The 288358-nt window shown below is 44.5% G+C and overlaps 1 protein-coding gene, 1 long non-coding RNA gene, 1 other non-coding gene and 1 pseudogene across 8 annotated transcripts; 2 read left to right on the top strand and 2 right to left on the bottom strand.

Annotated features, from left to right (window-relative positions):
* The first annotated feature begins 94605 nt into the window (after positions 1 to 94605).
* LOC133378453 (uncharacterized) lies at positions 94606 to 103811 on the top strand. Its single transcript, XR_009761032.1, has 4 exons — positions 94606 to 94669; positions 95103 to 95194; positions 102454 to 102556; positions 103643 to 103811. It is a non-coding gene; the product is annotated as an uncharacterized LOC133378453 (long non-coding RNA).
* Positions 103812 to 114247: 10436 nt separating this feature from the next.
* Positions 114248 to 114366, top strand: LOC133378582 (5S ribosomal RNA; annotated as a pseudogene).
* A 15351-nt stretch (positions 114367 to 129717) lies between these two features.
* Positions 129718 to 276056, bottom strand: KTN1 (kinectin 1). Of its 6 annotated transcripts, XM_061612465.1 has the most exons (45): positions 275748 to 276055; positions 275125 to 275210; positions 231819 to 232376; positions 227976 to 228113; positions 218729 to 218905; positions 216164 to 216294; positions 214405 to 214521; positions 213371 to 213511; positions 209111 to 209217; positions 206668 to 206800; positions 199933 to 200020; positions 197445 to 197611; positions 196528 to 196596; positions 191155 to 191192; positions 188034 to 188124; positions 186013 to 186081; positions 183963 to 184000; positions 183738 to 183828; positions 181580 to 181648; positions 178045 to 178079; positions 177588 to 177678; positions 175535 to 175603; positions 173593 to 173630; positions 171655 to 171745; positions 171411 to 171479; positions 167224 to 167261; positions 166068 to 166158; positions 165895 to 165963; positions 165335 to 165372; positions 164434 to 164524; positions 164282 to 164350; positions 159564 to 159601; positions 155957 to 156047; positions 149005 to 149091; positions 144752 to 144841; positions 142659 to 142739; positions 141455 to 141544; positions 141267 to 141359; positions 139765 to 139836; positions 138265 to 138348; positions 137986 to 138069; positions 135985 to 136068; positions 134420 to 134512; positions 131437 to 131560; positions 129718 to 130256 (listed from the first exon to the last, which is right to left on the bottom strand). In XM_061612465.1, the coding sequence occupies exons 3-45, from the start codon at positions 232339 to 232341 to the stop codon at positions 130252 to 130254; spliced, it is 4092 nt and encodes a 1363-aa protein (XP_061468449.1). In that variant the 5' UTR covers positions 232342 to 232376; positions 275125 to 275210; positions 275748 to 276055; the 3' UTR covers positions 129718 to 130251. The 6 variants fall into 6 exon arrangements, with proteins under 6 accessions (XP_061468449.1, XP_061468448.1, XP_061468451.1 ...); XM_061612464.1 differs by lacking the exon at positions 275125 to 275210; XM_061612467.1 differs by lacking the exons at positions 137986 to 138069; positions 275125 to 275210 and having other exon boundaries at positions 275748 to 276056.
* On the bottom strand, positions 177380 to 177498 carry LOC133378473 (5S ribosomal RNA). The gene has a single exon (XR_009761039.1). It is a non-coding gene; the product is annotated as a 5S ribosomal RNA (ribosomal RNA).
* Positions 276057 to 288358: the final 12302 nt, after the last annotated feature.

Raw genomic sequence — 288358 nt, 5'->3', positions numbered from 1 at the left:
CTAGATCTTGTCATCACCCTCCGGGCCTCCCTGTGAGTTGGAACCCGGAGGAGGGCCTTCGTAGCAGAACGTAGTACACAGGCCGGTTCATATCGGAAGAGGCGTTCCGCAAGGTATCGTGGTCCCGCACCGTATAAGGTAAGCATTCCTAACCACCGAGGCTACTTGAGCCTCAAGTGAGAGGGAAGAGTCTAAAAAGACTCCCAGACTACGAACCCGGTCCTTTAGGGGGAGTGTAACCCCATCCAGGACAGGGTATATATCCACCATCCGATCAGAGAACCCGTCCACCAACAGCATCTCAGTCTTGTCTGGATTGAGCTTCAGTTTGTTAACTCTCATCCAGTCCATTGTCGCGGCCAGGCAACGGTTCAGCAAATCGACAGCCTCACCTGAAGAAGATGAAAAGGAGAAGTAGAGCTGCGTGTCATCAGCATACTGATCACAACGCACTCCAAAACTCCTGATGACCTCTCCCAATGGCTTCATGTAGATATTAAAAAGCAGGGGGGACAAAACTGACCCCTGCAGGACCCCATATTGGAGAGCCCGCGGTGTCGAGCAATGTTCCCCAAGCACTACCTTCTGGAGACGACCCGCCAAGTAGGAGCGGAACCACTGCCAAGCAGTACCTCCAACTCCCAACTCCACGAGCCTCTCCAGAAGGAAACCATGGTCGATGGTATCAAAAGCCACTGAGAGATCAAGGAGAATCAACAGAGTTACACTCCCTCTGTCTCTTTCCCGACATAGGTCATCGTACAGGGCGACCAAGGCTGTCTCAGTGCCAAAACCGGGCCTAAAACCCGATTGAAATGGATCTAGATAATCAGTTTCATCCAATAGCGCCTGGAGCTGGCCAGCAACCACCCGTTCCAAGACCTTGCCCAGGAATGGAACATTCGCCACTGGCCTGTAGCTGTTAAAATTGTCTGGGTCCAAGGAAGGCTTTTTCAGGAGTGGTCTCACCACTGCCTCTTTCAGACAGCCCGGGACCACTCCCTCTCGTAAAGAGGCATTTATCACTTCCTTGGCCCAGCTACCTGTTCCATTCCTGCTAGTTTTTATCAGCCAGGAGGGGCAAGGATCCAGTACCGAAGTGGTTGCACGTACCTGTCCAAGCACCTTGTCCACGTCCTCGAGTTGAACCAACTGAAGCTCATCCAACAAAACAGGACAAGACTGTGCTCCGGACATCTCACTAGGATCTACTGCTATAACTTGAGAGTCTAGGTCCTGGCGGATACATGAGATCTTATTCTGGAAGTGATCGGCAAACTGATTACAGCGGGCCTCCGACGATTCCACCGTGTCTGGAGGGTTTGAATGGAGAAGCCCCCGGACAACTCGAAAGAGCTCCGCTGGGCGGCAAAGAGATGATTTAATAGTGGCAGCAAAATGATGTTTTTTAGCTGCCTTCACTGCTCCTACATAGAGCTTAGTCGAAGCACTAACCAGCGCATAATTGTATCCGTCGGGAGTTCATCTCCATTTCCGCTCAAGCCGCCTCCTATCTTGCTTCATCGCTCAGAGAGTATACCATGGAGCTGTATGAGCTCTACACAGGAGAGGGCGTGCAGGAGTGATCGTGTTTACAGCCCGGGTCATCTCCGTATTCCACAGAGCGACCAGGGCTTCAGCAGGAGCGCCAGTCCTATCAGCCGGAAAATCCCCCAGAGCCCTTTGAAAACCTTCAGGATCCATTAGTCTCCGGGGGCGGACCATTTTAATAGGTCCCCCACCCTTGCAGAGGGAAGAGGTTACTGAAAGTCTAAACTTCAGCAAGCAGTGGTCTGTCCATGACAAAGGGAGTGTTGTAAAACTCCCCACATCCAGATCACTTTCCCCATGCTCAGTAGCAAAAACAAGGTCTAGAGTGTGCCCCAATACATGTGTTGGACCACTAACATATTGAGATAGCCCCATGGCTGTCATGGAAGCCATGAAGTCCTGAGCCGCGCCAGACAAAGTGGTCTCTGCATGAATGTTGAAATCCCCCAGTACTATTAGTCTGGGGGACCTCAACAATATATCCGAGACCACTTCCACCAGCTCAGTTAGGGAAGCCATTGGGCAGCAAGGTGGGCGGTACACCAAAAGGATTCCCAGCCTGTCCCTCTGGCCCAACACAAGGTGCAAACACTCCAGGCCAGTAACTGAATGAACATGGTGCTTGGTGAGTGAGATGGAACTCTTATAGACGACAGCAACCCCACCTCCCCGACCCTCAGATCTACCATGATGCTGAACCAAGTACCCCGGTGGGCAGAGCTGAGAGAGACCAACTCCTCCCTGCTCACCCACCCAGGTCTCGGTTATACATGCCAGATTGGCTGCCTCATCCACAATCAAATCGTGGACAAGGGAGGTTTTATTATATACCGATCTGGCATTTAATAACAGCAACTGGAGATCTGAGAGTTGGCTGATAGGACTACCAACAACCTTGCGGGTGTGGGAAGGACCGGAACAAGGCACAGCCACAACATGTCTGGACCGCGTTCCCCTTACCTGGCATGTCCTTCTCACAGCGCCATACCTCCCTCTGCCCATCACTACGGTAATTGGGGCCCCCTCAAGTCTCCCCACCTGATGGATAAAACTCTCTCCGAAGCACATAATACAACTAAAATATACAACAATTAAACGTATAAAAACAGCCATATATACAGCCATATATACAGCATATAAACACACTCACATACACACTCACTCAGACATACATTCATATAATCAGGCACCCATTCATCTCAAATTGCATCAACACACCAACAAACAAGAAAAAGAAAAAAAAGAAAAGAAAGCAGCAGCAAAAGCAGCAGCAAGAGCAGCAGCAAGAGCAGCCACCTCTCCTTCCCTTGGGCGATGGTATCTTCTTCCTGCAGGCACTGGGTCTCCCAGGCCACCTCAGCCAGCCGGCTTATGTATCCCTCCAAAGAGGGACAGGTGGTAAGAATCAAGTCCTGGCTGGCTGGGTACCTGGGGCCTGGTCCTGCCAGGCAGAAGTCCCTCTGGGAAGGGTGGTGGAGGTGGTGGTCCCACGGCAGTGGCAGCAGCAGCAGCAGCGGCAGCAGCGGCAGCGGTAGCACAGCAGCAGCACAGCAGCAGCACAGCAGCACAGCAGCAGCAGCACAGCAGCAGCAGCAGCAGCAGCGCAGCAGCAGCAGCAGCAGCGCAGCAGCAGCGGCAGCAGCAGCGGCAGCAGCAGCAGCGCAGCAGCAGCGGCAGCAGCAGCAGCAGCGGCAGCAGCAGCAGCGGCAGCGGGAGCACAGCAGCGGCAGCACAGCAGCAGCAGCAGCACAGCAGCAGCACAGCAGCAGCAGCAGCACAGCAGCAGCAAGAGCAGCAAGAGCAGCAAGAGCAGCAGCAGCAGCAAGACCAGCAGCAGCAGCAGCAAGAGCAGCAGCAGCAAGAGCAGCAGCAGCACAGCAGCAGCAGCACAGCAGCAGCAGCAGCAGCAAGAGCAGCAAGAGCAGCAAGAGCAGCAGCAGCAGCAAGACCAGCAGCAGCAGCAGCAAGAGCAGCAGCAGCAGCAGCAGCAGCACAGCAGCAGCAGCAGCAAGAGCAGCAAGAGCAGCAGCAAAAGCAGCAGCAGCAGCAGCAAGAGCATGCAAGAGTATTGATAATCCTTGACAAGTTCAATGTTACAGTTACAATTACATGGCCCCAAAAAGTAGTAATTACTGATACAATTACAATTGCTCTGAAAGTAACTGATTACTTTACTTTTTCTCAAGAGTAATCACTACAATTACATTTGTTACTTTTAAAAAAAACCCTACAAGGTGCTAGCCTAAAACAACACTAAAAATAAAAAAACACACACAGAGGGTAGTAGAATTAGTTTTTTTATCCAAGAATAACAGATTGGTATAACAGAATCTCACATCCCCCTCACCCCAACCCCAATAATGATGATACCCCAACACTTGAAATCAAATTTTACACTTGAAATGCTTTTATAATATGTTTCTGTTATGTCTCAAAAGAACAAGATGCTCAAAGAGCATGTCAGACAAGGAATGTCTTTTTACAGTCATTACGTTGCCACCAGTACTGAACAGGCGTTCTACTGCGGCGCTTGAAGGCATGCCTGTGTTGTGCTGCAAAAAACACCGCAGCACACGTGGAAAGCCATGGAGTGATGACACTTCCCTGCTGGGAGACCTCAGGTACCTCACCAGTTCCTCCTCAGCAGTGTCCACTGCTGACTTCTTGCCCTGGGGCAGAAAGTTAAAGAAGTCATCTTCTAAGTCATCTCCTTCCTGGTCTTTATCTGAAGACTGATCACTGTCCTCATTAAGTACACCCATCTTTATTTCAGCTTTCAACAAGGCTTCCATTGTGTATCTAAGAAAGAGAGAGGATATGTTAACACATATATGTTAGGAAACCATCATCTGCTCTTCATTTCCTGATGCTTGTCATGTCCCCTGGTTCAGGGTCCAGCCTGAGCCTGTGGATGATGACATGGAAGGTAGGAAGGTGACCAAGTCATCACACTCATGGGGCAGCACAGCAGACCCTTAAGGATTACCTGCAGCAGCCCAAGGTTGTGATGAGGAGCCCCAGGAAGAAAAGGCCCAGCCCCTGCCTACCACCTTAAGCCCTCTGATGCCTCCCTTGAGACAACATTTCCCTTGGAGTAATCCACCCAAAGGGCTTCCTAATGTTCTTACTTGTTAGTATGGGTGGTTGCCTGGCACGATTCGAGCTATTCTAATTTGAAGCAAGGGTGTAGGCAGGCTGCCAGAAGAAGCCTCTTGTCCTCCCAGATAATTGCAAACCGCTTTCATCAGATAGCTGCAAACCGCTTTCGTGCACACCTCTCAGCAGCTGAAAACAGTATGTGTACCTCACAGGTTTGTTTTCCAGCCCTCCTAACTTGAGGTCCAGATTGTAGAGCGTTGGTAGCAAATTCCCCATGAACATGCCATTCTCCCATTGCAGGATGTCTAGGGACTGGGCTAGTGGCCCCATGATCGCTCTATATTCCTGCACCACTACAGTCTCAGCAGCTGTGATCCTGTACAAGGAGCACTGGTCCATTATGGCATTCATTTTTAGTGACACAGTTGACAGGACCTCATGTAGTTGCTTCAACACATCAGAGGTGGAATTCCACCTGGTCTTATTCGGTACCTTCAGATACACACCACATTGCACATCAATGTACTCAGCAATCTGTGCTGACTGGTTCTGCTTGGACCACAACTTGCTGCACTTTCCCATCAAGGAATGAAAGAACCAAGAAGACTACCTTTGGAGGAGTCAGAAAGCATGGCCTCTATGTCTTGTGCTGTCTCCAGGTTGAGGGAGTGGCTAGTACATCTCTGGTGTGGTGGTAAAACAAAATCTTCTCCTGAGTCTGCAGCTTCTTCCTCTGCCTCAGGTCCTGTGTCCAGGATCTCACAGGTGGGCACAAACTCCACCTCAGCCTCCTCCTGCTCCTGGTTATCACCATCGTTGTCATTTGCACTGGTGTCTGCAGCTTCTGTTGGTTCTCTGGCCATGAAAACTTTGAATGCTTTCATAAAGTTGGAGCCATTGTCTGTAGTAGTGCACATAATGTTATTGTGAATCCTGTACCGCACATGCACATCATGCAGTGCTTTTGCAAGGACATCATATGTATGGCGCCCCTTCAGATGCTTGCAAGCCAAGGCCCCGACCTCACACTTCAGGGTAGTTGGGTTGATCCAGTGGGCTGTTACCCCAAAGTAACTCTTCTTGCCATTGGTCCAACAATCTGCAGTGGTTGCTATATATGCCATAGCACCCACTCGGTTTGCAAGAGTTTCTCTCATGTGGCATGCCCTCTTCTCAATTCTATCTCTCAGAGTCTGGGCACATATGATGGTGAGATCTTTTGGGAGTCCAATGTGAACCTGCCACCTAACACCCACAGAGCAGGTGGGAAGAGCGACTCTGCACAGAAGCCCATTATGAGGCACATGACTTTCGTCCACCAATCAGAGGAGCAGGAGACTTCCCCTGCTCCCTTCCCCAACTAAACTCTAAAAGTAACATTGGAAATGTTAAAGTTACAGCTCAAAATTAATGAAATTACTACTCGTTCTGTTGTCAGCAAAATGTAACGAAGTTACCCACTTGTTACTGAAAAAAGTAATACATTACAAGTAATTCGTTATGGGTTGCATCCAGTGACCATTGCAAATTGTGTATCCGGGCATGCACTGGCTGGACATGTCTGTGGAAGCCTGCCTGTTCGCGCAGGTCTCTCTTCCTCAATGCAGGTGCCTGACTGAAAAACTGGCAACGGCCTTTCAACCAGGTGTTCACTTCCTTTAAACTGTTGAGACGTCTTGGAAGAAAAGTAGAAAAAAAGAAACACAGCAGGCGAAAGAGCGGAAGAAATGCACCTTTGGGCTACCAACTTTGTATTTGACAGCGGCCCCAGAGAGAATAGTCAATTCCTTCAACAATGCTAAATTTGAAAAACAGCCTTATCCCCCACTAGCCTACAGCCATGCTACCACGCTCGATCTCATCTGATCTCAGAAGCTAAGCAGGGCAGGCCTGGTTGGGACTTGTTATATTGATCTGGATGAGACTGAGGATAAAACAGAGCTTCTTTATTTAATAATTCTTAAACAGTAAAACATGTGAGCTTGTTCTGTGCTAGGCCTCACCCAGCACACACAACACTGACTAACTAACTCTAGTAACTAAACCAGTCTAGCTCCCCCCTAGGGTGTGTAATACCCTCTGGAGAAAGTTACCTCTTCCTTTGCTGTGCATCTAACCTAAATACACATTTCACTACAGTACTTGGATGGCAGACCGCCTGGGAATACCGAGTGCCGTCGGGATCGAGGAAGGCAATGGTAAACCACCTCTGAATACCTCTTACCATGAAAACCCTATGAATATATCCGAAAGACTCATAGGGTTGCCATAAGTTGTAATCAACTTGAAGGTGTATAACAACAGTAACAACCCCCATTAGCACCTTGCAATAAAGGGAGGGAAATTAAGCGTCAACCTGACCCTTCCAATTAATGCAGCTGGCATTGTAACCATCAATGCCACTACTAAATGATCAGAGATTTTGCAGTGAAGTAATTGAGGCCGCCCTGGTAGCTTGCTATTTCTTTTGATAACAAGCACTTTTCTCTTAATCCAATTAGCATGATATCATGAAGAGGCAGAGAATAGGGACATTATGGCCAGGAAAAAAAGAGATATGAGCCCTGGCAGGACTGCGTAAAGGGATCCAGAGGGGATCCCGGAAATTACAGGCCAGTTAGCTTAACTTCTGTCCCTGGAAAACTGGTAGAAAGTATTATTAAAGCTAGATTAACTAAGCACATAGAAGAACAAGCCTTGCTGAAGCAGAGCCAGCATGGCTTCTGCAAGGGAAAGTCCTGTCTCAGTAACCTATTAGAATTCTTTGAGAGTGTCAACAAGCATATAGATAGAGGTGATCCAGTGGACATAGTGTACTTAGACTTTCAAAAAGCGTTTGACAAGGTACCTCACCAAAGGCTTCTGAGGAAGCTTAGCAGGCATGGAATAAGAGGAGAGGTCCTCTTGTGGATAAGAAATTGGTTAAGAAGCAGAAAGCAGAGAGTAGGAATAAACGGACAGTTCTCCCAATGGAGGGCTGTAGAAAGTGGAGTCCCTCAAGGATCGGTATTGGGACCTGTACTTTTCAACTTGTTCATTAATGACCTAGAATTAGGAGCGAGCAGTGAAGTGGCCAAGTTTGTTGATGACACTAAATTGTTCAGGGTTGTTAAAACAAAAAGGGATTGCGAAGAGCTCCAAAAAGACCTCTCCAAACTGAGTGAATGGGCAGAAAAATGGCAAATGCAATTCAATATAAACAAGTGTAAAATTATGCATATTGGAGCAAAAAATCTTAATTTCACATATACGCTCATGGGGTCTGAACTGGCGGTGACCGACCAGGAGAGAGACCTCGGGGTTGTAGTGGACAGCACGATGAAAATGTCGACCCAGTGTGCGGCAGCTGTGAAAAAGGCAAATTCCATGCTAGCGATAATTAGGAAAGGTATTGAAAATAAAACAGCCGATATCATAATGCCATTGTATAAATCTATGGTGCGGCCGCATTTGGAATACTGTGTACAGTTCTGGTCGCCTCATCTCAAAAAGGATATTATAGAGTTGGAAAAGGTTCAGAAGAGGGCAACCAGAATGATCAAGGGGATGGAGCGACTCCCTTACGGGGAAAGGTTGCAGCATTTGGGGCTTTTTAGTTTAGAGAAAAGGCGGGTCAGAGGAGACATGATAGAAGTGTATAAAATTATGCATGGCATTGAGAAAGTGGATAGAGAAAAGTTCTTCTCCCTCTCTCCTAATACTAGAACTCGTGGACATTCAAAGAAGCTGAATGTTGGAAGATTCAGGACAGACAAAAGGAAGTACTTCTTTACTCAGCGCATAGTTAAACTATGGAATTTGCTCCCACAAGATGCAGTAATGGCCACCAGCTTGGATGGCTTTAAAAGAAGATTAGACAAATTGACGGAGGTCAGGGCTATCAATGGCTACTAGCCATGATGGCTGTGCTGTGCCACCCTAGTCAGAGGCAGCATGCTTCTGAAAACCAGTTGCCGGAAGCCTCAGGAGCGGAGAGTGTTCTTGCACTCGGGTCCTGCTTGCGGGCTTCCCCCAGGCACCTGGTTGGCCACTGTGAGAACAGGATGCTGGACTAGATGGGCCACTGGCCTGATCCAGCAGGCTCTTCTTATGTTCTTATGTTCTTACAACACACTTCCCTCAGCAAGGTTTTTTTTTTGCACCCATACTTTAACTCCTTGCAGAAACAAATTTGGAAGAGAAGGTTCTTGCTTCACTTCTTCAAGTTTTTGAATTTGGGAGTGGAAATGATCTCTCAGCTTTTCAGTTTTATTGAATCATTTAGCACTAAGTGGTTACACTTCACAGTGTGGTGATCTCCCCTCTAACCCACCCACCCCCTCGAGATTCCTCAGAATCTCAGGCCACTCTTTCTTCAGAGGAGACCTGATGAGACCTTTCTTCTCGTTCCTCGCAGGACCCTCCTGTGGGCTTCTCCTGCCTTCTTGTGCTCAGGATCCTCCCCCTTTCTCCTCCTAGGCTAGCCCCCATACACAATCAACAAAGGCAGTGCTACTGCTTCTTACTGACCCCACTTGACTTCCCCTTTGGCTTTCTAGGCATTGAGATTATCACCCTCTTCCTTGCCTGTCCACGCCAAACTATGTTTCTGTTGGAAGCACCAACCACTGTGGGGCTTGTCCTGCAGCCAAATCTTCACCTGTCCTCATCAAGCCCACATCTCCCTCTCAGTGTTTGTATTTATCTCTATACACGGAGAGAGGAGGCAGGCCCTCCAGCCTGACATGTTGTTGTAGCAACTTCCTGCAAATAAACAGAAAGCATAAACAGCAGCATAAACAGATGATAGATTCGTAGAATAGTAGAGTTGGAAGGGGACTATAAAGCCATCAAGCCCAACCCCCTGCTCAACGCAGGAATCCGAACCAAAGCATTCCCGACAGATGGCTGTCCAGCTGCCTCTTGAAGGCCTCCAGTGTCGGAGAGCCCACTACCTCTCTAGGTAATGGGTTCCATTGTTCTTTGGCTCTAACCGTTAGGACGTTTTTCCTGATATCCAGTCGAAATCTGGCTTCCTGCAACTTGAGCCCATTATTCCGAGTCCTGCACTCTGGGATGATCGAGAAGAGATCCTGGCCCTCCTCTGTGTGGCAATCTTTCCTGTACTTGAAGAGTGCTATCATATCTCCCCTCAGTCTTCTCTTCTCCAGGCTAAACATGGCCAGTTCTTTCAGTCTGTCCTCACAGGGCTTTGTTTCCAGTCCCCTGATCATCCTTGTTGCCCTCCTCTGAACCCGTTCCAGTTTGTCTGCATCCTTCTTGAAGTGCGGAGACCAGAACTGGATGCAGTATTCAAGATGAGGCCCCTAACCAGTGCTGAGTAGAAGGGAACTAATACCTCACACGATTTGGAAACTATACTTCTGTTAATGCAGCCTAATATAGCATTTGCCTTTTTTGCAGCCACATCACACTCCTCACCCACATAGATACCAACTCACTCAAGTTGTCCATGAACGTTTAGTGTGCTGTGGGTGAGGAATGGCCACATGCTGTCTCTAGGATGGTTCTCTGTGTCAGCCAATGTGGTCTGGATATTGAGAACCAACTAACAGAGGCAGCACTAGGCATGACTGGGCCCTTGGGCACCAGCCTGTCTCAGGTCTGCGGCACCCACGTGCATGCCCCACCTACCTCTGATGTCATTTCATGTCAATTCCCTGCATGCTGCATGCGCATGACTGCCATCAACCAAGATGGCGCTGGAGGCTTCCCTAAGGGGCTAATGCCCCTGCTGCCATATTGGTTGATGGCACGCATGCACACTATGCTTTGTGCACATATGCCTGCCATCAACTAAGATGGCGGCATGGGTGTTAACCCCTTAGGGAAGCCTCCGCTGCCATCTTGGTTGATGGCAGCTATGCGCACACAGTGTGCACAACATTCACAGCAATGGGAAAGGTAGGTGGGGCATGTGAATGGACATCATGGGCCCATGCGGTCTGTATGGGTTGGGCCTGGGAGCTCCCTCTCTGTGATCTATGGCAGGGTCGGGAGTTGATGCTGCCGCGGATTGCAGAATGGAAGCACTACCCTCCCACCCTAAAGAGGGGTCCTTTAGGGGCCCCTCTGGGCCACAGAGATCCTCAGCCAGGACCCAACCTGGCCACCCTCTGGCACCAGCCGTGAAACTGAAGCTCTATAGTAGTGGGGAAAAATAAAGTGATTTATTTCAAAAATTCAACAATGTACTTACTATGACATGCAAAAACACCTGTTTTGCCCATAGATATTCAAAAACCCAATTTTTAATCTTTTATTTCAGGTTGGATATTTGAATTTCACATGCTTTGCAAATCAAGGAACAGCATGATTGTTGTCGCTTGCAGCCCAGCTTCTAGTCTAGTCATGTTGCACCAGGAGATCCACAGTGCTGATCTAAATAGAGGAATTAGTTTGATCTGCTTTTTGCGGTAGGCCAACACAGCCAGAAGGTCCAGATCTTACTTGCAGATTGGAACACAACTCCCAAGCAGATTACACACTACTCCAATTTTGCAATGCATTTTCAGTCTGCAAAAATTATGCTCAAAAATATGTTGCATACAAAATGCATAACGTACCATAAAAAGTGCATTTTTTATGAAAAATGCATACAAAATGTGTACAACTGGACAGAGTAGAATGGAATGTTTCAGTGCCGGTGAGACCCAAATGGGGAGAATGAGCTGTTAGCACTACCCAGCAGCTCTTGAATGACAGGGAGACCAGACGGCAAACTGGCCCCCTTGCCTATTTGCAACGACGGATGGAAAGATCTGTCAAGTTTGGTTCCCTCCGTTTCTCATTTTTCCAATCTTATATTCAGTTCTCCACATTTCTGCAGCAATTTGTGGGTGGGTTTTTGTTTTTGTTTTTTTTAAAGATCCTCATGAAATTTCTCCAGCAATTTATTGCGAATTTCTCCTAATGAATGCATTTTAGGCAGTTTTGACTAATGTATGGTGTAGTGCTTAGAGTGTTGGGCTACGACCTGGGAGACCAGGGTTCAAATCCCCACACAGCCATGAAGCTCACTGGGTGACCTTGGGCTAGTCACTGCCTCTTAGCCTCAGAGGAAGGCAATGGCAGACCCCCTCTGAATACCGCTTACCATGAAAACCCTCTTCAGAGGGTCACTATAAGTCGGAATTGACTTGAAGGCAGTCCATTTCCTTTACACATTTTTGCAAGCAATTTCTCATCATATAATGAATTTTTATATGTTATTTTCACTCATATATTAATTTTTATGCATACTTTCCCCAAACATGTGCATTTTTGTAAATATTGGTTGGTTGTCGAATTGCATTGCAAAATTAGAATACATGCGGATTTCAAAGGATGGCTGTGATTCAGTTCTCGTACTGTTCCTGAAAGTGCGGATTTGATAGGGTCAGCTTTAAATGAATTTCTCCTCCATCTCTATTTGCAACAGGTAGATAGGAGGACCATGATTTGAACCCAACCCTGGTCTCTCAGGGACCCATTGCCTTTTCTCTCACTGCATTGAGGAACTTAAGGCTGAGATAGGAGTGAGTGCGGATTTTAATTCAGCAAAAGCAGCTCAGACTGGCAGCCTAAATAGGAGGTGGAGATCCTAACTCTTCCTTAGTCAGGCAGGCATTTCCATTCTTCTGAGGCCCTCCTCTGTGGGAGGCTTGGAGGGTGGTGACAAGGAGAGGGCCTTTTTGGTTGTGGCTCCCTGTCTATGGTATGCTGTCCCCAGTGAGTTGTACCTGGCGCCTTACAGAGCAATCCAAGTGCCAGGGAGCCGGCGGAGGGGGAGCAGTGGAGGAGGATCCAGGGGAAAGTTCCACGGGATCCTCCTCCCACCCAGGAGCAACCGCCCCAGCTGAATGTGGGCTCCACACACATGAGCCGGCTTGGACACACTGGCTCCAACAAACAGGCTTCCCAGGGAGTAAGCACTCCCCCTAGGCCACAATGGGGCATTTAATTATTTTTTTTACTGTGCTAGCCTTTTGGCCGGCGGAGTTTGACGAGGGATCAGGACCCAGGGGAGGGCTCTGAATGTGAGGAGGATCTCACCTAAGTCCCCTCCATGGCTCTATCCCACTACACCTCCAGAACGCCCAGTTTTCAGGGCTTCAGCTGGCTTCCACCTTCCCTCCATCCGCTGTGCTGGCTGTCCCCGGCAGCACCGGCAGACTCCTGACAGAGCCACATCTCCCCCGCAGTGGAGGGTTGCTGCCGACAGAGCCTGGCAGGCAGGAGCCTCCTGGTGCAGCTAATGCTCTGCAGCATCCAACTCACTCCACCCTGGCAGAACGGTAAGTTGATTGCCCCCTTAGTTGATATCCATTTGGCACCAGGTAAAGACTTACCTTTTCTCTCAGGGTTTTGATAGACTGAGACGATGATGTTCTGTTACTAGTGTGCTGCCAAAGCTTCCTGTGGCTGTTATGGGGGCTTGTTTGGTTCTGTTTTTATGGTATAATGTACTTACGTTTTTTAATGTGTTGTAAGTAGGGATGGGTGAGAATTTTGATCCCGTTCACATTTCAAGCAGAATTTATCAAATTCACAATTTCTGAAACAATATAAGAACTGAAACTCAGCCATCCTCCGAAATTTGCATTTATTAAAATTTTGGGATGCAGTAAGCCAGCTAAACAATATTTATAGGCCTGATATGATGAGAAAATGCTTGTAAAAACCTTTGTCAAAACTGCCTACAAAAATGTGTTTATTTGGCGAAATTCACACTAAAATGGTGGAGAATTTTCATGAGGACTTTCTTTTTTTAAAAAGTTGCAGATCGCTGTAGAAATGTAGAGGACTGAACATGAGAAAAGTGAGGAACTGAGAGAGCCGAAACGGACAGATGTTTCCATCCCTGGTTGTAAGTTTGGAGACCTTTGGGTAACAAGCAACTAACAAGTTTAAATAATAAAAATAAATAATACACTTTTCTCTCCTCCTCAGCAGCCCCACATGCAGCTAGCTAGACACTTTTGCTGTGGGTCTGAAGTTCCTGCTTGCATTACTGTCTCTTCTGCTCGTGGGGGAAATGAGGGGGGTCTGGGCGCTGACAAGAAATCCAGAAGCTGGTGTGTCCCAGGACATGGATGTCTGGATCCAACAGCTCTTCTGGGTCACTGGCAGAGTGGAGATCTGCTGGGGGATATCCTCCTCTGAGGAGACCTCAGATTCTAGGTCTGGGCAGGCTGAACTGTGACAGCATTGCAGGCAGAAATCCTCTTGGTATGTTTTTCTCCTTTCCACTGCCATGGAAAGCTTCACCTGTTGAATTTCTGTTTCCCACACAACAGCTAAAGCCGGTGCAGCCCTGCCAGAAACAAAAACATGGGTCTGCTGTGGATGGTTCATTCTCCACGAAGCGGAAGGGAGGAGCCTCACCAGCAAACAGCAGTCAGTCCAGAAAAGGGAGCCTCTAGCCAGCCTCCCACCCTGAGCCTGGGAAAGCCATTAGCTTAATGGTGGCACTTCTAATTGGACACGCTGTGTTTGACGTGAAATGTGTGTGTGAGTTTTGGAAGGTTGTTTGCTCAAAGGCAGGGAGAACCAGCTGCAATATCAGTGGCTGTTTGGTTGATTTTCTGGCGCGGGGCGAGAGGTTGGTGCTGTTTCTCTGTGGGTGTCTCTGGGAGTAGGTAGGGGAATGCTGAGAATTCAGCAGAAATTAAGCCCGACAAAGCAGCTCTTTGATTAGGTTACAACAAACCCCATTTATCCTTATGTGCACAAGGCTCTTGTTAAATAAGGTCAGGGGAAGGGGAAAACAGGAGATGGGGTGGGGGCCCTGGATCTTTCCCGAGTAATGTGTTCAGTTACCTGCCTTATTTATTTAGTTATTTGATTCATATTCCTCGCAGTAGCAGCTCAGGGCGGCTCAGTGGTAGAGCATCTGGGTTACATGCAAAAGGTCCCAGGTTCAAATCCCGACATCTCCAAGGAGTCACTGCCAGTCAGTGTAGACAATACTATTATTTATTTATTTATTGCTTGAATTTGTATGCCGCTTTTCCATACAAATATGCTCAAAGTGGCTTACAAAATACTATGCTAGATAGAGCAGTAGTCTGACTCTCTCTAAGGCAGTCTCTTACGTTCCTGTGTGTACACCTATGGTGTAATCTTTCTGGTCTGCTTGGCAAGATGGGATCATAAGAACATAAGAAGAGCCTGCTGGATCAGGCCAGTGGCCCATCTAGTCCAGCATCCTGTTCTCACAGTGGCCAACCAGGTGCCTGGGGGAAGCCCACAAGCAGGACCCGAGTGCAAGAACACTCTCCCCTCCTGAGGCTTCCGGCAACTGGTTTTCAGAAGCATGCTGCCTCTGACTAGGGTGGCAGAGCACAGCCATCATGGCTAGTAGATAAAGTGGCCGTGTGCCCTGCCTTACAGAGGGCAGTTCTCTCTTTGAAGGGCTACCAGGGGACAGCCCTGTGTTTGAAGGGGTTCTTTATCCGAAGCACTGTCTTGACCAAGCCTGGCTTGAAGGTAAAGAACCTTAAGAAGGGAGACCTGCAGGGGCTTGAAGCTGCCCATCCACAGTGACCACCTGGATAGTAAACTGAGCAAGCACACAGGTCAGCTGGTCACATTCGTTCCCCTATATAGTGAGATGTACTGCGTTTCTATTTAAATTATAGTAACTATTTCTAAATTTGAATATATATTCACTAATAGGCAAAAAACCTTGAAGTTTAAGAATGTACCTATAGCCAACAGATATTTCTATCAAACTTTAAAATGCAGGGAAATTGGACAGCTCTAGTGAATGCACCAGGGGAGCAGGAGACTTGACCTCCTCTCTGAGATATTGGACTGCCCTACAAATTGGTCAAAACGCAAACACAATTTGGGTTGGTCTTTCACATACAGCAATGGAACCAATTACCTAGAGAGGTAGTGGGCTCTCTGACACTGGAGGCATTCAAGAGGCAGCTGGACAGCCATCTGTCGGGAATGCTCTGGTTTGGATTCCTGCATTGAGCAGGGGGTTGGACTTGATGGCCTTACAGGCCCATTCCAGCTCTTTGATTCTATGACAGGACCAAATCAAAATTACTTCTGGTCTAGTCAATTTCACTTGCATATCTCCCCCTTTTTCTTTTTAAAACAAAGACAGTTTCATTATGAGACAGTTGTTCATCATAGTGGGATGCATATGAATGTGTGTAGGGGAGGCGATGGCAAACTCTACAGTGCCACCCCCATATCTGTGAAAAAGAAGAGCTGAGTTAGGCCGTGTAGGTGGGGTGCCTTCCAAAAAGCATTGTTCGCATTCCAAGCGAGGGAACTTTGCAAGCGGCCGGCATTGCTCTGCCCACCCACGGCCAGCTTTCGCAACAAGGAGCTTTGTAGAGGGAATAGAAACTATTTTTTTCTCCTGCTGCTAATGCAGCAAGAAATAAAAGGAGCTGCTCCCTCTCACATTTTCATGCTTCTCAGTTACTGATGGAGGGATCTGACGGTTTTGGTTTTCACAACTTCTCATGTTTCCAGTCTTAAATTCAATTTTCTTCACATTTCTGCAGCAATCTGCATTTTTTTTCCAAAAAAGAAAAATGTTCAGCATTTTAGTGTGAATTTCTCCTAATAAACACAATTTTTTATGCAGGCTTGACTAAAAATGCATTTTTGCAAGCAGGTTCCCCAAATATAATGCATTTGTTTACATTATTTTCACTAATATGTGCATTTTAAGCATACTTTCCTGTAATATATATGCATGTTTGTAAACATAGTCTGGTTGGTGAACTGCATTGCAAAATTCAGGTAAGTGTGATTTTGGAAGGATGGCTGTGTTTCAGTTTTCATATTGTCTGGGTAAGTGTGAATTCGATGAATTTGGCTGTCGATGCAGACTGAATCAAATTTCTTCTCCAGCCCTATTTTCAGTGCTTCATTTCTAAAAGAAGAGGTGCTGGGGCTTAGGTTACAGCCTTCCTGACTCAGAATCAGGTATGGCTGGATGCAGCTATTTAGTGGTCAAACCAATAACATCTGCACATGCTCAGAGACACAGTTCTCTAGGCCTGAGCATTTATAACAGGCTCCAGAGCAGAACCCTGAGAATGAGCCCAAGCAATAAACAAGACATGTCCAGCTCCCTTTGCCATCAAAGGGACAATAAACACAGGAAGCTGTCTTACACTAGATCAAACTATTTGCCCTTCTAGCTCAGTATTGTCTACACTGACTGGCAGCAGCTTTCCAGGATTTCAGACAGGAGCCTTTCCCAGCCCTATCTGGAGATGCCAAGGATTGAACCTGGCATCTTCTGCATGCAAAGCAGGTGCTCTACCACTGAGTCACAGCCCTTCGGTGTCCCCAGGGGTGTAGCTGTCTAGGGTCTCAGGGGGGTGTCTTAGACCCCTTACTTTTTGTGGAACAGGGTACCAGCAGGGTCCCTATGTCTCCAGCACCCCATGAGCCAATCAGCATGAAAGGGGAGTGTGTCAACTGCTAAGAAGTGTCTTCTAACATGCTTCCTTGTCCTTTCATGCTGATTGGCACCAATCAGAGTGAAAGGAAGTGAGTCAGCCACTGAGAAGACTCCTCTCAGGAGCTAATATTCTCTTTCATGCTTATTGGTTCCTGTTGTTGTGGGAGAAGGCATTAACAAGGATCTCATTCTCAACCTATCAGCAAAAAAGAGGGGAGTGGGCTATCATGAAGGGGTCCTGCATTTCTGAATTTGCCACAATACTACTGGTTGTCCCTAATTTCTACCCTGTTCCCCATTCCTAGTTTCCACTGATAGGAAAAGGTGCTGGCAGCTTGTGGCGCTACAGAAGCAGGTCACAGGTGCAGTTCTTTCCTAACACCTGTCTGCTAACTTTTGTAAAAATGGAGATTCCAAGGATTGGACCTGAGACCTCTTGTATGCAAAGCAGATGCTGAGCCCCTGAGCTATGGTCCCTTTGCAGCTCCTCTTCCTCAGTCCCTTTTATTCCCACATCACCGAAAAGAGAGAGAGAGAGAGAGAGAGAGAGAGATGGATGTGCAGCCGTAGCTGTAGCTATCCCTCCCTTCTAGTTACGGCTCTGGGCTCTGCTCTGTACCTTACTCAGCATGATTATGAATCCAGCCCTGCATGGGATTAGGCTACTGGGCTACCAATGAAGGAAGTAAGTTTTTGTAGTTCAGACCACTAATTGCCTTCTTTGCCCCTATGTGTCTGAATGCTTTCTCATTATTATAAAACAGAGAGTTGGACTTCATCTTATCTGGGGTGGGGGAGTGACCTTTGCAAAAGGCAAAACAATAGATAGATAGATTTCCACTTCTCTAATTTTCTCCCTTGTAGAATTCTCTTTTTCCATTCTGAATACTTAGGAGACCCAAATGCTATCGTGGAGATTTTTTTTTTGTTCCTAAGCAGTATTCTTCAAACACGCTCATGAGCTGATTCCCAAATGGAGTTCTGCAAATACTGACTCTCTCTCTCTCTCTCTCTCTCTGTGTGTGTGTGTCTGTCTGTCTGTCTACTGATTTACACCCCTGTAGAAGACTCTACTGCTTCACACACTTGCTCAAAACAAAGGTGCTGATTCCCTCTTCTGGCTGCCCAACTTTTCAGTCTGCCACAGCGGAGGTTTGCTTCTTAATGGGTTTTAGATATAAAAAAGGGCTTTGCTGTATGTATTTCTTGCTTTGATGCACACAAATGCCCCTCTTTCAGCAGCTCAGTTCTTCTGCTATTCAATTCGGCAGGTCCTTTTGTATTTTCAAAGCGTCACAATAATTATTCTGTCCTGTTTCCCACAACGCTGGGTAAACAGGAGTGCTGACCAACTGGGCTGCTTTAGCAATGACCCGCCAATTCCTTTGGCAACTTAAGCCCAAGGGAGGCTTCTAAACAGAGTTTTCATCTGTGCCAGACTCCTGTTCAGTTATGACTTGGCCACAGGCAAACACGCCTTGGTATTTGGTAACTTCTAGACTGGACTATGGTAACATACTGTACAACCCTTGAAGAGCGCTCGGAAACTGCTGCTATTCCAACATGCAGAAGTCAGGCTGTGGACTGACAAGCTGTAGGTACTACAAGGCTTTAGGCTAGGTTGCAGACGAGCATCAGCCACAGGGAGCATGTCAACCACAGGAATGCACCTCTTCACCTGGCCTTTGACACTTGAGGTGTGTGTTTTCAGGACCCAGCCTATTCCTGTGATTCTAATCTGTTTTCATTGTTTTTGATACTTAATTTTAAACTGTTGTAACATGCTCTGAGACCTTCTGGTGAAGGGCAGGTAATAAATTTACCAACAACAACCCTCCCCTTCCCCCTTAAATATTAGCCAGGCACCATCTCTGTTATCTTTTCAGCCCATCATCAAGCCTTTTAAGTAGAAACCTTATCCCATCAAGCCTTTTAAGTAGAGACATTATCCCAGTCTGCGTCTGTGTTGGAATTGCTTTTTAATATGTTTTTAAAGCTGTTTTGTTTTAAGATGTTGTTAAAGCTGTTTTAAGATGAAGAAGATGGAGAAGTTCCATACTTTCTGCGAAAACAAGATCAGGAGCAGACTGCGGTACAGATCATGAACTGGTAATATCGAAAATGAGAGCAAAGAGAAAGAACAACAACAAAGTAATCATAATGCCAAAATACAATTTAAATAACATCCCAGAAGAATTTAAAGATTAGGAACAGATTTGAGGCTTTAAACTTAGTTGACACCAGAAGAACTATGGATTGAAGTCAGAGATATTATCAGGGAAGAATGCAAAAAGACAATACCTCTAATTAAAAAGAGAGAAAGACTTCAATGGATGACTGAAGAAACTCTTAAAATGGTTAAAGAGAGAAGGAAAGCAAAAGCAAAAGGAGACAGAAACACGGTTAGAACCCTAAATGCAACTATACAATGACTAGTACGCAGGGACAAAGAGAACTATTACAATAGTTATAGTATAGAAACAGAAAAGGACAACAAAAAGGGTAGAACAAGAGCCCTATTCCAAAAGATTAGAGCAGTGATTTTCAACCTTTTTCATCTCACGGCACACTGACAAGGCGCTAAAATTGTCAAGGCACACCATCAAGATTGTGTTTAAAGTTCAATAACTAAAAATTTAATCGTGTTATTTTTTAAAAAAAATAAATCAGTGGGAAATCTGTGCTTGGTGATTTTTCATGATGTCCCTTGTCCAAGGGCGGATGGTTGACAAGCATACCCTCAAGTCCTCCTCCAGTGTTTGAAGCCGCGACCTGTTCTTGCTCTTCATTGTGTTCATAGCAGAGAAACCAGCCTCATACAGATAAGATGTTGAGAAAGGAAGCAGTGCTTTAATCGCCATCTTTGTGATGACGGGGTATTCCTCTCGAAGAGACAACCAGAATGAGGCCATATCATCTGTTGATGAGTGTTTCAGTTTCAGTCCTCTATTATTTCTGATTTCCGTCAGCTCATCTTCTTCTGCAACAGTTAATTCTGCTGACTCGCACGCACTTAGCACAAATGGATCTCTCACCCAGTCCAAGGAAGGTACATCAAGTGACGGGAAATACTTTTCAATGTTGGGTGACAAACTTTGTAGAATTAAATCGACAAGATTTTTGTCCAGTCTGCAACTTTTTGTCAGTTCAAACATTTCAACTTTGTTCTCTTTTTTGATTCTGGCTCCCCACAGTGTTAGTTTTTCCTTAAAGGAGATAACTTTGTCAGTATAAGTAAGAATATTCTCATTCTTTCCCTGCATACTCTTGTTAAGAGTGTTCAAAGCTTGGAAAATGTCCACCAGGAATGCAACTTTATTGCACCAGGTCTCATCACTAAGCAGGTCAGCCAGCTCAGACTCTTCTGATGTAAAAAATATTAGAAGCTGTTCCCTCAGTTCATACAACCTTGAAAGCACCCGCCCTCGAGATAGCCACCTCACTTCCGTGTGCAGTAGAAGTTGTGTGTGAGCAGCTTCCATGGCAGAACACAGTGCTGAAAACAACCTCAATTTTAATGGCCTACTCTTGATGTAGTTAACCATTTTGATCGTCTCAGCCAGTACTTTTTGGAGTTCAGGTAGTACTGATTTTGAAATGAGGGCCTCTCTGTGCAGGAAACAGTGTGTAAAAACAATGCCAGGGTTCTTTTGTTTGGCCAGTGCGACGAATCCTCTTAAGCTCCCCGACACAGAGGGAGCACCGTCTGTGCAGATGCTGATGCATGATTTCCATGACAAATTGTGAGAATTGAAATAGATGTTGACAACATCAAAAATGCCTTGGCCTCTTGTTTCTCGTAGTTTGAGACTTTTCTCATGCAGCAACACCCCAAGAAAGCTGAGCTTTTATGCAAAAAGGACTGACAAACATATAAGCCATGCCAAGACCACCTAGGAAACACCACCTACTAAATTGTTATTTATTTTAACTGATTTTAATACTGTGTTTTTATACTGTTGTAACAATATATTATTGTAACCCTGGATATGAAATCCTAATTGCAATAACAACAACAACAACAACAACAATAATAATAATAATAATAATAATGGCAACAAGAGTAGATGCCCAAAGGTTACTTCTAGTACAGCCCTGTAATTTGCCCTAGAATAGACACTGGCAGAGTAGCTAACAGCACAGAGTCTGAGCTGTGTGTATGGAAGGAGGAAGGGTGGGGAAACCACGTGAACTCTTCGTGACAACCCCCCCAACGCATCTACTGGACTGGACAATGAGAACGCACATCGAAGTAGTCATCCATATCAACTACGGGAGGTGGGGAGAGAACGTCACATTCCACGATTCATAAGACTACCTACGAAAATCACCCGCGACCAGAGCCGCCCCTAGGCACCGGGAAGCGGGGCAGTTGCCCTGGGCCCCGTGCTTTGGAGCCCCGGCGCTTGGCAATATAGAGAAGCTGGGCTGCGGCAGGGTTTTTTTCTGCTCTTGGGGAATCTCCCGCTCTTCGGCTGCGTGCCTGAGTGGCTTCCTTGTGCTGCTGCCCACTCATCAGCTGTGTGCGATCTAATTTTAGGCGGGAGGTTTGAATCCCCTGCTCTTTGGGGATTCAAACCTGCCGCCTAAAATTAGATCGTGCACAGCTGATGGGCGGACGGCAGCACAAGGAAGCCACTCAGGCATGCAGCCGAAGAGTCTCTTCCCCCATCCCCTAGAACGACTGACTGACTGGCTGATGAAGTTCTCGAGGATGGAGCTCTTGCCTACACTCTGACTGCCCACCACGGTGATTTGCGGCAGGGCGAGGTGGCAACTCTGTCCAATAGAGCTGAATGCATCCCATAGCAATGACCTAAGGGGGGCAGATCCGCTTCATCTCACAGCCTGGGGCAGCAACCACCAAACTTCCCCCTCGGATTCTCCTCATCAGGCGTCAACAACGCCCCACCCCACTTTCCACCCTGCCCTTACGTGTCAATCACTATCATTATTGCTCGACACAACTGCCATTTGCTAAAGTGAAATTTTTTTGAGGGACGTTCTCGTGTGAGCAAACTCCCACGGCACACCTGCGGACCATTCGTGGCACACCAATCTGCCATGGCACAGCGGTTGAAAATCACTGGATTAGAGAAATGAAAGGGAAATTTAAACTACAAGTAGAGAAATGAAAGGGAAATTTAAACCACGAGTAGGGATGTTGAAGGACCCTCCGTGGCGCAAGGACCCTCTGTGGCGCAGAGAGGTAAGCAGCGGTAATGCAGCTGAAGCTCTGCTCTCAGCCAGAGTTCGATTCCAATGGAAGGAGGAAGTCGAATCTCCGGTAAAAGGGGTCGAGGTCCACTCAGCCTTCCATCCATCCGTGGTCGGTAAAATGAGTACCCGGCATATGCTGGGGGGTAAAGAAAGGCTGGGGAAGGAACTGGCAATCCCACCCCATATAAATGGTCTGCCTAGTAAACGTCGCAAGACGTCACCCTAAGATTCGGACTCGCACTACAAGTGCGGGGACACCTTTACCTTTAGGGATGTTGTGTAATCAACAGGGGAACATACTGACTGGCCGAGATGAAGGAAGATGGAAGCAATACACTGAAGAACTCTATAAAAGAGATGGCAGGATGACAGATTCATTCATGGAGGAACCGTATGAGAAAGAACCAGAAATTTTAGTATGTGAGGAGAAAGCTGCTCTTAAAATACTTGGAAGAAACAAATCACCAGGAATAGACGGCATACCAATAGAGTTGCTACAAGCTACTGAGACTGAATCTGTCCACATTTTGACAAAAATCTGGCAAGAAATATGGAAAACTAAACAATGGCCCACAGAGTAGAAGCATTCCATATACATCCCAATTCCAAAGAAAGGGGATCCCAGGGAATGCAGTAATTATTGAACTATTGCCTTAATATCCCATGCAAGTAAAGTAACGCTACAACAAAGGCTGTTACCATGTATGGAGTGAGAAATGCCAGACATCCAAGCTGACTTTAGAAAGGGAAGAGGCACCAGAGATTATATCGCAAACATATGTTGGATAATGGAACAGAGCAAGGAATTTCAGAAGGAAATCACCTGTGCTTTGTAGATAACAGCAAAACCTTTGATTGTGTAGATCATGAAAAACTATGGAATGCTTTAAAAGAAATGGGGGTGCCACAGCATCTGATTGTCCTGATGCGCAACCTATACTCTGGACAAGAGGCTACTGTAAGGACAGAATATGGAGAAACTTATTGGTTCCCAATCGGAAAGGGTGTGAGACAGGGGTGTATTTTATCACCCTATTTGTTTAATCTAAATGCAGAAGATATCATATGGAAAGCAGGATTGGACCAAGATGAATGAAGGAGGTGTGAAAATTGGAGTGCAAAATATCACTAATTTAAGATATGCAGATGAAACCATACTACTAGCAGAAACCAGTAGTGATTTGAAACAAATGCTGATGAAAGTTAAAGAGGAAAGCACAAAAGCAGGACTACAGCTGAACGTCAAGAAGACTAAAGTAATGACAACAGAAGATTTATGTAACTTCAAAGTTGATAATGGGGACATTGAACTTGCCAAGGATTATCAATACCTCGGCACAGTCATTAACCAAAATGTAGACAATAGTCAAGGAATCAGAAGAAGGCTAAGACAGGGGAGGGCCCCTATGAGAGAACTAGAAAAGGTCCTCAAATGCCAAGATGCATCACTGAACATTAAAGTCAAGATCATTCAGATCATGATATTCCTGATCTCTATGTATGGATGTGAAAGTTGGACAGTGTAAAAAGTGGATTAGAGAAAAATCAACTCATTTGAAATGTGGTGTCGGAGGAGAGCTTTTCGCATGCCATGGACTGTGAAAGAGACCAGTAATTGGGTGTTAGAACAAATTAAACCAGAACTGTCACTAGAACAGCCTTTCCCAACCGGTGTGCCTCCAGATGTTGTTGGACCACAACTCCCAGCAGCCTCAGCCAGCATTGCCAATGGCTGAGGCTGATGGGAGCTGTGGTCCAACAACATCTGGAGGTACACCAGTTGGGAAAGGCTGCTAGAAGCTAAAATGATGAAACTGAGGTTATCATACTTTGGACACATCATGAGAAGACATGATTCACTAGAAAAGACAATAATGCTGGGAAAAACAGAAGGGAGTAGAAAAAGAGGAAGGCCAAACAAGAGATGGATTGATTCCATAAAGGAAGTCACAGACCTGAACTTACAAGATCTGAACAGGGTGGTTCATGACAGATGCTATTGGAGGTTGCTGATTCATAAGGTTGCCATAAGTCGTAATTGACTTGAAGGCACATCACACACGCACACAAATGTTTTAAAGTCTTTTGTTTTTAAGATGTTTTAGAATGCTTTTAGAGTTTTTGTTGGCCAGCCTTGGCTCCTTCTGGGAGGAAGGGTGGGATATAAATTTAATAAACTGGAATAGAGGAAGCTGCCTTATTCTGAGTCCTATCATTGGTCCATCTTGCTCAGTGTTGTCTACTCTGACTGGCAGCAGCTCTCCAGGACTGCAGACAGAGGACTCTCCAAACTTGAACTGGAGATACTGGGGAATGAAGCTACAACTCCCATCATCCCTGACCCCATTGGCTAAGCTGTCCAGGAATGACTAGAGTTGTAGTCCAACAACATCTGGAGATACAAAGTTGAAGAACACTTCAGCAGAAACTCTTGGCACTTACCTTTTAAGCCTTACACTGCCAGAGATTTTGGGTGGTAGTCAATGCTCAGAGTTGAAGTTAATAGACATAACTAACTTTAGTTCATTAATTTCAGGGGCTCTACTCTGAGTAGGATTTAGTTGAATACAACCCTTTGTTCCTTGGAGAACCACCTTCTTCTTTAGAAGTCTCCTCACTCCTCAAGGCCCTCTGCATATGTTCCAACTACTATTTTTTTTCCAGGAACATCAATCTCCATTGCCCATAGGTGACCTTATTTTGTCCTTTGGGGTGATTTTGGAGAGAGCTTTAGCTTATTCTATTCAGTTCCATGGCACTGCAAGAGGTTTTGCTGGGGCCAACTCTGTCAAGTCTCAGTTCTGTGAAGGGACTGTCAAAGAATTCCATCAGAAACAGAAATGGGAGTGGAAATTGCCACAATTTGCATATTTGCCTGAGGTCAGGACTGGAAGTGACTCCAGCAGATACGATCAATAGTCACCACCTTTGGGGGTTTTGGCCTGTGAACACTGCATAATTAATTATTTTTTTTTTGCATTGTTTTTGATGTTTCCCTTCCATTGAAATGCACTGATGTTAATTGTGCAATTAATTACACAATCAATCACATTAGTTTTGGCCATAGTGAATAGCAAAGCTAATAACATAGGTTTTAGTGGAAGCCAAACTGTAGCAGAGGAAACAGTGCTGATTGCAACAAACACAGGACAGGATGGAAATCACGGCCTCCTTACAACCCATGCAAGTACCATTGAGATTAAGGTGCATCATTTGGAGAAATTGGGCATGCTAAACACACACACACACACACACACACACAGAGTTTCTTCCTTCTCTGAAAATGGCCTGCTCTGACTGTTCCATAAATACCAGAAGGATGAACTTGTCACCCCTCTCCAATTATTCTTATTGGTAATGTGACTTTCCTTTCACATCTAGGTTTCTCATAATTAAAGATGTCTATGTGTCGAGGTCCACTGAGCCTTCCATCCATCCGTGGTCGGAAAAATGAGTACCCGGCATATAGAATCATAGAATCATAGAGTTGGAAGGGGCCTTGTAGGCCATCGAGTCCAACCCCCTGCTCACAGCAGGAAATCCACAGCTAGAGCATCTCCCGCAGATAGCTCTCCAGCCTCTGCTTGAAGACATCCAGCAAAGGGGATCCCACCACCTCCCTAGGCAGTTGGTTCCATTGCCGAACTGCCCTTACTGTCAAGAAGTTCCTTCTAATGTCCAATCTGAATCTACGCTCCTGCAACTTAAAACAATTAGACCTAGTCCTACCCTCTGGGGCAGCAGAGAACAAATCTGTACCCTCCTCTATGTGACAGCCCTTCAGGTACTTAAAGAGTGCAATTATGTCACCCCTCAGCCTTCTCTTCACCGGACTGAACATGCCAAGTTCCTTCAACCTTTCCTCATAAGACTTGTTCTCCATACCGGCTATCATCCTCGTCGCCCTCTTCTGAACCCGCTCCAACTTGTCTATATCTTTCTTACAATGCGGCGCCCAGAACTGAACGCAGTATTCCAGATGAGGCCTGACTAATGCAGAATATAGTGGGACTATTACTTCCCTTGACCTGGAAACTATAGCTCTGTTTATGCAGCCCAAAACCATGTTTGCCTTTTTTGCTGCAGCATCACACTGCTGGGTCATGTTCAACTTGCGATCCACTACAATTCCAAGGTCCTTCTCACACGCACTACTGCTAAGCCGGGTATTTCCCATCCTGTACCCGTGCATTTTGTTTTTGTGGCCTAAATGCAGAATCCTGCATTTGTCTTTATTGAATGTCATTTTATTAATTTCAGCCCAATTTTCTAGTCTATCCAGGTCCCTTTGGATTTTATTCCTGTCTTCCATTGTGTTAGCTATCGCTCCTAGTTTCGTATCATCCGCAAACTTCATAAGGCTTCCCTCCACCCCATCATCTAAGTCATTGATAAAAATGTTGAAGAGTATCGGCCCCAGGACAGAACCCTGTGGCACTCCACTCGAAACCTCCTTCCAGTCTGAAGCAGAGCCACCGACGACCACTCTTTGAGTACGGTTTTCCAACCAGTTGTGAATCCACCTGACAGTATTTCCATCTAGTCCGCATTTGGCTAGTTTGCTAATCAAAAGGTCGTGGGGGACTTTGTCAAACGCTTTGCTGAAATCTAAATAGATGACATCTACAGCATTTCCACCATCTACTAAGCTAGTGACCCGATCAAAAAAAGAGATGAGATTAGTTTGACAGGATTTTTTCTTGACAAACCCATGCTGGCTCCTACTAATCACAGCATTGTCATCTAGATAGTTGCCAATGGACTCTTTTATTATCTGTTCTAATATCTTTTCCGGTATTGAAGTCAGACTGACCGGCCTGTAATTCCCCGGATCTTCTTTTTTACCCTTTTTAAAGAGCAGGACGACATTTGCCCATCTCCAATCCTCCGGCACCTCTCCCGTTCTCCAGGATTTCTCAAAGATGATGGCAAGAGGTTCCGAGAGTACATCAGCAAGTTCCTTCAATACTCTGGGATGCAGTTCATCAGGCCCTGGAGATTTGAACTCATTTAGGTTAACTAGGTATTTCTTGACTATCTCCTTATCAATCCCGAACTGCAATCCCGACCCCTTACTGAGATTGCTACCGATGCAAGGTTGCACACTGTTCCCTTTTTGGGAGAAAACGGAGGCAAAATAGGCGTTGAGCAGTTCTGCCTTTTCCTTGTTATCTGTCAACATTTTGCCCTCCTCATTGAGCAGCAGTCCCACCGTTTCCTTGGTCTTTCTCTTGCTTCGAACATATCTGAAAAACCCCTTTTTGTTGTTCCTCGCTTCCCTCGCCAGCCTCAGCTCATTCTGGGTTTTAGCTTTCCTTACGCTATTCCTGCAAGCCCGAGCCGCTCGTCGGTACTCTTCCTTGGTGATGCGTCCTTCCTTCCATTCTTTATACATGCACTTCTTTATTTTTACCTCCTCCACCAGTCTTCCATGTAGCCACATTGGCTTTTTCCGATGTCTTCCATTTTTCTTCCTCTTTGGAATTGTTTGCGATTGCGCTTTTTGTAATACGTTCTTCATGAACTCCCACGCTTCTTGGGCTCCTTTTTTCTTTAGTCTATCTAGCCACGGGATCCTACCGAGCATTTCCCTGAGCTTGCTAAAATCGGCTTTCCTGAAATCCAAGGTCCATATTTGACTATATTCTTCTTTGGCTTTCCCCAGAATCACGAATTCCAGCATTACGTGGTCACTTTCCCCCAAGGTACCGACTGCTTTAATTCCCGTGACCAATTCGTCCCTGTTAGTTAAGATCAGGTCCAGGATTGCCGATCCCCTTGTTCCTTCTTCTACTTTTTGAAAGAGGAAATGATCAGCAAGGCCCATCAGGAATTTGTTGGAGGCTTTGTGCTTCTCAGAGTTTGTCTCCCAGCAGATATCCGGGTAGTTGAAGTCCCCCATCACTACTACTTCTTGCCTCCTTGAGATTTCAAAAATGTGTTTGAGAAAGGCCTCATTTACTACCTCTTCTTGGCCAGGGGGTCTGTAGTAGACACCTACTACCATGTCGGTTTTATTTGTTTCTCCATTTATTTTTACCCAAATGGTCTCTACCGGACCACTTTGTTCGCTCTCTTGGATTTCCATAGAGGTGTATTTGTCTTTGACGTATAACGCTACTCCCCCTCCTTTTCTGTTGCTTCTATTCTTTCTGTAGAGTTTATATCCTTGAATGGCTATATTCCAATCATGGGAGTCATCCCACCAAGTCTCTGTTATCCCTATGAAGTCATATTTGCCTTGATGCACTAAGACTTCAAGCTCCTCTTGCTTGTTTCCCAAGCTCCGCGCTTTGGTATATAGACACCAGAAGTCTCTTTTGTCCTGATTGGATTCCTCCGTTAATATACCGTGAGCTTTGCTGTGCATCCCCTTCTCTCTCCCAGTGTCTCCTGTACCCTTCAAATCCTTGTGTTTACAACCCGCTGTCTTTGGATCGGTCTTTAAGCTATCATCTCCATCCCCCAGAGACTTTAGTTTAAAGCCCTCTTGATGAGTTTTGCCATACTTCTGCCAAAGAGATTCTTCCCAGTCCTCGTGAGGTGCAGCCCATCTCTTGCCAACAGTCCCCCCTCCAAGAAGCTTAGACCATGGTCCCAGAATCCAAACCTCTTCTGTCGACACCATCTGCGTAAGCAGCCGTTGACCTGCAGTATCTTCCTTTCTATCCTTCACGGGAAGAATTGAGGAGAAGACCACCTGCGCCCCAAAATCCTTGACCTTCCTACCCAGAGCCTCATAGTCTGAGGTGATCTGTTCCAGGGTGTTTCTGGCCGTGTCGTTTGTGCCCACATGGATGAGGAGAAAGAGGTACCTATCTAGGTTCCCAATGAGCCTCGGCAGGTTGTCAGCGACGTCCCAGATGCGTGCCCCTGGGGGGTAAAGAAAGGCCGGGGAAGGAACTGGCAATCCCACCCCATATATATGGTCTGCCTAGCAAACGTTGCAAGACGTCACCCTAAGAGTCGGAAACAACTCGCACTACAAGTGCGGGGACACCTTTACCTTTTTATGCCCATCTATTTAACGTCAAAATCTCTAATAGTTCTGTTTCATAGGGAAATTGGAAGCAGCATGCTATCATCCTCTGTAACAGACGGCTGAAGGGTCTTGAGTTTGTTTGTTTTTAACTAAAGGAAATAACGTGCCACAGCAATCCTTAAATATTATTCATGCACAGACAAATGAGGTTTTTAATTAAATGGCATGCTCTAATACACAACCTGATAGATATGGTAGTAGCGGTCTTTAATGCTCTCCCTGCCTCTGAGCTTTAATGACATGATAATGACAGTAATTCTAATCCATGGGATATAAGGCCAGTCAGGCTGTTTGTGACACTGTTCTGTGTAAGTCCTTTTGGGGTTGCTGTTAGGATTTACTAAATGTATTATGGAGAAGATCAAGATTTGAGGCATGCACCCCTGATCATTTCAGACAGAGTTCAAATACCTGACAAATGGAAGATTGTCGATAGTTCTTCTGTTTTCAATTGGATCAAAAGAGTTTGGGTTACACGTTGCGCTGACAGGCTCCAAAGCCCAAGGCATTTAAAAATTTTTTACAGCATTCATACCCCACACTTTAGCCAAAAAGGCTCTCAGGGAGGCTTAGAAAAATTGGTCCTAAGATGATCCCTGCCCTAAAGCTGACAGTCTGAAAAGACATGACACACAAGGAAAAAGCAATGGGAGGGAGGAGGAAAAAAGAAGCTCACTCTTAAAGTCACCGTTCTTAAAGTTACAGCTGATGCCAGTGGTGGTTCTGGCTGCCTTGCCCTTGATAAAGAGGAGCCCCTCACTGGAACCATTCTTCCTGCTTCCTGATCAGGTCCAGGAGCAGAGCTGGTGACAGCATCCAGGCCAGGAGGACAGGGCAGCTCCCCAGACAGTTGACTGGATGGAATCCATGACCTTAACTAAGCTGCTGGACAGGGCCGGCCCTCCCATTAGGCAGAGTGTGGCAACTGCCTCAGGCAGCAGATACTGGGGGTGGGGACAGTGCTGGTAACTTGGTTTGGATTCCTGCATTGAGCAGGGGGTTGGACTTGATGGCCTTATAGGCCCCTTCCAACTCTACTATTCTATGATTCTAACTCACAGCTGTTCCTCCTGAGCCATGAGACCATTCCCCTCTGTTGGAGGACAGAGCTGTGTGTTCTATGCAGCCTCCCCTACAGGCCCCATAACTACCCTGCCGCCCTCAGGTGGGGTGGAGGATACTACCCCATTGCTAGTATTAAAGAAAATTCATCTGCCAGTCCAGTCAGCTTCTGTATGTGGAATGGTGGGGTGCCAGCTTGTCTTTTACTCCAGGCAGCAAAAAGTCTTGGGCTGGCTCTGCCCCTAGAGCCAAAAAAATGGTAGCTAGGCATGGGGGGGGGGGAGGAGATTCAATTCATTTCGCATTTAAAGCCAAATCAATCAAATTTGCACTTTCTGACCGAAACACAGCAATCCTTTGAAATTCGTAGTTAACCAAATTTTGCAATGGAGTTCTCCAACCAATGTTTACAAAAATGCTCATATTAAAATCAAATTTATTATTAATATATTAGTGAAAATAACACACACAATTGCATTGCATTAGGAGAAATTTCTTGCAAAAATGCCTACATTAGTCAAAACTGCACACAAAAATGTGTTTATTAGGAGAAATACTGAAGAATTTTCATGGGGATTTTTTTAAAAAAAACTTGCTGCAGAAACTTGGAGAGCTGAATTGAAGATTGGAAGACTGAGAAACCAACAGGAATGAAACTGACTGATCCTTCCATCCCTGTTGGTAGCCCAGACCAACCCTCCTTCCCTCTGTAGAGTTGGGCCACCCTTCCCCTCAGAAGCCACACGAGGAGAGACTCTGCCCTGGGCCAATGCCAGAGGGTGGCCAGGTTGGGCCCTGGCCGAGGGCCCCGCAACACAGAGGGGGCCCTAAACAGCCCCTCCTTGGGATGGGAGGGTGGCACTCTCGTTCTGTGATCCACAGCAGTGTCAGGTCCTACAACCCAACCCTGTTGCAGATCATGGAGGGGGAACTCGTGGGCTTCGATAGCCTGCCTGCACTCCCGACCTACCTCTCCTGTCAGTGTGAATGCTGTGTGTGCTGTGTGCGCATCCCTGCCGTCACCCAAAATGGCAGCGGGGGCTTCCCTAAAGGGCTGATGCCCCCCCATCTTGGTTGATGTCAGGCATGCACGCTATGCACATGCGCCATTCGCACGACAGAAGAGGTAGGTGGGGTATGTGGCTGGGCTTATTAGCCCCACACTGACTGTATGGTTGGGGTGCTAGGCTACGGCGCTACAGGCCCAAGTAGCCTGGTGCCAGCCCTCATTCTGCCCCCTGGCAATAAATCTGGCAGAGTAATGTGTAGGGAGATATAAGACCTGCACTCCAGCACAGCCAAAAGCTCCTTCTTCATCCTAGGCAAAAAGGAGAAATGGGCAGCCAATTGGGGCTGGAGGAAGAGAAACAGTGCAAGCTCCAGGATTTTTTGGGGTGGCGGAGAGGCTTGGGCAAGAGGAACCTAGAATGGCTGCCTGTCTTACTTTGCAGAAGACAGGCTTCTGTTCTGAGGAGTCCTCTCTGTGAAGGACTGCCTGGGCGAAGACCAGATTAATGATAAAGTACCCTAAGAAGGAAGGCCGGCAGGGGCCTTGAAGTTGCCCATCCACGGTGGGCACCTGGACAGCAGACTGAGCAGGCGCACAGGCCAACTGGTCACAGCCTTCCCACTAGGGTGCGATGTACTCTATTTAAATTATAGTTATCATTTCTAAATTTGCAGACATATGAGTGAGCCTGTGCATGTTTTGTGCAAACACCTGTCCTCCTTTTCTGGTGATGCATAAGTTCCCCCCCCCCTAAAAAACACCCCAGTCTTCACCCTGCAATTGCACGCTCGCTCGCTTGCTTCTGCCTCAGGCACAATCCCCACTGCTGTGCAGAGAGAGAAGGCAGAAGAGGGGCAGGCAGTGACAGATGCTGCCTTGCTGCACCCTCCTATTGCTTCCTGATTCTTGGCCTGCTCTGAGGCACAGCAGGTGGCAATGGCAAGAGGAGGAGCAGCACCAGCAGGGCTCCGATGGTCTGTAGCAGGTTCCCTGCTTAGGTGAAGGCCTTAACAGATGCCTGACGATGCTGGCCCTTGACGCCAGATGCTGGACAGCAACATTCTGGGCACTTCAGCCAGATGAAAAAGCAGGCGTGCAGACCCCAAAGGAGCAAGGAAAACAAAGGGGCCTTCTCTGAATGCTTAGTGTTTTGAAAACTAAGTGGCTAGTCCCCTTTAACTGTGAGGCTATGAGAAAAATAATGGAGGCAGAATTGTGCCCAATTGCCCACTAGGAAGTAGTATAATGAAATAACTTTAACCATACTATGTTCTTTGCCTAGCCTAGTGATCTGTTCTTGGTTTTGCTCTGTCTGTCCATCCGTCGGCTTTCCTATCTATTCTTCACTGTAAGGTCCTAGGGCGCATTACAACAATTTAAAGATATAGGGTGAATCCACCTGATTTTTACTCAGAGTAGACTCACTGAAATTAAAAACCTCAGTTACTCATGTCCACTAATTTCAGTCGACCTACTCTGAGTAAAAATCAGGAGGATTCACCCTGTGTCTTTATATTGTGAAGGATACAATATAAAGCTATACAGCTTGGGACCAGGATACCGGAAAGACCGTCTTAGTCCTTATCTACCCAGTCGATCACTGCGCTCTGCAGGTGAGGGCCTCCTGCAGACACCATCTTATCAGGAGGTCCGTTCTGCACATCATAGGAAACGAACCTTTAGCGTGGTGGCACCTGCCCTGTGGAATTCCCTCCACTTGAATATTAGGCAGGCGCCACCTCTGCTATCTTCTCAGTGCCCATTGAAGACCTTCCTCTTTCATTGAGCCTTTTAAGTTTATTTTATTTATTTATTTATTATTTGATTTACATCCCGCCCTTCCTCCCAGCAGGAGCCCAGGGCAGCAAACAAAAGCACTAACAACACTTTAAAACATCATAAAAACAGACTTTAAAATACATTAAAACAAAACAACTTTAAAAGCATTTTTTAAAAAGCTTTGAAGACTTTTTTTTTAAAAAAGGTTGAAAAACATTGTTTTTTAAAAAAAAAAGTTTAAAAGCATATTAAAAAGCAATTGCAACAGATACGCAGACTGGGATAAGGTCTCAACTTAAAAGGCTTGTTGAAAGAGGAAGGTCTTCAGTAGGTGCCAAAAAGATAACAGAGGTGGCGCCTGCCTAATATTTAAGCGGAGAGAGTTTCATAGGGGAGGTGACGCCACACTAAAGGTCCATTTCCTATGTTGTGCAGAACGGACCTCCTGATAAGATGGTATCTGCAGGAGGCCCTCACCTGCAGAACGCAGTGGTCGATAAGTTGAGACCTTATTCCAGTCTGCGTCTGTGTTGGAATTGCTTTTTAAAATGTTTTTAAACCTTTAAAAAAAAGAACAATTATGTTTTTAACCTTATTTTTTTTAAAAAAGATGTCTTGAAAGTTTTTTTTTTTTTTTAAGTTTTTAAAGATGTTTTTCATAATGTTAAAATCAGTTTTCAAAACAATTTTGGACTGTGTGTAAACAGGCCTCAGCATCCTCTTCAGGCACAGACACAGACAGCTTTCAACTGGCAGGCCGGACAGAGCTCCTGGACTGTCTTGCGGTCCCCCAGTGGCTTGGTCCCCCAGTGTTTCCTCTAGGGGAGGGAGCACTGGCCACCACAGGTAAGGAGCTTTTGTAGCGTTTGCTTCAACTGACAAATATTTGAGCGGAGCAGGAATAAAGGCAAAGAGCGTCAGCGCTGCTACAAGGCAACAAGTTCCCTAACCCACTTCACATTCCCAGATGGAAAGAGATCTGCACCCTGATGGTGTCTTCAGCTACTCTCAGCTGGGGCTAAACTAGATCGCAATTGCACATCGGCCTTTTAAAAAGTAAATTGCAGGCACAGGGCTCTGATCTGGACCACATGTACACAGCCATGGCTTCCCCCAAAGAATCCTGGGGACTGTAGTTTGTGAAGGGTGCTGAGAGACCCCCTATTCCCCTCACAGACCTACAGTTCTCAAAGTTCTCTGGGAAGAGGGACTAACTGTTAAACCACTCTGACAGTTATAGTTCTGTGAGGAGAAATGGGGTCTCCTGACAATTCTCAGCACGCTTCACAAGCTACCCTTCCCAGGGTTCTTTGGGGAACGCCGTGACTGTTTAAAGGGGAATCACAATGGAATACATGTATAGTGTGAATGTGGCTCTAGATTGGGATCCTGGTGTGTGGGTGGCTTTAACCCTTTGCATCCCCCACTATGGTCCTGATCTGTGCTGGAGCACGTTGGAGGTCTTCCCCCTCCCCCAACATAAACTGCAGATCTGGAGTGGATCTAGCTACCCACATGCCAGAATCCCTCTCCCCTGCAATTTATTTTTTAAGAGCCAATCATGCAATGCTTAATAGCACAAATGGCATCTTCTCCAGTTTAGTCCTCAAACTGCCGCCAAGCTGCTGTTTGCTCACACACACCACCTTGTTCTAGTCCCTTCCTCTGAGCTGGGGGTCGAAGGCAGTCACTTTCCCAAGCTCTGGTAGCTTTCCCACTCAAACCACTCCATGGCATTGGCCACTGTCACCCAGCCACTGAGCTGAGCTCCCCCACTGAGGCAGTGTTAACCAACCATGCTGAGTACTGACCTGCAATCTTCTTAGAAAGGGATAGTCACACGCAGCAGCCAGGAAGTGTAAATAGTGGAGACTGACTTTATGGCATTTCCAGAATAAAGATGGGGGAGAAATTTGATTCAGTTCACATCTAAAGGTGAACCTACCTAACTCACATTTTCCGAAATGACACGCAAATCGAAACACAGCCATCCTTCAAAATTTGCACTTTTCTGAATGTTGCAATGCATTGTTCCAGCCAAGTAATGTGCACAGAATTGCATATACTGGACTAAAGTGTGCATAACAGGCATTTGTTAGTGGCAACAATATACAAAAATGCATTATATTAGGGGAAGTTGCATATGCAAATGATGGCTGTGCTCTGCCACCCTAGTCAGAGGCAGCATGCTTCTGAAAACCAGTTGCCGGAAGCCTCAGGAGGGGAGAGTGTTTTTGCACTCGGGTCCTGCTTGCGGGCTTCCCCCAGGCACCTGGTAGGCCACTGTGAGAACAGGATGCTGGACTAGATGGGCCACTGGCCTGATCCAGCAGGCTCTTCTTATGTTCTTATGTTCTTATGCAAATGTGTATGTTAGGAGAATGCTGATTAATTTCCATGAGGACTTTTTTTTAAATGCAAACTGATGTGGAAATGTGGAGAACTGAACTTAAGACTAGCAATATGAGAAACTGAAAGCAACCAAAAGATACAGATTCACCCATCCCTATCAGAGTAGTGCTTTGCCTACTCCGGCCACTGACTTCAAAGACCCCGGAGTGGAGAGCTGATTCTACAGGTCTAGATTTGGACATGCCTCTTCCCACAGCCTTGACTTGGCCCTGTTGGACAGTACTGAATTGTGCATAATGCATCCTGTCATGGGAATGAACAGGGTTTTACAGTTAGGTTTGCACACAGAATCAGCATGAAATGTGCCTTTTTCAGTGTTGATAAAATATCCACCTCTGCTGCAATTCCATGCATGTAGCGTTCAAAGAGGCCAGTATCCACTTTGCAGGGCACTGAGCATGAATGATATAATGCTTCTGAAGCACTTTACACACTCTGAACTGTGCTATAAATGATTAATTTACATTGCTTAGAAAAGACCAATAATTGGGTGTTAGAGCAAATTAAACCAGAACTGTCACTGGAAGCTAAAATGATGAAACTGAGGTTATCATACTTTGGACACATAATGAGAAGACATGATTCACTAGAAAAGACAATAATGCTGGGGAAAACAGAAGGAAGTAGAAAAAGAGGAAGGCCAAACAAGAGATGGATTGATTCCATAAAGGAAGCCACAGACCTGAACTTACAAGACCTGAACAGGGTGGTTCATGACAGATGCTCTTGGAGGTCACTGATTCATAGGGTCACCATAAGTCGTAATCGACTTGAAGGCACATAACAACAAAGTGACATTAAATAGGATCTCTTTCTTTTTATAGAATGAACTTTATTGTATCTGTTTAAAGTAATAGATTTAATGTAACCATGTTTATAGAATTAAATAATTTTAGCTTGAATAAGATGAATATATTATATGTTGCACGTTTTTCATGTATGTTTGCTATTACATAAAATAATGAGTTTTATATATTGATTTAAAACTTCTTTTGTTTGTTTTTACCTGCCCTCAATCACAAGTTCCCAGGATGGGGGAGAAATTCAATTCAGTCCGCATTTCAAGCCAACTCTATTAAATTCACACTTTCCAAAACAATATGAGAATGAAAAACAGCCATCCTTTGAAATTCAAATTTTACGATGCAGTAAGGCCTGGAGCGAGTGGGTGGCCAGATCAGGCACTGGCTGAGGCTCCTGCGGCTGGTCGAGGGCCCTTGCCGCTAGCTGAGGCCCCTACAGCAAGGAGGCTAAAGCTCCCACTCTACGATCACAAACCACCATCAGGTCATGGACCACAACTGGACAATGGCACAGATTGCGGAACAAGAGCTCCATTCTCCCAGTTGATATCACTCCTGCACACATGCGCAGCTAGCTGGCACTTAAATATGCCTCGTTGCTTCACCTCGCACCTTCAACACACCCCTGCCACCATCTTGAGTGATGGGAGGCAGGCACACTGATGCATGAAGTTGCGCAACCAGAGCATATTTAAGTGTGTGTGTACGTGGGAGGAGAGGAGGGCTGGTGCTGACCCTGGATGCAATACTCCAACTCAACAACGTTTACAGAAATGCATATACTAGGGGAATGTGTGCATTATCATGAATATTTTGGTTTAAATGCACTATATTAGAAGAAATTGCTTGCAAAAAATGTGTACATTCATCAAAACTGCATACAAAAATGTGTTTATTAGAAGACATTCACACTAAAATCCAGAAGAATATTCAAGACAATTTTAAAAAAAGAAAATCACAGATTGTTTATCATTTATTTATTTATTATTTGATTTATATCCCGCCCTTCTTCCTAGCAGGAGCCCAGGGCGGCAAACAAAAGCACTAAAAACACTTTAAAACATCATAAAAACAGACCTTAAAATACATTAAAACAAAACAACTTTAAAAACATTTTTTTAAAAAGCTTTAAAAACATCTTAAATAAAAAGGGTTAAAAAAACATATTAAAAAGCGATTCCAACACAGACGCAGACTAGGATGCGTCTCAGCTTAAAAGGCTTGTTGAAAGAGGAAAGTAGGCGCCGAAAAGATAACAGAGATGATGCCTGTCAAATATTTAAGGGGAGGGAATTCCACAGGGTAGGTGGTCCCACACTAAAGGTCCGCTTCCTATGTTGTGCAGAACGGACCTCCTGATAAGATTGTGTCTGCAGGAGGCCCTCACCTGCACAGCGCAGTGATCGGCTGGGTATATAATGGGTAAGATGGACTTTCAGGTATCCTGGTCCCAAGCTGTATAGGGCTTTGTACATCAAAACTAGAACCTTGAACTTGGCCCGGTAGCAAATGGGCAGCTAGTGCAATTCTTTCAGCAGTGGGGTGACATGTTGGCGATACCCTGCCCCAGTGGGCAGTCTCGCCACCGCATTTTGCACCAGCTGCAACTTCCGGATCAAACTCAAGGGATGCCCCACATAGAGCGCATTACAGTAATCCAGACTGGAGGTTACCAGTGCGTGGACAACAGTGGTCAGGCTATCCCAATTCAGAAACAGCCTCAGCTGTCTTATCAGCCAAAACTGGTAAAAGGCAGTCCTAGCCACTGAGTTCACTTGGGTCTCTGGCGACAAAGAGGGATCCAGGAGCACCCCCAGACTACCCACCTGCTCTTTCAGAGGAAATACGACCCCATCCAAAGCAGGCAACTGACCAATTATCCGAACTCGGGAACCACCAATCAACAGTGCCTCAGTCTTGCTAGGATTCAGACTCAGCTTTTTGGCCCTCATCCAGCCCACCACAGAGTCCAGGCAGCAGTCCAGGGCTTGCACGGCATCTCCTGATTCAGATGTTATGGAGAAATAGAGTTGGGTATCGTCAACATGCTGCTGACACCTCGCCCCAAATCTCCTGACTGCTCCCAAGGGTTTCATATAGACGTTAAAAAGCATGGGGGACAAGATGGTACCCTGCGGCACTCCACAACACAACTGCCAGTGGGCCAAAAGTCAGTCACCCAATGCTATTCTCTAAGAGTGAACTTGGAGATAGGATCGGAACCACTGTAAAACAGTGCCAGATTGTTGCAGAAATGTGGAGAACTGAAGTTAAGATTGGAAAAATCAGAAACAGAGAGAACCGAAACTGACAGACATTTCAATCCCTAGTAATAACTGTTGTAACATTAAAAATTAATAAAACAAACTGAAGAATGTACATCAAAGAACAGAGGTGGCCATATAAAAACCGCCCAGATCTAAACTCTCAAAGGTCAGAGCAAAATCTTGAGCAAATGACAGAAATTGTATGAGGATGCTGATGCACATTTACAGAAACTGCAACAGAGAACGCTCTGATTTTTTTAAAAAAACTTAAAAGATAGTTGTCAGATTTGTATTGTATTGTATTGGTTTATTGCGGTCAAAGACCCAAGAAATATAAAAGTTCACCAGTAATACAGCAACTATAAAAACATTATAAATCATTAGTACACATATACACTTTAAAACGAGGGAGATTTTCTTAGCCTCTGCACTAGATTAAAAAATTTGGCAACAGATTGTGTCGATATCTTATCAACGTCTGACATGAGGTAATGCAAATACCAGTTGGAGGACCTACCGGGGAAGCGGTTAATAATAGGAAAGATAAGTCTAGATCGTTCTGCGTCATACAAGATACAACGGAGCAAAGTGTGGGCAAGGGATTCAATCTCAGTAAAAGTACAAGGACAAAGGCGCTTCGCCAATGGAATACCTTGAAAGCGACCTTCAAGGATAGCAGAGGGGAAACAATTAAATCTTGCTCTAGAGAATCCCAGACAATAAGTGGAGGTAGTTAAGTTTGCCAAATAGGCAGCATGGTTGGGAAAAGCGAAATTCAAGCCTAACGACAAAGGAGAACAAGTGGTGTTCGCCCTCAATCTAGAGTATTGGAGATCAATATCTTTGATACGTTGTTCTATGGTGTGCTTGGCTAAGGACGGATCCATAACAGATAGAAAGTCTATTGAAAGGCCAAGCATCTTTAATTTATTCTGAAAGTTCTTTGACCAAGAACTGGTAGAAGGGTCTTTCCATAGAAGATGTAAATAACCCTTTGAGGGATCAGCATAAATTACTTTAATCCAATACCTAATGGCCATAAGCCACGCCGTGCATTCAGTGGAGTGGAGCCCAACCTCTAGACGGAGAGCAGCAACAGATGCACAGCGGGGCATACCAAAAATAGATCTCAGAAAGCGAGATAAAACTGATTCCACCTTGGGATTAAAGCCCGGGGCTCAGATCGGAACTCCATATAAAAGTTGAGAAAAGATTTTGTATTTAAAAACTTGAATCGCAGCAGGGATATATTGCCCACCCGTGGTAAAAACCACCCCGGAGTATAGCCTTGGAGGTGTTCAAGGCAATTTGAACCGCAGAGGAAATATGGGCAGTCCAAGAAAGTGTTGCCTGAAATATAACTCCCAGATATTTAAACTGCCTGACTTGATCGATAGAATGACCCTTAATAATCCAAGGGTGTATAGAGGTCCGGCGAGAAAATACCATGATCTTAGATTTAAGAAAATTGATAGTTAAAGAATTTTCAGAGCAATAGCTCATGAAAGCACGTAGAAGCCGTTTTAAGCCAATATTCGATAAAGACATTAAAACGGCATCGTCGGCATATAATAGCAAGGGACATAAAATTCCAGCTAATTTGGGAGGGTGAAAATGATCAGACAAACAACAATTACTCAAATCATTAAGAAAGAGGTTAAAAAGTGTTGGAGCCAGGATACAACCCTGACGCACCCCCCTAGAGGCCAGAATGGGATTAGTCAGACTTCTGTCAGCGCCACAACGAATGCGGACAGAGGTACGATGATATAGGCAACTAATAAGAAAGAGCAATCTCTTATCTATGGTGGAATGATATAATTTGGACCAAAGCTTTGTTCTCGGAACAGAATCAAAGGCCGCTTTAAGGTCCATAAAGGCGACTGATAGACCGTTGCCGAAAGAGGAAGAATACTTCTCAGCTAAATGTGATAATATTAAACAGTGATCAGTCGGAGACTTAGCCTTTCTAAACCCGGCCTGCTCATTGCCCAATATGTTTTCTTCCTCAATCCATGCTAGGAGCCTGAGATTAAGAAAACTAGCATATAATTTACCCACAATAGATAAAAGACTAATAGGCCTATAATTAGCGGGTTCGCTCCTGTCACCTTTCTTATAGACAGGGATAATTACAGCCTCAAGCCACTTGGAGGGAATTCGGCTGGAGTGGTTAATGTGAGAAAATAAGTTGCCTAATAGGGGAGCCCACCAATCAATGTGCGTTTTTAACATTTCAGAAGGGAAGGCATCAATGCCTGGGGCTTTACCTGTCTTAAGGTTGTTAATCAAGGAGATAATCTCCCACGACGACACAGGAGGCCAAGAAGGAAAAGAGGCGAAGTCCGCAGATGACAAGGGACACATTAGGGGACCATCATCGTCAGAGAACAAGGCAGAAAAGTGCCGTTCCCAAATAGCAGGGGGGATATTGCAGTGAGAAAATGAATGGGAACCAAGAGCATCGGTCACTAAAGACCAAAATAGTTGGGTATTGTTATTGAGGGAAGCACTAATTAGGGACTTCCAGCTGTTATAGAGAGCTAATCTCTTCTTAGAGGCAAGTAATTGCTTATATTTCCTTTTAGTAGTAAAATATTGAGGTGGAAGTGTGGGAAGATTCTCTAATCTGTAATATTTATAGATCAATCTGAGTTGGTTTTTTGCCTCAAAACAATCCTTGTCAAACCAACGGGAAGTAGCAGGCCTAATGTCAGCATTAGAAAGGTTAGAGTTAGACATTAGAACCTCATATAAGGCAGAGGATAATGACGAATAATCGGCTAAAACAGCGGAGGCATCAAAGGAAGCACCAAAGGTAACATCCAAAATTTGAAATCTAAAAGCAGTGGCAGAGGGGGAAGTAAGGAAGCAGGCTACCTTATGTGAGGAAGCAATAGACCAGCGTGTCCTCTTGTACCTGGGGCAAAGGGCATTCGTTGCAAAATGCGGGTAGGCAGCAAAATGGCCGGGTTCGGCCAATGACAATGTAAAGTTTAAGGGGAAATGATCACTATCGAATTTATCCGCTATTGTAAAATCAGAGGTCCAAGAAATCAGGGGGTAAGAAGTTAGAATATAATCAATCACACTGCAGCCAAGGGGGGAGGTGAATGTGAATTCTGCACTGTTACCTAATTCTACATGACCGTTTAAAATCAGGAGATTAAGTCTAGCAACAAACTGAGTCAAACAAATTCCGGCATAATTTACTCTAAGATCTTTAGAGGACCTTTGATAGCTGGGTGTATAATTATAAGAGTCAAGAACGCCCCATAGGGGCGAGCTTAAAAGGGCATTGTTATTTGGACCAATTCTCGTGTTAAAATCCCCAAGAATAATGATGTTTGCCCTGGGATGTGAGGAGATAAGATGTAAAATAAATGTCTCCAAAGTATCCCAGGACAGTTCTATGTCCTTCTTAGAGACTGCAGGAGGAATATAAACGTTAATCAATAAGAAGGAAACAGATTGGAATTTCAATAGGCCCGCAAGAGCAAAGCTAGCACAAACACCCAGCACCGTGAAATTTGCATGGAGGGAAGTGGATATAAGAAGCGCTAAACCAGCCCTGGGTCTGCCCCTATGAGTAGCAGGCACAGCGAATAGCTCACTTGTGACATATCCGTTCAGGTGGATGCTATTAGTGGACCAAGTTTCCTGAAGGCAAATCACCTCGTGCTTCTTGAGGAACTCCAAGAGGTCCAAAGAAAATTTCTTTGAGGCCCATCCAGCGATATTCCATGAAAGGATCTTAAACGAATCAGATTTGTATGTAATTCCAGAGCTGCAAACAGATTTTTTTCCCCCAGTGAATAGTCTGTCCTGTTACATAGATTGCCAGGCCCATTTCAAAACAAAAATCTGATTGATTTTTTTAAAAATACTCTCAATAACCAATCAAATCCCACACCTCATCTTCACATCTTAGGATGGCACCTGCAAGGTTCTCACAGGCCATCTCCACTCTCATCGTCTACTACTCCACTTTTTTGCTATCCTAGGAAATACTGAGAGATACGTATCCTCACTCCTGGGTCTGCATAATCCATCTTTGCCACAGAAACTAATTACTTTGTTAGCTCAAAAGACAGCAAGAGGAGAGCTAATGAGGTCCTGGACGCCTATGCCTTTTTTTTCATCCTGCCTGCAAGGAAAGATGCAGTGATATAACCAACAGGAACAACAACAAAATCTCTCTCTCTGTCTCTCTCTCTCTCTCTTCCCCAGCTGTCTTCTTCAGAAAGCAGTTAAAATACTGTCAATTTAGAACAGAATAGCTTGAAGTGATTCTTCCGGTGCTGAGCACATCTGTTCACAACATGAAAAATGGCAGAAGCTGGAAAGGGGCTGGATCACTCATCCATACCAGGGCCACATCTGCACCCAGGGCTGGCACCAGAGGGTGGCCAGGTTGTGCCTTGGCTGAGGGCCTCTGTGGCCCAAAGGGGTCCCTGAATGATCTGTGATCCACGGCAGCATTGGGGCCTGCAACCCGACCCTAGAATCATAGAATAGTAGAGTTGGACGGGGCCTACAAGGCCATCAAGTCCAACCCCCTGCTCAATGCAGGAATCCAAATCAAAGCATTCCCGACAGATGGCTGTTCAGCTGCCTCTTGAATGCCTCCAGTGTTGGAAAGCCTACCACCTCCTTAGGTCATTGGTTCCACTGTCACTAACCATTAGAATGTTTTTACTGATGTCCAGTCGAAATCTGGCTTCTTGCAACTTGAGCCCATTATTCCGTGTCCTGCACTCTGGGACGATCAAGAAGACCCTGCTACAGATTGCAGAGACAGAGCTCCCAGGCACCTCCCAATACAGAAAACATGGACTTCAATAAGCCCGCCCACAGGCCCCACCTACCTCTTCCATGTGTGAATGCATTGCGCGCTGTGTGTGTGTCTTCCCTAAAAGACTCACACCCCCGCCGCCATCTTGGTTGATGGCAAGAATGCACGTGTAGCATTCACATGACATGAGAGGTAGGTGGGGCGCATGGGTGGGCTTATTAGCCCCATGCTGCCTGTGGGCCCTAGGCAGGCTGCTGTCCAAGGACCCGGTTATGTCTGGTGCTGGCCCTGTCCGCACCATACATTTAAAGCTGTATCACACCACTTTAAACAGTCATGGCTTCCCCAAAGAATCCTGGGAACTGTAGCTTCCTCTGGGTGCTGTGAGTTGTTAGGAGAGAGTCCACTTCCCCTCAACAAAGCTATAATTCTCAGAGTTCCGTGATAAGAGGGGTTGATTGTTAGACCACAATAAGTGCAAGAAGTCCTGCACCAGCGGTTGGAACTTCCAGCAGGCCACAGAAGACCATCATTGCCTTCCCCAGCGGTTCCTTTCTTTTGTAAAGCTGGATTTATTCTATGTTTGCTGCATTGTTTTTGCCCTCTTTGAATTTATTTGTTCTGTTCTGTAGACTAACTTCACACCCCTAACCCAACGCGTTGCATTTTGAATATTTATTGTAAACCATTTTGTTTTTGATTTTTTAATAATTTTTATTCAAATTTTTCAAAAGACAAACAAAACAAAGTCAAAAAACATAACAATACAACAAAAAAAATAAAAATAAAATAGTTGACTTCCGATTTGTCACAGATCAGCTATAAGTATATAATATACATCAAACCTGTCCCTTAATATATACATACAGGATCACTTTTCTCCATAGGCTGTCTTAGTTAATCGTCAAATCCCAATATCATCATTTTGTTTTGATCTTTCAACAAAAAGTCTAAGAGAGGCTTCCATTCCTTAAGAAATGTGTCTGTCGATTTTTCTCTAAGTAGACATGTCAATTTATCCATCTCTACTAAGTCCATTAATTTCAATAGCCATTCTTCCGTTGTTGGTGTTGATTCCATTTTCCACTTTTGTGCATATAATAATCTTGCTGCCGTAATCATATATAATATTATTCTTCCATATTTCTTTTCTATTTGTTTATCCATAAAACCCAATTAAAAAAATTCTGGTTTTGACTGAATATTTATCTTTAGAATTTTTTGCATCATCCTACCTATCTGTGCCCGAAATGATTTTGCCTTTTTACACAGCCACCACATATGATAAAATGATCCTTCTTGTTGTTTACATTTCCAACAAACATTAGAAACATTACTATACATTTTTGACAACTTTTCTGGAGTCATGTACCAACGGTACATCATTTTATAGAAATTTTCTTTAAGATTATAGCATAATGTAAATCTCAAGCCTTTTTTCCACATATTTTCCCATTGATCCATTTGTATGTTATAACCAAAAAATTTTGCCACTTTACCATACACTCTTTTACTTGTTCTTCCTCCATATCCATTTTCAGTAAGAGTTTACACATTTTCGCAATTATATTTTCATCATTTGTACACAAACCTATTTCAAAATCAGATTTACTTATTTCAAACCCATACATTTTCTTGTCCATTTTATATCTTTCTAACAATTGTAAATAGGCAAACCATTAAGACTATATCCTTCCTTTATCAGTTGTTCTCTCTCTTTCATTATATATTCTCCATGTACATTTTCTAATAGTTCTTGATAAGTTAACCATTTCTCTTTTCCAGCCATTTCTCTTCTGTAAAACGCTTCTTGACTTGAGACACATAATGGTATTTTCGAATAGAACCTTGGTTTATATCTATTCCATATTTTCAACAGAGGACGTCTTATAAAATGATTATTAAAGTCTACATTTACTTTTACTTTGTCATATCATAGATATCCATGCCATCCCCACTTCAGGTTATGGCCCTCCAAATCCAATAGTCTTTTATTCCTCAATAAAATCCATTCCTTTATCCAGACTAAACAGCAGGCAGCAAAATAAAGTCTCAGATTTGGTAATCCCAGTCCTCCTCTTTCTTTGGCGTCTTGTAGTAATTTAAATTTAACTCTTGGTTTTTTTCCTTGCCATACAAATTTAGAGATATCTTTTTGCCATTGTTTAAAAGGTAAATCAGAGGATATTACAGGTATTGTTTGAAACAAAAACATCATTCTCGGTAATACATTCATTTTTATCACAGATATTCTACCCATTAATGACAATTGTAGTTTATCCCATCTTAGCAGATCTTTCTTAATCTCTGTCCATAATTTTTCATAATTATTATGAAACAACTTTGAATTTTTATTTGTCATAATGATACCTAAATATTTCAACTTTTTCTCTATTGTAAAATCTGTCTTGTCCATTAACTCTTTCTGTTCCCTTAAAGTTAAATTTTTCACCAACATCTTTGTTTTTTGATTGTTGATCTTAAATCCTGCTAACGGTCCAAATTCTTTTAATTTGTCCATCAATACATTAATTCCTTCCAAAGGGTTTTCTAATACAATTATCAAATCATCAGCAAATGCTCTGTTTATATTCTTCTTTTTTTATCTTTAATCCCGAAATCCTTTTATCTTGCTTTATATCTCTAAGCAGCACTTCTAAGACCAGAATAAATAGAAGGGGGGATAATGGACATCCCTGTCTTGTACCCTTTTGTATTTCACATGAATCCGTTAAATCTCCATTAACAATTATCTGAGCCTTCTGAGATGTATAAATCGATCTAATCCATTTTATAAAATTGTCTCCAAAATCCATTTGCTCCAAAACCTGAAACATAAATTTCCAATTCAAATTATCAAATGCTTTCTCAGCATCTAAGAAAATCAAAGCTGCTTGTTTATCATTTCGTTGTTCTAAATATTCCAACACATTCAAGACATTCCTGACGTTGTCACGTAATTGTCTTTTAGGTAAAAACCCCGATTGATCTTCCTGGATAAATTGTTGCAGTATTATTTTCATTCTTTCTGCCAAGATCATTGTAAAAATTTTATAGTCATTATTCAATAGAGATATCAGCCGATAATTTTTTGTTTTAGTTAAATCTTGCTCCTCTTTAGGTATTAATGTTATGTTAGCATTTTTCCAACTATCCGGTATCTTTCCCTCTTGCAAAATAGAATTCATTGTATACTGTAAAGGTAGCAAGAGTTCTTCCTCCAAACATTTATAGTACATTGCAGATAACCCATCTGGTCCTGGCGCCTTTCCTGATTTAATTTTGTTTATAGCTTCAGATATCTTTCTTGACGTGATAGGGCCATTAATAGCTTGTCTCTGAAAGTCTGTAATTTTAGGCAAATTCTGTTTAGATATATACTCTTCTATTTTTTCAGATGGGATTTCCTGACACTTGTACAATGTTGAATAATATTGATGAAAAATCTTTTTGATTTTTACATTATCTGTCAGCATCTCATCTCCTTCTTGTATCTTTAAAATAATATTTTTTTGACGTTCTTTTCTTAATTTATATGCTAACCATTTCGCCGGTTTATTTGCAAATTCAAAAGTCCTTTGTTTAGCAAAATTTAGTTTCCTTTCAATTTCTCTAACTGTCAGCATTGATACTTGATTCTGTAACATTTTAATTTGATTTACAATAGAAACTTTAGTTGGATTTTTTTTCAATTCTTCCTCTTTTTGTTTTATTTCTTCCAAAATTAATTGCATTTTCTGTTGTTTCTTTTTTTTTAATTCAGAGTTACATTTAATAAAATATCCCCTCATAAATGCCTTACTTGTATCCCAAACAATATTTTCATTTGTTCCTTTATGTAAATTATATTCAAAAAACTCTTTTAATTTCTTCTTACATTCTTGTACTACTTTGTCATTCTGTAATAAAGATTCATTTAGTCTCCATCTAAATCCAAGATTTTTTTTTTTAAAGTTAATATCACAGGATTGTGGTCCAAAAAAGTTTTTGGTAATATATCCATTTTAAAAATATCTTTCACTAGATTTTTAGACATCCAAATCATATCAATCCTCGAGAATGTTTTATGTCTTTCTGAAAAATAAGTAAATTCCTTTGCGTTATCATTTATATATCTCCAGGTATCCACCAATTCTAAATTTTCCATCAGTTCAAAGCAAATCTTCGGTAATTTACCCTGTGTCTCTTTAATATTTTTTTCAGAAAGTCTATCAATTTTTGGTGAGATTACCCCATTCCAATCACCCATGACGCACCAATGATCATATGAAAACTCTGACAATTTTTCCATAAGTCCTGTGTAAAACCTTGTTTTATCTTCATTGGGGGCATAAATACCCACTATCAAAATTTTTATGCCCTGTAAAGTAATTTCAACCCCCACAAATCTACCATATCATCCAGTAATATCAATTTAGGAAGCAATTGTGGGTTAATGTAAAGAACAACTCCATTTTTTTTTTTGATCCAGCCGAAATAAATTCTTCACCCAAATTTTTACAAATCAAATATTTGGAATCTTTCTTCTTAATATGAGTTTCTTGTAAACAAATTATATCCAATTTTTTCAAATAATGAAACACTTTCTTTGTCTTCTGCGCTGTGTTGGCTCCATTTATATTCCAAGTTAGATATTTGTAATCCATCTTTAAGCGTGTATTTTAAAATGTGCCTGATGCTCCCTTTAATCCATCATCTTCCTTCCCCTCCTCTGCATGTTCTTGTTGACTTTGTTTCCCAGGAATTATATCCATATCTTTGAGTTTATCTTCTTCCATGTCTTTTGAAGCTTTTCTCAAGAAATCCCTTGCTTTTTGAACAGTATTCAATCGATATTTCTGTTGTCTGAATGTAAAAATCACTCCTTCTGGAACATCCCATCTAAATTGAATTTTGCATTGCTTAAGTTTTTCTGTAAAGAAAGCATATTCTTTTCTCTTACGTAAAAGTCTAATAGGATTTCTTTCATCACCAGTATTTCTTTACCGTCAATTTTAAAGGTATTGTTGAAGTGTTGTTGTAATACCATATCTCTGGTCGTCTTTTTTATAAAGTGAACAAGCACATCTCTTGGAATTTTTTTCATTGTTGCATATCTGGAATTAATTCTATAAACTTTATCTGTTTCAAATTTCATCCGATCTTCATTCAAATCCAGAAATTTTACTAAAGCATTAACAATTTTATCTCTGATGTCTTCACCTGTTTCCTCAGGGATTGCACGGAATCTCAAACAATGTTCTTTATTTTTCAATTCAATCACAGCCATGTAGTCCAAATTTTTTTCTAATTCCAGATTTAATATATCTGTTCTATTCTCCAAGATTTGTACCTTTTCTTTAGTATTTTTTGCATCTTCCTTTATTTGCCCAATTGTCCCTTTAATCTCATCCACTTGTGTTTTAATATAGTCTTTTATATCTATCAATTCAGTTTTCATTTCCTGTTTTATATCACTAATCCCTTCCATTATTTTTTTGAAACATATCTGGGGGTATAGCCCCTTCCTGTGGATCAATTGAACCTCTTCGCTCCTGAGCCTTAGCTGCTTTTCTAGTTGTCATTCTCAAAAGAAGCCTTTAATTTCTGATATTAACCACTGTTCCAAAACCTAGAGGCAGTCTATTTCTTTTTTTTTCCTCCACCAACAAAAGAGTTAATATTCCAGGCCTGTTATTATAGTCCGGCCAGCACAGTTCTTATCTACGTCCAGGAATGCAAAACAATTCTGGTTCACAACACCAAGCGATTAGTAACATATACGAACAGCAGATTCGTCCAAAAACTAACGGAATTGTTTTACTGCTGTTTGTCCTTTCAAAACAACAAGCCTGTTAAGTTGAGACCTATCCCAGTCTGCGTCTGTGTTAGAAATGCTTTTTCATGTTTTTTTCTTAACAATATGTATTTAACCCTTTTTTAAATATGTTTTTAAAGCTTTTTAAAATTTTGTTTTTAACGTTGTTTTGTTTTAATGTATTTTAAGGTCTGTTTTTATGATGTTTTAAAGTGTTTTTAGCCTTTTTGTTTGCCGCCCTGGGCTCCTGCTGGGAGGAAGGGTGGGATACAAATCAAATAATAAATAAAATAAATAAATAGAAACCACTTTCCCATGACCCAGAACTATGAAGGGGCCTTTCCAGACAAACTACACCCAAAGGACGGAAGGATCCGTCAATATCCGGTCTCTCTGATTCTCAATTTTCCAGTCTTCAATGCAGTTCTCCACATTTCTGCAGCAATTTCTGAAATAAAAAAAATCCTAATGAAAAACCTTCAGCACTTTAGTGTATGCAGTTTTGACTAATGTACCCATTTTTGCACTCAATTTCTCTTCATGCATTTTTGTATGTTATTTTCACTAATATAATCTTTAAAAACAAGGCATTCAAGAATCCAGTGGATTCCATTAGTCTCCGGGGGCAGACCATCTTAATCTGTCCATCACTGCTGCAGGGGAGGATCAGAGCCACAAGTCTAAACTTCACTAGGAAGTGATCTGACCATGACAATGGGGTGACATCCACCCCCCCCCAATCTCCAACCACCCCTTCCTCCATCTGGAACAAAAACAGTCAAGGGTGTGCCCCGCCCTGTGTGTCTGGCCGGTGACAACTTGAGACAGCCATGCAGTCCCAAGCCAGAACACTAGAGGCAGCCTCAGCATGGACACTGAAATCACCCAGGACTATCGTTCCAAACTCCTCCAATACCACAGCCGAGACGACTTCCGCCAGCTCAGTCAAAGAAGCTGCCGGGCAGCAGGGTGGATGGTACACCAGCAGCAATCCTAGTTTCCTGTCCCCTTGGCCCAACACCAGGTGCAGGTCCGCACAGCCAGCTCCAAGACAGAGTGGTTTCCTGGTGACAGAGATGGAAGTTCTGTAGACCACAGCTCCTCTCACCCTGTCCCTGCAGCCTGTGCTGGTGTTGAGTATCCAGGTCAACAAAGCTGGGTCAGGTCAACTCCTCTTAGCTCACCCACCCAGGTCTCGGTAATGCACACCAAATCAGCACCTTCATCCATGATCAAACCATGCATGAGTGTGGTCTTATTGTGTACCAATCAGGTGTTAAACAGCATACACAGGCCAGTGGGCACAGCAGATGAGCAACGAGGAACCTGTCCATGAGAGGAGTGGGAGCGAGGAACAAGGTATAGATAGCCTTGCCCTCATCTTCTATGATAGTTCATCCCCTCCCCATGGCTACACCACCCTCTACCCACGATCAGTGAAATTGGGGTGGCATCACCCATGTTCATCCTTACTAAGACTCCTCCTAAATACCTGATATGAACCCAACAGGAGCCCACCAACAGAAGCGACTTGAAATAATTATCCCAGTAGGCCTCTTAGAGAATTGGGAACAGTCAGACCCACTCAATATTTTTCACACAGGACACATCTACTGCCCCTCATCTCACACCCAGGGAGGGCCAGCCTTCTGCTAGTTGCAGACTCTCACTCTGAAGGAATCTGGTGACTTTCTCCTATCATTCAGTTCACTGCACAAGCTCTCACCCTGTGCAGGAACTAAACATGTGCCATACACCCTCCCCACTACCAATCTCCTCCAGATTGTTTTTTTTTTTTAATTGGAAGGGGGTAGCACCCTCCCCCTCGGGAATCCCTAAGGGGGAGAACAATCAAGAACAAATTTATCAAGAACAAATCCAGCCAGACTAATCTTATCTCATTTTTTGATTGGGCAACCTCCCTGGTAGATGGTGGGCATGCTGTGAACATAATATATCTTGACTTCAGCAAAGCTTTTGACAAAGTGCCCCATGATATTCTGATTAGCAAGCTAGCTAAATGTGGGCTGGATGGAACAACTCTCAGGTGGATCCACAGTTGGCTACAGAATCGTACCCAAAGTGTGCTTATCAGTGGTTCTTTCTCGAACTGGGGAGAGATAATGAGCGGGGTACCTCAGGGCTTGGTCCTGAGCCCAGTGCAACATTTTCATTAATGACTTGGATGAGGAGCTGCAGGAAATGCTCATCAAATTTGCAGATGATACAAAATTGGGAGTGATAGCTAATACCTTGGAAGGCAGAAAAAAAATTCAAAGGGATCTTGATAGGCTGAAAATAACAGAATGAAATTCAGCAGTGATAAATGCAAGGTTTTACACCTAGGAAAAAGAAACCAAATGCACAGTTATAAGATGGGGAATACGTGGCTCAGCAATACTACATGCAATAAGGATCTTGGGATTGTTGTTGATCACAAGCTGAATATGAGCCAACAGTGTGATGTGGCTGCAAAAAAGGCAAATGCTATTTTAGGCTGCATTAACAGAAGTATAGTTTCCAAATCATGTGGAGTATTGGTTCCTCTCTATTCAGCATTGGTTAGGCCTCATCTTGAGTACTGTGTCCAGTTTTGAACATCACACTTTAAGAAGGATGCAGAAAAACTGGAACCGGTTCAGAGGAGGGCAACGAGGATGATTAGGGAACTGGAAACAAAGCCTTATGAGGAGAGACTGAAAGAACTGGTCATGTTTAGCTGTGAGAAGAGGAGACTGAGGGGAGATATGATAGCGCTCTTCAAGTACATGAAAGGTTGTCCCACAGAGGAGGGCCAGGATCTCTTCTCGATTGTCTCAGAGTGCAGGACACAGAATAATGGGCTCAAGTTGCAGGAAGCCAGATTTCAACTGAACATCAGGAAAAACTTCCTAACTTTTAGAGTGGTATGACAATGGAACACATTACCTTGGGAGATGGTGAGCTCTCCAGCGCTGGAGGCATTCAAGAGGCAGCTGGACAGCCACCCATCAGGTATGCTTTAATTTGGATTCCTGCATTGAGCAGGGGGTGGCACTAGTTCCATATAGACTCTATGATTCTATAACTCTATGACCAATGGCCTGACTCAGTGCAAGGCAACTCCCTGTGTTCCTATGTGCATCCTATTTTACAGAGGGAAATTCTCTCATTCATGGGTTGTCCAGGACCCAAATCCTGTTTAAAGCGTTAAAAACGCCCTTAGAAGGAGCAGGAGGGGCCTTGAAGTTGCCAATCAGCTTTCGCACCTGGGCTGAGCAGGCTGCAGGGTCGCTAGGGTGAAACATGTTGGATTCCTATTTACATTGCAGGAATTGTTTCTAAATGTACATCTATGCATACAAATCAGCATATGCAACACATATGCAAGTCCATCTCTTTTGTCCTTTTTTATTGTGGGAGAGATGCATTTCCTCTTTTGGGGCAATGTGGCCACCTTAGAGGTTGGGGGAGTCCATCTCTTCCCCCGCCCCCTCGCCTTCCTTTAGCATCTCTATTATGTTCTTAAAACAAATGAAAAATCAATTGAAAAGGGAGAGCTCTTTAAAAATCAAACAGTTGTGAGGGATTTCACTCAGTGCTGCTGCAAAATACGTGCCCAGACAACACCGGTGCACAAGAAGTCCCCACTTCACGTATTAGCAGTGAAATGAGTCCTTGAACCAATGTGTGGTGCCTTGTATACTTATCCTACATTGTGAGAGTGACACAAAGCCATTTCAAGGCACAGGCTGGGGTGGAGAGAGGGGTTGGGTTGTAGACACTGAGATTATCTCCATTCACAACACTTTGCCTGGAGAGCTGTCCTCAGTTTGATCTGTGACTTTGAAAACCTCCTCATTCTGTAGCTCAGCTGACCACTGCGGTTCTACAGCTGGCGACGAATGCATAAATAAATCTCCAAATGGGCTCATAATGCCTTGGCACATCCCCCCACCTCCCCCCCACTCTGAGGAACCATTAGGAACATCTGCTACTTTGTAGGACATCTGCTGCCAGTAAAAGAGGTGTCAGAAGTGAGCATACTAAGGTTAGCGGCAAAGCAACAATAGTCCCACATTTGTAGTAAAACCTTACAGCTGGTTTACTGCAGGATTGAAAAATGCCTCTGTGAAAGCCTTCTCTTGGTTTAGTGGCTGTGATGCGAGCCACTTCCTTAAATTATGACATTTATAAGGAACACCAACATTGCCTTGCAGGATCAGACTGAGGTCTACGTAGTTCTGCAGTTAGTTTCCAACAACAGATGGCCTGATGCGTGGGGACTGGTCCTACCATTAGGCAGAGGGAAGCAGTTGCAACAGGTGGCAGATGCTGGGGTTGTAAAGGGAGGGAGCAGCAGCAGCAGCAGCAGCGGCCTCTCCAGCTGTTCCTCCTGAGTTCTCCAAGCCATTTCTACCTGTGTGTACCAAGTACCTGCACTCTACCCCCAATGTTACAGTGCAATCCAAACTCAATATATTCTGGAATGAGAGAGTTTGTATTTGATGGATCTTGGACTTTCCCAGCTCTGCTGGGGCACAGACAGCAAAACCTAAGCTGGCAGAATTTATGGTGGTGTAAGTGCCCCTCCAAAAGGGGTTCCCCCATTTTAAATGGCAGCAGTTGGTGCTCAGAGTCATGCTGACTTGGCTCCCAATTTCTTGCCCTTCAAATGTAATAAATACATTTTGTCAGCAGTTTTGATTAATGCACATATTTTTGCAAGCAATTTCCCATTGTCAAAACCAGCTGGTCATTGCAGAACATTTTTTTAAATCAGTATTAGTTTCCTACATAATAAAAACTGTGATACCTAAATAAGACCTGCCTAATTGCTTTAAAAAATAGGATTGGAGGGGGAGAGAGATTTACAACACAATACAATTCTTTGCTATGTTCACTCAAAAGTCAGAAGTTGTTGTAAACCACCCAGAGAGCTTCGGCTATGGGGTGGTATTAGGGTTGCCAGGTTCAGGGCCTGATCCTGATCCTGTATCTTTAGGAGAAGAGAAAGTCAGCCAAGTGCAGGTTTTCTTGCAACACTGTAATGGGAAAAACCACAAGGTGGAATTCTCCCTCCCCTCTCCACAACTTTTAAAGATACAGAAGACCTCATGGAGGCCGGGCCTGGCAACCAAGGTCTTCTGTATCTTTAAAAGTTGTGCAGGGAGAAGGGAGAATTCCACCTTGTGGTTTTTCCCAGTACAGGGTTGCAAGAACACCTGCAGTTGGCTGACTTTCTCTTCTCCTAAAGACACAGGATCAGTCTCCGGCCCTGAGCCTGGCAACCCTAGGCAGTATATAAATGCAATAAACAAACAAACAAACAACTAAATAAAAGTCCCATACATTTACAGCATAATCCTAACCATGTCTACTCAAAAGTAAGTCCTATTGAATTCAATGGGGTTTACTCCAGGTATGCACTGCAGCTTTACTCTCAGAAAAGCGAGTATTGGATTAAAGCTTCATATTGGGAAGGTTTTCAAAACCCTGCCCTCTTTGACAGCCCAGGAAAATTTAAACTTGTTTGACTCCTGCACCCAAGAGAGAGAAAAAACTGAAATATATATACTTACTCAATTTTTGAGATGTTCAGATTAAACAGGAAAAAACAACCATTTTCTGGCGTTGCAGTGGGGTCTAGGCACTGCTAGGAGGTCCACAAATCACAACACTGACTTCACTTATTGGCTACAAACCTGAAAGGGCAGGGATAGAGCAGCCTGCTATGAGCTGATTTCACAGAAGTTGGGGGGGTGGGTGGCTGACATTTTGGTGTATAATGCATCCCTTCAACCAGACCACCTAGAAACTTTTTTTAAATTAAAGATGAGAGTCCGGAGATTAAGGAGACTCACTCAGAGACCTGAAGAGGACCCCCAAAATCTGGAGTCTCCAAGCGAAAACCGGACACCTGGCAACCCTATACCAGGACCACATGCACACTATATATTTAAAGCAGTATCATACTACTTTAAACAGTTCATGGCTCCCCCCAAAGAATCCTGGGAGCTGTAGTCTGTTGAGGTTGATTGATTTTATTTATGCTTTAAAATTGCCACCTTTCCATAGTAAGCTGCTTCCAAAATGGTTTACAATAAACCATTGTTAATATTGGGACTTCCCGGAAGTGAGCGCTCAGCTGGTGATTGTCTCTGAGAGATCTCTGCCTCAGAGGAAGCTTTTTTCAGTTTAAAAGCCAGCCAAGAGGAAACTTTGACTGGCTTAAATGTTCTCCAAGGTATAGGTGAACCGATCAGATTTTCCACAGGACTTCGTTGAGCTGTCGGCTGCTGGAATTGATCAGGAATTCCCTGAGATAAGAAGGCGTACCGATCGGCTGAAGATGGAGTCAGGACTTCCAACAAGCTGTACTGAAAAAAAGTGAAGCGTTTTTTTTTCTTCCTCACACAGAAAACATTATTTCAGTAACATTTCAGGCCTGGAAATATATATAACTTTCATCTGGAAGGAAAAGAAAAAAAATCTATTATCAGCCTGAGTACTAGTAACATCAGCTTGTGATGTTATCTTTTTTAGATTTTGCAAGCTTGGCAAGGCTGTGCTGGGGTACATGATGGATGGGAAAGTGTCCACGGAGACTACAGGAAAAAGCTGGTTGTTCTGGAGGCTCGTCACAGGAAGAGGGAAGTGGAAGGTAGCAGTTAGATATGCAGAGCTGCCTCTGCCAGGGAATAGAATATGCAATGGAAGACCACAAACTGTACCCCATAAAATAGCCTCCTGGTGAGTCATACCATGGTATGGAAAGCTGGCCGTACATGCACATTGCCAAAAAGAAAAAAGAAAAATTCAGGCCATTTTCCCCAAACCCTGCCCACCTGCCCCACACACCTGATAGCAGATGTGACATCCGCTGTGGGGCAGGATGCGGCTGCCGAAAGCAAGACTGACATCCCCATGCATCAGCCAATGTACTTTTCAGGTGGACCAGTGAGTTCCTGCAAGGAATGGGCTTGTGTGCCCAAACCCTGCAGAAAGCAGAACTGAACCTTTGGCCATGTTGGCTGGGTTCGATGGGACTTGGGAGTTCAACAACATCAGAAGAGCCATAGGTTCCTCTCTCTCTCTCTCTCTCATTCTCTGACAGAGGCCCTCCAGGATTTCACACGGAGGTGTGAACTGTGTTTTATTGTAATATTATTGCACTCAGATCCTGCTTGCGGGCTTCCCCCAGGCACCTGGTTGGCCACTGTGAGAACAGGATGCTGCACTAGATGGGCCACCGGCCTGATCCAGCAGGCTCTTCTTATATTGTTATGTTCTTAATATGATCTGTTTCAACATGTATTTCGTATTTTTTTATGCCTGTTTAATTGTGGTGGCCTATGGCTTTGAACAATAAAGATTCATTCATTCATTCATTCATTCATCTTTACAAATATTCTCAAAAAAAGCTCTTAAATTTTTTTTTAAAAGGTTTAAAATATATTAAAAAGCAATTCCGACACAGATGCAGACTGGGATAAGGTCTCTACTTAAAAGGCTTGTTGAAAGAGAAAGGTCTTCAGTAGGCGCCAAAAAGATAACAGAGATGGTGCTTGTCTAATATTTAAGGGGAGGGGATTCCAAAGGGTAGGCACCACTACACTAAAGGTCCGTTTCTTATGTTGTGTGGAATGGACCTCCTGATAAGATGGTATCTGCAGGAGACCCTCACCTGCTGAGTGCAGTGATCAACTGGGTATATAAGGGATAAGACGGTCTTTCAGGTGTCCTGGTCCCAAGCTGTACAGGGCTTCATACACCAAAACTAGAACCTTGAACTTAGCCTGGTAGCTAACAGGTAGCCAGTAAAATTCTTTCAGTAGCAAAGTGACATGTTGGCAATACACTGCCCCAGTGAGCAGTCTCGCAACCACATTTTACACCACTGCAGCTTCCAGACCAACGACAAGGATAGCCCCACATAGAGTGCATTTCAGTAATCCAATCTCGAGGTTACCAGTGCATGGACAACAGTAGTCAGGTTATCCCAGTCCAGAAACGGCCGCAGCTGTCTTACCATCTGAAGCTGATGAAAGGCACTCCTTGTCACAGAGGTCACCTGGGCCTCTAGCGACACAGATGAATCCAGGAGCACCCCCAGACCATGGACCTGCTCTTTCAGAGGGAGTACAACCCCATCCAAAGCAGGCAACTCACCAATTATCCGAACTCAGGAACCACCAACCCACAGCGTCTCCGTCTTGCTATGATTGAGAGTCAGTTTATTGGCCCTCATCCAGCCCACCAGCAGGTCCAGGCAGCGGTCCAGGGCTTGCATGGCCTCTCCTGATTCAGATGTTACAGAGAAATAGAGCTGCGTATAATCAGCACACTGCTGACACCTTGCCCCAAATCTCCTGATGACTGCTCCCGAGGCCTTCATATAGATCTTAAACAGCATGGGAGACAAAATGGTACCCTGCAGCACCCCACAGGACAACTGCCAGGGGGTCGAAAGACAATCGCCCAATGCTATTCTCTGAAAGGACCTTGGAAATAGGATCAGAACCACTGTAAAACAGTGCCTCCAATACCCATCTCACCAAGTCAGCCCAGAAGGATACCATGGTCAATGGAATCAAAAGCCACTGAGAGATCAAGTAAGAATAACAGGATCGCACTCCCCCTGACCTTCTTCCGATAAAGGTCATCCATCAGGGCAAACAAGGGTGATTCAGTCCCATGACCAGGCCTGAACCCAGACTGGAATGGGTCAAGATAATCTGTTTCATCCAAGAGTACTTGCAATTGTTGCGCCATAACTCTCTCAATCACCTTCCCTAAGAAGGGGGCATTTGCGACCGGTTGGTAATTGTCACAGACCAATGGGTCCAGGGTGGGCTTTTTCAGGAGCGGTCAAATCACTGCCTCTTTCAGGTGTGGCTGGAACTACTCCCTCCCACAACAATGCTTTGACCACACTCTGGATCTACTCGGTCAAACCCCCTTGGCAAGCTTTAATAAGCTTTAATAACCGCCCAGAGAGCTTCGGCTATGGGGTGGTATATAAATACAATAAATAAATCAATAAATAAAATAAAGGGTCGAAAGGACCTTGTCCACATTATCAGGCCACATCAACTGACCATTCCCAAGAAGTTGCAGCAGATGTTGCACTGGACACCTCATTGGGGACTACAGTAGATGTGGATGGGGCATCAAGACTGCTACGGAGGTGAGCAACTTTACCCTCAAAGTGCCTTGCAAACAATTCACAGTGGGCCTCCGAAGAGTCTAAAACTCCATTTCCTGGAGTTGATGTCAACAGACCCCTGACAGTACAGAAACGCTCCACTGGATGGCTACTTGAGGATGCGATGGAGGCAGAGAAGTTGCACCATAGAACACCTTTCCCCCAACTCTGAGTCCCCAGAAGGTGTAAGATCACGTCCCATAATCTTTGATCATTGGCCAGTTGTAGTGCAGTAGCTATGAAGTGTCGTAGCTCAGTGGCAGAGCATCTGGAGGTTACGTCTTTGGCTACCCTTGGTCTAACAGAAATTCTGAGTTCATCAAACAGAGTTGGGGAACCTGTGGCCCTCCAGGTCTTGTTAGACTATATCATCCTTGACCATTCCCCATGCTGTCTGGGGATGTTGAGAGATGGAGTCTAACAACATCTGGGGTCCCAAGGCTGGGAATGGCTGCTTCAGACTAAACTCCAGTCCCAAGGGCTACACTGCTTCCATCCTCTCCTGTTGTGGGGGGTTTCACTCACACCTTTCCCCAGGAGTTCTGGTAAACCTCCTTCCATGGACCCACAATGGATTACCCAAAGCTGGGCCTACAGAGCCAGCCCCAAGCAGGGATGTAGTCAATCAGGGACTAACACGCTCCCCTTACTTGTTTCGAGCATCCTATGAGCCAATCATCATGAAAGGAGAGCGTGTTAGCCACTGAGAAGAGTTTTCTAACAAGCTTAGATATCCTTTCCTGCTGGTTGGAGCCAATCAGACTGAAAGGAAGTGGGTCATCCACTGACAAGCCTCTTCGTAGTAGCTAACACTCTTCCCTTTTATGCTGATTGGCTCTTAGGGACGTCTGTTGTGGGAAAAGAATTAACAAGGATCTAATTCCCAACCCAGAGGCAGAAAAAAAAGGGATGGATGGAAGGGGGCGCAGCTGTAGCTATCATGAAGGGACCCTGCACTTCTGAATTTGCCACTGAACTGCTGGCCTCAATACATTTTGCTGCCTGTAATGTGGCTTCATTCATATACAGATACAATATACATTTAAATCAATTAAGAGACCCAGATTTCTTCAGTGAAATCCAACTCTTGTCTGATTCTTTTGTGGAGAAACCTCCCCCATATCATGCTATGCAAAGGATACACCACTCTCTATTGGCAGTGACTTTTCCTGGCCTGCAATGGTAGATGCTGTCGTTCCTTAATTTAAAGGTTAGCACCATGACTTGGGTTGCCCACGCATTTCCAAAAAAGGCACACTCATTTCACCCCTGGTCTCTCTTCCTTCCCAACCAGAGAAGAAAAGGCTCGTGCGCATAAATTGAAAACTAATTGCCATCACGTCCTCCATCACTGCGGGTACCAAGGGCATCCAGAATTAGATTGTTCTCTGAAAAAAAGGAGGGTGGCTGGAGTGGGGAACTCCAAATGGATCTGCTTTACTTCTCACTCCACTTCTTCATTCTGTACATCATCATCATAATTATTGATTATATTCACTAATAGGCAAAAAACATTGCAGTTTAAGAATGTACTTATAGCCAACACATATTTCTATTTATAGCCAACACATATTGATATTTCTATCAAACTTTTAAAAGCAGGGAAATTGGGCAACTATAGTGAATGCCCCCCTCTAGGATGCACACCTTAACATGCTGAGGGGGTTTGAGAGTGTCAAAGAAGCTGAGAGAAATGCCATCAGGAGCCTACACCAAGAGGCTAGACTCCTAGCAGGGACACCCAAGGCGGAATGGTCAAAGCTGAGACACCAGACTAAGATGCATCCAAACCATCTCTGAATACCTCTTACCACAAAAACCCTATGAACAGAGTATCCAAAATGCAACAAAAGATAGTACTGGAAGATGTGACCCCCAGGTCAGAAGGCACTCACTGAGCTACTGGGGAAGAACAAAGGACAAGTATGAGTAGCGCTGTGACTAATGACGCAGCTGGGTCAAAGCTGAAAGGAAGCCCAGAGGCTGATGTGCACAGATGCGAAAGGAGAGTCCGGAGTTGTACGATGCACACAATAGGAACATGGAATGTGAGAAGCATGAACCAGGGAAAGTTAGAAATTGTCAAGCAAGAAATAGAACGCATCAGCATAACAATACTTGGCGTGAGTGAATTAAAATGGATGGGAATGGGACATTTTCAATCAGGCAACTACAAAATATTTTATGCAGGAAATGAGAAATTAAGAAAAAAAAGGGGTTGCTTTAATAGTGAGAAGTGATGTAGCAAAAGCAATTAGGAGCTATAACAAGGTCTGAACGAGTTATATCAATGAGATTTAACGGGAAACCTATTAACATAACCATCATCCATCTATGCTCCAACGGCAAACACAGCAGAAGAGGAAATGGAGGGATTTTATGCAGAAGTACAGGAAGAAATTGATCACACACCAAAACAAATCAGAGCAGCTGACTGTTAACCACTCTGGCCACTGGAGCTCTGTCAGGGGAATAGGAGTCTCCTCTCAGCCCCCTTCACAAACTACACTTCCCAGGATTCTCTGAGGGAAGCCGTGATTGTCTCATGTGAAATAAAGGTTTGGTGTGGGAATGGTCCGATTAGCCAAGAAGCAGCTGTGAGTCTGGCTTTTAGAACACTGACAGTTGGTTCTTACTGAGTATGCCCGGCCTTATCATTGAGTTCAATGCTAAATTTCTTAAATTAACTAAAAATCAACCAGGATTTTTTTAAAAATTTTCAAACTGCAGAAGATGAAGGTCAGAGTATGGGGCAAGGTCAGTAATAGGATTACAGGTACTCTGTGAACATGGCTGATTTTTAATTAATTTCAACAAATTATGAGAACTCTGACAAAAAAAAGTCCAAAATGGGTCTGTTTTTTCTCTCTCTCTTTTTACACTTTGAACTCTCGATTCTCTCTGACTGTTTTTGTATCACCATGAAAGTTGAGAGGGTGTTAAGCAAGCATTTCTGAGTTCAGGACTATAAGTTTTGTAAGGTTTTGTTTTGAAATGAGCTTATGGGAAGCATCAGAATGGCATGGGGGTATTTTCAATTTAACATTGCGAAATGCGAAAAATCCATGCTGTCTATAGTATTCAGCCACTCTCTTGGCTGTATAATATTTAGAAGGAACAAGCCTTGTCCAACCCACTTAAAGGATGAACACAACAAAGGCCGCTGACATATCTAACAACCCTCCCAAGTAAAAACCCTAAACCTGGGTAAATAAGAATGCTTTTGCCTGGCACCAAAAAACAAACAGTGATGACGGGTTGGCATGTCTTCCTGGAGCAGAGCATTCCACAAACAGGGAGTCACCACTGAAAAGGCCCGTTTTCATATCATCACACTGTGGATCTCTCTTGGAGAGGGCACACGAAGAAGGCCTCAGATGATCAACTCAGGGTCCGAGTTGGTTCATGTGGGGAGAGTTAGTCCTTGAAGTATTGGGGTCCTGTTTTCCCTTTTTCTGTTATCGTATTTTATTAATTAGAGAAAATTCCTAGACCACATAGCATTAGAACATTTTTAAGCGATGTACACAGTGGTGTACAGTAAAAATACAGCATAAAATCACTAAAAACATCATAAAAATATAGATGATAAAATACAACATCAGGAAAAAGAGATGCTCAGAATCTAGCCTGAAGGGTCCAAAGAAGCCTGGACAAACAAATATGTTTTCAAGAGGTGCCTAAAGCCGTTAACTAATGGCCTTGCGGATTGCACAGAGGCTTTTCCAAGCTACAGGGGCAATGGTAAAAAATGCCTGCTTCTGAGTCACTGCCCTGCAATCATCTGTAGAGCACAATGATGGTCTAAGTCAGGTGTGGGGAACCTTTGGCCCTTCAGGTGTTGCTGAGCTACAACTCCCATCATCTCTGGCCGTTGACCATGCTGTTGGGGCTGATGGGAGTTGTAGTCCAGCAACATCTGGAGGGCCAAAGGTTCCCTGCACCTGATCTAAGTGGTTGGACAGGGTAAATTGGCGTTTCAGGTAACTGGGGAACAGCTGAAGCTGAGTGGTAGATCAACTACTTTGCAAGCATAAGGTCCCAAGTTCAATCCCTGGCATGTCCAGACAGGGCTCAGAGCTGGAAGCCCTGGACAGATGCTGCCAGTTAGTGTAGATAATAGTGAACTAGATGGACCAATGGGCTGACTCAGTATTTATTTATTTTATTTATTTACTAGATTTATATCCTGCCCTTCCTGCCAGTAGCCCAGTATAATGGCAGCTTCCCACATTCCCAGTCAGTAGTGTAGTGGCAAATTCGGAAGTGCAGGATCCCTTCAGGGTAGTCACAGCCCCACCCCCACCGAGCCTCTTTTTTTTTTGCTGTTGGGTTGAGAATGAGGTCCTTGTTAATGCTTTCTCCCACAACAACAGATGTCCCTAGGAGCCAACAAGCATGAAAGGGGAGTGTGCTGGCTACTGAGAAGAGTCTTCTCAGTGGCTGACTCACCTCCTTTCACTCTGATTGGCTCCAATCAGCAGGAAAGGGCAAGGAAGCATGTTAGAAGACTCTTCGCGGTGGCTAAGACACTCCACTTTCAGGTTGACTGGCTTGTAGGATGCAGACATAGGGGCCCTGCTCCCAAAATAGTAAGGGGTCTAAGACCCCCCGAGACCCTGGACTACTACACCACTGTTCCTAGTTTTCTTCCTTTTTCAGCAATAAGGGAGGTGAATTATCTGGTACTTACAGTAAACATGGTTTGTCCTCAAGGGCCCACTTTGAGAGAAGCACTTTCTTTTCTGTTCCTCACCCCCTTGCTTTTGCGCTGCCTTCCCATTCCCCCCCCCAATCGTTTTAGTCCATTTTGCCACTCCATCACAATTATAAGCTCCATTTCCTGAATACCTTAACATGTTCCGGCAAAGGAACCTGGAGCCCCAACGAAGATTAATGGGCAAAGAGCACAAGGGAAGCTTTTAAAGATTACCGCCGGGATTACAAGCGCCGGTTATGTTAACTGGCTAAAAGGTTTGAAAAAGATGGACTGAGCTTTTTAAGGCCCTCAGCAGGGGCTGGGCCTCTAGAAGGGGCAAAGAAACCCTAGCCATCCTGGCTGGGGCTGATGGGAATTGCAGTCCGACAGCATCTGGAGGGCCACATGTTCTCTATCCCTGGCCTATAGCATGTAGAAAATACTTTATTATCATTATTATCATTATTATTCGCTTTTTTCCAAAAAGGAACTCAAAGATACTTACAAAAAAAAGAAACTGTACTCACAGTGGCTTACAACAAACGCAAACAACAATTACAATAACAATTTCATAATAAACTAATACAACAGCAGTAATAAAACAACAAATGTCACAGCAACACAAAAACCATTTCAATACTATAAATATGGCAAAACGAAAAGAAAATTAAGACAATTTCAGCTTGGCCCCTAGAAATGATGCACGAGGGAGAAAGAGGATGGAGGAACAAGGGAAGGGATCTGATTTTGTGTGCATTTAAAGGCAAACTTACCAAATCAACACTTTTTGAAACAATATACAAACCGTAACACACCCGTCTTTCACAACGTCCACTTCTCTGAATTTTGCATTACTCCAGCCGAGCAGTGTGTACAAAAATGCACATACTAGGGTAAAGTGTGCTTATAAATCATATAACAGTGAAAATAACATACATAAATGCAGTATATCAGAGGAAATTGTTTTGCAAAAATGCGTATATCAGGTAGGCCTGTGGACTGAGCCAAGGCTGGAGGTCCAAGCCAAATTGAGCCCATTCAGATGTTTCTGAGCCTCAGCCGAGTTCAGGTTCTGAAAGCCACACATCGCAACAGGTTGGGTTGATGCCCCAGAACAACCCACGGCTCTAAGGGGGCAGGGCATCAGGCAGGAAGCAGCAGCAGCACCCTATCTGCCTGTCCATCTTCTCCCACGGGCAGTACATGCCCTGGTCTCCTCTCGCTTAGACTACTGTAATGCGCTCTACGTTGGGTTACCCTTGAAAACGGTCCGGAAACTGCAGCTGGTACAGAATGCGGCGGCACGTTTGATTACGAACAGCCGTCGCCGCGATCACATCACTCTGGTGTTACAAGATCTACACTGGTTACCAGTTGTTTACCGGGCCCAATTCAAGGTGTTGGTACTAACCTTTAAAGCCCTATACGGTCTCGGCCCAGCTTATCTGAAGGAACGCCTCCAGCATCAACAAATATGCCGCCTGACTAGATCAGCCACTCAAGACCTTCTCTCGGTCCCACCAGTCAAAACAGCCAGGCTGGTGCGGACCAGAGAGAGGGCATTTTCAATCGTGGCCCCCACCCTCTGGAACTCTCTCCCTTATGATCTTCGCCATGCCCCCTCCCTGCCAAGTTTTCGCCAAGCCTTGAAAACCTGGCTATTCAGGCAGGCCTACAAGATCCCTGGGGCAGCCTAATTTTATTGGTTTTAGCTATGGGTGGGTTCGGTTTCGTTTTATATTGTAGTTCTTGGGTTTTTATGTAGTTTGTATGTTGTATTTAACTTGATCTTGTACGCTGCCTAGAGTGGCTGCTTGTGCGGCCAGATAGGCGGCCTAGAAATAAAATTTATTATATTATTATTATTCCTGTCTGATAAGCAGAGACGGGCAGGGCCATCGCCAGGCATGCTGTGGTCCTTGGGCACCAGCCTGCCCTAGGCACACACACGCAAGCACACACGCTCCGCCCACCTACCTTTCCCTTGGTGAACGCTGCCAGCGCTGTGCATGCATGCCTGCCATCAACCAAGATGGCAGCCGAGGCTTCCCTAAGGGGCTGATGCATCCACTGCCATCTTGGTTGATGCCCCTTAGGGAAGCCTCGGCTGCCATCTTGGTTGATGGCAGGCTTGTGCCCGCAGCACAACTAGCATTTACATCAAGGGAGAGATAGGTAGGGCATGCAGGCGGGTGTTGCAGTCCTGCACAGCAGTAGAGAGGGTGCCAGGGAGCTCCCTCTCAAGATCCGTGGCAGGGTCGGGAGCCGATGCTGCCATGGATCGCGGAAGGGAGTGCTACCCACCCACTCAGGGGCCCTCGGCCAGGGCCCGACTTGGCCGCCCTCTGGCACTGGCCCTGAGCAGAGGCAGCAATCCTCTAAGGGTGCGGGTGTGCTTTTGTAAGGGGCTTTCCTGCAAAAAAAACCCTTTGCAAAACAGTATCCCTCAGGATTGCCCCCTCCTGCGTGAGGACGTTTTGCCAAGTGCTTTTGTATAGGAAAACCCTTTGCAAAACAGCTTCACGAAGGATAAATTGACTCCACTCTCGGTCAGTGGGGGGGGAGGGAGAGACACAATGTATCCTTCCTCCTCCCCCTTCCTGCCGTATATCTAATTAGGTTTTTTTTATCCTTATTATACATGATCCCTACCCCAAACTTATTTGGGAGTGGCTCCAACTCAAAGTGGGTGGTCCCCGGGTTGGCTTGATGGGCCCCCCTCCAGATTGGAGCCCTGGTGCAGATGGGGGGGGCTGTGCATGGCCCTAATATTAGGCAAAATTGCATACAAATGTGTATATTAGGAGAAATTCACACTAAAATGCAGATGAATTTCTGTGAAGAATCTTTTTTAAATGGCAAGATGTGGAAATGTGGAGCACCAAACGTAAGATTGGAAAAATGAAAAACAGAGAAACTAAAAGTGAGATTTGCCCATCCCCAACAGGATGAGAGAGAGCTGTAAGAAAGGAGGAGCCAGGTGGGATCTCTCTGACAGCTTATGCACCATGTGTGACTTCGAAGGCAGAAACACAAACATTTCCAGAGAAGGTGAGTGGCTAGACTCCCTTCAGATTTGTCTGCCTCTGGGGAAATCTTAGAAAATAATTGCATATAAATAAATAAATACTTGTCATGGTCACCTGTGGTAGATGGAAATCACCTAAAGGTAACTAGGCAGGGAAACTGGTACATCAGGAGAGCCGCTTGTTTCCCTCTTTTTTCCCCTGTTGCCTCCCTTGCAGGCTGAAAAAGGCCACGAAGAACCAAGGAATGAAAAGATCTGTCTATTTCCTGTCTGTGACAATTTCACGTGTTTGTTTGTAAGTCCGTCGCCATCTGAACATTCCATTGGCTGACCCTAGGCCCAATCCCCGACCATTAGGCCCTATAAAGCTGTAGCCTCAAAGCCAGTAGCGGATGGCATGATGGGGTGGCAGCAGTCACCTGACCAGCTTGGCTTGGAAAAATCAGTCACTCACCTTGTGGCTGCTCACTGGGAGGTAGAGGCAGTGAGGTCGGTGCTAGGGCTGTGCACAGCCCCCTCAGTCCACCATGTGGCCCCAATCCAGGGCCTCCCAAAGAGGCTGACATGCCCAGGGACCATCCACTCCACCCTGGATCCATCCCCAAAGCAATTGGGGGAGCGTAGCTCAGGGTTTTTAAAATTCTATTTTTAATATATAGTCGGGAGTGCAAAGAGGAGACACTGTTTCTCCTTGTCCTCCCTTCTGACTGAGAGCAGACAGGTTTGATCCTGGAGGTAGGGATGAAAAGTTCTGTCCGTTTCAGTTCCCTCAATTTCTCATTTTTCCAGTCTTAAATTGTGTTCACATTTTTGCAGCAATCTGCGATTTTTAAAAAAATCCTCATGAAAATTCTCCAGGATTTCAGTGCAAATATCTCCGTATCAACACATTTTTGTAGCTGGTTTTGACTAACGTACACACTTTTGGAATCCGTTTCTCATCATATAATGCATTTTTGCATGTTATTTTCACTCATATAGTCATTTTTATGCATGCTTTCTGCTAATATATGCATTTTTGTAAACACTGCTTGGTTGGCAAACTGCACTGCAAAATTCAAATAAGTGTGAATTTCAAAGGCTGGCTGTGTTTTGGTTCTCATATTGTTTTGGATTGGTTTGAAATCCAAACTGAATCAAAATTCTCGCCCATCTCCAGTCAGAGGTAAGCAGTAAGTGTTAAGATTCTTTCTTGCGAGTGGTGGTCACTGATTTTTCATGGGTGGCTTCCCTGAGTGCACAGCACAGGGTTAAACCTGCCTGCTTTCCTGATAGCTAAGACCAGATATGTAGCTGGGGTCACTCAGTCATGAGGGGAAAGCATTTTGGACATGCTCAGACATGCAGTATCATTGCAGTGGCCGAGCCTGTACATAAATCAAACATTGCAAGTTCTCATGCCTATGAGGCACGTAGCCTAAAGCAAAACTGCCAAGGTCAATTAAGATGTACAAATTTATATCTGTTAGGGGAGGCGAGATTGCAACTCATTATTTTCTGGCTTGGCCACATATTTTCATGCCAAAGTGCTGAATTTACACATGAAATTTGTGCAATATTTAATTGCTTGCAAATGTCTTAGCCTTTCACCTGAAACTTGCCCCTGATTCCATTTATATTCCATCACTTGACAGAGATAAATAAATGTGGGGTTGAGTTTGAAATATTAACATCAAAGGATACATTTTATATCCCAGAAATCAGGTATTTTTAAGAATCTGGAAGTTGTAAATTGCACAAAGTTGTCACCAACCTCAGTCCCTAAATGACAAAAAAATGTTCAGAACTTCAGCCCTCATCAGCAACTTGTGACATATGGCAGCTCCCATTTAAGAAAGATGATGCCTTGCCACAGAAACTGCAATAGTAGGATGTCTCCAGATGTGCATTTTAAACAGCCCAGAATATGCATTGTCTCAAAGCAGTACTCACCTTTCCCCAACCATGCCAAACCATGTTGTTGGACCAATAGCCTTGAGGCTCAATCCAGACAAGACTGAGTGGGTGGTTCTTCTGACCGGATTGTCCTGGATGGGGGTTGCACTCCCCCTGAAGGAGCAGGTTTGTAGCTTGGGGGTTCTCCTAGAACCATCTCTGTCACTTGAGGCTCAGGTAGCCTCGGTGGCACGGAGTACCTTCTACCAACTCCGGTTGGTGGCCCAGCTGCGCCCCTATCTGGATAGGAATAACCTCGCTTCAGTTGTCCATGCTCTGGTAACCCCCAAGTTAGATTACTGCAATGCGCTCTATGTGGGGCTGCCTTTGAAGACGGTTCGGACGCTGCAGCTTGTGTAAAATGTAGTGGCCAGATTGGTAACAGGGACCAGACGGTCTGAACATATAAAACCGATTCTGGCCCGCTTGCATTGGCTGCCTCTATGTTTCTGAGCTTGCCGGTGACTCAACATGGGAAGCATCAGTCCATTCAGAGTCCTCCTCCTCTTCCATCTCGCCGCTCCACCCCCGTTCTGCCGGGCCCATGACAGAAGGTAGTTCGTATGATTTCATTATGCGCACCCCAGTCTGAAAGAAGTAAGAGATTTCAAGGGCTTCTGCACATGCATTGGGATGGTTTCCTTGGAATGAAAATCACTGGAGATTCATGACATCACTCCAGATAGGAGATGAAATAAGGGGTGGGAAGAAAGATATCCTTCTTCCAGAGGGATCTCCAACTGAACATGCTAGGGATGGGTGAGAATTTCAATTCAGTTCACATTTCAAGCTGAATCTATTAAGTCCACACTTTCCAAAAGAATATGAAAACTGAGACACAACCATCCTTCTGAATTTGTACTTATTCGAATTTCGCAATGCAAAACCTGACGGTGTTTACAAAAATGGATATATTATGGGCAAGGGTGCATAAAAATGACTGTATGCGTGAAAATAACATGCCAAAATGCATTATATGATGAGAAACAGCTGGCAAAAATGAGTACCTTAGTCAAAATGGCCTACAAAAATTTGCTTATTAGGAGAAATTTGCAGTAAAATGCTGAAGAATTTTCATGAGGATCTTTTTTTAAAAAAAATTGCAAATTGCTGCAGAAATGTGGAGAACTGAATTTAAGATTGGAAAAATAAGGAACAGAGAGAGCCAACATGGACAGATCTTTCCATCCCTAGTACATGCCCAACAAAACGAATCCGTCAGACTCAGTTTGTCCGACCAATTTGACCTCTTCAGCTGTCTCTTTTTATGACCATCATCGCATGTGTCGATGGGGGTGTTCTTGAGAGAGCATTCAAACTTACCTCCCACCCGTCTCATTTCACTACAATATTACTTGCTTCACATATGTGCCTTTAAAGGAACGGTTTGCCCAAAGATGGAACTGAATTGTCATGAATCCTCACCTATCTGGACGATGGGAGTTGGAGTCCAGCAACATCTGGAGGGCTACAGGTCCCCCACCTCTGGTTTCGAGCAACCCTGCAAGCTGGAACATGGTGGTTACCAAAGCGATAAATGGTCCCAATTCCCCCTTTCCTACCCCTTCCCCCTTCCATGTTCCTCAGTCATTGTTTCTGTTCTTCGCTGTATACATTGGAAAAAAAAAATTAAAATCATTTAGAAGACTGTGTTAAGGGGACATAACTATCGGAGTGGGTTGAGGCTACATGGCCAAAACTGTGCTGTATATATAAGTCTTCTTTCTACCCACTGGAGGCTGGCCCCTTAGGGCGAATGCGGCACTGTCCAACCAACCTCAGTCTGCCCAGAACTAGCCTCCACCTACCTGCCTGCCTTACAACCAGGCCAAGGGGTGGTACTTGCTGTCAGCATCCTCTGCCTTAGGCTCAGTAGAACTAACAGGGAGAAGGAAGATGCGAACAAAACTAGACTGAGTTGGCTCTGCCTGTCATTGGCTCTGTCTTCACCTACTGCTGGCCTCTCCACCTTCCGCCCCACCAGTCCCAATAGGCACCACTGTTCCTAACCCTCCCATCAGTATTCTTCCCCTTTTTGCCATTCTACACAAAAATTGCAAAATTCAGGAGCTGCCATGTTGTTTGTTGTCGTTATTATTTATTAGATTTATACCCTGCGCTTCCTCCCAGTAGGAGCCCAGGGTGGCCCACATCCATCCCACAATCCTTCCACTCTCTGACAGTGGAGGCTGGTCCCTTGGGGCTAATGGGGCCTGCACCACTAACCTCAGTTTGTCCCCAACCAGCTCCCACCTGCCTGACTTCATACTTATCACTAGTCCCAGGGGTGGCAGTGCCTGCCAACTTCTTCCTCCTTGGCCTCACTGTTGCCCTTGTAGACCTCAGTATGGAGGAGGATGGGAACGAAACTACAATTAGTTGGCTCTCCCTGTCATTAGCTCTGGCTCCACCTACTGTTGCCTTTCCTGCTTTCCACCTCAGTGGGTACCAGCTACCAGTGAGAGGATGAAAACAGAATTGGAATTTGTTGGCTCTGGCTCCACCTACTGTTGGTCTTCCTGCCTACTGCCCTCCCAGTCCTGATGGGCACCAGTCACCATGGCCGTCGTCAGAGGATGGCCAGGTTGGGCCCTTGCAACCCAGAGGGGCCCATGAAGGGCTCCTCTTTAGAGTGAGAGGGTAGCATTGTCGTTCCACGATCTGCAGCAGTGGCAGCTCCCGACCCTGCCACAGATCGAGAAGAGGGAACTTCCAGGCATCCCTCCATACAGACAGTGCAGGCTTCAATAAGTCCCCACACACGCCCTACCTATCGCTTCCATCACTCTGAATGTATGCTGTACACACATGCCTGCCATCAACCAAGATAGTGGCAGACACTTTCCTAAGGGGCTGATATTCCCGCCACCATCATGGTTGATGGTAGGCTAGTGCTTGCAGCATGCATGACATTCACAGTGATGGGAGAGGTAGGTGAGACATGCAGGTGGGCCCAGAGCAGGCTGGTGCCCAAGGGCCCAGTCATGCCTGGCGCCGGCCCTGCCAGTCATCATCTTCAGATAAGACTAAGCAAGAATAAAGGGATTGCGCATCCTGATCAAAATCAAAATCTTCTAAGGGAGGGGACAGTTGTTTTTATTATTTGGTCTGTGTGTGTGTTTTTAAATCAGTCCAATGCCAGCAAATGTGTGTGTGAAGATTGGCAAGCATTTCAGATCAACTGTGTAGGTAAGCCGGTGCCAGTGAGGATAGAGTTAAACTAGAGAGCTGGGATGAGTCTCACGAGAGGGCTTCTGTCAAAGATGCTAAAAGGAGTATTTAAAGGTGGACTCCAGAGGCTGGGCAAAATTGGCGTTCTGCTGCTTCTAATCTAAATTAATAATCCAGTCTGAGACATCAAATGAGAGCCCGCAAAACATGCTGAAGAGGAGAACCAAGATTTATTTCTTTTAAAATATTTGGTGGGGCCAGATTTAATTTTGAGTTATGAAGAGCCACAAGTCAGGCCGAGAGGAGAGGAAGGCAGATGCGGATGGACCAGGATAGGGCACATCTCCTATGGTTTCCATTTAAGACCCGAAACAATTTCTGATGCTAAGGGGCTGTCAGCCTGACTGGTGATGACAATGGGAGACTGCTGGAAAGTGGGGGATGAGATGGAAATGCTCAGTTGAGAATGTTCAGCTCAATAACTGGGGGGAAGGGAGGAAGGGGGGCAAAAGGGGGAATAGAATCCTTCCCCCTCCTTTGATATTAATACCCCCACCGCCAGTTTGTCAGTCATAGTGGCAAGCAAAACTCTTCCCCACTGCATATTATTGCTATTCTTCTCAGAGGTTCCATGGGAACACCTGTACATCATCACATAGCATCGTTCCAAGATGGATTCTAGCAAAAGAAAATGGCAGCCAACAGTGTCGGTTGGTCCATTAGGGCAAATGGGGCACATGCCCCACCAACCTGAGGCCACACCACACCAGACATTTATTCCACTTTAAATAGCCATGGCTTCCCCCAAAGAATCCTGGGAAGTGTAGTCTGTGAAGGGTGCTGAGTGTTATTAGGAGACTCCTATTCCCCTGACAGAGCTCCATTGGCCAGAGTGGTTCAACAGTCAACCCCTCTTCCCAGAGAATTGTGGGAATTAGAACTACGTGAGGGGAATATCTGTCTCCTAACAACTCTCAACACCCTTCGCAAACCACACAAACTACACTTCCCAGGATTCTTTGGGGGAAACCACGACTGTTGTGGATGTGGCCTCAGTCTGCTCTTGACCAGCTCCCCCTTCTTTCTTTAAAAACATCTTTTTTTAAAAAAGCACCAGAGTGCTCGCCAACACTTACACAAAAGGGGGGCGGAGGTTGGTCGTTAATAGCATTGAGAAACTGAAAAGAGAAACTGAGAAACTGAAATACCCAACCAGAGCAAATATATATTAATCTCCCCCTTCTCCACATGCCAGCTTCACATGCTGTTGATCTAACACAGAAGGGCCCTCAACATTTCACTCCGTTCCTAAAGACAGAGACAAAGTAATGGACTAAAGGCAATTAAAAATCTGTCAATTCAAACAGATTTTCTTCATCAGACAAAACTTTATTTGCTATACATACATCCATATATTCACACACACACACAGAGGTAGATAAAAGCCGCTGCTGGTCTCACTTTGGTGGCTTTGTTGATTATGCATTGTAATGAGCTCCATTACATAATTAAAAGAGGCTTCTCCTTATTGCATTTTATGCTAATTAACATTTTATGCAGTCTGCAATGGACACTTTGAGCCCCGAAGAGGAGCTCTAATTATGCAGCGTTCTCCTCCAAGCTGGTAATGCATTATTAATTAATATTAAATCTGTTGATTAAAAGCTAATTTGTAAATCATCCCGCCATATTTCTCGTGTAAGGATTCTCTCCATGCCAGCCCCTTCCAAAATAATAAGGATGAAATCAAAAGCCAGACTTGGACGGAACTGCATCCTAAAGCTTTGGGGATACTTCTTTTATGAGCACGGCAGATGTTAGTCCAGAAATTCCAGTTGACAACGTTTTAATGAGACGGATCCATCTCGGAAGCTCCGACAAGCCACAGCAGGAATTAACAAACCTCTCAGAGCACTCGGTCTTCTTTTCTCTCTCTCTCTCTCTCTCTCTCTCTCTCTCTCTCTGCATGACTTGAAAAAACTTAACAAAATCCACTAGTTTGTCACAGCGCAGGATATCTAGGCTAGACGTCAGCAAACCATCAACACCCCGGCTGCTAAGTCAAGACAGCCCAGTCCTTGAATGCTATCACTTTATGGTCTGTTGCAGGGGTGAGGAATCTTCTGAGCCTCCATGTCTGGCCCTCGGGACTCTTCCAGACCCCATCTCTTCCCAGGCCACCCCCCCAGTCTCAACATATTCCCCTAATCTCCCATCATTGGCCCTCCTCTATGCCCTCCTTGAGTGCTTTCGCTTGGCTGGCATGTCTCCTTGGACCGTGATCACCCCTCTTGCTTACCTAGATGGACGAGAGATGTGTGTGTGGGGGGCGAGGATGCATGTAGGAGCCTCTGACTTTTACTGTGCAGAGTTAAAGAGCCACACCTGATGCTCCACTCACTTTTGCCACTGTCATTCTCCAGCACTGGCATCTTCCCCCCCCCCAAGAATGCACAGGAGGGAACGAAGCCCTCTATCTAAAGAAAGCCCCCCCCCAAATCCCCTGCTCTGTTGCAATGAAACAGTGACAAATGAAATGGAGGAAGATTTGCAAAAAAAAGCAGATAGGAAGGACTCTCCTGCCTCATGCATTCTAGGCTGGAGCCCTTTCTGTCCTAGCCCTGCAAGGGAATTTAACATAAATGAATACAGGACTACTAGGTCTGCTCCGTTGCCTGAGTCTAGTGGGCACCTTGTTGCTGGAGCCATCCCTCTGGGCCACCGTACCGTTGCCAGTGGGCAACCTCCCCACCCACCTGTATGCATCTGGGTACTTGGTGCCTCTCCAGCCTCTGGGCCATGCCAGCACTCAGAACTGCATGGCTGATGCAGCTGTGTGGAGAGGTGTGATCCCCAAGCTGGTTTGGGGGGTTGTAATACTCTTAAGTGGGGTCCTCTTGTGCATCTGCTCCCACAGTTGCACACCTTCCTGTTAACCATGCACCACAGCAGATTCCAAGAGAACAGCAGAACAGGTGCTTTCTTAAACAGGTGCTAAACAGGAGTAGCTCTGAGGCCAGCTTACACAGAACGGATGGGTAGAGGAGCTGAAGCACACGCAAACAACATTAAATCCCACCCACTGAATCATAGGAGTCCCAATGGCTGCAGTCCATTCCCTTCTAACCTTTTATACACCATGTACCATAGGTGATGCTCTCTCCTTTTGCAAATCCTATGAGAAGTGTCTGCCCGCTGCTTCTGCCTGGGATGCTCCCACACTGAGTTCTCCTTACTCTTTGATGGTGCAATAACCCTCCCTTGTACGACTGGTGAAGTAGCTTCCATCCTCATTTGCATGCGTTCATTATTTAGTCATCTTTGAATCCAGTGGGACTGGTGGGTATTTGATGATTTGCTACTTTATATTGCTTTGATTAGGAACCCAGGACGTGGCCTTGCACTGAGTCAGACCATTGGTCCATCTAGTTCAGTACTGTCTACACTGACTAGAGTCTGAGGGCTCATCTACACAGTGGTGCTACTCACATCTCCTTTAAATTTGCATGGTTCACATGACGTTATCAGCAAATAGAAGCTATCACACAGTTTCTCCCCTGTAAATCTGTACTAACCCAATCCACTGATAATACCAAAAGGGAAGAAAAAAATGTATTCACTCCCTTCTCTAGTGCTTAAAGATGCTTTGCTCTGATGCTTTTAGGTGGGTGTGTCAATCGTTCCCCTCTCCATGCCCACTCCCTCCTCCTCTCTTCATTCATTTTATTTCCTGCAGGCTGACAAGCAACTTCTGGTTGCTCTCCTCCATTCTGCTGGCCTTTCTAATGTTACTGCAAACAGTGCCTTTATTTTCTTTTTTCCCCTAACTTGTGCGCAAAAGCATAACACTGCCCAAACAAAGATTTGTATTTCAATTGTATCCTACCAGGGAAAACACAGATATTCACACTTCCAGGTGTTTTTTTTTAAAGGAACCTACTGCAGCTGGTAGAACAGACTGAGCATGTTCGGTCACCTAGAAGCCAGAGGGAGTGGAAATATATAATTAGAAGGTGGGGCCACAAGGAAAAAGCAAGACTAATCCTCCCTAGAGGAATGCCTACTTGCATGAATGGGAAAAAGTTATTGACAGCTAACATTGAGCAGGAACTGCAGATGATACAAATGAAAAACAAAAGTAAAAGAAATGCATTTGCTACAAAGAAATGCTCCCACGTAGATGAGCCCTAAGACAGGGGTCCATCCCACCCCTACTTGGAGATGCCGGGGATTGAACCTGGGACCTTCTACATGTACAGCAGATGCTCTACCACTGAGCTACGACCCTTCTCGCCATTTATTGTACTTTTATTGTTGTGCTTGTTTTGTACATATTAATATTATTTTTACTGCTTTGGAGGCCTTTGGGCAAAAGTGGTATATAATTAAAACAAAGAAAACAAAACCAGAAGGTAGGTTGCTGCTGGGCCTGATTTCACACCTGTAATCTGAAGTTGCACCATCCATACTATACACACACACATGCGCACGCGCACGCACACACACATGGACTCTTCCACCTCACTCTGTAACATGTCCTGAGCAATGCTACATACACACCACACATATAAAGCACATTTCAAGCACATGGCTTCCCCCAAAGAATCCAGAGAACTGTAGAGCTACAATTCTCAGCACAGTTCCCCAGTTACTTTGGGGGAAGCCATGTGTACAGGGTAAATGTAGGGAGTGTATGTTGTGGTGCTAAATTAGTTAAGCAGAGAGTAACAGCGGTCTGAAATGCGAGTGTGCCAGCGTGTGTGTGCATTTACCTATGAAAGCAGGCTTTTACCCTGCATTAGGATCACTGAGACTTAAGACTTAGTAAAATAAGAAAAGTTACTTTATTTATAGAAATGCATAGTAGATAGAAAGGCATACCTAGTTCTAACTAACTAGCTAAGTTGGAGGCACAACGCCCAGGCGTGGGAATTGACCTCATGTCTAGGAGAGAGAGAGCAGAGACAAAGGTGTCTCTCCTCTCTCGGACTGTTGGAGAAGAGAAGAGCTGAAAGGGCGGAAGGAGGAGAGGCAGATAAGCTTCCCTTAAGACGTATCAGTCTAGCGACGGAAGTCAGTCAGGGCATCACAGTTAAAGGTAATCAAGCCTAGCCATATGGAGGACCCTCATTCTATCTCCCTTCTGGAATATGAACAAAAGAACAAAACAGGAGTTGCTCTTGCCCCACTTCCAACAGTGTACGCAGCCCACATCTCTAAGATAGGATTTGAGAGGGGTGGGGAAGGAGTTTTCTTTGGTCTTCACCATCCTAAGGATCCTTTGGTAGTCACTTGAGCTAGCTGAAGTTTTAATAACATGGCACAACTTTTTTCTCTCCCTCTTAGTTGGCTCTGTGCAGTGCCTGTGCGCAAACATCAGGGGTCAGGCAGCTGCTTCAATGCACTGTGAAGGATGTTTCAATATAACCTTCCCCAGGGATGTAAAACAATCATCCCTTCTGATCCCCTGCCAAACAGGCCCAGCCTGCACACTGCGACAAAGTGACTTTATTCCCAGCTTAACCAGGCAGTAATTTTATTTGGCAGGGATCACTCTGCCCCTTAACAGCTCTTTTTAATGCTCATATTGGGAGTTCGCATGCTGATCTTTTCACACATGTTATAATTTCATGGCATGTATGTATCTGTCTCTCTGAGATCCAGAAGGATTCCCTGCAGAGAATGTGTGTGTGTGTGTGTGTGTTGACGCATGGGTCTGGCAAAAGATGTGTCCTTGGAAAGATACAGGGTACTTAAGGGCCAAGCAAATGGGAAGAAGGCAAAAACAGCAAAGTCACTGTGAGCAGATTCATATGCTGCCAGAACAGCCTTCCCCAACCTGATGTTGGAATATATGTGGTTCAACTCCAACTTGTGGGTTGAGGCTGCATGGGGTTAAAAAGGGTAGCTAGAGAGGAGACCTCTTGGTTGCTAGGCTATACCTGTCCTTTGATCTCCTGCTGTTTCTTCCTTCCTGCTAGACCAGCGTTTCCCAACTAGTGGGCCACCAGATGTTGTTGAACCACAATTCCCATCTGCTGGCTGAGGCTGATGGGAGTTGTGGTCCAACAACACCTGGAGGCCCACTAGTTGGGAAAGGCTGTGCTAGACTGATATGCAGAGGATGTTGATCCCAGTTCCTTCCCTCCTTCCCAGTCTTCTTCTTTCTCTTGAGAGGGGAGCAGATATATTCCTTTGTCTCTCCCTCTCCTCCAAAGCATGAGGGCAAGCACTGGGTTCAGTGTTTCCTCTTCCAACTTAGCTAGTTAGCTAGATATAGGACTCTTTCCTATCAAGCATGTACTTCCAGAATAAAGTAGTTATTTCTTATTTTAAAGCTTAAAGTGTCTGTCTGACTAATTTGCAGGGAAGGTATAATCTTTAGCAAGGATTCAAACACACACATAAGCTCGCTCAGTACTCTCCGTTCCCAGCATCGCGACTCTCCGACACCTGATGCCCTCCAGAGGTTTGGGAGCTGTAGTCCCAAACGTCGGGAGGGCACCAGTTTTGACAAAGGCTGCACTAGAATTACACTGGAGGAACTTGTGCACAACCGGATCTATGCTGTACCGGTAGCATCTCGAGAAAGGAGCCCCATATGTTTTGCAAATGTCAAGCTACCTATCACATAAGGCAGGAGCCCATGGGCAGAAGGGAGCAGCCTAAAAAGTGGAAGGGGTGTAGATTAGGACAAGGTGGGTTGATACGGCAAGGGATGGTGCAACAAAGTAATGACTGATTGATTGGCTTTATTTATATGCCACCTTTCCACAGTGACCTGTGCCCGAAGTGGTTTACAGTAAGCACCCAAAATAAAAGCACTGGGGTAGAGGAGTCAGTTTACAAAACATAGCAATAAATTCAAATAAGACAAAAATGAACCATTTAGCAAACATAAGATACATTCAATATTACAAAAGAAATCATCTAGACTTATGTACCCAAGAGTCAGAGTGGAAGGCACTGTGGCCTCTAGCAAAGCCTTCACATGCAGGGCCAGAGACAGAACAGCAGCGCTGTTGCTTCAACAAAGGCCGGCACTTACACTACTACCACTACAATTACATTTATATCCCACCTTTCCTCCAAGGAGCTCAAGGTGGCGTACAAACCTGGAGTTCAAACATGAGCCCTTACATCTCTGGAGCAGGGCTGATGATTCCCAGAGCCCCACCCTCAAAGCTGAAGTTAGGCCATACTTCCTGGTGTAGAATCATAGAATAGTAGAGCTGGAAGGGGCCTATAGGCCATCAAGTCCAACCCCCTGCTTAATGCAGGAATCCTCAGTGCAGCCATGCATTGTGGCAATTTTGGATGGGCTCGAGCGGTGCCTCTCGGCTCTCCAAACAGGACCATAAAGGCTTGGTTGTGTGCTGCGCACGCCGTGCACAAAGTGCTGTTGCACCCAGGTCCTGCTTTCAGGCTTCCCACTGGGACATCTGGTTGGCCACTGGAAGAACAGGTCGCAGGACTAGATGGGCCTCCTTTGCAGGCTCTTCCTGGTGTACTGGTTTGCACAACCCAGTCAACCAAACTATGGCTTCCTGGGACCACACAAACATGTGGGCTCCTGGAAAGGACTCCATAGCCATTTTGCTCCTCCCTGGCTGTTTTTACTGCCACCCTGTGCTGAGCTAAGCCAAGGTTTGGAACAGCACACTGTCTGAAGCTCTCTCCTCACTAACCATGAACTGTAGCCAAGGTTTGTTCTCCCAGGATGCTCTGTAAGCGACTTTAGCGTGGGAATCCTGGAGCAAAGGAACTTCAAAGGGAGATGGCAACATGACCTTCATATTCCGTACCTGGCTGGTGAAGTTTGCCACTTCTGTGGATTTCCTTATCTGCCAAAAGCACTTTGGCTGTGTAGGGGGGGGATGGATCCCCTTTGTGACTCTTGTTTGGCCCTCTCTGCTCTTCACAATGATTAGATTTTTATGTATGCGTACATTTGCATAAGCTCTATAAAGCAAGGAACAAGGCATCTCCGCACTCCAAATTTAATCAGGTTTGAACGAGTCATTCTTTCCTCCCAGGGTCTGTCATTCTGGGAGGGTTGAACACAGGGATTGCCAGCGGTTCTCTAGGGTTTCATGCAGGGGTATCCCCCCCGCCCCCTCAAGCTGCTTGGGGCTGTGACCTTCTACATCCAGAGCAGATGCTCTACCTCTGAACGACAGCCCTTCCACACAGTGGTCCTTCTGCCACTGAGCTACAGTGGGGAGGTAGGGGTCTCCGAGAAAGGTACTGATGCTGGATCTGGACTCATTCCACATCTGGGGTGTAGTCATCTGGGGTCATGGGGGGTCATAGACCCCTTTTTTGGGGAGGGTGCAGGGTCCCTGCCAGGTCCCTATGTACAAGCCAATCAGTATGAAAGGGGAGTGCGTCAGGCACTGAGAAAAGTCCGTGTCCTTTTTGTGCTGCCTAGAGCCAATCAGTGAAAAGAGGTGAGACAGCCACTGAGAAGACTCTTCTCAGTAACTAATACACAGCCTCCCCTTTCATACTGATTGGCTGTTAGCAACATCTGTTGTAGTGGAGTGTGGACTCAGAGATGACACGGAGAGCAAGGGTGATTAGGATAATGGGGCATGGTTCTGAGGGGGCATGAAGTGACAATCATGAAGGAACCCTGCACTTCTGAATTTGGCTCTACACTACTGGCCACATCAATAGAAGAGCAGGGGAATTGTCTGTCCAATGCTTCTGCATCCAAGGTGGCTACTTTCCTATTGCCCCCAAAGAGAAAATACATCATACACACCAAAACAGAGGAGAAAAGCAGACCCACGTTGGTATAAAAATTTCATGTTAGAAATAACTGCTATAATTTAAATATAAATACAATGAGTCTCACTGTAGTGTGGAAGACTATGACCAGGCCACCTCTGTGACTGCCCAGGCTGCTCTTGATGGATATCTCCAAAGACCCCTGTTCTTGCTTGTCATGGCTCTTTATCTCTAAACAGGACTTGAACTAGAGGACCGTTTTCTGTAAAGTAAGAGAAATGGCTGCTGTGCGTTTGCATAAGCCTCCATCGTTCATTCAGTTATGGATTTCTTTATTATCCCTCCCTTCCTCCCAACGGAGCCCAGGGCAGCAAACATACCAACAAAACCAACTCCGCAACAAGCAAAAGAAAAGCATTCTAAAAACACTTAAAAACATTCTAAAACACAGCCAGAGTCAAAACCATTTTAAAACACAGTTTTAAAACAGATTCTTTCATCAGTGATTTTCAACTTAACAGGAAGAGTCCCCTTCAGTAATCCTATCTGAGTCTTTGTAACAAGTGTCAATGAACACTCTACAATGGAAACCATTACCTGAAGAGGTGATGGAATCGACCTCCCTGGAGGTCTTCAAGCACAGGACAGGCAGCCATCTGTTAGGGATAACGAAGCTCTAGATCTCCTACACTGAGTAGGAAAAGGTTGGGGAACCTCTGGCCTATGGATGACATACGGCCCTCAGGCCACTATCTGGCCCTTAGGCCTCTCCACAGGCCACACCACCTCACCCCAGGGTATTCTCCTCACTGGTTCTACTCAAGTATATGTCTTGGAAGCTTTTTTAAAAAATGTTTTCAAAGATGTTTTGCTTTAATGTATTTTAAAGTCTGTTTTTATGTTGTTTTAAAGTGTTTTAGTGCTTTTTTTGCCACCCTGGGCTCCTGCTGGGTGGAAGGGCGGGATATAAATCAAATAATAAATAAAATAAATAATAAATAAGTACTTTTGCCTTGCTGGAATGTGTCGCTGAGATGTGATAATGCCTTTTCCTTGCCTGGAAGGAGAAATGGGGGTGTAGAAACCTCTGGCTTTTGTGGGGCTGAAATGTCAGCTATACTACAAAGTTAAGAGTCACATCCATTGTTCTGCCATATTTTTGTCTGGGGGCCTGTGCACCACTGGCATGTGGCCCTCCCAGAAGGTTACCCACAAGGGAATGCTGGTCACCAGCAGGTTTGTGCTAGATGGTCTCAACTAGGGATGGAAGGATCTATCCATTTTAGTTGTTTCTTTTTCTCATTTTTCCAAACTTAAATTCAGTTCTCCACATTTTGACAGGAATTTGTTATTTTTTCCCTTAAATCCTCATGAAAACTCTCCAGCATTTTAGCGCAAATATCTCCTAATAAACACATTTTTGTATGACATTTTGTCTAATGTACACATTTTGTCAAGCAATTTCTCCTTACGGGTCATTTTTGCATGTTATTTTCACAAATATTGTCATTTTTATGCACACCTTTACCCAATATATGCAGTTTTGTAAACACTGTTTGGCTGGCAAACTGCACCACAAAATTCAGTTAAGTGCAAATTTTGAAGTTTCAGTTCTCACGTTGTTTCGGAAAGTGCGGATGTGATAGATTCAACTTTAAATGCAAATGGAATCAAATTTCTTCAACATCCCTAGCCTCAACCTATGTGATTCTATGATTCCTTGAATAATAATGTGACCTACTATTTCCTGACATGCTCATTTTATTATGTGCACAGAGTTTTAATGTCCTCCACAAAATAAATAAGCAACCAGTCTCCTCCAGCTGCAGCCAGAAAGTGATACAATCCAGAAACAGCTTCTTTTCCACTTAATTCTTCCTAATGGCACAGTATGTATATATCCTATGCATGAGCATATTTCAGCTTAATTTATTTTACAAGGTTGCAGTGAATTTCCCTGGTTCTTCTCCTCACATAATGTTTGGAGATTATATGGGGAGACTAACAAGAGAACATGCATATTAGTTATTTGAGACATACTACCTTAAAAAAAAAGAACTCTACAATTTGGCTTAAACCCAAATATTCCTCAGCACGGGACTAGAAGCAATTTTTTTTACTATAATCCAATAAATCCAGTGATTAAAACAAAAACCACAAGAACACCTGGAACAGTGTGAGACTAACCCTTTGGCTCTGCTACTAGCAAAGCACATTCTTGGCATTCCGAAGAAATACTGTATTATAGTCATTTTTCCATGCAGAGGGTGGGGGAGGGGGACCCACGGAGGGAGAATATTGCCTCTTGCTCAGCCCCACGGAGAGATGGGGGAGAAACGCGATTCACTTTGCATTTAAAGGTGAACCTACCCCGTGCTTTTTGTCTGGCGGAATGCTCTGGAACGGACTACTGGCACCTTTCCTCAGGCTGCCACTGCCTCCCAACCTGTGGAAGGCACCTCCTTTCCACTGTGCTGGGACTTTCTTTTAAAAAAAGAAATTGGTAGAGAAGGAAAGAGCAGCGGGTTATCCCTGCATGCTCAGGCTGCTACTGACAGACAGCCAGCAGCGGGCACCTCTTTGATCCCATTGGCGGTGGGGAAAAGTAGAGGATATCCCCGTATGCTCCTTCACCTTGTGCTGGGGCTTGCTTTGTTTGTCTAAGGTTGGGGAGGCAAACAAGGAGTGATGGGGATATCCACACATGCTCAGGCTTCTGTTGTCTGTCGGCACGGGGAGCTGGTTGCAGGTGCTTCCTTTACCCCAGAAAGGTGTGCTCAAGTAATGTGTGTGACTGACAGAGGAAGGGAGAGATCTTTATGTTGTCTGTGTGCATGTGAGAGAAAAAGAGGTATGCATGTGTGGTGGAGGTGGGAGTGATGCATCTGGGCAGAAAGAGAGGGAAACATCTATGATTGTATAGATGTGAAATGTGTATTGTGTGTGTTTAAGAGCCATAGAGACAGAGACAAGGAGATGCATGCATGTCTGTGATCTGTATGTGTGAGCTCTGTCTGCCTGCAAGAACAACTGCATATTTTCCCTCGTATATTCCTGTGTATATTTTCCCTAGTACTGGAGAATGTTACCTGTTGTTATTAGACAGCAACACCATCTGTATGTGTGTGTGTGTGTGTGTGTGTGTGTGTGTGTGTGTGAGAGAGAGAGAGAGAGAGAGAGAGAGAGAGAGAGAGCATGCATGCATGCACACACACGTGTGCACATTTGTGTAGAAAATGTGTTGCCACAAACAGGGCCAGCAGGACATAGCACTGAAGGCACAGGGAGAGGGAATGGTTGGGAGAGGCATTTTAAAATTGATCAAGATGTGCGTACGGACACCTCATTTTTTATACACACACACACACACACAAAAGCACTGACCCTACCTAATTCATGCTTTATGAAACAGTAGGTGAAGCAAAACATAGCCATCTTTTTGCAATGCAGTGCTCTAGCCAAGTAATGTGTGCAAAAATGCACACACTGGAGTAACGTGCACATAAACGAATGAATGCATATATTTGTCATGGGCCCCATGGAATGTTCCTGGAGTAATCACAAGGAGGAGGAGGAGGAGGTATTTTGGGATCCTGGTGAGGGGCGCAGTGGGTTGCAAAAGGAAGGGACAGAAACAGGAGAAAAGTTCAGCACTTTTGACAGTGATGGTTCTGCCCCTGTAGTTCCAGTTACAGCTGAAGAAATGCTGTCTGACAATGAGCCAGCCCCTTTTCCCTTCCCGCAGCCCTCACTTGTTTCTTGAGCCTCCGCCGCTTGCACCCCCTGAGGAGGAGGGATTGGAGTCTCAATCAGAGGCAGTGTCCGAAGAGGATCTTGATGATGTGCTGCCACCATCACCAAGGGTGCGCAGGCAGACATGCAGGCACTTACAGATGGCACCAGCTTTTTGACCTGCCAGCCCAGTCCTATTAAGCAAAACGCTCTCCATGCAAATAGAACGCCCACCCAAGCCTATATAAAGGTTTTCAATGGGTGTGTCCAATTGCTGCAACAATGTCGTAGCTTGAGCAGTCATGCCTAGTTATGCTGTGCAGACAGGCAGCGTTCTGTGTAATCTGTAAGATGATCTATGAAGCACTCTAAGGTGAGATTTCACATTAAACATAATGGAGATAAAGACACCAGTGAGTCCAAGTCTGAATCCAACAGAGCTGGCCAGGACAACATTAGTGAAAGCAACATAGAAATATGCATTATATTACAGAAGATTGCTTTGCAAAAATGTGCACGCTAGGCAAAATTGCATACAAAAATGTGTATATTAGGAGAAATCCACACTAAAATGCTGAAGAATTTCCATGAGGACTTTTCAAAACATAAATTGCAAACTGATGTGGAAATGCAGAGAGCTGAAATTAAGACTGGAAAAATGAGGAAAGGAAAGGAGCCAAAAATGACAGATTTCTCCTTTCTGGCACCCAGACAGATCTGTAAATGGGGGGATGGGAAGGGAGTGGGAGTGGGGGGTGATTTGAGAGAGAGCACATTATTAATGTCCATCCCTGTAGTACACTCCTCCCCAACCTGGTGCGGTCCAGCTGTTCTGGAAGTTCGCCGTGCTGGCTAGGGCTCGGTGGGAGCTATAGTTGAAAACATTTGGAGGGCACTATGTTGGTAAAACCTTGGAGTTATTTTCCTTAAGCCTCAAGCTGGACATCTCAAATTTCCATGCACAGCACACACAAACACCACACTGCCATTCTTGATCTGCCCAGCCGCCAGTGGACCACATAAATCCAATTTTTATTAAGACATAGGTGGTCGATGCGTCCTTGAAGCATCATTTAACTCACATGGACAGTCATTTAGGAAAGCTTTAGATTTACAGAGAAGCAAGTGAAGACCCTTGGCCTCTCAATTGTGGAGTGCCACAGGGATCCATCCTCTCCCCCATGCTATTCAACATCTACGTAAAGCCGCTGGGGGCCATCATCAGGAGATTTGGGCTGCAGTGTCACCAATATGTGGATGACACTCAGCTCTATCTCTCATTTAAGTCCTCACCAGAGTTGGCTGTGGAGACCGTGTCCATGTGCCTGGAATCCGTAAGGGGATAGATGGGAAGGAATAGACTGAAACTGAACCCCAATAAGACCGAGGTGTTGCTCATGGGAGACAAGAGAAGGCTGGGAGATATTGACCTGGTGTTCGATGGGGTAAGATTACCCCTGAAAGACCAGGTCCGCAGCCTCGGGGTCATTCTTGACTCCCAGCTGTCCATGGAGGCTCAGGTTTCAGCAGTGAGGCGGGCAGCTTGGTATCAATTACATCTGATACGAAGGCTGCGACCCTACCTTCCTGTCCATTTGCTCCCACGGGTGATACATGCCTTGGTCTCCTCCCGCTTAGACTACTGTAATGTGCTCTACGTGGGGTTACCCTTGAAAACAGTCCGGAAACTACAGCTGGTACAGAATGCGGCGGCACGTTTGAGTAAGAACAGCCGTCGCCGTGATCATATAACTCCAGTGTTAATAGATCTACACTGGCTACCAGTTGTTTACTGGGCCCAATTCAAGGTGTTGGTATTGACCTTTAAAGCCCTATACGGTTTCGGCCCAGTTTATCTGAAGGAGCACCTCCAGGATCACCAATCATGCCGCCTGACAAGATCAGCCACACAAGACCTTCTCTCGGTCCCACCAGCTAAATTGGCCAGGCTGGTGCGGACCAGAGAGAGGGCATTTTCGGTCGTGGCTCCCACCCTCTGGAATTCCCTCCCATTTGATCTTCGCCATGCCCCCTCCCTGACTAGTTTCCGCCGGACTTCGAAGACCTGGTTGTTCAGGCAGGCCTATGGGTTTTCTGGGGTGGGTTAGTCTTTTTAGTGTTGTCATTAATTGGTGTTATTTTAATTATTGATTATGGTTTTTTGGTTTTTATATTGTATCCTACTTATTATGTACGTCGCCTAGAGTGGCCATTCATTCGGCCAGATAGGCGACTCAACAATAAAATTTTATTATTTTTTTTATTAAGAAAGGATGACTGATCAAGTAGACAATAAAACATTTTAAGGTCCATGTTTCCAGGGCATGGGACAGATCTGGGTTTCTGGACTGAATCCTGAACACACAGAGAGCGTTGACTAAAAAGGGTCCCATTTCCTTGGTTAAATAAAGACTTTGGGATAGTGTTTCTTTTTAATCCTGCTTCTGTTGATCTTTGGCAATTGAGTTTTCAGGGAAAGCAATAGCTCTGACAGCTACAGGTTGGAGAGCTTTGGCAAAGGCCAATGGTTGTTTAAAGATGGAACTAAAACATCCTGAGAGATATGAAGCTGCTGCCATTCAAGGGCTCTTTCCCCGCTCTTCTGTATAACATCCAACCTAACCTAAAGTGCAATATGCCATCATGACATGGCATCATAAAAAACTGACATGACATCATTCCCATTGCTCTCAAGGACTGGACAACACACAGCACAATTTATTTATTTATTATTTGATTTATATCCTGCCCTTCCTCCCAGTAAGAGCCCAGGGCGGCAAACAAAAACACTAAAAACACTCTAAAACATCATAAAAACAGACTTTAAAATATAGTAAACAAAACAAGTTTAAAAACATCTTAAAAGCAATTCCAACACAGATGGAGACTGGGATAAAGTCTCTACTTAAAAGGCTTGTTGAAAGGGGAAGGTCTTCAGCAGGCACCAAAAAGATAACAGAGACAGTCCCTGGCTAATATTTAAGGGAGCTCCTACTGGGAGGAAGAGTGGGATATTATTATTAGTAGTAGTAGTAGTAGTATTGATAATGATAACGATAATGATAGGTGCCACAAACTAAAGGTCTGCCTCCTACGTTGTGTGGAACGGCCTCCTGATAAGATGGTATCTGTGGGAGGCCCTCACCAGCAGAATGCAGTGATCGGCTGGGTATGTAAGGGGTGAGATTATCTTTCTGGTAATGCCATCGTTGTCACATGTTGTGTTAAATTAAACATTAAAACAAGGGTGAGGAATCTTTTTCAGTATGGGGGCCACATTCCTTTGTGAGCAACTTTCCAGGGGTCACATGCCGTGATGGGCGGGGCCAGAGCCAAATGTGGGTGGGGCCCGAAGCAAAATTGGGCAGAGAGACAGATATGACTCTTACTTTTGGGGACTTTAAGCTACATTCCAGCCATGCAGGGATTCCTACACTCACCTACGGGGGCCCCACACACATCCATCATCCAGCAAAGCGAGAGGCATCATCACAGTTCACGGGCACATTCCAGCCAGGCAGAAGCTCTTGAGGAGGGTGCAGTGCTGGGCCAGTGAGGGCAGGCCCTGGGGAGAGAGGCAAGCGCTCCCTATCCCTGTGTTGTTCTATGGATGTAACAGTTTTATTTGTTCTATAATTGCATATTTTATGGTTGTAAATACTTTGGACACATAATGAGAAGACATGATTCACTAGAAAAGACAATAATGCTGGGGAAACCGGAAGGGAGTAGAAAAAGAGGAAGGCCAAACAAGAGATGGATTGATTCCATAAAGGAAGCCACAGACCTGAACTCACTGGGCCTGGCAACCAAGAGGTCTTCTGTATCTTTAAAAGTTGTGCATTGAGAAGGGAGAATTCTACCTTGTGGTTTTTCCCACCTGCACTTGGCTGACTTTCTCTTCTCCTAAAGATACAGGATCAGTCTCAGGGATTGAACCTGGCAACCCTATTTGACCCCCAAACTCCAAATGGAGTTGATGATGAAACATACCATCTTTAATTAGTTTTTCTTCAATATAAGGTTGACAGGTTACTGCCAAAAAGGCAAATCTCTCTCTCCTCCCCAGCCCCATGAAGGATTTATCTTGAGCTCTAATCTCCTTCCTGCATCTCCAGAGGGAAATTTGGATCCCCCCCCCCCCCCGGGCAGAGCCAGCACCTGCTAATGGTCTATGGGCACAATTAGCTGCTAATTTGCCCTAATTGTGTTCCTTGAAGCTTAATTACATTATTCCTGAAAGAGCCCATTTGCTGCCTATCTGGTTACAGTTTAAGATGAAAGGGTCCCTCCTGAGGAAGGCTAATAATGGGACCCAGAGAACATTCTGCCCAGTTGGGGGGTCACAAGCACACACATCCCACCTCCCGGCCACGACTACTAACATGGGGGGGGAGGCAGGACAACGACATGCATGGGGGGGGAGGCAGGACAACGACATGCATTCACGCTGTGTAGTAATTGTCAGCCTACTTCCAATAATTACGGTGGCAATTGCACACACAAACATTCCCAGTAGTGTTCTTAAATCAATGGCTGAGCATTCAAGGCCCACCTCTGAATACAGTAACTTCAGTTCCTGCCTGCAGAAGTGTGTTTGTGTTTCCTGGATACAATGCAGGGGTATCAAAACAATCGTGATAATTTATCATTTCTATAGAATAGAACAGTGCTTCCCAAACCTTTTTTTCCCCGGTGGACTACTTGAAAATGGCTGATGGTTTTGGCAGACCATTTAACTATTTTTCTGCCTGTTGTCATGTGCTGTGCTAGATGTTGTATGACTTCTAAATGTGTTTTTTATTGTTTGATTTCTTATACGTTGTATTTTATATATTCCATAGAATTCAAATTGTAATGCAATAAAATACAATGTAAGAAATAAAAGAAGCAATACAAATTCAATTAAAATCAGTATGAACATTTAATGTTTAACATTTAACATTTTATGCATATTGGAGCAAAAAATCTTAATTTCACATATACGCTCATGGGGTCTGAACTGGCGGTGACCGACCAGGAGAGAGACCTCGGGGTTGTAGTGGACAGCACGATGAAAATGTCGACCCAGTGTGCGGCAGCTGTGAAAAAGGCAAATGCTAGCAATAATTAGGAAAGGTATTGAAAATAAAACAGCCGATATCATAATGCCGTTGTATAAATCTATGGTGCGGCCGCATTTGGAATACTGTGTACAGTTCTGGTTGCCTCATCTCAAAAAGGATATTATAGAGTTGGAAAAGGTTCAGAGGAGGGCAACCAGAATGATCAAGGGGATGGAGCGACTCCCTTACGAGGAAAGGTTGCAGCATTTGGGGCTTTTTAGTTTAGAGAAAAGGCGGGTCAGAGGAGACATGATAGAAGTGTATAAAATTATGCATGGCATTGAGAAAGTGGATAGAGAAAAGTTCTTCTCCCTCTCTCATAATACTAGAACTCGTGGACATTCAAAGAAGCTGAATGTTGGAAGATTCAGGACAGACAAAAGGAAGTACTTCTTTACTCAGTGCATAGTTAAACTATGGAATTTGCTCCCACAAGATGCAGTAATGGCCACCAGCTTGAACGGCTTTAAAAGAAGATTAGACAAATTCATGGAGGACAGGGCTATCAATGGCTACTAGCCGTGATGGCTGTGCTCTGCCACCCTAGTCAGAGGCAGCATGCTTCTGAAAACCAGTTGCCGGAAGCCTCAGGAGAGGAGAGTGTTCTTGCACTCGGGTCCTGCTTGCGGGCTTCCCCCAGGCACCTGGTTGGCCACTGTGAGAACAGGATGCTGGACTAGATGGGCCACTGGCCTGATCCAGCAGGCTCTTCTTATGTTCTTATGTTCTTATGATGGATTAAATCCACAGGCACAGTGCAGACCACCTGAATTAAGCTCATGGATGACTGACTGGTGGTCCACAGTTTGGGAAACCCTAGAAGAGGACCATCCGTGTAATCAACAGCAGTGATTGGTACCCATTGGGACTGGTAGGACAGAAGGTAGGGAGGCCAACAGTAGGGGGAGCCACAGTCAACAAGAGGCATTGCTAAGCCACCTGATTCTACGTTTGTGCTCCTCCTTGTCCCTGCTGAGTTCTACAAGGACAACACTGACATCACACCCACATCCACACGGGTGCTGAGAGTTGTTAGGAGACCCTTAACAAACTACAGTTCCCAGGATTCCTGGGGGAAGTCATGACTCTCAAAGTGGTATAAGAGTACTTTAAACGAATGGTGTTGCTGTGACCTGGGGCTGAGGAGGAAGAAGCTGACAGGCAGCACCGTCCCCTGGACTGGTTCCAAGCAAGAAGGCAGGCACGTGGGGGCTGGCTAAGGGCAGACTGAGGTGGGTGGGGCAGTGCTCCATTCACCCTAAGGGTTTGAGCCAGCCTCCACAAGAAATAAGCTACCCTTTATCAGTTACTCACACCTCTCCAAAACGGACACATTAAGTCCCAGGCTCTAAATCTTGGCATGGAAACAAAATTGGGTTGCCAATTCCTTCCCCGGAGGCTGTGCCTATTCACAGGGCTGGCACCAGAGGGTGCCCAGGTTTCTATTATTTGGGCTGATTGCAGGTGTTTGCACCACTCACCATATCCTCAGAGGCACATGTTACCATATTCTTCCAAGCTCCACAGGAAGTGGATTGGACTGTGAAAGACCAACCCAAATTGTGTCTGCATTTTTACAAATTTGTAGAGCAGTACAATATCTCAGAGAGGAGGACAGGTCTCCTGCTCCCTTGGTGCATTCACTATAGCTGCCCAATTTCCCTGCTTTTTAAAGTTTGATGGAAATATCTGTGGGCTATAGGTACGTTTTTAAACCGCAGGGTTTTTTGCGTATTAGTGAATATATATATATATATATATATATATATATATATATATATATATATATATATATATATATATATATATATATATATATATATATTGGTGTGTTGTGCCATTTTTGTAATTCATCTAGATTAGTCTTAGCTGTGCTGTGCAAAGCTGCTGTTCTGCAATGATACCCAAATGTCTTCCATTTACCATTACAGGTTTGACACTCACGCTGATGTCTTCAACAATCTATCGCACAGCAGGGTTGCCAACTCTTTTTCCAGGCCCTGATCTTACATGTTTCAAGGCAGCTTGATTTACAGACATTGGCCATTGATAAATGGAATGCCCCTGTTCAGGGATCCAGCCAGCCAGCCAGCCGTTCTGTCTTCTAAGAGACTCCATTCCCCCAACCATTTAGTTATCCATTCCTGGCCCCACACACACACAACAGACAAAAAGCATTTTGTGTCCACTGAGCATGCCCATTCCTCAATAAGCTGTTTTGATGCAATACCATATGAAATGCAATACATCTCAACACAGCAGGAGAAAGTGTGGTCCCCCCATCCCTGAAGGTTTTTTTCCTTAAACGTTTTTCTATTTCCGCAAAGTTTGGGGTTTGTCTCAGTTCTCCTAGTACCTTCCTTTTTGTGCATGGATGATGCTATTCTGGCTCAGAGTCTGAACTTGCTTTTAGCTATCGCTAAAACATCACCACGTTGTTGTTTTTTCATTTGATCAGATGGCAACCCTACATCTTTGCCCCAGGGATGATCAACACTTCTTTTTAAAGCCCATTGTCAGTTCAACGGCTTTTCCCTTATCAGCGGTCATCCATTAGCATTCCCAATAAAACACTGAATAAAATTGTAAATTAGTTTTAATTAGCTCACCGCACCTGCTTCCTCACCATGATGGATGGATGAAGACATCCATACTTAGTTGTTGCCACAGCCGTGGAAAACTGCAGAATTCCGTTCTGCGCCCCTTTGAAGACAAAGTTGCTCAGAGCTAAGCTACTTGGTGTGCCAAAGCAATAAAGCTTTAATGCTGATAAAAGGTTTTAGGTCTTGAGATGGGTTTTTAATGTTTTATTGGTTAATTTTATTGTATGCTTTTGTAGTGTTTTTATTTGAATGAGATCTGCCCTGAGGTCGCTTGCGATGAAGGGGAAGGGATGTAAATCTCATAAATAAATATCAACCCAGACCTAGTTACATACATTTTATTCATTAAATGTCATCCTCTGCAAGGCACATTTTATTGGTATGTAAATTAGGTTTGACCTCTCTGAAACTATTATTTCCCAAATGAATTTGATTATTTGCACTCCAGGGGGCTGTGCAAGGCTCGAAAAGGCAACCACATCTGGGATCAGACATGATTTAGGGCATACTCTTGGTTTTGGCGGCCTTCACAAAATGTCTCCTTTGAAACAAAAAGGCTGTTAGATCAAGCAGAGTTAGAGTGGACACTTAGGGTCATCCAAAACAAAAGATTTGCATAAAATTGGCACCTGCTAACATATATGTCTACATACACATTTATTAATAATTACCATAATTTAAATAGAAATGTAATATATCCCATCACACTAAGAGAAACTGATATACGTCTCCTTTCTCAGTCCAGGTGTTCACTCTTTAAGAGCAACTTTAAGACATCTGCAGGTCTCCCTTCTGGGGGTCTTTATCTTTAAACCAGACCTAGACTGTGTATACACCATACTTGACTCCACACACACCCCGGAGAACTGTAGTTTGTTAAGGGTGCTAGGAATCGTAGCTCTGCCAGGGATAAGCTACAGTTTCCAGGATTCTTTGGGGGAAGCCATGTGCTTTAAATGTATGGTGTGGATGGCTTCAGCACTTTGGACAGCTCCTTTAAAGTTTGGACTAAAACCTGTGGCGGATTCAACTGCCCTACTGACATGGAGTCACCGGCTGCCACTGCATCCTAGCTGGTGCAAATGGTAGAGCTATAAAAGTGGCAGTGGCTACACTGCTCCAGACCCGACACCAGCAGGTGGCCATGCACTGGCTGAGAGCCCCTCCTTAGGCTGGGAGAGTGGAGCTCCCACTCCACAATCCATGGCAGAGTCAGGTCGCAGAGCTCCACCCTCCCAAGAAACACCCCACCATAGAGGAGGTGTGGGCTTAAATAAGCCGGACTGCCCCACTGACTTCCTGCACTGCTGCATCAGCATGCATGCCTGCCATCAACCCTATGAGGTTGACACCCCTGCCACCATCTTGGGCGATGGCAGGAGTGCCGCCTGCATTGGGAGGGGGTGTTGGGGAGCATGATGATGCAGGCCTAGGCCCAGTCATGCCTGGTGCAGGCCTTGCATTAAGCCCTGCCACTGCCAGCCAGGAGTTTGGATTTCCCACATAGGTAACTCTCTAAACCCAATTTGGACTGGACAGATTCTTAAATCAGTCACAGTCACACACACGCCCAGTAGAAATGGAGTTGAACTGTGGCCCAAGAGATCTGGATCTCACTTCAGTCTTAGGGCCAGTGCTTTTTTGGGGCCAGTACTTACCAGTACACAGTACTGCCACCTCTTTTTGTGCTACCCATGGCAGCCATTTCATGCTGGCATCCACAGCACTTTTATGAGTACCAGCACCTCATTTTATTTTTAACCAAGAAAGGCACTGCTTAGGGCCAAATCAGATGTGGTGTACAAAAAAGCTGCATTTAGGATTCCTCCCACTTGTTAGTCCTACTCATAATTTTACGCTCCACACATTCATAGAACATGGAAGGAGCTCCATACATTGGCCCCACCCACAATGTAATCAGTCCTCCTGACCCCACCCCCAGACCCCTGCACATAAGCATGGCTCTTGCATTCTTAGCCTCAGTTTTAAAACTGTAAAATGGGTGTAATAATGACAACAGCAATTTATTAAATTTATATCCCGCCCTTCTTCCCAAAGGAGCCCAAAGCTGCAAATACAAAAAACTTTAAACAATACAATTAAAAATAAAACCAACGCATATTTTAACCATTTAAAAACAATTAAAAACATCTAAAAAATTAACAACAACAATGCAGTCTCACAGCTAATAATGTCAAGGTTGCCGGGAACAGTGTCTTTCAGCCATCAAATGCCTGGATGAACAGGGATGTTTACAAATTTCTTCTGAAGGTTAATAATGAGACAGGCAGGCACACCTCATGAAGGTGCACCTGAGAAGTCCCTGTCAAGGGTCAATGCCAACCAGGCAGCCCCCCGTGGTGGCACCACCAATAGGGTCTCCCTTGCCAATTGTAGGGCCCAAGATGGTGGACATGATTGTTGCTGACATCACAAAAGACATGGGGTATATTCAACGTAGCGTTGAGGCTAAGGTTCCATCAGCGCAAGGATTTCTCCTTGCATGATGGAACAATCTCTCCTTCTCCTTGCCCCATGTACCACTAAAGCTGTTCTGAGGATCCCCCCAACCCTCTGGAGCAGATTTGGGGAACGGTGCAGGGTTTGCACAGGGGAGGAGGAACCCAATCCCATTGTGCTAGCACTAATCCTTGCGCTAGTGCAAATAAGCCCCATGTACCTCAACTCTGATTGTTATCCGTTATTCCAGTTGGATATTGTTGTTGTAGTTTTAAGGTAGTATTAGAATTCTTATTCTGCCACAGAGTTATGCGTGAGAAGCCTTGCCAGAGCAAAAGTAAGCAACCTTAACATGACTTTCAGATCAAAACACTTATATCATTCTGCAGCATTCTCCAGTATCTTTCTTAGGTTAAAACATAGCTTAAAGGCAGACCTAGGCTTGGCTTGATCATAATTAAAAACACCTCCAGCCCAAAAGCAGACCTGGGATTGGATGGAATCAATATTGAAAAAGCAGGACTCTCAACCTCAGATCAGGTTGTTTCCCTTTAATTTCCTCTTTACCAGCCCATCCCAGGTGCCATTGCAGAGGGCTGATGTATGTTTTGCACAGGCCACATTAAGAAATCCTGACACCTGAGGCCCAGGGGGATATAAAAGTAAAATTAAACAATTATGTGCTCTCACATCAGAACAGGTGGCTAAGACTGCTCCCTGCGCGATGGAGGTGTATGGAACTGTGGCAGATCCTGAAAAGTAAGAGTTTTTAAGACAGCGAGGTTGCCCAAATGTAATGATGTCACAATTGTCTTTCAAACTTATTTAGACTGTCCAGGTTTCAAGCTGGAGATTTTGCTTGTGCCTTTAAATCTGCTCTTGAATCAGGACAAAAATTAGCCATGACTTAGAATCAACCAAGAGGTCTTCTGTATTTTTAAAAGTTGTGCAGGGGGAAGGGAGAATTCCACCTTGTGGTTTTTCCCATTACAGGGTTGCAAGAAGACCTTCACTTGGCTGACTTTCTCTTCTCCTAAAGATACAGAATCAGTCTCAGGCCATGAACCTGGCAACCCTAGCTCTTACCCAGGCCCTAAACAGCTCACTCCCCAAAAATCTGACAACAAAGAGGGCTCCTGGAAACTGCTGACCCCATCCTAGCCTCTCACTCCAGGCTTCGTTTTATGGGCAGGTACCAAAGTGAGATGGCCAGGCTGCCCACTGCTATGTCCCATTCAGCTGCACTGCGCACACCCAGTTCCAGGCAACAGCGGATTTAGTTTGGTGAGTTTCCCACGGGGTCTCAAGGATGGCAAGTAGGACATCCCTCCTCTCAGAGACCTTTCTCTGGCCTCAGGGGGCCTTGTGATGTTCCTATATTAATGTATATATGGTAAGTGTTGTTGTTTTAGAAGATACATGGTAAGTGGAGTGAAAGAGGGGGAGTGAATGGGCAGTAGAATGCGAGATGATTGGCTGAGTGTTTAAAATGGCTGAATGTATAAAAGGAAGAGTGAGAGTGGAATCTGGGGGGAGAAGAGAAAGAGTGGATTGCTTGGTGGGGTTTAGAGAGTTGTTTACCAGGAGGGAGGTGGAGTTCGGATTAGTATTGAGTAAAACCATATGCTTATGTGCCTTAAGGAGAAATCTTGTTAATCTTGTTAGCTTTGTTATCTGTAATAAATACTTAATTTGGTTTACCAAAGGCCTGATCCTTGGCTGGGGTTTCACAGACCAGAAGGGAGGGTAAGGTAATGACCAAGGCTGAAGGGGAACTGTAACCAATGGTGGCAGCGGTGAAGAGAATAACAATACCAGTATTCAGAGTCTCTGGGAATACTAGTATTGGAACGTTACTGGTGGTTGCCTAGCAGGGGGATCTGTTGAGATCTGTGCTAGAGCGGATGGGTAAACCATAAGAGAGTGCGGTCCGGACTGGTGGAGTCCCTGGTGGTGCCTAGAGACAGGCAGTAACCACGAGCAGGTAGGAACCTGACAGGGAGAGCCAGGGAAGGACGCATCACAAGCATCTCCTCCTCCAACTGCATGACTGCCCAATGGCAGGGCTTGCTTTGATACGCAGGCCCCAAGGTGGATGAAGCTTATGGGCTGATGCGAGTTAGAGTTCAAGGAAGATGGAGGTTCCCCATCCCTGCTCTAAATGCCGTGGAGACTGGTGGCTCCAATGTCAGTGGGCAGTGAATCTGCTCCGGCGTTTAATCTGAACTTTCAAGGAGCTGTCCACTGTCTAACCCAGTCTTTCCTGTCCTTTCGGTCTGTTGCGCTGTGTGTAATTTGTGTGCTTAATTTCATATAAAGCAACACAACAGCAGCAGAGTAACAGCAGATGTTGAAATGCGAGTGTGCCAGCATGTGCGTGTGTTTGCCTAAGAAAGCAGGCATCAGCATCAGTGAGACTTGAGACTTAGTAAAATAAGAAAAGCTCCTTTATTTATAGAAATACATAGTAGATAGAAAAGCAAACCTAGTTCTAACTAACTAACGAAGTTAGAGGTGTAACGCCCAGGTGCGGGAGTTAGCGCCATGCTTGGAGAGAGCAGAGACAAAGGAATGTCTCCTCTCTCACGGACAGTCGCAGGACAAAGGAATGGAAAGGGCAGAAGGAGGAGGGGCAGGTAAGCTTCCCTTAAGACGTATCAGTCTAGCGATGGAAGTCAGTCAGAGCATCACAGGTAAAGGTAAACAAGCCTATCCATCTGGAGGACCCTAGCTCTATCTCCCTTCTGGAGCACAAACAAAAGAACAAAACAGGAGTTGTTCTTGCCCCACTTCCAACAGGGTCCCCAGATGTTGCTGGACTACAACTCCCATCAGCCCCAGCCAGCATGGCCAATGCTCAGGAATGATGGGAACTGTAGTCCAGCAACATCTGGGACCCAAAGGTTGGGAAAGGCTGGTCTAACCCTTCCATAACATCCTGGCCCAGTAGCAGGCCTGGTCCAAACTTTTTTTTCTCTCTTTTGGTTGACACCTGTTCTAGTCAAACTGTGCTTTTCTTTCCTGAAGAGCCTTTTAACATTTTTACTGATTCTTTCTCTGGATGTTTTGTTAGCAGCAAATTGAAGTGATAAATAAGGTAACAGATGAGGGCAGAGCCTTAATAGCCACTGCATATGGTTTCCCAAACGCTTCATACGGCTCTTGGGAGAATGTTCATTCTGACAAGTTACTACTCTGACCGAAGCACCAGGCCTTTGGGAAAAATTAAACTTTTATTTAATGTGGCTGTGCTGGCTTAATGTTTGTTTTTTTTAACCGTTGATGCTCTTGGTCAGCTATTTGCCTTCCCCATTATTGGCCCAGGAGTGATAATCAGGGGGGTTGATGGGTCTTGATAAATCTCCGAGGCTAAAATTTATTTAGACACTCTCCTTAAAAAAGAGAGAAACAATTGGAAAGGCTGTTCTGCAATTCTACTTCAACCAACGACGACAGTCATCTGAGTGGCAGAACCGGCCACGACGTTAGGCAGAGGGAGGCAGCCGCCTCCAGCAAATGATCTGACGTGTCACGACAGGGCAGCAAATGGTTACTTATTTAATTTATTTTTCTTGTATTTTTACTGCCTTGGAGACAGAAAGGCACTTGAGGGTTTCTCCGCCTGAGGTGTCAAAATCACTTGATCAGGTTTGGGGGCTTTTGCTGCTCCATCTTTAGACAGCAAAATGTCTTGGGCTCGCTCTGGCCAGTGGTGTCAGAGGGATCCATCTAAGTCACTTCATAAACCTTTTCAGCACCGATCTTTCTGCTAGGGACCCCGCTATGAACATGTGACAAAGTAAATCACAATTCAAACACCACTGTCAGATCTTTCTTATCAACTTTCTTCAGGGCCGGTCCTACCATGTTTCTTTAGGACAGGCCCTACCATTACACAGAGTAAGATGGCCGCCTGAGGTGGCAAATGCCGGGAGCAGCAGTGAGTTGTCGGAGGACAGAGGGGTGTAGGCCAAGTAGCCCGCCCTGAGTCCCTAAGAGTGCTTTCTGTCCTTAGACAAATGCTGTCGCTTTGCAAGCGCTGAGATAGAATTCAACTTGCCTATCTGGTCAGTTTCTGTATATGGAATGGTGGCGTTGGGGCGCCATCTTGCTTTTTGCCTGAGGCATCAGAATGTCTTGGTCCAGCCATGTCTTTCTTACCATAACTCCTTTCTTTGAGAATCTCTTTACTCTTATAAATAAACACAATTACATTATTTATATACCATCTATTCATGCCTGGGACAGTCACTGCCTCTCAGCCTCAGAGGGAGGCAATGGTAAACCCCCTCTGAATATCATTTACCATGAAAACCCTATTCATAGGGTCTCCATAAGTCGGGATAGACTTGAAGGCTGTCCATTTCCATTTTCCATTCATGCAATATAACATGGCAGTGTACAACAACATATACAATAAAAATTTTACAAAACCAAAAAAGGCAGTAAAAAAAAAAAGATCATTAAAATGACTGGCTGATCAAAAAAGTTACATAGGCCAGTCTACATAAAAAGGTCTTTAAAAGAGGCCTGAAAGTCAAAAGTGAGAATGCCTGTTGAATCTCAGCTAGGAGGAGAGCGTTCCACAACGTGGGACAGGCGACACTAAATGCCCAATTTCTGGTTGAGGCCTATCAGGCCTCTGTAACATGGGGGACAACTAACAGTGCTCCTCTGGATGATCTCCATGATCAAGCTGGGATAAGTGGAATGGGATCAGCCCATCGACTTCACACACTGCTTTTGAGCTTCTCAGAGGCTTCCGGGATGCAGGTATTGGTTTAAAAAAATGCTGCATCCTGTGGCTCGTGGCCTGATCCTGTGGGGCTTCACTTCAACAGTGGAGGTTTCCAAGTGGCTCCAGGACTGGACACCTATCACCATTCTCTCCGTCCTACAGCAGGTTCTCTGTGCCATGGATGAATGAATTATGGGAAGACCCCCTGGTCTCTAACACAGGGGGTTCATTTGGAGCAGGGCATGGGGGAGAGCCGACCAATTTTGCTGGTGGATTTTCCTGTGCTGTTAACAGTCACTTGGGTAACAGGCAGAAAATTAACTGGTAAAGCTTTCCCCATCTCTTTATCTCTCTGCCAGGAAAAACACCACTTAATTTCTAGTGGGTCCAGAAAAAAAAAAAGATGGTAACCTTAGAAAGAAGAGGTTTGGGGCTGAAGAAAGGCATAGCCCCCCTCTCCCCAATATTCCAGCTAGCTCTCCATTTCTTTACCCAAGAACTTCTGTTCTTACAGCTGCTTTTTTACTTGGAATCATTCAGGCTAAACTCAAGTTTTGATCTCTACATGCCTCCGATCAGACTCTTTCTGCTTTCAAATACACTTTCTCTCTCTCTCTCTCTCTTCCCGTCTCTGCGCAGAGTGAAACGTTTCTGCTCGGCCGTCTTTGCCGAATGTGTCCAATTAAACCAGCCGAACTTTTGCTTGACGGGGTTAAGTTCTCCCAGATGGCAGAGCCATCATTAGTTTACAGCATGCTGAGATAAGACCGTTCAGCTGCTAACTATCTCACCTGCAAGCCATGTTACCCTTTCTGTGCAAATACAGTGTGTTTTTTCCCAAAAACAAATACATAATTACTCATCATCACCACTATAGATTGTTCTCTGGATGGAGCGGTGGTGCAGAGGCTAGATGTAAAATGAAAAAGATATCTGTGCAAAGGCAGCCTTTTCCCCCAGGCATTTGATAGACTGAGATTATGGTATCTGTTATTAGTATACTGGCAAAGCTCCCTATGGCTGTATGGGGGTGTGCTTGGTTTATTGTTTTGTTTATATAGGATGATATATTTGTTTTTAACAGTGTTGTAAGTCACTTGGAGACCTTTGGGTAATAATAAGTGACTAATAGTGTTGTGCAGTGGTTAGAGTGTTGGACTACGACCTGGGAGACCCGGGTTCAAATCCCCACACAGCCATGAAGCTCACTGGGTGACCTTGGGCCAGTCACTGCCTCTCAGCCTCATGAAAACCCTATTCATAGGGTCACCATAAGTCGGAATCGACTTGAAGGTAGTACCTTTACATTTTTAATAATAATAATAATAATAATAATAAAATAATGATAATAGTCAACCTAGTGCCCACCGGATATTTTGGGCTATCATCCCTGATGGTGCGCATGGGTGAGGGATGAAAACAAGCTGTGTGAAAGACAGGTGCGCAAAATTTATTTATTTATATTTATTTATTGCACTTGTATACCGCCCCATAGCCGAAGCTCTCTGGGCAGTTTACAGCAATCAAAAACATTAAAACAAATATACAGTTTAAAACACATATTTTAAAAACAATTTAAAACACAATTTTAAAATTTAAAACAATATAAAAACAATTTAAAACACATGCTAAAATGCCTGGGAGAAGAGGAAAGTCTTGACCTGGCACAGAAAAGATAACAGTGTTGACGCCAGGCGCACCTCGTCAGGGAAATCATTCCATAATTTGGGGGCCACCACTGAGAAGGCCCTCTCCCTTGTGGCCACCCTCCGAGCTTCCCTTGGAGTAGGCACCCGGAGCAGGGCGGCTATATCGGCTGAAAAAGTACTGTTCCTTATTGCAAGAGGTACTGCAGTGTGAAACGGATCTTAAAAATTGGGACAGAAGCGCTACCTTTTTAATCCATTAAATTAGCGCTATTAGCCCCATGTGTGAAAGCAGCCACAGATCCCCTGCTGGGACCTGGCTTCCCAAAAAGGTAAGGGGTTTAAGAGCCCCTGGGGACCCCAGACAACTACACCCCTTGGTAACATTGGTTACCCCTCTATTAGTGAAAGGGAGGGAACTACTCTTAGAGCTAGAGGAGCGGTTAAAGAGTTTGAACTCACATCCTGCATCATAGTCCAATTCTTCACGGCACAGCACTTTCAACGTGGGTTACAATTCAACACTGTCTCAAATTCACCAAACAGTTACTAAAAAATGAGGCAGGTAGGTCACAACCTGCCAAGTAAAAACATCAATGCTAGCATCAGATTCCACTAAAAGCAAATAACAATGACTTCAGCTGGTGCCTAAAACTTAAAAGCAAACAACAAAGATTTCAGCTGGTGTCTAAAACTTGAACGAGCAGGTGCCAGCAATATCACAGAGGGGAGGGAGTTCTGAAGCTTGGGGTGCCACCACCTAGTTTATGCATCTTTGCACACATCACTTGACTGGAGAATTGCATTGCAACATTTAGAGAAGTGTGAATTTCAAAGGATGGCTGTGTTTTGTGTTACTTTGGGGAACTGCATATTAGATAGGTTCACCTTTAAATGTGAGCTGATCCAAATTTCTCTGAGCATCCCAGGCAGATCATAACAAATTGAGAAATCTATATAGGAGAAGATATTATTTCAGGTTTTCCAGCTCCAAGTTGCATAGCGCTTTGTGAATCAGTGTAAGTACATTGAAGCGGACTCAGTAGCATATAGGCACATCATTGGACCCAAACTGACATGTACAAACTGTTGAAAACCACCAGCAGCCAAAATCACCCAGCAATTTCACCGTTCAGCTGCTTTTATTCTGGGTACCAACAACAAATTCATTCTCAGAGCGTGGGTCCTTATGCAAACCAAAATGGGACCATCCATTTCATGCACAACAGGGAAGTCTCAGGAGGCTTTGATGGGGGGAGCCCCAAGGTTTGCAAGAGTACATAAACTATTTAGGCAAGAAACACCCCTAAGGGGGCACCACTGCAAAAATAATCTTTCCAGTGAGGACTGAACATGTTCAGCAGACACGAAATGCTAACTACACATTGGGGGAGGTATTCAACTAACTTTATGTGCTAATGCTAGAGTGAGCGCTAGTGCAACGGGGTTTCACTCCTCTCCTCCCTCCCCCATATGCACCCCGTGCAATCTCCAGATCTGCATTGGAGGATGGGGGGGGGGGGAGGAACCCAGAACAGATTTCAGGGGCATGCAGGGACAGGAGAGGGAGAGAACATTCTTGCCCTGATGGAACAATCTACATAGAGCTGCACGGAATAGTCATTAAGCAACAAGCAGGGGATGGATTGGTACTACAGGAAGGAGGGAGGGGAGATGTCAGCTTCACCTCCCCAGCCATGACAATAGTGCCAATAGGTGCCCCCCATTGCCATTGCTGCACAGGATGGGGGCAGGTCAAGGATTTATTTTGTGAGATTAATTGGTACTACAGGATGGAGGGTACAACAGGATGGAAAAAATAGAAATGGACTGCCTTCGATGGTGAAGAATGGATCCCAATTTAGGGTGACACTATGAATAGGGTTTTCATGGTAAGCAGTATTCAGAGGTGGTTTACCATTGCCTTCCTCTGAGGCTGAGTGGCAGTGACTGGCCCAAAGTCACCCAGTGAGCTTCATGGCTGTGTGGGGACTCAGACCCTAGTCTCCCAGGTCATAGTCCAACACTCTAACCACTACACCACACTGGCTGTTTTACAGGATGTAAGGAGGGGAGATTTAAGCTTTTCTTCCCAGCTGTGATGACTGTGCCAATGGAGGGACTGTCTGGTTGTTTCAAAAGGTTTGTTTGTTTTTCAGTTAATCGCTGCACGGGATTTTTTTGGGAGGAGGAGGATTTTTCGTGAGATCGCGGCTGGGGAGAGAAACCTTAAACCTCCCATCCCTGAGAGTGGCAATGCTGGTAATTCCCCCCTCGGAATTTAATTTTAAAAACCCACGATGTGATTACTCATCATGTGCAGTTAGGCCCTGAGTGGTGGGGTGGAGAGATACGAGGGGAGGAGGGGGTGGTAGAGAGCAGCCCTCTGCACAGTTAAGCCACAAGCGGAAAGATGCTCTTAGCCATGTCTGTTGTGCCCCCAATTTTTCATAACTGTGGAGCACCTGCAGTTGCTCAGCTGTTTAAACAGGCCCTTGGCTCCAGCACATCACAAACCACAGCTGGATCTAGCCGTGGCCTAAAACTAGATGGGATTTCCAGAAGAGATAATTGTGTAGCGTTATCACCGCAGGGAGGAGTGGAAACTATGTTTGCTCTAAAAACAATTGTCTTGCCGGGACTTCAGGAAAGATGAAATATATTGCGTTCCCCTTCCCCATTTGTTATTTTCCCACCAAATGAAACGACAAAAACACTCACTTCCTCCCCTCTCCCCCTTCCCCATTTATCAGTAAAAAAAGAATGAAAAACAATCCACCTTCCTGACTCTTTGGGCTACTCTCCTTAACCCCTTGCTTTAGTAGTAAACGAGGGAAGGGGGAGGAAGGGACATGAGGGAGGTATATAAGATTATGCACACGTGGGTGGAGAGGAGTTTCTTCTTCTTAGACCAATAATTGGGTGTTAGAACAAATTAAACCAGAACTGTCACTAGAAGCTAAAATGATGAAACTGAGGTTATCATACTTTGGACACATCATGATAAGACATGATTCACTAGAAAAGGCAATAATGCTGGGGAAAACAGAAGGGAGTCGAAAAAGAGGAAGGCCAAACAAGAGATGGATTGATTCCATAACAGAAGCCACAGACCTGAACTAACAAGATCTGCACAGCGTGGTTTATAAAAGATGCTGTTGGAGGTCGCTGACTCATAGGGTCACCATAAGTCGTAATTGACTTGAAGGCACATAACAACAAATGCTGTAGTTTGGTTCTTCCTTGTGTTCCCTTACTCCTGAATTCTATCTTAAGGAGAATTTCAAAAATCAGTTCTAGAATTGAAGCATGAGCTGTATGCAACAATATTATTTGTGTCCATTTCAGGGCATTGCATTTTAAGAAGAATGCAGACCAACTGGAATGAGTTCAGAGGAAAGCCACAAGGATGGTCAGTAACATGGAAAATAAGTCCTAGGAAGAAAGGTTGACAGAACTGGGTATGATTAGCCTGGAGAGGTAAAGACTGGGGACTAAAGTACATACTATTTCAATTGTGCAGCAAGCATTTTGCATTTTCTTTAATTAATCACAGGTATTGTTTTCCCAATTGTTATTAACTGATTCAAGAAAAAATGAAGACACATATGGATTCTGCGCATTTAGCATAATATGTGGTTTGTCCCTTACTGCAGGGGCATGATAGCACTCTTCACTGCGCCTAATGGTAGGGCTGGCCTTACATAGCATATGCCTGAATCTAGCCAGGAAGAAACATAAGTGCAAGTAGCTGTGGCATCTATCAAGACTCGTAAGAATCCAGTAAAACTCTGTGGTTCCCCAAATGCTTGGTCATTAAGAAGAGGGTTTCCAGATTCTCACACATACAGTGCCTATAATCGTACTAATAGTAAACTTATTCCTGGCATGCTGATCCTGATGAAGCCAAAATGGCACCCTCCACACACAAAGCAGCAGTTGCAGGTGTGGGGGGAAGCCCAGAGGTTTGCAGGAGTGTCAAACAAAGCCCACACTCACACCTTGTGGAGGCTCAAAATAGCCCAAGGAGATGCTCAGTGGTCAGGAAACACTAATTGTCTGGGGGCAGGAAGACAGAAAGGAAGGAAGAGAGTACCTTGGGAAAGGGCATGCGTATCTGGCATCCTGAACAGGAGCCCTGTGCATTGCAACATTTTTGTTGTGTGTCACATATTTATATAGCCCAAGGCATGGGGTGAGACCACAGCTGCTATGCCTTACACATGCCTGTGTTCCTCCACTGGTCTTCTTACCTTCTTCGTCTGCCTCCTGCGGGCCTCAGCACATGGGAGGGGGGAATTGATGGGGGCATGGAGACATGGGGGGATGAGGCAGGAAGCCCATCAGCCCCAGACTTGTTCTGAGTATTTAGAAAGGGACAGAGCAGCAGCTCCAGGCCAGAACCTGACAACCCTCTTAAAAACAGCTATTAGTGATACAGTGCCCTGATCTAGCCTTCTCTACGCTGGAGCCCTCCACACGTTGGACACAACAGCGGTAACTGGCCCCGGCCAGGGTAGCTGATGGTCTTGGTTAATGAGAGCTATAGCCCAAAGCGTCTGGAGGGCGCCAAGTTGGGGAAGGCCATCCTGATCCAATCTCCAGGCTGAATGCACGTGAGCTGAAAGACTGTCTGTCCCCGTATAGACCTGTAAGTTTAATTAGGTCATCTGGGGAAAGTGTACACGTGGCACCGCACCACATCAGAGGGCAATGACCCAAAAATGGACATTCTCTGTTGTTTCCCCTGCACTGAGGAAGGCCCTCCCCTCTGCCACACATGAAGCAGCAACCGTCTGTTGCTTCCAACATGTTGTGGAAACGTAACCGTTTTGCCCAGACTTCCTCTGACCTATAAGACTGGACTCTGATTTATGTGTATGAATCCTCTGAAACTCTGCTTTACTTATTTGTATACGCTTATAAACCACAGAAGAGACTTGGGTTTAGTGAAAAGATGTACCTCAGTGGCAGATTACAGGCATCTCCAGTTAAAGGATTTCAGGTAGTAGGACTGGGAAAGCTGTCCTTCTGAGGAGCAGGTGGTGTTGAAACTGATTGTGTTTGCTGTGAGGGGAATGGTTTGGGAGGGAGTCTGGAAAAGTTACTTTTTTGAACTACAACTCCCATCAGCCCCAGCCAGCATGGCCACTGGATTGGGCTGATGGGAGTTGTAGTTCAAAAAAGTAACTTTTCCAAGCTCTGGGAGGGACACAAGGAGAGGTCCAAGGGGAACCATTTTTAACCGAATTTCCTTGCTCCTTTTTTTTCCTTTTGTAGAAGCGGATTTATGTTTGTAATTCCCTCCCCTTAAATATTAGACAGGCCCCATCTCTGTTGTCTTTTTGGCGCCTACTGAAGACCTTCTTCTTTCAACAAGCCCTTTGAGTAGAGACCTTATCCCCATGCTGGATTACTATATTGTGCTCTATATGGAGCTGCCCTTGAGATTGGTCCAGAAGCTGCAGCTGGTGCAAAATGTGGCGGCACAACTGCTCACTGCAACATATTACCCCTCTGCTGAAAGAATTACACTAGCTGCCCATTAGCTACTGGGCCAAGTTCAAGGTTTTGGTGTGCAAAGCCTCATACAGCTTGGGAACAGGATACCTGAAAGATCATTTTACCCCTTAGATACCCAGACAATCACTGTGCTCTGCAGGTGAGGGCCTCCTGCAATACTATCTTAGGGAGCAGACCTTTAGGGTAGTGGCACCAAGACTTTGGAATTCCCTCCCCTTAAATATTAGACAGGCACCGTCTGTAATCTTTTCTGTGCCTACTGAAGACCTTCCTCTTTCAACAAGCCTTTTAAGAGGAGACCTTAGCTCAGTCTGCGTCTGTGTTGGAATTGCTTTTTAAGACTTAAAAAAAATTTTTTTTAATGTTTTAAATATGTTTTTTGTGTTTTTAAACCTGTCTTGTTTCAATATGTTTTAAAGTGTTTTGTTTTTCAGATGTTTTAAAGTGCTTTTACTGTTGAAATAAATAAATAAATAATCAGAGTCTGTGCTGGGATTTTTTCCCCAGATGTTTTAAAAGATTTTTAAAAAGTCTTTGTTGTTGTTATGTGCCTTCAAGGCGATTACGCCTTATGGTGACCCTAAGAATCAGCAACCTCCAATAGCATCTGTCATGAACCACCCTATTCAGATCTTGTAAGTTCAGGTCTGTGGCTTCCTTGATGGAATCAATCCATCTGTTGTTTGGCCTTCCTCTTTTTCTACTCCCTTCTGTTTTTCCCAGCATTATTGTCTTTTCTAGTGAATCATGTCTTCTCATTAAGTGTCCAAAGTATGATAACCTCAGTTTCATCATTTTAGCTTCTAGTGACAGTTCTGGTTTAATTTGTTCTAACACCCAATTATTTGTCTTTTTTGCAGTCCATGGTATGCACAAAGCTCTCCTCCAGCACCACATTTCAAATGAGTTGATTTTTCTCTTATCTGCTTTTTTCACTGTCCAACTTTCACATCCATATATAGAGATTGGGAATACCACGGTCTGAATGATCCTGACTTTAGCGTTCAGTGATACATCTTTGCATTTGAGGACCTTTTCTAGTTCTCTCACAGCTGCCCTACCCAGTCCTAGCCTTCTTCTGATTTCTTGACTATTGTCTCCATTTTGGTTAATGACTGTGCTGAGGTATTGATAATCCCTGACAAGTTCCATGTCCTTATTGTCAACTTTAAAGTTACATAAATCTTGTTGTCATTACTTTAGTCTTTTTGACATTCAGCTGTAGTCCTGCTTTTGTGCTTTCCTCTTTAACTTTCATCAGCATTCGTTTCAAATCATTACAGTAGGGCCCTGCTTACCGGCGTTCCGTTTTGCGGCGGCTCTCAATTAGGGGAAATTCCCCGTTTTAAAGCCGATTTTGCGATTTTACGGCATTTTGCGACATTTTCGCGTCATTTTTGGCGACGCTGCCCATTATAGTCAATGTGTTCCGTCCGCTTTACGGCGATTTCCGCTTTACGGTGGGGGCCTGGTCCCAAACCCACCGTATAAGCGGGGCCCTGCTGTACTGGTTTCTGCGAAGGGTATGGTATCGTCTTCATATCTTAAATTATTGATATTTTTCTCCTCCAATTTTCACACTTCTTTCATCTTGGTCCAATCCCGCTTTCCATATAATATGTTCTGCATATAGATGAAACAAATAGGGTGATAAAATACACCCCTGTCTCACACCCTTTGCAATTGGGAACCAATCGATGTCTCCATATTCTGTTCTTACAGTAGCCTCTTGTCCACAGTATAGGTTGCGCATCAGGACAATCAGATGCTGTGGCACCCCATTTCTTTTAAAGCATTCCATAGTTTTTCATTATCTACACAGTCAAAGGCTTTGCTGTAATCTATAAAGCACAGGGCAATTTTCTTGTGAAATTCCTTGCTCCGTTCCATTATCCAACGTATGTTTGCGATATGATCTCTGTGCCTCTTCCCTCTCTAAATCCAGCTTGGAATCTGGCATTTCTCGCTCCATATATGGTAACAGCCTTTGTGGTAGAATCTTGAGCGTTACTTTACTTGCATGGGATATTAAGGCAATAATTCGGTAATTACTGCATTCTCTGGGATCCCCTTTCTTTGGAAGTGGGATATATATTGAACGCTTCCAGTCTGTGGGCCATTGTTTAGTTTTCCATATTTGTTGACAAATTTTTGTCAAAATTTGGACAGATTCAGTCTCAGTAGCTTGTAGCAACTTTATTGGTATGCCAACTGTTCTTGGTGATTTATTTCTTCCAAGTATTTTAAGCATCTTTCACCTCACATTCTAAAATTTCTGGTTCTTTATCATACAGTTCCTCCACAAATGAATCTGTCATCCTGGAATCTCTTTTATAGAGTTCTTCAGTGTTCTTCTTCATAAGTTCCTTCCATTAATGAATCTGTCATCTTTGACATTAAATAATAATAATAATAACAACAACAATAATAAATTTAATAAATAAATAAATCTTTGTTGTAAGTAGGGATGGGCACAAATTTTGATTCAGTTTGCATTTCAAGCCAAATCTATCAAATTTGCACTTCCTGAAAAAACATGAGAACCAAACCACAACCATCCTTTGAAATTTTCACTTTTTCTAATTTTGCAGTGCAGTTTGCCAACAAAACTATGTTTACAAAAATGCATATGTTAGGGTAAAGTGTGCATAAAAATGCATATATTAATGAAAATAACACCGAAAAATGCATTATATGTCAAGAAATTGCTTGCAAAAATGTGTACATTAATCAAAACTGCCTACAAAACGGTATTTATCAGAAGAAATTTGCACTACAATGCTGGAGACTCCTCGTGAGGATTTTTAAAAAATATCCACAAATTGCTGCAGAAATGTGGACAACTAAATTTACTATTGGAAAAATGAGAAACTGAGAGAACCAAAATTGACAGATCTTTCATCCCTAGTTATAATCAACGTTTGCCAGTTAATTAAAAAGAAATGATGTTAAAGAAGTTAAGCTTCCAAGAACCATCATTCCTGTTAAGAAAACCTTGGCTGTTGGCAGTTGAAGGACCACTGCTGATTAGAGGAGGAGACACTGAGGTAGATGGACTGATGGTTTAATGAGTATTAAAGTAGCCTCATATTTATTGTATTGAAGACATTTGTATAACGCTTAATCCTTTACATTTCTAAGTGGTATGCATATAAACAAGTCATATATAAAGTGAAACTATAAAACAATAAAATGACCATAGAATCAAACACTACCGTAAATGCCTGCTGGAATAAGAAAGTCTTAATGATATGCTTGAAGTTCAACAAGGAGGCTACTTGTGCAATCTCAATTGGGAGAGAGTTCCACAGGCTTGGGCCCACAACATGGAAACGTGGCTTCTAGTTGTTATGAGCCATGCATCTGAGCCATGGGGGACCACCAACAGAGACTCCTCCAAAGATCTCAGAGATCAGGCCAGAATATAAGGGATCAGGTGGTCCTTAAGATATCCTTGACCTGAGTTTTTAAGGGCCTTGTATCAGTTGACCCTGGAACTGCTGCTGCTGTTGATAAATCGCTCCAAGTCTGTGGCTCCTCATTAAATAGAGGACAAATATGTCAATGTTGGTTTCTCTCAGTTTCTTATTTTTCCAGTTTTAAGCTCAGTTCTCCACTTTTCCGCATCAATTTGCAAATTATTGGGGTTTTGCTCATGAAAATTTGCCAGCATTTTAGCACAAATTTCTCCTAATATACATAGATTTTTGTCTGATATACACACTTTTGCAAGCAAATTTCCTTAATATAGTGCATTTTTATATGTTATTTTTACTAATGTGTGAAACTCCCCTAAATATACACATTCTCCTGTTATTTCTCCCATTATTTGGTGGGAGAACTGTGTCACAAAATTGGGAGTAATGTAAATTGCAAATTGCAAACGATAGCGGTGTTTTGGTTCACAAATTGTTTTGGACAGCGTGAGGTTGGTAGGTTTGCATTAAAATCCAAACTGGACCAAACTTAGCTCTTGTCCCTGTCATCAAACTGAGGTATGTTTGGATTTCGGATGTAAGAAATACAGATACCTATGTAAGCGGTATTGTTGTTATGTGCAAGTCAGTTAGAGGTAGCAGAATAATTCTTTTTATTCATAAGATAGCAATGGTGGTCTCTCCGCTGGTAAGGGAGGTGGGGAGGGAGGCAGAGGCCACTACTCAGGTCTTTGCACATCAGATCAAGTGCAACACATACCCTCACTCAGCCAGCAAGCATAATCTCTCTCACTTAACCACCTCCTGGACCCTGCCCTGCCACCAGCTAAGGGACACTCACTCAAGCAAATACTTTCCCCTGAGATGCAAAAAGTTAAAATACTGCAAATGCAGCACAGTAGCCAGAGAGGGTGGTGGTGGCCACTTTGCGTGCCAAGTGCAAACACACTATTCACACACACAACATACACGCACACACACACATTGTCATCTTTCACCTCCACAGTTCTTTATCTTCATTCTGCTGCTGCCTCCTCCTCCTTTATCCATGTTCTTGCCCTCCGGATCCTTTCTCCCTCCACTCCATTATTCTCCACCACCATCCATTGTTTTCTCCACTCCACCCCTGTCTCGCTCTCCACCTCCTCTCTCGTCGCCTCCTACCCACCCACAGAGCATGAGGGAAGAGCGACACTGCACAAAAGCCCAGTCTGAGGCACATGATTTTCATCCACAAATCAGAGGAGCAGAAGACTTCCTCTGCTCCCCCCACAAGTAATGCCCAAAAGTAATGCTGGGAACATTACAATTACTCCACAAAAGTAATACAATTACACCTAGTTCTATTACAATGAAAATGTAGAGGAATTACCCACTCGTTCCTCAAAAAAGTAATGAATTACAAGTAATTCGTTACTTGTAATGAATTGCTTCCTAGCTCTGAGCATCTGTTACAAACCATCCCAAAGGGCCTGAACGTTTGTCTCCCTCCATAAACCCAGCTCAGATACAAAGCCAAGCACTATTTTCAAGAAAATGTGAGCTGATAAAGGACTAGGGTAACAATGTGTCCTACTTTATAGAGGACAATTCTTTATTTGGAGGTGTCCTCTATTTGAAGGACTGTCAAGTCCAAATCTGGTTTCAAGATAAAGAACTTGCGTTACTCAAGTGGTTCCTGTTTAGCCCAGAATCCTACTCTAGAGCTTACGTAGAATAACGATTATTCCGGCCTTGCTAGCCAGAATTGTTCAAACAGGTCATGGCAAGCATAAAATAAATTCCACATCTGCCAGAAAACTGTCCTCTGTTTGAAGGCACCCCCTCTATTTGAAGGGTTATCCGCTGGAAGTCTAGTTTGAAGATAAAGAAGCCTAAGAGGGGAAAGCAAGAGGGGTCTTGAAGTTGCCCACCTGGACAGCAGAGTAAGCAGGCACACAGGTCACCTGTTGATAGGCTTCCCCATTACAGTGAGACACGTTTTTCCATTAAAATTACAGGTTTTATTTTTAAATTTGCATCTATGCAGAAATATTAACATATGCAAATATGTGCCCTCTTTTTTGGATGCACATTTCCTCTTTTTTGGCAATGCCTAAGCAGCCACTCCAAATTTGAAAGCTGCCTCTTGGAACCTCCAGCCTACCTGGGGCTCCTGAATGCTAAGCACTTCCTCTTGGAAATGGCGCTTTATTACCCACATCTCTCTTCATCCGAAAACACAAACAGCAACATTACATCCTGGGTACAATATAGGGGGAAAGCTCTGTTTTTTACCTAGATGCTTTACTATTAACATTAGGGTGCTTTCCACCTCTCCTCCCCACCACCAATACACAGAAGAATAAAAATCTATAGCTGTTCAACCACCCAAAAGGACTTGATTTTAATTCATGCTTGTATAAATGGAAAAAGCAAGAGATAAGTTACAGCTCTCACAGAGCTGAAGAGGTGGCAATGACACCGCCACCTTCAGTGAGGAATAAATTGCTGATTTACAGCATTGCATTAGATGGCTGTGTGCAGTTCACATTTCCATAAAGAAGGTAAAATTTTTGACATTTCCATCTTTCTCCAGAAACCTCACAGTACTGTGCACAGTTTCCTCCCCCTTTTATCTTCACAACAGCCATGTGAGGAGGGCAAGGCACGAATTGCCATTCCAAGGGCTGGATGTGGCCCCTAGGGACTCCTCATTGTCCCCCAGTCTTCATATCCCCTGCCTGCTAAGAGATGGTGACTGGCCCAAAGTCACCCAATACGTTTTATAGCCAACTGGGGTTTGAACTCTCCTTTCTCTGGTCTTTGCCTCACACTCTAACCCAGGTGTGGGGAACCTTTAGCCCTCCAGATATCGCTGAACTACAGCTCCCATTAGTCCTAGCCATTGGCAATGCTTGCTGGGGCTGATGGGAGCTGTGATTCAGCAACATCTGGCAGGAGAAAGGTTCCCCACACCTACTCTAACAACTAGCAGAATATAGATTGGGGTAATTTGCAATTAGTTGGCAAGCATTTTTGAAAGCCAATGGCTTAACAATAGTAACAACAAAAAAGCACTTTGCACTAAAATAGATTGCTGAAACTAAGACAGCTTGGAGCAAAATTAGGAATGTGTAAAAGGACTGAGAGATCAGTTCTGGTCCAGAAAAAAACCCTGCTGGACTGAGTATGTGCACCTCAGAGGCAAGTTGGTCCCTAGTCCTAAGTGTACAGAAGCTCACCTGTGTCATTATTCGCATCTAGCTCTGGTTGGTGAGTTTCAAGCAGAGCTTGGAAAAGTTACTTTTTTGAACTACAACTCCCATCAGCCCAATCCAGTGGCCATGCTGGCTGGGGCTGATGGGAGTTGTAGTTCAAAAAAAGTAACTTTTCCAAGCTCTGGTTTCAAGCACCTTGGACAGCTCTTTGAAAGTTCAGACTAAAACCCGCACATTCACTGCCCACTGACATAGGAGCCACCAGCCTCCACTGCATCCAGCCTGCGGAGCATTATATATATATATGAATGTGTATATATACGCACACACACCTCCCCCCCAACAAAAGTCTTCCATAAAATAACAACATTTGATAGTGAGCTTGGGAAACTGATGTTTGACCTTAAAATCAGAAATTTGATTTTACAAATATTTACAGCTGGCAATTCAAAATTTGTTTTGCAAAAAAAAAAAAAGCAGCTAAAACCTTCAGGCCTACACAAAACTACTTAGAAATAAGACACAATGAATTAAATGAGACTTCTGGGTAAATGTAAACAGACCACACTGTAGGTACATGGCCAAAGACAAATCACATGTCAAATGCTCCTGCATCTGCTCACAGCTTCAAAATGCAAAAAGGTAACTCTGTTGATATACATGTCCAATAAGCCCACAGTTCTCTGCAGGAACCATGGCCAATAACAAGTGGCAAACCCACCTAAATCTGCCTATAGCCAAGCACTGATTTGTACATTACCGCTCCAAACTTCACAAGTGGATTTTGCTCAATGTACAAGGGTGAAGAATCTCACCTCCTAGTGCAAAATTTTAATTTATGTTCAGTTAAGGAACAAAAGTGAGGGAGGAGGCCTTTGTTTGCAGTATAAATGGCTTCCCTGCTGGTACATAAAAGCTGGAGCAGATCCCACCATACTTCTGTCTTTCGGGGAAAGAGAAATGAATCATGGACCTGCATTCTGTCAACAACATCGAGGGCAATCCATTGAAGTGAACGGAGCTGCTCCACTGCAAGAGTGACAGGACTGCCCCCTTTGTCCCGATTCCATCTGGGGACTGATGTAACCATTCCACATGATGAATGTAGCTATTCTGGAGTGCCAGTTGTATTACTGACTTAATGGCTCTGCGCATAACAGAGAGGTGTGTATGTGTTATCATTCGCCACAGCCTATCAAAGACTTCAAGGCTGCCTCTTCTATGAACAACCATGTTTTTGAAGAGCTCTGAGCTTTTATAAACAACCTGCTTTCCAATTGGACAAAAGGGTTATTTATTTTGCCAATGAATAAAAATGCAGGGGCCCCAACCAACCTGATTGACTGGCCCGCTTCTTGCTTTGGGATAATAATGAGTGCGTGATTGCAGTTCAGCCCTTCTGAAAGGACATGTGGCGGCTGACAGGAATCGTAACTGAGTTTATCGATACTGGCGCTCACACAACGAAAATCAAATTAATGCAGAACAATGGGGCAGTGCAAATGGAGCCAGCTGTCGCCATCGCATTGAATTGCGTTGCAATTTGTCCAAGGGGAAATTGGACACACAGCCATTATGATGCAGACAGCCTATTTTAGGAGAAGGCTGGAAATGACTCCAAGGGGACAGGGAAACGGTGGCTGCGTGTGATGTTTATGGTGTGTTTCAGAGACAGCCAAATCTGCCGGAAGATTGTGCACCAAAATCTGCTGCTGCATTTCTGAAATAAAAGGTGCCAGGGATTTACGAAAGATCTACCCACCCAGCCACACACTCCCGTGAAATATAGGGATAACACTGACCACACTACCCTGTACACACCCAATCTCGTCTGATCTCAGAAGCTAAGCAGGGTCAGGCTTGGTTAGTACTTGGATGGGAGACCGCCTGGGAATACTGGGTGCCGTAGGCGTAGAGGACGGCAATGGCAAACCACCTCTGAATACCTTTTATCATTAAAACCCTATGAATATATCTAAAAAAGTTTCATAGGGTCGCCATAAGTTGTAACTGACTTGAAGGCATATAACAACTGACCTATCTTACAAGGTTGTTGTGACATTTCCGACAAGTCAATATACATCAATTTGCCTTGAAAGCAAAGTGCTGAGAGCTAGAATGGTGCCCAGGGGCCAAATGTGACCCTCCAGGTGTCTCCGACTGGCCCTCAGAGAGCTCCTGAGGCTACACCTCTCATTGGCATTGCTTTGTACCCCAAGTGTTTTTTGCTTGGCTTGGAATTGTGTCCCTGGACTCTAGTAATGCTTCTTGCTTGACTGGATGGAGGACAGAGAGAGTGTGCAGAAACTAGCCTATCACACAAAGGCAAATTGTACATGTTTTGCCCTGCCTTCTTTTACCTCTGGCCCCACCCACCACTGGCATGCGGCCCTCAGAAGGTTGCCCAGAAGGGAACGTGGCCCATAGGATGACAACGTTTCCCCACCCCTGCTGCAGTGGTTAATATATCAGACTAGCCCCAGGGAGACCTGGGTTCAAATTTCTGCTGTGCCATGAAGTTCTCTGGATGACCCTGAGGCCAGTCACTATCTCTCAGCCTGACCTACCTTACAAGGCTGTTGTATGCATAAAACGTCTATTATGACAGGTGGGGCACGCATGGGAAATGGGCTGGCATTTTGCAGGCCTCCAGGAGCTCTCCATTTGCTGCGCCTCTCTGGGAGTGTCCTGAGGGAGGGCAGATTTTGCATGATCTGCAACGTTTCCCCCAACAACAGCACTTTGGTTTTCCCTGTAGGAGGGAATGGAAGCCACCAAGGAAAACAGGAGGAAAGCAAAGAAGTCGAGACCATTGGAGTGGGACCAACCAATTTATGGCCAGAGCCCACCATCACAGTCTTAAGAGCATAAGAAGAGCCCAGCTGCTGGATTATCATAGAATCATAGAATAGTAGAGTTGGAAGCCATCAAGTCCAACCCCCTGCTCAATGCAGTTGCAATTAGGCCAGTGGTCCATCGGAGTCCAGCATCCTGTTCTCACAGTGACCAACCAGATGCTCCAACGGGAAGCCCGCAAGCAGGACCTGAGCGCAAGAGCACGCTCCCCTCCTGCAATCCCAGCAACAGTGGAGGCAGAACATAGTCATCGAGGTTAGTAGCCATTGACAAGCTTCACCCAGTGGAGGCTGGTCCATAAGGGCAAATGGTGCTCTGCCCCACCAACTTCAGTCTGCCTTCTTACTTACAACCAATCAGGGGGGCAGTGCCACCTGTCACTGGCTCTGGCTCCACCTACTGTTGGTCTCCCTGCCTTCCGCCCCACCAGTCCCAATGGGCACCAGCCATCACTGCCTTCATCCACCTGGCGCCTTCCGGATGTTTTCACCAATATGGAGAGCAACAGGTTGGCAAGGGCTAGCCTACCAGATGCTGGGTTCTTGCACGTGCTTTGCATTCATGAAGGTTCTAGGATCAGGCCCTGGCATCTCCGGTCTGATGTAGAAAGCAAGAGGAAAGGACTCTGCTAGAGAGCTGCTATTAGGCTGAGCTAAATGGACAAATAATCTGACCTGATATAAGATGATTTCCTTGTAATAAAAAAACATTGGTTAGTTGATCATATATTCAGGATCCCACAACACAGATTAGCCATGCCTCAACAGTTCTTAAAAATGCATCATTCCTCTGGAAATTTTAAAACACATTTGTGTGTTACATCCATGCACACTGAATAAACTATGCACTATACCCTTAAGTGAGAGTCAGTGTGGTGTAGTGGTTGTTGGACTATGACCTGGGAGGCCAGGGTTCGAATCCCCACAAAGTCATGAAGCTCACTGGGTGACCTTGGGCCAGTCACTGCCTCTCAGACTCAGAGGGAGGCAATGGTAAACCCCCTCTGAATACCGCTTACCATGAAAACCCTCTTCATAGGGTCGCCATAAGTCGGAATTGACTTGAAGGCCGTCCATTTCCATTTATACCCTTAAGCAGAGCTCTTCCTCCAAGACTCCTCCCTTCCCTTCGACCAGGACTGGGGAATTTGTGGCACTTCAGATGTTTTTGGACTCTAGCCTTAAACTAAGTGAATCCCTTTCTTCAAGCTCACAATTAATGCACTGCCAGGGAGCTGTATGTAAGGCTCATAAACAACTCTGTTACTTACACCAGCAACAAATGAGCAGTCATGATTCAGACAGACACACAGTGTGGATTGTCGAGGGGTGGAAGAAATAGACCACACAAAGTCATTACATCCCACTGGTTCTCAAGTTAGCACATTAGATGAGGCATCTGGATTCTTAAGGTACACATTTTTTTCTTCTCAAAACCCAGGACTCACTTGTTGCCTCTGAGTCCGAGACTGCAAATTCCCCCAATGATGAATGCCTGAGATAGCTGCACCACTCAAGCACTTGGCTTCTGATTTGCCCAGAATCCTGCTCAAGGGCTTATTTAGCATAATGACTATTCCAGCCCTGCCAACCAACCACTATTATTAAGACAGGTCATGAAAAGCACAAAATAAATTCCACATTTACAGGCACTCGCAGAGAAAGGGTAGTCTCCTCCTGAGTGAAACCATCTGTGCATTTCTAATAAAATGACGAGGAATGAAACACCCAGCCACCCTCCATGGTATACAGATGGTTTTGTGTTAACTATCAGTCATGTCATGGCAAATTCAGAAGTGCAGAGTCCCTTCATGATAGTCACAGCCACACTCCCTCCCTCTCTTTTTCTTTTGCTGATGGGCTGAGAATGAGATCCTTGTTAATGCCTTCCCCCACAACAACAGATGTCCCTAGGAGTCAATCAGCATGACAGGGGAGAGTGTTAACTGCTGAGAAGAGTCTTCTCAGTGGCTGACTCACCTCCTTTCACTCTGATTGGCTCCAATCAGCAGGAAAGAACAAAGAAGCAAGCTAGAAAACTCTTCTCAGTGGCTAGCATATTCCCCTTTCATGCTGAGTGCCTTGTAGGACACTGGAGATATAAGGACCCTCCTGGGACCCTGCTCCCAAAAAAGGAAAGACACCCCCCCCAAGACCCTGGACGACTACACCCCTGGTAACAACCTGTGTGTCTGAAATGCAAACTTTGTTTCCTCTGAAAAATGGCACAGAGAGGAAGGCCAGGTTGGCGATATGCTTTATGTCTCCTGGAGGAGGTGAAATCCAGCACTTTCCACGTTGCACCCATGAATTTCACAGTTCACAAGGAGGACAGAGCAATACACACTGCCACAATGACTTCTTGCAGGGCACAGTTAATGATTACCTTGGTGTTGACAAGTTAACAATCAGGCCTGTTGAGGAAGCTGACAAGGGCTTTTGCATGTGGGTTCCCTCACAGTCCTTGCGCCTGGAGATGGTGCCAAGTTGCCTGCTCTGAATTCAAATGCAGGTTGCTATGGCAATGGGATAACACCCCTCTTATGCTCCAGGGCCCACACAAAAGCAGGCTCTTTGGCTCAGTTGAGCATATTCATCCAAAACATATACACACACCCATACTTTATAAAATACTAAAAACTCTTGGGGGCGGGTAGGAGGAGAAGAGTCCCAGCTGACCACTTTTCACAGAGAAGAACAACAATCAAAGGGTGTGTAAATGATGTCAATGGCAGTGAGAGAAAAGTAGAAAAACATTTATAACACTGATAATGGAGTCTGAGAGCCAAATTAGAGGTTTATTCCCTATTAAGTAGAAAGGTGGGATGGGGGAGGGAATTTAAAGTGCAGGAGAGCTGAACTCTTCCCTCCTCACACTTTCCTGGGTCAGTAGTGTAGTGGCAAATTCAGAAGAGCAGGAGCCCTTTATGATAGTCACAATCACACTCCCTTCTAATACAACCTTCTAAGATTATAGAATAACCTGGCCAGGCTTGAATCCTGCTTTCTGTTCCTCTGTCACTGTCACCATTGTCTGTCCTTTCACACTGTCAGAGATATTGCTTGAATTACTGAATTTAGTGTCTCCTGCTGCTGGCAAACTGCTTGATGATGTAGATGGGATGCTATCATCAGGATTAACTGTCTCTCCTTCTGCAATTACAGAATTCTCACTCTCCACAACTTGGCTTTTTGGTGTGGGAACTAACAAAGACTTGCTTGCAGTTGACACTCACTGGGGCCTGCATAACTGACTCAGACCTTAATAAAGGCTCCACACATACACACACACTCTCTCTGGGGGCTTTTTTTGCTGCTGGGTTAAGACAAAGCCCGTTTTTCCTAAATGAAGGAATTCACACTCTCTAAGCAGGCCACTCATTTTGCACAGGAATTTGTAATCTTTTGAACTTTGCCACCTTCTAGAAGTTAGGGATTTTTTTCACCCTCTTCTCCTGTCTCCATGTCTTGCCCCTTCCTCCTTCCATACATACTTAGAGTATTAGAAAAAGACAGAAATTTTAGCCCATTCAGACAGTTTTTCATAATCATCATGCTGTAAGTTAAGGAACTTCCTTTGCTGAGTTTCCCTTCTTGGGTGCCATACTGAGACTCAGAGTAACTGCATTTGGGCAGAGCGTATGAGTTTTAGGAGGAAACCTTAGCATGGAAGTTCCTGAAGCTAACCTTTGTGTTGGGTGCACCACAGACACACACACACATGCAGATACACACACTCTTAGCCATATTAATTTGCATTTCACCTTATCATGCACGGCACAGATGTGTACATCATTAAAAACTGAAACACCATCTCACACACAAACATACTTTCCCCCACCCTTTAACATATTTTTCTCTCTTTTCTCCCCCCCAACTCCTGGCTTTGGACTGGAACAAAACCACACATCTACCCAGAGCTTGGAAGTAACTCGTTATTTTTAACGAGTTACTTTTAATTCGTTACAATTTTAAATAACGAGTGGGTAATTCCATTACATTTGGCAAGTAATGGAACGAATAGTAATTTCCCTACTTTTCAGCTTCAACTTTAACGTTTCCACGTTAGGTTGGACGTTACTTGGGGGCGGGAACAAGGGGAAGTCAGCTCCTGGCTGTGGTTGGTTAACACAAGACATGTGCCTCACACTGATTGGACCTCTGCGCAGACTGTCTCTTCCCTCGTGATCTGTGTTAGGAGGCACGAGGGAAGAGATGAATAGGCAGGGGGAGCCTGCTAGCGTCTGACTCTGAGAGGAAAAAATGGACACCGGAGGAAAAAGCCAGGGCAAGGACAACAACGGAGGAGAAGGCTGCAGCAGAATGGCGAAGAGCTGTGAGGTGAGTGACGATGATTTGTGTGTGTGTGTGCCCCGGTGTGTGTGTTTTCGGCTGGAGTCTCTGGTTTTTGGGGGGGGGCCTCCGGCTCTCTGGCTACCACCCCTTACTCTCTGGACTCTCCGCTTCAATTAAAAAAAAAAGTTTCTAGGTGGTCTAATTCCCGAGATATACACCAAAACGTAAAACCCCCCCTGCACAACTTTTTTTTAAACAGATCATGCTATAGCTACAACTCCCATCAGCCCAATCCAGTGGCCATGCTGGCTGGGGCTGATGGGAGTTGTAGTTTAAAGTAACTTTTCAAAGCTCTGGCTGCAACCCCGCCCTTTCATGATTGTGAGTAAAGTGCAGACTTGTGTTTGTGTTGTAAATCTCTCTCCCTCCAACCCTATTTTAAAAGAAATTAGGCAGGGTTTATCACAGTTTTTATTATGTAGGAAACTAATACTCATTTTTAAAAAAAATGAATGAAGTTTATTTATTTATTTTTATTTATTTATTATTTGATTTATATCCCTCCCTTCCTCCCAGTAGGAGCCCAGGGCAGCAAACAAAAGCACTAAAAACACTTTAAAAATCATAAAAACAGACTTTAAAATATATTAAAACAAAACATCTTTAAAAACATTTTTAAAAGCTTTAAAAACATTTTTTTAAGAAAAAGTGTAAAAACATATTAAAAAGCAATTTCAACACAGACGCAGACTGGGATAAGCTCTCAACTTAAAGGACTTGTTAAAAGAACAAGTTCCTTATCACTTGAGGCTGCAGTTTTCCCTGGTTGAGTAAGCCCCATTGAATACATTGGGACTTGCTTCTGAGTAAACAAACATAGGATTGCACTATAAATATCTTTACAGGTTATATAAATAAACATATTTGATAGTCATGCTTATATAAATATTTTCATAGAATCATAGAATAGTAGAGTTGGAAGGGGCCTATAAGGCCATCAAGTCCAACCCCCTGCTCAATGCAGGAATCCAAATCAAAGCATTCCCGACAGATGGCTGTCCAGCTGCCTCTTGAATGCCTCCAGTGTCGGAGATCCCACTACCTCTCTAGTAATTAGTTCCATTGTTGTATGGCTCTAACAGTTAGGAAGCTTTTCCTGATGTCCAGTTGAAATCTGGCTTCTTGCAACTTGAGCACATTATTCTGTGTCCTGCACTCTGGGATCATTGAGAAGAGATCCCGGCCCTCCTCTGTGTGGCAACCTTTCAAGTACTTGAAGAGTGCTATCATATCTCCCCTCATTCTTCTCTTCTCCAGGTTAAATATGCCCAGTTCCTTCAGTCTCTCCTCATAGGGCGTTGTTTCCAGTCCCCTGATCATCCTTGTTGCCCTCTTTTGAACCTGTTCCAGTTTGTCTGCATCCTTCTTGAAGTGCAGAAACCAGAACTGGACACAGCACTCAAGATGAGGCCTAACCAGTGCTGAATAGAGGGGAACGAATACTTCACATGATTTGGAAACTATACTTCTGTTAATGCAGCCTGATATAGCATTTGCCTTTTTTGCAGCCACATCACACTGTTGGCTCATATTCAGCTTGTGATCAACAACAATTCCAAGATCCTTCTTGCATGTCGTACTGCTGAGCCAAGTATCCCCCATCTTATAACTGTGCATTTGGTTTCTTTTTCCTATGTGTAGAACTTTTACTTCCACCCAGTTTTGTCATGCTGTGTCCCTATAAGTATCCAATTGCATACTATGGTTGTACAATACTTCCTTTACATTTTAAGTATGCCTTGGGGTAGTCATGGTTCTCCATTGTTTTCATCCTGAGGGGCAGATAGGCTGAGAAATGGTGAGTAGCCCATGGTCACCCACTACACTTTATAGCTTATTTTCATTTTGAAAAATTAATTAAAACAATTTACATGCAGGCAAAATTTATTAAGCGGATTCACACAATATGTGTAAAGCACATCCAACTCGCATTTAAAGCACATGACTTCCCCTAAAGAATTCTGGGAAGTGTCATTTCCCCCTCACAGTTATAGTTCTCACCACTCTTAACAAACTGCAGTTCCCATGATTCTGTGGTGGGATTCATGTGCTTCAAATGGGTGTTGAATGTGCTTTAAAGGAATGGTGTGGATCTGCCCTAGGTATGATGTTCATTCAAGAGTGAATTGAAAAGAACAATTTTAAAAGATACTTCTTACTCTTACTCATTTTTCAGACCTCTTTCTGAAGTAAAGGGTCAAATCTGTAAAAACATTTGGAGCAGCCACATTAAAAGATAAGGGCAGGGTATTCCAGGCAGGGGATTGCCAACCCTGCTTGGATATGGATGTCTTTGCAGAAGAACCCTAGTCAAGGTTTACCAACAGCACAGTCCAAACTATATCTACTTAGAAGTCAGTCCTGTTGAGTTCTATGGGGCTTAATCCCTTAGTAAGTGTGTTTAGAATTGCAGCCTTCAGGAGCCTCTATCTTTACTCCCCAAAGCTCCCATCTAACATCTCCACAACATTAGGCTCCTTTGTCTCTGCTGTGGCCTTCTGGTGACTGCCCTAGCCTGAAGGCACTTAACCCTTCTTGCTGAAAGCAAGTAGGCTAGATTAAATGTTCCCTTCCCAGGCTCATATATATAAAATATAAACAGCATTTTGTCAAAAGTATTTTTGTCTACATTTTATACCTCATCCTTGGTTTTCCAAGCTTGGCATGGAATGCTTCTCATACAGAATTAATTTGAAATGCTGCATATTTATTATCATAATCATCATATTCAAAATAAAATATATATGTACCGCCTTCAAGTTGATTCCAACTTATGGTGACCCTATGAATAGGGTTTTCATGAGGCTGAGAGGCAGTGACTGGCCCAAGGTCACTCAGTGAGCTTCATGGCTATGTGGGGATTTGAACCCTAGTCTCATTTTGTTCTCACAACAACCCTGTGAGATAGTAGGTTAGACTGGTCCAGGCAGGGTTATTTAGTGAGCAAAAATGATGCAAATAGGATCTGTGTTAATTGTGCTATCGACCTGCTTACTTCCACTCTGACTGGGGGATCTTGCAGCATGGGGAAGAGATGGGGGCACATCACAGCTGAAGTTCACCCACATAGGAGCATTATCTCTTGTTTATTACAGAGACGCCTGTTGCAGGTTTTGCTGCTGAGAGCAGCAGTCAGTTAGTGCGGCCACTTGAGTCACAGCTTGTTGATCCTGAGGAGGCAAAACTAGAAAGTGAGGTTCAGAAAGGAGGCCCTGTGCACGAGGAGGAGGAGGGCATGAAGCAGTGCCAGTTGCCCATAGCCACATCTGCAGAACAGCAAGTACCATGGTTTGGCTTTGAGAAAGCTTGTACGTTTGTGAGTCAGAGTGGGAAAAATGTTGTTGTACGATGCAATTACTGCCTTCCAAGGATCAAAAATCTGAGATCAGCTGTTTCCTCCTCATCCAATGTGAAGAAACATTTTGAGGTAAGCCTTTGTCATGCTGGTCCTCAAAGAGTGTCCATTGTCTATTTATGTTTAAATTGTGAAGTTCCTCTTCCATTTTTTCTTGGATTCATGCTTTGTTCTTCTTCCTCAGAGGGCACACCCTGAGAAGCTGAGAGCAATTGAAGAAGCAATAAAGGCAAGGAGACGTGGCCTTCCTGAACCAATGCATGACACCCCTCCTCCCAAAATGCTGAAGCAGCAGCAGACAACCCTTGAGAGGTGGGGATCTGGCAGGGATCTGCTTCTTCTGGCAGCCTGCGTACACCCTCGCTTCAAACTAGATCGGCTGGAATCATGTCAGGCCACCACCCATACCAACAAGTAAGAACATTAGGGAAGCCCTTTGGGTGGATTACTCCAAGGGAAATGTTGTCTCAAGGGAGGCATCAGAGGGCTTAAGGTGGTAGGCAGGGGCTGGGCCTTTTCTTCCTGGGGCTCCTCATCACAACCTTGGGTTGCTGCAGGTAATCCTTAAGGGTCTGCTGTGCTGCCCCATGAGTGTGATGACTTGGTCACCTTCCTACCTTCCATGTCACCATCCACAGGCTCAGGCTGGACCCTGAACCAGGGGACATGACAAGCATCAGGAAATGAAGAGCAGATGATGGTTTCCTAACATATATGTGTTAACATATCCTCTCTCTTTCTTAGATACACAATGGAAGCCTTGTTGAAAGCTGAAATAAAGATGGGTGTACTTAATGAGGACAGTGATCAGTCTTCAGATAAAGACCAGGAAGGAGATGACTTAGAAGATGACTTCTTTAACTTTCTGCCCCAGGGCAAGAAGTCAGCAGTGGACACTGCTGAGGAGGAACTGGTGAGGTACCTGAGGTCTCCCAGCAGGGAAGTGTCATCACTCCATGGCTTTCCACGTGTGCTGCGGTGTTTTTTGAAGCACAACACAGGCATGCCTTCAAGCGCCGCAGTAGAACGCCTGTTCAGTACTGGTGGCAACGTAATGACTGTAAAAAGACAGTCCTTGTCTGACATGCTCTTTGAGCATCTTGTTCTTTTGAGACATAACAGAAACATATTGTAAAAGCATTTCAAGTGTAAAACTTGATTTCAAGAGTTGGGGTATCTTCATTGCTTGGGGGGATGTGAGATTCTGTTATGCCATTATGTTAATCTTATGGATAATTTTTTTTATTCTACTACCCCCTGTGTGTGTGTGTTTATTTTTAATATTGTTTTAGGCTTCTTAGATGTGCAGCAGCCAAGGCCAGCACCTTGTAGGAGTTTTTTTAAAAATGTAACTGAAATGTAATTGTAGTGATTACTTTTGAGAAAAAGTAAAGTAATCAGTTACTTTCAGAGCAATTGCAATTGTAACGGTAATTACTACTTTTTTGGGCCAAGTAATTGTAACTGTAATTTATTACTTTTTAAAAGTAATCTTCCAAGCTCTGCATCTATCCCCTCCTCACTTTTTCTGCTGGATTGAGAATCAGATTCTTGTAAACAAACAAACAAACAGGAGGTCATGTAGCAGAGAGAGAGAGAGAGACCCCTCTTCAGCCCAACATCTCCCCCACCTCCTTTTCAACTTCCCCTCCTCTACCATTGTCCTTTTGTGTCCACCCTCCTCCTCTGCAAACTGTCACTCACTTGTTCTCCATCATTGCTCCATACTCTTCAGTCCTTTCCACACGCACCTTCTCCCACAACATCAGACTTTCCTAACCAATCAGCATGAATGGGGAGTGTGTGTGGCTGACTCACATCCTTTCACTCTGATTGGCTCCAGTCAGCAGGAAATGACAAGCAAGCAATTTGGAAGACTCTTCTCAGTGGCTAAGACACTCTTTCCAAGCCGACTGGTTCACAGGGAGACATAAGGACCCTTCCCTACCGGAGCCAGGCTGCCCCCCCAAATAATGGGGTTTAAGACTCCTCCAAGACACTGAATGACTACACACTTGTTCAGGGCTGGCGCCAGGCATGCTGGGGCCCTGGCACACGCCCATCCGCACGCCTGTCCGTCCCACCTACCTCTCCCTGAAGGGCCCCTCCTTAGGGTGGGTGGGTAACTACCCACCCACCCTAAGAAGGGGCCCTCAGCCAGGGAGGGCTGGCACCAGCCTTGCCCCTGCTTTCCTTGAGCCCCAGAACCACCTTTAAAGCCCATTTTCTCCCTACCTGGCTCCATTACCAGCAGCAACTCATCTCATAAAGAAACGACTTAGAAAGATCTTTCAGGCAAGAAAGTGTAATGAGCCAAAACCTCTGCCCTATCACACTGGGCATTAGCTCCCCCTTGCTCTGTGGAGAACCGACCTTTCTCTAGTCCTGTTAAGAACATTTGTAGGCTAGTTCACACGTTCTAGTGAGCACAGGTGCAAGTGTTTGCATGAAACAGAGTGCACACTCGTTCATAGGTACAGCTCAATCATGATGTACACAGGTACAGACTGTACACGCATTGAACATTACATGTGAATAATTATACAACTATTTATGCCCAACTATTTATGTGCACACATTGTACACTCATTTAATGTAATGTGTGAACATCCTTTTTGTGTTAAATCCATGCATGAGTGGGGACATGTCTGGAGGCAAGCAGGCATCTGGGGTGGGGCTTGTCACTGCTCCCCCTTCATCCACCGACTGAACAAGCAGGCTGCTCTTCTGGATAGGGTTTCTGTCACATTTAACTGTGCTCTTTCACACTCTGCTCTGATCTAGCCAGATACTGTAGCTCTGGGGAGATGGTGAACTTATGAACATAATTGTGATTAACAAAACAGAGGTTTTTATTGTATTAACAAAACAAATATATATATATTAAAAATCTTGGTTAATAAACATAATATGAAATAACTATATTTTTTAAAACATTATTGGTGATGGCAGTTGTAGTCCACCAACATCTGGAGGGCCGAAGGTTCCCAACCCCGGCTCTATGGCTTTCCTTCTAGCAATAAACTTTCATCTTTTCCAGGCATTTTAGCATGTGTTTTTAAATTGTTTTAAATTTTTAAAGTGTGTTTTAAATTGTATTTGTTTTAATGTTTTTAGTTACTGTAAACCACCCAGAGAGCTTCGGCTATGGGGCAGTATATAAGTACAATAAATAAATAACTAAATAAAACAAGCAAATTAAACCAGTAGACCTGTGCCGCTCTGGGGATCGACAGCAGCGCTGGGGAATCTCCAGCCAGTGGGCCTAATCAGGTCTGCCTCGTCCCTCCAAATGGCCTGTGAGGTTCTTACAAACCACGCCCACCTGCCACTCTGGTGAAATCATCTGGCATTACCTGCCTGATGCAAGCCATTTTGCTATGCATGGGGATTTATTTATTTGCCACCTCAACGCACCTGACTGTGGCACATTCCAGTCAATTACTGTTTGGATTGCTGCTTTCTGCACGGCTACGTCTTTCTTAGGCTCTGTAGCCTAGGCCCTAGTGCAAGGGTGGCTAACCTGAGGCCCTCCAGACGTTGCTGGAGTACAACTCCCATCATCCCTGATCATAGGCCATACTAGCTGAGGCTGATTGGACAGGGGCCCCTCCAGACAGCTGTTTTCTTGCAGGTGTCTTCTGCAACATGCTCTTGACACAATAGCAATGCATTAGCGGTGGATGTATTCTGCTTTAGTATGGTCTGCAGTGCTTCCCCAATGCTACCCACACTATCGCTGCGCAGAAGGGCCAGACCATGGTATTTATTTCTTTATTATTTGATTTACATCCCACCCTTCCTCCCAGCAGGAGCCTAGGGCGGCATAAAAAATGGTATAAAAAGTTGCAGGATTTCAGCAGGAAGTTACAAGATATGCTCTGGTTGGAACTGAAACAGTGTGACCACCCAAAAACGTCAGGCACAAACAGTACTGGTCTGCTCCGAGACCATCATGAGCAGAAATAATCACAAATGCGTAATAAAAAAGGCATTTGAGGGGCCCTAGGAGTCCAACAACATCTGGAGGGTCACAGGTTCCCCACCCCTGCACTAGGCTATTAATTCCTTGAACTTGAGATCTTGGGTTTGAGCACTTGATGTCCAAACTCTGCTATAAGAGGTTGGGAGAAGCCTCCCCACCCCCACCCCCACCCCCACCCTGCAGGCACACCAGAGTAGGTGCATTGCCAGCTTTACTCATGGAAGTACTACAATCCTGAGATACAGGGAAAACCTGGGGGGGTTCTCTAAGCCAAGCCTAACGCAGAAGTGCTGAGCCAGAAACACAATCTCCAGATTCCTTCTGAAAGCTTCCCTTCTTGAATACACAAATCACAAAATTGAGTGAAGGGGTTGAGGAAGAACACCCAAGAAAATGAGTCATGGATCCATCCTCTTACACGGAGTTTGGCAAAGCTCATTGACTGTCTTTTTAGAAGCAGACCTGACGCTCTAATTCCTAGATGCACCATTTAACAGAGGTTGAGAGGTTGCATTTTGCTGGAACTGTGTGAGGGCAAACTCTTATCGGTATGCACCATCTATCAATGAAACAAGAGTGCATGGCCAGGAGTGATTTTAATTTCACCCCTTGTGCGTCTTATCAAGCTAACTCCTGGCAACATTTGCTCAATGAATCATTTCAGCCGAGGACAGAATGGAAGTGCTGAGGTGAGCCAGCTCACATTGCCTTGCTTCGGTTAAACAGGGCTCAAGTTGTGCCAAGGCTCAGTCCCTTGGCAAAAGAAAAATGATTTAGAAGAGTGCACCTGAGAGTCTCCAAAGTGCCCTCCCAGGACCGCTGAGAAATTAGGGTCAAACTCTAAACCGCTGGGATCGAGGAGGGTCAGGGAAGGTACACTTGATAGAGAATATGGCTTATCAATGGCTACTAGTCATGGCTCTGGGCACTACCTCCAGTATCACAGGCGATACTGTACCTCTGAATATGTTGCCAGGGAGCATGAGCACAAGAGTACTACTGTGCTTATACCCCGCTTGTGGGCTTCAGAGGCATCCAGAGTGCTAGATTAGACGGGCCTTTGGTCTGAACCAACCCAGCTCTTACGTTGATCCTCAAGGCTCTGCCTTTTTTTTAGTAAGAACTTTAAGAGCAGAATTTATTGTATTTATTGATAGGGGAGGAAAATGGTCAGGCTAATTTTGGGGGGGGTGGATTCTGTCCATGCATCTTGCATGAGTGCTAGAAAAAAAATATCCCAACAGAATGGCTGTAACAGTGTTGGCATCCATTCATAAATTTTACAGAAGAGCCCTTTCTGTAATTAGTAGAAAATGATTGCAGTATGAAAGAAAGGAAGCAGGCATTATCTCCTCGGGCCTTTAAGTTCTACAAATATGCTTTATTTTTAAGTCACAACTGTTACCCAATTCCCACTGCCACCACTTTTCTGCGGCAACGTTGGCAAAGGGTGTGTGGGCTGTCCTTTGCTACAACTACAGGCCTGGACTTTCTGAAACTGGACTGTCCTTCATTTCCCTTAGCAGAGAGAGATGCAAAACCCGTAACTGGGATGAGGGAGTGTCACAGAGTCCTAATGTCATATTCCATGCTGGAAGCGGTTAGGAAAGGGATAAAAATAAAACCTCAAAATAATAACAATGCCTCTATACAAATCTATGGTGCAACTGCATTTGGAATCCTGTGTGCAGTTCTGGTCACCTCACCTCAGAAAGGGTATTGTAAAGCTGGAAAAGGGAACCAAAGTGATCAGGGAGCGTGAAGCAACTCCCCTAGGTTACAACATTTGAGGCTTTTCTGTTTGGAAAAAAATGTGACTAAGGTGTGTATGTGGGAGAACATGAGAGAGGCTTATAAATTATGCATTGTGCAGAGAAAAGAGGAAGTGGACCGAGAGAGGATTTTCTTCCTCATATAAAACTAGACTGGCTTCAGCCAATGAAGCTTATTGGAAGGAGATTTTGGAGAGACAAAAAGAAGTCCTTCACCCAGATCATATTTGCTACCACAAGATGTGGCAAAAGCTGCTAGGTTAGATGGCTTTAAAAGGGGATGAAACGAAGGCCCAACCTGTACTACACCTTTAAAGCAGCATCATACCGTATTAAACCGTCATGGCTTCCCTCAGAGAATCCTGGCAACTGTATTGTTAAGGGTGCCGAGAGTGGTTAGGAGATCCCTACTTCCCTCACAGAGGGGCAATTTGAAGAGTTCTCTGGGAAGAGGGATTGATTGTTAAGCCACTCTGGGAATTTTTAACTCTGTGAGGGGAACAAGGTTCCCCTAGCAACTCTCAGCACCCTTAAGCAACCATAGTTCCCAGAATTCTTTGGGGGAGGCCATGAAAGTGGGATGATACTGCTTTAAATATACTGTGGATGGGGCCAGATTTATGGAGGATAAGGCTACAAATGGCTACTGGTTGCGATGGCTGCATACTACCAGAATGCCTCTGAATACCAGTTGCTGGGGAATACAAGTTCTGATTTTTCACTCAAGTGCCAGTTCTCCCCCATACCGGAGGCATCAGGCTGGCCTCTGTGGGGACAAGGATGCAGGACTAAATAGGCCTCTCAGCTGATCCAGCAGGGCTCCTGCTGACATTCTCATGCCATCAACTTGACCAAGTTTTATTACAAGTTCATTCACAGCGTGACTTGGCAGACACTACCTTCGTCTAGGAAACCGCAAATCAAACACACAACAGTACAGTCTGAGTAATAAGCATCCCTTTATTCGCCAACACCATTACAAAAACTGATTACATTAGCAACCAAAAAAAGAGGGGGAGGGAGCGGGAAGGAGTGTTTAATTGAAGGGGGAAAGTCAGAGGCTGCTACTCCCCAAAAATGTAGCTAAGTAAAACAGTGTAGACTGTCAGTATTAAAACGTCGTTTCCTGCTGTCATTACTACATCAGGTGGGTGTGTCTGAACAAGTTTTACTGAGTGTAGTAAAGATAAAAGGTTACACATTTACTGTAGCTCCAGGAATGTAAAGCTCTAATTATCCAAACTGTTTATTTGTTTATTTATTTATTATAAAACTAAACTCTGAAGGTGTCTGCAGAGTCTTCTTCTTTATCATCTTGTTTAAATCAGTAGTCTAACAAGGAGTAGAAAAGACAAAACTCTGTTCAGTGTTTGACGAAGTAGAAAGGGTGAACACATAAATAAGGCTTTAATTTGGCAAAATATAAAATACAGTGCCTTCTGCTATCCCCAAAATTAACGATCTCCCCATGATTTCATTCTGCAAAAGAAAACAAAGCAAAGCAAAGTTAAGCCTGGGGTATCTGAGAAAAATAAATATTACAAAATATTTATGAATACAGAAAAAGCAGTCATAAACTTTAAGGTAACGTAGTAGTTGCACATAATTAATCCAGAGAGAAGAAAAAGTGAAGAGAAATAAAGAGGAATAATGGTGGCCTGGGAGAGGGCTTTCTCTGTGGCAGCCCCTAAATTCTGGAATCCCTTTCCAACAGAGGTGTGTTTAGCATCTTCACTGTATTGCTGTAGCCATATGCTGAAGGCGCACCTCTTTACCCTGGCCTTTGACAGTTGAGGAATTAAGTGCATCATTGCGCTGGCACAAGCCAGGATTCCCTCCAGTGCAATGGGATTTTCTGCCCTTCTCCCATCTATCTGCTCCAGAGAGCAACCCAGCCTGGGATTTTATGGCAAAGGGCAGGTAAGAAATCTTTGATGCTTTTTTATAGGAATCAAGTTGTTTTTTTTTTAAAGGAAAAACTGGAACAGATGTTAATATTTCCAAGTGGGATAGCTTTTGTAAGTCCAAGAACTACTATTGGAAGGAAAAAAACACATTCAAACCCCGCTGAATATTCACACACATTCAAGATCAAAAGCTGACTTTCAAAATTAGCTTCTCCAGAGTGGCCTGAACTGCATATCATGATGATTTGGCATCGACACACACAAAGCTGAAAAACTCCAGACTGTGGTGAACTGAAATGCCAAAGTTTGCATTTGCAAGATCACAGCGGGTGTCCCTTCCTCAGAACTGATTCTGGGTCTATGAGAACAACTCAGAATATGGAGATGCTTCGGCCTAGTCTGCACATGTAAAAAGAACAACATAGTACAATTTTGAGGTGGTAAGGAGGACTATATCACTTCAGACCTAAGGGGAGGGAGACATTCTCATATGTTAAAAAAAAATCTTTCCTAGCAAGTTAAAAAAAAACCCAGATAGGAATGGGCTGTAAACCTCCTTTCCTGATGTGTTATTTCACACAGGGAAACATTTAACAATGGTATCCCCCTACTGCAGCCCTGAAATGGTAGACCACCCTCCTGCTTCATTCTGCTGCCACTGGAAAATCTTAACCGTCTTGATCTCCTTAAGTTTCTCTCTGTACCCTCTGGAGTAAGTCCACCCCAGGGAATATAGAGGGTGACTCTCCTACCTAGTAGCTGGTAGTGTTCTTTTCCTTTTGCAAGCATTTGGCTGACTGACGCAAGCAGCTTCTTCAGATGGGCAACATCTTGGCTCAGACTCACGGCTATGTTGAGGCTGTTATCGGGCCCTGCCTGAAACAGAGAGGAGGGGAAAGGAAGGCGTTAATTAACAGCTTGCGGGTGGGGTGGGGGAGATTAACATTGAACTTTAGGCAATGGACCAGAGGCAGGAGGGGCTTCTGTATCTAAGGGTGCCCACATATGCATCTCAGCCCTAGCCTGCACATGCAAGCCAACGTGCTACAAAATGGCTCAACTCCTCCTATTAACCAGAATGAAAAGTGGCGGGTAGCATTGGAAAAGGTTCGGGAAAAGGCGACCAGAGTGATGATGGGGAAGGAGCAACTCCCCTGTGAGGAAACATTACAGCATTTGGGCTCTTTAGCTTAGAGAAAAGGAAAGAGGTGACATAACAGAAGTGTACAGTAGGGCCCCACTCATATGGCGGGTCACATTCCGGACCCCTGCTGAAAAGCACTGAAAAGCAGAACTCATTGAATAGAATGGCACACGATGCCCGAAAACCGCCGTAAAAGTGGAACAAGCGCCGTATGAGTGGGGCTTAAGTCTAATTGCATCTAATTGAGACTGCCGCATTAGCGAATCGCTGTAAAGAGGGGCCCTAGTGTATAACATTATGCATGGTATGGAGAAAGTGGATTGAGAAAAGTTTTTCTCCCTCTTTCATAACACTAGAAGCTGAATACTGGAAGATTCAGGACAGACAAAATAAAGTACTTCTTCACACAGCGCATTGTTAAGCTATGGAACTCATTCCCAGGGGAGATGGTGATGGTCACCAACTTGGATGGCTTTAGAAATGGTTTAGGCAAATTCATGGAGGATAAGGCTACCAATGGCTACTAGCCATGACGGCTGTGCTCTGCCTCCATGGTCGGAGGCAGCGTGCCTCAGAATAGCAGTTGCTGTTGCACTGAGGTCCTTCTTCCCAGCTTCCCATTGGGGCCTGGTTGGCCACAGTGAGAACAGGATGCTGGTCTAGAGAGGCTGCTTTGGCCTGATCCAGCTGCAGGGCTCTCCTGATGTTCTCTCTTCTGTTCCCTGAGCGTACGCCAAGACACAAGGGGGCAAGGAAGCTCTAATCTACAACCCCAACCCCTTATATCACAGGAAATTTCAATCCTTCCACCTGAAGACTAGCATGTCAGGGGAGAAGAACAGGCTAGAACGCTTTTCTCCAACATGCTGTTTTTTAATGACATGCTACTTTTCTACGTGTTGTTGTTGTTGTTATGTGCCTTCAAGTCGATTGTGACTCACGGCGACCCTATGAATCAGCGACCTCCAAGAGCATCTGTCGTGAACCACCCCGTTCAGATCTTGTAAGTTCAGGTCTGTGGCTTCCTTGATGGAATCAATCCGTCTCTTCCATCTCAATCCATCCATCAATCAACGTATTCTACGTATGGGGATTCATTTTTAATGGAGGATCATTCACTTATATAACAACCCCCTCCTCCTGCAGGTCATAATGTGTGTACAGACTCTAGAAGCAGAGCAAAAGGCCTCCAGGTTCTCTGTACTGGGATCCATCTTGATATAATTGCAACGGGGAGGGAAGCTGGGCTGCCAGTGCAGTACCACACAGCCACCTGCTGGTAGGACAGGGCAGCACATGGCCAAGAGACAGTTCCATTCACCCTGTGGCATAAACCCCAGACACAAACAAACAGTGCTGCATGCCACCTGCAGATCTCCAAAAGGGACCTCCCTAAGGATGTGTACAGCCTGGGCCTAAACAGGCATCATTCTTTTTTTCACTGACGATCACTCGTGGCCGAGTAATATTGTCTTCCCAGATAAGGTCTTTAACGGTGGGTCCGTAAGTGATTTGTGCAGGCCAATTCAGGATCCACACAGCCTCCCCAGTGAAGACATAGGTTTCCAGATGGAAGATGAGGATTTGCTTGATGTGCCTTCCATTTTCGCCCTGTACTCATGCTTCTTCAAAGTCCACAGCACCTTTGATAATAGCCAACCTCCAACTGGGACGCTCATGGACCAAAGCTTTCCAGTTCTCGATGCTTATGTTACATTTTTTTAGATTACCTTTGAGAACATCTTTACACCTCTTTTGCTGTCCACCAATGTTCCATTTTCCATCCTTAAGTTGGGAGTAAAGTAGCTGCTTTGGAAGATGGTGATCAGGCATTCGAACAACATGGCAGGTCCAGCGAAGTTGATGATGAAGGATCATTGTTTCAACACTGGTAGTCTTTGCTTCTTCTAAAACGCTAACATTAGTCCGTCTGTCTTCCCAAGTAATTTGCAGAATTTTGCTTGCGGTCTTCATCAGCATCTAATGGTGGTGCTTAAGCACTTAAAATAGTTGCCTGCTGGTTTTTGGCGAGTTTTAACCGGAGAGTTGAGAGTCGTTCATTAATGCCTGTAGGAACTTCTGATAAGAGCTTCACAAGATTATTTTTAATAGCAAAGCCTACTATAAAGTGATGCCAAATGGGAGGAAAAGGCATGAGCTACTGCAAGGCCTAGATGCAGCCCCTGTGCTACTCTTCTGCCAGTGGAGCATCTGCAATAGGAGCCCGTTATGTACTGCAGTTCAAAATGAGGAAGCACTCTGGGACTTGATCAGGGAAACTGGGGTTCAAGTCTAGGCAGCGATGAGTGTGAAGTAGCACTTTGAGCCTGTGCTAATCTCCTGAGCCCTTGGTTTATCTGCTTAATGAATATTACATCTTCCAGACTCTCTGTAAAAGCACAATGCATGCACAACTGTTGTAGAGTGAGACTCAAATCCAGTGCATTCTAGTAGGTAGCCAAACGTAGCCATTTGGCCACAAACACTCCCCCCCCGAATGAACTCTGCTGCAGCTTCAATGCTGCTAAACGATTCTGCTAACACCCTCACATCATACCACATTTTGTTTACATGCCCAAGGAAACACTCACCGTCTGTGAGCAGACATCACTGTTTTCGATCACATTGGTGTCCCCCACAGCTTTTCCTATTTCCTTTTCTAAAGTCCCCAGTGATTCCTGGGCCTTAAGAGAGAAGCAGCAGATTCAGAAATGATTTATAATATAACAACATATATAAAAGTTACAGATATAAAAACAGTTAAAACAATCTGTGTCTGTGTTGGAACTGCTTTTCAATGTTTTTAAAGCTTTTAAAAATGTTTTTAAAGCTTTTAAAAATGTTTTTAAAGTTGTTTTGTTTTAATATGTTTTAACGTCTGTTTCTATGATGCTTTAGAGTGTTTCTAGTGCTTTTGTTTGCCACCCTGGGCTCCTACTGGAAAGAAGGGTGGGATATAAATCTAATGATTTTTAAAAAAAACTAATAAACAATTTTGTATCTCCAGTTACACATAATAGTTTAAAACAACAGCACATACATAAAATCAGTTAAATCCAATACAGATACCAATTGGGATGAAAATCTCCATTTAGAAAGCTTGTTGAAATATTAAAGCCTCGGGCATCGTTAGTGGGCTATTAGGAGTGGCAACGAGAGAATTTCCAGGTCAGGAGACAAAAGCAGAATGCTGATGACTTTTTAGAACGTACGACTGGCTACAGCTCCCTCTTCAGCATTCCTGGGTGAGCCCTGTAAGTGAGACCAATCTTACGAGCTGCTGTTCCAGACAAATACAGGGATTTATTAGGGTGAGCCAAGGTTTCATTTAGGCATTTGGAGGACATTAGTTTTATGTAATGCTTTCACCCTTCAGCCCGAATACTCCCAGGGCATCTAAAACAGCCAGCAAAAAATTATAAGAGTCAGATAAACCCATGAAAATAAGCACAGATTAAAAAGGCCTTTGTCTGGTGCTGGAAAGACAGGGTGGTACCAGGTAAGCCTCCCTGGGTGGGTATTTTTTTTGGGGGGGGGGAAGACTCCACAACTGAAAGGCTTTTTCTACAGTCACCTCTTGACTAATTTCTAAAATGGGGGTTGGGAGAAAAATTGGAGACCATCTGAAATGCACAGACAGGTTTGACATGGGAGAAAGTGAACTTTCAGATCCCAGGTCCCAAGCTAAATGTGTCTTTAAAAATAAACACCAGCACTTTGAATTGTCCTTGGAGAAACAGACCAGCAGCCAGAGATGCTGTTGGAGAACTGGTGAGGTATGTTCCCAACAGCCAGCCCCCTGCTCATAACCTAGAAGCAGCATTTTAAAATGACATTTGCAAATACCCTTAGAAAGAAAGCCCCACATACAGTGTATTGCAGTAGCCTAGCCTGGAGATTACCCAAAGGATAGATAACTGTAACCAGGATTTCTCTGTCCAGAGGGAGTCATAGCTGGTGCAACACTCCAAGCTAGTGAAAACCGAACTGTGCCACGGACAGCGCAACAAAGCTGTATCTTTGAGCACCCCCAAGCCACAGGCTTTAGATGGCCTGCTACACCATCCAGAACATGCTGAACACTACCTCCCCAGGCAGACAAATTGCCAACCAGCAGTGCCTCCACCTTGTCAGGACTGAGTTTCTGATTCTTTACCTTAGGCAAGTCAGCAGCTAGTTTCTGCCTCTCAGTCTGATCAATGTTGAGCTTGGATAATGTGTCATTCAACTGGGTTTTCAGCTGTAAGAGACAAGACAAAGCCAGTTGAGCACATCATTCCTGCGCTGTAGCGGCACTTGGGAGGAATAGGAGGGGACTACGAGTTCACACATGCGCAGTGGAGATTAGTCAACAAAAGTGTACTACAAGGGCAGTCAGGTGATAAAGTGATGCCACCTGTAGAACAGATGGGGGAAAAAAGACAACTACAGAAACTACAGATAACTATAGTGGTTAGAACCAGTGAGGAAGCCCTAAGCAGATCCCTTAATTAAAGCCTCACTAGCATTACCAGAGCACTTCCACAAAACATTTCACAAGTATCTATCCACTGAACATAGGGTTTGGTTTAAGGCAGCTGTGCCCAACCTGGTGCCCTCTGGATAGTCTGGACTGCTGTGCTGGCTGGTACTGACTGTGGTCCAAAACATCTGGAGGGCACCATGTTAGGGATGAATACTTTAAGGCCTCTGGAAAAAAACAAGCTGACTATAGCCATTGATGTTCAGCCTCTCCAGCAGCTTCTGCCAGGGAATGGGCAGGACATCCCTTTAAATGACTAAAATAAGCTAGCCAGAACTTCTGGTATCTTCATCATTTTACTCGCATGGATCCAAAACTCTTGTTCTCCCCAAATCTGTGGCTCTATAATAAGTACCACCACCACCCACAAATTAAGTACTTGGTCATTATCAGAGTTTTTAAAAAATGTGACTAAATACAGATTTCTGCATGTGGAGATACATAAAGCTGAAACCATTCCCACCTGAGAATGACAAGACCAGGGATGGGGTGGGGTAGGGGAGTCAACTTTTGTAATGAAACTTCCCTATTCAAAATGATCTTAAAACTTAATCTCAGGCTGCTCAAACCTCATTTCTTGGTTCTGGAAGACTCACGACAATCTAGTCAGACAGCTCAGCTTGCAGGTTATATTAATTCCCAATACACACAGATGATGATCCTCCTCCTCTTATCATTATCATCATTTATTACCCACCCTTTACTCTAAAGTCCTAGCGCAGGTTACAGCAATTTAAAATAGAAAAAAAATCTTAAAACAAATTACAACCACATAAGTAGGGTGGGTCCTAAAAATATACCTCTCAAGTGCCAAAGGCCAGGGTAAAAGAGGTGCGTCTTCAGCACTTGCCAAAAACTGCATAGTGAAGGTGCCAGGCACACCTCGGTGGGGAGGGAGTTCCAAAACTTGGGGAACTAGGATGGCACAGCTATGTGGAAACCATTCCCAGCTGCTCCCAGCCATGATGCCAGGCTATTCAGCTAGACAAGAGCTGGTCTGGTCACTCTTCAATGTCCAAGCAGCAGTGGCTCACATGACCAGCAGGTCTGTGATTTTGGAATCCATAACTGATATGGAGCATCCAGTTGTTCTCTGTCCTTCCTCTGAGAATGCACCTTGAGCCTCAATCAGTTCGGGGGGGGGATGGAAGGGCTACCCCTCTGCAAGTCAATAAGCTGTATTATGCTGTGTTCTGTGCCCCTTGCCTATTCTAATATCTTTGTATGTAAACAAAAAAAAGTAAGCTTTTACCTTCCAGCAACTGGAAATGTACAGCCTAAAACAGAACCTCCCATTTGCTCCGAGTCTCACAACTCCACTTAACACCCACTTTAGACAAATCAGCATTTCTACTTGTAGCCAAGCCCATTTTCTCCTGTATTCTGTGAAAGGAGTTTGCTAAACTTGCAAACCATGAAAACATTAGGGCTTTAGGCAAGGCGGGTGGGATGGGTGGGGAGGGGGAGGAAATATAGACGCTTAAGCTCTAATGTTGTTATGAAGAGGCAGAGAAACGCTAAAAAAGTAGTTGCAGCAGACAAAAGCTGAGCTGAAGTGGTTAGCAGACAGACAGGATTTGGAAAGGTTTCCCCACTTTGGAATAAGATGTATTCAGTGGAGGAGAGGCCTCTTACCAAATTTAACTCTTCATTCTGTCTTACTGCTTCAGAATATGAGTCATCAAGTTTTTTCTGCAATTCTGTCAACAGATCTTTGAGCTGAAATGAAGTTTTCAGAGGCTTTAGGATGCATCTCCTTTTGTCACCCCCTTTCCCCGTTTCTGCTCATTTGTTAGAAATCACAAGCACATGCCTCTTTGGGTTGCAAGCAGTGCATCCCTGGGCCATCCAGATTCACATGTGCATTTGAGAGAAAGAGCAAAAAAAGATGCATTATTCAGACAGACAGTTTACCTCTCGGACTTCTGAGACATACGTTGATCGCTCTATTTCTGCCTTCTCCAATTCATGTTCCAGTTGTTCTAGTTCCTTTTTAAGCTGTGTAAAAGTAAAGAAGCCACAAAGTTATACATGTGTATCAACTTTGCTTTCACATATTTCAATTTGTTTCCTTCAAGCTGAAAGTCAGTCTTCTACTACTAAACATAAACCAATCATTCGCCAACTTTGTTGATTCTTGAAATGCTCGGAGAACTTGATCTATCAGCCTCTGATCTATCTTTAAATAATGTTCTTGGCAGCTTGGTGGGTATAAACTGAAAAAAAAAACCCAGCAATGACAACAGTAGAGTGTTCATATCATACTGGCCATGTTTACAGGTTCTGATCAAAATGGTTGCTATTTAAGCTACAGTGGGGGAGGGGGTAGTTCATGGCCTATATCCAGCTCCTTAGTTTTTTGTGCCCCTCCCACTGTCAAATTATTGAGCGCTCCTGTGGATCCCTGGCTGTGATGCTAAAATATTTGTGTGCCCCCCCCCAATTTCTTTTTAAAATTATATTAAAAAAACACTTATTCACAGTTCCTATAGGTCCACCTGCTGTGATACCAAAATGTTTTTGTGCCCCCTCTCAAGATTTATCAATCATTTAATTAATTATTGCACAATTATTGCATATCCCACTTTTCCTCCATGGTGTTCAAGGCTGTGCATACGCTTCTTTCTTTCTCTGCTTGCCTGCTTTTACGCTCACGATTCTGTGAGGCAGGGTAGAGGGAGAGACAGCGGCTGGCCCAAGGTCACTTACTGAGCTTCATGGCTGAGTGGGGATTTGAACTCTGGTCTCCCAGGTCCCAGTCTGACACTCTAACCACTGCACCACACTGGCTTCTGCATTATACCATGCTAACAACACATGAATGATTAAAAAAATGAATTTAAATAGCGTAGAAGAGCTGATGGTCGTATTTTGGAAGGCAGCCATGATAACTGCAGGTCTCACCACACCTACTTTTACACTTTGACCACACACCCACTTTGACATGTTGGCATGCACCCCCCTCCCCTGAGGAGTGACCATGGGTCAATGCAGCCCTTGACCTAAAAAAGGTCAGCTACCCGTTCTATAACAGACTGGTTCAGACACATCCTTATCTGATATCCTGATATTTGATATCCTGACACTTGATATTGTGGCCTGGTTCAGACACATCCTCATTTGATATCCTTGCTTGTCAGGAATTGTACAACAATAGTTTCCCAGTTCAGATGTCATGGGAAGCTGTGGTTTAAGCAACTAGGAAATATTTGCCGAAGACAGGTGCTGAGGTGAGGGAGGAGATGGGGCAAGCAAGGTACATGTGGGCTCATTCCTGGTCTGATTAAATCACTGTGTATTGAACTGGAATCATTATGCCTGAACTGGGCCATTCTACCCCCTCCCCATCACCCCTGTAGTAGACGTGGGTTAAAAATAACACTTGACATAGAGATTTGACAAAATGAAACATACAGAATCAACTCCTTTGACTTCGTCCTTTAACCTTTCTACTTCCTGCTCCAAAGGAGCGACCGATGAGCGCATCTGCAATTAGACAAAGTATACACACAATTATCATTCAGATGACATGAGCATCTTACGCTTCAAGGCTGATAAGGGACAACTGGTGGCTCTTGCTTTTACTAGCCTCCTAGTGGTTTTAGGTTGCTGCTGCTTAACATTTTAATAGGAAAAGTATTGTATGAAGTAGAGCTTCCTCTTGTCTGGCCTGAATCTACTTCCAATCAATTTTTGTTAAGCAAAATGGAGTTCTAGTACTATGAGAGAGGGAGATGTTTCTATATTCACACCCAGCAAATTGCTAACAATTATATAACCTCCCAGTCTTTCATTTATATTAATATAACCCCCAACAATTTTAGCTTTTTCCTCATAGGAAAGCCGCTCTAGCATTTTAGTTGCCCATAAAACAGAAACCTCCACTGTCAAAGGCAGTATACCTCTCAATGCCTGCAGCTGCTGGAAACTGTAGCAGGGGAGCGTGTTCAGGATGCTTAGGTCCTGCTAGAGGTGGTTCCCATAGGCACCTGGTTGGCCACTGCGAGACCACTCATGTCTCGCTTGTGGGCTTTTTGCTGGTATCTAAGAACATCAGAATAGCCCTGCAGCTGGATCAGGCCAGTGGCCCATTGAGTCCAGCATCCTATTCTCACAGTGACCAACCGGATACGCTAATGGGAAACCAGAAAGCAGAACCTGAGCACAAGAGCACCCTCTCCTCCTGCAGTTTCCAGTAACTGATATGCAGAGGCACAAAATAGCCATCATGGCTAGTAGACACTGTGAGCCTTTTCCTCCATGAATTTTAATCTGTGGGAGAATAGGATGCTGGAGCAGATGGGCCTTTAGTCTGATCCAGCAGGGCTCTTTTATCAGGTCCTTAATTGGAAATGCCGAGAACTGAACCTGGGACCTTCTGCATGCAAAGAATGTGCTCTGTTACAGAACTCTGAACTAGTTCCTTTCAAAAGAGATCTTAAAGCTATTTCAAAAAATCTGACTTAAATCTTCATTAGGTCGATGGCCACTGCAGAAAGGTGTGTCTTGATGGCGGCTCCCAAATTATGTAACCAACTGCCTAATTTAATTAATTAATTAAATAAATTGTCTGACTCATCTATTCAGGTGTTTGTTTAACCCACCTTTTTGGTCTATTGGCCTCTTTTCTGACTATCTACCTTTTTGGTCTATTGGCCTCTTTTCTGACAAAAATTGTATTTTTATATTTCTTCTCCACTTCAGAGATTTTCACATTAAGGAACAGGCTATGCATTTTCTATATGGGTTTTTTCTATAAAACAGAGCAGCCAGTGGAGCAACCTTCAAACTCTGAGCATAGTTGCATATAGTGCTCTCCAAGAAACTGCACCTTGATGCTGGAAATGCAGTGCCCACAAACCTTAGAGGGTGGAGAGAAAAAACTCAAGGCTGAGAGTTGGATATTCCCCAAATACCTGTTGAAGTTCCTTCTGCGATTCTTCAATTTTTATTTTCCATTTGCTCTCCTCCTCTTCCACACTCCTCTGTAGTCTCTGCAAGATTCCCTCCTAGCAACACAGAATTTCAGTTACCTCAAAAGAAAACTGAGGAGGATGGAAATTCACTGGACACAACCAGAATTTACAAGGCTCCCCCCTCCTACCGTCTCTGCGAGGACCACTTTATACTTCTCGCACTCCTGCTGCAACATTATGTGCAACTCTTCCGCCTCCTTCAACTTCTGCTCCATGAGCTGTCGAGGCAAAAACGTTCCATGTACATTATGTGCAGGTAGGCAAGACAAAGCGCCCGGTTTGCTCTGATTGGCAGGGGTGGGAGATATATGGCCTGGATCTTAAGACATGTTAACTCCAGGAAATTCATAGAAGGAACGTTTCCCACCTCCACTTCCCCCTTACAGCCACCTGCACCCCCTAAAGACTCTGGCGGATGGGGAGGCCCTCCTGATAAAAGCAGAGTGAGGTCTGGGGAACCTCCCTAAATCAGGCTTGAATCCAAAATACTTTAACTGAAGGACATTCATGAGAGAAAAGCTTTCTGTCCCCCCTTACTGCCATAGCCCCTTGTTGTGCTTCAGTCAACATTGTTTAGGAGGGCCTTTCAGCCCTCTAGAGAGTTTTTGGGGGGCAGGGCAACACAGCAGGGATGAAGGGGTAGGGATAGGAAAGACTCATGAATAAGTAATAATCCACCTATCCGATGCCAATCAGGATAAATGAAGCCGTATTTCAGAGTTTCATTTTCCAACACCAAGACATAAACGTTTTGAGAAGCAATGAGTTTCAAGTACAGGATGAATCTGCACATGGAGACTTTCCTTCTCTCCTTGGCTGCCTGTTAAGCAGCTGCTTATTCTAGCAAAAGCAAGGATGGCCCTGTGGTTCTTCTCACTCTTGTTTTAGCCACATTCTTACTGATAAGCACAGGAGGCCCTCTTTGCTTCTTGTGATCTCTTCGATGAAGTCAGCAGCCAGGATTGAAAAATGCAAGATTCTGAAGATGCCCCCAGATTCTGCAGCCAGGGGCTATGCAAAACCCTTACCATGGAACGCTTTTATATAGCAATCGTCTCGTACAGTAAAGTAGGTTTTAATTTTGAGGAGACCTTCAGGAGGGATCCAGTTTCTTTATCCTAGCAAAATGGTCACTTCTCTGCAGAGACACACGCCCAGAATTCCTGAAGGTTGGTCAGAGCTAAAGTTATTGTTAAACAAGTCAGGGAGTTACCCATTATAAGTGAAATTGAAGCTTAATCTGTTTTCACCCCACCTGAGCAGAGCTTTCAGAGATGAAGGAAGTTTGGCTTAAAACACACACACAAATATGTATATGCTGTTTGCACCAACCTTAATTTCCTCTGGTTGAGATGTCTCTTTTGTATGCTCTCTTACTGCCTTTTCAAACCCATGCATCCATTCGCTGTGGCTCTATGCAAGAAAGGAACATCTTTTTTGTAAGGTTAGAAAGGCAAAAACTAGCCAGCTAGCCACATTCCCATCTGGGAATTTTACAGTTGATGCAAAATTCATTACTGTTGGTATTGTTATTTATTACATTTACCAGTCACATTATACAAAGAAGGCGCCTCAAAGCAACAAGATATAGTATACCACATAAAACAATATAAATACAGAAAAAAATTAAAACAATTGAAGACACATAAAATGCTCGCCCAGCAACATATCAATAAGGAAAAGTCCTCCCCCATCACACTGAAGGATGTGCAGCACCACAGGAGCCAACTTAATTGCCAAAGGCCTAGGTAAACGAAGAGGCCTTAGCCTGGTGCTTAAAGACTGATACAAACAGCCCGGACACGTTTCCCTGGGGACAGCATTCCAGAGACGGGGGATGCCAATGAAAAGGCCCGTTCTTGTGCGGCCATCCGCTGCACCTCCCTCAGGAGGGGCACAATGAGAAGGGTTTCTGATGAAGATAACAGAGTCCAGGCTGATGGATACAAATTTACGTCTGCATAGCAGATTGCTTTCTGCACACGCTCCTTTCTCTGTCCCCCATCCAGGCAAGCAAGAGGCATTATCAGAGTTGAAGGGAGTCCCTAGGATCAGACAGGAACATTGGAAGCTGCCTGGACCATTGGTCCATCTAGTTCAGTACTCTGTACACTGTCTGGCAGCAGCTCTCGGGGTTTCACACAGAGGTCTCTCCCAGCCCTACCTGGAAACATCAGGGATTCAGCCTTGAACCTTTTGCAAGCAAAGGAGATGCTCTACCACTGACCTGTGGTGCTTGGAGGGCTGCATGTGCCCCCCATCCAGGCTTGAGGTTCCCCACCCTTGTACGTTGCTATGGGTGTCTGGAGGAAAGGGCATTCAAAATTTTAAAACTGAAATAAGCGAAGGTTAATGCCTGTTCTCCTGGATTCAAGGATGCTTGTTAGGAAGACCTAGCATGGGGGGGCGGACACACATGGAGCATTGGGGGAGCCTGGGGACAGCCGCCTAGCCAGTCAGGTTCTGCTGAATCAACCCTGACGATCAATGCAGTGACAGGTGTCGCAGCCAGATCACCCTTCACATCCCAAGGATGCTCTTTTGCAGCTTACGATCAGAGATTATCAAGTAAGATATCCAAGGCGCCAAGCCAGGCATTTCTAAAAATAATCTAGAATGATCAAAAGTGTGGGGAACAGGAGGTGGGATGTCTTGTTCACCCACGGGCAAAATTGGTGAACTTGGCTCATTAACCTTCAGACTCAAGTTCTCTAATCACTTGTGAAATGGGAACAACAGTGACTGGCCAAAATTACAGGTTTTCTGCAAGAATAAAATCGGGAGGTTGGGAGAGGAGAAAGCCCTTTGTTCAGAGACATGCAAAAGGTCGCAGGTTCAGTCTGTGGCATCTCCACTTGGAAGGATCTCAAGTAGAAAATCTCTGTCCAACTGCTGGGAAAGCGACTGACAGCCAGATTACATGGGAAAGCTGCCTTATACAGAGTCAGACCACTGGTCCGTCTAGCTCAGCATTATCCACACTGGCTGGCAGCAGCTCTCCAAGATTTCAGACAGGAATCTTTTCCCGGCATTGCCTGGATATGTTGGGGATTGAACCTGGGACCTCTTCTGCGTGCAAAGCAGATGCTTTGCCACTGAGCTACAGCCCTAGATGAACTACACTGACCAACGGTCCAATTTGGTTCAAGGCAGCTCTTAGGTTTGTATGGAAGACATGGGAAGCATTAGCAATTTGCCCTGAGTCTTATGCATAAAACACTAATATAAAATTAAACAGTCTTTAAGTGCTCAATAGTGCTAGGTCATAAAAGTGAATAGTGCAAAATAGATCAATTAGCAGGAGCCCCTGGAGACCCAACCCAGCAGCTACGAGCCAGCAAACCCAATTATTTCACTCTTCGCAGCTTTGCTCTGAATGCAGCCAGCTGGCAGCTAGATAAGCACAGCACTGTGGCACATCTTACCAAGGTGGAAGGAAGAGACACTAAAGGGAACAGCTTCTGCAATACGCTTCTCATCTCTGCTTCAACAGCCTCCACATACTGCTCCCTCTCCTGGGTTGACAAAGTGAAAGAAACAAGGCCAAGTAAACGCAAGATTTTCACCAGATGGCAAGATCAGTCTCTTGTTCATGGCCTAAACATTCCTTCCCTAATTGAAACACTACTGGTTCTGAGGGGCCACAAACAGTTTCTCCTGTTGCCCTTGCTTCACTCCTTGGTCTCTGTGTCATTTTGTACTTTTAATGAGTTTTCAGGAGGAGTCTCCACTAACTTTGTTCACTTCTTTATCTTACTCAAGATGTTTAGGAAGATACGATGTTTAGGCAGATACGAAGTGACAACTAAGCCAACCCCACACTTTGAGAGCCCAGGTAACATATTTGTTGCTCATCACTTTTTAAAAGCAAGAGGAGATTATGGCAAATATAGAAGGCAAGAAGAAATGCTTTACATTGCTCAACATGTTTTGATAAAATCCTCATCAAGGGGTGATAACTATCAGTTCTTCTGTGGCAAAATAAAGGAGCTTCCATTAAATCATTTCTTCTGCTGGCAATTTTATGGGGGTCAACACGTTTTTCTTTCCTTTTGTCTGCTTTTTGATATTGCTGCTGCTTTGCTGCTTTGACTTTTAAATACACTAGACTTCCCTGCGGTGAATATACCCTCAAAGTAATATAGTCTGAGGATCTGGCTCTGTTCCTAATTTACATTTGAAGTAGGCCATGAAAACATGGACTCGAAATTTTGAAAGACCCAAACAATGACAGGATCAAATGCATTTATTTAGCCATTACTCTTCTGTACTGAAGCTGGCATCAAAGTGAGATTTCTTGTGGGTGTGCTTTCCCTGCACCCACATCATTTTATCTCCTTCTGTTCATAGATGATGGAAACTTAATTCAGCATTGTACAGTAACTAAAACTGCCACCAGGAAAACTCACATTGTGAGAACCTATCCAGGTATCACTCATTGGACATGACTGCTGGGGCTGATGGGAGTTGTAGTTCAGCATCATCTAGATGGCCAAAAAGTTCCCCACACCTGCATTAGACCCTCCAACATTTGCTGTATTGGGAGTCTGCCTCAGGACATGTTTATTTAGGGGATTGTCCAGGTTTCTTGAAGCTTATACCTGATCCTAGCATATTCATCCACCTGGCTGAAGGGCACCACTGCAAACGTACCCCGGGGCACTTTCTGCATGCCTAGGTGTATAATGTAGTGAAGTACCCAATCATAAATGCAGCATGACATCACCTGGAAGTGCTCTCAGTTCCCCTTTACTGATCTGGTGAAGCCTACCTGCTCACGTTAAAACTTTTTCCAAGACACAGAGCAGGAAGAACTTTGGGCAAACCAGAGATGTCTCTCGCAACGAGGGAAGCTTGGGAGAAGCCAGGGGAGCAGAACCTGTGGCCCTGCAGATGTTGCTCAGCTCCCATTATCCATGCCAACTGGGGCTGACGGGAGTTGCAGTAGGACAACATATGGGCAGAGCTTGGAAAAGTTAACTTTTTTGAACTACAACTCCCTTCAGCCCAATCCAGTGGCCATGCTGGCTGGGGCTGATGGAAGTTGTAGTTCAAAAAAGTAACTTTTCCAAGCTCTGCATATGGAATGACCATAAGACTTCCCTGACACACTTGCCATCTTTTCAAAAAAGCTATCACACATTCCTGAAGAAGCAACCCCCCCCCCCACACACACACTATTTCTTTTCCTAGTTTATGGAGCAAAAGAGAAACCAACTGATAGAGCTGGGCAGTGTTTTTGTCCTCACCATTATCAATCTAGCAAAAATGAATGCTCAAGGCCACCGATAATCAGGTGGTAAGTAACAAGCCAATGTCAGATCCATCCCTGTCCCAGGACTGCAGACTCTGATGTGACACAACAGAATGGACAGCAAGGTGGCAGAGTTTCACTCCCTTCCGCCTTGCTCTAAGGCCTCCTAGTTTCAGCAGTAAGAATTTAACCCTCTGTGGATGTATAGTCCATGGGCAATTAAAAAAAAAATTTTTTTTGGTAGGTTTCAATCTTTGAGGCTGGGCTAGAGCTTATATATGCAAGTTCTATAAAGCAATAAACTTCATTTCCCTCACAGATTTACCAAACTTTGTAACTTTCTCATAGATCCATTGCAATTTTATTTTATCTCATTTTGGTTTTGGGAAGCTGGGGCCCTGTACAAAAGTTGCTGAGTCAAAAGCCTGAAGGAATCCAACTGAGTAGGCAGCTAGTTCAAACCCGTGGCCCCTAAAAACATTTCAAGCACTGCAACGAAACACCCATCAAATATTTTCTTGAAACTCTTTCAGGAAGGCCATTCTACAGTCCCATGCCTCACAGCAGCTTATTCTTCATCTTAACGGCTTTTATATATCTGTCTTTCTCAATTCTACAAATGGATTCAGTAAACGGATTGTGATTTTGTTAAATCTGCTCAGTTAGGTTTTTTTAAGGATATTCTTTTTCAAAAAAGCTTTAATAGTAGTGTTTCTGTGTGGGAAGTGAATTGTCAGTTTGGTTGGAAAATATCACATGGGCGTAGGGGTCTATCAACATAAAGGAGCAGTGTACGAGAGGCAGGAAGCACAAAGACAGGGGCAGGAGACAGAAGATGTTCTTTCTGTGCTTTAAAACCATGCCTGCTTCACTTGCAGCATGCAGGGGGTTTTTTTTGCATTTCTCTGATTTATTTATATATTCTAAAAACAGGTGTTGGGGATTTGGCAGGATTTCAGAATGTGTGAAGTTTCATATTGAAAATTAGGATGTGGCAACCTGAATCTGGTAAGATTTAAATTGGAGTTCTAAATCACAAAACGAGACCCAGTGTGGTGTAGTGGTTAGAGTGCTGGACTACGACCTGGGAGACCAGGGTTCGAATCCCTACACAGCCATGAAGCTTACTGGGTGACCTTGGGCCAGTCACTACCTCTCAGCCTCAGAGGAAGGCAATGGTAAAACCACCTCTGAATTCTGCTTACCATGAAAACCCTATTCACAGGGTCGCCATAAGTTGGGATCGACTTGAAGGCACTCCATAAGCATAAAAATCACAAAATAACATTTAGTATGAATGAACAAGATCTACGAAATCAAACAGAATAATGCCATCGAGTCAATATTATCTGTATGTATATCATGGCAAACACCGTTCATTGGCTATTCATTGTTACTGCTAATCATTTTCCCCAGGTTGTATATTTTTGTTAATTTATATTAAATCTTTTAAGAAAATCTTTTTTTAAAAAAATTTATAATTATCTTATCAGATTCAAGTTGCCACATCTCATTAAAACTGCACACAGTCCACATAAAAGACTATTATGCAATTCAGAATTTTATTTAACTCTTATGCATTCTTTATGCTACATCCTTTTGTATCCAAAAATTAAAGTGGGCAAATGACGGTTAACTAGAAGACACTGTGAGTGAAAAGCAAAGGGCAGTCATATTGGTCCACAAGGGAAAAAAACTCCAAAATACCCATTGTTGAGAGCAAGAAAGTGAGAGGGTGTAAATAAGCATGTTCTTTATTCTCCTATTGAAATAAATGGCTATTAAATTTGTTTTAATGTGGTTGGATCATAGTCTGTGTGTTTAATTTCAAACTTATTTTAATGGCATTGGGGCGGGGGGGACACACTCTCTTTAATAAAACTAATGATAGTCCTTATATCAGCCTTTCCCAACCGGCGTGCCTCCAGATGTTGTTGGACCACAACCACCATCAGCCTCAGCCGGCATTGCCAATGGTCAGGAAAGATGGGGATTGTGGTCCAACAACATCTGGAGGCACGCCGGTTGGGAAAGGCTGTCTTATATGACAGACGAGTTTCCTTGGGCACAAAGTGGAGGAAGGTTTGGGTGGTCGACAAGAGGCCAGCAGTTACAATCCCAACTCTGCAGAGAGGGAGGGAGAACACAGCCCTCAGCTCTAGCAACTGTTCCAAGCAAAACAAAGTAATCAGCATGCTCACAAATCAAAGGGGGGCGGGGAGAAACGAAGAGAAGGTTTAAGATGACAGGCACAAGCAGAAGTGGAAAGTACAATATACGTGAGAGAGAAAGAAAGAGAGAGGGCATTCAAGAAAAGTGTATTTAAAACTGCAGTAAAAGCTAAATGCTTCCATTTGATTCTAGAAGGCGGCTGCAGAATCACTTCTAGTTTAATGCATTGTTTCTAGCAGTTAATGTTACAACCTTGGCAGTCTTGTTCACTTTCTCCTGCAGCAATTTTTCAGTTGAGGCCAATGCTTCCATTGCTTTCCAGTTTTTCTTCCGAAGGTCCTAATCGGTTTTTAGAAAGAATGGTTTCAGTTCAGCCAAAAATCAAACGGTTTCTGCTTTCACTTCAGAGAAAGAGACCGAATGCTCGCATTTAAGTGCAGGCTACTGCAAAATGGTTTGGTACTCGATTAAGATGAGGCACACTAGCAAAAAAAACAAGTGTGATGTTAACAGAGAGAAAAACTTTGTATGGAAAAATCTCATAAGCAAAAAATGGCTAATTTTTGACCTCCACACACCCTACTAATCTTTTCCTGGTTCTGTGGCTACTGCACCATCACTATCAGGAACCCCACACTTGGTGACTGCATTTGCAAGGAAGGAAAAGGAGGAGTATTCAAAAGTGAGCAAGGTGCGCACTCACACACACGCACCCCAAGCTTTAGGTAATATGAACCCAGAAATCACCCAAAACAGAAGAGAAGTGTCAACACACCAGAGTGTAATTCAGTGCCATCTGCAGCAGTTAGGGCCACCAGCCTAGGAAGGGTCCATAGCTCAGAGACAGAGCAGATCCTTTACATACAGAAGGTCCCAGGTTGAATCCCTAGTAGCTCCCATTACAAAAGGACCTTAAAAAGTAAGACCCTCTTTGCCTGAGACCCCGGAAAACTCAGCTAGTCAAGATAAAGAGTGCTGGTCCAGTAAGACCAATGACCTCGCTCAGCATGAAGGCAGCATCACGCTTTTGCCTTCCTACTAAATTACAGGTGGTTTCCAAGAGAAGGTGCAAGCTCTGCTCCAATTAGTGCTGCACTGGCTGGACCAGGAAGCAGACTAGGGCCCACGCTTTCTGTTCTCCTCAACAATGTAATATATTACAGAGAACAAAACACAGCAGTATATTAACAGAAAGAACAAGTCAAATCTGAATCATTTCTATATTTTACTCAGTGTCCTCTGAACACTGGAGGCAGCTGGACAGCCATCTGTCAGGAATGCTTTGATTTGGATTCCTACATCGAGCAGCGGGTTGGACTTGATGGCCTTATAGGCCCCTTCCAACTCTACTATTCTATCATTGTACTAAAAGGGCTTTACTTCCCCCATGTTGATTTCCAAAACAGACATTTGTGTATGTGTGTGGGGAGGGCATCTCTTTTCTCCACAGGTTCCCTGTAACTTGTTGCATGTCACCCATCTGTCGCTGAATCCAGAACAATGACATTTTCTGCTACTTTTTGGCTTCCCGTAAGAAGAGCTCAATGTCCCATCTGGTCCAGCATCCTGTTCTCACAGTGGCCAAGCAGGTGCTTATCAGAAGCCTGCAAGTAGGACCCGAGCACAACATTGCTCCCAGCGCTTGTGATTTCCAGCAACTGGTACTGAGAGGCATACCGCCTCCCACAGTGGAGGCAGATTTCCACTAGTAACTGTGGAGGTAGGAAGGGCCCATTATGTCAGGCCTACCAAACTTGTGCTCCACCAGACTGAATACAGCATATCATGGCTCACCAAGGACTCGATAAGCCTCCTTTGTTGCTGTTTGCTTGGGTCTGTATGAAGCTGATAGGCATCTGGCAGGCTATAATGAGGTATGGTTGACAGGCTGTGTTAGCCTGCACTGGGCACCCCTTGTGGTTTATGTGCATGGAGAAGTGGAGGGATAGCTTTTTTTTAGAGTCCATATTGTAATGGCTATTTTTATGCTTATATTATTTATACAGTAGAACCTTAAGAACATAAGAACATAGGAAGAGCCTGCTGGATCAGGCCAGTGGCCCATCTAGTCCAGCATCCTGTTCTCACAGTGGCCAACCAGGTGCCTGGGGGAAGCCCGCAAGCAGGACCCGAGTGCAAGAACACTCACCCCTCCTGAGGCTTCCGGCAACTGGTTTTCAGAAGCATGCTGCCTCTGACTAGGGTGGCACAGCACAGCCATCACGGCTAGTAGCCATTGATAGCCCTGTCCTCCATGAATTTGTCTAATCTTCTTTTAAAGCCATCCAAGCTGGTGGCCATTACTGCATCTTGTGGGAGCAAATTCCATAGTTTAACTATGCGCTGAGTAAAGAAGTACTTCCTTTTGTCTGTCCTGAATCTTCCAACATTCAGCTTCTTTGAACAGATATATCGCAGGTTTCATGATGTCCCCTGAGTAGAATACTGTTCACAGCTTTTGTTATAACAAGGAAGCCCTATAATGCGGACACATCCTCTGTTCCCCACCCCTGCGTTATAGTGAAATTCTACTGTATTGTTGGATAGTTAGACTAAAAGGAAGGTTAGGTAACTGCAAAGCATTTTAGGAGATTTCCCTTTATTTATTCTCCTTTTCTGAAACTATGCTAATTCACTAGTTAATAGCAAGCATTTATGTAGCACTGTAACTTGATCAAAGGGCATTATTTCAACCATTAACACTTAGATCATTATTGTTATCCTGCAGGCGGTGGGGGTGGGGGGACACTGAGAAGGCGAAAGTGAATGGCTTGCCTAAGGCTTCCTAACGAGATTTGAACTGAGCACATCCAAGCTCACCCCTCACAATTAGGGGAACTCACAGTCTCCTTGGTATGAAATAACACAGAAAATTAACAATATGCCTTGGGGGGGAGGCATAAATTGCCATCTGCAAACACTATTGTTCAATTCTTTTCATTGTTTGCAAATGCTTCTAACAGAGGAAGCAATAGATGGAGCAGACACATGCAGAATAAGCAGCACGAACCAACACTGCTGTAAACAAAGGCCAGGTGGACTGCAGGGCTGTAAAACATTCAAGAGAATAGCCATCAGTTTGTTATGAGGGCTGTGTTCATTTTTAAGCTAAACTGGCATTCACTAGAAAGTTCCCTAAGAAGTTCTACCAACTGAATAGCCCAGTGCTAAAGTCCAGCCTGAATTGGGGGAGGCAGGGGGTGATTCTGTGCATCCATTCTGCCTCCACCCATCCCCAGCAAGGCCACAGTCTGTAAATGCACATCAAGAACACCCGTCTGTTACAGTGAGCTGCTGAACAGTGACACCATCCACTTTAAGGAAGAGGCAGGCCCCATAAAGTTTATTTTAAATTTTTTATTTAGGTATTTATACTCCACTTCTCAAGGCAGAAATCCTTCATAAATTTATTTTATTTTTATTTATTATTAAATTTATATCCCGCCCTTCCTCTCAAAAGGAGACCAAAATGGCTGAAAGGGGACATTCTACAAAGGAGACAGACAGACACAGAAGAGCACCACACACAGTCCCCACTTAGAAAAGGGTATTGGATTGCCCTGGATATTTCAGCCTTAGTTTAAGTGACAGAACAAGGATTTAAGATAACGATGGGGAGCCTCAGGCTCTCCAGATGATGATGGAGTCCCAAACCCCATCATCCCCCAGCCAGCACAGCCAAAGGTCAGGTGCCCCTGACTTAATTTAAAAGGCAAGGCAAGCCAAAAGATCTCCGGAACAGATGAAATGAAGAGGCACAACAGGTGGATAGGAGATCTTTGGTCTTACCATAAAACAATCTTCTATGTGCATGTAAAGATGATCTCAGGTGGGACTTGAGCTCCACCTTGTGGTCAAAGGCAAAATAGCACTGTTTGATTTCTCTTGAGTCTTCTAGCTTCCCCTTAAACCAGTTCCCACAACAAGCCAAAACACATAAAAATAAAAAACATCAAACAGAATAGTGCATGCAACCTGATAACATATGACATAGCAGAAAGAAGGAAGAAACCTATACAAATAGCCTCCTCAGGAAAGGACATATGGCACCTGAAGTATGCAGCCTCCGCAACCAGAAGTCTAGATGTAGTTCCACCCAACCTATCAACAGGTACCTTCCTTCTGAAGAAGCTGTGATCTTGTGCCTCCCTGCCTGTTCATGCAGGCTTTGGCTGTGACATTGTCAGTGCACACAAGTACCACCCCTAGGCGCCCCCTCGTGGCAAAGTGTTGAAGAGCCAGTCTGATGGCATGCAGTTCTAGAAGGCTGATAGGTAGGAGAGCCTCTACCAAAGTCCACTTCCCCTGGACCATGTCACCACTGCACAGGGCTCCCCAGCCTGTTAGGCTCACATCTGTTGTGATAACAATCCGTGGGGAATCCCTGAATAACAGCCCCTGCTGCAGATTCATAGTCAGCAGCCTCCAATGAAAAGAGTGGCATACCAGGGCAGCCATCAACACATGATGATGATGCTGGGTTGTTATATCACTCTGAAATGGCAACAGTGCCCACCGGAGAGGACATGTACGATGTAATGCCCAAGGAGTAACCTGGATTGCTGAGGTCATGAGTCCTAGGATTTGGCCAGCTTAATGAGATCCACTGTGTGGGAAGACTTGATGGTATGCACCGCCAACTGGATCTTGGACACATGTTCTGGTGACAGTGCTATAGTTCCCACCTCCATATCTATTACGGCTCTGAGATGTAGAATACAGTGGGATGGACAGAGATGGCTCTTTTGCTGGTTGACAAGGAAGCCATGGTCTTTGATGCATGCCAGGGTACAGTAAAGATCCTCCCAAACCCTTGACATTGAGGGCCAACGAATCAGTAGATCATCCAGGTAAGGGTAGACACGTACTCCTGTCAGTCTGAGATGTGCCACCAGGATGACCATAATCTTTGTGAAAACCCTGGGGGCAAACACCAGACTGAAGGGCACTGCCTTGTACTGAAAGTGCTGGCCATCTCCACCAAAAATCTGAGATAACGTCAATACCTCTGATACACCAGAACATGCAGGTAGGCCTCCTTGAGGTCTACTGATGTCAACCAATCTCCCATCTGTAGAACCTCTTTGATTGACATCAGGGTCTCCATCCTGAACTTGCAATACTTGATGAACTTATTGAGATGCTTGAGACTGAGTACCACCTGCGAACCATCTTTTTTGACTACTGTAAATAAAATGGAATAAATACCCAAGTAATACTCCCTTGAAGGCACTGGTTTGATCACAGAATATGCAGGAGATGGTGAATAGCCTCCTTTATCCTGGCTCTTTTGTCCAGATTTGAAGGAAATGAAAATGGGAGGAATCTTTGCGGCGGTGTGGACTTGAGCTCTAAATGGAGACCTTGTCTAGTAGTCTGCAGCACTCACAGGTCTGATGTTGCTCCACTTGTCTGAAAAGAGCTGCAGACAGCCTCCCACAGGAGGGAGGAGGAGTCAGAACTGGTGTTTATGTCTATGTGTCAGTGTTCCTTAGCTTTGCTTTCCAGAGTACTCTGCCATTGACCCCTGTAAAATGCTGTGTGGACCAGGGATGAAAGGGATGAGTATCACTACCTCTCCCAGACTGACTTGAGGTACAAAAGGACTGGAAGGATTGAGAAGAAGCATAGAGACTGTATGTTTTCTGAAAACTGTGTTTGTCTTCCCTTTTCTTCGTAGAGGGCATAGTTTTCTTCTTGTCCCTACACTTGACTAACACCTTCTCCAAAGCCACATCGCCAAGGGCTTGCCCACTACATAGGGCTCCTTGGCCAAGTTACAGCGGACTGTGGCATCTGCTTCCCAATGCTGCAGCCAAAAGGTTCTTCTGGTGAACACACCTGCCAGCCACGCCCTAGCAGAAAATTGGACCGCATCCACTGAAGAGTCCGCCATAAAGATCACTGCTCAGGAGACTTTCAGAAGAGTCTTTCGAATCCAGGCAGGATCTTGCTGAGAACTGTCAAACAGCTTTTCTAACCGCAGCAGAGTAGCTCTTGTGAACACCGAAGCTGAAGTTGCCACCCGTACTGTGAGAGCACTTGAGTCATGAACACACCATAGATCCAAGTCCAACTTCCTTTCCACCAAGTTCTTCAGTTGCACATCAGAATCCTGAGGATTCAGGGAGGGATTCGCTAGATGGGAGTGGGAGTTTCAAGTGATCCATAGTGGATTGTTCCAGAAGGTAGCATTTGTTTGCAATTGGGATCACCTTCTTATACTGCAAGGGAGTCTCGAATTCCACCTTAATGAATGGAAGTTTGGCCTTAGGCTTAGGATCCAGGCATACTGCTACCACTTTTGAGGAAGTGGAGTCTGGAGCAGGGGTATCTTTTGAAATGTTCAATTTTAGCGCCTCCATAGCCTTACATAACAGTGGTAAATAATGAGGTTTCCATCAGAAGAAAAGGCAGGAGATATTAGGGAGAGTTGGGGTGATGATGAAGAAGGAGCAGTGACTTTGTGGAGGGGCACAAAGCTGTGTGGCTAAAAAACCCTCCATTGCTATTTGCATTAAGTTAGTAAAAAAAATAAGATGGATTACAGACTACAGAGGTAGAAAAACACACACAGAACACTAAATACAAGCCTGAAAGTAAGCCAGAATCAGAGCTGTGAGCGTGAAGAATGCGACCACAGATGGTGAAGGCAAAACAGAACTGGTTTCCCGAGGCTAAGAGGATGCTAGAAGACACAAGAAAAATCAAACAGTGCTATTTTGCCTTCAACCACAAGGTGGAGCTCAAGTCCCAACTGAGATCATCTTACAAGCAGGGGAGAAAAGCTTGCTTTCTTGGACTGACCCAGCACTTCCCTATCTTCTATAACCCAAGCCTGGCCATGCCTAGATTGCCTAGCAAAGTCCTTCCCCCTACTCACATTCATTACACTCACACAATTAGACATGACCAGCTCAGTTTCCTCCTTCTGAAGTTTTGCCTACCAACCAGAGCTCAGTTCACCCCCACCCGTGGGATCTAGCAAGCTGCTAACAGAAATCTCTAACCATGCAAGACAGAGGGGCAGAATCGGACTACCAGGAAAGCCAGGCTACTCTTACTGCTAGAGGAAGGGGAGAGGGAGGACCAAGGCAGCCTTCCTGCTCAGCAGCAGCTACGGGACGAGTCACAGGACTGGCAAGAAGCACCTTATTATGCAAAGTCAAAATCCCCAACTGAGTTCTGGAAGCAGGCTACTTACATTGTTCTTTTGCCTCTGCTGCTCCACCGCGTGTTTCAAGGAGCCCAGCTCCTTCTGGAGGCTGACGATCTCCCCCTCTTTCCCAGTAACGCTGAGTAAGAACAAGAGAGAGAGAAAGAAGTGCACATTTCATTAAGCCCTGAAAATCCTTCCTCCACACAGAAGACGACTCCGTGACTCTGGAGAACTCCCCACTTATTTCCCTTCATGCAAAATATCCTCAGAAAAATGGCAGCCTGATAGCCTCTTTAGGAGAAGAAAAGCCACTTCTGATAAGGGGAACATGGAGAGGAGAGACAGGTGAGGGGGTTTAACTCTTGCCTACCATTTCACCTTCTCCAAAAGTCATTCCCTATAGCGGCTCCCCCTTCATCAAGGGGTTTTAAAATTTAAAACCTCACCAGGGGAATGGAAGTCACACACACAAACAATTTGAAGTAGATAAACTGCAGGCAGGGTTAGGGTTAAGCACTTCACCTTGCTCCTCTTGCCTGCTCACTCCCAATCGCCCCCCATCAAAAGAGGCTTTTCTATCTGTAAATGGGCTGCTAAGGTTACTGTTACATGCACATCCCCCAGGTGTACCAGGCAGCATACAATATGCAAAATAAGCACATCTTGCATATGTGATATGCCTAGGGCGGTATTCAACTAAGTTGTTGCATGCACACAAAGACTACTGCTAGTGCAATGGGACTTTCCCCCTTCTCCAACCCATGCGCGTGCCCTGTGCCATCCCCAACGATGCTGTGGAGGTTTGAAGTAACCCCCAAAACAGAGGGGGGAAGGGGAGAAGAGGAGTGCTTTTCTGTTTCACCATCTTTCCCTTCCTCCTTTCGCACCTTACTTGCCTTTCTGTAATTCCCACTTTTACACACTTTCTCCAGCACAAATACCATTTCCACATACCGTTCTATGCCTAGAAGTCTAAACCTAAGATGGGAGTGTCGCATTTAAATTCACGACATTTTTGCACAGTGAATGGGAAAAATACCTTGTACTCTGAGCAGATTTTAGCTTTTAGGTTTATTTTGTCTCTATTGCTAGGGACTTCAGCACTACAAAATGTTAAATTCTGTTACCTGTATTGAGTCACAGTACACCTACCCCACCTTTTAACTTATCAGGCAGGGGTTCCCCCAACTGTGGTCTGTGAGCTTCATTCAGGTGGTCTGTGGCACGTCCACGTTAAATATTCATATTGGGTTTTAACTGTATTTTTACTGCTTCTTATATTGTATTACGATTCCTATGGAATGCAAATTGTAATACAATAAAAGACCATATAAAGAATAAAAATACAATTAAAAACCATACAGCATCTAACAGAGCACATTACAGGCAGAAAAAAATAGTTAACAACGCTTATTTATAATGCCCCTTTCACCAAAGGGCGGCACATTAAACATATACAATTAAAACAACATAAATAAATGAATTAACATAAAATTATTTTATAATTAAAATAATTAACAGAAATTAATGTAACAACTCCTAATATCAATTGTTGTCATAAAAGGCACTTAATGCCATCATCAAAACCAAATACACTTTTTGGTGTCTTGGGGGTTCCCCCCCCTTTTTTTTCTTCTTCCTCTGACGAACCAGATGCCATCCACCTTTGCTGCGCCTTGCTTTAAGGGCCCTGCTTTCCAATCTTCCCCATTATCTAGCATCCCGGCTGGCGTGGTATGTTCCAGCCAGGGATACAAGATCTGCGGGCCAGGGATTGCTGGTCATTCTGCCGACGCGAACGGCCCTGTTAGAGTTGCAAACCTTTCAGAATTTGGTTCTGTGTCTGTGGAGCGGCCTTCCTGTGGTGGTTCGGCTGAAGGAGGCTTTCACCCCTTTTCTGAAGGGTTTGAAAACCTTACTTTTTGATTTGCCGGAGTAAACGAATGAGCTAATTGATTGTGGTTGAGAGGGCTTGGGATGGGGACTTGGTTTATAGAACATATTATTTATGAAAATAATTCCAAAGCAGTTTATTAAAAAGACAAGCCCGTGTCATCTAAAAAAGAAGGCATGTGGAGGTTAGAAGTGTCTCCGTCACTGCTTTCTGCAGTGGTCATGTCCCAGTCTGTGTGAGAGCCTCTGGAACTATCGTGTGTGGAAAATGTGACCCTTTTTTGTTTTTTGTACAGCCAGGGGTATACTCCGTGGTTTTTGTAATCACTGTCATCTCTTATGAATTTCTTATATTTGAATGCTTTTATATCTTCGTGAAATCTTTTCAGTTCTTTGTCTAGCGAGGATAGTTTTTCTTCTAAGCCAGATATGTTCTGTTTTTTGTATTTATCCATTGTCTCGTTAAGATATGTTTTTAGTGCAGAATTCACACGGGAGGAGGTATCCACCAAAAGAATCATAAAGGTCCTGGGAACATTTGTTCAGAATGGCACACCATCTATTCATAAACTCTTCATCATCGAGAGACATCCTGGGCGCTTTGAGGATCCTTAGACCCCTTGGTATCCGTTGAACACGACAATATTCTAGTAAAGTTGAAGCATGTAACTCGCTTCTGATCATATTTTTGTGCTGTTTGATGATGTCGTCCCAGTCTATAGTTGGCTTGTCTTTTTAATAAACTGCTTTGGAATTATTTTCATAAATACACTTTTTGGCATCTTGGGGTTTTCCCCCCCTTTTTTCTTCCCCTAAAAGCAAGGATCCAAAGTTTATACCTGGCACTAGCCCTAACAGGCAGCCAATGAAGGGCCCTGCAAGAAAAGGTGGTATGGGAGTAGCGCGGAAGCTCCAGGATGACCCAAACAGAGCTGTTCTGGATCAAAACGAAAGGACAAAGAGAGGAAGAGAGCAACCCCCCCAAAAAAGAGTAGTCCACCAAGACCATCAGCAATTTTCAAGAGGTCCATGAGAAAAAAAGTTTGGGAACCACTGTACTAAGGTACAAGGAGACCTGGGTTGAAATCCCTCCTAGCCTCACCTAGGTACAAAAGGGGAAGGAGGAGACAGGATAAAAATTTAACAACAAACATGACACAGCTTCAAACCATAATAAAAAGGTCATTAAAATATACCAGTACAAGCTATTCGGCAATACATTGCCAATAGCGTGCAGAAACCAGAAATTAGTAATCCATCAAACTGTGCACAATCAACTAACCCTGAAAGTCCTTTGAAACAAACACTGACATATACTGTATGAACTACAGTCGATAATATAATAATGTAATGCCTCTAAACAGCCAGCAAAGGGCCCTATATTCTTTCTTAGAGCACAAGTGCTTTGAAGAATTTTGAATTACACCAGGTCATGACTGTGGGAATACAAGCACAGCTGTCACCCCTTGCCAACCCAACCTACAAACTTCCCAGACCTACCTGCCAAGAAGGCAGAGACACACAAATGCATTCTGAGATATGGTCCCAGGATGCAGCTGTGCTGCTGAGGCCAGAGCAACTAGACAGGGAACAGAAACTATGGAAGGGAAGGAGGAATGTGTATCCAGTACATCCAAAAAATATCTTTGTCTTTGCCCATGCAAAGGGCACACTACAGTTTAGGTGGGCCAATATTTATGTATTAATTTGTAACACGCTTACTTGCCAGAGTGGCTTCTAAGTGGGTACCAATACTTACAGCTGTAGAAGTTGTTCATTCCTGATGGCCAGAGATTCCTGAAAGAGATTTGGACACCTTATTTAAACAGTTGCAGGCAAGGAGCCTGACTGGCACCTACATGGTCTTATTAATTTTAACTCTGCAGCAAGAAGATGCTTTGGCTTGCAGGATCCAAAAGATGGCTTGCCACTTTGCAGCCTGCTTCACCCTCAATTTGTGGTCAGTAAGCCAGGATACACACAAGCAGCAGGTGGGTGAATAGAGTCCCTTTCCTGCCACTTCCTTCCCCCTTTGAATGAGAGGCAAGACAGGCCAGCATTCAGCTCTTAACCATAGCTTCCTCTTAATGTGTGACCCTGGAAATTATGGTTAATGGCTCACAAACAAGTCAGGATATTATTTTTTAGTTACTATATCTGTAACAATAAAAGAAAATTTAAACTTACACAGTATATATGCCTGTTCCAGATTTTAAACTGCATTCTTAATAATAGTTTTCCAGTTTGTTTATGATTCTATGTGTAACATCCGTGTCTCCTTTTAGAGTGACAGATGGGAAGCATATGGTTGAATATTATCCTGAATCTTATCATGCCAAAAATTTGTAAGTATTATCAATCAATCTATTCTCATTAGTGTTCCTTCCAGCTCCAGCTTCATATGCTAACTTAAACAACGCTACTCTCCAATTTTTCCTCACTCTCAAATGGGGGGTGGATTTATGGTTTTCCAGTAGCCCCCATGATATACCTATGGACTTGTCAAGAGGCAACAAACAAGATAATGTATCAACTTTTTCTCAACTTCTGTCTTAAACATACATAACAATTCGTTTAGGATTTCTGGATAAACAATATTCTGCAATTTCCTGAATAATTTCCAATACATTATCCCAACACACCATCAAAAGATATGAACAAAGTCTGTGCTGATTGCTTCACCTCCAGCACCAGGTATTAATTCTGAATATTTTGCTTAATCTGTAAGGTATCAGATGCCATTGGTACACACATTAAAAGAAGTTCTCTTTAAAAGTGACAGTAACTAGTGGTAATAGGATTATACAGCCATGAGAGTGGCTGAATACTATAGTCAGCATGGATTTTTCACATTTTGCAATGTTAAATTGAAAATACCCCCCCATGCCATTCTGATGCTTCCTTAAGCTTATTATTATTATAAGCTCATTTCAAAACTAAACCTTACAAACCTTACAGTTCTGAACTCAGAATCCTTGCTTAACACCCTTTAAGTTTTCATGGTGATACACAAAACAGTCCGTGAGAATCAAGAGTTTAAAGTGTAAAAACAGAGGAAAAAAACAGACCCCTTTTGGACTCTTCTGTCAGAGTTCTCATACTCTGTTGAAATTCATTAAAAATCAGCCATGTTCGCAGAGGACCTGTAATCCTATTACTGACCTTGCCCCATACTCTGACCTTCATCTTCTGCAGTTTGAAAGTTTAAAAAATGCCTGGCTGATTTTTAATTAATTTTTAAAAATTAGCATTGAACTCAATGATAATGTCGGGCATGCTCAGTAAGAACCGTCAGTATTCTAAAAGCCAGACCCACAGCTGCTGGGCTTGCCTAATCAGAGGGCCACACCCACACCAGACCTTTATTTCACTTTAGACAATCATGGCTTTCCCCAAAGAATCCTGGGAAGTGTAGTTTGTGAAGGGGGCTGAGTGGAGACTCCTATTGCTCCAGTGGCCAGAGTGGTTTAGCAGTCAGCCGCTCTGATTGAAGCTCTGCGAGGGGAACAGGACATCTCCTCTCAGCACCCTTCACTAAGGATGAACACAATTTGCTCAGAGGCACATGTTACCAAATTCTTCCAAGCTACACCGGAAGTGGATTGGACTGTGAAAGACCAACCCAAATGGTGTCTGTATTTTTACAAATTTGTAGGGCAGTCCAATATCTCAGAGGTCAGGTCACCTGCTCCCCTGGTGCATTCACTATAGCTGCCCAATTTCCCTGCTTTTTAAAGTTTGATAGAAATCTCTGTGGGCTATAGGTACGTTCTTAAACTGCAAGGTTTTTTTTTGCCTATTAGTGAATATTATTAAACAGCCAATACCATTCTTCTGGCTCCGCAGAGAGATTACAGAGAGACAAAACTTTCTCCCATTTCTTTTTATGCTTTGAAGATAGCGATCAAATTTATTGTCAAGCAATAAATAATATATTTTACGAACTAGAGTTCTTTGCTCTGGATTAGTCAAGTACCTTCTGAAAGGGCTATAATCACAAGGCAATCTATACTTAGTTTTCAACTGCCTTGCAATGTGACTTAGCTGGAAATATTGAAATGCTGGTGGACAAATAGAATTCAGTTTTATCAGTGCTTGTTCACAAGAGACTATGTCCATACCTTACCCAATCTGAAAAATGTATCTTTTTGTGGTACCATATTGGAAATTTTCCATTATTTTGTACCCCTCTAATCTCACCGGTTAACTAAGAAATAATTGGGGATGTCCCTGAAGCTAATTTCTGTTGATGTTTGTACCAGTAGTACTCTTCGTTTATATATATGATTACAATTCCCAGAGTTGTCTGTTACTGAGTTCTTGTTTTGAATTAGTTGCTTTATTTTTTTGAACACCTCTGAAATAACAAGCCAGGATATTAATCCCTGGTTTAAAGTTGACTCATGGAGCAGCTTTAGGTGAACTACTGTATTTTAGTCTAATGCCACTAACCCCTACCAACACTGCAATACTAATGTTCTACCTTTTAGGTTTGTTGCATGTCTTTCCAAAACGATGCAATATGTGCAATGCTATTATTGGCATGACGGCACTGAAAATTTTGTATTGTCCACTTCTCTTATATCTTTTGCAGCCAAAGTGTTCCGAATCTCCTGACTCCTCCTAAACCAAAAGGAAGGGCCATCCTTCCTCCAAACAGCCATGTAACCAAGACCTTGGGGCTATCCAGCTCACATGCATTTGCTGCTTGTGAGCCAGGGATGGAGGGAAGAGACCCAGTGGACACGGGCTCCTTCCCTTGACTCTTGAAAGGAGACGGCTTTTTAGAGTTCTGGAGCAAAGGCCATTTTACAGACTTTCAATACTCATTTCAAAAGAGTCTGTGTTGAGGACTGTTTATTATCTGCCATGCCTGCACTTTTTTTGTATTTTTCAAATTGTATTTTATGGATATATTTTACTGTGGTTGTGATTCTAAATTTTATGTAAGCCATCTTGAGTGGTGTATACATTTCAGAAAAGAATGGTAAAAACCTTACAAATGAATCATGCCCCTTTACGCCCTGGAGAGGGCTGGGGAAGATCTCAACCGAATTCGACAGTCTACTATCTTTTTGGACTAGCACTGATTTCTTGCAGTGGGCTGCAGCTGTAATTGGCACAGGATTTTTTGCAGCCACAGCTGCAATCAGCACGGTTTTTTTGAAATTCCCCCATCTTATGTAATTATCTTCATAATTTCCTCTAGATTGCTGCATTCGTAACACTGCTTTAAAGCTTAAAATTTAGCAGGATAAGAATAGCGAATGGCAAAAAGGAGAGGAATCATTAAGCAGCACATCAGTTAGCCTGAGGCAAGAGACAGACTCAAAGGCCTCATTGTTGTGTAAATAGGAAAAAAACTCCACGTGGAACACAGTGATCATTTACATAACTATTTATGTTAACAATTACATCATTTTTTTCACCACCAACCTCCCCCCCCACTGTGGCTCGAATCACCCCAAAGCCCCCCCCCCAGCACATCAAATCAGCAGGTGTCAAAGCAAGTAGGAACAAATAAGAGGGCAGATCGGGATTGGATGACGGACTATCGGGATGTAAACGGACAGCGAACCCCATCCCTAGTCCCTGACAAGATCAAATTTTATTTGGATTGGCCAGATCACACAGCATTTATATATGGGAAGAACCTCACACCTACTGAAGTTGCAGTGGAGCTACCTACGGTAAGAACAGGTGGAGCAGGCCCTACGTCCTCTACAGCAAAGGTCCCCAAACTGTGGTCTGCAGGCCCCTCATTCAAGGGGTTCGTGGCATATCCACACTAAATATTCATAGTTATTTTTAATTGCATTTTATTGCTTCTTTTATTTTTTTATATTGTATTTTATTGTATTACAGTAGGGCCCCACTCATACGGCAGGTTACATTCCAGGCCCCCGCCGAAAAGCAAAAACCGCCGGAAAGCTCGATCAGATGTAGTGCAAGGAGCTCGCGCGCTACAGCTGATGGCCCCGCTGGTGCCGCCGTATTAGCGGGGCACCGAAAAGTGGGGCCCTACTGTACAATGTGAATATTAGAGAATGCAAATTGTAATAAAATAGAATACAATTTAAAAATTAAAAGCAGCAATAAAAATACAATTAAAAATCGTGCAGCACCTAGCACGGCATATTAGAATTGCTATATCTGGCAGAAAAACCATTAAGTGGCCCACCAAGATCTTCAGCAATTTTCAAGTGGTCTGTGGGGAAAACAAGTTTGGGAACCACTGCTCTACAGCAGACGTCACCCAACCAACCAGCTTCTCAGTCACAGATGGGAGCCTGAAAAAGGATCAGCACAATGGGAGTGGTGCTTCAAGAGACAATCCAAGCACCAAGATAGGATGGTAGATTTTACCTCCTGAACACTTCAACCACAGTTATTAAGAATGCTGGCATGTACGCTGACAATGTAGCATACTCCTATCAATCCTCACTGCGCACACCCATGAGCAATCAGGAGAAATACCTGTTCGCCATTTTCTTGCTTTATTTCCTGAATCTGTGCTCTTAATAACTGATTCTCTTCTTGTGCAGCCTGTAAGAGAGGATGATGTGTTAGACTTGGCTGCCCAGCTCATAACACTTGGCTCTCTTCTCCTAAGGCTGGCATGCTGTCACCTGCAGCTCTTTTCTTTGGTGAGAGACTTCTTTTCCCCTCTCATCTAATAAGATCTCCATCCTTTGCACTTCTTCTTGCTTCCCTTTCAGTCTGTGTACAAAGTTTAAAAGTTATTTATATTTATTTTTTGAGTGCAATCAGATCCACAGTTTATTTACTCCATTTATTAATGTTACTTTTGAAATCTGTGTCCCATTTTCTTTATTGAAACAAACCCAAAGTGGCCCACAGAGCAGATAACGTTCTGGTTTTATTGTGTAATCCCTTTGGGAAATTTTATGGATTAAGAACTCTATATACACACATGGACACACACTTTTTATATCTCTATATAGTATATCAGGCATGGAGAACCTTTGGCCCTCCAGATGTTGCTCAACTATAACTCCCTCTGAAAAACTCAAATGGGCTCAGTAATGTTTCTGTTAGAACATCTAAAATATTAAATAATTTTATTATATAATAGCTAACAATCATAAAACATGATTAAAAGCCATCATATATGGCAATAAAGTATCTTTAATACATTTCTTGCATTCAAATCTAGTTCTAAATCTTTCCTAAACGCGTTTCAACCTGTAAAGGTCTTCTTCAGTGGATACTTTTGATTTTTAGTAGCTGCGTATGTTCCTGAGCTCCTTAGGCATTTTTAGATATTGTAAATAATAAATCTGACCCACACCATATTTTGTACAGCGTGTATCTTGCTTAGTGTTTTAATTTGGACTGATGAATGAATAATAAAAATCCTTGATGATGCAGGCCTCTCAAATTCAATAGAATTACTTATTTTATCAGCCAGCTTGCTTGCTCTGGCTCCTATCTGAAATATAAATAGTTAGCAAAGGAGGAAGAAAGATCAAAGTAACTGTGGAGGGATGCTCCACCTGGCTTACTCACAGAGCCTCAAGATCCTTGGTCGACGAAGCAGCAGAAACCTAACAGGGAAGAGAAGTTTTGCTTTCATTATGGCAACTCAGCTAACACTGTCAGATGGCATACTTGTGACAAGGAGATCAATGCAGGTTCAAGAACAAAATGTGTTATGCTCTTTGCGTTTGCATAGTTCGGGAGCCTGTGCTACATCTGCATGAGCCCCTGCTCTCTGCCTCTCTCACCTCCCAACAACCCTGTGGAGTAAGTGGGAGTTCCCTGGGGGAGGGGGAATATATGAATGTGACCAAGATCACCAAGTGGCGTCATGACTGAGCTTAGAATTCAGCCAGGGACATCCCTGGAACACCTCAAATAGCTTCACCTAAGTTTTCCCCTTGTCTATCTGTGCCCTTTAAGGTCATCCCTCATCTGGGCATTTGCCTCCTGCAGTATTATGCCTGCCTGGGGATGATTGCTTAGATAGGGCAAATGCAGGAAGATGTCTTATCCTGACAAAAGCTTCAGGTACCATGAAACAATGCTTGGAAGGAGGGGACAGGAAGCACCGCGCAAATATCCCCCACCTGCTGAGAGTTCAACTGCTCGAGCTCCTTGACTTTGTTGTTCAAGTGCTGCAGCGTATCCTGTTGTCCCTTTGAGGGATTGAAGGGGGAAAAAAGAACATCGGATCAAAACGCACAAGTTCTGCACTCTTATAGGATTCCAAGAGAGCTTTCAGTGTTTCTCAAGACTCTACCTGAAGCCACTCTCCTTTCTTTGCAATCTCGCTCTCCTTTTCTTTCAATGACAACTCCATACTTGTCACCTGCTCCTCTTTCCTCTTCAGTCTGTGAGAAGAGAAAAAACCTTACCAAAAATGCAAACTTGTCTTGAGAAACAAAAGTTAAAAGATGTGATTAAAAAACTCCTGGTGGACTATCATTGTGCCACTGCTGTGTTGGCTTGTGTCTGGCCAGCACTGACAATATGGGTCAACTCCTTTCCCATAAATCCTTGCCCATAGATCAAGTTGAGATGGACCATCCATAGCATGCACAGAGTGCAATAGGTGGCGGCAGCAGAACAAAAAAGGTAAGACTAACCCAGCACAAAAAACAAAACAAAAACCCAACCCTCCCTCCTCTCCTTGAAAGGATTTTGACAGGAGGCTATTTCCTAGTTATTTTATTTGTGCTGTGTATTTTAATTTTCTTGGTTATATACTGCATTGGATGTAGCAGCTTATGTATTTTTATGACTTCATGGATTGTTGGCTAAATTTTGGTTTGTTTTAAAAGAGGGTGGAAGGGCTGGGCATAAATATTTAAAATAAATATAACTTGAGCCCCTCAAAGCTCATACAGACACAAAAAAGCTGCTTTATGGTGAGCCAAACCCCTGCCCTGTAGCACCACAGCATCTATTCTGACTGGCAGCAACTTTCCAAGATCTTTCCTGGCCTTGGAACCCAAGATCCTTTTAAATGGTATTACAAAGGACTAAACCTGGGACCCTCTGCTTGCACAACTACAGTCAACATGATCAGAAATCAACTGAAAAATCTTTTTGGTTATCTGCATTCTGAAACATCTCTGGAACCCACTCCCTAATTTCATCCCCGAATCCTTCTCACACTCATGTGCTAGTGTCCTTTATTATAGGAAATGACAATTTATCCAGCATTACAGGTAAGAGCCCAAATTATCTAAGTTCTTTCCCCTTGCTTTTAAAATCTTAGCCTTAGATTAACACCTAGTGCACAAACCGATTCAAAGATTGAAGGTAGGCTAACGAGTTCTCTGATTCTAAATCTGTTTGCCCATAAACCATTCTCCGTTGCAAAAAGCCACCTGTAGAAAATGTTAGGATGGCTGGCAGACACCTACAATTTCACAAAGCAGCAAAATACTTACAAATTCTGAAGATCTTTGACTTCTTGGGAAACTGATATCTACAGAAAGGGCATACAACACACAGTTATTCTGAAAAGAAGCCCTAAGCAATTACAGATAGCAACATCTCTCAAAAATATCAAATCTGAAGATAGCAAACAAGTAGATCTTGAAGAAAAACTAGAAATTTCTAGAAGTAGTTGAACGGGGCTCCGTTCTATGATCAAAATACAATAATCTGTCTATTCTGAACTATTCGGAACTCTTTTCTTTCACAGAATTATCACTATATGAAGTAGTTTTGAATGAAGAAATGAGCACAAATATGTTAAATGCATTATGACAATAAACCTTTAGCCCACTTTTCCAACCCATTGTTGTTCCAGTCTCACAGCCTGAGAATTTGCAGCTGGAAGCGAGAACAGCTTGTTTAAGGCCATCCAAAGGCTAAGTCTACGGAGCTTGAAAAAGTTACTTTTTTAAACTACAACTCCCATCAGCCCCAGCCAGCATGGCCACTAGATTGGGCTGATGGGAGTTGTAGTTCAAAAAAGTAACTTTTCCAAGCTCTGCGTCTACCTTAGAAGAGTTAAGATTTGGACCAGGTCTCCCAAGTTATAGTGTCACACTCTATCCCATCCATCCCCAATCTTGGGTCCCCAGAAGTTGTAGTACTACAAAAAAAACCCCAATCATCCTGAACCATCACGGCCAGTGCTCAGAGATGATGGGAGCTGTCATTCAATAACATCTGAGGACCTAAAGTTGAGGAAGGCTGCTCTAACCATTGAAATGCACTGCCACCTACAAAGTCAGGGGACTTTTTGTCACCTACGCAATTAAAAAGGTTAAGTGAGATGACTACATCACAGAGCCAGACTTGGCTGAAAAGGACTTCTACAGTAACAGAACCTACTTGGGGTTGGATGGAGAAAAGAGACAAGATTTATCTATTTTTCCCCATGGTAACAAAAAGCTAGAATGGTTGAAGCGGAGGATGCAGTATGCTAAGATTTCCCACAATGCAGTGCTCTGTCTTTCTACAAGTGTGGTCTTTAGGAACATGCTGTTTGGCCATCCCACAAATGCCACCATGTTTTCATTTTACTTCTGGGCACTTAGCTACACATGACAAGATGCTACAGAAAGAAAAGGAACGTCCAAATTGTCTAAGAGGACGTACACAACTTTCCACTCTGGTGGGCAATAGTGGGCAAGGATGAAACAGTGGGAATGGAATGCCCTCCAAGCATAAAGAAGAATCCAGGCACTTCAGAAAGAAGAATGAAGTTAATTCTACAGGCAGAAATGTCTCAAAGCGACTCGTGTATCATGTCTCATAAGGCCTACGGCTGCATACCTATGCAAGCTTTCCAGGTGTAAACCCTACTGAACACAGCGAGACCTGTTTCTGAATAAACAGGCAAAGGATCGAGCTTTAAGGCGGCTTCCTCCAAAGAAAATGGGGGTCTTTTTCAGAAGAGAGCTTTCCCCCCACTGCTGTCAGGGAAGCCAAGCGCACCTCACAGAGGGGAATTCACCTCTTCCACAACAGGTTATGAGCAACATTTCATGGTGAGACCAGATCTTCTGTGAAGGCCAACACACACACACACCCTTCAAAACAATGCTTAGCTCCAAATGAAATGTGTAGCAGCACCTGGTCCTCTCTGTAGCCTCCTGCGCCCAGCATCCTGATAATTTAGGTAGACAAGAGGGTGCTATGCTCCAAGACATGACTCTGGTTGTTTTTGGAACCTTCCTCCCTTGGGGGAACTCTTCCCAAATAGATGTCGGGAATGCTTTGATTTGGATCCTGCATTGCGCAGGGGGTTGGACTTGATAATAATAATAATAAATTTTATTTCTAAGTCGCCTATCTGGCCGAATCAACGGCCACTCTAGGCGACGTACAATTTCATCAATAGGCCCCTTCCAACTCTACTATTCTATGATTCTATGTGTGTATCAGCTGCAGAGGTACTGCTGCAGGGGCGAGACTGTGCTGGGACCATCAAGGGGCAAGTTTGTCCACCTGCTTTGACCCTTCACCCCTGCTGCTCTTGGTGACATTTTTCTGGGGACTGTCCTTTACCAGGAAGATGAATGCTTTTGGTTTTTAGCTGCTGTTGCTTTTTAGAAATGCTAGGATTTTGTTGGCTTGAATTTTTGTAAATTGTTTTTATTTGTATTTGTGTTTTTCTATTTGTGTGTATGCCGCCTTGGGGGCCTTTTTGGCCAAAAGGCGGCCTAGAAATAAGCCATAGCATAACATCCCTGTGCAACTGCCACGGCAGCTCCTGCACACTGCAGGGAATTCTGGGCAGTGTCCCAGGATGCTTCCTCGGTTTCTGCAGAGTGCCAAGAGGGGCCCAACAGGCCTTGAAAGTACCCAATGCAAGCTCAAAGGGTGCCTTAGAATACTCCTGTCACTTGGTGGCAGACTGCATGGCTGTGCATTGGGGTGGGGCTTGCATTCAGTCATAAAGACTATGGTTTGCATGCAAAAGGTCCTGGGTTCAAACTCTGGTACCTCCAGTTAACGAATTAGGTGGTGGGAAAGACCTCCGCCCAAGACCCTGGAGAACTACTGCCAGCCTGAGTCAACAATACTGGGCTTGGTGAGAGGGCAAAAAGGTAGCTATGAGAGGAAAAGACCAGCAATGGTAGACAAAGCTAACTTCCAGGATGCTCCTCGTGGTTCTAACTTTCTGAGGAACCCCCAGGAAATCAGGCTACAGTTTGAAAAATTATCACGGCGCTAGTTAGTATCTATTGATATGTGAGAAACTATCTTCATGAGTTTGACTAGGTGGTTCTGGAGCCCAGCTTTGTTAGAGTCCTACAGTATCATGACAACATCCCGTAGCACTGAGTCCCGACAGCAGGGGTTGCCAATGTGGTGCCCTTCAAACGTCGTTGGACTCCCAACTCTCATCATCCCCAGCCAGCATGGCCAATGGTCAGGAATGGTGGGAATTGTAGTGCAGCAACACCTGGACAGCAATACCTTGGCTGCCCCTGTCTTAGACGTACCAAACTGGTCTCAGGCAACTGATGGCTCCAGGGAATGATGCAAGGATATAAAAGAACTCCAAGAGGCAGTAACTCAGAAGTCAGCAAGGTACAAACATTGAAATTCATTCCCTTCCTGCCTCACCTAGAGCATGCTCGGGGAGACTCTTCAAAAGTTCTTGCTTTCCTTTTGCATGAGTGCCCGTGAAGCAGATACTGAAGACCATTTACAGATTCAGAGCTCACATAGCCTCCAAGAGTGCCAGCTGTGAACTAGGGAGCCCTGTGTCAAATCTCACCTCTGCCATGAACTCACTAGAGGGCCTTAAGCAAACTACCATCCTCTAAGCCTCACTGTAACATTGGGGCAATAATACTGCCTGCACCTTGCAGGGCTGTTGCAAAGACTATTGTGATAATGTACACTTAGCAAACTGAACCCTAAAAAATCACTACACGGATGCCCAACGATATTATTCACTGGATCTAACTGGACAGGTTTAAAGTACATTGTGCAGAGAAATAACAGTTTTGGAGGAAGCTCTTGAAAAGGCATACAGTACAAGCAGGGGTGGAGAACCTTTGTGGCCAAGCGGGCCAGATCCTGATCTGTCCCCACCCCTGTAGGCAAGCCCACCTGTCAATCACTTGGCATCAATATGACATGAGACGATTCACAGCACTACCCAAGTGCCCAACAGCCAACTGGTTGCCAGGCACTTGGAAGCTACAGCAGTTGTTGTGCAACAGGCTTTTAATCATCAGCTTAAACAACTGATGAAACATAGAGCTTGTGGTTCAATCAGTGGTGACTGGTGCCCACAGGGACTGGCAGGGCAGAAGGCAAGGAGGCCGATGACAGACAGAGCCAACTAATGCTACTTTTGTCTGCATCCTCCTCCCTGCTGACCACTACAAGGGCAACACTGAGACTAAGCTCACAGCCACTGCCACCTCCTGGACTGACTGGCAAGTGGGGCTGGCCAAGACTGGCAAGGCAGTGGCTCATTCACCCTAACGGCTCAGCCTCCACTGGGTTCAATGGCAAAGCACGAAAAAGCCGGCCCTCTCCCACCAAGAGCCCTCCCTCCAATCAGATGCGAAAGGAGGAGAACACTGCAGGAAGAGAAACCCTGAAAAGCAAAGGGCCCATTGTAGGGCTCCCTCCAGCTGCCGGCTCAGCACCACTTTACCTGAGTGTCCTTTTCAAGCTGGGCCTTTCCTATGTCTTCTTTCAGAGCCTCTATTTCCTGAGTCAAACCCTTTTCAATGACAAAACAGACAAGGTTGCACAATGGAGACAACACATCACACAGAAATGAAAAAGAGTGCATGCAAAAAATGTGGCTACTACTAAAAATGTAATGCAAGGACAAACACACAGAGGCAGGATAATGCCACACGGGAAAAGTGGCACATGACAGATCCAGCTCCTACCTGGACAGTCTTTTCCTTGGTGGCAACTTTAAGAACTTCAGCCTGAAGTAGCTCCTCCACAGACTTTATTTTTCCATCCTTTTCACTTATTCTTTAGAAAGAAAAAGAAGAAGGTTAAACGCTCACTCTTTAGTGCGTGCTTAAGCTTCACAAACATTGGAAGGGGAGGTGTTTGTGCGGGGTGGGAAAGAAATGCTTCTGGAGCTTAACTAGGAAGTGATCTACAAATGCAAGAATGCAAATTTTACTGTCTGAAGAACTTTACAGAGCAAGCATCGTGGCTACTGTATCAACCTGTTATACTTAAAAATAAGTAAATCGATTCACAACAGGATAATTTGGGTGGCAATTAAAGGTGCTTTGCTGGTAGAGAAAATTCCGCTTAAAAAGGAAAGCCATTTTTGAAAGTAATTTTCTTCATTGCAAGTAATTTTCTTCCATAGCGCAGCACTGCCACTATCACTACAGGATATTCTTTCTGGTTTAAAAACAATTTTGTTTTTGTTTAGCATATCCGGTTTCATTTGATGCCTTTCCAGCTATCAGTGCCTGACTTGAAAATTCTCTGGGACTTGGAGAACCCAAAAGTTCTAAAACTCCTGCAAGCAGCCAGGCTTCATTCTGGTGTAACCAGAACAGCAAGCACGCCAGGTGGAAGTTTTATGTCAACACGCAAATATGCAATGCTGTTGCTTTACTTAACTCGACCTAAAAAGGGACAGATACCCATCTTAGGAAAAATAATGGTTCTAAGGAGGTAGTAGAAGCTGACCCCTAGTCCAGAGCGCTCCCCTCCCCACAAATTTCCTTCTAAAATTTCCTGTCCCTTTGGAGCCCTGAGCCCCCGGTTTAAAAGTTTTGAGGAAGTAGCGTTCATGCCTACACCCATTTCCAGTTCAGGACAGACACATCTTAGGCTGTGGGCTATTAAAGCTTGGCCACCATCATCCCAGACCACTAGTTCTCTGTGCTCAACCACAATAATTGAATTTCCTTAAGTCATGGAAATTGTTCAATGGATTCTATTTTGGATCAAAATTTGGGGTAAGAAGAACAGGAGCTGTAGCCACACACAGCAAACTAGAAACTTATACTGCTGAGATACAACCAGATATGGATTTTAGCCCTGCTTAAAAAAAGAAAAGGGTAGAGCCGTAGATCAGAGGGTTCCAAACCGTTGTCCACGGACGTCATTCAGGTGGTCCACAGCATGTCTGCATTAAGTATTCACATTGATTTTAACTGTATTTTTATCGCTTCTTTTATGTCTTAGATTGCAATTTACTGTTTTACAATCTGAGTTCTATGGAATGTGAATTGTAGTGCAATAAAATACAAGAAATAAAAGAAGCAATAAAAATGCAATTAAAAATCATACAGCATCTAGCACAGCGCATTACAACGGCAACAAAAGAAAAATCATTAAGTGGTCTGCCAAGATCCTCAGCAGTTTTCAAGTGGTCCATGGGAACCACTGTCATAGACTAACAGAGCAATCCAAACCCCCTTTGCACTGGGCAGGGAGTCGGGCAGGCTTGGCTATCTCCGGCCAGCGCTGCCCACTTCCACCCACAAAGTGATGCTGACATCGCTCGGCTGGCATGGAGTTCCCGCTCCCGCCTATTGCATGCGTGGCTGGGAGTAAATGCTGCCAGCAGGCTCCACACCAGTGGCATAGTCCCCAAATGGGTATTCTGGGAATGGGACAGAGGAGGAGCTGAACCAACCCAGGATCAGTTGGATCCCAACCTGGCTCCACTGCAGTCATGTGATGGCACTGGGCCGGATCTGGACCCAGGTGCTGCGCCAGCTCCAGGATGGCGAAGCAATCTGCTCAACACCCCCACCCCATTTCCACCTGGGCTGTCATGCTCAACAGGGCTGCAGATGCAGTAATTTGCACTTAAACTGAAGAAAAGGAACCATGCTGTTACTTACACTTTTTGTAATTCTTCTACCAAAGACGCAAAGGCAACCTGGGGAGGGGAGGAAAAAACCAAAAAGTACGGCATCTTTTCCAACATGTGGTTCGGATCACTTGTTTGACTTATTCAACAATATTGGCACATTTTCAACATTAAACCACTTCTCTTTTTTATTTGTTTATTATTTATTTGTCAACCTCACCTTGTCAACACAGGCAAGCCATGTACGCGAGACTGCACAGAAACCACGAAGAACGGGTGGTCACACTTTGGGGCAAAGGGTTGGAGGGCCTCTTTGTTCATTCAAGATTCACAAGACTGCTCAATGAACTTCAGTGTTTGATTTGCGGTATGCCATTGTCCCCATTTAGAGATAGCAACAGCAGGTGCTGTTTTATTAGCCTGGCTTGCATGTTATGCTAAGCTAAGCAAATCATGGGTAAGCGTGAGCATGCAGGATTGCAGGTACTCGCAGCAGAAGTCATAGAATAGTAGAGTTGGAAGGGGCCTATAAGGTCATCAAGCCCAAGCCCTGCTGGGAGGAAAGGCGGGATATAAATGAAATAATAAATAAAATAAATAAACACCCTGCTCAATGCAGGAATCCAAATCAAAGCATTCCTCACAGATGGCTGTCCAGCTGCCTCTTGAATGCTTCCAGTGTCAGAGAGCCCACTGCCTCTCCAGGTAATTGGTTCCACTGTCGTATGGCTCTAACAGTTAGGAAGTTTTTCCTGATGTTCAGTCGAAATCTGGCTTCCTGCAACTTGAGCCCATTATTCCGTGTCCTGCACTCTGGGACGATCGAGAAGAGATCCCGGCCCTCCTCTCTGTGACAACCTTTCATGTACTTGAAGAGTGTTATCATATCTCCCCTCAGTCTTCTTTTCTCCAGGCTAAACATGCCCAGTTCTTTCAGTCTCTCCTCATAGGGCTTTGTTTCCAGTCCCCTGATCATCTTCTTCCAGTCCCCTGATCATCATCATGGCTGCTTTGCAGTGTTTCACTTCGCATTACATCTGAATCCAGTCTCATTGTTTGTCTTGCTCCAGAGAAACCATGAGCAGTATATCGAGAACAAGCCATGGCTACAGACCGTGATTTGGCTTACAGCTCATTGTTTGACCCTGCTCCAGACAAGCTCTGGGCAGTGTGGTGGCAGCGGCAGGGCCGGGGAAGGAGTGACCACAATTTTTTCATCTGAGTACCTGCACTCTCGCTCATTCATGCTTAGCCATGGTTTAGCTTAGTGTTACATGCAAACTGGGCCACAGATGCAAGTAATTTGCATGAACAGACTACAGTACAATGTGTTGCAGGGCAGGATGGTTGTAATGGAGAAGGCCTGCAGTCAGTCACAGCGACTACTTCTGAGATGAGACAAACCTTCACCGTGCTTTGGATGGGTTCCAAAGGACTGAGGGCTGAAGGGTGTCATTGAGCTTAGCACAGATGGCATCGCCTCTCACTAGCTTTGCTGACAGAAAGGGTATCTACAGATTAGAATTGCTCACCGATTATGTTTTTAGATCAGATAAAGCCACAACAATATTTGCATCATGTGCCACTTACACAAGACCTAGTGCAGAGATTACAGCAGCTGCCACATCTGCACAAACAACTGCTCACATGCAATCTTTCTAATCCTGGAAGTAGCCAATGTGATCTTCTGAGATGCCCTCCTTACACCATGCCTCTGTGAACAGTTATTTACAAGGATTAGGAGACTGCATTAACGTCAGCCATTAACTCTTCAAGGCCCCTATTCTTTGAAATCCAACTCAGTGAAAAATACAAAGTAAAAGCAATACATTACACTGAGAGCTTTAATAATTCTTGTCAGTCGTGTTATAACCTAGAAGGCAACAACTTCCAAGTGAAATCCTCCAACAAGGCATGTAATTAGCAGTGACAAATTGAAGACTTTTCTTAAACCAAACCACACCATACCGTACCTGTTCTGTATGTACTCTCTGCAGATTGTCCACTTCACTTCTCAAGGATTTGTTCTCTGTTCTCAATACCTTTTAAGAGGAAAACATTTTCACTATTGATGAGTTGAACTAGATAATTACTGCCACAAAAGGGAAGATGACAGGTTCGCCGAGAACAACATTCTATTATCACTGTTGGCCAATTTGACACCACTTTTAATGTGCAAAAGTCACAATTCACATGGGTGGGAGGGACCCCTTCCTAACACATTCTTTGTGTTTTGTACTGTGATTATCTCTCCTCAAGAGTAAAATCTTCTAAGTGGCGGCTCTCGCCATGTGAAGCATGCCAGAGAAAGTCAACCCTAGTCATCCTATCAACTGATGTGTGACCTTGGGTTTTAGCCTGCAAGTAGTGTGGGGTCATTTACTCGGCTCAAACGAAACAAGCAGGGTAAAGGAAGACCGGCACACCCAAGGTCTAACCTATCACAAGTTTTGTCAAGCTTACCAAAGCTTGGCCAGCAGGGAAAAGTACCTATACCTGGGGATCTGACAAGGAGGCCTTTGCCTTATGCTGAAGGCTGTCACATGCCTTAATGTAGAAAGAGGGGAGCCAGCCCCCTGAACTCTCAAGGCAATAACAACATTCTTAAAGGAACTGCAACTGGAAAATCTAGTTCTGCTTTTGGAATGGGATAATCTGGCATTGGGTGCTGCTGGCTAAGCAAGAGAGGGAGCACATCATGCAGGCAGTGGCTAATCATATGCAAAAAAAAGCAGCTATGCAGCCTCACAAGTAGTAGATGAGGTGGTAAACCTGTGCCCAGGGTGGCCCGCAAATCCTCCTGCTGTGCTGCTGCCTGGGGTAGCAAAAGGGCCCCTCTTCATCCTCCATTCTGAGGAGAGAGCTCTGTGCTGGGTGCAAGAGGCCTACCCTGGCTCTTTTCAAGTCCTTCAGTGAGTGCTCGCTCCACACTGCTGTACTGAAAAGGGCACACCTCCCTTTCCATCACAATCCCTCTCCCATCATACACTGCGAAACACGGATCGGCCACTGTCACATCCTGTTAAGATCTTCACTGACTGACTTCATATATCTTGTTTTGCTTATGAAACCTATATAATGATGCTTCAATTAATAAACCGTGCTCTCTTCCCTGTCAGACTGCTGTCTGCACAGTTTAGAGACCCCTCTTGATCAAGCAGTATTGTGTGTCTCTGTTTATGTTTGGTATCTGGCTGGATCACTGAGACAGGTAAATTACATTGCCAAGCTTGCACTCCCGTCCAGGGCGGAGGGGTGCTTTAGCTCGCCCCTTTAGTAAAGGGAGGGCGCTTAGATTTGGACCCAACACCATCATACACTGTGAAACACGGATCGGCCACTGTCACATCCCGTTAAGATCTTCAGTGACTGACTTCACCTCCTGCTGCTGACTGCAGTACAACGTATTTAACTAGTCCTGTGACTGGACTCAAGATGGGGCTGAAGCATTCCTCTCCCTTTGCCAGTCTTTCACTGTCCCTCCATCTAGGCAGGATTGCTGGACAGCCATTAGCCCATTATTTTTCCAGAAAGAGGGAAGAGAACAGAACTTGGGCAACTCAGGCAGCAGAGCTACAGAGGGACAGAACAGAGGAAAAGGGGAGCATGGATGAAAGCAAAGTAGTTACTGTTGCAGTAAACCCAGGCATGTAACTACTCCCAGGTGGGGTGAGACATACGTACATACATATATACCTTGTTGTTATATGCCTTCAAGTCGGTTACGACCTATGGCGACCCTATGAATCCTTTGGATGTATTCATAGGGTTTTCATGGTAAGAGGTATTCAGGGGTGGTTTACCATTGCCTTCCTCTAAGCCTATGGCACCCGGTATTCCCAGGCGGTCTCCCATCCAAGTACTAACCAGGCCTGACCCTGCTTAGCTTCCGAGATCAGACGAGATTGGGTGTGTTCAGGGTAGTATGGCCATAGGCCATATATACATACACACATGTATTGTGTGTATGTATTAGGATCCACTGCCATGCTATTCATAAGTGAATTACTCTTAGAGAGAATTTACCTTCAGCTCGTCCTCCTTATTCGCCATCTCTATGAGTCCAGCTTCAAGGAGTTCTTCAACCGTCTTTATTTTGTCATCCTTGTCTGTAATACTGAGGAGGGGAAGGGTGGGAGAAGGACGCTGAGAACTTCATCTCAAAATCACCTGGTGCTACTAGAACAACTTATGACATTGCCTTAAAAATCAGAGCCAGGCCACTGGTTCATTTCGCCCAGCGTTGCCTGATCTAGCTGGCATTGGTTCTCAAGAGTCTTGAGCAGAGAAGCCCTCCCGAGTCCAGCTAACTGAAATCTTTTAGCTGGAAATGCTAAGGGTGGAACTTGGGCCCTCCCCCAGTACTCGGCTGCAGGTGGTAAGAGCAAAACACTTACAGATTTATTTAAAAAATATATATATAACAGGCTACTATTTTTGTTTGGACAGTAATTAAGGTGTCATCTACTGCCCCATCTCTTACCTTCTTTCCATTTGCTCCAACAAATCCTTATTAGCCTGAAAAGCAGGAGAGAGAAAAAGCCTGTTTAATGTTGTTTGCAACTTAAGCAAGCAAGATAGCTACTTAGAATCCAGTTGTTTGCATTTGTGCTTACCCAAAGCTCAGGTGCAGAACCCACAAGGCCCAGCCCCAGAACTCCATATGGTACCCTCCCCCTGGACGTGATAATAATCACGTTAGCCAACAATTAAGAGTTCTTTTAATGGTGCCCCAAAATTGCCACCATCTTCCTAACAGTAGGGCTGGTCCAGGTATCCTGATGCCTACTGATCATGTCCTCTGAATCTAGCAGTGTTCTGAACACAGAGGCTGCTGCGGCACCAGATAGAGAGCCGGGTCAGGTCAGGACTCAGAGCTGACTGCTGATAATAGGAAGACCACTGCGCCTATGGCTCTTAGGCAGGAGCCCCCAGATGAACCTCCCAGACCACCAGGGCCGATATGGCCAGAGCCTGGACCCTCATGGGCACCTTCCCCTGAACCTGAAGAATCAGAAGCCTCCCACCACATATCGCCACTCTGGCGACACAGGGAGCACACCAGGAGGGAGGCTATGAAACAGAGGAAGAGAGACCATCTTCCGGCCAGAGGGCTGGCCCTTTAAGGCTCAGAGGTTCTCTACGAGGGGGTGGAGCCTGAATGAGGTAAGCTGGAGGAAGAGGCCTCAGTCGACTCCCAATCCTTGTGGCAGGAAGTTGCTCATCTGGAGCTCTCCATCTCCAGGAGCTTGCCATTCCTCCAGCCCAGCCACACTCTCTGTGGGATCCAGCATCGAGCCACAACACGGCAGGTGCCTTAGAACTGCCACTTTTATTCAAACAAATAGAACGTGTTCCCAGCTCTCACTGTTGCAGTCAGTATTTCAAAGCAAAAAGGCAGATTATACTCAAGGGTTTCCAACATGAGAGTGAGAGGTCAAGAAGGGGCTTCCCGGAACCAGGGAAATGTTTTTCTACTCCCTAATGCACCTCACAGACTCATCCCAACCTCTCTACTGTTACTTGCTAGCCACTACAAAAAAAATCCCGAGCTTCATTCCTCCTCTCCTTTTATTACTCCAGTCTTTTGCCATTATGACAGAATGAGCTTTGATTTATGGCTTGAGTGGTCGCCAATAAAAATAAATAAATGATCAATTGTATGCAGCTTCTGATCACCTACTTTTCCTCGTGAGATGTAAAACCTGCTTTTCTGTATTACATGTGAAGCTGTTGCATCTATGCAAGAGGCAATACTTACCTTTGCCAAATCTGGTTATCTATTAAGAGACTCCCACTTTTCTGTTACATAGGAAGTCCCGGATTTGGTCCTTACCGTCTCCAGTTAAACCAAGGGTGACCAATGCAGTGCCCTCCAGATGATGCTGGACTACAGCTCCCATAGTTCCTGGCTAGGGCTGATCCAAACTGTAGTTCAAAACATCTGAAGGATACTATGTTGGCTTCCCCCAAGTTAAAACATCTGAGGCAGTAGGACTGGGAATAAGCCCTGCCTGCAAGTGACTTGCTCCACAACAGCTCCTTGTAACCCCAAAATCCATTTTTTCCTCCCCGTATAACTTCATAGATGTTAAGTAAGTTATAGACGAGCAAACAAAACAACGAGCTCTCTGGCAGCTTAAAAGACCAAGGGCTGTAACCTACATTCGTCCTTCTTGGATAGACCTATTGAAATTAACAGCCATTACTAGCTTAGGTCTATTAATTCAATGAGTTTATTCTCAGTAGAACCCCGGCTAGTTATTATAGCACAAACTTCCAAAGAGCCAATAATGAAGGGCAGAGACATCAAGGAAGCAACAGTTGCTCCCAAAATGCTCCCTTCAAGTTAGCTGATGGTGGCAGTCTCCAGTCCCTCACAGATTCCTCCCCCCCCCCAGTAGCTACACCAAAACAACCTTCTCTAGGGTCAGACAGCCTGAGATCAGAAGGGTGTAATGGCCATACAAGGGATATGGTGACCCAACAGGCCTATCTCCATTCTCAGCCCTTGAGCATCAAACCAAACCCTTTCCTTGTTATCCAAGCAAAGAGTAAAGCTAAGATTTATCCAGTCTCTGCACCAAAGGTCAACCACACTTTTCAGACCCCCTCCAGCAAAGCCTGGAAGACAACACAAGTAGCTAGTCCTCACCACTGCACTGAGGGAATGTCTCTTCTCACTACCAGAATGTTGTTCACCCATCACAATATTGTAACTTGGAACACTGCCAGGGGTTCCATATGCCACTAAAGCATCCCGCTTGCTGCCACCAAGAGTGCAACTGACATTTGAGAATAAGGAAAACCCCAACAGTACATTAAAAAGGTTGCTATGTCTGTGTGTTCTCAATGCACATGCTTTGTTTTTGTGTATTTCAGGGAGTAGTTTTTTTTTAAACACACACAACCACAAACAAATTAATGGTGTTGTGACAGCAGAAGAAATATTGGCCAAACGAAGGAAACAGGAGTGAACTGGAAGATCTGTTTGGTTGTTTCCTACCCTGAAGTTTTATGGTTAAGGTAAAGAGACTGGATACTAGAAAATCACTTCCAGACAATGCAACTGTTTCAGCTGCATGCATGCTAACCATATCCATGGAGGACCACAAACATGACTTCCTATATAACAACAATATAAGACCTCAAGCCGCCATGCCGTGTGAAGTCGGGAGTGGGCGAGGCAGCAAAGACTGCTGGGCGAGTGAGTGGGCTACCTGGCCATGGCACTGAAAGCCATACAGGCTGCAGTGGCAGCAACAATGCTGGAGGAGGCCGCGCCGGTCTCACTGGTGACTGAGGAGGCAGTGCAGGCAGCGGTGATGTCACAGGCCACCACAGTGGCAACGGAGGAGGCCACCACAGTGACAGAGAAGGCCATGCTAGCAGTGCAGGAGGACATTGGGTCGGCTGCGCAGCAGCAGAGGAGGCGGAGGAGGAGGCCCTGCAGGCCACCACAGTAGCAGGAACAGAGGAGGCCAAGGGCAAGGACAAACCTTTACACACCAGGAGTACCTGAACACTAGCCACTGCTCGTCTCCCCCCAAAAGGTAGAGAAAAGGCTCTTCTCTCTTGATTTTTCAAGCCTAACAAACTATGAGGACTTCTGCATCCTGTCCTCTTAAGAAGGTCTATCCCAATTTCCAGTAACACTGGATGTGTTCACTGAGGTGGTGAGCTCACTTTTAATCAATTACTGCCCACTACCAAAATCAAGTTCCAGAATTCTAATTCTCAATACTAGATTCTGTGTGTGATGCTGTGTGATACTGTTCAGGCCTGTAAGTCAGAGACTGGGATGTGGGGTGGAGATAGGTGGGAGGGAAGAGAAGTACAGGGCATCCTACCTAGAAGTAGTTCATAACTGACTTCTAGGAGCAATGAGAAGTAACAGGCTGAGCCTCCTTTCAGAATCCCTCTGATTGCTTCCCTATCCAGCCTTCAAATCAGCTGCATCCACGTGAACAGACATCTCTGAACAAAGTAGTATTATTAGCAGCAAAGATGTGCTGTACCTGCTCAGACAAAAGAGCCTGCAGCCTCTGAATTTCCAACTGCAAAGCTTTGTTTTGATCCTTTAGAACCTGGAATGAAAATCACAAGACTGTAGTGTCAACTCAGAATTCCACATGCAGACATTGCTCCTGCAATTTTCTTTACAGAAGTGGAGGAGAAATTGCCATTTTGATTAACAGCAACAGACAGATACGTTAACAGATCCCCAATTCCTGCTGGTGTTGGCTTTCTACCTATTGAAGTGAAAAGGCAAATCGCTGCCACAGTGATAGCAGCAGTTCTTCTGGAGTTGCTTCAGTGATCTCAAGAAGGCTTACTGAAGGCCCAGGTGGCCTCGGTGGCACGGAATGCTTTCTACCATCTTCGCCTGGTAGCCCAGCTACGTCCCTATCTGGACAGTGATGACCTCGCCTCAGTTGTTCATGCTCTGGTAACTTCTAGACTGAACTACTGCAATGCGCTCTACGTGGGGCTGCCCTTGAAGACTGTTCGGAAACTACAACTAGTCCAGAATGCAGCGGCCAGATTGCTGACGCGGACCAGAAGGTCCGCTCATATAACACCTGTTCTGGCCCGTCTGCACTGGCTTCCTGTTTGTTTCCGGGCTAGATTCAAAGTGCTGGTTTTGACCTATAAAGCCCTACACGGCATGGGACCGCAATACCTGGTGGACCGCCTCTCCCAATATGAACCTACCCGGACCTACGCTCAACATCTAAGGCCCTCCTCCGAGTGCCATCCCATCGAGAAGCTCGGAGGGTGGTGACTAGAACCAGGGCCTTTTCCGTGGTGGCCCCCGAATTGTGGAACAGCCTCCCCAATGAGGTGCGCCTGGCACCGACGCTACTATCTTTTCGGCGCCAGGTGAAAACCTTTTTATACTCCCAGGCATTTTAAAGTGTGTTTTAATAGAATTTTCATCATTATTTGTATTTTGTATGTTGTTTGGTTTTTTATTGTTTGTTTGTTTTGTTTTCTTGATTTATTGTATTTATTGTATTTATACATTGCTTGTTTTTTATCTTTTTGTACACCGCCGAGAGAGCCTTCGGGCTTAGGGCGGTATATAAATTAAATAAAATAAATAAAATAAAATAAGGGACCTTACAACACCTGCAGTGTTGAGGAAGCAGAAGAAGTAAGACAGTTATAAAGAGGTGGGGAGGATAAAGAGTATGCACTTCAGTACACACTGCGCCTTAACAACCACCACCACCACCACCAGATACAGTAGGGCCCCACTCATACGGCAGGTTAGGTTCCAGACCCCCGCCGGAAAGCAAAAACCACTGAAAAGCGGATCAGCTGTAGGGTGGGGGTCTGGAACCTAACCCACTGATTGCACCCGAGGAGGAGAAGATCAGATCTTCCCCTCCTCAGGCGTGATCAGCTTGTGCGGGAGTCTCATCGCGCCAGAAGAGGAGAAGATCAGCTGTAGTAGGCTACAGCTTGCGGCACGATCAGCTGGAGTGCAGGAGTCTGACCGCCCCGAGGAGAAGATGAGCCGTAGCACGCAACAGCTGATCTTCCCCTCCCCCAGCGCCATCAGCTGGAGTGCAGGGAGCTCCAGCCCCCCTCCAGCTGATCACCCCACTGGCGCCGTATTAACGGAATGCTGAAAAGCAGGGCCCTACTGTACTCAACATAAGGAATTGCCTTACATTGAGTCAGACCATTGGTCCATCTGCCAAAACACTGTCAACACTGACTGACAGTGGCACTCTCAGGCAGGTGATATTCTCAGACCTACTTGGAGATGCCGGGGACTGAACCAGATCCCTTCTGAATGCAAAGCAGATGGCTTACCGCTGAGCTATGACTATTTCTCCTGAAGGCAGGAAACTGCATTTCTAGAGTACCTAGTTAAACCAGCTGGAGTGAGCACTGCCCAAAGAAAGAATAAGCTAGAATAAACCAGGGACTGGGGAAGGGGGTAGAAGGGGACCCAAACAGCACCATGATGGGACACCTCCTTTTTCTTCTCTGCATCGTCGATAGCAATCTTTTTCAATCTACTTCTCAATTTGTTCTGGGATGCTGAACATTGCCGCATGCTGCCTCAGAGGCACCCAGCACCTTTCCTTGCCCTTCCGAGCCCCACTGCCAAGGGGCATCTGTCCCACTGTGGGTAACGCTGCTCTGTACAACACACTGTACCTGAAGTTCCTCCTTTGCATTTGAAGCTTTGGCATGATGTCCCTGGAGCTGCTCCTCCAGAGCTCTGATTTTGTCGTCTTTGGCCTGAGTACTGAAGAACAGGCAAAAGGTTAAAAAAGGGAAAGAAAAGCAATGTTTCTCCATTTCTCACAAGGCCCAGCCTGCTCCCAAGTAGCACATGGTCCTCAAAGAACAATGGATTATCACATGCCACTCTTTGTTTACCTTTTCTGCATCCTTTCCAGCTCATGCGTAGCAGCAACCTAGATGGAAAGAGGATTAGTACTATTTAGCGTCTTGCCTCTGAGCAGGATTCAACAAACGTATCCACATCCAACATGACACACACACACACATGGTAGAGTCCACGAAATTCAGCCCCTTGCTGAACAACCTCTCCTTTCCTACCACAGTTAAAGGGGCAACACATGTTTTGTCCATCTCTGAAAAAAGGATGTGCTACATGCTTAGTAATCTGCTCAACAGACTGTGCTCAGCAGCAATGCTTTCAAGTGCTCAGATCTAGGAAAGAAAACTCTTTATTTTAGGCAAGGGGTAGAAAGTGAAGATGCTCAGGGCATTGTAGCTCTGGATAATGATGTATATGACCGCGTGCAGGTTTTGAACCCAAATGCCACAGAATCAAAGCCAGTTTGGGGGGTGGGGGGTTAAGAAGAGATTGGGAAGCTAAATGGCATAAAGCTGATCCCAGGGGGCACCAATTCCATTACTCTAGTGTTGTGAAAATGACTTCAAGCTGCCATCTTGAAAAACTGAGGGTTTCCCCTTTGAGACAGAGGAGCTTTCAGAGTAGGCTGAATCCTTAAGCAAAGTGAAACTTCTGCCTGCAATGAAACAATCCACCAACAGGTGCTTTGCTCTGCAAAGTAGCTCAGTTCTTCACACAGTGACTGCGTTTACCACAGTTGCCACTGATGTTGTCTGCAAATTGTGGAAGTGTGAATGACGTGCCTGGAACCTGATGGGGCTGCAGCCTCCCAGCGTTTGCCCAAAGGCAAATGCAGGATACGTTTTCCATACTGTCTCTACGTGCCTGCTGTAGGAAGCACAATTATGACAGAAAGTACTTGTAACCTTGTGAGCTACTTTAGGCTAAGAAACAGCAAGAGGCAAGACATTGCTTAGCATGCATCATGGCAGAGAGAGCATCTGGGTCTCAGTTAAAGCCAACAGGGACAGAGAACAACGGTCTCTCGCTGCGTGCAACACTTCACTTCAGAAGGTAGGGAACCTGTGGCCTTCCAGATGTGGCCGAACTGTAACTCCAATTGTTCCTGGCTATTGGCCATGCTGGCTGAGGATGATGGCAGTTGAGGAGTTAAGGAGTTGAGCGACACCCAGAGGGCCACAAGTCCCCCACATCTTCTTTGCGTACTTGACAAAACAGTCAATGTCTTCCTTCACCTTTTCCTCAGAAGTCCTGGATCTCAAATTGTCCATGTGTTTAGGAGGGGCTGGCATTATTTCTAATCACGATTTGTTAGTAGAATGGGATTAATTACCATTTAATTTTTTTTACATCACAGCAGCTGTTCTTCCGAGAAAGAAGTGATGTTCCCAGCAGACGTTAAAACTTAGAAAGAGAGGAGGGCTCAGGGCAAAGGTGGATCATCCTATGCAATAAAATCCACTAGAATTCCATGATATCCAGAGTGGCTCTTGCTTAAGGGGAGGTATAGCATAAATGATAGTTGCATTTGTGTACTATGCTTATGTCTTGGCTTCTGCTGGGAGGAAGTGTGGGATATAAATAAAATAATAAATAAGTAAGTAAATAAATATGCAGCAGAAAAATTTGAGCTAGGGCTCAGCTGTAGAGCATGACATCAAAGTGAAGAGAGTACCCCAGAGCATGTGCAAAATGCCTCTGTCACTAATGATTAACTCTAAGCAGCCTCTAAATGTCTGGATTTAGGAAGAAAGGGGCTTCCAGTCTGGAGAGCAGGTTTGAGCAATGGAAGCTATTATTTTCAAAATTATGTACAAAGAATAGTGGATATACATCAAACTCACCCAATGAGGTGTGCTTCTAGCAGAGCATGTCTTAAGTACTTTTGATCTTTGATTATCATGAAGCGGCACTGAATAGTCCCCACATCCTTCATTTGGGCCAGTTTTCTCTCATTCATACTCAGCAGTTCTGTTTTTCAATTTTTTTTGTCACCAAGTAAGCACAAATAATATTCAAGTGTTGCCACTGTAGTGGCAGTACATTAGATATAAATGCCAAGGAACAGAAAAAAGGCTTGTTCACCTGCTCATTTGTGAAAGTTTGCAACTTCTGCACTTCTACTTTGAGGGACATGTTCATGTTCTGTACAACCTGGAAAGAGGAAAAGACAGGCTCCATGTTACAGGTGCAGCCAGAAAGCCCCAGACCTGAACATCAGCTAGACAGCCTCAGCAACGTATAAAAACAAAGATTCAACAGAAATACACATCTTTGCCTTCTGTTCTTTCCTGTCCTCAGAGTACTAGAGATGCTGCCTTGCGCCATGAACCTTCCTTCTCCAAGTTGATACGGATGGGGACACTGAATAAGGCTGCTTCTGTGGTGGGCATCCACTCTAGGGAATGCCCCTCCCCCCCGGACACCTGCTAAGAAACAGCCTTTTCTCCTTCCATGGGCTGGTTAAAATCCTCCCTCTCCTCACCATTCGGCAAATTTCTCTGGTTGCTGCTATTTGTTCATTTCACACAGTTTACATTTATTGTATCTTTTAAATACATTTTTTTTAAAGAAAGTCACTTTAGGTATTAATTTCTTCTGTAGAAAGATGGCCAATAAATCTTAACAACCAACAACTAAATATTTTCCCGGAATTAGCATAAGAAGTGATTTCTGGATCAGGCCAAATGACTATATACTTCAGCATCCTGTTCTCAAAGTGGCCATCCAGATGCCTATGGGAAGCCCGGAAGCAAGACCTGAGCACTTTCCCCTCCTGCACCTGGAATTTAGAATCTGGGAAAGACAGAAGATAAGCAATCCTGCCTGCATACTGAGTTTTTGTTTCTGCAATACTAGCTTGATGGCCACGATGCTGACTTAACATTCAAAGCTTTCCCAAGCAATGCCGGAGCTAACTAACAAGTGTGAAAATGAGATACTAGAGTGCTCTGTACCACTCCAGATCACAGCCCAATGATATCTGAATGCTCCCATCCTTCCAACAAGACATCATCTGCAAGCAGCAGGACCATCTTGTCCCCCATGCTGTTTAACATCTATATGAAGCCCTTCGGAGTGGTCATCAGGAGATTTGGGGTGAAGTGTCAGCAGTATGCTGATGATACCCAGCTCTATTTCTCCATAACATCTGAATTGGGAGAGGCTGTGCAAGCCCTGGACTCGGTGGTGGGCTGGATGAGGGCCAATAAACTGAATCTGAATCCTAGCAAGACGGAGTTCAGATAATTGGTTCCTGAGTTCAGATAATTGGTTAGTTGCCTGCTTTGGATGGGGTCGTACTCCCTCTGGAAGAGCAGGTCCGTAGTCTGGAGGTGCTCCTGGATCTATCTTTGTCACTAGAGGCCCAGGTGACCTCAGTGGCTTCGGCTGGTGAGACAGCTGCATCCATTTCTAGACCGGGATAGCCTGACCACTGTTGTTCACTCACTGGTAACCTCCAGGCTGGATTACTGTAATGCGCTCTATGAGGAGTTGTCCTTGAGGTTGGTCCAGAAGCTGCAGCTGGTGCAAAACACAGCAGCAAGACTGCTCACTGGGGCAGGGTATCGTCATCATGTCACTATTACAACCTCTGAAGAATCTGGGGCAGCTGGGACAGTTTAGGAGGCAGGCTTGCTCCTGCTAACAGCCATCTTAGATCTCCTGGACTGCTGCAACTCCTTCCTTTTCATCAGGTGTGAGGAACCTTTGGCCCTCCAGATGTTGGAAGCAAAAGAGTAGGAAACACTGGTGTCAAGAGATAAAGCGGCACCAGCAGTAGGTGGAGGCAATTGCCTCTGGCCACTTCTGCCTTGCTGAGGACTACAAGACCGATAAATGCAAGCAAAGGAGGGAGTGAGAGGAGGAGGAAAGCCATACCCCACTACAAGCCACTCACACCCTTGATGGTGTTTGGCAAGAGAGAGGAAGGGGCTGGCCTGTCTTCTTTTCATATGTAATGTGAACAGCGGCAGCTGGCTACTACACATGCAGATAAACGTGTATGATTTGTACGACCATTATTAAATAAAATACACATGCTATGTCCACCCATCAGGATAAGAGCCTCCACCGTTTTAGAGATAATACAGCGTTTACTATACCATTAGATCTTCTTCTTTGCTGGTTAGCTTGATGCGTTGGTTGGCTAATGAGTCCTCAGCTTGGCTTATCTGTTTATCTTTTTCTGCAATTCTGCAATTAAAAAAAATCCCTCCATTAGGAGAGTATAACAACAAGTAGGGTCGATAAGAAGGTAGGTGCAATCTGCTCTTGTGGCTACTACCAATGAAGCACTCATGCAGTTGATTAGCCAAGCAAAACACATGACAACTACGATCGATGATCAGTAGTTATCGGTTTTAGGATGCACAGCAAGCAGGAGGGCCACCATTTTAAAAAAGAAAATGCTCACAGCTTTGAGAATGCAACACCATCCCAGCATGCCTTGTCCAAAATTCTGAAGTTCAGCTGTGATAAACCAGGATGACAATATGGTAATTGACAGCTGGTATAGCACAATGCGGAGGAGAGCCTGGCTCGGAGTCCAGAGACTGTGAGTTCAAATCCCCGCTCATTATTTATTTATTTTATTTATTTATTGCACTTTTTGACCGCCCTATAGCGACAAGCTCTCAGGGCGGTGTACAACAAAATAAAAACATATTAAAATACAGGTGGGTGTGGGTACAGTACATTATAGAAAACATATGTAAAAACAAAATTAAGACAAAAAATTAACATTAAAATAGATTAACTTTAAAATTTAGAATTTAGAATTTAAAATTTAAAATGCCTGGGCAAAGAGGTAGGTCTTTACCTGGCGCCGAAAAGATAACAGAGAAGGCGCCAGGCGTATCTCGTCTCCTGGGTGTTAAGGGCCAGCTAAAGTAAGTGGCTCAGGGGTTACGTTCCCTGCCACCTGTGCAGCCGTGAGCAAGCTGCATAGTCCCAGTTGCCCCCCCAGCTGGCAGTTGCGGACAAGGAAGGGGCTGGCTTGTGCAGCTGTGGCAAGCTGAGCAGGCCCTAGACAGCTGGGGAGGACTAGCCTCAGAGGGAGGCAATGGTAAACCCCCTCTGAGTACCGCTTACCATGAAATCCCTATTCATAGGGTAGCCATAAGTTGGGATCGACTTGACAGCAGTCCATTTCCATGTCAATATGGTAATTAGTGAGCACTTTCTTGTGTGCATGTGAACACACACACACACACACACACACACTGAAAGAGCAACTGTACTCGACTGCAAGATCCAGTTGTTTAAGGAATGCTACAAAACCTTAATACTGATGTGTTTGGGGGGGGAGGAGATGCTATGGGTTTACATTAGCCATTAAAGGAGAATGCCATAGAAAGGCCAAGACAGTTCCTAGAACAGGGAGCTCTACAACCACAAAAACAGCCTCTTGATGGTGCTAGAAAGCAGAGAGTCAACCCACTGCTACAGTTCCCAATCGGTGAATGCTCTGTTCCTGCACAATGCCTCCTGTGCTGACTTTAGGGTACACTGTGAGGTTAATGTTGCCCTGTGAAAAGGAAGGTCAAAAGAAGACTCAAAGACAACAGGGCTGAGGTTAAAAAGCAAGCAAGGGCAGGTCACTTTGCCCCACATGGCTTGAGCTTCCCTTTGGCCTGTCTGCCTCTGGCCAGGGCCAAACCTCGTCTACCACATTGCATAACTGAAGGCTTATTGGGTTTACATTAACTTATCTTACCAATAGAGCTTTCCAACAATAGATGTCAGGAAAGAAAAAGGACCAATAAAAATGGGAGTGTGGATAACTAGAGCTGGGAAAGTGCTGTAGTTGGGAAGACTAGTATAGTTCTGCAGTAAAGATATGAATTCAGTATGTTTATTTTAAAAATTTAGATACGGTCCTTCAGCAGAGCTTCCAGAGTGATTTACAATAATTCTCTGCATGTGGAAAGCCACAGGTTCAATCCCAGGCATCTCCATTTCTTTTTTAAAAAACAGGATCTCAGAATTGCTTCCAAATTGAGTATACACTGTGGAACAACCACACTTTGTTCATACCCTTTTTACATCTGCACAACATCGTGAACAAAGCATCTTTCTCTCACATTTTCCCTGTTCAGCTTTTTCCCTCCAGAGGTCAAAAAAAGAAGACTCCTTTTCAGTTTAATAGAACAGCTGCAATTTTCCCAGATATAGATTGCTTTACTCATTTCCTTCTCTACCGTCTCCCTCTCTCCTCTCTAGGATTCACCTCTTCATTTTAACTGCTTAGAGGTTTTTGTCAGTTAAACAGTATTTCAATTTTGCCAGACAAATAAATATTTTTCTCATTTTTCCTTTGGCATTGCCGTTATATTCCCCCCCCGCAGCTCCCCAATAATTGCAGCTGAGGAGGGGCAATCATGATCAGGAGTGCGCTGAAGAGGAAGGGAAGATATTTAACTCTTTTCCTGCACATATTCCCAAGGAAAATTGTCCTCCTTCCCCCATAACATTTGGGATTAGGGAAAGCAGGACTGTTAGTTTTGCAACAGTGTTTGGAAACAGAGTGGCTATTCTACTTACGGCTGAAAAGCAATACAGCAATGACAAGCTGTTACTTAATTGAGGGTGGGGAACCTCAGGCCTGGGGGGGCAATGTGGCCCTTTCAATCCAGTCCTCCAGATTCTCTGCAGATTACACCCCTTGCCTCGAACCATACTCATCACCAGCCTGCCTGCTCCGCACACTGCTCCGACTCCTACAAAAAAAGATGGCTCCCTGCCAGAGTCCTAAGAGAGTTGCTACCAGTCAGAGTAGACAACACCAAGGCAGATGGACCAAAGGGGTATGAATCTTGCATCTATAAGGCAGGCTCATGTGTGGTTCAAATCTTTTAATATAGTCTGCATGTACACACACGAAGATGTCCATAACCTCATCGCCCTCCACATACCCACAGCCAGAAATCTCATGGCCACCCAGTGAATCCTACAAGAATGCATTTCATTTTATTAAAACATGGAGGGGCAGAGCTGATTTCTCCTGCTAAAACAATGCACTGCAAACTTTAAGCATAGAAGGGAAATCCTTAGGAAGATGTTTATGGCTTCTTAGGGGAATCTGTAACAATGGAGGGTAAAAATATTGGAGATGATCACATTTCCTCCAAGAAAATCTCTCATATACGGACGTGCCTACACACTAAAGCAAGTAATAAACCTAAAAGCATTTTTTTGAGGGGGGGAAGAGAGAAAGATTCTTACACTTTGTGCAACTCTTCTGCAAGGGCTGAAGCTGAACTCTGAAAGACAAAACATACAACAACAACAATGACAAAATGCCATTTTGCACTGAAAACTTGATCAGGTACTAAGCCATTTAAGAGTCAATGCAAGCTTCCTATTTCAAAGCCAGAGATCAGACCCTAAAGGAGATTCTCACAATGACATCAGGTGACCCATTTTTGCCCATACAGCTTGAAACCAGATGATTGCCAGCACTGTGGACCAGGCTCTGCAGGTGCCACTGATTAGCTCTCTGGTGGTGCCTGCAAACCCCCTTTCACCTCAGCCATGTCTTGACCTGCCCAACACCAGACATCATATAAGAACATAAGAAGAGCCTGCTGGATCAGGCCAGTGGCCCATCTAGTCCAGCATCCTGTTCTCACAGTGGCCAACCAGGTGCCTGGGGGAAGCCCGCAAGCAGGACCCGAGTGCAAGAACACTCTCCCCTCCTGAGGCTTCCGGCAACTGGTTTTCAGAAGCATGATGCCTCTGACTAGGGTGGCAGAGCACAGCCATCACGGCTAGTAGCCATTGATAGCCCTGTCCTCCATGAATTTGTCTAATCTTCTTTTAAAGCCATCCAAGCTGGTGGCCATTACTGCATCTTGTGGGAGCAAATTCCATAGTTTAACTATGCGCTGAGTAAAGAAGTACTTCCTTTTGTCTGTCCTGAATCTTCCAACATTCAGCTTTTTTGAATGTCCACGAGTTCTAGTATTATGAGAGAGGGAGAAGAACTTTTCTCTATCCACTTTCTCAATGCCATGCATAATTTTATACACTTCTATCATGTCTCCTCTGACCCGCCTTTTCTCTAAACTAAAAAGCCCCAAATGCTGCAACCTTTCCTCGTAAGGGAGTCGCTCCATCCCCTTGATCATTCTGGTTGCCCTCTTCTGAACCTTTTCCAACTCTATATCCTTTTTGAGATGAGGCGACCAGAACTGTACACAGTATTCCAAATGCGGCCGCACCACAGATTTATACAACGGCATTATGATATCGGCTGTTTTATTTTCAATACCTTTCCTAATTATCGCTAGCATGGAATTTGCCTTTTTCACAGCTGCCGCACACTGGGTCAACATTTTCATCGTGCTGTCCACTACAACCCCGAGGTCTCTCTCCTGGTCGGTCACCGCCAGTTCAGACCCCATGAGCGTATATGTGAAATTAAGATTGTTTGCTCCAATATGCATAATTTTACACTTGTTTATATTGAATTGCATTTGCCATTTTTCCGCCCATTCACTCAGTTTGGAGAGATCTTTTTGGAGCTCTTCGCAATCCCTTTTTGTTTTAACAACCCTGAACAATATAGTGTCGTCAGCAAACTTGGCCACTTCACTGCTCACTCCTAATTCTAGGTCATTAATGAACAAGTTGAAAAGTACAGGTCCCAATACTGATCCTTGAGGGACTCCACTTTCTACAGCCCTCCATTGGGAGAACTGTCCGTTTATTCCTACTCTCTGCTTCTTAACCAATTCCTTATCCACAAGAGGACCTCTCCTCTTATTCCATGACTGCTAAGCTTCCTCAGAAGTCTTTGGTGAGGTACCTTGTCAAACGCTTTTTGAAAGTCTAAGTACACTATGTCCACTGGATCACCTCTATCTATATGCTTGTTGACACTCTCAAAGAATTCTAATAGGTTACTGAGACAGGACTTTCCCTTGCAGAAGCCATGCTGGCTCTGCTTCAGCAAGGCTTGTTCTTCTATGTGCTTAGTTAATCTAGCTTTAATAATACGTTCTACCAGTTTTCCAGGGACAGAAGTTAAGCTAACTGGCCTGTAATTTCCGGGATCCCCTCTGGATCCCTTTTTGAAGATTGGCGTTACATTTGCCACTTTCCAGTCCTCAGGCACGGAGGAGGACCCGAGGGACAAGTTACATATTTTAGTTAGCAGATCAGCAATTTCACATTTGAGTTCTTTGAGAACTCTCGGGTGGATGCCATCCGGGCCCGGTGATTTGTCAGTTTTTATATTGTCCATTAAGCCTAGAACTTCCTCTCTCGTTACCACTATTTGTCTCAGTTCCTCAGAATCCCTTCCTGCAAATGTTAGTTCAGGTTCAGGGATCTGCCCTATATCTTCCACTGTGAAGACAGATGCAAAGAATTCATTTAGCTTCTCTGCAATCTCCTTATCGTTCTTTAGTACACCTTTGACTCCCTTATCATCCAAGGGTCCAATCGCCTCCCTAGATGGTCTCCTGCTTTGAATGTATTTATAGAATTTTTTGTTGTTGGTTTTTATGTTCTTAGCAATGTGCTCCTCAAATTCTTTTTTAGCATCCCTTATTGTCTTCTTGCATTTCTTTTGCCAGAGTTTGTGTTCTTTTTTATTTTCTTCATTCGGACAAGACTTCCATTTTCTGAAGGAAGACTTTTTGCCTCTAAGAGCTTCCTTGACTTTGTTCGTTAACCATGCTGGCATCTTCTTGGCCCTGGCAGTACCTTTTCTGATCTGCGGTATGCACTCCAGTTGAGCTTCTAATATAGTGTTTTTAAACAACTTCCAAGCATTTTCGAGTGATGTGACCCTCTGGACTTTGTTTTTCAGCTTTCTTTTTACCAATCCCCTCATTTTTGTGAAGTTTCCTCTTTTGAAGTCAAATGTGACCGTGTTAGATTTTCTTGGCAATTGGCCATTTACATGTATGTTTAATTTAATAGCACTGTGGTCACTGCTCCCAATCGGTTCAACAACACTTACATCTCACACCAGGTCCCGGTCCCCACTGAGGATTAAGTCCAGGGTTGCCGTCCCTCTGGTCGGTTCCATGACCAACTGGTCTAGGGAATAGTCATTTAGAATATCTAGAAACTTTGCTTCTTTGTCATGACTGGAACACATATGCGGCCAGTCTATGTCTGGGTAGTTGAAGTCACCCATTACTACCACATTTCCTAGTTTGGATGCTTCCTCAATTTCATATCTCATCTCAAGGTCTCCCTGAGTATTTTGATCAGGGGGACAATAGATCGTTCCCAGTATTAAGTCCCTCCTGGGGCATGGTATCACCACCCACAACGATTCTGTGGAGGAGTCTGCCTCTTTTGGGGTTTCGAGCTTGCTGGATTCAATGCCTTCTTTCACGTATAGAGCGACTCCGCCACCAATACGTCCTTCCCTGTCCTTCCGATATATATTTTATATCCAGGGATAACCGTATCCCACTGGTTTTCTCCATTCCACCAGGTCTCCGTTATGCTCACTATATCAATGCTCTCCTCTAAGACCAAGCACTCCAGTTCTCCCATCTTGGTTCGGAGGCTCCTAGCATTAGCGTACAGGCACTTGTAAGCAGTGTCTCTCTTTAAGTGTCTTTGGCACTTGTGGTTTGGCCTGTGGTAATTTTGCTCTTCTGAATTTATATCCTGTGCCCCTGCTCTCACAATGCCTACTTCTAGGCCTACCCCTTTTAAAATGTCATCATTTCTTTGGTTTTTATCCCAGAGGGGAGGTTTATTCCGAACCGGACCTTTCTCAGCTCCTGTCGGGTTTCCCCCCTCAGTCAGTTTATAAGCTGCTCTGCCACCTTTTTAATTTTAAGTGCTAGCAGTCTGGTTCCATTCTGGTTCAAGTGGAGCCCGTCCCTTTTGTATTGAGACTGCAAAGCTGGGCCTGACTGGCTGGTCCTGCGCGTGGAACCAGTAGCATTTCAGAGAAAGCCACCTTGGAGGTCCTGGCTTTCAGCACCCTACCTAGCAACCTAAATTTTGCTTCCAGGACCTCACGGCTGCATTTCCCCATGTCGTTGGTGCCAACGTGCACCACGACCACTGACTCCTCCCCAGCACTGTCTACCAAACTATCTAAACGGGCGATATCCTCAACCTTCGCACCAGGCAGGCAAAACACCTTGCGGTCTACACGCCCATCACACACCCCACTGTCTATGTTCCTAATGATCGAATCACCCACTACAAGGATCCCTCCACCCCCTGAAGATATATCCTCGGCACGAGAGGATAGCTGCTCATCCCCCAAGGAATGGGTCCCTTCTAAGGGATCGTTTCCCTCTTCCTCAGCTGGATGCTCTCCTTCCCCGAGACCATCGTTCTCCATGATAGCAGGAGAGCTATCATCGCTGGAGTGGGACACAGCTATAATGTCCCTGAAGGCCTCCTCCACACACCTCTCTGCCTCTCTCAGCTTTTCCAGGTCTGCCACCTTGGCCTCAAGGAAATGAAGTCGTTCCTGGAGAGCCAGGAGCTCATTGCACCGAGAGCACACCCACGACTGCTGTCCAACAGGCAGATAGTCGTACATGCTGCAGGCTGTGCAAAACACTAGAGAGCCCCCACACCCCTGCTGGCTTCTTACCTGCATAGTTTTGTTTGAGGTTTATTACGTCAATAGGTTGGAGACTGTGGTTTAGTTGAGGTCAGGGAACAGACGGGCAGAGTGGGGGGCCCTGGCCTCCTCGCCCTGCTGCCGAACTCGCTCTGCTGCTTAACTCGCCTTGACGCTTTGTCAGCTGGGGCTCCCTCTAGCTCGTGGAGCAGGCTCCCTCGCTAGGTGCTCTGACTTTATATGTGTGGCTGGTTCCTCCCAGCTACTGCTGCCAGCCAATGATGTGTTACTTGAGGCTGATGGCTCAACTATCAGCTGGGGCTTAACTCTTTAGTATTATCTCAGGCTTCCTTCCTTTGAAGGCAGGAAGGCAGGCTTCCTTCCTGAGCGAGGGGCGGGGCTGTTTAAGCTTTTGGCTGCTTTTAATCTCAGCAAGGGTCTGCGACTTCCAGGCAAGTCTTTTGTGTTTGTTGTTTTCCCACCTAGAACAGCCTGACCTTTCTTTAACCTAGGGAAACAGAGCTTGTGGTTGTGTTTCTGTAGTGTTTATGTAGGGCAGGCTGCTTTGTCAAAATGGCCTGGCAGGCCAAGTAAGGAGGCCTGGCAGGCCAAATTAGACCAATGGGTGGGCAGTTCCCCACCCCTGCTCTACCTTGCAGGAAGGCCAGCCACCAACATACCCCTCTTGTGTACACCATGCTAACCCGGTTTGGTTCCCCCTTTGAAACAGGTCTGCAGATACAACACCAGAGAGGGAAGGGTGAGTGCACATCCCCATGGCTGGCTCCCAATGTGGAAACTGTGGCTCGCAGGGAGCCAATGCTGTGTCTGCCCTTGGCCACAGGCTTCCCCAGGATATCTGACTTGCCCCGCCCCACCCCACTCAGCATCCAATTCACCACATGAACGCATGAAAATGTAGACTGGCACTGAACTCTTGGCCTCCCTACATTTCAGTCCCAGAACTTGGGAGTTAGAGCTTCTGAATTAAGAGAAGGGAAAGACGACAACGACTACAATGGCCCATTCTGATGTTTCCATACCTGGACTGCCATCTGTGAATGGAACTTCTGGAGTTGAGCTTTCAAAGCCTCATTCTGCTCCATCAGCTCCTTTCAGAAAAGGAGATGCAAACGGTCAGGCAGGTAACATCTTTTAGAAACCTTTTGCTCTGAAATCGCATTGCACAAAAAACAAAACACTGCACAGCGTTTTTCACATGAGAATTATTCTGCTAAAATCATTAAACCTACACATATCATGAAGTTGCCCCACACTGTATTAGGGTTACAAAAAAGAAAAAGAGTGACCACATACCAAATCCAAGTTATCATAAGCAATATGAAGGATGCTTACTACATTCTGAATAATTTGCACTATACCCGATTACACGCTGTTCGCTGTTGCCTTGTGTGTAGCTTCCTAGAGCCCACCCACTCCCTTTCCAAAAACTGTCACCTCCTTGCCTGGATACCTGAAACATCATCTTACCCCTTATGCACCCAGTCGATCTCCTGCAGGAACCATCTTATCAGGAGTTCCGCAGAACATAGAAAGCGGACCTTTAGCGTAGTGGCACCTCCCCTGTGGAATTCCCTCCCCTTAAATATTACAGTTGCCATCTCTGTTATCTTTTGGGCGCCTACTGAAGACCTTCCTCTTTCAACAAGCCTTTTAAGTAGAGACCTTATCCCAGTCTGCGTCTGTGTTGGAATTGCTTTTAAAGATGTTTTTAAAAAGATGTTTTGTTTTAATATAGTATCTATTTTTATGATGTTTTAGAGTGTTTTTAGTGTTTTTGTTTGCTGCCCTGGGCTCCCACTGGGAGAGAGGAAGGGTGGGATATAAATTCAATCAATCAAGTAAAGTAAAGTAAAGGCGGGGAGAGGGAACGAAAGACTAAAAGGCGCAGGGAAGAGGAGGGATAGAGCCAAATGGGATCCCAGCTTTAGAGCCATACCTGAACCTGCCTCTGGATTGAGTCCTCAGCGGTGACCCTCTTTTGCTCTGCTTCCATTAACTGCATCATTCTTTGTTCTAGCTGTTGTTTTGATACTATTGTATCTGTAAGCTTGCTGTGAAGGCTCTGGATTTCACTGTCCTTGGCCACAAGCTTATTCTGCACATCTGCCACGAGAAGAACAACAGGGGATGAAAGAAATGATATACAGACTTACGCTGTGGGCACACTAGTTGCTTCAAAAGTAGCGGGAATGGTTTTTCTGGCTGTCTTTTGAAGCAACTCTGCTCTCGGCTGGACACACCTTCCTTCCCCACTGCTGACTTCAAACCTGTCAGGACCACCCACAGCAAAGTGTTGGACCAATCACTATATCTGCCTTAGCCTACAACGAAGTGTTTCCACTGGCTACACCTAGAGGGGCAACGAGCTGATCTACGAATCGCTTGTGAAATCACTCTGAAGTTGAATTTTTTTTTAAAAAGTACTCAAGCTGATGTGAGCAGGTTTTAGAGTAAAAAGGGGAGCAGTCTGACTAGAGTCATGTGCCCATTTTTAGAAAAAGAGGTGGAAAAGCACTGGAACCGGCATAACAGGGAATGTGTCTCTACCCTTAGACAACTTGGGAAAGTTGCATTTACTTGGGAAAGTTGCATTTCCCCCCAGCAGACTAAGTTCATTGGATGGCAGCAAACCCAGGTGGGCCACAAAGTATACACTTGGAAAAAAGAACATAAAAGGTCAGCAGTGCTGGATCAGACCAAGGGCCTATCTATTTCAGCACTCTGCCTCCTGCAGTGGTTTGCCAGACCCCTCTGGGAAGCTCCCAAGCAGGGGGTCAAGGAGACAGCCCCCCTTCTCTTGCTCTTCCCACACATGCTTACACTGAACTGCATTTGACACTTCAATGCAAGTTCTCCCACCACTGGCCCACAACACACAACAGGTTATCCCAAAGGAGTATGGAGAAAAATAAGCTTGCCCGTCCTTGTTTTAAACAAACTGGGAGGCAATAGTGAGCTTGCTGGATCAAGCATAAAGTTGTGTTCTGCTCTGAGCATCTACACATCATCGGTTCTTGAGTGGGTGGGGAAGAGAAACAGCACACCCGCCTCACGTTACAGGAAGAAGCAAGTACACACTGCGGCCTGTATCCAATGGCGGCTTTGTGCTAGCGGAAAGCACGTCTGCTCATGCAAGGCAGCGCCCTTACTAGACGCTGCAGCACTCTGTGCTAAATATGGAAACCTCAAGGTTGGATTATTGCAATGCACTTTATGTGGGGCTGCCTTTGAAAAAGGTTCGGAAGCTTCAATTAGTGCAGAATGCGGCTGCCCAATTGTTGATCAGTTCAAGGCAAACAGAGCATACAACACCAATCCTGTTCCAATTACACTGGCTGCCTGTACATTTCCGAGCCCAATTCAAAGCGCCGGTTTTGACCTATAAAGCTGTTTATGGCTCAGGACCCCAATGTCTTCTGGAACACCTCTCCCAATATGAACCTAATCAGACCCTTACATATTCTTCTCAGGCCCTTCTCCAGGTTCCCCCCCCCCGCAAGGGAGGTTCGGAGGGTTGTGACAAGGGCCTTTTCAGTTGTGGCTCCCCATCTTTGGAAAATGCTCCCCAGTGAGGTCCACCTAGTGTCTTCATTGACATATTTTCGGTGCCAAGCAAAGATGTATCTTTTCCCCAGGGGTTTGATAGACTGAGACAATGTTGTCTATGCCGCCAAAGCTTCCTGCGTCTGCATGGGCGTATTGTCGTTTTAAGGTTTTACTTTTATAGTATATTTGTTTTTGTTTTAACATTGTTGTAAGATGCTCGGAGACCTTTGGGTATCAAGTCACTATTTATTATTATTATTATTATTATTATTATTATTATTATTATTATTATTATTATTATTATTATTACTACTACTACTACTACTACAACAACAACAACAAACTATTCTAGAGAGTCTCCCGAGCCTCAGATCCAGTTTTTAGGCAGCTACAGAGGAGGCTTCAGGGGTTAAAAGAGACTGATGAAAACCAGAGGAAGGGCTGTAACTCAGTGGTAGAACATCTGCTTTGCATGCAGGTCCCAGGTTTGATCCCTGGATCTCCAGGTAGGGCTGGGGGAGACACACACCCCATCTGAAACCCTGGAGAGCAGCTGCCAGTCAGTGTAGACCAGAGGTAGCCAACCTGGTGCCCTCCAGATGATGTGGGATTACAATTCCCATCAGCCTCCACCAGCATAGCCAGCAATCAGGGATGATCGGAGCTGTAGTCCAGCAACATCTGGAGGGCACCAGGTTGGGTAGGTTATGCCTGGTGTAGCAGCTTTGGATGTCCCTAGACGCCCCACCCAGCATAAAGCCACCATTGGCTACAAGCCTGTGTGTCTGTGCATGTGTGTGTTCTTCCCAGTGACAGAAAAAGGGAAAAAGGGGGAAAGGTATTTTGTAGCCAGCAAGCCCAGCCCACAATGGATGCACCTTGCTGGGCTGCCTCATGTTCTGCCGTCCGTTTTCTGAGATAGCTCTGCATTTCCTCCCATCTTCGCTCAGCTTCCTGTCCTTGTGCCTGGATGTCAAAAGGAACAGAGAACAATACCAATCTCTGATCATTTTACTGCAGCATCCCTCAAATACACACATACAAACACACACACGAGATTGCCAGGTGTGTCTTTTGTTGTTACTGCCATTCTTGTGCAGCGCTAGAATCCAACGTTTGAGAAGACAACAGCCCTCAACCCCAACATTTTTGTTTCATCCTGATATTTGAGGAAGTTATTCAGGCTGCATGAAAGTGGAGCAGATACTCCTGGACTGCTCCGAGAGAAAGGGGAGAGAGACAAATAAAGAACCAAGGATGAATGACTGCACTTCATGCCTTTTTTTACACGAACTGACTTCATCTGCCAAGTCACCCAGACCATAGCTTTTGGAGTGCCACACAATTCAAGAACTAAGAGAAGATAGCAGTGGCATTCTACTTCTGAAGTAGGCTTGGATACACACACTCAATGCCCCACCCTGCACTGGCAAGAGGGAAGTTGGCCAATTACCCCTCCCTGGCTGCTGTTACCAGCAAGAGGGTGTGCGAAGGGGAGCAATAATTTACCCCCACACACACCCAGTCCATATTGCTAGACCACTTAAGCTAGTGCATTGAGAATCCACCCTGAGTGTAGCCCCATAGAAATCCAGAAGTTTCCCATGACAGCCAAGGATCCTGTCTGAAAATTATTCATTGATTCTAATGGTGTCTTCACACCACCCATTGAATTCATCTCCATAGATAATCCTTACATAGAGCGTAGCACTTAAGAACATAAGAACATAAGAAGAGCCTGCTGGATTTCTCTGCCCATTCACTCAGTTTGGAGAGGTCTTTTTGGAGCTCTTCGCAATCCCTTTTTGTTTTAACAACCCTGAACCAACTTAGTGTCGTCAGCAAACTTGGCCACTTCACTGCTCACTCCTAATTCTAGGTCATTAATGAACAAGTTGAAAAGTACAGGTCCCAATACTGATCTTTGAGGGACTCCACTTTCTACAGCCCTCCATTGGGAGAACTGTCCGTTTATTCCTACTCTCTGCTTTCTGCTTCTTAACCAATTCCTTATCCACAAGAGGACCTCTCCTCTTATTCCATGACTGCTAAGCTTCCTCAGAAGTCTTTGGTGAGGTACCTTGTCAAAAGCTTTTTGAAAGTCTAAGTACACTATGTCCACTGGATCACCTCTATCTGTATGCTTGTTGACACTCTCAAAGAATTCTAATAGGTTACTGAGACAAGACTTTCCCTTGCAGAAGCCATGCTGGCTCTGTTTCAGCAAAGCTTGTTCTTCTATGTGCTTAGTTAATCTAGCTTTAATAATACTTTCTACCAGTTTTCCAGGGACAGAAGTTAAGCTAACTGGCCTGTAATTTCCGGGATCCCCTCTGGATCCCTTTTTGAAGATTGGCGTTACATTTGCCACTTTCCAGTCCTCAGGCACGGAGGAGGACCCAAGGGACAAGTTACATATTTTAGTTAGCAGATCAGCAATTTCACCTTTGAGTTCTTTGAGAACTCTCGGGTGGATGCCATCCGGGCCCGGTGATTTGTCAGTTTTTATATTGTCCATTAAGCCTAGAACTTCCTCTCTCGTTACCACTATTTGTCTCAGTTCCTCAGAATCCCTTCCTGCAAATGTTAGTTCAGGTTCAGGGATCTGCCCAAATCTTCCACAGTGAAGACAGATGCAAAGAATTCATTTAGCTTCTCTGCAATCTCCTTATCGTTCTTTAGTACACCTTTGACTCCCTTATCATCCAAGGGTCCAATCGCCTCCCTAGATGGTCTCCTGCTTTGAATGTATTTATAGAATTCTTTGCTGTTGGTTTTTATGTTCTTAGCAATGTGCTCCTCAAATTCTTTTTTAGCATCCCTTATTGTCTTCTTGCATTTCTTTTGCCAGAGTTTGTGTTCTTTTTTATTTTCTTCATTTGGACAAGACTTCCATTTTCTGAAGGAAGACTTTTTGCCTCTAAGAGCTTCCTTGACTTTGCTCGTTAACCATGCTGGCATCTTCTTGGCCCTGGCAGTACCTTTTCTGATCTGCGGTATGCACTCCAGTTGAGCTTCTAATATAGTGTTTTTAAACAACTTCCAAGCATTTTCGAGTGATGTGACCCTCTGGACTTTGTTTTTCAGCTTTCTTTTTACCAATCCCCTCATTTTTGTGAAGTTTCCTCTTTTGAAGTCAAATGTGACCGTGTTGGATTTTCTTGGCAATTGGCCATTTACGTGTATGTTTAATTTAATAGCACTATGGTCACTGCTCCCAATCGGTTCAACAACACTTACATCTCGCATCAGGTCCTGGTCCCCACTGAGGATTAAGTTCAGGGTTGCCGTCCCTCTGGTCGGTTCCATGACCAACTGGTCTAGGGAATAGTCATTTAGAATATCTAGAAATTTTGCTTCTTTGTCATGACTGGAACACATATGCGGCCAGTCTATGTCTGGGTAGTTGAAGTCACCCATTACTACCACATTTCCTAGTTTGGATGCTTCCTCAATTTCATATCTCATCTCAAGGTCTCCCTGAGCATTTTGATCAGGGGGACGATAGATCGTTCCCAGTATTAAATCCCTCCTGGGGCATGGTATCACCACCCACAACGATTCTGTTGAGGAGTCCGCCTCTTTGGGGGTTTCGAGCTTGCTGGATTCAATGCCTTCTTTCAAGTATAAAGTGACTCCGCCACCAATACGTCCTTCCTTGTCCTTCCGATATAGTTTATATCCAGGGATAACTGTATCCCACTGGTTTTCTCCATTCCACCAGGTCTCCGTTATGCTCACTATATCAATGCTCTTCTCTAAGACCAAGCACTCCAGTTCTCCCATCTTGGTTCGGAGGCTCCTAGCATTAGCGTACAGGCACTTGTAAGCAGTGTCTCTCTTCAAGTGTCTTTGGCACTTGTGGTTTGGCCTGTGGTAATTTTGCTCTTCTGAATTTATATCCTGTGCCCCTGCTCTCACAATGCCTACTTCTAGGCCTACCCCTTTTAAAATGTCATCATTTCTTTGGTCTTTATCCCAGGGGGGAGGTTTATTCCGAACCGGACCTTTCTCAGCTCCTGTCGGGTTTCCCCCCTCAGTCAGTTTAAAAGCTGCTCTGCCACCTTTTTAATTTTAAGTGCTAGCAGTCTGGTTCCATTTTGGTTCAAGTGGAGCCCGTCCCTTTTGTACAGGCCCGGCTTGTTCCAAAATGTTCCCCAGTGCCTAACAAATCCAAACCCTTCCACCCGACACCATCATCTCATCCACGCATTGAGACTGCAAAGCTGTGCCTGTCTGGCTGGTCCTGCGCGTGGAACCGGTAGCATTTCAGAGAAAGCCACCTTGGAGGTCCTGGCTTTCAGCATCCTACCTAGCAACCTAAATTTTGCTTCCAGGACCTCACGGCTGCATTTCCCCATGTCGTTGGTGCCAACGTGCACCACGACCACTGACTCCTCCCCAGCACTGTCTACCAAACTATCTAAACGACGGGCGATATCCACAACCTTCGCACCAGGCAGACAAAACACCTTGCGGTCTACACGCCCATCACACACCCCACTGTCTATGTTCCTAATGATCGAATCACCCACTACAAGGATCCCTCCACCCCCTGGAGATATATCCTTGGCACGAGAGGATAGCTGCTCATCCCCCAAGGAATGGGTCCCTTCTAAGGGATCGTTTCCCTCTTCCTCAGCTGGATGCTCTCCTTCCCTGAGACCATCGTTCTCCATGATAGCAGAAGACCTATCATCCTTGGAGTGGGACACAGCTATAACGTCCCTGAAGGCCTCCTCCACACACCTGCCTCTCTCAGCTTTTCCAGGTCACCTTGGCCTCAAGGAAATGAAGTTGTTCCCGGAGAGCCAGGAGCTCATTGCACCGAGAGCACACCCACGACTGCTGTCCAACAGGCAGATAGTCATACATGCTGCAGGCAGTGCAAAACACTGGAAAGCCCCCACACGCCTGCTGGCTTCTTACCTGCATAGTTTTGTTTAAGGTTTATTACGTCAATGGGTTGGAAACTGTGGTTTAGTAAAGGTCAGGGAACAGATGGGCAGAGTGGGGGGCCCTGGCCTCCTTGCCCTGCTACTGAACTCGCTCTGCTGCTTAACTCGCCTTGACGCTTCGTCAGCTGGGGCTCCCTCTAGCTCGTGGAGCAGGCTCCCTTGCTAGGGTGCTCTAAATTTATATGTGTGGCTGGTTCCTCCCAGCTACTGCTGCCAGCCAATGATGTGTTAATTGAGGCTGATGGCTCAACTATCAGCTGGGGCTTAACTCTTTAGGATTATCTCAGGCATCCTTCCTTTGAAGGCAGGAAGGCAGGCTTCCTTCCTTAGCGAGGGGCAGGGCTGTTTAAGGACTTTGACTAGTGGTACTAAGAAAAGTTAACTAGCATTTACTCTATTTTTATTTTATTTGCTGACAACAACCACTTTTATCAGTGCAAGTTCCCCTGTAGTTTTAAGTGGTGCCTTGCACTCTGGCCTGGACAAACTAGACTAGCTTTTGGCTGCTTTTAATCTAAGCAAGAGGCTGCGAGTTCCAGGCAAGTCTTTTGTGTTTGTTGTTTTCCCACCTAGAACAGCCTGACCTTTCTTTAACCTAGGGAAACAGAGCTTGTGGTTGTGTTTAAGGAAGGCTAAAGCTGCCCTTTTTAGCAAGGACTGATCTGACTCTCTCCCTGTATGTATTGGTGGAGTTTCCTTTTCCTTTTTCCCCTTCTCTCCAACTGGAATTTAGCCTTGTTTACAGTGTCCCCTGAAGCTTTCCTTGTGTGATATTGTTTGTTAAATTATCATCATCATCAGTGAAATGGTAACAGAAGAGGCATTAGCGAGCCCCAGTAACATCACAGTTTTTTTCCTAAGGAAGTTTTTCCTAGGAAGGTTTACCTGGCGCCTATATTGATGTCAATTCCACCACAAGGCCAAGGCCTTTCTAGTCACCCATTTTTTTAAAAAGCCTTTAAGTCTCTCTGTGTAAAAGTATTACCTACAGCCTTTCTACATTTTATCTGCTGTTTCACCCTGTCATTCTACTGATTTTATGCGGCTTTTCCTATTGCTTTTATTCTTTTATTTATCACAGAACACTTAAGGACTGAGAGCACAGGTTACAAGTTAAATATAACAATCAGTCTTACTCATCTTCCGATAACCAATCAGAAAAACATATGCAGGGCACATACATGAATATATAGTTTTTTTCATATTAGATTTTCTTATTAGATTTAGAAATGTCCCTGGGTGGTAGCTCTGAATTCAGTTAAGATACTGTGGTGGTGCATTCTGGTAAGATGCCCATGCCTACCACTTTGGCAACAAAAGGGTTTTTTAAATCATTTTTGGCACTCATCAATAGTACAGGTCACAATGATTCATTAGCTGGTAACTCATTAAAAGAAGAGTATATAACACTTGTATATCCTGTCTATTTGAGCAAACAGCATGTTTGTCCACGGACCCTTTTAGGGTCACGCTGCCTTCCTAACATGGAAATTCCACAGGCAACAAAGAGCAGCAGTGGGAAATCTTTTTGGCTCAGGGGGGCCAGATCTGTTCCGATCCCCACAGGCCAACTTTAACAGGTGGGTGAGATAACTCACCTGTCAAAGTGCCTTGCACTACGCCCTGCCAGTACTGTGCTCAGCACTTCCCAAACTCTGCTGCTCTTTGCAGGGATTGGTTGTGTGATTAAGTTGCTTATGATTGTGTAGCTGATTGCTACCTGTCCCACATCTGATGACACGTATTTATTTATTTATTACATTTATACCCCGCCTTTCTTTTCATACTAGTAACCCAAGGCGGCTTACATATGGTTCCCAGGCAGTCTACCTTCCAGGCACTGTCCAGACCTGACCTTGCTTAGCTTCAGCAGGGAGCCAAATGTCCCCTGAAGGCCAGAGGTCCCACACACCCGGAATAGAGAAAGAAGGCAGAAGATACAGGGAGAAGATATAGTCAGGAAACAGAGAAAATATCTAATATTTCCTCCATAGAACAGCTGCAGCTGCTCACACCCCCTGAAAAAGCCAGTCCAGAGAATTCCTCAAGCTTTAGGGGGGGCTTTTCAGGGACACTAGAAGGAGGGAGTGGGAAAGCCTCCTTGCACAAGCAACACAAAAGCCTCCTACCAGTCACATTTACATCATACGTTTAAAGCACTCTTATACCACTTTAACTGTCATGGCTTCCCCCAGTAAACTGAGAACTGTAGTTTGTTATTAATGCTGAGAGTTGTTAGGAGACCCCTCACAGAGCTACACTTCCAAACATGCTTAACAAATGACAGTTCCCAGGATTTTGGGGGTAGGGGGAGCCACGACTGTTAAAGTGGTATATGAGTACTTTAAAAGTATGGTGTGGATGTGACCACTGTTTGGAGCCCAGCTAATCGAAGTGACCAGCAAAGAGGGAAGGAGTCACAGAACTTTAGTTTTCCTGAAGTTCACAAAGATTTCTCAGCCTTTAGGAGATACAACTTGCATACTTCCACATTCTTCATGCACAGACAAATGAGGGCTGAATGTGGTAGCCTACTGGTAACGACCCAGCCAATTGTGCAAAACCACAATTCCCTTTGCAACTTTGACCATACCCGATTTGCATTTTTAGAGCAGAAACTGGTATCTCAACCGTGGAAGGCAAGACAGAACCCACCTTTAATTGATTGACAGTTTGTTCTGTATTCTTCTTAAGGAGTTCCTCCTGCTGCAGTTTGCTATTCTTTTCTGTCAGCTCGTTCACAAGCCTAGCACAATCCTGGCGCAGTTTGCTGAGCTCTGACGACTGTCTAGATACAAAGAAAGAAGATTGGTTTCCACATTGTAGGCAAGATACTATGTGGCAGTGGAAATGAAGCATATTTGCATCTGCAAAAAGCCAAACTGTTGCCACTGGCAATTGAGCACAAGAGAATATTTTGAGCACTTAAGAATACTACTCTGAAATATGCCACTGTAAAATTACTGGGACTGTCAATTCATCTGCTGTAAAAATCCCACTTTCAGTGAAGAATTGAGAGCTCAGCTATCAGAAATACAGAATCTATCATCATCATCATTGTATCTGTATGCAGCCTTTCTACAAAAAATTGTGTTCAAGGCGGCTTGCAACAAGGTCAACAGAAATACAACTCAAAAAGAATTGCAAAAACAATTTCCTAACAAAAAAGAACAGTAACATGGCAAATATAACAGCAAGAAAAAGCAACTTTTCAATATTATGAACATAATATTATGAACATAATAAAACAATCTTTAAAAACAAAGAACTAGTAACCATTAAACCCCCCCCCAAGCCCCTAAGTATCCAGTGAAGCAATCTTTTGCGGAAATGAAATTTGCTATTCTATGTATTCAGGCTTTCACGTATTAAAGGTAAAGGTAAAGGTGTCCCTGCACTTATAGTGCGAGTCGTTTCCGACTCTTAGGGTGACGTCTTGCGACGTTTACCAGGCAGACCGTATATATGGGGTGGGATTGCCAGTTCCTTCCCTGGCCTTTCTTTACCCCCCAGCATATGCCGGGTACTCATTTTACCGACCACGGATGGATGGAAGGCTGAGTGGACCTCGACCCCTTTTACCGGAGATTCGAGTTCCTCCTTCCGTTGGAATCGAACTCCGGCCGTGAGCCGAGCTTCGGCTGCATTATCGCCGCTTACCACTCTGCGCCACGGAGGATCTTGTTCACGTATTAATTCACATATTTTACTTCACGTATTAAAAGCAGCTAATGAAATTTGAAAAATATGCACTGTACACGCACACAATTCCCCCCCCCAACCTGAGGATGTAATTTTACTCTGTGGTGTAACTGCAGATTTCACCAAAACAGTAAGAGTAGGTAGTTTCGTGCACCTACAGTGTTACATGCCAAGTACTGTATCCAGTTCTAGTTCTACTCAGAGAGTAGACCCATTAAAAATAATGGACATAAATAGTTTGGACCCATTAATTTCAACTGGGAATCAACCCAACTTTCGCCAACTCTCCCCCCCCCCAAATAGCTTTCAAAAAAAAAAAGTAGCTTGGAGACAATCTTCACAAATGTAAGGGCTATGGGTCCCCCATAATTCAAGGACTGGTTTGGACTTTGAAAGTGAAGGCAGTGCTCTTAGCTCTGGTAATACTATCAGGAGAGCAGTGTTTTTTTGAAAGCTATGGGGTGGAAGAGTTGGCAAAAGCTGGATAGACTTCTCCTCTTAGAATTCTAACACTGGCATCCCAACTTTCAGTAGCTATAGTCATCAGCACTATGAGAGCCTCTGCTTTGAGGAAGAAGTTCTTGTGCCAAACCTTTACTGCTTGGCCCTAAACTGCAAAACAAACTAACAGGAACTTTGTGGAGATACGGCATAACAGCTGAAAAAGACTTGAACCAATGGAAAATTAATACTGAGCCTCTAATGTATTAATTTACAAAGCCCTGAACGGAGGTCTGGGGTATCTTAGGGACTGCCTGTACCCTTACATCCCAGCTCGATCACTGAGATCATCTGTAGGAGCAGCTTTGGTCTTCCCCAAAGTTGGCAAGGCTCATTTAACATCGACATGAAATCAAGCCTTCAGTTCTCTGGAATGCTCGGCCAACAGAGATTCAGCAGACATCTTCTGTTTTAACTTTTGAGTGCCTGCTGAAACATTTCTGTTCCACCAAGAACATGCTTTTTTGCAACAGCTGACCTTTGTTTTTAATTGTATTTTAAATGTTTTTTTCTATGGTTGTTGTTTTTAACTTGTTGTAAACTGCTTGGATGTTTTTAATGAAATAGTGGTATACAAATATTTTTATAACTAAATACAATAAATATAAAATAATGAATGGGGAGTATTAGCACACCTCACACTAGACTGATCTTTTTTACATTTTGGAAGAGCAATAATACTACAGTAATAAGTGAAGAAAAACAACAACATCCTGCTTGCCTTCATGGCCCACAATGCATCTTTTCATCCACCCCCAAGTTCCTCAATACACTGCAAACCAAGGTATCCTAACTAGAGCTAGACCAGGCACAATCTTCAAGAACACTTTCTATCAGTGACTTTTAGGTTAAAGACCATAATACTGATGTTTTGGTGGAATCCCGATTAGCGTACTTGCTTTCCATTTGGTTGGTAGAAGTACTGACAGCGTCCCTCAGGATCCCATTTTCTTGCTTCAGGCGATTAATCTCTGCCTCCATCTGCTCGCGAAGTTGCTGAAACTAGAGAGGGAGAAGAAGAAAACACAACCAGCTTTTGAACTATCAAAAAACAAACAAACTGTACAACTCCTACTTTTGAATGGAGAAAACACAACAAACTGTCTTATACACAACCAGATTACTGGCCCACCTTAGCAGCAGCTCTTCAAGGTCTTGAACAGAGGCTGTTCCCAGCTCTGGTATCCAAGACCCCTTATAACTACCAAGGCCAAAGATCTGAACCTAGGACTGGGTATGTGCAATTACCCAACCAAACCTTCCCCAAACAGAGTTTCCGTTCCTATATTATCAGGAACTAAGACACAGTAAGATAGGGGGAAGGATTAGGAGACTCCTAATTCCAAGGCTTTCATGCAGTTCATGAGATCCAAGTACAAACTGAGCAAACACAAATTTTGTCGCATTCAACTGTAATCCACCTTCCAGACGGTTTGAGTACCTTGTAGGCACCCTTTTATTTGTCCCTGTTCCCTCCACTTCTACTACTAGAACTACTGTATGGACACATATAGGGAGTAGAAGGAAGGACATACAACAAAGGAAGAGTACAGACAGGTAGCACAAAACTGCAGGGATGGTGTCTAAAGCTCAGTAAGAGGATGCTAAAAGCAACAAAAAAGCTTTCTTCAGGTACGTCCATAGTAAAAGACAGAAAACAGAAATGGTGATACAACTACTCAATGACGGTGGCAAAATAACAGATGACAAAGAAAAGGCAGAAGTGTTCAATTCCTACTTTGGCTCAATCTTCTCCCAAAAGAGGGTCTATGACCCTCCTGGGAAACGTGATGTCGAAAGGGGCAGGACTGGAGCTTGAGATCAATAGGCAAATGGTCAAGGAATATCTAATCACTTTGGACAAGTTGCAGTCTGCAGGGCCCAATGAACTGCATCCTAGAGTATTGAAGGAACTGGCTGAAGAATTCTTGGAACCACCATCAATTATATTTCCGAAATCGTGGAAGATGGGTGAAGTGCCAGATGACTGGAAGAGGGCTACTGTTGTCCCCATCTTCAAAAAGGGCAAAAAGGAGGAACCTGGGAACTACAGACCAGTCAGCCGGACATCAATCCCTGGGAAAATTCTGGAGCAGACTATAAAGCAATCAATCTGTAAGCACCCTGAAAACAATGCAGTGACTACTAAAAGCCAACATGGATTTATCAAGAACAAATCCTGCCAGTATTAATCTTATCTCATTTTTTGATTGGGTAACCTCCCTGGTAGCCTGTGGAAATATTGTGGACATAATATATCTAGACTTCAACAAAGCTTTTGACAAAGCGCCCCATGATATTCTGATTAGCAAGCTAGCTAAATGTGGATGGAACAACTATCAGGTAGATCCACAGTTGGCTGCAGAATTGTTATCAAAGAGTGCTTATCAATGGTTCCTTCTTAAACTGGGCGGAGGTAATGAGTAGGGAACCACAGGCTTGGTCCTGGGCCGAGTGCTCTTCAACCTTTTCATTAATGACTTGGATGAGGAGGTGCAGGGAATGCCTATCAGATTTGCAGATGATACAAAATTGGAAGGGATAGTTAATACCTTGGAACAGAGAAACAAAATTCAAAGGGATCCTGATAGGCTGGGGAACTGGGATGAAAACAACATGATAAAATTTTATAGGGATAAGTTCTACACTTAGGGAAAAGAAACCAAATGCACAGTTATAAGATGGGGAATACTTGGCTCAACAATATTACATGCAAGAAGGATCTTGGAATTCTTGTTGATCATGAGCTGAATATGAGCCAACAGTGTGATGTGGCTGCAAAAAAGGCAAATGCTATTTTAGGCTGCATTTACAGAAATAGCTTGATGTATTAATTCCCCCATGTTCGGCACTGGTTAGGCCTCATCTTGAGTAATGCGTCCAGTTCTGGTCTCCACACTTCAAGAAGGATGCAGACAAACTGGAATAGGTTCAGAGGAAGGCAACAAGGATGAACAAGGGACTGGAAACAAAACCCTATGAGGAGAGACTGAAAGAATTGGCTATGTTTAGCCTTGAGAAGAGAAGACTGGGGGGAGATATGATAGCACTCTTCAAGTACATGAAAGGTTGCCACACGGAGGAGGGCCGGGATCTCTTCTCAGTCGTCCCAGAGTACAGGACACAGAATAATGGGCTCAAGTTACAGGAAGCCAAATTTTGGCCGACCTCAGGAAAAACTTCCTGTTACAGCGGGTACAACAATGGAACCAATAACCTAGGGAGGTGGTGGACTCTCCAACACTAGAGGCATTCAAGAGGCAGCTGGACAGCCATCTGTCGGGTATGCTTTTGTTTGGATTTCTGCATCGAGCAGGGGGTTGGACTTGATGGCCTTATAGGCCCCTTCCAACTCTACGATTCTATGATTCTACTAGAACCAAGAGAACAAGAAAGTGTAGGTAAGCAAATGGGGGAAAGGCCAGCACCACTTTCACTAGTGCACACATGCAAACTATTCCTGCTGTCCTGGCTCTATATAGTTGTCCATCTGGGCTACGAAAAACCAAATGCAGAATGAAGAGCAGCAACAGGAGTGACCACGTGCGTGCAATGCCACTAACTTCTAGAAGCAGCAGCACAGGCAGGTTTGTCCACTTATCATGGCAGGGGATGACCAGCTTCTAACGTAGGCAACAGCAGCCTGCCTAAAGGCTCAGATAAAAAAAAAACCCTGTGAACCCGCACACACAGTACGCTTCCACCTAACCCATCTCACAAATGAGAAGGGCAGCTCCTAGCCTTTCAACAGTGACACAGCCAGTGGCCTTGATCACTGCATTTGGACAAAAACCTGAGATGGTTTTCTTTATGAAAAGAGGTTATATTTCTAGCTGTCTTACAAAGGTGATACTTTAGCACACTGTTCTTCACTGGGTTTTTAGTTCATCCCCGGCCAGCTTTTCCAATGGTGAGGGATGATGGGAGTTGTAGTCCAACAACATCTGGGAACCCAAGGTTGAACAGTGCTCTTGCAGCCACCGACTCTGCTAATCAGCTGAGAAAGAAAGAAACAGGACTACATTTCATGTAAGCACAGATTTTGGTAACGGGTGCAGGAGCTTAGCATCCCAAAAATGGCAGGTTCTCTCACTTTAAAAAAAAGTTTCTAGTCCTTAAGGCTAAATAGATTGGGCATGGACAGACTACAGGGTCAAATCTACTTTGCTTTTCATCAGAACCCCAAGATCTACCAAACAGAGACAGGTACAAAAGACACACACTTAGAATTCACACTCTGAGCCTCAGGTTTGGTTTTCAGTCCCAGAACTGAATGTTGCTCACAATCTTTTGACACAGAAGTCCACTCCTGGCTAGCTTTCTTCATTTCAGCAGCCTAATTTATTTGGAGAAAGGTATTTAGCTGCTGCCATTGTTACACAATTGGTTGTCAGAAAAGCACTTTACAATCTAATGAAAACCACCCAGAGACCTACCAGTAGATCCCAGTCTACTTTCTTCCCACCCCCGGCATAGACAAGACATGTAAATGTGAGGACAAACTCTGATGTAATCTCAGAAACTGTAAGGTGAGCACGGGTGAGAAAAGGGCCTGGGAATTTCCAGTGATGTGAGACCCCACTGCCTGATGTACCTCCTTGCCATTTTTCTTTCATGACCTTTAGAGGCTAAGCTATTCAAAACAACCCAATCTATTAAAAGCTTAGTTTAAAATAATACTTAACAAAATTTAACAAAATTTCTGCACTACTGTGGTACAAAAGGGAAATTCCTGAAGACATATCTGGGGGGAGGAGAATATTGTGCAGTGCAGGGACTGGGCCAAATGGCCTGGGAGAGACACCCCCCACCCCCCCATCACTTTTAGTTTTCACACCTGAGGCTTAAGTCACCTGAAAATCACCTGATCTGCTTTCTGTTCTGCAAATGTCAAGGAAAGGCTTTGTGTTGTGAAGCATCTTTTGGGACACTTTTGCATCAATATTATAAGTAGAGGGACCATTTGAAGCCTCACGAATGAAAACGCCCCCAGAGGCTCCTCAGAGGAGACAAAAATCCTACACCGAATTTCACAGGCTACCACTTGACAAGCAAAATGCAATCTTCTTTGCTAAGGCAATTGTCGCTACCTAAAGCAGCTGCTTAGCTAAGCAGAAGTGAGAAGTTTCCATGCTTTAACATAACCTGTTTTTACCTTCATCTTCAGCTGTTGGCTTTCTTGGTAGCTTGCATGGATTTTGTTTTGAAAGACTCCATGCTCCTTTTCCAGGGTGCCAATTCTCTCTCGCATCTTTGCTGCAACCAAGCCGCTTCTTTCTTTCTCTGAAACCAGCTCCTAGGAGAACATCAAATGGTTTTGCTCGCTTCTGCAAGCAAACTTATTCAACAGATGCCAAGGCCTGACAAGGACAGGATGCCAGTGAGGACAGGAGGGTGTACTTAATCCACACTTAAAATTGGGGAAGAGTACTAAGGGACTAAGCTGGAGTTCTTTTAGTACGGCAGCACCTACTGTACACGTTGGCACCTGCTTAAAACATTTCTGTTTAGACAAGCCTATCCAGACACATGGTTGTCAAGGTATTTTCATCTCTTTCGTCTACTGCTGTTTAAATTGTTTTTAAAATGTTTTAATTACTTATTTTTAACTGTTTATTGATGTTTCTTGGAAACTGCTTAGAGTTTTTTTGTTTGGGTTTTTTTTAACAATCGAGCAGTATGTAAACCTTGTTAAATCAAGTCTTCATGCTTTGAGTCAAGAGGAAGAGGTGTATATTCCTGGAGGGAGATGCAGGAGTTGGGGTGCAGTAGTGGGGTCATTTTAGAGAGCATGAAATCATTGGGCAACTCAGAGAGAGCTGGAGGACGAAAAATCATGGCACAGCTAATATTGGGAGAAAGATAAGCTGATAACCTTACAATGTAAGAGCAATGTGTTGTTTAGCACCAAAAAGGGAGGGTTAGGAGAGTGTAGAGATGGTCATGCATGGTTCCCTGTTCACATCTCTGCACCCCATCATAGCATTTGAGTTATGTCCCCCTTTCCCTGGTTGATAAGATGGGAAAGGAAGATAAACATTAAACACCCAAACCTTGTTTTATGGAAACCAGTAACCTTAAACCAGTAACTATAAACTCAACTGCGTCTCCATGAACAATCCCTCCTCCCCAATAGATCTGGCTTTATTACACTTCAGGTGCACTTATGCACCCTGGGAGCTGCTGTACCTGCGAGAGTTGCTTGCACTGCTCCTTTGCAAGAGCAGCTTCTTCCTTCACAGCAACAAGAAGTTTGTCCTTTTCTTGAAGCTGATGCAGAGCTGCAGCTGACTCGCCCTTACTCGCCTAAAACAACCAGCAACAAAATATTGAAAGTAAGAAGAGCCAGGCTGGACTTCACGATAACTTACGATTTATCATGACAGCAATGAGCCACAGTGACCCTCAGACTCACTCACATCCTCTCCTCTGGTACGGTCATGAGGAAATGAGAAGCATTCACTTTAAAAAAAAATCAAATGCAGTTTAGCTTTACATCCAAACCTTTAGTGTCGTTAACCTTAACTATGGTTTGTTGAAACAAACCAGTTTCATAAACCCATGGCTTGAAGCTGGGTTGTTAAACCATAATTGAGATTAACCACAGTATGACTAACCGCAACTTATCAAACTGACAAATGTAGAAGCAAAAGCTTCCACCTCTTTGCAGCTGTGCCAGGGGAGGCGCAGGGGGCATAGAAAGCTGCCTTATATCAAATCAGACCATCGAGCTCAGCATTGCCTACACTGACTGGCAGTGGGTCTCCAGGGTTTCAGGCAGGGGCCTTCCCAGTCCTACCTGGAGATGCTGTGGCTTGAACCTGGGTTCTCCTGCATGCAAGGCAGATAGATGCTCTACCAATGAGCATCTATAGCCCTTTCCCAAAGACTATTTACTTGGCATCTAAGGGATTGATAGCACCCAAGGAAGGCTTGATTGTTCCTGCTGTGAAATAACTATGGTGCCTCCTCCATGCCTGTCCCTGCTCCACTATATCACTGAAGCTCCTTGTATGCATTTCCTCCCCCCCCAATCCCCCCCCCCACACAGGGAGCTGCCTAATACCAAGTCAGACCATCGGTTCATCCAGATAAGTGCTGTCTACACTTACTAGCTGTGGTTCTCCAGGGTTTCAGAGCGAGTCTCTCACAGACCTACCTGGAGATGGTGGAGATTGAACCCAGGACCTTCTGCATGCAAGGCAGATGCCCTGCCGCGGAGCTACTGTGCCCCTTCCCTACAAACCTCTGCATAAGCCCAAGACTTGCTGCAGCGTGCTCCTGTCACAATAAAACATGGTTTATCATGATGATCAAGCCTGCTCAAAGAGGTCTCATATTGGGCATTTTCTAAACACTTGAGGTATCAACTAAACACTTGGGCACCCCGACAGGCAAACAGAAAATGCCTTAGGATTGGGACAAGGGGAGGAACCCAATCCAAGACAGAAAAGACTTGGCGAGAATGCACCAAAGGACACAAAAGCAAAGGAGGCAAATCTCAAACTAAGAAAAAGGTCCTAGGAAAACTGTTAATTAGAAAGGAAAACATGCTGTAATCCACCATATTCTTAATACTACAATTGTTCTTCAGAGACAGCTGCATGAAGTGCATTGCCCAAGCTAATATTTCTAATAAAAGCTGTTGTGTAGCATAGCAGTTTTATGAGTTCTGCATCCTTGCTGTGCAAGTTTCTGCTCTAGGAAAGGAGAACCTTCAAAAAGGAACTTCTGAGGATCAGTATTTCTAACACCAGTGTCGGTAAAAAGCACAAAACATGTAGCATAAGAGCAACTATCAGTCTCTGTTCTTGTATTCATTTGGTTTACAAGATTTGTAGACCACCCTTCAGCAAATCTATCAGGGCACCCTATGAGAAGACAGTAAAACATCAACACCCAACAAGTTTCTTTCCAGTCAAGTGCTGTCACCCAAAGCAGAGCTTACTTTCTGCAAAGCATCCTGGATCACATTTGATTTCTCCTTCAGCAGCTCCACCACACTCAAGGCCTCCTCCTCTGTGAAGATCATGCTCTTCATAGCCAAGAGAAAGTCCTTAAACTTAACCTCAGCGTTTTCTGCAATAAAACCAAACAGCAATGTGCTTATTACATTTTTTCATGTAAGCTTTTCCTGTCATGGTGGTAAACAGCAGGCATAAGCGGGAAGGGAAGCTGTCACATCTGATCAGCCGCTCTGAGTAATACCGGCTGTGTACACACCATGCATCTGAAGTACCTACCCCCCCCCCCGCAAAGAATCCTAGAAACGGTAGTTTGTTATGGGTGCTTGGAGCTGTAGCTCTGTGAGGGATCAACTACAGTTCTGGGGGGGGAGGGGATGTGCTTTAAGTGTATGGTGTGTATGCAGCCATACATGGAGACTGTAGGGCAAGGATGGGGAACCTTTTGAAAGCAGGATTGGATTCGTTTTCTAAAGTCTTTTTTTATGTGTGTCTAAAAACAACAGTTTAGCCTACGATGCACATATCTGTGAGTGACTGAGACCTGCATTCTACTCATGCAGAACAATGATGGGCTATTTTGCGGCATCTGGGTGACGACAGGGATAGGAAACTGGCAACCTTCCACCCAATCTGCAACCTAACAAACCTACCAGATTTCCATAAGGCTGCAATCCTATTTCCATTTCCTTGGGAGTAAGCCCCACTGAACTGAATGGGGCCTATTTCTGAGTAGAGTTGTGCAGGCTTGCACAATGAAGTAAAGAAAAACATCTTGCTCGTGGCTTCCCACAGGTTGGCAAACGCTGCACTAGAGAACATGTCTGAGGAAGCACATTCATTTCTCAAGTCCTTCGCTCCTTATAATGTCTTTCTAGCATCCTTCCCCAACCTGGTTCCCTGCAGGTATTCTGGGCTAAAACTCCCATCAGCCCCCCCCCCCAGCTGTGCTGGCTGGAGATGATGGGAGCCGTACTCTGCAAAATCCAGAAGGCACCAGGCTGGGGAAGGCTGCCTTATAGTATAAGAGTGATAGTATCAGAGTACATATGTCCCAGGACCCTCCGTGACGCAGAGTGGTAAGCGGCGGTAACGCAGCCAAAGCTCTGCTCACGGCCGGAGTTCGATTCCAACGGAAGGAGGAAGTCGAATCTCCGGTAAAAGGGGTCGAGGTCCACTCAGCCTTCCATCCATCTGTGGTCAGGCGCACGCTACAGGGTAAGAAAGGCCGGGGAAGGAACTGGCAATCCCACCCCATATATACGGTCTGCCTAGTAAACATCGCAAGACGTCACCCTAAGAGTCGGAAACTACTCGCACTACAAGCGCGGGGACACCTTTCTTTACCTTTTACATATGTTCCATACCTGAGAAGTCATTTGTGCTAGGGGATGGCAACTTTTGTATAGAATCCGAGGGATTGCATCAGCCCCAGATTATTGCCAGAGCAACACAACAGGACCATCTCTGGAATGGGCCAACAGGATGTAGCTGCCCTAACACAAACCAGTGTCAAGCCTTAACCAAACAGGCCAGCCCAATTCAAACATCAAAGTGAGGCAGCGCCAATATCCTGACCAGGGAGATGGAACACTTGGCTCGAAGCTGTGTCCTCAAAGGTTCCCATACAGAGAGAAAAGCCTTCCACAATGTCCTCGAGAAGCAGCTTACTGCTCAGTAAAAGGGAGAATTTCTACTTTGGGTGGACAAATCCCAAGAATTAGCTACATTTGGTAGGGTTACAGATTATGGAATCAACAAGACGGGAAGGGTAAGAGCAAGCAACATAGTCGCCCAGGCAAAATGAAGCTAGACTATAGGAATACAGCGGGGGGGGGGGGGGAGAGAGAGAGCAGAGGCAACACATAAATTTCTTATACAAGTAATATGTATATTTACCAGATCTAGGTTACAGAATCAGTTACCTGCCTCATGGCACCCCTACATGTTACGATCGACGCAGGTCACATCCATTACTCGCCATGCACACAAGGGTTGATGTGTGTATATACAGGCATTGCTTCCGTCACACTGTCTGCTAAAAAGATATCCTGCCAAAGAGGCCTGCTAGCATATCCTGCTGCAACTGTAACATGCAGTACTGCCCTCAGTCTCTTTATCTGCCACACATCATCCAGCCCACCCCCAAATGCCCTATTCATGTTGTGCTTCTGGTACTATTTAACAATCAGTAAGTGCTTTCAGCAAAAAACTGCTTCGTCCCTCATAGCTGTAGCATTTGACTAGGTTGAAATGTCATTTACAGAGGCCTATCAGGTGCGGGGGGGAGGGAGGGAGAAAGGGACTGGGTGAAACTAATTAAATTGCAAGATTAAAATTATTAAGAGCTCCAAGAGATCCCCTCTGCGTCCCACCCATTTACAAGAAATTGCGTATCTGCCCACATCTTCATACTTTTCTCCTCAAATGTGAAGGACAGAAAAATGACGGGAAGGGAAACCTCAATCCTTCCTGCACTGGCCACAACTCCAAGCTCTGCAGCACTACCCACTAGTCCCTTGGCCAAGCCATCGCCTCTACGGCAGCACCTTTGTCAGTTTCATTCTTCAGCTTCTTGGAGTTGCTTTTCTGCAGCCCTTCAATCCCATCTTGTTTCACCAAGTCAGCCGCTTCTCTCTTTTCCACTCCCAAGTTCTGGTCGGCATTATCCATCAAAGGGATGTACGTCGTTGCATGAATCACAGGCTCATCTACCAACGTCATAACTGGAATTTTAGGAAACAAATGGAATACATCTTTTATTTATAATGATATTTATAGAACACCCCCTCATATGTACAACAAAATATGCAAGTAACATAAAACATAACAACCATAAACAATACAAAATCATCATAAAAATGACTGGCCCGTCTCGAAAAAAGTTAAACTGAATAGGCCTGTCGGCATAACAAAGTATTTTGGACGCCTGAAAGTCAAAAACAGGGATGCCTCAAAGTGGTGTTCCACAGCACGTGACCAGTGACACTAAATGCCCGACTTCTAGTTGAAGCCAGCAGAAACATGGGCAACAAGTAACAACACTCCTTCAGGTGATCTCAGTGATCAAGTTGGGATATAAAGGCTCAGATAGTCCTTTAAAAATCCTGGACCAAAGCCATGTTCAGGGCTTTGTATATTAATATGAGAACAACCCTGGTTGTGGTCTAGTGGTATATGGGTCAGCCAGTGCAGTTGTTTTAGCAGAGGTGTTGCATACTGTCGTCTGGCTGCCCCCATCAGTAGTCTATTTTCTGCATTCTGCTCTAACTGGAGCTTCCAGACCAGGGCAGCACACTGTAGTAATCCAGTCTCAAAGTTACCAATGGGATAGTGGAAAGGCTGTCCTGATAAACATGTTAAAACAATATTTTAAAATATTTTTTAAAGTTAGATTCACTAACCTTCTTCCAACTCATCCTAAATGTGTTCCATCAAACTAAGTTTATTCCTACTTAGCCACGGAGCATAGAGGCCAAGAGACTGAGCTAGCAATCAAGGAATCCTCAGTTCAAATCTAGCCTCTGTCATAAAGTGACTTAGTGGTGTTAGGCAAGCTTTTTCAGCCCTCCCTATCTGTAATAGAGGAGTAACACCACTCACTCACTTTAGAAGGATGTTTATAAGGATGATAAGACAATGCACGTGAAGTGCTTTGGACACTTGAAAGCACTATATCAACAATTATTTTTATATTAGGATAGTCAGCCTGTCATCATGAAATAAGGGGCTCATGGCTAATCTTGCACCTCAGTGTGCCACAACAACTGAACTCTTAGGAAGAATATTTATGTGACTGCCAACACTTTATTGAACGTTTTTAAAACATACATTCCAACATCATAAAGTAGGTCAGTGTTACTTCCACAGATTAAAAGGAGCACTGTGACAGATAAGAGCACTTTGTTCAAGGCCACCGTGTCAGCTCATGTCAGGGGAAAGATCTGAATTGGGGGCCTACCTGGATTACAGTCTAGTATTAGCTGCTCCATGCAGAGGTAACCCCAATCACTGTAACATGCTTTATGTGGGGCTGCCCTTGTATTATTATTATCAACAAAAACAACAACAACAACAGTTGTATACCGCCCCATAGCTGAAACTTTCTGGGCAGTTTACAACAATTAAAAACATTAAAAACAAATATACAAATTTAAAAACACATTTTAAAAAAAATGTATCTGGTCTGGAAGCCGCAACTAATGCAGTAGGTAGCAATCAGACCACTGACAGGAGCAGATTACAGGCAACACGTTACCCTGCTGCTGAAAAAGCTGCACCAGTTGCCAGTTTGCTACCCAACCAGATTTGGTAGGCCTCCACCAGGGACCAAGCCTTTAGTGTGGCAGGCCCTGCCCTGTGGAACTCCCTACCAACACAGGTTCGGCAGGAACCATCCCTTCATTCTTTCAGATGTATCTTGAAACCTGAACTTTTTAGACAGGCCTTTTAACATGATTTCTTTTCTTCCAACGAATGCAGTATTTGTTTATGCTTTTATTAATGTTTTCAATGACTTTTTAATTGGTTTTTAATTTTATAATGTCTTTGTATATGTTGCAAGCTGCCTTGATGTATCTTTATGAAAAACGTAACTTATCAATACTTACATAAAAATAAATAAATACAGGCTTTAACATACAAAGAGCTACTCTATATTTGAGGTCTGTATGATGAAGAAGAAATCCTACATCCCACAAGACATACAGAAGCAATTTCAAGACACTTACAATTCCACCACCCTCTGCACTGCTGCCAATCCTCAGTTCCCTGTATCTCTACAATGGGACCACACTGACCTGCACGAAGCATGCAAACTCTGACTTGTAGCCGCTCAACATCAAGAGGGCCACAACTCTCATCATCACTTGGCCATGGGGGCTGGGCTGATGGGAGTTGTAGTCCAACAAATCTGGAGGACAGCCAGTGGGGGAAGTAAAACTAGTAGTATGTGGCAGTTAACACATATCAGCTGGACTATGATTATTCACATGGAACAGGATAACTACCAGCATTAAATCCAAGAATATACATTTCTTAAGTGAATCATTCAAATAAAAATGGCTGCTCCTCAAGTTGTGCACAATATTAAAACCACATTTACCATAAATGTTCATCAGAAGTAGAAAGTGCTCCTAGTTTTACTGTAAAATGGGCTCATATGTGCCCAAATGAGAACAGAAAATCACAGCCAACACTATTCAAAGCATTAAAAAATACCACTTGATTATTCTAATTTTGTCTAAATGTTCAAAAATGCAATTTGTTGGTGACACACCATGAGAAGAAATGCACACACTCACCCTATCAAGGAAAGAAAACCCTAAGTGATTCCAGCTTATTTTAACTTTACCCAAGATAATGTTAAAGTTATGGGTAAGAACTTTGGCCCTCATCAGAATGCATTATGCAACACTACTCAAGTTCATGGTTTATTTATTAATATATTTATTAAATGTATATCCCGCCCTTCCTCCCAAAAGGAGCCCAGGGTGGCAAGAGGTGATAAAACACTAAAAACATATATAAAACATGATAAAAAACACTTCCAATATGGATGCAGACTGGGATAAGGTCTCTACCTAAAAAGCCTTGTTGAAAGAGGAAGGTCCAAAAAGCCAACAGAGACAACACCTATCTAACATGAAAGGGAAGTGAATTCCAAAGAGGTAGGTGCCCCAACGCTAAAGGCCCACTTCCTATATTGTGCAGAGCAGACCTGCTGATAAGATGGCATCTGCAGGAGGCCCTCACCTGCAGAGTGCAGTGGTTGACTGGATATATAAAGGGTAAGACGATCTTTCAGGTATCCTGGTCCGAGGCATGCAATGACTTCTCAGGTTAAAAACATATTGTTTAAAAAAGAAGGTTTAAAAACATCTTAAAAAGCAACTCCAGCACAGATGCAGCCTGGGATAATGTCTCTACTTAAAAGGCTTGTTAAAGGAGGAAGGTCCAATCGGTGCCAAAAAGATAATAGAGATGGCGCCTGTCTAATATTTAAGGGAAGGGAATTCCGAAGGGTGGGTGCCACTAGACTAAAGGTCTGCTTCCGATGTTGTGTGGAACGGACCTCATGGTAAGATGGTATCTCAGGAGGCCCTCACCTGCAGAGTGCAATGATTAACTGGGTATATAAAGGGTGAAATGATCTTTCAGGTATTTAGTGGCGCAGAGTTGAGTGTACACACAAAAAATATTCACACAACTATGCGTGGAAGAGAACAAATGAAAATATTAAATTGTTGAATACTTTCCTCTTTCAGCAAGCCTTTTAAGTTGAGACCTATCCCAGTCTGCGTCTGTGTTAGAATTGCATGTTAATATGTTTTTTTTAATAATATGTTTTTAACCCTTTTTTAAAAGATGTTTTTAAAGCGTTTTTTAAAAAGATGTTTTTAAAGCTTTTTTTTAAAAATGTTTTTAATGTTGTTTTGTTTTAATGTATTTTGGGGTCTGTTTTTATGATGTTTTAAAGTGTTTGGGTGTTTCTGTTTGCCGCCCTGGGCTCCTGCTGGGAGGAACAGCGGGATACAAATCAAATAATAAATAAATGGGTGCCAGATATGGCACAGCCAATGCAGACTGTACAGCTGCCAGCTACAGCACTGAAAGCCACACAGCTGTCTACTCCCCGGCACAGTACAATCGAGGCAAGGCCACTCCGAGGCATAAGGAGCTGCTAGTGTGCCACCGACTTGGACTTCTGGCTTACTTGTCACCCACTAGGGATGGGATCTGTTGGCTGGTGCCAGTTCGAAAGCTTACGCCGACCTAACAGGCTGGCCTCAATTCAAGTTCATTCTTTATCCGCTAGCTGCTGCTTTTACCAATCCGCGGTTTTTTTCCGCTTGGAAAAAAAATCAATATTAATATTGATATTTTGAAGGCAATATCAATAAATTATCACTCTTACAATCTTTTTTTTAAAAAAAACTCTATTTTCAAAAATAGCGGTGGAAATTCACTACACTAAAATCAGATTCTCAACAAAAGCTCTCTCTCTCTCTCTCTCTCTCTCTCTCTCTCTCTCTCTCTCTCTCTCTCTCTCTCTCTCTCTCACACACACACACACACACACACACACACACACACACACACACACACACACACACACACACACACACACACACACACACACACACACACACACACACACACACACACAAAAAGATTAGGCCATCAGATTTACAGGAACCTTGTCTAAAACTGGAAATCCAGCAGATGGCACTATAGGCACTCTGAATATTCACCTTGTGTCTTTCCCCCTACACGATTCAAGCTACAACTACTGGTACTTCCTATATGTCTCCTGCAGGCTGTGGGACTGGGGGATACAACATATCTGAACACTCCTTCCGCCAGCATCACTCCTTGCGCTTTGACAACCAACAGCAACGCAGTGCAGGAAGCTTTGCCACTGCTTCTGACTGCACTAACAGGCCTCAACAGAGCGACTGCCACCCAGATTCACATCTAGGAACGAAGAGAGCTAGTCATCTGATTTCCTTTTCCCATTGCATAACTCTCTCATGCCTCGGCTTGCCATTAGGCACAGCTCTTGCTCCCCACCCCCCCACCTCAACATTTTGATAAGACTACATAGAAACGTCCTGTTTTTTTCTAATCACATGGGGCACAATCTGCGGTGTATAGCACACTAGTATTAAGGGAGTGGAAGATCCCTAAAATGATACTAATTTTAAAATGATTTTTTATTATCTGAAAGCATTAATCAACCCATACTAGTTCTATATCCTGAGAGTTCTTCCGGGGGGGGGGGACGACTTACATAGGGTTCAAATTTGTTCTCAACCTGGCCTCGTGCAGGTCACAGATTCAGCTTCCATTCTCCCTGTCCTGTATAGGATGTCACAGCCAAGCCGTGGTTGGCAATCATTAGCAATCTGCAGGCTCATGGACCCCTGGCTCTTTCATTCACTCCTCACTCTCCTGGTTTGCCATATTATAGCATGCCATGATGTCTAGATTAGAAAAGATATGCTTGCCACCAACCAAGAACTGCCTCTGAGCAACCTTCCGAAGCACCCAATGTTCTTCCAGCTTCAGTGGCAATCTGTGCCACTTCAAAGTACTGGTCATTACCTTTACATCCTAAATAATTTGGAACCAAAACATTTACAAGGTCCATCTACTTCCATATGAATTTGTTGGTTAACTGAGATCAACTGAAGAAGCCCTTTTGCATTTCCTGCCACCTTCCAGGTTGCATTTGGCTTGGACACGTGCAACACTCAGGGTCTGGAAATCCCTGCCCAGGAGACTTATTTGGTCCTCACACTGACATTATTCTGATACCAAGGGAAAACATTTTTCATTCTGGCAGGCTTTCAGCCTGACTGGAGCTTGAGCAAACTTAAAACCCCTTGCTAGTCATTTTATGTGTTGCTCCTATCAGTTTTATCTTGCTTTGTTTTAAATCTCATTTAACATTCAAAATTGAAAACAACAGATACTTTGGTCATTTTGTTAAATACAGAAAAGCATGACAAAATGCTTTCATAAAAACAACAGTTTGAAACCATGAAGTGGGCTTTCAGTCCATGGTCTGAAGCATGGTTAGTGGCAACCATGGTTGTCCAATGTCACAGCAAACTCTGGTTGGGCAGAGCAAGAAAGAGAAGAGAAAATCTATATACAAGATGTGGCAAAGCCATGAGACATTCACAAATGATGGTCTGACCATGATATCTTAACTAGGCCCCTCTGCACCTAAGAGAACAAGTAACCTTGCAGCGTGGCTGTTCCATGTGGACTTGTTTCCACCATTTCTAAGAGGGTCATTTGACCATCTCCAGGCCACTCACTTTGACCAAGAGGACAATACCAGAGAGTGGCTTGTGCAGCTATTAATTCAGACATAAAGCTGCTGCCTGGATTCTTCACACACCGTTACTAACCCATGAGCCCTGCCGCCTTGAGCAGTTTACAGGACAACAGTAACAGGAGAAGTAGAAAATGTTGCTTCTCTTGAACTTAAGCATTAAGATGAGCTATAAAGCAGATGAAGAGGTCTGTTTGCTAAGAGGTTTATGGTGGATAAAGTTTCATAGGCCAGAAGTGCCCGCTTCATCAGGTTGCATGAAATGAACAGTGAGTAGGACTGAGCCAGTGTGGTGGTGTGGTTAGAGTCTCACACAAGGGCTGGAGAGACCAGGTTCAAATTCCCCTTCAGCCATGAAGATCAGTGGATGACCTTGGGCCTGTCACTATCTCTCAGCCAAACTTACACTACAGCGTTGTTGTGAGGATAAAATAGAGGGGAGGAGAGAGCGAGAGCGAGAATGAATTGTGTACACTACCTGGAGGAAAGTCAGGACAGAACCTTAATAAATGAAACTATCATACCCCATACTAGGGATGGAAGAGTCTGTCAGTTTTGGTTCTCTCCATTTACCATTTTTCTAAATCTTAAAATTCTCTACAATTCTGCAGAAATTTAAGATTTTTAAAAAATCTTCATGAAAATCCTTCAGCATTTTAGTGTAAATTTCTCTTTAGTGTGATAGTAACCACATTTCTGTAGGCAGTTTTGACTAAAGGTTTTGACAGACCCTCTTTGTTGTTAAGATCAGCAGAGTGGGTCTTCTTGGTAGTTCCACCACCCTCAGAAGTTTGGGGGTGGGGGCCCAGGAGAGGGCATTCTCCATGGCAGCCCCCAGGTTGTGGAATTCCTTCCCTACAGAGATGTGCCTGGCACCTTCACTGTACAGTTTTCACAGAATGCTAAAGATGCACTTCTTTACCCTCGCCTTTGGCACTTGAGGTTTATGTTTGCAGCACCCATCCTATTCTTTTGAATGAAATTTGTTTTAATTGCTTTTAATACTGAATGTTAGACTGTTGTAACCCACCCTAGGACCTAGGCCTAATAAAAGGCAGGCAATAAATGGAAAAACAGCAGGGAGTAGAAAAAGAGCAAGGCCAAACAAGAGATGGATTGATTCCATAAAGGAAGCCACACACCTGAACTTACAAGATCTGAACAGGGTGGTTCACAACAGATGCTACTGGAGGTCGCTGATTCATAGGGTCGCCATAAGTCGTAATCGACTTGAAGGCACATAACAACAACGTACACATTTTTGCAAGCAATCTCGTCATATAATGCACTTTTGTATATTATTTTCACTGATATATTCAGTTTCATGCACATTTTCCCCAATATATGTATTTTTGTAAACACTGTTCAGTTGGACAACAAAATGTCAGATAAGTGCAAATTTTCGAAGGATGTCTGTACTTCTCACATTGTTTCAGAAAGTGTGAATTGGATAGATTCAGCTTTAAATGAGAACCGAGTCAAATTTCTCCCCCATTCCTACTCCATACATATAATAAAGAGTGTAATTATATAAATACACTGACATCCACATGCACGCGCATGCACACATAACCAGTGCAGGGAGGAACCATTTGCAATGTGGCATCAAACATGAGTGCACACACTAAGAAAGGAGAGATATGAATGTAACAAAATGAAAGCAGCGATACCATTTACAAGTCTATCAATCAAAGCTAGCAAGATCCAATCAGTATAGGTCAACAAGCCATTCAATATAGATAGATGAAAGGTCATCCAACCTTTATGGATAGCTACTGCTATCTACTTTCTTTGATGCTGATTGTGAGATAATGACTATCAATAGACTTCAACAAACTAGGTTTTGAATTAGCCCAAACAAAATTGCATCGAATATGTCAGTGAACTATTGTTCGGCTACCTCAAGCTTAATCTGCCCCTAAACACTTTTTGCTTGAGCAGAGCAACCCTGAAGTCAGAAACAAAATGTCCTGGGAGAATGCAAACAGCACACCCACATGCATTTCCATTCTGAAGGGTCCAGCCTGAGGCTGATTAAGCAAATGCGTGCTTATTAAAGACTTACAATCAGTGGTAATTTTCAGAGGGATAGTCATTCTATTCTGTTTTTTGTGCAAAGGCTCTTGTAGCATCGTTAAGACTAAAAAGGTATTCTAGCACAAGCCTTTGTTGGTGTGAGTGCAAATGAAGTAGGCTCCAGGTCAGAAAACTTTTGCCAGAAGACATTTCATGGTGCTATAAGACACTGTTGTTTTTGTCAATAGCTAATGCAAGTGAATTAAACTGGGAGATCAAATGCAAAGCAAGTGCAGACGTTCCCCAATTCTGGCCTGGAATTATATCAGGGTTCATCTAGCACCTGTCAGACTTCACTCACTCACTCTTTTGCCCCAATGCCAAAGCCGTGCCTGACAGCAAGGTAGAGGTAGCAATGTGTTGTAGCTTGGTGGTAGAGCATCTGCTTTGCATGCAGAAGGTTTGCAGGTTTAATCCCCAGGATTTCCAAATAGGTCTAGCAATGTCCCCTGTGTGATACCGTGGAGAGACCCCACCAGTCAGTGTGTACAATATTGAGCTAGATGGACCAATGGTCTGACCCAGTATAAAGCAATTTCCTACGTCCCCATGTGTCACACCTCTCCCTGCCTTTATTGGGAGCACCCAGAACACTGCACACCTCAATGGGGGTGGAGAGAAAGGGAGATGAGAGGTCTTGCTGCTGTTGCTGTTTCCCTGGGGGTTGAGGGGATGCAATAGGCTCCTTATCATCCAACTCATCACCATTCTGAATTGATCGGGAAGGGGGGCTTCCCAAACATTTTTGGAATGTATGTCAGGATCCACAGTCCAAATTCTGAAAATTAAGCCCTTGGAAGTCCCCCGTACATCCTTAGTTATGATGAAAGGAACTTAAAAGGAAGGAGAGGAAGCAAGAGAGCAATGTAAATTACCATTATCTGTTTTTTGTTTCTTTGCTGAAACTTTTTTCTTGCCTGATACACTTTCTTGTTTTATCTCATGATGCAACAGGAGAGGGTCTTGCTTTTTAGTTGGGGGTAGAAATGAATCAGTCTTGGCATCCTGGTCATCTATAAAAGACAAGATGAGACACATCAGCTTTTATAGCAATCTGAAAGTAGTGTGTGTGAATATGTATATAGTCATGTATCAAGCCAGTCCTCAACATTCTGTCACACTCCAGCAAGACCAAGAAAAAAACGAACCCAGGCTGAGCCTATGCAGGTAAGAACAGGCTCAATTGTTAATTGTTGGGATCTCCAGATACAGGAGAGATATAACCTCTACTTTAGCAATTTCCAAGTCTCCTTTACTCAGTCATCATGTAATGAATTCACCCCTGTAGGAAAGCCAAAAGGTACACGCTGCATTTGGGAATGATGCAGAAGCAAGTCTGGTCAGCACCCCCAAAATGGGTGACCCCACTCGTCAACAGGAAGCCTACATACAATTCTGGATGTTTTTAAATTCAGTTGTAAGTAATCTAGAGACTGCCCTGTGCTAGGCAATTAATAAATACACTATGAAAGGTGCTGTTCCCTAATCACTGTGCCCTAATCAGACACACGCTACCACTATGCCTCTTTCAGTATGCAGGCTCCTCCATACACAACCCCTCCGATCAGCACTACATTTTGCTAATACTTAAAAGAAACAGCACTAACTAGTTTATTTGTTTATTTATTACATTTATACCCCACCTTTCTTTTTTCATGAAACCCAAGGCAGCTTACACATGTTCCCAGGCGGTCTCCCATCCAGGCACTGACCAGACCTAACCCTGCAGGTGCTGGCCTCATGTGCCTTCAGACCATAGCCTGGGACCAACTAACTACAACTGCTATTTATCAGAAGCACCTGCGTGAAAGACTTTAAATATAGATCAGCAGAAGAGTTGACACAGAACTGCAACCAAGGATGCACAGTGGATTAGTCATACCACAACTATTTTTTTTACTTTTTTTGCTGTGAACATCTGGATCTGGGGTCAAGTTCTGCATAGCATGAAAGCTTCCTTGGACCAACAGAATATATCTCTGTTCTTGAAACTGCGTTCCACAGATCAAGGCAAAGTTTTGTTTTAATGAAACCAGGAAGTGCAAAACCATCATGGGTTAAGCCTGGCATTATAAGAGATAGCGGGTGAATGTTTTACATACTAAGATGAAACTTTATATAGCAAAGTACTTAATGAAGCACTAAACAGCCTATTCCTCATGAAAGTCAGAAAATTTTAAGCAGAAAAGTTTGCATCCTTATTCAACACCTGATTTTGAAACTACTACTTCTTATAAAGTATTGCCTGACTTGCATTTCACTGAGTCCACAAAGCTGCTATGCCTCAGGTCTAGGAAGACAGGGCAGGTAACCTCACAGGATATTACATCAGAACAATAACATAAAAATACTTCAAAATTGCAACATATAGGCCACCTCACAGCACCACCTTGGTGGCAATCATTAAAAGTGAATGTAAGAGGCCATATCAACAATCAAGATCCACAAGAGAAAATACCTTCTTTTTCAATGTTATAAACAATCTCACAACATATTCACCTTTTCCATCCCAGACATCCAAATATTGTTTACCTTGGGGTTTTCTGGAACATGCAGTGTGTACTAGACTCTCATGCCAAACCAATAAGTTTCCTCACAGCTACTTCTGGGTAAAAATCTGTCTGTGCTGGAATTGCTTTTTAAGTTGTTTTTAAAGTTGTTTTTTTAATGATCTTTTTAAAGATGTTTTGCTTTTAATATGTTTTAAAGACTTTTGTTTTTAAGATGTTTTAAAATGCTTTTTTTGTTTTTGTTTGCTGCCCTGGGCTCCTTCCGGGAGAAAGGGCGAGATATAAATTTAATAAACAAATAAATAAAAGGAGAGTAAACACACCTATGTTCATTGTCACTCATTCCAGGAGGGGGTGGAATAAGTAGGAGTCTACAGGGGAAAAGGGCATATTTCCCACCCTGCACCCTCTTATACCATGACATCTGTACCATATCTTTTTTTCCATGTAGTTGATTTAACAAACATGAAAACGGATTACAGTTTATATTACTAGCTGTCGTACAAAAATGAGACTTGCAATTTTTGTACAACCACACTGACTGGATTTTAAAACAAGCATGTATAAATTTTGTGGCGGGGACAAGTCTATAACCCATTCATGGCAGTGGGGTAGGGACAAGAAGAGAACAGGAAAAACATCTTATGTCAATATAAAAAGTCCCCCCAAAACTAAAGTATACATAAACTGTTTAATTAAAAAAATATTTAATTTAATTAGATATTTTCAATTTTTAAAAAAATGTTTTAAAAAATTGGAGGACCAAGTTCTGAAGTCCTTTATCAACTACTTCAGTACATTTGCACCAAATGGCCAGAATATGTGGAGTCAAGCACAAATTTTAATTCTAAATCAGCAGCTGCACAGAATATTGCCTGAAACACCTGTGCACAGATTTGTTTCACTTTGTTTGTACAAGGAAACAGCAATTGTGTTAAAAAGCTATAACCTAACATTACCATTGGAGGAAGCACACTTTTAATGTAAAAATAAAGAAAAGGGTAACAGGAGGGAGCAGTAATGGGTAGAGAGACACCAATCTAGGATAAAGCAAGAACATGAACCAATTGCAACACAGGCTGTTGATGCAGAAATAATCTGGAAATGTGGAAATATTGCATGCTTTGGCAAGAGCTTTTATCCTGAACCCATGATGACACCATTCAAACATACTGGAAAGTATTTTACTATATCTTAAGAGTAGGGATCAAACACAGGGTTAAAAACTGCACTTGTATTTTAGAGTCATGGTTAAACTATTCTGCACTCACTTTATCTAGCCATCTTCAGTACTGTTAGACAAGCTACTATGCTGGTTTACTACAGTTCAACACAAGGCATGTGCACTCACTGGGCGGGGAGCAGAAATCAACAAGCCAACACTAGGGAGGGAGCAAAAGTTAGGCAGGAGTTCTTCTGGAGACTATGAAGCCCAAACTTCTCTTGGACGTGTCACAAAAGGGTTCTATAGCTGAACACTTAGGTCACTTTCAGACAAGTTGTTTACTGAGCATTCATCCTGACTTGTTTGCCCAAAGTTTGCAGGGACACTATTTGACATTGTGTCAAGCAAATGTTTTCATACACCTTCCAGTGCATTTTCCTATTAACTTACTTTATTGCAGAAATGCCCAATTTTTTCTTAGTTGCGCAACCTGAATTTGCTGGCACACGATTGAATCCCAACTGTAAAATAGCAACAGTCTGGAAATGCCCTTAGTATTTTAAACCAGGAATGAAGCTTGGGCAATTTACCCATTGCTATGATTACTAGCCATGATGGCTGTGCTGTGCCACCCTAGTCAGAGGCAGCATGCTTCTGAAAACCAGTTGCCGGAAGCCTCAGGAGGGGAGAGTGTTCTTGCACTCGGGTCCTGCTTGCGGGCTTCCCCCAGGCACCTGGTTGGCCACTGTGAGAACAGGATGCTGGACTAGATGGGCCACTGGCCTGATCCAGCAGGCTCTTCTTATGTTCTTATGTTATGCAGATGAGAAGAACAAGTAAAGATAAGAACATAAGAACATAAGAAGAGCCTGCTGGATCAGGCCAGTGGCCCATCTAGTCCAGCATCCTGTTCTCACAGTGGCCAACCAGGTGCCTGGTAAGATATTTTGCCATTTTGTTATTTTTTTAATCCATCCCAATACCTTACAAATCAGAGTGGGCTAAACCACCACCAAACCACAAACTGTGGCATGAAGCTATACCTGTTCCGTTCTTCTGCTTCTTTTGTCCTGCCTTCCTCTTCATCCCAGCTGCATCAGGCGGTGGGGTGGGCTGCTTCGTAACAGGCACCGGCTCTACTTTCTTCCCTGCAGACCTGGATCCATCCAACTCTTTTGGTGCACGCTCCTCTGGGCTGCCTTTGCGTTTCTTCTCCTTCTTCTTGCGCTCTCGGAGGCTGCTGGGGGCCTCCGTCACACCCAAAGGGGTGGGAAGGATGTGCTCCTCTTCGGCCCCCAAAGCATCAGATAGCTTGAAGTCCCGAGGGGCACTCTCTGAGTCAGACTCGTGGAGGTTCCCATTCTGGGCCTCTTTCTTCTTGCTCTTCTTCTTCTCTGCTTTCCTTTTATCAGTCTTAGCAGGTGGAAACTTTTGGTCCCTCTTTTGTTTTGCAACAGCTTCATCATACAGCGTTTCCTTCATAAAAAGCCAGAAGAAGAGGAAGATAACGGCAATCACAACAGAGGGGACAAGGACAATTAAACAGGTAGACTCACAGAACTCCATTGTGCTTTTCTTAAGTACTTCCTATAAGAATAAATCTGCAAATAGAAAAAGAAAAAAAGAGGCTAATAAGCAAGCTATTTAAGAAAGGTTCCTTGAAAATAGTTCATTTTTAAAGCTGTAACACAGGAAGCTATGGGATTCCCAGGATGCTTATTCAGCAGTTGTGAAATGAGAACTATCAGTAGCAGATAAGGTTCTCTAGCTACTCGCCAGCCCAGAACAACTTATCTTCACAGCAATGCGCAGCTATGGGAAAAAAGGCTGGGCATGTTTGGGTCCTATTCTCAGTTCATGTGAGGCAGTGGTATGGCTCAACAAGGCTGGCCAGAGCTCTACAGCAACCAGTGTGCACCCCAACATCGTATGGCAGGGATGAAGAATCTGTGGCTCTCCAGATGTTGTTGGACTCCAACTCCGATCAACCCCAGTCAGCATGGCCAATGGTCAAGGGATTATGGGGGTTGGAGTCCAGGAGCATCTGGAGGGCCACAGGTTCCCTCACCTCTGTTCTATGGCGATAGCACAGTGGCAGAGCACACATCTTTCATATAGAAGGTCCCAGGTTCAATCCCTGGCTGCCCTACATGGCACACAGCTGGGGAAAATTTGAGAGAATTATTGCCAGTTGGAGCAAACAATACTGGGCTCAATGGACTAACAGCCTGACTCAACTACACATATTCCACAGAATCTCCTACAGCACCCAAAGCTCCTACTACAGACATGCAGGCCAGTTGATGTGGAAAGACTTCCTGAAAACAAAAAAATCTGACAGCCACAGTCTTGGAAAAGGTACAGGAAGCATCTCACATGTGTGAAGGAACCTGAAGAGTGTTCTTGTGGTTAGGTTCTGCTTGGCATCTGACTGGCAACTGTGAACAGGATGTTGGACTAGATGCGCCACTGGCTTGAGCCAGCGGGGGTCTCCTGATGTTCTTATATTAAAGACTACCTAGTTTCTAGCCCTAAATTAGTGTTTGTTCACATAGGCAAACCCTCACTTGCCTAATACCCTTTCTTGGATGAACTGAAATCATCCAGATGACAGCATAATCATATGTGGGAGTATACCAATGAAAGACTGAGACAAATCTCTTTCGAGTTGGAGGGAAAAGCAAATGAACCCTATGGACTTCTGATATTTTAAGACTGCTGATCCAACATCATCCCACTAAAATAATAAATTGGTTCAGGGGTAACCAATGTGGTGCCCTCCAGCTGTTGTTGGACTACAGCTCTTTTCATACCCTATTGTGCTGGCTGGGGCTGATGAAATATCTGGAGGGCACCACATTGGCTACCCCTGAACTAGTTCATTGAAATGTGCTCTGAAGCGCATGCTTTTTTAAAAACAAAACAAAAACTTAACAATCCAGAATTACATTTTATTTCGACATTTTATAAAGAACTGAATATAAACTCAGAGCAGCTTACAAGGTAAGAAATAAGAATCCATAATATATAACATAGCAAACATTTTAAAAAATCCAAATTACTAAAATCAGTTTCATACAGTTAAAAAAATAGCACGATAAACAACTGAGTACAAAAGAAGGGAAACAAAACCTTCTCCCAAAGTCTTGACACTCATCTGAAGCTTAAAAGGGTTCCACAATTACAGTAAAAGTTACAGCAACTTAAGTCAATGCAACAAGAGCACAACTATCCTCGTCTCCAGTGGGAAACAACAACTTCAGTAATATATGTGCGTATGCTCCACTGCCATGTTACTGAGCCATGCTGAACTAGAAACAGCAACCGCAGACAAGATGTACCATCACCCCTGATGTTTAGTGGCAATGAGGTGACAGACCTGTCTTGAGAATTCATTTTTAAATTTCAGCAATTTAATAAGGAAGCCTATAACAGTATAATTCTTGGAGATGCCCAAGAGCAGTTGTATCTGCTTTAGGTGAATCCCAGATCAAGATGGGTTAGATATATAGAGATTAGATATAAAAAAGGTAAAGGTGTCCCCGCACTTATAGTGCGAGTCGTTTTCCGACTCTTAGGGTGACGTCTTGCGATGTTTACTAAGCAGACCGTATATATGGGGTGGGATTGCCAGTTCCTTCCCCGGCCTTTCTTTACCCCGCAGCGTGCGCCGGGTACTCATTTTACTGACCACAGATGGATGGAAGGCTGAGTGGACCTCGACCCCTTTTACCGGAGATTCGACTTCCTCCTTCCGTTGGAATCGAACTCCGGCTGTGAGCAGAGCTTCGGCTGCGTTACCGCTGCTTACCACTCTGCACCATGGAGGATATAGATATATTACAGAGGGCTCTTGGGCAGCCTAATTTTTGAGAAACATGTTTTTAAATAACATGGTAATCACTGAATATAATCTTATCATGAAATTTACAATCTATTGTTCGAAATATTGGTTTGAAATGGGTGTTGCCCTCCTTTTTCCTGCGAGGAACCATGCACAGGCCCTGCCAGCTGTGAAACTGTTCACATGACACACAAGTTTGGAACACAACGACTTCCTTCTCCACTATCCAAGTTCACAGTTCAGGCCGTTTGGTGCCACGCCCAGGTACCTCCTATGGCACAGCTCCAAAGAGATTCAGAAAAGTACTACTCAACAAGTTGAAAACGTAAAACACACAAGGGTATGGGGGCTGGGATTGGTCTTCACGACAGAATATGGCAGCAGCTTTGCTCATTTGTCGAGAAGAAAAATTCATAAACTTTCACAGAAGCCCCACCGTGCTCTCTATCTAATGTTTAGAGAGCAGGTGTGTCTTTGAACACACAGTAAATATGGCTCCAGGATCTTCAGCCAGCCAAAGCTTCCGGAAGCACTTTTATCTCATGCCTTCTGAAATGCAGATGGTCTTGCAATGGCTGCAGAATTTGCATGTCAGTATTCATCATAAAGTGCAAAGCTGTTTCAAAGTGTCCACTACCATTAGAGTAAAGCTAAAACTCTCACAGCCATTTCCCTCTTTTTCTTTGTCCACAAACCAACACACTCTCAAGCGAGTGTACACCTCCACTAATGTGCATCTGCTCAGCTCTTCAGATAGCCCAAAGCCCCGTTTCATGCCCCTAACTGCCCGAATCACCGTGGCTGGACATGAGCAACAGGGACTAAGACAATGCAACACCTTGCAGAAACACTAATTTGCTGGCCACTCTTTTACAGCAAGCGTATTTAGGGATTGACTTTTAACATAGATCTTTGACAGCAGCTGCTTTTGTACCTTGAATTGCAGATTTAGTTTACATTTTTAAAATCTGTTGTGATGCATTAAAATTTTGCACTGGCTTCCAGCTTATTTCCTGGCTCAGATCAAGTTGCTTGTTATTACATAGAGTTCTAAATAGCTGGGGACTAGGATAGTCAATGGGCTGCTTTCTTTCTGTGTTCAAAGGCCTGGCTCTGCATGCTGCTGCCACTGCCATGGACACAAACACCTTTACCTGGAATGAGGGATACGGTCTTCTCAGTTATGACACCCTCATCTCTGGAATTCCCCCCACCGAGAGGTTGGTCCCTCATTTATGGTTTGTTTGTTTTTTAAGGTACATGATTAACACTTTTATTGTTCCGGCAAGACTTCTGGCCCATTTTAAATTCTTGCCTACTATTTTTTCTCCAGCTCTGTTTTCAATGTTTGTATCCCCACACAGCCACGAAGCTCACTGGTTGACCTTGGGCCAGTCACTGCCTCTCGGCCTCAGAGGAAGGTAATGGTAACCCCCCTCTGAATACCACTTACCATGAAAACCCCATTCATAGGGTCGCCATAAGTCGGAATCTACTCAAAGGCAGTCCGTTGGATGATACAATGAAAGCTTGTTAGATGGGGCGGGGGACAAAGGATGCACCCGTGTTATAGGAGTTCCATGTTATAATGAAAACCACTGCACTGTATAGTTTTTTACTTGGGGCACATCATCATACCTGTGAAATATCCGAATCTGCAGTACGAGACATGTTATAGAGCTTCCACTGCATTAATGCAGTACCCTCTCTTGTGGGTCCCTTGAAGGCCAAACAATGGGATACAATTTAATAAAATATAATAAACCAAAACAACTGTATGCAGTAGGGTCCAGCTTTTCGGCGGCCCACTTTTCAGCATTCCACTAATACAGCGGTTTTCAATTAGAGTAAGGCCCCACTCATACAGCGCTTGTTCTGCTTTTATGGCGTTTTTCGGGCGTCGGGCTCCATTCTATTGACCGAGTTCTGCTTTTAGGCAGGGGTCTGGAACACAACCCGTCACATGAGTGGGGCCCTACTGTATTTGCTTGCTGCCTTGAATGCCATATAGAAAGGAGCAATTTTTAAAAAGACAGGACAGGGGGAAGAGAAGAGGGAACACTTTTGTTGTTGTTGCTATTGCTTATTTTTTGGGGGGGGGGTCAGAATCCTTGATGATCTATTGTAAGTCACTCAGAAATCTACCAATAGATTCAAATCTACTTTCTGCCCACATGGCAGAAGACAAGGTGGGCACAAGGTTGATCAGGATCTACTGGTAGATCTCTGGATGATATGAAGTAGGTCTGCAAGGCTTTCCAACTCCCAATTGACTAATAAAAGCAACAGCTAAAAAGCTTTCCACTCCTAAATTAGGTTGCTAAAAAAGAATGCTTGACAGGAAACCAGAGAGGGGGTTTTTTGGGTGGGAAAGGATTTCTGAGGTTGGTTCCGATACTGATCACAACACTCCTGGACTAAGCATCTGCTCAAAAGCACCCTGTTCCTTAATCCTTGGCATATGCCTACTCAGCTTGATCACTATTTTGCACCTTGCTCTTGGTGGTGGATCTCAGCATTCCTGAGGAGATTGCAAGAAACCTGGGGCACTGCACTTGACTACAAAGGGCAGCAAAGTTTATCTTGGACCAGGCCAGGCCTGAACTACACATCCACAAAATCAGACTTGGCATTATCCTACAAGGAAAGGCTGAACTTTGCCCAATTAAGACTGGTTCGCCAACTGCGCCCATTTCTAGAGACGTCTGATCTGATGAAGGTTACACATGCCTTAGTTACATCCCGGTTGGACTACTGCAACGCACTCTACGTGGGGCTGCCCTTTAAGACAGTTCGGAAGCTTAAATTGGTTCAACGTGCAGCAGCGAAAATGCTGACGGGGGCTGGTCCTCGAACCCACACAACCCCCTTGTTACAACAGCTCCACTGGCTGCCAGTTAGCTTCCGATCTCAATTCAAGGTGCTGGTCTTAACCTTTAAAGCCCTATACGGTTTGGGCCCTGTTTATTTGTCCGATCGGATGTCATTTTATGAACCCTCCCGCCCCCTGAGATCTTCTGATGAGTCCCTTCTTGTGATTCCCTCAGTTTCACAAGTCCATCTTTCGGGAACTAGAGATAGAGCGTTCTCTGTCATCGCCCCTACACTTTGGAACTCATTACCAGTTGAGGTGCGATTGACTTCTTCGCTTTTGGCATTTCATCGCCAGGTTAAGACATTCCTATTCCGGGTGGCGTTCAACTTAAATAAGGAATAGGAATAAGAATAGGAAATTTTTTAAGGAGAAATGGTGTTTAACTTAAATGAGGAATGGTAATGTTCTAATTTTAATAGATTATGATAGCATGTATAGTTTTAGTATATTTATTTTTTGTAAGTGATTATAGTTTATTATGTATATGGTATTTAAGTTTTTATATTGAAATTGTTCGCCGCTTTGAGTTTCTTGAAAGATAAAGCGGGTTAGAAATGTTTTAAATACAATAAATAATAAAATAAACTGTTTGGGACTGTTTAGGGTGGTGGGAAAACACAACTGAGAATAGGCACAATAGAAGTTTATAGAATTATAACTTGCGGTGGAAGAGTAGAAACTTCTCACTTTCATAATACTAGAACCCAACATTATGAGTTGATCTTCAGGACAGAAACGACAAGGGGGAAAAAGCACGTCACCTAATGAAGGGTAATGCAATTCCTTTCTACAAGGTGTGAGTGTGGCCACTAACTGTTTAAAAAAATGTCACGGAAAATAATTGTGTTTATCAGCCATAATAGCTAAACGGAACCTCAATGCTGAAAGGCAGTATACCCCAGAATATTTAGTGTCGGGGACAAGCTATTGCCTTATGCCTTGCTTGTGAATTTTAGCAGGATGAGCCAAGCTGGCCATTGTTGAGGGGAAACGGATGCTGGCCTGGCTGGCCTTAAGAACCAATGAAGCCCTTCTTAGGCTTCAAAGCTTCCCCAACAGACATGGATCTAGCAGTCCAACCATCAGTCCATCTGGACCAGCAGTGGTTTGTCTCCAGAGTCATGGGAAAATGTGCAAGGCATTGAAGAGCTCCTTCTAGCTGCCAGCAATTTAGGGTGTGTTCCAAAATCTTTAAATACCAACATATATCATCCCGGATCTCTTAGGCAATCCAGCTGTTGAAATTCTGGTTTTGCACGATTGGGATGGGGGAGAGAACATAGGCACAATTTTCAGTTATTTGGTGAGCCACTATAACAAGGAAGCATTAAAGAGCATTTTTGTAATAAATCTACCAGGAGACTTATTTTTCCAGCACCACTCATTGAGTTTTAAAACTGCCCACTCTAGCGATATATGGCCACCACTGCTATTTCTAACAAAGGACAGGCCAGTTTTTATTTTTTATTTTTAAAGAAAACAGGCAATATGGTTAAAATATGCTGCAAGACAGCGAGCATGAGGAGTTCATTCAGCATTTGCAGTGGAACTTCTTCAGACGGGCCCTTGGTCTGGCGTTGAGCAGTAAAGCCTAATTTGCAATTCAGCGGCATCACTCTGCAAAGCACTGAAAGGATTTAGTACTCAAGAACAGGAATAGTTACATAAAAGAGTTGCTGAAGTAAAGTTATGAGCAGAGGTCCACAGTTCTGCTCACCATAGCAAGCAAGCTCCACTGACCTCTGGGGAGGGTGATCCAAGGTGGCTCAGCCTTTGGCTCCAGCTTGGAGCTAATGGGGGGGGGAAGCTTCACCTCCACAGGTAAGCCAAGATTTGGAGGTTACAACACAACTACAGCTGGTGCCACAAAGGAGAGAGAGGCTAGGATTAGCCACTTGGGTGCAGGATGGCAGGAGGTGCTCCAAGTGCATTGAGGGCCAGCAGAGAGAGAGAGAGAAGGGAAATATCATCTCTGTAGTGGTTGCCCTTCCAAGGCCTTCAGAACATCTCTGATGCCCAGCACCATTGTGGGAACCCTTCTCATCCACCCCTCTCTTTAAATCCAAAGTTGGAACTGGGGGAGGGGATTGCCCTTGACCTCCGGCAAAGGCACCACACATGATCAGGGACAAGAAAAGGGGCAAGCCAGCCTGGTCAAGAGCGCCTGCTGGGTTAAGTCTGCCAACATGCCCATTTTACTGAGGATTTGTTTTAAGTTTGTTTGCTCTTTATACCAGTCTCACCACTTTCTCTACAGAGCTTACTATACTCCTGGTAGAGAGACAGGTGGCTCTTCCCTCCCGCAAAAGAGATTTGTGAAACCTCCTGGCATCGCAACACCCACTGGTCTCCATCAGCCGTATGCACGAGCACTGCTGATCCACTTCACATATCTGGTTTTGACAAAGGGGAGCCAACATACAGTGGTATCCGTAACATTTAAGACAGGCGTGTCCCCAAGTAAGCACAGCTTATATCCAGCACCGATTAAATTCGGCGCCAAGTGCAAGCCACGCTGCCAGGGTCGGTTCCAACTGAAGTTCCTGAGTGGACCTGATGTCTGCCAAAAGCAGGAAGTGGTAAAGTATTCCAATTGCTGCAATTCTTCCATGATCAGAAGAAAAACACACACACAGCCCTCACTGCAAATCCCAAGAAGAAACCAAGATAATTTTGCATTGACAAAAAACCCTGCTGGATTTCTACTAGTATCTTTTTAGCCCTTAACATCTAAGAAGTTTTAATGGAATTCAGTTTCTAAGTGTTCGTCTTAACATTGTTATTGCTTTTAAGCAGTATGGTTTGCTTTTAAATACAGGAAAAGGCAGCAGAGAGACAAGAGACTCACTCAAATCTTCTTGTCCTTCTCTTTACTAAAGTGATCCAAATAAGCCGAACACAAAAACCGTAGCCCTCTAAATATCCTCTAGGCAAGTGTTTTCCATTCCAACCATACCAAAGAATCTGTACCATCTGATGAGCTACCATCAGATGTCATCAAGCTATTCTACTGACCTGGGTGCACTGCTTCTGACGATAGACAAAATAATAATGAAAATCTAGGCCCTGTAGCATAGTCTGCAGATCTTGGTAGATTAAGGAAGGGTAAGAACACACATAGCTGCGTTCCAGTGAAATTGAGAAGCTGAAGGAGCAGTCAGCATGGAGTAGCTGTGCTGGTTTGTGCTCACTGCTGCATGCCTGCACTCAACTTTTCACTTTCAAGTCTATGTTAAGGGCTGTTTGCATATGGGTGGCTCCTAGCACTAATCATTTTCCTTCCAATGTAAGCTACAAGTAGGCTTGCAAGTGACTTTCAACACTATCAAGGACAAAGCACTTCTGTGTGTTCACCCTGCTATATTCCAGCCACACCAGCGGAAGTGACACAGCTGCTATAGCTGAGGAAGTCTAATTCACGTGAGCATTCATGAAAAAACCCTAGTCATCCTTAAAAAATAAAAATCATTTATTTAGTCCCAGTGATCATGCACTTAAGCATGATTGCTTATTACTATCCATGAAATGCAAAATTTAAAAAAGTATTTCGTTTCTTTTGTGTTAGGTGTAGATTGGAAGAGTGCTAATTAAAAGAGCGAACAAAAATATAACCTTCATTCAGGACACCCTGTTTAATCAATATGTGGTGAGCTGTGAGGTTCACCTGTCTAATAGATCACTGCCCACATCAAAACAACACCTCTTAAAAAAAGATGGAAGAGTAGTGCTAAGAGCATCTGTGTCTGTGGAGACTGCACTGCACTTCTGTCCTCAAAACCTAATAAATAAATCAGACTTTCTGGAGCAAGAAAAAAAAAGTTGCACTGGGAAAGACACAGGACAACAGCAAATGGACAACACCACTGTGTGGAGCCCCATAAAAGGTGAGTTTGTGAGGCATGGTGATCCATGAGATTGAGGTCAATGGAATAAAATGCAATGACAGATAAATCAAAGAGGGGAAAGCAGCAGTATACCTTCATACTATTCAAGGGGAAGCTCCCCACCCAGCAGGAAAGATTAAGGTTCTCTAAAAAGTATAACATAGGAGGCTGCCTTTTACCAAGAAGTCATTGATCCACATACCCTAGTCATCATCTACACCAGGGGTAGCCGGAGTGTGGCCCTCCAGATGTTGCTGGACTACAACTCCCATCATCTCTGAGCATACAGACAGGGGCTGATGAGAGCTGGAGTTGAACAACATATAGAGGGCGCCACTACCTCTGATCTACACCGACTAGTCGTGGCTCTTCAGAATTTCCGATAGGGGCCTTTCCCAGCCCAGCACAGAGATGCCAGCGATTGAACCAGAGACCTTTTGCATGCAAGCCGCATGTTCTACTACTGAGTTATGACCCTTTCCCTTATAGCCTTACGCCCCCCCCCCAAATAGCTTTCCAACAGTACTTCTCCTACCTCACACGGCTAAAGGAGAAGGCAAACAGACTTGCAAACATGAGGACTGTTATATGGAAGAGTTCAAAGAGCCAGAATCAGGGGTTTGGAGGTGGGTTTTTCCCCTCCTCTTTTTTCCAGCTCCATATAGCGAGAGAAGAAAGGAGACATTCTTGGGCACCAGCATCAAAATTTGGATGCCTAGGATTTTTCCAGGCCTGGGAAGGAGTGGAATTACACAGCTTCTTACAAAGATGGAATTCTGTACTGAAGTCTCTGCTCAAATTATACTGGTTTACTGTCATAATGCATGCAATTTATTCCGACTGCAATATTTGTATATCCACATGGATTAAAATGTTTTGGCAAAAATCTGGAAAGGAAGACAAGGATTGCCAACGTAGGTCTAGGAACCACCTGAGGGATATGGACTGCTCAAAGTAACTAAGAGGAAGCTCATTCTAGGTACTTCTAGGTTTCCAAGCCTACAAAAGTAACCAATACAGGTCCAAAATAAGAGCTGCAACAGCTTGCAAAAAGAAGAAACAATTTTTCAGTGTACAAAATTGGAAGTTAGCAACTAATATCCCTTACTGAAAAAATGGAATGAGTGTGAAAGCCAAGGGATATTAGTTGCTATTCTACTACTTGCTCTCAACAGCAGCTGGCGGAGCTTGACTGAATGTATCCAGGCTGGGTTGTTCATCCCTCCCCACAATCACTCCTACCCTGCCCTTCACTCCCTTTCCCCCTCTGTTTTGGACATGCGTACAGGTATTTCTGTGCACATGTACTTAAAAAAACATTGCTGGAAGTGCCTAAGAATGCAACAGCAAATGTTACCAACCCTCGGCTATGTTTCACAATAGGCAAAATGGGGCAATATCCATTTCCATTTCTAAAAATTAATACTGAAGTCTTGTGCAAGAGTAGTATTTAAGCATCTGCTGTTTGATTTGGCAGACTTGGGAGTGGGTGCCAATATACACACACACACACACACAAAAAGCCCAGTAGGAATACCCGGCAGGCTCCTCTACCTTTAATACTACAACCACACATTTTCAGGCCTCAAACACAAATCACTTCGGACAGACAGAATATATGGGGTGACTTTCCAAAGTGACAAACATGAACCAAATCTTATGACAGGTGTACACCCTTTTATTTTTACTTATGAGCTTTTCCATGGTAAGGAGAAACCCAGATTAAGTGTAAAAAGTTCAGGCTGGCATTCTGATGATAACATCATGTGGACACTGAAAAAACGTGCATGCCTGAGTAGCAGCAAGTCCATAATAAGCTCCCAGATGGAACAGCAACATACACCTTAGTAAAAAAACAAAAGAGCTACGCCATCGGCATTCTATTATTCACCTAGAAAATGCATCATAAGGTGGCTAAGGGTGCAACCCAACTAGTATTGGCAAAAGGCTGGGGGGAGTTGAATGTGGCAGATCCCCAGCTGAGCCAGCAAGCTCCTGGCACTGTTGGCTTTGCCAGCAGAAGCCTATCGTCCCAACTCAGCTACAGGACCACCAGGACACAGCAGGAAAATTCTGCAGGCAAAAGGGTCAACAGAGGAAAATAATTGCAATGTTGGTCTATGAGGAGTGCTTACTCCCCAGTAGGGCTATTTGTGGGAGCCGGCTCTTCCCTTCTGGCTCCTGCACGCAGCTCCTGATGGAGCCTGTATTCAGCGGGGTTGGCAGCTCCCTAGCAGCAAGTGGATGCCACAGAACTTCCCACCGGCTGTTCCTCCGTCAACCCCACCACCACCAGCTTCCCCTCATATGGATTGTTCTACAATAAAGAAACTCCAATTAGCAGTCCAGGAGGCAAGAGGTGGTTCATGCAGAGTTCATTCAACAAGCCCACAACTAGATTTAAATCTTGTGCAAGCAGTTCAAGATACAAACTACAAGCCACTATTGACACAAGGACCGCAAGATCATTGTAACCTTTCATTGTAACCTTGCAGAGTCGAACATCACACAGCATAATTGTGAAAGGCTTGCTATAGATATGCCATTTGCCAGGCAGTCCAGACCCTAAGTCAGTGTTCTCTAACCTATTACCCTGAAGTTGTCACCTTTCCTATTTGCTGCTCCCAGGAGCCGGTTAACCCATTCCTGGCAAGCTAACTATCCAACATTTACACAACTCTTTTCCAAAATACTGGAGAGAAGTTTAACACAACTACTAAAAACACAACTCACAAACAAATAAATTACAAATCACAGAACAACCACAAAAAATGATAGGTCAACTACATGCCAACTGAAAAATAAAGATCTTATGGTCTTCCTGAAGCCTTAAAAAAGAAGATGGTTTTCCTAACTTATTCAGGAAGGAGGTTCCAAAGCTTGGGGATCACAACTGTATAGGTCTCATTTGTAGCCATTATCCTATTGACCCAGCATTACGACAGGATTATGACTAAACTGGTAGGTGGCCTCAAATAGGGAAAGGTGGTCTTTAAGGTATGTCCAAGCTGAAGAGCTTTATCAGTTAAAACCAGCACCTTGGATTTGCCCAGAAGGAAACTGCTAACCAGGGTAACTGGCCAGAGCAAAACAGAAATATAAATGTATCCCAGGACCTGACCAGAGATACCCAACTAAGGCTTCAGCATCTCCAGTGGTAGCTCCATATATGACACATTGCAGTTATCAACCCTGAAAGTTATGCAAGCACAGGTCAACGTCGTAAGGGGCATGAATGAATGAATAAATTTATTTCGGTCCATGACCAGTCGCAAGAGGCAAGCACATCCAGGAAAGGGCAGAGCCAGAGCTTGGAAAAGTTACTTTTTTGAACTACAACTCTCATCAGCCCAATCCAGTGGCCATGCTGGCTGGGGCTGATGGGAGTTGTAGTTTAAAAACGTAACTTTTCCAAGTTCTGGGCAGAGCCTATGTACTAAATGCAGGTGGAAGACGACAACCCTGGCAATAATTCCAAACTGCTGTTCAAGAATTAGGTCTATGTCTAGAAAAATCTCTAGGCTGCACATTGACTATAGATCACCACATGTTGAAAGCAGGCACCCAAAATTCCATTCAGGTGTTCTTTGGGGGCATGTGCTTCTTACTTCTCTGGCAAGAAGGACAACCTGAAGCCTCTGACAAGCACTCCCTTTAGTTTTGGGGAAGAGAAATAGTAAGCATTTATCTTGTTGTTTCTTTCCTTATCTGAATTTCACATATACGCTCATGGGGTCTGAACTGGCGGTGACCAACCAGGAGAGAGACCTCGGGGTTGTAGTGGACAGCACGATGAAAATGTCGACCCAGTGTGCGGCAGCTGTGAAAAAGGCAAATTCCATGCTAGCGATAATTAGGAAAGGTATTGAAAATAAAACAGCCAATATCATAATGCTGTTGTATAAATCTATGGTGCGGCCGCATTTGGAATACTGTGTACAGTTCTGGTCGCCTCATCTCAAAAAGGATATTATAGAGTTGGAAAAGGTTCAGAAGAGGGCAACCAGAATGATCAAGGGGATGGAGCGACTCCCTTACGAGGAAAGGTTGCAGCATTTGGGGCTTTTTAGTTTAGAGAAAAGGCGGGTCAGAGGAGACATGATAGAAGTGTATAAAATTATGCATGGCATTGAGAAAGTGGATAGAGAAAAGTTCTTCTCCCTCTCTCATAATACTAGAACTCGTGGACATTCAAAGAAGCTGAATGTTGGAAGATTCAGGACAGACAAAAGGGAGTACTTCTTTACTCAGCGCATAGTTAAACTATGGAATTTGCTCCCACAAGTTGCAGTAAGGGCACCAGCTTGGATGGCTTTAAAAGAAGATTAGACAAATTCATGGAGGACAGGGCTATCAATGGCTACTAGCCGTGATGGCTGTGCTGTGCCACCCTAGTCAGAGGCAGCATGCTTCTGAAAACCAGTTGCCGGAAGCCTCAGGAGAGGAGAGTGTTCTTGCACTCGGGTCCTGCTTGCGGGCTTCCCCCAGGCACCTGGTTGGCCACTGTGAGAACAGGATGCTGGACTAGATGGGCCACTGGCCTGATCCAGCAGGCTCTTCTTATGTACTTAACCTGGACCCTTAGATCTTCTCCTGAAGCCCTTCTGCAGGTCCCCCCTCTGAGGGAGGTTTGGAGGGTGATGACAAGGGAAAGAGTGTCTTCAGTTTCGGCTCCACACTTGTGGAATGCTCTCCCCAGTAAGGTCTGTCTGATGAATTCGCTGAAATATTTTTGGTGCCAGGCAAAGACTTGCCTTCACCCTCAGGCTTTTCTTATTGGTTTGGTGCCAAAGCTTCCTGTGGCTACTATGGGAGTCATTTTATTGTTTTTAAGGTATAATGTATTTATTTATATTTTTAATGTGTTTCAAGTTGCTTGGAGACCTTCAGGTAACAAACAACTAACAAGTATTATTATTAATAGATTAATAATAATGATGATGATAGAGCTCTGTCTTGCTAGATGGCCTGAGCAATTGAAAGTAAGGTCCAATGGAGGCCTAGCTAATAATTCTCTAGTTGACCAGCTTGTCCAACCTACCCTTGCTCATGTTAGCCCAGTGGCACCCTAGCAACTTATATCTGGGAGGGCGTTTGATCTAACCAGATGTGCAATCACAAATCTGAGCATTCTAAGGGTTACAATGGAGCATTACGGGAAGGCTGAGCTACCCATAACATATGTCTGAGAACGGAACAGAGTCAATGTCCCTCATGTGAGACAATGACCAAATTTTAATCAATGTGCAGGTAGGAAATATGACATTCCTATCTTTCACATATATGCACAGAAAAATGCTGTTTGGCAAAGTCTCAAGGGCTTGGAATTTGAGCTGGACGGGGGAGAAAGGGAATAGCTGATATTCTTACACTTACCAGCCAACACCACAATGCAATATCCTGGACAACTACAAGTTCAGCTATTAATTGGAGAAGAGCTAGAGGACTGGATCAGTTCTATGCACCAGTTAAAAAAAATCCATCATCTATTAAAGGACAGAGGAATCTGCGTCTTCATTAGTACTGGATAAAAAGAACCTGAGTTCAAAAATTCACCTTCTCATGACTTAGACCAGTTCATGATTCCAGCCCTAGGGGACCAGTGTCACCTCTTTACAAAAAAAGCTTGAAAACAGCAGAGGAAGTATATGTGTAGCATCTTAGTAGCTTATGTTTTCCATAAAAGCACAAGGAGCTATTAAGCATGAATATGACAGAGGAAGTTATGACTATTGAACAGATTTCTCCAAGTGCGAGACAAGAACTGAAATTTCAGAGAAAACAGATGCCTACGTAGGTGTAGGCTTTCCCCATCTGCAGCATATAAATATCCCATCCACTCTATGGGCTCCCTGCACAACAGTTTCTTGTGCTCTTGGCCTAGCATTTCAACGCTAAATTAGCCAATTTCTGTATCCATGTCAAGGTCCAGATGCTCCCATAAGCAGCATGTCTGGGGAATCACTGCCAGACTATTCAGCACCATTCCAGATCTCTTGTCACGATCCCAAAAGACTACAAAGTGAGGAACCCAGGAAGAGAAGACCTGAGTGAATATAAGAAAAGCTCTGCTGGATCCGTCCAAAGGACTATCTATCTAGTCCAGGTTCCCTCTTCTAAAACAGCCAAGCAAACGCCTCTGAGAATCCCATAAGCAGGGCATGAAGGCAACAACCCTATCCCACTGTAGCCTCCCCCCAAAAAAAACTGGTATTCAGAAGGATATTGGTTCTGAACCTGGAGCTTCTATATAGACAGTTGCCATAAATATACATCCTTTGATCTGATCTACAAGGACCGCTCTTAGTTTTGAGCCTTCATTTCATATGGGCACCAAACAGCAAAGTTTAAACCAAATATATATTTGCATATGTATGTATGGGTGGGTTTGTTGGTGGGTTTTTTTTAAATAGCAGCTGCAGGAGCTCTCTGATCTATGCTTCAGTTCCCACCAAAAATCAACCATAGCATGATTGTGATCCAAATGTTTTTCCACCCTGCCCCACTGTAGCTCCCGTTTAAACACACACACACACACACACACACGTCGCACGCACACACACACACACACGTCGCACGCACGCACGCACGCACACACACACACACACACAGAGGGAGGGGGGGCATAATTCAGCATGTAGTTTTGGTCTTGTGTGTGCAGTCTCAGGACAGTTCACTACTGTTTCAGCTACCCAGAGATAAGAGACACTGAAACAATTCACATCTCCCTAGACTAATGGATGCAGAATGATCTGGTGCTTCGAAATGAAGGACTGCCATAATTTGAGGCTAAGGAAAGGGGAGGAAGAGAAGAACTCTAAGCACACTGTCCTGGAAACTGAAGTCTGACTGGTAAAGGATGCTGTTATGTTTTGACACCATAAAACAAAATGGAAAAAGAACATATGAAGTGCTTCAGGTCCTTAGAACCCCCCAGGGAGCCAGAGATCTGGAAACCCAAAGAATCCTTCAACTTGAAGCAGCGCATCACAGTGACCCGGTAACATTTTGTCTGTTATTTCTATTCAGTCCTCTGTTCACACATACAAAGAGATTGGGCAGATGACAAAGAAAAACACTTCGTTAATCTTCCACAGATTCAATAGCTCTATTGTTAAGTAGGAGGAATGAAAGGCATTACTGATAGCATAGAACTACAGAAGGAGGAACGACCCATTCCAACCTAACAAATTAGTCTGAAGAGGATATTTCTACACACATACATACCAAAACATATTCCCCAAAAGCTGGAGGCATCATCAGACTCATATGGCACGAAGACTGAGAGTGTTATTATTTAAAATTATGTAGCCTGCTGAAGTTAGCTACTTGCATGAAATGGTTGCAAAAAGAAAACAATTAAGATGTAAGCTTCTAGACTACACTGCACTACTGGACTAGGTGGTTTATTGGGTGAATTTTTAGCAGGCCTGCTTATCAAAGCTGTGTTTCTTGAACACCTGCTTAGTGCCTTTCCAAAATATGTTTTCCTAAACTTTAGTTCTCCCAGCTCCTTCTTTTGGGGGCTGCCAATAGGATTGTCTGCTCCCTGCACATTTTTGCTTCCAAGATTCTCTCTTCACACTGAACAGACAACCCACGTTGTACTAGGTAGCCCACTGACACACAAGCTATTGCCTTTATATTGACAGATGCATACCTTTTTACCTAATACGCCCCCTAAAATTAATCTCTATTTTTGTCAGTACAAGGACTACCTAGTTTCTCGGTTTCTCTGTTGTCAACTTACAAAAGATCCTGTGTGCTTCATTTGAACATGGAGAGCAGGCATTACTAAAGGCCAGGTTTTGATTTTGCGCAGGTAGGGAAACAGCCACTGTATGTTTGCATGTTTCTGCTTCTCAAGAGGCCTTGGTGCAACCGGAAAAGCACCTAATACAGCAGGTGCAGGGAACCTCCAGCCCATGGGCCAATCTTGGCTCACCAGGACGTCCAAGTTGGACTACAGGTCAGAGGTTCCCCAAAACACACCCAGCTATCCATCAGCTGACATCACTGGCTGTACGCTGATGGGAGAGAAGGGGAGGGGTTAATTCCTGCTGGGTGCTGCTTTGCTAGCATGCTCCCTGCAGGGAATCCACTGGTGAAACAGGCCCCTGCGGTCAGCAGGATTGCACTGTCTGCTCACCAGCTGATGAGTGGTGAGTGCAACCTTGCTGGGGTCTTTTGAATGTCTGTTGCTTCTTTCCTCTCTCCATCTTCACACTGTTAATGGATGCAGGCAAAGATGACTTCACCACCAGCCAAAGATATCTATTCTCTCTTTGTCCCCCCCCCCATCCCCTCCCTTTTCCTTTGTTTACTGTTCTAGCCTGATACAGATCTCTGGCGAACTCGAAAGCTTGCAGACGATTGTGACATTTTGGTTGGCTGCACAAACTTTGGTATGATGATAAGCAAGGCAGGAGCTGAGAAAATGACATGGAAGGAGAGGGTAGTCTTCCCATCAAGTCTCTCACTCACACACACACACTCTCACACACACACACTCTCACACACACACACTCTCTCACACACACACACACTCTCACACACACACACACACTCTCACACACACACACACACGCCCTGAAGTTAGATTGTTAAAAAAAAAAAAAGCTGCCAAGGTACTACACTTGGTTGGCTCTAACCAAATCATAACCAAACAGCTGCCTTCCCAAATATCATTCTTTTATTTATTCGTGTGGTGTTTTTATTTTTATTTTAAAAAGAGCAATATTCAGGGTACATAATCAGACAGCAGCAACCACACAAGTTCCAGTTTAGGAAACAAATTATTCTACAGTGTGAAGCTAAGACTACTTCACAAACGATATGGACTGCTACTCCTGTTGTATACGTGCCATGCCAAACCCAGGGTACTAAGTTTAGCATGCAACCTAACCCCAGTAACGAATCATAGGCATTTAAACTATGAAAATTACCTAGCCCCATGAGAATTATAACTACAAATACTCATATTTAGTTTCCAGAACATTAAAACTTAGGGAAAACGTTCAAGTATTCTTCTTTTATATGTTCTTCGAAGGAAGCCTGCTTGTAGCACCAGATATAGAAGTGCATGACTGAGCCAGAGAACAGAAGCAAGTTCGCATCTTTTATGTTTAATACTCTATTACCAATTTATTTCTTTATTTAGGGCTAGATACAGGTGAGAGTCAGTAGGAACACTGGCTTTAGAAGAATAGTTCAGTATCTTGATTGTCGGCCCTCTTCTTTACAACAGTTGATGGTGAACAACTCTGCCAATGCCATAGCATGATTCGTCTCCAGAAACCTATTCTTGAGCTTCCAGTTTAGAACTAAAACTCCAGAAAGAGAAATGCAGAAAGTTGAGAATGCTCATGAGCATGTTGCTAGGTGTCCTTTGGCTCTAAGGGACATCTCCTTTTACAGTACAATCCTGACCATATCTACTCAGAAGGAAGTCACCCTGTGCTTCATACAGATTACAGCAAAGCCTTTGACTGTGTAGATCATGAAAAACTATGGAATGCTTTAAAAGAAATGGGGGTGCCACAGCATCTGATTGTCCTGATGCGCAACCTATACTCTGGACAAGAGGCTACTGTAAGGACAGAATATGGAGAAACCAATTGGTTCCCCATGGCAAAGGGTGTGAGACGGGCGTATTTTATCACCCTATTTGTTTAATCTGTACGCAGAATATATCATACGGAAAGCGGGATTGGACCAAGATGAAGGAGGTGTGAAAATTGGAGGGAGAAACATCAATAATTTAAGATATACAGACGATACCATACTCTCAGCAGAAACCAGTAATGATTTGAAAGGAAGGCTGATGAAAGTTAAAGAGGAAAGCACAAAAGCAGGACTACAGCTGAACGTCAAAAAGACTAGGATTGGGAGGGCAGCTATGAGAGAACTAGAAAAGGTCCTCAAATGCAAAGATGTATCACTGAACACTAAAGTCAGGATCATTCAGACTATGGTATTTCCAATCTCTATGTATGGATGTGAAAGTTGGACAGTGAAAAAAGTGGGTAAGAGAAAAATCAACTCATTTGAAATGTGGTGTTGGAGGAGAGCTTTGTGGATACCATGGACCACAAAAAAGACAAATAATTGGGTGTTAGAACAAATTAAACCAGAACTGTCATTAGAAGCTAAAATGATGCAACTGAGGTTATCATACTTTGGCTCCCTAATGAGAAGACATGATTCACTAGAAAAGACAATAATGCTGGGAAAAACAGAAGTAGGAAAAAAGAGGAAGGGCAAACAAGAGACGGAATCAAAAAGACACATTATGAGAATAATGCTGGGAAAAACAGAAGGGAGTAGAAAAAGAGGAAGGCCAAACAAGAGATGGATTGATTCCATAAAGGAAGCCACAGACCTGAACTTACAAGATCTGAACAGGGTGGTTCACGACAGATGCTATTGGAGGTCGCTGATTCATAGGGTCGCCTTAAGTCGTAATCGACTTGAAGGCACATAACAAAACACAATTAAAAAGAACTGATTATTGGTCAAAGTCCAGTTCTAGCTTCATGACCAACTCAGAGCTACTTGAAATGCTTGGTGGGGGGAGAAGGAGGATGTGGTCATAACATAAGAAGAGCCTACTGGATCATGCCAATGGCCCATCTAATCCAGCATTCTCTTCTCACAATGGCCAAGCAGTTCCTCATGGGAAACCCTCGAGCAGGACCCTGAGCACAAGAGCACTCTCCCCTCCTGAGGTTTCCAGCAAGTGGTATTTGGAAGCATACTGCCTCCACCTACAGTCAGCCTTCCTATATTTGCTCAATTTAGAAATGCACATAGGTGATAGCATTTTCTCAAGACTTCTGTGTGCAGAAAGCTAGCAGGTCACAAGGGATTCTACCTTTTCCTTAACATGCTACAAGATGTGTGTGTCAGGAGGAAGAACCAGAGCCCGTAGTAGAGTACATCTAAGCCAAAGATCCCAGGTTCAATCCTTAGAATCTGCAGTTATAAGAGATCAGGAAGTAAGCAATGGGAAATAACTGTGCTTGAGACTCAGGAGTCATTGTCAGCAAGGCCGCATCTGCAACAAAAATTTAAAGCGGTATCATACCATTTAAAACAAGTCATGGCTTCCCCCCACCCCCAAAAAAACCTGGGAACTGTTGTTTGTAAAGAAGAGTTCTTAAGAGACTCCTGTTCCCCCCTCACAGAGCTACAATTCCCAGAGTGCTGTAACAATCAATCCCTCTTCCCAAGGAACTGTGGGAATTGTTGCCCTGGGAGGGGATTAGGGGTCTCATAACAACTCTCAGCACTCTTTACAAACTACACACCTCAGGATTCTTGGGGGGGGGGGGAAGCTATGCAAATGTATGGCACAGATGGAGCCTCCGAATCAACAATACTGGAATAGATGAACCAAAAGTCTGACTCGGTACAGGGCAGTTTCTTCTGTTCACTGAGCTGTCTCATTTGAAATGACTGTACATTGTACTCCACTCATAGCCATGCCAACGATTACACTATACCATTGTTACTAGCTATTGTTACTGTCAATCCCTTTCTTATTCATTTCTGCCTGTTTTCATTGCTATATCACTAAGCTTACTCTTGCAGAGATCTTTCCAATACCACCTGCTCGGCTCCTGCTGCAAGGGCGGGATACAACTTAAATAAATAAATAAACAAACAAACAAACAAACCAAGATCTCTTTTACAAGTAATCACAAAAGCATATACACAGAATCAGAATGGGTCATCACATGATATACACAGTTCTGTTCATTTACACTCAAATCTCCTCAGTCATTCTGTTGTCCGGCCAAAGTGCCTTTGGGAACTCTTCACAATCTGTTTGGGATTTGACCATTCTGAATAACTCAATATGTCATGAGTGACCTCCACCTCCAAATCACTTATCCACATTAAATGCCACCAGTCCCAGTAGCAATCCACTCCTGCACCTTTGTAGCTTGCTTATGTCTCCTTTGTGGGTACGGCAGACATGTTTAGAATGCTGAAGTCAGCTGTTTCAGACCAACACATCACAACTGGCCCGAAAATAATTCTGTTCTGATTCATTGAAGTTTTTACTCACTGCATGAAATTCTAAAGTTTGCGGATCCCAAATTTTAAAGTTTTCTCCAAAGTCATTTGGGTGAGGGAGAAAAAAGAATATTCAGTTGGAAACAAAAACAATGTTTTGCCATCCCTATTGGTCACTGAAGAGTCCAAGCCCTACCTACAGCTATGTCAGAAAAATTCACAGTAGCGCACAACTGCTTAGTCATCTTCCTAAGGCCAGAACTATTAGAAATAGACTGGCTGATTACATTCAAATCATCTCGCGAGAAACCGAATGCTGCTGACAAAACTATCAGGCATCTGGTAGAATTATTGTAAGAGAGGGAGAAAATCAAACACCACAAGTCAAAGGAGAGACATATTTCTCTCCCAGTGATGTGTGACGTTATAGCAGCTTCCTTCCTATATTCTGAGGCTAGACTACAGCTAGGGGGAGAAAAAAGAAAAATCAGCAACTGGTCTGAAGGGTCATCCCAATCCAATGCACTGGAGACGCTTTATCAGTATAAATGAGGCAGCTATTTAAAAAGCCATTCAATGCTTTGATTGTGGGGAGAGAGGAAATTTCTGTAGGAGAGTTGGTTCTTCTCCCCTACCCACCCCCAAGACACACACACAAACCACTGATGAGCCAAATGACTTGACTCGTGTCAGAAGTTAGTAAACACTTCTGGGCTTTTCGCTTCCGTGGATTTCTTTGCAAAAATGAATAGAGACCAGGAATTTCTGAATCACTTCCTTCCTGCTGTGAAATGCCAAGTCCTTCTCCAAATCCAGCTCTACCTCATTGCTCCTCTGTTTTCTTAGTTCCACATTTTCACCGCTTCCCTCCTTCTGCTCCATCCCAGTTCTAGCCACACACCCCAAATTCGGCGGCGGCGGCGGCGGCGGCGGCGGCGGCGGCGGCGGCTGCTGCTGCTGCTGCTGCGGGACCACCATCTCCACCACCCTTCCCTGAGGGACTTCTGCCTGGCAGGACCAGGCCCCAGGTACCCAGCCAGCCAGGACTGATTCTTACCACCTGTCCCTCTTTGGAGGGATACATAAGCCGGCTGGCTGAGGTGGCCTGGGAGACCCAGGCCCTGCAGGAGAAAGAAAGCATCGCCCCAAGGGAAGGAGAGGCTGCTGCTGCTGTGCTGCTGCTGCTACTGTGGGACCACCATCTCCACCACCCTTCCCTGAGGGACTTCTGCCTGGCAGGACCAGGCCCCAGGTACCCAGCCAGCCAGGACTGATTCTTACCACCTGTCCCTCTTTGGAGGGATACATAAGCCGGCTGGCTGAGGTGGCCTGGGAGACCCAGGCCCTGCAGGAGAAAGAAAGCATCGCCCCAAGGGAAGGAGAGGCTGCTGCTGCTGTGCTGCTGCTGCTACTGTGGGACCACCATCTCCACCACCCTTCCCTGAGGGACTTCTGCCTGGCAGGACCAGGCCCCAGGTACCCAGCCAGCCAGGACTGATTCTTACCACCTGTCCCTCTTTGGAGGGATACATAAGCCGGCTGGCTGAGGTGGCCTGGGAGACCCAGGCCCTGCAGGAGAAAGAAAGCATCGCCCCAAGGGAAGGAGAGGCTGCTGCTACTGTGGGACCACCATCTCCACCACCCTTCCCTGAGGGACTTCTGCCTGGCAGGACCAGGCCCCAGGTACCCAGCCAGCCAGGACTGATTCTTACCACCTGTCCCTCTTTGGAGGGATACATAAGCCGGCTGGCTGAGGTGGCCTGGGAGACCCAGGCCCTGCAGGAGAAAGAAAGCATCGCCCCAAGGGAAGGAGAGGCTGCTGCTGCTGCCGCTGCCGCGGGACCACCACCTGCACCACCCTTCCCAGAGAGACTTCTGCCTGGCAGGACCAGGCCCCAGGTACCCAGCCAGCCAGGACTTGATTCTTACCACCTGTCCCTCTTTGGAGGGATACATAAGCCGGCTGGCTGAGGTGGCCTGGGAGACCCAGTGCCTGCAGGAAGAAGATACCATCGCCCAAGGGAAGGAGAGGCGGCTGCTCTTGCTGCTGCTCTTGCTGCTGCTTTCTTTTTTTTTCTTTTTCTTGTTTGTTGGTGTGTTGATGCAATTTGAGATGAATGGGTGCCTGATTATATGAATGTATGTCTGAGTGAGTGTGTATGTTTATATGCTGTATATATGGCTGTATATATGGCTGTTTTTATACGTTTAATTGTTGTATATTTTAGTTGTATTATGTGCTTCGGAGAGAGTTTTATCCATCAGGTGGGGAGACTTGAGGGGGCCCCAATTACCGTACTGATGGGCAGAGGGAGGTATGGCGCTGTGAGAAGGACATGCCAGGTAAGGGGAACGCGGTCCAGACATGTTGTGGCTGTGCCTTGTTCCGGTCCTTCCCACACCCGCAAGGTCGTTGGTAGTCCTATCAGCCAACTCTCAGATCTCCAGTTGCTGTTATTAAATGCCAGATCGGTATATAATAAAACCTCCCTCGTCCACGATTTGATTGTGGATGAGGCAGCCGATCTGGCATGTATAACCGAGACCTGGGTGGGTGAGCAGGGAGGAGTTGGTCTCTCTCAGCTCTGCCCACCGGGGTACTTGGTTCAGCATCATGGTAGATCTGAGGGTCGGGGAGGTGGGGTTGCTGTCGTCTATAAGAGTTCTATCTCACTCACCAAGCACCATGTTCATTCAGTTACTGGCCTGGAGTGTTTGCACCTTGTGTTGGGCCAGAGGGACAGGCTGGGAGTCCTTTTGGTGTACCGCCCACCTTGCTGCCCAATGGCTTCCCTAACTGAGCTGGCGGAAGTGGTCTCGGATATATTGTTGAGGTCCCCCAGACTAATAGTACTGGGGGATTTCAACATTCATGCCGAGACCACTTTGTCTGGCGCGGCTCAGGACTTCATGGCTTCCATGACAGCCATGGGGCTGTCTCAATATGTTAGTGGTCCAACACATGTATCAGGGCACACTCTAGACCTTGTTTTTACAACACTCCCTTTGTCATGGACAGACCACTGCTTGCTGAAGTTTAGACTTTCAGTAACCTCTTCCCTCTGCAAGGGTGGGGGACTTATTAAAATGGTCCGCCCCCGGAGACTAATGGATCCTGAAGGTTTTCAAAGGGCTCTGGGGGATTTTCCGGCTGATAGGACTGGCGCTCCTGCTGAAGCCCTGGTCGCTCTGTGGAATACGGAGATGACCCGGGCTGTAAACACGATCGCTCCTGCACGCCCTCTCCTGTGTAGAGCTCATACAGCTCCATGGTATACTCCGGAGCTGAGAGCGATGAAGCAAGATAGGAGGAGGCTTGAGCGGAAATGGAGACGAACTCCCGACGGATACAATTATGCGCTGGTTAGTGCTTCAACTAAGCTCTATGTAGGAGCAGTGAAGGCAGCTAAAAAACATCATTTTGCTGCCACTATTAAATCATCTCTTTGCCGCCCAGCGGAGCTCTTTCAAGTTGTCCGGGGGCTTCTCCATTCAAACCCTCCGGACACGGTGGAATCATCGGAGGCCCGCTGTAATCAGTTTGCCGATCACTTCCAGAATAAGATCTCATGTATCCGCCGGGACCTAGACTCTCAAGTTATAGCAGTAGATCCTAGTGAGATGTCCGGAGCACAGTCTTGTCCTGTTTTGTTGGATGAGCTTCAGTTGGTTCAACTCGAGGACGTGGACAAGGTGCTTGGACAGGTACGTGCAACCACTTCGGTACTGGATCCTTGCCCCTCCTGGTTGATAAAAACTAGTAGGAATGGAACAGGTAGCTGGGCCAAGGAAGTGATAAATGCCTCTTTACGAGAGGGAGTGGTCCCGGGCTGTCTGAAAGAGGCAGTGGTGAGACCACTCCTGAAAAAGCCTTCCTTGGACCCAGACAATTTTAACAGCTACAGGCCAGTGGCGAATGTTCCATTCCTGGGCAAGGTCTTGGAACGGGTGGTTGCTGGCCAGCTCCAGGCGCTATTGGATGAAACTGATTATCTAGATCCATTTCAATCGGGTTTTAGGCCCGGTTTTGGCACTGAGACAGCCTTGGTCGCCCTGTACGATGACCTATGTCGGGAAAGAGACAGAGGGAGTGTAACTCTGTTGATTCTCCTTGATCTCTCAGCGGCTTTTGATACCATCGACCATGGTATCCTTCTGGAGAGGCTCGCGGAGTTGGGAGTTGGAGGTACTGCTTGGCAGTGGTTCTGCTCCTACTTGGCGGGTCGTCTCCAGAAGGTAGTGCTTGGGGAACATTGCTCGACACCGCGGGCTCTCCAATATGGGGTCCCGCAGGGGTCAGTTTTGTCCCCCCTGCTTTTTAATATCTACATGAAGCCGTTGGGAGAGGTCATCAGGAGTTTTGGAGTGCGTTGTCATCAGTATGCTGATGACACGCAGCTCTACTTCTCCTTTTCATCTTCTTCAGGTGAGGCTGTCGATTTGCTGAACCGTTGCCTGGCCTCGACAATGGACTGGATGAGAGTTAACAAACTGAAGCTCAATCCAGACAAGACTGAGATGCTGTTGGTGGACGGGTTCTCTGATCGGATGGTGGATATATACCCTGTCCTGGACGGGGTTACACTCCCCCTAAAGGACCGGGTTCGTAGTCTGGGAGTCTTTTTAGACTCTTCCCTCTCACTTGAGGCTCAAGTAGCCTCGGTGGTTAGGAATGCGTTTTACCAACTTCGGTTGGTAGCCCAGCTACGTCCCAATTTGAGTAAAGAGGACCTTACATCAGTGGTACATGCTCTGGTAACCTCACGTTTGGATTACTGTAATGCGCTTTACGTAGGGCTACCTTTGAAGACAGTTCGGAAGCTACAACTAGTGCAAAATGCGGCGGCCAGATTGCTGACAAGGACCAAGCGGTCCGAGCATATAACACCTGTTCTGGCCAGCTTGCACTGGTTGCCAATATGTTTCCGGGCTAGATTCAAAGTGTTGGTATTAACCTATAAAGCCTTATACGGTGCGGGACCACGATACCTTGCGGAACGCCTCTTCCGATATGAACCGGCCCGTGCACTACGTTCTGCTACGAAGGCCCTCCTCCGGGTTCCAACTCACAGGGAGGCCCGGAGGGTGATGACAAGATCTAGGGCCTTCTCAGTGGTGGCCCCCGAACTATGGAACAGTCTCCCTGAGGAAGTACGCCTGGCGCCGACTCTGCTCTCCTTCCGGCGCCAGGTCAAAACCTTCCTATTCTCTGAAGCATTTTAAGTTACACTGATTTAATTTTAAAAATGTTTATTGTGTTGGATTGTTGCTTGTATTTTAGTATTGTTTTGTTATTTATTGTATTTTTATGCTGTTTTATGTTCACCGCCCAGAGAGCTATTGCTAGTCGGGCGGTATATAAATTTAATAAATAAATAAATAAATAAATAAATATAAATTTAGCCCACATCACTGCTCAAACAAAGACCGCTCTTCACCACAGTTCAGCACATGGTGTGTTCACAGAGAACAGGTCTACACACAGGGGAAAAAAAGCTCTGACTCAGGTAACCAATTTACACTAAAAAGCAAGGATGACACACACAACAGGATTGCCAGCCAAGCTGAAACAAGCACCTACCAGGAACATTTTATGTATCAAGGACACTTCCTTACAACTAGGGCTGGATCAGTGACCCAGGAATGTTTTCCAATACTAAGGCTGCAATCCCAGCCCTACTTACCTGGGAGTAAGCCCCATTGAATTCAATAGGGCTTACTTCTGAGTAGACATGGCTAGGACTACACTGTAAGATTCAACATCTTAAGGATGCAATCCTATTGCCAGGTAACAGTGTTTAAGTCCCACTGAACTCACTGGGGCTTACTTCTGAATATAGTGCAATTCTATGCATGTGTAAGTATCTAGAGGTAACTCGCTGACGATACCAAAGCATGGTAAAGGCAAAAGGCGAATGCAAGGAGCTCCAAAAGCATATCTGCAAACTGGGTGAATGAGCAGTAAAATGGCAAATGCAATTCAATGTAAGCAAGTGTAAACTGGTGCACACTGGGGCAAAGATATTAGTTTCGGATATAAACTACCAGGGGTTGAATTGGTGGTGACCAGCCAGGAAAGAGATCTTGGGGCTGTGGTGGATAGCTTGATGGAAGATGTCAACCCATTGTGTGGCAGCTATGAAAAAGGTGAATTCCATGTTGGCAATCATTAGGAAAGGGATTGAAAGTAACACTACCACTATCTTAACACCATTATACAAATCTATAGCATGGCCACACTTGGGATACTGTACACAGTTCTGTTCACTAGGCCTGAAAAATGATATTGTAGAACTGTAACAAGGTGTAGAGAAGGGCAATCAAAATGATCAAGAGGCTAGAACAACTGCCCTATAAGGAAAAGTTACAAAGTTTTAGTCTGTTTAAGCTTAGCAAAAAAGGTGCAGAAGGAGGCGGGGAGAGGACACTGATGTATAAAATCAAGCATGGTGTACAGAAAGCAGATAGAGAATTTTTTCTCCTCCTCTCAAAAATATTAGAACCCAGGGTCAGTCAATTAAGCTGAATGGTGTGGGATCCAGGACAGATGAAAAAAATACTTCTTCACACGGTGTATAGTTCAGCGTATTCCAGCCTTCACCAACCTAGTGCCCTCCAGCCATTTTGGACTACAAAGACCATCAACCGCAGTTGGGGCTGATGGACACTGTAGTCCAAAATGGCTGGAGAACATGAAGGATAAGGCTATCAGTGGCTACTACTCATGGTGTCTGTGTACTCCCTCCAGTATCAAAGATTGTATGCCTCTGAATACCAATGGCTGAGGATCACGAGTGCATGAGTGCTCTTCTTCTCATGTCCTACTTATGGGCTTCCCACAGGCATCTGGTCAGTTGCTGAGAGAACAGGATGCTGCACCTTTGGTCTGATTCTGCAAGGCTCTAACATTCAAGCTTGCAATAAAAGTGCTCCTCTAAAAAAAAAGAAATAATAATAATAATAATAAATTTAATTTTTGTGTCGCCTATCTGGCCAAATCCACTCTAGGCGACGTACAACATTAAATTCAACAATACATAATAATACAATACATAATAAAATACAATGCAGTCAACAATAACCATTTTAAAAAGCGACAGTACAGGGCCATCAATAGACAATTTTAAAACAATATAAAGAAATTAGCCCACCCCGGGGACCCCAAAGGCCTGTCCAAAGAGCCATGTTTTTAAGGCTTGGCGAAATGTATCTAGGGAAGGGGCATGGCGAAGATCGAACGGGAGGGAGTTCCAGAGAGTGGGGGCTGCCACTGAGAATGCCCTCTCTCTAGTCCCCACCAACCTAGCTGTTTTCGTTGGTGGGACGGAGAGAAGGCCCTGTGTGGCTGATCTGGTCGGGCGGCTTAGTTGGTGGTACTGGAGGTGCTCCTTCAGGTAAACTGGGCCGAGACCGTATAGGGATTTAAAGGTTAAGACCAACACCTTGAATTGGGCCCAGAAAACAACTGGAAGCCAATGTAGATGAAATAACACCGGCGTGATGTGATCACGGCGGCAGCTGTTTGTAAGCAGGCGTGCCGCCGCATTCTGCACCAGTTGTAGTTTCCGGACCATTTTCAAAGGTAACCCCACGTAGAGCGCATTGCAGGAGTCTAATCGAGAGGTGACCAGGGCATGTACCACCAGTGGGAGCTGATGAATAGGAAGGTAGGGTTGCAACCTCCGTATGAGGTGCAGTTGATGCCAAGCTGCCCGGCTCACTGCTGAAATCTGAGCCTCCATGGACAGCTTGGAATCAAGAACAACCCCGAGGCTGCGGACCTGATCCTTCAGGGGCAATTTTACCCCATTAAGATTCAGGTCAGCAACACCCAACCTGCCCCTGTCACCCACAAGTAGCACCTCGGTCTTATCAGGATTGAGCTTCAGCCTGTTTCTTCCCATCCACCCACTCACGGATTCCAGGCACTTGGACAAGGTCTCTACAGCCAACTCCGGTGAAGATTTAAAGGAGAGATAGGGCAGTGTGTCATCCGCATATTGGTGACACCGCAGCCCAAAACCCCTGATGATAGCTCCCAGCGGTTTTACATAGATGTTAAATAGCATGGGAGAGAGGATAGAACCCTGTGGTACTCCACAAGTGAGGGGCCAAGGGTCTGAAACCTCATCTCCCAATGCTACCTGTTGATGCCTGTCAGAGAGAAAGGAACGGAACCACTGTAAAACAGTGCCTCCTATTCCTAATCCCCCCAGGCGATCTAACAGGATACCGTGGTCGACGGTATCAAAAGCCGCTGAGAGATCCAGGAGGACAAGAAAGGTGAATTCTCCCCTGTCTAATGCCCTCCTCATATCATCTACCAGAGCGACCAAGGCTGTCTCAGTACCATGTCCAGTCCTGAAACCCGACTGGTATGGATCTAAATAATCCGTTTCATCCAAGTGTGCTGACAACTGGCTAGCCACCACTCGCTCAATGATCTTGCCCAAAAATGGCAAATTCGAAATGGGGCGAAAGTTGTTCAAAACTTGGGGATCCAAGGAGGACTTTTTTAGAATGGGTTTTATAATTGCCTCCTTGAGGGCCGGTGGCATTACACCCTCCTTCAAGGATGCATTTACCACCGCCCTGATCCCTTCGCCCAATTTCTCCTTGCAGTTCATAAGGAACCATGATGGGCAAGGATCAATCAGACAGGTGGTAGGCTTCACCGTTGAAAGCACCTTGTCCACATCCTCAGAAGGAAGAGGCCGGAACCGATCCCACTGAACCGGATTGCAACTGGTTAACTCTGGATCCTCTACTGCATCCACAGCGTACGGAATCGAGTTCTTCAGGTGTTCGACTTTATCGGCAAAGTGCCTTGCCAATTTGTCACAGGAAGCCTTTGAATGCTCCAAGGGTTCCTGAGCAACTGGACCGACCAGGCTTCGGACCACTTGGAACAGCTTCCTGGGACAGCACTCTGCGGATGCAATAGAGGCAGCAAAGAAATCTTTGAACACAATCTATAAAGAAGGCTTCCAGGTTCCATATTAATGAAAAATAAGGGCAGATACAGCTCTCAGCAGTTGAGTATTAAGGCACTATTGGTATGTATACATAAGATTCCTTAACACAAAAACCGTAACATTAGAAGCTGAAGTGGGGATTTCCTCCTCAAGCTACACTGTATATGACAAAAGCGAGTTAAGAGATGTAAAATTCAGTGACCCTTCCGAAGGAAGAGGAACAATCTCTCTCAAAAACATCCTATAAAACCCACAAAAGTTACCTGTTTAGTACACGTTTGTAAATTAAGTTTTTAGGTATCATTTTACATTGGAAGATTAAAGCCAACATCAGTCTTACTGGCACTGCACAAGCTACGGCTACTGACTTGGAAAGAAGTCTATTTTTAAATAACCGTCTAGCAACTCGCACTATAAACCCTTGAGAAATTGTTAGATGCAACTTAGAAAGGATTTCCTGCTGAGTCTGGGGCTGCCCTGTTAATTTCCCACAATGCCTTGGAGTGTTGCTATGTTGGAAGCATTCTCGGAAATTAAAATGGTAATTCCTAGATCCAGCCACCCAGTGCTGACTGGACTGCTGCTGTAGCTCAGTGGCAAAGCATCAGTTTTGCATGCAGAAGACCCCATGTTCAACCCACTGCATCTCCAAGCACAACAGGGAGAAACGGGTCTGAAACCCTGGACAGCCATTGCCAGCCAGTGTAGATAATGTAGACTGAGCAATGGTCTGACTCAGAATAAGGCAGATTCCTACGCCTACACCTCCACCAGCAAAGACAGAAGGGCCTCATGAGAGGGCACTTTACCAACAGCTCCGTTAAACCTGGTGGTGGCCCTGCATGGCTGGTGGGCTGAATAAAGCCTGATATCACAAGTTATGAAGTCCTATAATAATCACTGTACTGCAATGGTTTTCACTGAAGGCTTCCACTGATGCAAGCTTGAAATCTTTCTCCAAATCTCTATCTGAATATCAATGGTATCACTTCAAACTCATTATGAACAATTTATTCATCTGTTCAAACATAATCTAATTAAGCTACAGTACTTATTAAGTCCAACTAGTTGCAGCAAAGCAATTAGGTATTGTTCGTCTGCAGTACAGCTCTTGCAAAACAAACTCATAATGGGGCTGAGATGGGCACCAAGTGGTACACAATCATTCTTCCCGTAGACTGTGGCACATAGTTCCACATTTCAAACATGGAGCAATCACCCTGCATAATGGAGAAATAAACACCTTAAAAACAAGGAATGCAAAAGCTTTCTAGTCAGCCTTTTTGATTCCTCCGTTAAAATAAAGGCAAACCAGGAAAACGGGAAAAGGAATACCGAGCCTACCCCCAATTTCATGAAAACATCGCAACTGGAGGAGGGAAAAATGCTGGTTTTGTTGTCATTCCCATTTATTCTCACAGTTTAATCTGGTTTAAAGAATTCCACAGAAAAACATACTTTAAGTAACCTCACTTGATATGGGAACAAAACCCATAGGAAATCAATGCCTAGTGTTTATTAAAACCTGAACAGGAAAAAGTAATTCATAAATACTGGGTACATTGGCTCATCCCGTTAGCCATAATCCCCAACAGTAACAAACTCTAAAGATGCATAATTGTATTTGCTTACATGCTCATCCCCATTTATCCTTGCATCTCTCTTCCTTTCTTGCCCCTTCCCACCTCTCACTGCACCACAGTATATATTTAGATTGTAAGCTCTTCAGGGCAGGGGCCTGGCTTTTGCTCATGTGACTCTGTAAACACCATGTACATTTGTGGCACTTACATGACCTTTCGGTGGATTCTCCAATACCATCAACTGACAGCTATGAAACTTCAGTTTTATTACTTCAAATCAATGAACAACCCTGGGAACATTTGAGTAAGTTGTGTTACTTGCAAGAAACTAACTTAATTATCTTAAACTAACCTTCAAACTACTGTCAAAGATGCATGTCAGAGAGTTACACCGCCATCAAAAAGCCATGGTGCCTGGTTCCCTGGGCTGCTAAAAACATTATGTTGGCATTTAGGTGCTGAATTGGGTCACTCTTTCAACATTGTACAGACCGAGCCCTAACTACTTGCTTATGACTATTAGGAATTTCAAGTATTTTTTTCTAAATCTGAGGGGAAGTGAACAGGAGCAAAGAAAAAAATAATGAATACAGTACATTCCATTCCGTTAAACAGCAACTAACAGTAGGACTTCAGCTTGTTTCTCCATAGAGATTTTTTTTTAATCTTCCCAGAACTAAACCCATAGTTTCATTATCTTCACCGAGGTGTTTTTATAACTTTCAGTGGAAACATGCTTCAGCAGCCCTTACCTCAGGCCTCTACAACACCAACAGCAGAAAGTGACTCTGCACCCCCACACCCCTACTGCAATTAGGTTAGGGATACAGATTTTTCATCTCTGGAGGAAAGGGAAGGAATGAAAAGTTTATTGTATTTACTGAAGTTCTTCAACACACACCGCCCAGCCCAATGGCCATACTGTAATCTGTTTCAAGCAGCAACTGGAAGTACTTTGACCTATGATAATCAAATCTCCAAAGCAGAAATAGGTGGCGTGTGGGGGATGGGGGGAGATGAGCTTTATACAGCTAGCTGCCTAATCACACCACCCTGTGCAAGCTTGAGCAAGTCTAGATCTTCCTTTTATATGGTATGAGACGCGGCACAGCTCCCAATACTGCTTTCTGAAAAGTGAATGCCGGATGGCCCTTTAAGAAACGCTGAACTTTGTAATTTTTAAAGGAGCTTTCAAAGGCTACAGCCTTCATGAAGAGAAATTGTTAATAAACATTAAAGCAGTTTTGCGTTATTGAAATATTTTAGAGAATAAGGCTGCAATCCACTAAATGTCTACTCAGCTCCATTGGGTTCAATGGGACTTACTCCCAGGTAAGTGTATACTGGATTGCAGCCAGTGAGAATCCAGAGTTTACTACACACAGTGCCACGGTTTGCATATTTTATATAAATGCAGCTATGCCATCTTCTCCAAAAACAGTTTACCCATCTTTTATGCAGAAAAGGGGAATTCTTTTAATTACATAGATTCAGCATACAATCTGAAAAATGTAGCCAAGGCACAGCTGACTAAGAAATCTCAGCAGCAATCAGGATGCCTGCCACAGCAATTTAATCTTTAATCAACATCAAGAACATGTTAGGAATTATTCAGAACAAAACATAGTTAAAGTATTTCAAAATCAGCCTAAACAGAGATTTAAGACCCAGTCTTGATCATAACCAAGTTGGCATGTTTTTCAGCTTACTTCCAAGAAAGCATGAAAGGTTTTTCAAGAGGAAAGTTGTAATTCTTTTCTTTACTAAAAATATTTGCAACAATTACAGCTGCAATCCTTACCATGCCTACTGAGAACATTGATTCAATGAGTCTTACTCCCAGGTAATTGGGGTTAGGACTGCAGCCTTAATTTGTTAAACCCTTTTGCATGCAGTCTTCAATGGAAATGATGCAACAATTAACAAAGGAAATAGCAACAGTGCTCAAGTTTTTAAATAGTAACTTACGTTACTACTGTCTTTCTTCAATTATTAAGATTTTTAAATTGGCATTCTACCTTCTCCTTAAAGCTCAGGCCTGGCAGTAACATTTCCCACTCATTCTGTCTTGATGACAACCCTATAAATAAATTCATTCTTTATTACTCCCATATATAGGACAGGTTTATACTACTTCTGATCTACAAAGTCAGATGCAGCCTACCAATTACTCAGTGCACCCTTGCTTGACAATCCCTGTTAGGCATAGTGAATCACAACCTGTCAGACCTATTATAGGAGGAACTATTTTCTGATAGTGTTACTGGAAACCCAGTGCAGTCTAGAAAGCTAGCCAGTATAGCCCACAAGAACCATTTTAGTCATAGGCTGATTAACCTCAGGTAAGCTGCTCTCACAATTCAGTTGGAGCAACTGCTCTACAACACCTACCACCTCTCAGCCTAATCTACCTCACTGGGTTGTTGTGAGGATCAAATGGGGAGGGCAGAGCCATGTATGATCCTTGGAGGAAAGATGATGTATACATGTAACAAACAAACAAACACACAGCAAAGGCAAAAACCAAAAAAGCCACTTGTGCTGTGCACAGCTTGAGCAACAGAATTTACAACAAGCAAGCACTGAATTAAGACATGTTAGTTTAGATTTTAACAGTGCCCTTTCCAAGGTGTTGGAGGTGAAACAGCTTTCTTTTCATTACAGTTTTGTAATGAAAAAGGACCACGAAATATATTTCCTTATACTTAGTAGTGTGGGACAGTGCTTTCTTGAACACCCAGTCTCCTCAACCTGTGAGGTCTGGTACATTCCTTTCCCCCATTAAACAATTCACACAATTCTCTCAAGGACCAGCTTCCTGCTCACTGTTCTTACCAACTCATACTAACCAATGGTCCCATTCAAACACACTTCATTTAGCTGAATAAGTATTGCAATGAAGACAAACACTATCCCATTACCAGGAGTTAGTACCATACTTCAAAATACTTGTCTTGTAGGTATACGCTAATCTGAGTGCTTCACTTTATTCCTTTAATAAATAACTGAAAATCAAGCTGAAGTTAGGTTAATTACTGCTGACAACTTGTCCCTATGTGATGTCAGGCATCTCCAAGCCAGTTGGTTCCATAAGGTTTAAAATGGACTGCCTCTAAGTCGATTACGGCTTATGGCGACCCTATGAAGAGGGTTTTCATGGTAAGGGGTATTCAGAGGGGGTTTACCATTGCCTCCCTCTGAGGCTGAGAGGCAGTGACTGGCCCAAGGTCACCCAGTGAGCATCATGGCTGTGTGGGGATTTGAACCGTGGTCTCCCAGGTCGTAGTCCAACACTCAAACAGCTACACCACACTGGCTCTCTCCATAAGGTTTAGGCACACCTAATTCTGTAAGGAATATCAGTCTTTTCAGTGCCTTAAGAGTCTATCCCTAAGCCCTGACAAAACTCTTCCCGCCCCACAAACACCTAATGTTGAGAAAATCCTTTGTACAGAATAAGGATCAGCTAGTTAGATTAAAAGGTCACCATGTCATAGTTGTTTGCATTGTCACCAGTTCTATAGCATGTTTATAGCATCTGGCATATTCACCAGATTCCTCAAGAATACCTTAACATTTAAGGTTTCTTCTTATATTACATTTCAAAATCCAGTCAGATATATTTTTAAAGAGACCGAATCCGAGCCTACGAAAAAAGTTAAAATCCCGACCTTAACCCACTACCAGTCTTTCATAATACAACAGCTCCAGAATACAAACCAAGGACGGCAATCTTATGCACACTTACAATGGGATTTACTCTTATGAATTTACTGAGACTTACTTCAGAGTAAACATACACAAGATTGCACCACATCTAGCAGGTCCGGAGGAGGATTCTATCACCATGAGGAAATCCGTTGAGAACATCTCTGTACACTTTTACCATGTACCCAATAAACAAATAGTCAAGAATCTTAGAAATCATGACAAGCCATTATTATTTATTAAATTTCTATCCCACTCTTCTTCTCAGAAGGAGCCCAGGGTGGCAAACAGTAAAAATATCTTAAAAGCCTCTTTTTAAAAAAACACATTTTAAAAAAAACAACAACATTATTTAAAAACATCTTAAAAAGCAATTCCACCACAGATGCAGACTGGGATAAGGTCTCTACTTAAGGGGCTTGTTGAAAGAAGAAAGTCTTCAATAAATGCCAAAAAGATAACAAAGATGGTGCCTGTCTAATATTTAAGGGGAGGGGATTCCAAAGGGTAGGTGCCACTAGACTACAGGCCTGCTTCCTATGTTGTGTGGAATGGACGTCCTGATAAGATGGTATCTGCAGGATGCCCTCACCTGCAGAGTGCAGTGATCAATTGGGTATACAAAGGATATAATGATCTTTCTGTTATTTCTAAGGTACATAGCTCTATATAAATTATTATTATAGCATAGACCAGCAAGAAATAAACAACTGCACATCCCAAGGTGGGTAAACAGAAAGACTAATGAAAACTCAGTTCAAATTTCTTCACACTCTTGCCCACATACACACTGGGGGCTTCAGAATGATCTCCATGAAACCCTCTTTATTGCTGCCTTTCACCCCCCCCCCAGAAGAGTCTGGAGACTGAGTAGTAGCTAGTTAAGTGTCAACACATTGGCTTCCTAACCTCCTAATTTCCACATAGGGACTGTCAAATGTCCTAATCTCAGTCACCCTTTCCATTACTTTAAGACGAAGAACACTATTGTAAATTTGGGAAATAGAACTACACAAACTATTGGTTTTAGGCTGCAGCCTAAGCACATGCATACTTAAGAGATTCGCTGAAATCAGTGGGACATGATCCAAGAAAAGTATATTTATGTCTGCAGGGTTAAGGCTCTATTTGCTGCTCCATTAACAGCCACCGCTTCCCTAAAGACAGTGACATCTGAGGCAAAGTGCGTCACATCTTTTCAAGAAATGCAAGATGCCAAGTCTCTAACATTCCTAGCAACCAAAATATCTCAGAAAATCCATGACTGAAGCAGTTTTATCATGCTAAATCTGATGATTAAACCATAATGCTAGCAGACTCATGCAGCTATCATATAAGAGTGAAAAGGTGTACCGTTACAGAAATAGTTATGTCTAGAACCGATCACTGCAGTAGTCTCCTACTCCCTTCACCATAAGCTTTTCAAGTACAGTTTCAGAATTTCTAAAAAGCGAAATGATGTTCACTTTGTAACTACTATGGAAGGATTAGCTTCATTTATGTATTGCAGTACTGAATGTCTTCACTGAACCAAAATTAGTGGGAGTTTTGGTGTACAAAGCCCTATACAGCTCGGGACCAGGATACCTGAAAGACCGTCTTATCCCTTACATACCCAGTCAATCACTGCACTCTGCAGTTGAGGGCCTCCTGCAGATACCATCTTATCTGGACGTTCGTTCTGCACAATACAGTAAACGGACCTTTAGTGTGGCAGCACCTGTTGGAACACCACCTCCACCACCCTTCCCAGTGGGGCTGCTGCCTGGCAGACGTGCCTCCTGCAGGACCAGGTCCCAGGTACCCAGCCAGCTGTGACTAATTTCCATCACCTGTCCCTCTTTGGAGGTATACATAAGCCGGCTGGCTGAGGTGGCCTGGGTTTTTGTCTTTTGTTTTGTTGCTTCTTTTTTGGGGGGGGGCGGGGGGTTGTTTTTCTGTTTTTACTGTACCGAAGGAGAAGGCCTGCCTATCGGCGTACCGGAGGGAGCTATGTGTAGATCAGAGGGGGTTAGTGTGTGGGGGGGTGGGGGGCCACAATATTGAAAGGCTAGGCGGCAGATTCTGTAGGGGCGTGGGTAGCAGGCCAAGCCAGCATCGGGGAACTAGAGATAGATGCTTAATATCCATCCCTTGTTCCGGGCCTGTTTACCACCAGAAGATAACTGGGGAAAGCAGAACTCCATCCAATCTTCGATTGCTGTTGTGTAACGCCAGGTCTGTGGTACAGAAAACATCACTCATCCAGGATATGATTCTGGATGAGGACGCAGACCTGGTGTGTATTACGGAGACATGGCTGGATGAGGCCTCAGCTCCTATACTTGAGGCCATGTGTCCAGCCGGTTTCCGATATGCACAGCAGCCGAGGATTGGGAGGCAGGGAGGGGGTGTGGCAGTTACCTACCGGGAATCTTTGTGTTTCGCCAGACCCCCTCTCCACGAGACCAAGTTTGTTGATTGCATGTACTGGAGGTTAGGCCCAAAGGGCAGTTTAGGGATTCTGCTTGTGTACCGCCCACCCCGCTGCGCAGCAGAATCCCTGACTGAGGTGCTCGAGGTAGTCTCGGCTGTGCGATTGCTCTCCCCCAATCTTGTGGTGATGGGGGATTTCAACGTACATGCCGAGGCTGTCCTCACAGGAGCCCCTCGGGATTTCATGGAAACCATGACTTCCTGGGATCTGCACCTTAGTAATATAGGGCCTACCCATGTAGCCGGTCATGCTCTCGACCTTGTGTTTGTCTCGGGAGGGGAGGATAGTGCTCTGAAAATGGGGGTGAATTCTTCTAACCCCATGTCATGGTCAGATCACTATCTGGTGAATATAGATTTCTCGATGCCACACGCCCTCCACAGGGGACAAGGACCTATTAGAATGGTCCGCCCCAGACGCCTGATGGAGCCCAAAGGATTCCTGAATGCGCTGGGGGATATGGAGCTGACTGAAGGTCGCCTGGTCGAATCCCTGGTGATGGAGTGGAATAAGGAGATCGCCAGGGCGGTGGACTGGGTGGCTCCGAAACGTCCTCTCCCCCTGAACAGAACTCAGACAGCACCTTGGTATACACCACAGCTGCGGGGTCTGAGACAGGAGGTGAGACGACTTGAGCGCCGGTGGCGGAAATCTTGCACTGAAGATGATCGGACACGGGTTAGAGCAGCAATTGCTGCCTACCAGGTGGCAACAAAGGTAGCAAAGAAAAATTTCTTTGCTGCCTCTATGGCGTCGGCAGAGTGTTGTCCCAGGAGATTGTTCCAAGTGGTCCGAAGCCTGGTCAGTCCAGTTGCTCAGGAACCCATGGAACATTCTAAAATCTCCTGTGATACTTTAGCTAAACACTTTGCCGATAAAATCGAACGTCTGAAGAGCACGCTTCCGCTCACCGTGGAGACAGGAAGTGGGCCAGAGTTGGCTAGTTGCATTCCGGTCTGTTGGGATCGGTTTCAGCCTCTTCTCTCTGAGGAAGTGGACAAGGTGCTCTGTACTGTGAAGCCGACCACCTGTCTGGTTGATCCTTGCCCATCATGGCTCATCATGAGCTGTAAAGAGAGACTGGGCGAAGGGATCAAGGGTGGTGGTGAATGCATCCTTGCAAGAGGGTGCAATGCCATCAGCCCTCAAGGAAGCGGTAATAAAGCCCATCTTAAAAAAACCGTCCTTGGATCCCCAAGAGTTAAACAACTTTTGCCCAGTCTCTAATTTACCATTCTTGGGCAAGGTGATTGAGAGGGTGGTGGCTGCGCAATTACAGACACACTTGGAGGAAACGGATTATTTAGATCCATACCAATCGGGTTTTAGGACTGGTCATGGTACGGAAACAGCCTTGGTCGCTCTGGTAGATGATATGCGGAGGGCATTGGATAGGGGTGAATACACCTTCCTTGTCCTCCTGGACCTCTCAGCGGCTTTCGATACCATTGACCACGGTATCCTTTTAAACCGCCTAGAGGGATTAGGAATAGGACGCACTGTCTTGCAGTGGTTCCGTTCCTATCTCTCGGATAGGCAGCAACGGGTGGCATTGGGAGATGAGGTTTCAGACCCTTGGCCTCTTCATTGAGGAGTGCCACAGGGTTCTATCCTCTCTCCCATGCTATTCAACATCTATGTGAAACCGCTGGGAGCAATCATCAGGAGTTTTGGGTTGCAGTGCCATCAGTACGCAGATGACACTCAGCTCTATCTCTCCTTTAAGTCCTCACCGGAGTTGGCTGTGAATACCATGTCCAAGTGCCTAGAATCCGTAAGTGGATGGATGGGAGAGAATAGGCTGAACCTGAACCCCGACAAGACTGAAGTATTACTTGTGGGAGATAAAAGGAAGTTAGGAATTACTGACCTGATGCTTGATGGGGTAAGTTTACCCCTGAAGGACCAGTTCCGCAGTCTTGGGGTCATACTTGACTCCCAGCTGTCCATGGAGGCTCAGATTATAGCAGTGAGCCGGGCAGCTTGGTATCAATTACATCTGATACGGAGACTGCGTCCCTATCTTCCTGTTCACCTGCTCCCTCAGGTGATACATGCCCTGCTCCTCTCGCTTAGACTACTGCAATGCGCTCTACGTGCGGTTACCCTTGAAAACGGTCCGGAAATTACAGCTGGTACAGAACTCGGTGGCACGCTTGATTACGCATAGCCGTCGCTGGGATCATATCACCCCAGTGTTATTAGATTTTCACTGGCGGTGTACCAGTTGTCTACCGGGCCCAATTCAAGGTGTTGGTGTTGACCTTTAAAACCCTATACGGTTTCGGCCCAGTATATCTGAAGGAACGCCTCCAGAATCACCAATTGTGCCGCCTGACGAGATCAGCCTCGCAAGACCTTCTCTCGGTCCCACCGGTGAGAACAGCTAGGCTGGTACGGACCAGAGAGAGGGCCTTCTCTGTTGTGGCCCCCACCCTCTGGAACTCTCTCCCTTTCGATCTCAGACATGCTCCCTCCCTGTCCAGCTATCGCCGAGCCTTGAAGACCTGGCTGTTCAGGCAGGCCTACAAGATTGGGACAGATTAACTTATGTTACAATTGAATTAATGAATGGTTTTTTAGCTTAAAATTTGATTATGTTGATCTATATGTATTGTTTTTATTCTTGTTGTTCGTCGCCTAGAGTGTCCCTAACCCGGACAGATAGGCGGCTGAAAAATAAAATTTATTATTATTATTACCACCCTGTGGAATTCCCTCCCCTTAAAAAATTAGGCAGGCGCCATCTCTGCTATCTTTTTGGCGCCTTTTGAAGACTTTCCTCTTTCAACAAGCCTTTTAAGTTGAGAGCTATCCCAGTCTGTGTCAGAATTGCTTAATATGTTTTTTTAAATAATGTTTTAACCCTTTTTAAAATGTTTTTAATGCTGTTTTGTCTTAATGTATTTTAAGATTTGTTTTTATGATGTTTTAAAGTGTTTTTAGTGCCTTGTTTGCCGCCCTGGGCTCCTGCTGGGAGGAAGGGCGGGATACAAATTAAATTAAATTAAATTAAATAAATAAATAATAAGAAACTGTGATTAGTTCTAAAGTGGCCATTTTCAAACATGGAGATGGGTGGGGTATGTGAGCCAGAGCCTCGAGCCAGGTTGCTCCTGTATCACTAAGCTTTAGCCTGTCTAAACCAAACCTTTGTTTCCCCCAGCTATGTTCAGCCAAGCACAGACTCTTGCATAGCCTTTCAATAGTTCACACTAAAAAAAAAAGTTCACACTAAGGCTACAGCCAACATACCTTAGAAACCACCACAAGTCTACCATTTATATAAAACGAGAGCATTTCCTTAATGACAACATCCAAGCACCATATTTGAATTGTACGGACCCAAAGAGCACCATTCTCTGAGGTAAGCCCACCAACAGAGATTTTCCCATTTCTCATAAAGCTCCAAGTCCATATCTAAATATTTTTTGAAGACTGGCATTTCAGTTCTAGGAGTTAAACCAGGAGGGGGACGTATTTCATTCTCTTTTATACAATGTCTACCAATCACTTCTGATTTACTTTTTCTCCAATACCTTACCCACCCTAAGAACTTGATGCAAATACAAGTAACTTAAAGGCAGATGGAGAAAACTCCAATTCATGACTTGGATTAGAAGTCTACACCACACTCTACCATCAAGATCCCTCAAGTCCCCCGTAACAGTGTCACAATGGAACCTGCAAAGATCTTCTGGAGAAATTCCAACACTCCAGAAGGAATAAACCAAAAGCATGTTCAGAACCAATAAAGAACAACAGTACTGAAAGCATATAGCCCATGAGATGCAAATAATCTCCTTCCCACCTGTCCACAAAGCCAGCTTGTGAGAGACCTGAATCTCATACTCTTTAAGTCCTTCAAAAGTTCTACACCTCAGTCTATCTCTCTCCATAAATGTTGCATATCTCCACAAGAACTCAAATTGCACTCCAGTCAGATCCTCATTAATGACTGACATGGGCATCATTAATGTCAGAAATCACCCTCCATGTCCCCATGGGGCTTCTTTCCAAAGGGTGCCATCCTTCCAATGCTGAACAATTAGGATAAGACACAATCACTCCCAAGAAAGCTCCCAGAGAATCATTTAGCTAAAATAAACTACAGAGTGGTTAGAGTGTTGGATGAGGACCTGGAAAATCAAGAGTCAAATTCCCACTGAGCAACACAACTCACTTGGTGACCTTGGGCCAGTCTCAGCCTGACCTGCGGGTTGTTGTGAGGATAAAATGAGGGTGGGGAGAGCCATGCACCCTGCCTTGAGTTCCTTGGAAGAAAACCAGGAATTAAATGACACACTTATGTATCATAGAATCATAGAATAGTAGAGTTGGAAGGGGCCTATAAGGCCATCACGTCCAACCCCCTGCTCAATGCATGAATCCAAATCAAAGCATTCCCAATAGATGGCTGTCCAGCTGTCTCTTGAATGCCTCCAGTGTCAGAGAGCCCACTATCAGACCTACTTGAAGGACACTTCACCAGCTCCTCTGGAGAAAAAAGAGCCTCATTTTACTCAGGCCCAACACTTTCCTAAGCAGTGACATGCAACCCCTTCAGATGGGCTGGCATGTTGCTGTCCACAATCCAGGTTTCTTGTTTTTCACTCACAGTGCGATGTTTACTCAGAAGCAAGCCCCACTGAGCTCAATGGCCCACACTCCCAGGTGTACATGTATATATGTATATTTATACAGTGTCCCTGCCTTAATTAGGGCAGCCACTGGCTTGTTTAGTTACAGCCAACAATATGAATTGAAATGTTAAACAATTAGACACAGAGGTAGGGGACAACTCCCTATATTTCTTCAGCACAGTTTAGTAGGAGAAGAAGTACATCTCCACTGCAGCAGCACATGATTTCCACCCAAGAAGAATGGGGTTTGGGGGGACACTTGTAAGAGGGTTCTGTTTCTCCAATTTAAAAAAACTGGAATGGGGGGAGAGGAGAGAGAGAAAGAGAGTGCATCCCCTACCTCCGGAGAGAGCCCTGTAGTACATTTGAGATACTCATTCCTAGTATTGTGGAGCTCATCTACTGATTCTTTGCCGCCCTGGGCTCCTGCTGGGTGGAAGGGCGGGATATAAATCAAATAATAAATAAATAAATAAATAAATTCTTGGGGGGGGTCCCCTCTCTCTCCTCCCCCCCCCGAAAGCTCCTTTTTCTGAGCAGCAGAAACAGAGGCTCAGGAGGGCAGCCAACAGAGCAAGGGGAGAATGAAGCTTCAGTGCCACCTATCTCCCTAAGACCCCCCCCACAAACCCTACGAGGCCTGCACATAAGTAGGGGGGGTCTCCTCTCCTTCCCCCACCCACTTCCACGAGGCGACCCCCGAGGTGCGTGGCCGGGAGACCCCGCCAGCTAGCCAGCCAGTCAAGTAGCCAGCTCTCCGCTACTTCTCCTCACGCAGCCGGGCAGGGCCTGCCGGCCTAGCGGGCCAAGGCAGAGACATCCATAAGCCGCCGCCGCCGCCAAAGCCGCCAGCCTCCCAGCCGGGCCTAGCTGCTGACTAACCAGCCGCCCTCTCTCTGGCTGGGAGCGGGAAGAGGCAGAGGCAGCGGAGGGCGGCGGCAGCGCCGGGACGAAGCGACGTACCTGAGGGGAGCAGGAGCCCAGCCGGCGGCTTGTCAGAAGAAAGGGGAAGGAAGGAAGAAAAGAGGGAGGGTCGGCCGAGGGAAAGGAGGAGGAGCGGCGGCAGCAATGAGCAGGCGGCGACGGCTCCTCCTCACACGACGGGCCTTCGGGGCGGAGAGGCAGCGAAGGAGCGGGAGAGGCGGCACCGGCCCGACCCGGCCCTTCACCCGTCCGTCCAGGCAGCCGTCCATCGCCTCCTCTCCCCGCTCGCGCGCTTGTTAAAGGGGCAACCCCCGAAGGCCCGGCTGCCTCCAGCGCTTCATGGCAGCTGCAACTTTTGCTGTTGTTACTCGCAGCCTTTACCGACCTCCCCCCCCCTATCATATTTGGGTAGGAAGAGCGGAGGAATATGGACGGTTGGAGTGCGCTCTGCACATCCTTAGGGACACTTTCTAGGAATCATCGCACATAGTCCTGGTCATCTGAGGTGACCGGGAGGAAGAGAGTGTCTCTGAGGATGCGCAGAGTGCACCGCTGCCCTCTCCGCTGCCCCAGCTGACCGTCTCCCTCTGCCCTGCTTTCTCACCCCTCATCTCCTCGCATCTGAAATGAAGGGTAAAGGCGGGGAAATTGAGGCTCGCGTCGGAAAATGAGATCTGGGGCTGAGCCTACCCCGGGTGAGCGGCGGGCTCTTCAGCGTCAGTTCTGCTGCCCGCCTCCTCTTTTCCCCACCGAAGATTTGCTTTACTAACTCCAGTCTAGGAGGAGTTGTGGAGAAAGAACATGTGGAGAAAAGGGACATCTCTTGTTTTCTCAGGAATTTGGATTATTGCACACTTGGGCGGGTTCCCACGTCCGTGTGCATCCTTTGGTGCCTGAAACCCTGGAGAGCCGCTACCAGTCAGTGTAGACAATACTGAGCTAGATGGACCAATGGCCTGACAGTATACAGCAGCTAGCTATGTAAGGCAGCTTCTGTGCCAATGTGCCCTTATCGATATCACACCATGGTTACCACTTTCAGTAAAGTTCATGCACGGAGCTGCCAGTGATCAAGTATGCGGAGTCACGTTCAGGCACAACCATGCCTCCTTTTTCTTTTAAAAAATTCTGTCCCACCTATTTCTCCAAAAAGTTTGAGGCAGCTAATAGTAATCAAAACATCATGAAACAAACATAATTCTAAAAAAACCCAACATCAATATACATTCAAATTGATAAGTGAATTATATGTATGCTGTCTCCCTCATAAGAACATAAGATCCCTGCTGGATCAGGCCAGAGTAGGGTTGCCAGGCTCAGGGCCTGAGAATGATTCTGTAACTTTAAGAGAAGAGAAAGTTCAGCCAACTGCAGGTTTTCTTGCAACACCGTAATGGGAAAAGCCACAAGGTGAAATTCTCCCTTCTCCCTGCACAACTTTTAAAGATACAGAAGACCTCTTGGAGGCTGGGGCTGGGAACCAAGAGGTCTTCTGTATCTTTAAAAGTTGTGCAGGGAGAAGAGAGAATTTTCTCTTCTCTTAAAGATACAGAATCATTCTCAGGCCCTGAACCCAGCAGCCCTAGACCAGAGGCCTATCTCATCCAGCGTACTGTTCCCATAGCGCCCACCTAGATGCTTTTGGGAAGCCCACAAGCTGGGAAAGAAGAGAATAGCCCTCTGCTGCTCCTATTCCCCAGCTACTGATATCCAGAGTCCTGTTGACTATGACTGTGGACACACCATGCCTGGAAAGCACATTGCTTCCCACAAAGCATTCTGGGAACTGTAAGTTACTCCTCACAAAGCTACAATTCCTAGCACCCTTAACAAATTACAGTTCCCAGGATTGTGTAAAGTCATGTGCTTGAAATGTATAGTGTGTACACAGCCATAAATATCTTCTGTAGCAGCAAGAGTTTAATTATGTACTTTGTGGTAAATTACTACCTTTTTCTCTTGAATCTCCTAACCTTCAGGTATCTTGGATGACTCTGGGGTTCTAGTACAGGAGACAGGAGGAGAAACTGTCTACCTTCTCCACGTCATGTATAATTTTATAAACCTCGATTATGTCCCTCAATATATCCTGCTCGGAGCTCCATATATTCATTAAAAACTTTGTCAAAGTTGCTGGATCACAATGAAGTGTAGTGGTTGGGGTTATTTCTCATTGGTACATCCTTAGCACTCAGCAGCATTGACTCAAATTGTCAGTGCTTTTGTTTGAGAAGCATCGTTCCTAAGTGCATGGGCAAGGAAATTCTAGGAAGGCAACCTGTGGCCCACCAGATGTTATTAGCCTCCAACACCCATCAGCCCCAGCCAGCCAATGGAAAGGGATTACAGGAGCTGGAGTCTAACATCTGGAGGACCACAGGTTGCTTGTTCCTAAAATGTATTGATTCACTAGGTGACTTAACCATGTAATTGTTGTCTCAGCCTTAGCCTATTATTGGAATCAATAATATTGGCCTACCTTACATAGGTGTTGTAAAGATTACTGAAGATAAGGTAGGCGAAGTGGGTTGAAATGTATATTTATTACCTTACATCCTGGCTTTCCTTCAAAGAGTTCAGTGCAGTACACATGATGTTCCCCTCTCCCCTCATAAGAATCCTGCGAGGTAGGTTAGACTGAGAGAATGTGGCTAGGTCACCCAGTGAACTTTGCAGCTAAGAGGGGATTTGAACCTAAGTCTCACCAGTCCAAATCCAAAACTGTGACCAGTATCCTACACTCACTCTAGCTTCGTACATAATATGTTGTGTTTTGTAAGTTGTGAAGCGGGGCAGCAGCAATGGCACAGCACCTGCAGTGAACAGGTGAGCAAGCCAGTGGGGTGGCAGCAGAGGTGAGAAAGGGGCCCGGTGGTGGCTGGACTTGGCCATTGGTGGGTCAGTGGGTGGGTAGAGGAGAGAGATGGGCCGCGGGGGGGGAGGGAGACCCATGATGGGGAGACCTGTGGGGGGAAGGCAGAAGGGAGGGAGACCTGTGGGGAGATGGAGGGAGGGCTGGTGACCCATTGGGGGAGGGAGGGGGAGCACTGGCAACCCATGGGGGAGGGAAAGGGAGGGGGAGTGCTGGTGACCCGTGGGGGAGGGAGGGAGGGGAGTGCTGGTGACCCGTGGGGAGGTATGCTGGCAATAGCAAGCGAGGTTGGCAAGCAAAGCAAGCAGAGGCGGAAGCCCTAGTTATATTATATAAACATTAAGTAGTAATATTGATTCAATGCTCCACTCATCCAGGGATATAAGATCCTTTTGGAGCTCATCAGAGCTTGCTTTGGGTGTAATAGATGAGTACTGTATCACTTTTTCCCAACCGCAGTGGTCACATCTTTCCTTGCATAATTCATCAGAAAACAGACATACTCTCCTTTCCCCACCCTGAGCCCTGCGAGAAAGAATGGGCTGCTTCTGCCTATCTGGGCACTCCTGTTTCCTCTCTTTCAGTCAACTGGTCCAAAATACAGCAGCCAGATTACTGGCTGGGGTTCCTTTTAGGTCTGATATAATCTTTGCTTTAAAACAGCTGCATTGGTTGCCAGTTTGTTTCCAGGCCCAGTTCAAGGTGCTCACGATAGTACTTAAAGCCTTAAATGACTTAGGTTCCAAGTATCTGAAAGACTGCTTCCTTTCCTACAGACCCTCTAGGGTGCTGAGATCAGCATAGGGAGCCCTTTCAGTAGTTCCACCACCCTTAGAAGCTCTCAGGGTAGTAGCCCGGGAGAGGGCCTTCTCTGTGGCAGCCCCTAAGTTGTGGAACTCCCTCTCCACCTAGGTGCATCTGGCAACTTCAGTGTGCAGCTTTAGGTGAATGCTGAAGATGCTCCTCTTTCCCCTGGCCTTTGTCAACTGAGGCATATATTTTAAGACAAACCCTGTTTGTGATTCTGGTTGTTTTCAATTGTTTTTAACACTGTATTTTAAGGTTGTTATATAACCCACTCTAGGACCTCTGGGTGAAGGGCGGGCAGTAAATACTAATGCTAATGATAATGTTGTTAACCTGGAGGACACTTTTCTATTTTGTTTGGACCACTTTATTATTTTACATATGCTATCTAGAAGGAAAAGAGCTCCCTCCTCTGTCAACATGCTATACAGAGAATCTTGACGCACAACATCAGCAGAAAGATTTAAGATTTTGTTCATGCATTTGTGTCTGCTTTTGCATGTTTGGAAATCACGTCTCCTTGATCACTGGTGTAATGTAGCTCTGCCTTTCTTCCAGTGAACTGTGCAAAGGTCTCACAAGGAGGAACAGACAGCAGGCAATTAATATTACTGCAAGTGGAACAAAAGTATTATAGTTGGGGAAACTTGGTTCAGTGGCATCAAATCTGGGGCACATACACATTGACATCCAAAAGAACCTAACAAGAGCCTGCTGGATCAGGGCATTGGCTCATCTAGTCCAGCATGCCATTCTCAGAGTGGCCAACCAGATATTCCAATGAGAAGCCCACAAACAGGACCTAAGCTCCACAGCACTCTCCCCTCCTGTGGTTTCCAGCAACTGGCATTCAGAGGCATACGGCTTCCGACAGCGGACAGAGTACATAGCTATTGAGGCTAGTAGCTGTTGATAGCTTTATCCTCCATGAATTTGTCAAATCCTCTTTTTTTTTTTTTACAATAATTTTTATTCAAATTTTCATAAAACATACAAAACAAAATCATAAAACATTCAAAGACAAAAAACAAAACAAAACAAAAATAATTAAACAAAAAAAATAAAATATTGACTTCCCATTTGTCACAGATCAAATCAGTTATAGGTCTACAATATATAACAATCCTGTCTCTTAAATCATATTATAAAATCACTTTCCTCCAGTAGTTATCTTAATTAATCATCAAATCTCATAAACATTACTTTATTCTTTCCACAAAAAGTCAAAGAGAGGTTTCAATTCTTTAAGAAATATATCTATCAATTTTTCTCCAAATAAACATGTCAATTAATCCATCTCGTTAATAATTATAATAATCTTATTGTCATAACCATAGTCCAAATAAACATTTCGATTAATCCATCTCATCAAAATCTGTTAGGTTCAATAATTTCAATAGCCATTATTCCATTATCCCTGTTAGTTCCATCTTCCATCTTCAATAGTCCTGTTAAGTCCAGTAATTTCAGTGTCCAATCTTCCATTATCAGTATTCCATAATAATCTTGCTGTCGTAGCCATAGTCATATAATAAGAGTCTGATGGGAATTTCCTCTATCCCAAATATTTTCTTGCCATCCATTCTGAATAAGTTGCTGAAATACTGTTGTAAAGTCATATCTCTGTTCTTCTTTTTTACAAAATGCACTGGCTCATCTCTTGAGAGTTTTTCCATTGTCACATGGCTGCAGTTAATTCCATAGATTTTCTCTATATCAAACTCCATCACGTCATTCCAGTCCAAAAGATTATCCAAGCCATTGATAACTTTATCTCTAATATCTTCATTAATTTCTTCAGAGATAACGTTAAATTCCAAACAGTAGATTTTATTTCTAAAATCCATAAACTCCAGATCTTTTTCCAATTCCACATTTGTTCCAATCTCCAGGGCTTGTATCTTCCCTTTATTTTTTCTTTTCTCATCTCTGATCTCATTCTCCTCTCTCACAGGATCCCCTATTTCTTTAAGCTCCTGCGTCATTTTGCTCAGTTCAATTTTCAGCTCCTTACTACCCTGTCGCAGGGTTTGTTTCGTTATCTCAAACTCATCCATTATTTTCTGAAACATAGTTACTTCCAGATTCTCAGCCACTTTCTTGATTGCCATTTTTAAAACCACGAAAACAAAGCAAAACAAAAATAAAGAAGAACCACTTCTTAGTTCAGCAACAATTGGGTTAATACTCCAGGCTTGATGACATCACAGTATAAACAGCGCAACCTGCCTTATCTCTCTATGTTCAAGAATGCAAAACAAATTTAGTTCCCAGCATCAAAACAGCTAGTGGCGTCGTGAAGAAGCAGATTCGTCAAAATAAAATAGACCAAAAAGAGAATAGTCCCAGACAATATAATATTCCTCGGAATAGAAATCAGGAATAGAAATCCCTCTTCTGTTTATATCTTTAGAATGCACTTCCAGGACAGCTTTTTGCGACAGAAACAGAGATAAGCTGTTAATTTCGTGAATAACAGAGAAGAGTTATAGCTCACCCAGAAGTTGTCCAAAGCCGATCAATCTGACAAATCTCCTTTGGCTGCAACAATTTAAACCAAGTAAAAAAAATAATAGAAAGAAGGGTGCTTGCCTGTTAGTCCGTTCTCTCTTTAAAGAAAAGATAAACGTATCGCTTAAACAGATAGAGCTTGTTCGGAAGTCCGTCCGGCATTGTTGGCTGGACCTTATCTCATAAATTGATGAAATCCAGTCCTCCCAACAAAAACAGGCTTTTGAGGTTGATCTCTACGTTTCTCCCTGCCCGGGAGAAATTTCATCAGTCAAAAAAAAAATGTTCTGACTGATTTATATCTGAAAAAGCTTCTTTTGAGGCGGAAGCCCATCCCAAAAGCAGGCACAAGCGAAGTCACCCTTCCCGGAAGTCGTCAAATCCTCTTTTTAAAGCCACCCAAGTTGGTGGCCTTCACTATTTTTTATGGCAGCAAATCCCATAGTTTTAACAATGCACTAATGCAAAATCTTTTGTCCATCCTGAATCTTCCGACATTCAGCTTCATTAGATGTCCCCGAATTCTAGTGTTATGAGAGAGGGATACTGATTCCCAGTGAGGGACTGATAGGAAACCACGAGCTCATCCATCCTGGGGTCACACTATAAATATGCCCATCTCTGCTGCTCTGCATTGAGCTGAAGGAATTTGTTACAGGCAGACATTGATCTAGTTCCACTTGCTTACTCTCCTTTCAAAATGGCAGCAAGGCAGGCACATTTTATTTTGGTTTTTGACTGGCTTTTAGAAGGGCAGACTGGGCACTAGTTCACTCCATAGGCAATTTGTTCTGCCATCACTTTGGTTCTGTTGTTTTAATTATTTTTTGTCTCTGTGTTGCAATGCATATTACACACATTTCATTTTCATAGGAGCTGTGGGCAATTGCCACAAAAATATTTTAAAGAAATAAATCAGGGACGGCCTGAGGGCCACATTCCCTGGAGGGCAACCTTCCAGGGGCCACATGCCAGTGGTGGGAGAGGCAATGGATGTGACTGTCCAGTAGGCTACTGTCTAGCTACACAGAAGTCAGAGGTTCCTATACATATATCTTTCTATCAAGACAAGGAAGAAGCATCATTACAGGTCATGGAGACATTCCAGCCAGGCAAAGAAAGAGAAGGAAGGTATGGGGCAGGGCCAGTGAAGGGGGTAACTTGGGGAGAGAGGTCTGGAGGGCCACATTTGAGATTCTCAAACCCTGAAATAAACCAGTCCAAGTACCAACCTCTGTCCCCATCTTCTAGAACTAATTAAATAATGTTTTACATATAGCTGTTGCAACTTCACTGAAGAAACCAGTTTGTGATTTCCATCCGCAGTTTTGTCAACTGTGAGAAACTTGTGGCTCTTTTGGAAGGTACCAGCCGGCAGACTGGAGTCAAGTGTTGCCACAGCAGCTGAGCACTACAAATCACACTTACAACACTGCTGTGGGAAAGCCATGTGCCACTGACTAATAATCTAAGACCTTTTATTTCCTGCCTTACAGTTACAGGACACTGTTAGACTGTCACTATTTTGTGGTTGGGATTCAATCACATTCCGGCAAATTCAGGTTGCACAATTAAACTGGATTTAGCATTCTTGTGCAACAAACCTGCTTCAAAAAAAGAGAGAGAGAGAGAAAGGAGGAGGAAGGAATTTTTACATTAAAGAAAGTGATACAGAAATGCACTGGAAAGTGTAGGTTAACAGTTTCGTGATATGATGTTGTGTAAACTCCCTGTAAACAAATCAGAATAAATGCTCAATAAACTGAAAGCAAGCACATTTCATAAATGGCTGTTTATGCATTTGGTGATAGCCATCAGACAAGTTAAGACTTCCTCAACTATGTGCTCAGGAATGGGAGACACGCTTTTTCCCAAAAATATCTTGTTTTCAAAAATTTTGGCATTAAAGTCAGGATGGCCCTGAGAACATGCAGAATGTAAACGCCCTATCAAAGGAATGAAGTCTGGATTCTGACAATGGACCCAAGATCACAGTGAACGGGCAAAAAGCCTTTGCTCCTCAGAACATACATTTGAAAATCAAAGCCACTCATGCAGAATAAATAAATAGTAATAAAAGTCTGCTAGGCTCGTACGTGTCTCTATTAACCAATGTTTCATTTTCAAGCTTTTAACTGTGATAGTGTTTATCATTTGCAAAAATATGATTTTAAGGATTTTAAAAATTAATGTATTTAATTTTCCCCATGTTTACGTTGCCTTTGAATGTTGGCAAGAAATACACAGTACAGTAGGGCCCCGCTAATACAGCGGGTTAGGGACCAGGCCCCCGCCGTAAAGCGGAAATCGCCGTAAAGCGGGGCCCCATAGACTATAATGGGCCACGTCGCACGAAAATGCCGTCAAAATGGCATGTGATGGAAAAAACCCACCGTATTAGTGGAACAAGCGCTGTAAGAGCAGGGCCTTTCCCTAACTGAAAACCGCCTCATGAACGAAGCGCCATAAAGCAGAATGCTGTAAAGCGGGGCCCTGCTGTATTTGGAATCCTGCATTTGTTGAGAAGTCCATAATCTTTTAAAAGTTGTTTTATGCTGGGCAACAACTTTTGAGAGAGCTAAAGACCGTATGATACAGCCATAATGGCACTCTGCTATTGCCACTAGTCAAACAGTAATTACAAAAACCTGCAAGCTTATTTGACTAGAGGGAATAATGGGACAGGAAAAAATGGGAGAGAAAAAATAAAACTATTTTTAAAAAACATTTAAATCTGGAAAAGCAAATATGTTGTCTTGTGTGGCACAAAATTATCTGCAAGTGTTGGACCATTCCAAAAGGTTTTTTGTAAAAAAAATATTTATATCCCACCCTTCCAGCAGGAGCCCAGGGCGGCAAACAGAAATTCTAAAAACACTTTAAAACATCATAAAAAGACCTTAAAATACATTAAAACAAATGTTAAAAACATTTCTTTAACATTTCTTTAAAAAGCTTTAAAAGCTTTAAAAGTTGTGGTACATTCCCCTACCCTTACACCGGTAGTACAGTAGGGCCCCGCTTTACAGCATTCCGCTTTACGGCGCTTCGTTCATGAGGCGGTTTTCAATTAGGGAAAAGCCCTGCTCTTACAGCGCTTGTTCCGATAATACGGCGGGTTTTTTCCGTCGCGTGCCATTTTGATGGTATTTTGACATCATTTTTGTGTGACGTGGCCCATTATAGTCTATGGGGCCCCGCTTTACGGCGATTTCCACTTTACGGCAGGGGCCTGGTCCCTAACCCGCCGTATTAGCGGGGCCTACTGTACATTTGGAGCTATTTTAAGATTTCCCCCCCATATGTAGAAGCAGAAAAAAGGATGTATATGTACACATGCTCTCATTTGACCAAATAAAAAAGAAATAATTGTAAAGTATCCTGGGGCAGCGGAATGACTAGACCAGAAGGTGCTTGTGATCTTATCTTGTCGATTCTACATTTTATCTGAATTCTGTTACACTTGGGCAGAGGAGATTTAAACAAGGTAGATTTAAACCATATGTGAAAATACCCTGACAGAGTCATCCCTCTCCTTATTCTTTCCTGGACCAGAAGCAGTGCATATCGGTAGGAATACAAACAGCAAATGTCTCTTCAAAAGCAAGGAGTATGGTTTTTTCCCCCTGTAGGATGCACACCTTAATGTGGTGAGGGAGTTTGAGAGTGTTGAAGAAGCTGAGAGCAATGCCGTCAGGAGTCTAGACCAAGAGGCTAGACTCCTAGCAGGGGCACCCAAGGCGGAATGGTTAAAGCTGAGACACCAGACTAAGATGCATCCAAACTCAGAGGAAGGCAATGGTAAACCACCTCTGAGTATCTCTTACCACGAAAACTCTATGAACAGAGTATCCAAAATGCAACACGAGATAGTGCTGAAAGATGAGACCCCCCCAGGTCAGAAGGCACTCAAGAGCTACTGGGGAAGAACAAAGGACAAATAAGAGTAGCGCTGTGACTAATGACACAGCTGGGTCACAGCCGAAAGGAAGCCCAGAGGTTGATGCGCACAGATGCGAAAGGGGAGTCCGGAGTTGTACAACGCACATAATAGGAACATGGAATGTGAGAAGCATGAACCAGGGAAAGTTAGAAATCGTCAAGCAAGAAATGGAACATATCAACATTACAATACTTGGTTCTATCCTCTCTCCCATGCTATTTAACATCTATGTACAGCCACTGGGGGCCATCATCAGGAGATTTGGGTTGCAGTGCCACCAATATGCGGATGACACTCAGCTCTATCTCTCATTTAAGTCCTCACCAGAGTTGGCTGTGGATACCATTTCCAAGTGCCTGGAGCCCGTAAGTGAATGGATGGGAGGCAATAGGCTGAAACTGAACCCCGACAAGACCGAGGTACTGCTTGTGGGAGACAAGAGAAGGTTGGGAGATATTGACCTGGTGTTGAATGGGGTAAGATTGCCCCTGAAGGACCAGGTTCGGAGCCTCGGGGTCATTCTTGACTCCCAGCTGTCCATGGAGGCTCAGGTTTTGGCAGTGAGCCGGGCGGCTTGGTATCAATTACATCTAATACAGAGGCTGCGACCCTACCTTCCTGTCCATCTGCTCCCACGGGTGATACATGCCATGGTCTCCTCTCGCTTAGACTACTGTAATGCGCTCTACGTTGGGTTACCCTTGAAGACGGTCCGGAAATTACAGCTGGTTCAGAATGCGGCGGCACGTTTGATTAAGAACAGCCGCCGCCGTTATCATATCACTCCAGTGCTAGAAGATCTGCACTGGTTACCAGTTGTTTACCGGGCCCAATTCAAGGTGTTGGTATTAACCTTTAAAGCCCTACACGGTTTCGGTCCAGTTTATCTAAAGGAGCACCTCCAGCATCATCAAATATGCCACCTGACGAGATCAGCCTCACAAGACCTTCTCTCGGTCCCGTCAGTTAAAACAGCTAGGCTGGTGCGGACCAGAGAGAGGGCATTTTCGATTGTGGCCCCCACCCTCTGGAATTCTCTGCCCTATGACATCTGGCATGCCTCCTCCCTGGCAGGTTTCCACCGAGAATTGAAAACCTGGCTGTTTCGGCGGGCCTATGGGACTTTTGGGTAATCTCGTTTTATTCTGTAAAGATGTGGGTGGGTTTTGATTATGTAGAGTTGCTGTTCATTTGTATTTATATGTTATTTTATTCTTTTGTACTTCGCCTAGAGTGGCCGTTCATACGGCCAGATAGGCAACTTAGAAATAAAATTTATTATTATTATTATTATTGGTGTGAGTGAATTAAAATGGACAGGAATGGAACATTTTCAGTCAGGCAACTACAAAATATTTTATGCAGGAAATGAGAAATTAAGAAGAAATGGAGTTGTTTTAATAGTGGGAAGTGATGTAGCAAAAGAAATTAGGAGCTACAATGCAAGGTCTGAGCGAGTGATAATGAGATTAAATGAGAAACCTATTGACATAACCATCATCCAAGTCTATGATCCAGCACCAAACGCAGAAGAAGAACTGGAGAGATTTTACGCAGAAGTACAGGAAGAAATTGATCACACACCAAAACAAGATGTGCTGATAATCACGGGGGATTGGAATGCAAAAGTAGGGAACAGAGAAGAACTAGGAATGTGGGGAAATGGGGCTTAGGAGACATAAACAAAGCAGAAAAAAGACATTGAATTCTGTGAAGCCAATAATTTGTTTCTTGCAAACACTTTTTTTGAGCAACCGAAAAGATGACTGTACACACGGACATCACCAAAGGGCAATATAGGAATCAAATTGATTATATAATTGGTAGCAGAAGATGGAGAAGTTCCATACTTTCTGCGAAAACAGCATCAGGTGCAGTCTGCGGTACAGATCATGAACTGGTCGTATCGAAAATCAGAGTAAAGCTAAAGAAGAAGAACAAAGCAATCATAATGCCAAAACACAATTTAAATAACATCCCACAAGCATATAAAGATCAAATAAGGAACAGGTTTGAGGCTTTATACTTAGTTGACAGAGAACCAGAAGAACTATGGAGTGAAGTCAGAGACATGATCAGGGAAGAATGCAAAAAGACAATACCTCTTTTGTTAAAAAGAGAGAAAGATCTCAATGGATGACTGAAGAAACTCTTGAAATTGTTAAAGAGAGAAGGAAAGCAAAAGCAAAAGGAGATAGAAACACCGTCAGAATCCTAAATGCAACAATACAGCGACTAGTACATAGGGACAAAGAGAACTATTACAATAGTTATTGTATAGAAATAGAAGAGGACAACAAATAGGGAAGAACAAGAGCCCTATTCCAAAAGATTAGAGAAATGAAAGGGAAATTTAAACCACGAGTAGGGATGTTGAATAATCAACAGGAGAACACACTGACTGACCGAGATGAAATAAAAGGAAGATGGAAGCAATACACTGAAGAACTCTATAAAAGAGATGCCAGGATGACAGACTCATTCATGGAGGAACCGTATGATGAAGAACCAGAAATT

This window comes from Rhineura floridana, chromosome 2 (genome assembly GCF_030035675.1).
Source record: "Rhineura floridana isolate rRhiFlo1 chromosome 2, rRhiFlo1.hap2, whole genome shotgun sequence".
NCBI classification, from domain to species: Eukaryota; Metazoa; Chordata; class Lepidosauria; order Squamata; family Rhineuridae; genus Rhineura; species Rhineura floridana.
The sequence above is the reverse complement of the archived record's forward strand: the minus strand, read 5'-3'. Positions and strand labels throughout refer to the sequence as shown.

Excerpts from the sequence above, each read along its gene's own strand:
- KTN1 (XM_061612465.1), bottom strand. The coding sequence starts at position 232,341 with ATGGAGTTCTGTGAGTCTACCTGTTTAATTGTCCTTGTCCCCTCTGTT. Across the intron at positions 159,602-164,281 it reads AGCAAGAAAATGGCGAACAG|GAATCTCTGGCCATCAGGAA; the intron begins GTATTTCTCCTG and ends AATCTCTTTCAG. Across the intron at positions 144,842-149,004 it reads AAGTGAACAAGACTGCCAAG|GAGAGGGAGCAGTATGTGGA; the intron begins GTTGTAACATTA and ends TTGTCAACCCAG.